At 44.6% G+C, this 284,056-nt stretch overlaps 10 protein-coding genes and 3 long non-coding RNA genes across 25 annotated transcripts; 4 read left to right on the top strand and 9 right to left on the bottom strand.

The window, feature by feature from the left end:
• Positions 1-23,725: 23,725 nt before the first annotated feature.
• Positions 23,726-31,385, bottom strand: AREG (amphiregulin). Its single transcript, XM_066186732.1, has 6 exons — positions 31,262-31,385; positions 30,883-31,056; positions 28,148-28,331; positions 27,550-27,708; positions 25,925-26,027; positions 23,726-25,016 (listed from the first exon to the last, which is right to left on the bottom strand). Exons 1-5 carry the CDS (start codon positions 31,302-31,304, stop codon positions 25,940-25,942), a joined length of 648 nt encoding a protein of 215 aa, XP_066042829.1. The 5' UTR covers positions 31,305-31,385; the 3' UTR covers positions 23,726-25,016; positions 25,925-25,939.
• A 14,119-nt stretch (positions 31,386-45,504) lies between these two features.
• EREG (epiregulin) lies at positions 45,505-53,335 on the bottom strand. Its single transcript, XM_066186730.1, has 5 exons — positions 53,238-53,335; positions 47,774-47,857; positions 47,509-47,632; positions 46,806-46,952; positions 45,505-45,986 (listed from the first exon to the last, which is right to left on the bottom strand). The coding sequence occupies exons 1-5, from the start codon at positions 53,281-53,283 to the stop codon at positions 45,926-45,928; spliced, it is 462 nt and encodes a 153-aa protein (XP_066042827.1). The 5' UTR covers positions 53,284-53,335; the 3' UTR covers positions 45,505-45,925.
• A 14,401-nt stretch (positions 53,336-67,736) lies between these two features.
• Positions 67,737-106,967, bottom strand: LOC136291536 (bifunctional methylenetetrahydrofolate dehydrogenase/cyclohydrolase 2, mitochondrial-like). Of its 3 annotated transcripts, XM_066186725.1 has the most exons (10): positions 106,829-106,967; positions 104,128-104,312; positions 103,669-103,791; positions 98,971-99,123; positions 98,138-98,245; positions 94,335-94,427; positions 90,136-90,261; positions 73,376-73,493; positions 72,496-72,648; positions 67,737-72,210 (listed from the first exon to the last, which is right to left on the bottom strand). In XM_066186725.1, exons 1-10 carry the CDS (start codon positions 106,960-106,962, stop codon positions 72,156-72,158), a joined length of 1,248 nt encoding a protein of 415 aa, XP_066042822.1. In that variant the 5' UTR covers positions 106,963-106,967; the 3' UTR covers positions 67,737-72,155. The 3 variants fall into 3 exon arrangements, with proteins under 3 accessions (XP_066042822.1, XP_066042823.1, XP_066042824.1); XM_066186726.1 differs by lacking the exons at positions 67,737-72,210; positions 72,496-72,648; positions 73,376-73,493 and adding an exon at positions 81,423-83,112; XM_066186727.1 differs by lacking the exons at positions 67,737-72,210; positions 72,496-72,648; positions 73,376-73,493; positions 90,136-90,261 and adding an exon at positions 81,423-83,112.
• A 7,791-nt stretch (positions 106,968-114,758) lies between these two features.
• On the bottom strand, positions 114,759-116,519 carry LOC136290744 (growth-regulated alpha protein-like). The gene is made up of 4 exons (XM_066185062.1): positions 116,461-116,519; positions 116,212-116,338; positions 116,057-116,140; positions 114,759-115,722 (listed from the first exon to the last, which is right to left on the bottom strand). Exons 1-4 carry the CDS (start codon positions 116,513-116,515, stop codon positions 115,704-115,706), a joined length of 285 nt encoding a protein of 94 aa, XP_066041159.1. The 5' UTR covers positions 116,516-116,519; the 3' UTR covers positions 114,759-115,703.
• A 10,325-nt stretch (positions 116,520-126,844) lies between these two features.
• Positions 126,845-130,100, bottom strand: LOC136290742 (interleukin-8). Of its 2 annotated transcripts, XM_066185060.1 has the most exons (4): positions 129,952-130,100; positions 129,033-129,168; positions 128,194-128,277; positions 126,845-127,637 (listed from the first exon to the last, which is right to left on the bottom strand). In XM_066185060.1, exons 1-4 carry the CDS (start codon positions 130,010-130,012, stop codon positions 127,607-127,609), a joined length of 312 nt encoding a protein of 103 aa, XP_066041157.1. In that variant the 5' UTR covers positions 130,013-130,100; the 3' UTR covers positions 126,845-127,606. The 2 variants fall into 2 exon arrangements, with proteins under 2 accessions (XP_066041157.1, XP_066041158.1); XM_066185061.1 differs by lacking the exon at positions 126,845-127,637 and having other exon boundaries at positions 128,190-128,277.
• Positions 130,101-135,769: 5,669 nt separating this feature from the next.
• Positions 135,770-138,624, bottom strand: LOC136291537 (interleukin-8-like). The gene is made up of 4 exons (XM_066186728.1): positions 138,516-138,624; positions 137,726-137,864; positions 136,690-136,773; positions 135,770-136,083 (listed from the first exon to the last, which is right to left on the bottom strand). Exons 1-4 carry the CDS (start codon positions 138,577-138,579, stop codon positions 136,008-136,010), a joined length of 363 nt encoding a protein of 120 aa, XP_066042825.1. The 5' UTR covers positions 138,580-138,624; the 3' UTR covers positions 135,770-136,007.
• Positions 138,278-157,766, top strand: LOC136291540 (uncharacterized). The gene is made up of 4 exons (XR_010721602.1): positions 138,278-138,363; positions 140,821-140,891; positions 141,562-141,644; positions 157,666-157,766. It is a non-coding gene; the product is annotated as an uncharacterized lncRNA (long non-coding RNA).
• On the bottom strand, positions 141,514-143,425 carry LOC136291539 (interleukin-8-like). The gene is made up of 4 exons (XM_066186731.1): positions 143,362-143,425; positions 143,051-143,186; positions 142,184-142,267; positions 141,514-141,588 (listed from the first exon to the last, which is right to left on the bottom strand). The coding sequence occupies exons 1-4, from the start codon at positions 143,423-143,425 to the stop codon at positions 141,570-141,572; spliced, it is 303 nt and encodes a 100-aa protein (XP_066042828.1). The 3' UTR covers positions 141,514-141,569.
• Positions 157,767-159,337: 1,571 nt separating the features above from the next.
• Positions 159,338-181,032, top strand: RASSF6 (Ras association domain family member 6). Of its 6 annotated transcripts, none has more exons than XM_066186722.1 (11): positions 159,338-159,633; positions 169,838-169,927; positions 173,955-174,033; positions 174,388-174,539; positions 176,337-176,428; positions 176,876-177,060; positions 177,164-177,265; positions 178,426-178,477; positions 179,008-179,126; positions 179,210-179,307; positions 179,983-181,032. In XM_066186722.1, exons 2-11 carry the CDS (start codon positions 169,857-169,859, stop codon positions 180,056-180,058), a joined length of 1,026 nt encoding a protein of 341 aa, XP_066042819.1. In that variant the 5' UTR covers positions 159,338-159,633; positions 169,838-169,856; the 3' UTR covers positions 180,059-181,032. The 6 variants fall into 6 exon arrangements, with proteins under 6 accessions (XP_066042819.1, XP_066042821.1, XP_066042818.1 ...); XM_066186721.1 differs by lacking the exon at positions 159,338-159,633 and adding an exon at positions 161,331-161,456; XM_066186720.1 differs by lacking the exon at positions 159,338-159,633 and adding an exon at positions 165,350-165,434.
• A 3,968-nt stretch (positions 181,033-185,000) lies between these two features.
• On the bottom strand, positions 185,001-188,186 carry LOC136291534 (uncharacterized). 4 transcript variants are annotated; one of them, XR_010721599.1, is made up of 4 exons: positions 187,878-188,186; positions 187,658-187,731; positions 186,744-187,518; positions 185,001-185,658 (listed from the first exon to the last, which is right to left on the bottom strand). It is a non-coding gene; the product is annotated as an uncharacterized lncRNA (long non-coding RNA). The 4 variants fall into 4 exon arrangements; XR_010721601.1 differs by having other exon boundaries at positions 186,744-186,896; positions 187,039-187,518; positions 187,658-188,173; XR_010721600.1 differs by lacking the exon at positions 187,658-187,731 and having other exon boundaries at positions 187,878-188,184.
• Positions 188,187-202,618: 14,432 nt separating this feature from the next.
• Positions 202,619-217,807, top strand: LOC136291533 (uncharacterized). Its single transcript, XR_010721597.1, has 4 exons — positions 202,619-202,992; positions 207,840-207,892; positions 212,356-212,490; positions 213,073-217,807. It is a non-coding gene; the product is annotated as an uncharacterized lncRNA (long non-coding RNA).
• Positions 217,808-224,617: 6,810 nt separating this feature from the next.
• BMP2K (BMP2 inducible kinase) lies at positions 224,618-274,482 on the top strand. 2 transcript variants are annotated; one of them, XM_066186715.1, is made up of 16 exons: positions 224,618-224,962; positions 243,385-243,503; positions 243,846-243,951; positions 245,642-245,784; positions 246,046-246,167; positions 247,165-247,246; positions 247,917-248,049; positions 250,237-250,340; positions 251,756-251,835; positions 252,650-252,810; positions 254,100-254,260; positions 254,862-254,957; positions 255,644-255,825; positions 256,632-256,789; positions 259,800-259,913; positions 269,285-274,482. In XM_066186715.1, exons 1-16 carry the CDS (start codon positions 224,821-224,823, stop codon positions 270,712-270,714), a joined length of 3,333 nt encoding a protein of 1,110 aa, XP_066042812.1. In that variant the 5' UTR covers positions 224,618-224,820; the 3' UTR covers positions 270,715-274,482. The 2 variants fall into 2 exon arrangements, with proteins under 2 accessions (XP_066042812.1, XP_066042813.1); XM_066186716.1 differs by lacking the exon at positions 259,800-259,913.
• Positions 274,483-276,411: 1,929 nt separating this feature from the next.
• PAQR3 (progestin and adipoQ receptor family member 3) lies at positions 276,412-281,866 on the bottom strand. Its single transcript, XM_066186717.1, has 7 exons — positions 281,568-281,866; positions 281,322-281,484; positions 280,104-280,259; positions 279,183-279,380; positions 277,754-277,844; positions 277,330-277,478; positions 276,412-276,922 (listed from the first exon to the last, which is right to left on the bottom strand). Exons 1-6 carry the CDS (start codon positions 281,750-281,752, stop codon positions 277,336-277,338), a joined length of 936 nt encoding a protein of 311 aa, XP_066042814.1. The 5' UTR covers positions 281,753-281,866; the 3' UTR covers positions 276,412-276,922; positions 277,330-277,335.
• Positions 281,867-284,056: the final 2,190 nt, after the last annotated feature.

Genomic DNA, 284,056 nt, shown 5'->3' with positions numbered 1-284,056 from the left:
GGCCTGTTTGATTGCAGCACAGGTCTCGCAGTCATGGATAGCCTGAGAGATGCTGTCCATAGTAATGTCTACTTTTCGGTCACGAGCCTATCGATATGTTGCATCTCTCTCTTGATGGCCAGAGGCATCATGAGCCTAACGAGCTAGGAATAATTTTTCTTTGTGCTGCCAGTTTAGATTAACCTGTGATACTTTCACTTTGGCAGCTCAATCCACCTGCTCGTTGTTATGATGTTCTTCATTAGCCCGACTCTTGGGTATGTGCGCATCTACGTGTCGAACCTTCACGGTCAGCCTTTCTACTCGGGTGGCGATGTCTTGCCAAATTTCAGCAGCCCAGATGGGTTTCCTTCTGGGCTGCCAATTGGCCTTTCTCCAGCGGTCCAGCTATCCCCACAGAGCATTAGCCACCATCCAGGAGTTAGTGTAGAGATAGAGCCTCGGCCACTTCTCTCGTTCAGCAATATCCAAAGCCAGCTGGACAGCTTTAAGCTCTGCAACCTGACTTGATCCACCTTCTCCCTCGGTAGCTTGTGCAACTCGTCGTGTGGGGCTCCATACAGCAGCTTTCTATTTCTGGTTAGCACCTACAATTCGGCAGGAACCGTCGGTGAAAAGGGCATATCGTCTCTCGCTCTCTGGTAGCTCGTTATATGGTGGGGCTTCCTCGGCCCATGTCACTTGCTCCTCTTCTTCTTCAGAGGATAATCCAAAGGTCTCACCTTCAGGCCAGTTTGTTATAATTTTCAGAATTCCAGGACGATTCAGGTTTTCAATACGGGCGCGCTGCGTGATCAGGGCGATCCATTTGCTCCATGTGGTGTCAGTGGCGTGATGTGTGGTAGGAACCTTTTTCTTGAACATTCACCTCAGCACCGGTAGTCGAGGTGCCAGAAGCAGCTGTGCTTCAGTACCAATCACCTCTGAGGCAGCTTGGACTCCTTCATAGGCGGCTAAGATTTCTTTCTCTGTGGGAGTGTAGTTGGCTTTGGATCTTCTGTAGCTTCGGCTCCAGAATCTCAGTGGTCGTCCCCGAGTCTCACCCGGCACTTTCTGCCAAAGGCTCCATGACAGACCATGGCTCCCGGCTGCAGAGTAAAGCACATTCTTCACCTCTGATCCCGTCCTGACTGGGCCAAGGGCTACCGCATGAGCGATTTCCTGCTTGATTTGGGTGAAAGCTTGCTGCTGTTCTGGGCCCCAGTGGAAATCGTTCTTCTTGCGGATAACTAGGTAGAGAGGGCTTACGATTTGGCTATACTCGGGAATGTGCATCCTCCAGAAGCCTATGGCACCTAGGAAAGCTTGTGTTTCCTTCTTGTTGGTCGGTGGAGACATTGCAGTGATCTTATTGATGTCTTTGGTGGGAATCTGACGCCGTCCATCTTGCCACTTCACTCCCAGAAACTGGATCTCTCGAGCAGGTCCCTTGACTTTGCCTTCAGGAGAATCTGAACAATCTTCTCTCTTTTCTCAAAGACTTCTGTTGCTGTGTTTCCCCACACAATAATGTCGTTAATGTATTGTAGGTGTTCTGGAGCCTCACCTTTTTCCAGTGCAGCCTGGATCAGTCTATGGCAAATGGTGGGACTGTGCTTCCACCCCTGGGGCAGTCGGTTCCAGGTGTACTGCATGCCCTTCCAGGTGAAGGCAAACTGAGGCCTGCATTCTGCTGCCAGAGGAATGGAGAAAAAGGCATTTGCAATACCAATGGTTGCATACCATTTTGCTGCCTTGGATTCCAGCTTGTACTGAAGCTTTAACATGTCTGGTATGGCAGCGCTCAGTGGTGGTGTGACTTCATTCAGGCCACGGTAATCCACTGTCAGTCTCCATTCTCCACTGGACTTACGCACGGGCCATATAGGGCTATTAAAGGGTGAATGAGCCTCGCTGACCACCCCTTGGCTCTCCAGCTCACGAATCATCTTATGGATGGGGACCACAGAGTCTCTGTTGGTGCGATATTGCCAACGGTGCACTGTTGCTTGGGCGATCGGCACCTGTTGTTCTTCAACTTTCAGTAGTACCACAGCAGAGGGGTCGTCTGAGAGTCCAGGCAAGGTACTCAGTTGTCTGATGCCTTCTGTCTCTAAAGCAGCTATGCCAAAAACCCAGCGGTATTCTTTTGGGTCTTTGAAATACCCATTTCTGAGATAGTCTATGCCCAAAATGCATGGGGCCTCTGGACCAGTCACAATGGGGTGTTTCTGCCATTCTTTTCTAGTTAGACTTACTTCAGCTTCCAGTACAGTCAGCTCCTGGGATCTTCCTGTCACTCCAGAAATGGAAATGGGTTCCGCTCCCACATACCTTGATGGCATCAGAGTACGCTGAGCACCAGTATCAACCAGAGCCATATATCTTTGTGGGTCAGATGTTCCAGGCCATCGGATCCACACAGTCCAGTAGATCCGATTGTCTCTTTCCTCTACCTGGCTAGAGACAGGGTCCCCCTATTCCTGGTCATGGCATACATTGCTCTCTTCTTGTAAATATGTTCTTGAGGTTCCTTCAAGAGGATCAGTCATATCATCATTCCTGTACCGTCTGGAGTTCTGTGCACGAGAGACCGGAGCAACATTGATTCTAGATGGGCTCTTTGTGGTAGGTGTTTCTCTTTTCAGTTCACGTACCCGGGCTGCTAAGGAGGAGGTAGGTTTTCCATCCCACTTCCTCATGTCTTCTCCATGCTCCCGAAGAAAAGACCAGAGGTTACCTCGTGGTGTGTATTCTCTCTCCCTGGCTGGGGAGCGCCTGCTCCTAATGGCAGAGACTCTCATTGGCTCTGGTGGGATACGGTAAATTTCTTCCTTAAGTTCTTTTTTTAGTTTCTGATGGCCTTCTTCAATCAAGTTCCGGACTTGCTCAGCCAGTCTTGTTTCCACAGATGAGACATGGGTACGAACTGGGGCAGTGACAGTGTCCTTGTAAATTCTTAGTTTATTGGCCAAGACACTTACCCTGTCCTCACCTTCCCTCCATTGCAGTGTTGCCAGGTAACGTGAGTACATCTCGGGTCCAAGCCGTGCAAATCTCAACCACATCCGTGATGTGCACTGGACACCATCTGGGTTTTTAGGAAATCTCTCATCTTCTGAAAAAATGATCTCTAACACAGCCAATTCTCTCAGGCATCGGATATCTTGTTCTATCATGTTCCATTTTCCTTGGTGCACTTGGAGGTCTTCTTTACAAAGGTATCTATCCTTCACACTTGTTAGCAGTCGCTGCCAGAGGCTGAGAGGTTCTTGGCTTTTCCCAATCCCCTGGTCAATGACCACATCCCGGGACAGTGATCCCAGTTGCCTGGCCTCACTTCCATCCAGAATGGTGTCATTGGCTGCAGCGTCCCAGATGCGGAGCAGCCAGGTCAGGATGGACTCGTTGGTCTGGCAGGTGAATTCCCTTCGCAGGTCACGCAACTCACCCAGAGATAGAGAGCGAGTGATGATTTCTGGCTCTGTCTCTTCTGCTGATTGTGAAGGTCCTGCTGCACCCTCATCAGTCACTATGCGGACTGATTTGGTCCTTGATTTCTTCTTTTGAACGGGGGCAACTGCTACTGGTTTAGGCTGTTCCGGTTCGGTGATGGTTTGTGTGGGGATGCTGATGGCACCTTTGGTCCCTTTCTCTTCTGTGACAGTCTGCATAGATGTGGACACTGTTGCCTCACTTTTGGCTTTTTTCTCCTCTGTGAAGGTCTGTGTAGATGAGGACACTGTTGCCTTGCCTTTGGTTCTTTTCGCCTCTGTGACACTCTGTGTAGACACTGATACTGTTGCTCTGCTTCTTTTTCCCTCTTCCTCTTCCTTCAGAACACGCTGTACCACACCATGTAGTGTTTTGATTCTAAGCATGGTGCGGGCCGTGCAGAGAAGACAAAGCAGGACTAACAACAACATCATGCTGTCCTTGGCATCCAGAGGGTACTCCATATTTTCAAAAACTGCTGTGTCATGCCTGAAAAGCTGGAAAAAATCATTCTTCACCCCTCCCCACAGGGGCTGGGTGAGATTGTTGAGGCCCCAGATGTAGCATCCTAGACCAGAACAAGAAAACAAAAGTGGGTGTATATTCTGAATAATGTTCATTGCTTCGGAGTTTATCAAGCAATGGACATAATAGACCACTAAAGCAATTTTAGTACCATACCATGGTCTACACAGGAGCATTAAGACTGGCAGATAGTGCCCCAGTTGTGGAAAAATATAGAGAGAAAAATATAAGACACATGTAAGCATGTTGAGCATCATAGCAAACAGGTGTCTTCTTCAATACAAAATTGTAATTCTGACTTTTCTCAGTGCCTCGAGCCCCACGTTGGGCGCCAAAAATGTAGTGGTTTGAAAGCAAAACAAATGAGAGGCTCTAAGTCAGAGATACAATTTAATAGAAAAAAAAAAAAAAAAAAGAAAAGAAAGTAAAATAAAATAGATGCAATAATACAAAAGACCACTGACAGAGTCAGAATACAACCTGAGCGGAGGGATGGAAGCAGTCCAGATGAGGTGGTCTTCCTGAAGCAGTGATCCTGTAGAAAGGTCTGGTAGCTCGGGTCCTCTGGGAATCCAGTGGGTAAGCGCCCCTCTGGTGTTCAGAGTCTCAGCTTATATCCAGGCTGGAATGCTTGGTTCCTCCCTCTAGGCAGAGCATCTCACAGTGGGATGGTGAGTCATGTGATAAGGCTTGATAGGCCCATTAACAGAAGGTAGTCCAGAAGGGGGTTATCTGTGAGCTGTGTAGCAAAGGTGCTGATGGGCCCATTAACAGAAGATAAGCCAGAGTGGAGGAGGCAGGGAGCACTGCCTCACCTGGTTTCAACAGTTCATGAAGATGGTGATAGAATATACTTCAACCCAGGACATCTACTCACATTCAAAGCCATCTCACTTTCAGCTGGCCTGTCCATGCCAAGGTCCCAGCCTTGGGAAGGGCTGGTTACACGCAGTGGGGTTACCTGGGAAGGCAGGGCATGGATGGCACCATCCTGCAGCTCAGCCTCTCTGGCCACTTGGCCTCAGCCATGACAGGCACTGCAGGGAGCAGCTCTGCAGCACCACTCCGTCAACACGTGCTCCTTCCAACCTGACAAAGAGGAATACTGCATTTCATCTGGAGGGATTTGGCCTATACAAGTTCTGTCTGACTACAAACAGCACTCATGATCAGCAGTTTCTAAAGACAAAATTGAGTTTGTGTGGCTGCACTATCCTAAAAACCAGACTTGAAGTCCTTCCTGATCTTCCTCCTCTAATACCTCTGAGCACAACTCTCATAACTCTCCTCTCTGAAGCAGCTCATCAATTTTGGTCTGATTTGGCTTCTCAAAATTGAACAAACAGGTAAGTGAAAACACATTTTCGAAGGTAAACACAAACATCCCTGTCCAGCAAGCTGAAATGGGAAGATTCCCAGGATTTCAGTAAAACATTGTAATAATCACCATATAATTGCAGGAATGTTCAGTCCCAGTGAAAGAGCATTTCCTGAGGTTAATTCCAAACAAGCTGTTATTTGAGTAGAGGAATCAATGAGTTCTAGCTCACCAAGTACCTCTGTCCTTTGTCCCTTAATCTCCCCACCACAAAAACCTCTGCCCCTGTGTCAAATGTAGATGAAATTAGTCAATGCCTTCAAAAGTTATTAAGAGGAGACTGATAAATGATGAGACAGATAATACACTCATGCAGGCTCACCTCCTCCAGAATCCAGGCTCAAAATGACCCACACAGCTTCAGCCCAGCCTAGCAACCACCACTGCTGATAGTAAATAACAACACAATATAAACAACATAACTTCATTTGTATGTAAATGTGACACTGGTGTTCCATGCACAAGTATAATTCATGTTGTTGAGGCTATAATAATTCAATGATTGATTTTAATAACTATTCTTCATAGTGATACAGGATTTAAGTCTGCAGGGAGACCTTCCAGCACCTTCTAGTACCTAAAAGGGCTCCAAAAGAGGACAAAAGGGACTTTGGATAAGAGCATGGAATGAAAGGGCATGAGGGAGTGTCGTTGTCCATGGTAGGGAGCTGGACTTGGATGGTCTTCAAGGTCCCCTCCAACTGAAACCATTCTGTGATTTTATGATGATTGCTAAACCTAGTAAAGATTACAAAGAGGAAGCAGTGACCCCAAGTTTAGAATTAAACAACAGAGGAGCTCCTGTGTCTGGCCATCTGCAAATAACACAATGAAACTCTTGTCACAAGCAGCACATGGGTCTTCCCCTTATACCTGGGCATTGTATGATGAGTTAAGTGAGGTGGAGTCGCCCATAAATTGTTCACTCAATGAAATGTTAACTAAAAGAAACCCACCCAAAATGAGATATTTTTCTGAACAACTCCTGAGCCTGAAACACCTAGATCATCAGCACTAGGATATGAGTATGTGGTTGAAGAGTAACTTTAATGATCTGGCTTGGCAGACCCACCAAAGGCCTCAATATATCTGAAAATATATCTCAATTTATCAGAATTTATCTGCTCCTATGCTACAGTTGCAGCTCCTGGATGTGAAACCACCCTTCTGCATGTCTGCTCTACCAGTGGTCGCTCAGAGGGCTTGTTTCATGGGATTTGTTGTAAAAAGCCTGCGTGTTCATACCCTTCCCTTTTAACAAGAATCTAGGCACTATCATTTATGCAGTGCTATGGAAATTATTATCATGACAGGAGAATTGTGATTTCCAGGAGGTAATACATAGGAGCAGATGTCCATCAGTCTGGCCACTCCTCTAATCATCACACAAGCAAATTTCTAAGAGTTATACCACAGTTTCAGAGTTTTCAATCAAGTTTTTATAGCTGAAGTTGCTGCATTGTCCTTGTATGGAGTGGGTGATTTAAAAGCACATTCCTAGCTCCAAATTCCTGAGCTAAGGAAAATGTCCCCAGTTTGCATACAATCCATATTAAGACCCTGGGGTTTTGTTCCATTTGACTCCAGCCAAAGGCTGGTATCACTAATCACCTCCCTGCTGCTCATGTTAGCAGAAACTTCTGCCCAGGTACAAGTACAGGCAAATCCTGGGCTGTGCACAGTGCAGTTGGCCTTGGCCTTTCCTGCTCTAAGTCCTTGTCAGATGCTGCAGTCAGGCCTGAGCCAAAGCCCTTCGATTAAAACAGGGTTTTCTGAGGCTTCCCAAGGCTTGCCTTTGGTGTACCAAGAAGAACGCAAACAAAATTTGATTCCCAATACCAAGTAATGCTGCCCTAACACAGATCAGCCTGTATGCATTCAGAATTACAGCAAGTGGGGCTATTTGTCCTCCTTCAAGGCCCCTTTGCTGCTTGGGTATTGTGTTTCCCTTTTCCTGTCACCCATGCAAGTGTTCACTCTAGTGGCTTAAGTAAGGACATGTCAGAGTAAAGGGCATGAACAATTCTGCATGAACAGCTCACAGTGTCCAGGTGGGAAGAGCCCTGAGTGCTCTAGAAGAGGAAGGTAAAGAAATATTAAGGCTGATCAAAAGAAAGATCACATAGTAAGGAATGCTGATGTGGACCACTCTCCCCATGCAAGCACTTAGGTGTGTTTACAGAGGGTGAGAGTCTTCCTAGGGCAAGAGAGCAAAGAGGGTAGCTCTTAGGATATGGATATGAAACCAGCACCTGGGAGCACAGGGAATCTACTCCTGTTTCTCAGTACAGCCTCAGTGAGTAGCTGCATCCTTGCTGCACACCAAGTGTGTTACTCCAGCACCAACACCTCTCTGCACTCTCATCCTTTTCCTCTTCCAGGAATGACCTTACAAGACAAAGATGATTAATCTCATTTTGCAGGCACAGAAACTGAGACAACGAGGAAGCAGAAAAGAGTAATGAAACCCATGCCAGCCAGTCACCTGGCAGTTGTGCTTCTCCTCCTCCAAAAGGTTTTTGTGCATGGAAAAACATTAGCATAAACAAGAAGCACTCCTCCCAAATCCCAGGAGAGAGGATGCTTGGATTTCTCACTCCCAGATGGTGGAGCAGCCCAAAAACACAGAGCCACAGAGACCCAGTAGTCTTTAGAAGAAGCCTAAGGAAGGTAATGGAGTCAGCTGTATCTGTGATCTTTATCTGAGTTGCTCTGATCTCCCCACACAGCCCTGTCTGCGGGGATGCCATGCACCTCTGCCATATCCACTGGGAATGAGCTCCCAGCTGCCAGAGAGCAGGGGGCAAGCTGCAGGAAAGGTGGCAGGCGTGTCTCGGGCACAGCTGGCCTCGCTCCTTGGCCCAAATCTGACATCAAACCACGCTGGACTTGCAGCCATTATGAAAGGAAACATCAGTCATCAGGTCAGACTGCAAGGCAAGAAGGCTGATATGTTCAGCTTCTCTCTGTTTCGCTTATTCTCCTTTGTTCAAAAATTTTTAGTGGTTATAAGTGTAAAATCCTTGAGTTTTAGCAGCTGTCATTGCAAACGCAATTTCTGCAGACTCACAGGTAATTCTTCCAAGAAAATCACAAACTGATAAGTTTGGGAAAAGAAATTTTTTTTTTCCTTTCTGAACTTTTACCCAACAGAGCAAACTAAGCCACTGGATTTCCCTGCTGGACTTTGCTTTAATTGAATAACATAGCAAGTCCTCATTCCCCTCTTTGAACTTTGTCATCCCTAATACATATTGGAGGGCAACATTTCTGACTGTGCCCTGCCAATCCCTCTGCAAGGTACAGCATGAGAATATGTGATTTTGGGGACCTTATGACTGCTGTGGTCAGGTGCCTTGGGTCAGAGAGGATAACAAGGAGGCAAGCAATGCATGTAAAGCAATGTACTGCTGTGGGAAAACCTGGCTTAATATTGACTTGACCTGCACTGAAGCGTGTCAGGTTGGGATAAGTAAGACATAGCAGTCTGAGTATGGAGAGGCAGTGCAGCTGAGAGAGAATGACTTGCCTCCAAAAGCTGCATCTGAAGGAGACAAATGGATCTGTATAAATGGGCCTTCAAGAGATGATCATAGTAAAAAAATGAGATAGCACCTAACAGCTAGAAATACAAACACATAGGAAAGCACTTACGTAGTGATGCAAGAGCTGATGGAAAAATCAAAATGGAAAAATGCGGTTTCTTCAGGCTGAAGTGAGAGAGGAGCAGCCCTTGTCGTTCCTGTGCTAACAGTGCTGAGCTGTGCCTTCCAGCATGTCCCAGCTGAGGATCCATGGAGCAGCTCAGCCAGCGTGCTTAACCAGATTTTCCACCACACCTTTGGGCTGCAGCACACTGTCATTATATCATGCATGCCTGAAATATCTCAGTAAAGACAGGATAAAGGAACCAAAGGACCTGTTCCTGACTTTGTTCACTGGAGCTAGCAACAGCTCTTTGTAGCTCCTGGGGGCTGTTGTGGAGAGGTGAGGCCAGCCAGTCCCCACATACCTCCCTGCTCATTCTCTGTAAGCAAGACCCAGCATCTTGGCAGAAGAGCAGAACCATGACAGGACAAGAAAGTGTTCACGTTGTTACAGGGCACACAGGACCTTTCCATCCCCGGGTTCAGCCTGTGACACAGACAAGTCCTGTTGGCAGACATGCGTGGGAGAGTGCACTGAAGCATCCTGAGATACAGAGGTGCTACTGCACGCAATTCCCTTGCAGACAGATTTCAGATTCAGAAAGAGAAGATAGCTCAAAACCTGGACAACTGCAGAGTCCTTGGCCAATGCAGAATCTACTGGGCTTGGGAAAGCAAAACAGCAACAAAACCTGCATATTACTTGTGAGTAACTTCAGCAAAGTGTACCTGCACAGCTCAGATAGGTCCCAGGGAAGCCAAATACCTGTACAGAGACTTGCATTAAAACAGGATTCCACAGCCTGCCTCTCCATCACCCACATTCTGAACGGCCTCTCACTGCACAACACTTTTCAATAACTTAGGAAAAGTTTTGGGTTCTTCCCATTCATGTGGAAAGGGGCTGAGGGTTTCACAGCTCATTCATTGCCTAGCCCCAGTCACAATTATTAACTCATCTTCTTCTTCCAAGACCCACACAACCTCTCCAATGGAAAAGCATGAGTCTTTCTATAGGATGGGCCCTGTCATTAATATCAGGAGATCATGTCTTACACTTTCCTCATTCCTTTCTTCTGAGTAAGACCTTCTTTTGCAAATATACAAGGGAGGGAGAGATGAAAAGGAAGTCAAACAACTCTTTCACTGCCTCACAACATGCTAATGCTCCCAGAATATGTGTTTGGGGTTAGTTTGAGCCCAATCAAAAGGTTTTGCTTGACCAGGTCCAAAGCCTTATTTCAACCTCTATCTAGGCTGACAGAGCCTTTGATCTCCTTCTTGCAGGACATTCAGACCACTAATAGCTGTCTGGTTGCAGCAGTGTAAAAAAAAAGCCTGGCTGCATAGTTCAGCCCTTAGAGCAGAGGAAGGTCAGGCAGCACCTCAGCAACATCGACACATCCAAGTTAGTCCAGCATAAACTGAATGCTTTGACATATACAGGGGGAGCTCGGTTGTGCACAAAATACCTTCTCCTTCCACTTCCTAAGTTCAAGCCAGCAGAAAAGCCCAACTTCTGGGCTGCACGAGAGCAGCCTTGCTTGCACTGGCAGGCAGAGGCATCATTCCTAACTCTGCCCATCTGCAGTCTCCACCTCTCCACTACCTTATGTCTTTTCTGTGGGCTGGTCTTATAGTGCGTGTTATTGATCCACCTCAGATGTACACATCAGGTAGCTTCACCAAGACCATACCAACTCTACTTCTGCTTTCCCTGCTTTTCAGTGGCACCTAGCCCCAGTTCAGAATCTTGACGTATTTCCTCCACACCCACACTTATGGCAGGTCCTCACTGTCTCCTGCTGAGACCAAGAGCCCATTAAAAACTCCTGTCCTCCCAGCTGGGCCTGGTCCTCTCACTCACCACATTCCTGGAGTACATCTTAAAAACCCCAGGGATTTGCACACAGACACAATCAGAGGGGAAATAAAGAACAAATAAACATCAGGATGCAGTGTGCTGCAAAGTGCCCAGGTAAACTCAAACATGAGTGCAGTTACCTACCCGTACTTCCCTGCCTCCCCAACAGAGAACAAGAACTTCATGAAATGTTGACAATATTTGTTAGTAAGAGCACTGGCCTCTTCTGCAGCTATGCTGTATACCTGTTTCCCAATGGGTATCTGTTAAGCACTTACACTGGAGGTGAGCAGAGCTGCCAGATCTTGCTGTCTCTTACAGTGGTGAGACATCAGTGAGTTCACAGGAGGTGATGGGACCAGATCCACAGCTGCAGAGCAGCATTTTCAGAGGTCTTCAGCATGGGCCCAACTCTGCCCTGTGGAGATCAACGGGGAAACACCACATTAGGTGGTGTGCTCCTGGCTTTTGGAAAACCGAAGATTTCAGTAAGACTTCTGCTGTCATTCGTGAAACTTGGACCAAACGATGTGGTTACGCTGCACCTCTACTTTGCCTTAAAGGATCCCAAACTATTTATAGTCACTTGCATTGTACTTTGAGGTGTGTTTGGGTGGGTAAGCAGCAGGGACAAAGCCATGCACCTAAGTCACCTTATTGTAAACAAAGATATCCTCAATAATGTGCAGAGCAGAGAGAATGAGCAGGCAGGTACCTGTGCATGCATTCTTTGTGCCCTGTCCCCACCAGGCAGCCTGGAGAACTCTCACCTCACAGTAGTTGTTCTCTTGTGACCTTAGCCAAGTGAAAACACTCCCAAACACAAAACTCCAGGTCAAACAAAATATCATCTTTTATTCAAAACAAATAACTCTCTTTCTGTGAATGATTTTTTTTTCATTTTACAGGAAATAAAAAACAACAAAAAATTTAAAACTGATAATTTTAAAAATAATTAAAATATTTTTGTATTGAAAGGACTGAAATTAGACCTTACTGCAACATTTCTTTCTCCCTGGACTAACTTCACAGATCTGCTAGACAGCCATTGTGACCAGATGAAAGAAAAGCAGCAGGCTCCCCAAAAAAACCTCTCACCTGTAACCACAGTCAGAGCAGCAGCCACTGGTACTTTACAAAAGCCAGGTAATTTACTGATAACCCTCACTGCTGATCCTAGGGCAGAATTTCCCCTGCAGTCTCCCCATGTGAGATTATATGTTAAGCAAAGAAAAACAACACAAATACTACGCTGTTTTTCTTTACCTCTAAAACAAACACACAAGCCTTCAGATCACACCCATTGTTTCACATACCTGAACCTTCTCACGTGAACCTGGCTGTCTCCCGAAGCTGTGTATGCCGACAGCAGGGAGGTCACTTGGGGTCCTTGCTGCTAACCCTGAGCAGCACAGCACACTGGCTCTGCTCCCTACAGGGCTTGTGGCTGCCCCATCTAACTACACTTGTAATTTTGTGCCATCTCCCAAAATTAGAAAAGAAGAGAAAACCCAAATGGTACCTCTGATATTGTACAGCAAAGGGAAAACCAATCAAGAAGACCCCAAGCCCTTTCCTCTCCACCTCAGACTTTCCAGAGTGGTACTCAACCACCTCTGAGATCCCTCTACCTTCAACATGCAAACAGCTGCAAAGGCCACTCTGAAAGGTGCCCTGGATCTCAGACATGCTCCAATATGACAGTGGAAAGAGATTTTGTTGTTGTTGTTGTTTACACTAAAGGACTATGAAAAACCAGAAGAGGAAAAGTCACTTCTAGGTTAACTGAAGCAAAGTGAAACAGTCAGAGCAGCTAGTGCACAGTAGGTGCCACTGATTCCCAGGGTTTCCACAGTTTGTTACTCCTCTTCTGCTAGAAAATGGAGTCCATGCAGAATTTGAGGCCTCTGGAATTTGCCCAGGATTTCTAGATGTCTTACAGGTGAGTCAGGGCACTAGTTCTTCAGAAATCACAGCCACATCTGCAACACATATACAGACCATCAGCCAAACTATCAGTTTCTGAGTCACTGTGACAGACAGTATCTGTTTTATTTATGTGGCTCTCATTTGAGTGCTGGAGTCCCTTGGAAGCACAGTACCTCATTGGATTTCAGAGTGAAGAGGCCAAAAGACAAGCCCAGAATCCTGCCTCTAATGCTGCCTGAAGGAAGGGGAATGGGACAGCACTGGTACAGAGCACTGGACCAAAGAGCCTACACCACTCAGCATCTGCCATCGTGTGTCTCAGGGTCATCTTCAGAAGGAAGCTAAACTTTGATCTTTGCAGTCAGTGCCTTTTTCTGGAGTTCCCCTTTCAGTGGCTCTTTGATTTTAAAGCCATGCATATTCCAAGCCAATCCGTACTAAAAATAGGATTCCTTACTAAGAATGGCACTGGCATTAATCACTTTGTGCTCCGTTCTCATCTCATGCTACGTGTCCACGCCTCCGGCTGGAGGAGTGTGCTGCAGTAATCATCCACAACTATGTGCTTCTGTGAGCAAGTTTTGAACATTTGCCATCCTTTGGAAGCTCCCACCGTTTTTTTCTTTCATGTGCTAATACAGTTCAGTGGCTTATCTCCTTTTGAATCCTTGGGGCACACCTCTCTCAGACTACACTGACAACCCAACCATGTGGAAAAAACACACAGGAGATAGAGCAGTCCCCTTCCTCCCCCTTGCAGCTCGAGCCAAAATGCAGCTCTCAGCTGAAAGGGATGCTGTTCTTACTTGCATCCAGGAGGAATCAATTTGCTGTACTGGGAAGCTACTGCATCCTTTGGCTTGGACCATCAGCTACACCCCTCCAAGTGCTCATCAGTTACTAGCAAGGAAGCTTTCAGGCTTTCCTAGTGGGAGGGACACTTTTCCAGCTCAGTTTCACCAGATGCTAAGCAGATGCAGGGTATCATTCCTCCTCAGTATGTCTGGAAATGGTGTGGGAGGTAGGACATATCTCTGGCCACATGTAGTTTTGTACTCAACTTCCCTACATGGGTTTTTTTTTTTTCAGCTTTCTTTTGTATTTTGCACATCACTTCCAAGTGCAAGAACATGTTTCCTTCTACCATCCATGTCAGAGGTGCTGCCAGTGCCGGAACTGACTGTCACTTACTTGCTCTGATAAGGGGTTAAATATGTACAGGTAAACCTGGGCGTATGTTCATAATGCAGGTGGCAGTGATACTTTAAAGGAGGCACCTTTCTTTGTTCCCTTAATGATTCATTCACTGGGAGTGTGGGAATTAACCTATATAAATTTTCACTACTGAGTAGATACACCAAGATCCTGAAATAGTGGATGGGTGAGAACCGGTTGCAGAGCCTCTATACATTGTCCTGGTAGCACAGAAAGAAACAAACCTACAGCAGGAGGCTGTAGATGATTGCATGGCATTTCTCAGAACAAATTCTCTTTACCTCCTCTTTTCCAGTGACTCACCAAAAATCCTACAGGGCTGCAGGAGGCACCCCTGAGAAAGGCCAGAGCTGACTGAGATCTTCACCCGGGCTCTCTCTTCTGGGGGCTAAACTCTGACAGCTGGGCCTTTCTAACTAATACACCTCAGACTAGCAGGCAACCACACTTTAGTTGCAGCAGCACTGGGAGGAAGGTGTGGGATTGTGTCAGGAAGGCAATATGAACAGGGAGATAGGCTTTCCAAGCTTGGCTCAGTGCCTCCTTTGTATACTGCAGCTCACACCTCATCTGCTGGGAGGTGGAGAAGAAACAGTTCTGTACTGAAGGCATGTCACTAATAGAGAATTTGGCTCTCACCTGGCCAAAGGAGGATAAAAGCCTCTCTGGGGTGCTGTGCAGAGCAGGATGAAATCTTCAGACTAATTCCTGTACTCCTAATATTTTTTAATTCTGTTGGAAAAACTTTTAAGGCTCAGTAGTTGATCAGCCTTATTGCTTAGAGAGGACAAACTAGTGCTGGTTTATGCACTGGAAGTTATGAATTCCATGAGAACCAAAGGAGCCATGCAGGCTGACAGAAGCACAAGGCAATGGTCATTGCCCTGCTGCTGGTTTCCTACAGCTTTGAGAGGAGGTCACAAAGCGTGCCTGTTGTAGTGTGGTGAGGTCCTGGTTGCTCAACCTCTTCAAGAAAGGCTCCACAGGGAGAAGTAACACCTCAGACACTGCAAGACCTGCCTATACCTTGCTGGAACCTCCAGCCAAACGTCCCTCACCACAACAGCCAAGAGGACACAGGGTTGGATAAAAAGCCAGGAATAGCTTAGAGAACACTATCCTGAAGGAGACAGTAAAGAGGTCCTGGAGAGGCATTATCAATCCACTACAGATGGGCCAGAACATCAGAGCAGTGCTGTTACACTAACAGGACTCTCGGTGGCCACAAATTAATCACAGCAGTTAGAAATGTGCAAACAGACCTGAAGCTCACGGGATATCCTGCAATTGTCAGGTCTTTGTGCCAGGGATGAATTCCCCACTTAGCTGTGGAGATTCTCTGAGATGGCACAGCACATTTCATAGATCTGATGGGGGGGCGGGGGCTGAGAAAAGGCTGATTAGAAGTGTGAAGTATCACCAATCTCAACTTCTTAGGGAAGGGAAAGCAGAAGGTCGTGATTCCTGAGGAAAGACAGCTTATAAGGGCACACGTACTGGGGGGAACTGTTATTCACACACACAGTGCCCACAGAGAGACACAGCAAGGAAAAACAAGCAGTACCAGGAGGCTACACTCTTAGCAGGACGAAACCTTCCCAGCAGAGCAGTACAGAAAAAAACACCTCCAGTGGATCGTTTGTGCCCAGTACCCCAATGCTTGGTGCCCCCAATGGCATCAGCCCAGCCTCTGTGGTGCAGTGAGCCATGTGAGCACAGTGCCGTGTCTGTGGGCCGGGAGTGAGTGCACTCTGCGAGGCCAGGCAGACACACCACACCAGGTCATGCAGAAGGTGTGTGGGCACAGCAACCCAATGCAAAGTATTCTCTTGTGTGGCATATCCTGTTTCTCCCCAAGACATGTACAAGCTGCACTTAGCTGTGCTCATAGGTGATACCATCTGTTTCATCACTGTTCTCTGTGCTACAAAGTCATCCCAAATGCTTTGCATCGGAGAAAGCTTTTCCAGCAGTCATTAGCGAGGCAGTGGGGTGAAGAAGGAATTGTCAGGCTTCTTTTTGCATAGGTCATGGGTTTAGTTAACAGCCTCCCTTCAAGCCTGCTTCCTGCTCCCCTCTCCCCTGGTAACTGTGAGTGTCCCTACCCTTCACTTTGGGAGCTACTGTACAGGAATATTTCATAAACAGGCCTGAGGGTTTGTCTGCTGCATGTCCTACTTCCTTCAGAGCACACAAGATCAGCTGGGCTGGAATGTCAGCCTATATCCCGCTCCCATGCTGCCTGGATGAGAAATGGAAACTTTGCTGCTGCTGCTGACTTCTCACTCACGGTCTCTGGCTCCCAGCTTAAGCCACACCACACTTGGCAGACAGACCTCCCATATCATGACATTGACTCAAAATTAGGATAGGAAATAAAGTTAAGTCTCGCTATTTTCTAAAGTCTTTATAGTAATATTTGGGCCATACACTAAACTCCATGCCCTCCATCCCTACTGGTCCTAGGGGCCATAAATGCCCTTGCTCCAAAGAAGCACGTGAAACTTTAGGTGTCCAGGCCATGCCTCCACACCAGAAGCCAGTCCTTTGTGTAATTACGCATCTCCAGGGACTGGCCCCTGAAGGGAGTGCCTCACACTACCAGCCAGCTGTAGATACTCAGACCTGATATGCATGAGTACAAGTGAAAAAAACCCAAAACTTCAAGCTCCCACAAAGCTTCACACCAAATCACATATAAAAAACCAAAAGCTATAGCTGTTTCCTCGATGAAGCACCATGGCTGATTGAAAAGTTCACAGTAAAATCACGAGCACTGATAACCCTGCACAAAGCAGTGGGTCTGAGCCAGCCCTTCTGAATGGCTGGAGTGCTTTCCATAAAATTATCTGCAGCATCAGCTGTTAATCATCATAGACCAATTTATCTAATCATCTACTAAACAAGGGCCTGGCTCATCCTTGTTTAGATAGATGTTAGTCTGTGATAGTCCTACAGTTAAGACAGTATGGCCTGATAGCACGTTTGTGCTGTTTCACTTATCACTTCACACTGTGCCCAGCTTCAGAGCCCAGAGAAAGGTTAACCTTCTCTGCCTTTGACAGGTAACAGCTGTTCTACTTTCATGATCGTTGGATCACCCGGGTTTTGGTGAGGTAAGTGGACGTCCTTGTAGGAGCTCTTGTGGGAGGAGCTCTGGAAAACCAGTTAGGACAGGTCCCACCAGCCCTGGGAGCATTCCTGCTCCCATGCTGATGCAACTGGATCCAATCTCCTGGCAGACCAGCTGGCTACTTTCCAAAGAGCTCCCTCCAGACTGGCTTGCATGCTGAGCCCAGGGGATGGCTATGATGAAATTTGAGTGAGGGGACAAAAGGCCTTTCAGCCTTCATTAAAGGTGGGAACTCTTGATGAAGATAATGTTGTTATTAATTGGCTCCTCCCAAGAAAACACAAGCAGCCTTGTTCTGCTGTGAGTTTACCATTCTGTGGAGCATCTCCCCAGAACCTGTAAGACCTTGATTCAACAGTCATAGTGTTGAACCGTGATGCAATCACTTGGGATGTCTGAGTGGGATTCATTTAGAGACTCTTGTGCAACACTAGGGTTAGACAGAAAAGCAGGGAGTTATTTCAGTGACAACACTCACCCTACTCCCACTCCGGATTCAGTGTGTAACAGCTTTATGTCACATGCTCTGCACCAGAGCAGGGACTGAAACACATCCTGAAGATGAAACAGCCTAACAGCATGCATTGTTTAAGCACACTCAGAGCCAGGTAAAACCAGAAACAAGGGTTTAGCAGACAGAAAGATGCAAATTCAAGCCTGGTGTTCAAACAATATTCTCGATGCACTCACAAGGCCTCAGTTACCTATGGATGCCTTCTAAATGAAAGGTCCTTTTGGCACAAGCCAAGACAATCTCAACAAAGAGAATTATTAAATGCTTTAATCCTATCTTCAAGAGGAATTTTTCAGACCGCAGCAAAAGGTTGGGATGTTCTGAACATGCTGTTTCCCTTGAGTTCCCACTAAATCCATGACAAAACTCAGGCTGATGTTCCTAGGACCCAGGTGAGATAGGGTTGATGATGACCAAGCACTCCACCATCACTGTTCAACCTCTGTACCAACTTTTCCTGTGATAGTTTTGCTAACAGACACACATTGTTGAGTCTTGCACTGCTTGCTCATTAGCATTGCAGTAAGTGATTCCTCATGGAAATCGTGTCAGCCCACAGAAAAACCAGTTCAATTCCAGTCTGTGTTGCTGGGATGGACATAGAACAGAGAAGAAGTACTAATGTTCTTTTTTCCTTTTGTTTTTTTAATAGTAAACCAAGCACCAAACATAAAAGCAGTCATTGCCTATCTTCCACTATAAGCAGAAATCCCTTCACATCTGCAGAAAGACCTTCCCACACACAAAATTCCACCAGCTATCTTTTTGCAGGTACTGTCACCAAGCTTGCATCTACAACAGCAGCTTCTGTGCACCTAATTAGAGGTTTGAAAAACTGATGAGCATTTTTGTCAGTGGACCTCGTGTCTTCTTTCAAATCTTCACTTTATCTTTTAAAGGCATGGCTGCATAGCTAACGGCACCATGTCTTTTCTACACGATGTCTCATAGCCTTATAAGATTGAATGTGACTGAGAAAAACAAGTGTGCAGCCATGCTAAGAGGATCCTTTTTTTACGGCTGCTAACACAAGCTTTCCAAAGGTCCATGAATGGTTTCTGGTTTTGTCCCTGCCACAGCGCATCACTGTATCAGTTTTCCCTCTAGTCTCTCTCCCAGTGCAGAAAGGGAAGAGATGCTTCCCATTGAGCCTGTGAAAGGCCCTGAAACTGGTATGCCCTGGCACTATCATGTGCAATTAGACAGCACAGGGGTCATTCCTTAATACGCCTCAATATGCCTTAGTATTCCCTTGCTATGCCTATAGTAAGAGAGAAGTGGTTCAAATCCTGTCCTTACTCTGGTCCATTTTGCTCGACCCTGCTACCCTATCCTTCCACCTCACTCCTCTTTCCAGCTGAAATCCCAACCGCTGCTGTCTTTTTCAGGCAACATGCCATAGCGCTTCCCTAGGACATCTCACAGGATTGACACACATCAATACCGTGCATATATTTGAAAAGCTTTCATCATAAATGAGGGGTCCGAGACCTGACAACGTTTGTTGCCCTAAGCCCTGGTTTGGTTTTGCTCTGCTCTGCTCCACCCAGGAGATGTCTGCCTTTCATTCCCAACAGTAATCATCCCCAGGCATAAGGCAGGGAAGTGCCTTTTAACTGCAAGGAGCCAGTTACCGTCTGTAAGCGATGCAGACAAGTATCAATGGGAGACACACTAACTCTGCACATACCGAAATTACTCTTGGAAGTTTCATTTGAAACTCTTCACCTGCATTTGCTGTGTGCACCTTAGTAATTTCTGAGCACAAATGACACTACTTAGAAACGTGAGGGCAAACAATGCAAGAAAAGGGCAATCTTGCGGGTAAAACCTGGGACCGCTACCAGGCTCAGCCCTTGTTCAATCACGAACCATTCACATTGCCATCCCAGCAGGGATGCAAGGAGAGGAAAGGAGACCTGACAAGACATTGGCCTCTCTGAGATTATGCTGAGATCCTGCACTGACAGGAGCCGTGGACGCTCTAATATCGACATTTTAAAATATATTCTTCACTTTAAACTTCTAAAAGTAATTTCTGTTTCCACCTTTTTTTTTTTTTTTTTTAAACTGGTTAGCTGCAGTGCTGAAAATATTTCATTTCCTAAGCAGAAAGAATGTAACTAATTGTACAACATCAGCAGCACTTTTTTATCCTCTGGAAGAACAGCAGGTTTCCAGCACCACCCACAAACCAATCCAGCCTTTGACTGCCATCTGATGCTGAAATAAAAATTCATTGCAGCAGTGTGAGGAAAAAACACACCCAAAGAAAGAAACTATTTTCCAAGGTCTGGAACAAAGTATCAAAAGGCAGGAACCCAATGGCAGTTAGAAGTGATGACAGTGTTCTCTGACTTGGGGTGGATGACGTTGGAATGAAGGTATGACATCTAGGTAAAGACATATTGGAAATGCTGGATTAGATCAGACTCCTAGACTATTTAGCTTTCCTTTCCCCCAAAGATTCAAAGAGAACAGACTGCATTATTTCAGCCAAAAAATGCTCAGCTGAGAAACATCTATTTTTCTGAACCATACACAAAAAAATATATCTTAGTGACACAAAAAACCTATAAATGAAAACTTGTTCTTTCTGAAAAAAGATGCACTGACTGTCCTTCCTAGGAAAATGCATTCTGAAAGCATTTTCCTACTTTAGACTTAGAAAGTGCTACTTCAAAGGTCTTCTTTGCTTGAAGAAGACACAAATCCTGCTTCCTTGGCTGTGGGCCTATACAGAAAGCAAACAATAGCTGCTTCCCTCTGACACAGGTGTAGCTGTCTCAGCCAAGCAACTCCCGAGTCATAGACAAAGCCAGACCTGCAGCAAAGGAGGATTACTGGCTCATAAAAGGTGTAACCAGCAGAGGAATGATAGGTATGTGCATCTTTATTCACAAAATGAGAAGGAAGCTAGGTTTGCTTATTAAGGACTGTCTGGCCCTTCTGACCCCTGATCTGTCTCATGTGAACAGAGTCCAACAGTGATTGCAAAAAGCAGCCCTTGCCCCTTGCACATGCTCACCCACTGCATTCAGCAGCCACCAAGGACATGCCACCATGGCTTCCTATCCAAGAGAATGCCTCAAGAGCCAGCTGAGTGCAGGATTGTTCTCTAAAGTGGAACATACTTGTTAGCACATCAAGAAACCCCCTCCAAAGACAAGCAAGCATCTGTTTCAGCTCACTGCCTCGCTTTCAGCTGTGCTTGCTCAGGGAGTTTATTAAGTATCAGTAGTCCTAGGTAAGTATATTACAATAAAAAACACCTGAAGTCTTTTAAGGACTCAAACCTTTATACCAGTTATTGGAAATTGCATCGAACAACACAAATGCAGGTGAAGCAAACACTGCACAGCTGTCTGGGATTGCTGACAGTACAAACGCCTTTATAGATGTCCACCTACATCTGGATTTACCAAGGAAAACTTCTTAAATTCAAAGTAACATCTGCTACTGCTCAAAGGGAAAAGGGGCATATGGGAGGTGGGCAGGAGGAGGGAAGCCAAGTCCAGGAGCAGACAGGAAGCCCCCCTGGTCACAGACAGCTGCAAACACTCAAAAGCTCCATTAAGCACACAACAGATAACACTGTGATGAGCTATCGTTCTTTCAACAATAATCACAAAGAACACAACATTCAGGAAAGACGAAGAAATTGGGCAGGAAGGCATGACCATCACATTATCCCTGGATACTGATCTGGATATCAAAAATACCTTGCCAAACCAGCCCTGTGTGCAGAAAATTGTGCAAGCACATGAGGCTCCTCCCTCAGGTCCTAGCTGAAGCAGCTGTGAGTGAGAAGGACACAGATGGACTCTTCCCAGAGAAGCATTGTCAGTGGAAGGTCAAGAAAAATCTTGAGGCATAACTTATTATTAAGATATGCGACCAGGAATCCAAGGTAACTCCATGGTGAGGGAAGAAGGTCAAAAGCCAGATGATGTACATCCTGAAGAGCAGACCTGGCTATGCAGGATCAACAATAAAAATTATCTTTGCCCTTGCCTTGCAGCAAATCAGATTTTCTTGTCACACAGGCACAGCATCCTTGGACAGCAAGAGACTTCCAGACACACAGTCCCACCCATCTGTTGTGGGCTCTTTTAAGCAACCAGCCCACTGGACACTGTAGGTCTAGATGGTGCTTGTGCATGACACTTTTATTCGGAAGCTTGGAGCAGGCTGTTATTAGGCAAGGCCATAGTAGAAAAAACATTACTGCTTGCTAGAACTTGTAATTGATTAAAGCATAATGAAGAGAATTTTTATTTTCTTACATACGTCAGTTCTGGATCTATAATTACGTATGCCGTTCACAGGTAAGGAGATTTGCCCTCAGTTCCCTAAACTAAATTTCCCAAACACAGAAACAGTTTCAAGTGCTCAACAGGCCACCACAGGGAACACCAGCAGTTCTCTGCCCTGCATGAGACTTCATCATGTCAGGCACAGCAAAGCTCTGCCAGCAAGAGCTACAGCAGTGCTTGATGTGACTGACCAAGGGCAAAGCACAAAGAAGAGCTCTGCAGTAGGGTTGCTGGCTGCACAACCGCTCAGAAAACCCAGCTGTAACATAAATCCTTAGAGAGGAGCAAGCCTTCTATGAAGTCTGCCCTCCGCTGTTGCCTCTCCAGTTCCTAACTCCTTATTTTTGGAAAATACTTTCCAGCCCACTCACTAATCAGGGTATTAAAAGTACACAATAGATGGAATCTACAACTTACACTGGTAGCTTCACTCATGTCAGGCTTAGAAGCTGGGGAGGGAAGGGGGAGAACAGCTGTTTTCCCACACTAGAGTTTGTTTAGCTTAAAAAGTAAAATACTTGTTACTTCCCCCAAAATGCAGACTAGAGAGAGAAAAGTTTTTTCTAGAAAAGAGTCTAATGGCCTTTAAAAGGGAGTTATAATCCATCCTCAGTCTCACTAGGCCATGGCTTGGTTACCACTGAGACCAAGCTTGTTTACTCCAAAGCAAAAAAAATCTTGGCAGGACTGACAGAAACAGTTTTTCTTGCCAGAGCTCTAATAGCAAATGTCTGTGGAAAAGCCACTTGGAGAAATGCTGTTTACTTTGGTAATGAAGCAAGTTCCCTGGAATGAAGTCTTGCAATCTTCCCAAGAGATGTCGCAATACCTTACCTGTACCTCAGCTACATACCATACAGGCTGCTCTCAGAGCCTGGGAACTCCCTGGCCAACTCAGGAGGTCAAGGCATCTCAGCAACTCCAGGTAGGGCTAAGCTCTAGTCCTACACTGGATACACAACCTGCATCCTAATTAAAACCGATGGCTGGGATTTTTTTTCCAGCTCTGCTTCAAGCTAAGCCCCAGCCATCAACACCTCTTGAAGATGCTTATGAAAAAAGGGCCTCAAAACCATCTTCTCCATCCCATTCTTTTTAACCATAGAAAGCCAAACTCTCCTCCTTGAAACTCTTTTTTTTTTTTTTCAGGCAACTCTGACCTTAGACCCCTGCTCACTGCTAGAAGTGCTTAGAGGGAACATTAGCACACAGTTGGACTAATAAATACCAAGGAAGAAAAGAAATTCCAAGCACACAGTGGAGGCCAAGGCTCCCTTTCTGCTTAGGGACTAACTGGCCTGAGGCTATGCTGCTTTTCCTCATTTATTTAAGACCAGGTTTCAAGCTCTGCTGTCCTAATTCTCTCCGACTGCACAGAGATGAAAGGCTCTTGCCATTCAATATTCCAACTCTTGACTCAAGTGCAAAGAGCTACAACATTGGCTCAAACCTCTGTTTGAATTTTCTCTGCCAATGACACAGCTGACTTAGCCTCTCCCTAATTCAACTACTAGAAGATCCCTTGTAGCTGAATGAAATGGATTTCTTACCCAAACAGGTACTTGCATTTTTACATTTTGTTTACAAACAGCTTGCACTCTAGCACTCAAGCCCATGCCTGACACATGGGTACAGTTCTTCACAGTAGTACTTCATGCTCCCAAGTGTTGAAATTCTTGCTTTGAGGAGAAACTAAGCTCTAATTTCAAGTGTTTACATGTACTCCTGAGAGCAAGAAAAAGAATCTTACCATGATTAGGTTATGTAAAAAGTTTAATTATAAAATAAATAAGTTTGTTATGGAAACATTAAATATTAAATACAGTAATAAATATTTACACATTTACAGATAAAACTTGACAATTAATGGTGTTTCTCTGCTACCAGAAGAATTCTGCTCTGTTTATACAGAACACAATCACTCTTCCAAGCAGAAACTGAACTCAAATAATACTCTGTGCTCAAGACTGCACGGACAGTTAAGAAACCAAGGACACCTGGGTCAGAAAAGATTGAGGTAAGATGAGTTCTTCAAACCTGAAGGTAGAGCACAAGAGACCACTGCTTGCAAAGCATCAGTGACTGAATTAAATTCTTCAAAGGAACAGGTTCTTAGTCAAGTTCAACTGATGGGATCTGATGTGAAGCATTTTATATTTAAGCACTGCTTAAAGTAGCAACAAGTATCTGTTTAACAGAAGCAGCTTTGTGTTTAGAAGAGATCGGTCCAGCCTTATACGTTGGTTTGCGCATGGATCTTTTCCTTTAGATGAAAAGCTTCAGCTCTTGCATCTACTGTCTCAGCATCCTGAGGAGACTAATTTTCACTTGGGCTAGCACACACGCAAATGGGTAAATCCACTCACACCACGAGTCCTACAGAACTCGGAGGGATTATTTTCCATACACACAGTAACAGAACCCAAGCGTGGCTGTCAAAGATCTGTCACCAACACCCTGCAAAGTCACAACTACAGATGAAGCTCTTGGAAGCCAATACGGACAGGGAGCACAGTGGTAACAGAATTAGGTTTTTCAACCACTGAGGTCTAGGGAGAGAAGCCATCCCAACCTCTTCCCTTTTTCACTTTGGTAGAGGGAAGGAAGGGAATTTTCTCCCTTACATCCATTCCTGAAAGCAGCAACAGGTTCTCCCCCTTAGAGACAGAGCTGCCAAAGGAGACTTGCTAAGAGAACAAAGTCCATCCACACAACAGTCGAGACTGGAGCTCTCACACAGAGACATAAGGCTCAGTAGCAGTAGTCTCTAGTGGGTCTTGACAACAGGTCCTGTCCCCCAATGAGCCAGCTCCTTCCACATCATTGTGCCAAGATGCAGTGACAACTGGTCTCCTCAGCAAGTGATTCAGCAGCAAGTGGCCTGTTGACATCTCCTTGCAGCAGCCTCTCTCTTGATGAATCAGGGCTTAGTGGCAACAGCTCCAGCCCACAGTGTCCAGGGGGATGTGTCAGGTAGCCAGAGGTACCCCGCAGCTTGGCAATGGCCACTTCAGAATTGTTCTGTAACAGGCAGAGCAGGCACATTAATCACCATCCGAGACACAAGCATCCTGGTGCTAGCACCATGGCAAACCGACGAGAAGGCAGGTAGGTTAAGGATGTGCACACACCTGAGCACAGATACTCTTCACCCTCGAGTCAGCAAAACCCTCCAACTGTCACTGGACAAAGTTAGGAAATATCTATAGCTGACATGTGGCAAAGCAAAACTTCACAGTTCTGCCAGAATTTTTCAGGACTATCTTTCATGGCTTCCTCCTCAGCTCGTGTAACTCCTTCTCAGTAATGATCCTTGAGTCTGCTGTTACATACACTTGGCCTCAGAGGAGACCAACTTGCCTGCTCAGTAAAATCCACTACAACACTCCCAGAAGCAATCTACATATGCCAATGAGCTTCTGGCCTTAGTTGCTGTGACAGTATGAAACTTGACTATCTGCAGTGCTCACAGAATTTGCAGCTTTCTTTTGGTCCACAGCTTCTGAGCACCAGAAACTTCCCAAAACTCTCCTTGCAGGAAAGATATGAAAATGCTCAGTACTTTTCTTCTAAGACATGATGATGCTGTGGCACCATCTGCCATGACTGAAGTCTACCACTGTTTCCTGCACTACATCAGCCTCTGTCCAGATATTTAGGACATTTTCTTCATAGTTCCACTTATCTCAGTACAGCTTCCCATCCTTACTCAGTCTTTAACACAGCCAGAAATTTAACAGAGCTGTTGAACAACTTGTACAACTCAAGGAGGTTTTGAAAAACCAGAAATCCAAGCCAGCTGCTCACATGCAACCTATGTGTTTCAAGACACTTGGAGCATTAAACGCAAACACTATCTTTGCAAAACAAGCACGCAATTCCCATACAGCCTGGAAGGACCAAAAAGTGTTTGAAGTCAGCATTCATACCTGCTTTCTCCCCATTTACACACCAACATGGCCATTTCTGTTTTCTTGTCGGAGTTTTTTCCTTTCTTCTTTCTCTTCATACTGAGGACACTTTTTCCTGACCCTGTGGAATTATGGCATGTTAGAGATAATTTTGAACCCTGATGCACATCCTGTTGTCACCAGCCTCCACATCCTCTGCAGCATTTAGATTCATGTTCTTTGAATCCTCAAGCAACTCCTTGGCACCAGAGAGTTTCAAGCAAGACAGTTTTCAGGCATTCCGCATCAAGCAGTATCTGCTGATAAAATCAAGGAACTCCTGAACTAGATGTCAACACTTGTGCCTCACAGAGATAGAGCTTCTTGACTTAAAGGAGCACGATGAAGATTAGGGAGCAAGATGAAGAGGTTATTGGTGGGACTGAGCAAAGCACCAGGAGATTTTCTGGGTGACAGATTTCCTAGTGGCTTTAGCTTACAGCTGCAGAGACCACACTGTCTTCCTCCTCTTCACAGCAGAGTCCTGCAGGCTTCAAATCTAGTCCCTGTCCCTTGAATGCATAATAAGGAAGCCCCTTACTTATTTTCCCCCAATTTCTCCAGTGTTTTCTAGTGACTATTCCAAGCAGTTTCTCTAGATGAGGGTACAGATCAACATGCTACCACTTTGGGAGAGTTCAGAACATGAAGCAAATGCGCTTCAGAAACTACCCATAATCATTTGCTCTTAGATCACTACAGAACTGGTTATCTCTCCTGGCAGCAAGGAATGAGGCAGTGTTCGGAGAACAGGTGTTCATCCCAGCATTCTTCAAGTTGAGAGTTAAATATGAAGCAACACTGAAATGACAGACACATACCTTGTTTCCTGAATTGCAGGAAAAGGTACAGCACATACCCAATTCAGATGATGTGCTTCATCAAGATCTAAAATTAGACTGAACCTTGGAGTTTCTACAATATCCCAAGCCCTATGGTGCTGGAGGTCCAGTGACAGAACTGCAGGACTGTTCCAATATTCAGTTTGTTATATGGTTTGAAACAGGTACCCAGAAAAGCTCTTTGAGTTTATTCTCAATAGGACTCCAGATTCTGACAACCCACCACACTGAACTGTAGCAGCTGGTTCAGCTGAAAGAGTGTTCCCTTCATATTAGCAGCAAGCAGAATTTGGGACCACCAGCATTTGTTTCCCATTCACTTTCACTTCAAGTGTAAGCGTTTAAGCCCAGCAACATCCACTAACAAATGGACTCCCACAGCACCATTTCCTACCCTCCACCTGTCTATGCAGCTGTTGGGTAACAGTCATGCATGAGGCTATCACATTGCTGCTTGCAGGTTTCTCCACAAGGATTAGGGAAGACACTGCTGCATCAGCAATAATGCTCCTCCTGGGCTTCCTGCTGATACTCTGCAGCACTCTAACTATCCTGCTTTAGCAAGAGCAGAAAGGCTCTTGGTTTACAATACAAGGGTCACAGATCTTGCTTCTACCCTCTGGACATATCCAAGCTGGGATAAGAACTCATCCTTTCCAGATGCTTTTCACAAAGGTAATTCAGATGAGCCATTCTGGGGTTACTGGGCAAAGGCCCCACTCACACTTAAGGAAGACAGACACCAAAGAGGATAATACTTACTGCACTATCACAATGATGAGCACAGTAATGAAGCTGACACTTGAGAGCAGGACAGCTACCACTACCAACACAGTCTTTGAGTAGTCTGCCACATCATTCTTCCTTTGAGTCTTCATGAACTGTTCACCACAGCGCTCACCAAAAAAATCCTGATGACACCTGCAAGTAAATATCAACACAAGTTCTTATCAGCTCTTGCGCTGTCTGGAGCCAAGGACACCCACGCATACTCAGACATCTTCCGAGTTTCCCATGAATCTCAAGGTGCTCACTTCAGAGCATGTTCGTGAAATGCAGTCACTGCTCTAGCACAAGGTTTGTCAGCATTTCAACAAGTCAAGATTAGTTTGGGTGTGATGTTCCAGAAAGACACGCCTTTTCATTCTTTTGGTTTGAGTTTATGACCAACTGATGAGTTCAGTGGCTTGTTATGCATCTCAGATTCCATCATCACTTAATTTACATGGCAGAAAAATTCTCAGTTAAAATACAGCAGGAGATGGATCTATACCAAGCTGACACTGATTTTTCCTCTGAGCCCTCACACGCCACTGGCTCATGGCAACGACACCTAACACACAAGGTACAAGTAACTTACTTGCAGGTCACCATTTGGAGATGTTCTCGGTATATGCATTCTCCATGGATGCAAAAGTTTTTGTATTCCATTTCACAGGGAGTCCCTTTCTTCTTGTTTTTCCCTTTGTTCTTCTTTCTTCTTGATTTGCCAGCATTCTTCTCTCCCCCCCTCTTTGCTGGCTTGGGTTTAACCACAGGTTCAACTGAAAAAAAGGACATGATGACTTGGTATAAACGTGCTAGAAAGCACAATTCTGAGAAAATTGAATTAAAGAATTTGGCGAGAGCAAGGAGGACCATCACCACAGGAGAATCTGTGACCAGGAAGCACAGGATGCAAGTGAGAATGCTGCTGGGCATCTCACACCCAGCACAAGGGCAGCAAGCTCAGCAGCTCATTAAAGCACAACTCTGCTGCCCTAAAGTCCTGTGCCATGCAGACCAGAGGCAGCAGGAGCAGATGAGCCAAGACCCACCAAAGATGAAGAGCAGCAGATGTGCAGGACTGCAGCATTTCACAGCAAAAGATACTTGAGTGAAACAGCATGGCATCAAGCAAAGGCCTGTAAAGAACAGGGAGCTCATGCCAAGCCAAGCCATCCTCTAGTTTTATATGGACTCAGATACAAGGTTAATAGCTCCATGTCTCTAAAGCCTCCATTTGCATCAGTGATGAAAGGCACTGTAACTTGCTAGATAGTGCTGGGCACTTGCCGAGGCAAAGCAGCTTGCTATCCCAGTTTCTCCCAAACAACCTGGAGTGCTGTCTTCAGAAGGAGACAGCTCCTTTCCAGTCCTCCTTTGTGAGAGATGCTGAGTGCAGGGAAGGAATGAAGGCAAGAGTCCACAACAGTCAGACTATTTATTCTGCTGCTTAGTGCTGCCCCTCATTATCTCAATTAAGACAAACCTCTAGAAGAGTGTGGTTTAAAATCCTGGTGACTTAGTAGCCCGTGGATTTAAGCAAGGGCAATCATGTTCCTTTCGCTGAGGAGAACAAACCAGCTGCTGACTAAGGGTCAGAAGCTCCACAGCTGCCCCATGCAGCAATCAAAGTTCAATAGCACGAGTTTGGATTAACCTGGCAGAGAAAGTCTTTGTAAGAACCCACCCCCTGCACTGCCAGCCCTAACACCCACACGGCAACCCTGCTGCTCTGGAGTAACAGTTACCCAGGGGATTTAAATAGGCCCCAAGAAACAGCAGAGCTATTTACAATAAGCTTCGATTTTGCTCTTCTGCTCTGAAGACCCAATGAAAATCATTTTTGGATGATTAATATTTTACCCACAGCTCTATGCATACAGGCAATCACCGCAATAGGGCACAACTAGATCTAACTACTTCCTAACCCTGTATTTCTGGTGCCAAGAGCCCGTACAAAGAAACAAGGTGTAGTTCACTGTTGTCTAGACAGCTCATCATTTTCACTTCTAGAGCAACAAGCCTGGCTTGAAGTTACTTAAAAGCAAAAATGCCTTCAGCAACCAGAAGTCTGATTAAAATGGTATGAGCTATATTAATATGTAAACGAGGTACACAGTTCCTGCAGCAAGGTTTCTCGTGCCTGGAAGTGTGTGCTCACTCCTGACAGTCAAAGGCCCCTGTTCTGTCCCATCTGACTTGATCTTTAGGTTTGCCCTTTCATAATTGAGGCTGCTTCCCTTCCTCCCTCTCCCAGGCTCAGCTTGTCAGTTTGATCTCTGTGTCCCTGTCTGCAGGCTGCATGGCCAGGAAAGCCATCCACAGCTGAATCGTAACAGCTTCAAGGTTTATCCACAGATAAACCTCATGCCAAGCAGAAGAGCTGGTCTACAAACCAACCACCTTAGGTAACAAGTCTGGTTTCTGTGCAGTTAACAAAACACTTCAGTCACCAAGCCAGTAGTTTTACAGGCTAAACTGCTCAATAACGCCAACAAGCGTGTTTTCCCCAGAGATCTTCATGAAGAACTTCAGCAGAAGTTCATCAATTCCCTCAAGTGACCACATAGAGCATGGTCCCACTGCATTTAAGAGATCCTTTAGTCACATTCAAGTCTCAGGGTGCTTCTGCAGGTAAATCAGCAGTCAGATCCACCCTAGAGGCAACAGGACCAGCCTACTCACACCTACTGAGGTTCAAATCACTTGTAGATACCTGGCTTGCACTGCAACTACACTCAGCCCAGAACCAACAAAATACTCCCATTCCCACAGTAAGCCAGATTGCTCAGATCTCCTCAGAGCCCAGCAAGTGTGCAAATTACAATAAATACACACAACAGCTATTAACAGTGAAGCATTGCCGTAAAGGTGCCTAACAAACTTTCCTGCGGCCACTTAAGGGATTTAAGTGTTTGCTTTCCCAAGAAAATTTCAGTTGACTCCAACCCAAACGAGCCAACACCAGAAGTTACCCAGAAAATTCTTGGAGCAAGACAGACAACTTGATGTAAAACAAACCTATAAACCCCACTGATGCTTCTACACCAAGCAGGTGGTCGCCACCTGACTACAGCCCTCCTGTGACATTTATCAAGAACTAAAACCACACGCAGCAAGCTACCAGCCAGCATGTAGCTTCTACACACCCTGGGCACATTCACACTAGGTTTCCACCCCTGACAGCTATTTCTAAAGTAGTAGCTTCAAGCACAAGCACGTTTTTGCTCCATACTCCACAAACTAAGCATAGGAGCGTTTACAAGAAAGGAAAGGCATAAGTTGGGACTCGCAAGTTGCGAGATCGCAGCCCCAGCGCCGCCGACTCACCTCGGATCAAGTCGTCCACGATGTACTGGTGGACGGGCGGCGCCTCCTCGTACTCCTCATCCTCCTCGTAGTCGGGACTCGGCACGGGCTCGCCCTCGCGACTCCCAGGCTCCCGCTCTTCGTGCCGCTGCGGCTCCGTGGCGTTGGGCAAAGACCCGGCAGCCGCACGGTTCGCTTCGGAGGGAAGGAAAACGGCGCCGTGAGCAGGGGGCATGAGGGTCGCCCCGGGCTCCCGCACCCGCCGCGGGCCCCCGCACTCGCCTCAGCACTTTCCCGCCAACGGCCGCCGCGCTCGGGCTGCCCTCAGGCGCGAGCCCCCCTCAGGCGCGAGCTCGAGTCCCGATCTCCCCCGTCCCTCCCCGTCCCGTCCCTCACGCACCTGCCAGCACGGCCAGCGCGGCCATCAGCACCACGGGCCGCATTGTCCGTCCCAGGGCGGGTGGTGACAGAGGCACTGAGAGAACGGGGAAACGAGTCGCCGTACCACAGCAGGTGCCGGCAGCGCACAGCGCTCCATGAGGAGCCGCCTGCCGCCGCCGCCCACTTTATGGGCGGCTGGAGCTGGGGGCGAGGACGTGGAGCCGGCGTCAGAGGGGCGGAGCGGAGCGGGGCGGGATCGTAAAATTACAGAATGACGGAGTCCCAGGATGGTAGAAACAGAGAATCTCATAATAGTTTTTTGTTGCAAGGGACGTTGAATACTACCTCGTTCCCCCCCTTGCCGTGGGCAAGGACACCCTCTACTAGACCAGCTTGCTCCAAGCACCGTCCAGCCGGGCCTTGAACACCTCTAGGGATCGGGCACCCACAGCTTCCCTGGGCAACCTGGATCCAGCGCGGGTCACGGCGTCGGGGGTGCGCCGGGTTATTGCGGGCACACCTGTCTGTCGGCTGGCTCCGTGTTCCTTGCTCTCCCCGCAGCTTCTGGAGGAATATTTTCCAGTGATAAACCCAGCCATCAACCCCGCCTCGCCTCGGTGGTTGCGCCTCCCTAAGCGGCGCACGAGTAACGGCTGAGTACGCGGTGGCATCCACCGGGCAGGGACAGAAGTGCTCCACGGGGGCACTGCGACTGGCAGCTGCACCAGCAGAGCTCCCCGGAGGGCACCTCCCCACGGCCACCTCTCCGAGCTGTTGTGTGAAGAAACGGGAAGCAGACCTGCTGAAGAATCCCAGAAACGCCAAGGCTGGAAGAGACCTGTAAGATCACCAAGTCCAACCATCAACCCAGCACTGCCACTGTAACCCCTAAACCACTAAACCACATCGCCCAGTGCCAGATCCAGATTCTTCTTGAATACCTCCATGATGCTGAGTCCACCACCGCCCTGGGCAACCTATTCCAGTGCCTGAGCACCCAAACAGTGGAAATATTTTTCTAGTATCTAATCTGAGTCTCCCTTGTCTCATCTTAAGGCTATTTCCTCTAGTACTCTCACTGCAGGCACTGCAGAAGCAACCGGGTGCTCCACATCACTACAACCCCCTTTCAGGTAGTTGTAGAGGGAACTGCTGCTTTGAGGGGAGAAAAAACTGGGACAGCAGGTTGTAACGTGCTGGTCTAGCATGGGAACCCGGTGAAGCCCAGGGAGTCGAGAATTAAGGTACTGGTACCCCCCTGCTCCAGTCCCATGGCACAGTGGAGTGGGAGGGCAGCGGGTGGCAATGCTGCATCGGGAAAGGAGGATCTGGACCTTTTAACTGAGAGAGGACAGAATGTTACTCACAGCTCAGGAAGCTGACTGAGCCTTTGGTCGAGGTGGCAGGGATCCAAGTCGCTCAGTCATTGAACCTTCTCCCTTCTTCCACAGGCACACACAGTATGTGGCTCCCGGTGCCTTTTCCAGGTCATGCCAATCCCGAGAGGCAATGCCCGAGGTCTGGAAAAGAAGATGCTGAATCAGTCACTCAGATGTTAAGCTGATACAGACAGCTCCAGCAAACATTCGACAGCCCTTTTGTGCGTGGTGCAATTGAAACTGTCTGAAACAGCTGGCATGAGATGATAGCTTTACTTTTGGGGTTTTTGTTGTGTTTCCCCTTTGTTGTCTGTCCACAGAGGCACAGCAGAGAAAAGGCAAATCCTGTTTATCACTGCAACCCCACATCAGAGAGCTCTGCAGGCTGTCAACAAGTGGCTCCTGTGCTATTTGGGGGCTAGTCAGAGGTTTCACAGGGCTCCTCCTTTCTCCCCCATACTGGAGTTCCCTTCCCACAAGACCTCCATAAGTCTCAGTGCCTGGAGTTCACAGAGATCATTTGCATGTGAGAGGAGTTTCTCCAAAGGCAGAGACTTTGGGGTTTGGGGTCTCTTCTGCCGAAACATGGTGTTGGTGAGTTGAGAATGGCCAAAGCAAGGTTTGTCAGCCAGGAATCTTCCCTCTCTTCCTCCCTCATGCTGTGCTCAAGGCTGGCTTCCTCAGCCAGGGCACCACAGCTTCCCCCCAAAATTTTCTTTTCTTCATCTGTTAAAACAAAATATTTCTCCCTTTTTTTTTAAATCAGAGATTCACTGGAAACGTTTTAATTTTTTTAAGTCCAGTCCAAGAAATACACTGAGCACTGAACATTCCAGTCCCGTTTGCTGCACTTGGCAAACTGCTGAGCAATTGCAAGAGGCTTAGCAGGAGAAAGGTTGAATGTCCCAAGTGCAATTGCCCGTGTTACCTGCACTGTTTAGAAACCAAACACGGCATATCCAGCAGGTGACTCACCATGTTCCCTCTCTTCTCCAGTCTCCAGCTGAAAGCTCCATCTCACTGACTGCCAGCAGCGAGGAATTTGACTTGCCATGCTTTGAATTTGTCATTTCATCAAATTCCTCCTGCTACTCCTGTGACCTTGAAGAAGAAGGGGCACCCTGACATCAACCAGCACAACTCCTCAGAGTCCAGAAAGTGCAGCAAGATGGTGATGAGTACCCAGTTATGGACAGAGAGGTGTCCCCCTGGTTCCGGTGGGACATCAGGGGAGCTCTTCCCAAAGGGCAGCCTCCTGGCAAAGCCCTGCTTGGCTGTTTCTTGGAGAGAACACCCTTCAGAGGCCACATGTATCAGGGCATTCTGGGTGGGATCTGCCACAAGCCCCAGCTCTTATCTGTGCTGTGAGGGAAAAGACACTAAGCTTGGCTGTTACCCTCTTCCAGGGCTGGAAGGACATTTGGATTCTGCCCCCAGGATGAACTTCCAGAGGATATCCCCAGGCATGGTGCAAGGAGAAGCCTTGAGAGGAGCTGCAAGGCTCACTCCCCTGGGCTGCCCCACTGCAGCAGAGCCTGCGGGTGAGTTGCTGGAGCTGCACAGGCAGGGCTCACCTTTGGGCAGGTGCTGGTTCCCTGTGAATGCAGAGTGCCACCTACTGAGCCACCACTCGCTCCCAGTTGCACCCGGGGTTTTCTGGCAGGACACCCAGGCTGGAGTTGCTGCTCAGAGTCCTTGCTCATGGCTCTTGTTCCATGAGGTTGGTCCCAGGGAATAGGGAGCTGCCCCAAAGGCTGGTGAGCCCAAGTGGATGCAGCTTGCAGATGAGCAGGGAACCTGTGCAGGGGGCTGCATGCTCAGCCACAGCTCTTGGCATTGATCTGGACCAGATCTGGTTTTCCATAGGCTGGCAGTGAAGTGAGACAAGATGGGCTCAGGAGCCTTGCTAGTCCTCCCTGGGCTTCAACCATCATTTTGAAAACCTTCAGCACAGACTGGGCTCAGAGAGCACCTGGCAGCAGCCAGTGCAGGTGACATTGGTGATATCTCGTTGCCCCTCTGATCCCTGTCCTAGTTTGTGGAGTAGGGGGTGGCCAGGACACAGCCATCACTTCCCAGCTGTGCCATGATGATCCGGGCATGGGCATGGACTTGTGGAGGAGCATGCTGACAGCTGCCAGGCCTTGGCGGAGCACACTTGGACATAATTTCTTCCAGGAGACTCTGAGTGCCTACTGGGATCTTATTCACACTCTTTACTTTTGATAAAATCCCTGAGAAATGCGTGAAGGGAAAGGAAGTATCTGAATTACCATCCCATTAATTTTCTTCACTGACATCAAATGTTTATTTTGCAAGAGCGGGCACAGCTGACCTGGTGTTTGAACATGAGTTATCCTTTCTCATCCATCCAGCTGAGAGCAGGTGGAAAAGGGTAATGACTCAAACCAGAGTGGTGTCTGTCTGGGCAGCTCACCAGACTTTCACTTCACTTGTGAGCTGCAGACACCACTATCTGCTGCTATCAGCAGCTCCCTCACAGGCAGGGAGGGAGCTTTGAAGTGAGGCATGTGTGACTCCAGTTCCTGCTGATGTAAATCAAGATTGCTGTAATAAAGAGCATGCAAGTGCATAGCCAGGGTGTTGGGGAGGAAGGAAGGGAAAGGCCTGGATATTGCCTTTATGGATACTGATAGAGTTTGTTGGCCTCTGAGACATGCAGGCATTGAGGTGGCTGTGCCTCCCTGCTGAGAAAGCCCTCAGCAAAGAATAATTTTCCTAAGATGGTGATATTCTCCCTGTGATCCGCTCCTTTCCTGGAGACTTAACTGAAGCAGGGATTGCATGAGCAAAACTTGTCCAGAAAGGACAAGGAATTTATGCACTGTTCTCCCAGGAAAGTCTGCCCAGTGCTCTGCATTTGAGCATGTCTTTTGGAGCATGTCTAAGGAGAAAAAACAAAAAAAAACAGAATCTACTGGCCCTGTGATGATAAGATTTTGTGGAATTTTCTGTCACTTATATCAATACAAATGAAAAAACAGACCCTCCTGAAAATCTAAAGAGTACCTTCTCAGACAACATCAACTCCAGGGACCCAGAGCAGCCCTGCTTAATCTGATTAAACATGCAGCAGTGCTAACGAGTGTGATGCTACCAAATCACAGCAGTGGGGTTTTACACTTGCTTTCCACCGGCTTTCCTGAACGGCAGGCAATGGGGAACACAGCCTGATCATTTGCAAAATGGCCTGTGCCATGTTGTGGCTCTAGCTGCTGCCTCTCATTGGCACTAGGCAGAGTTCAGCAGGACATGTCCGGCTTAGTTTTGATTCAGGGATGGGGTAATGGGCTGAAAGCCTGCCCAGAACAGGCACCTGCTAAGAAGATTTTTGGGAAGTTGCCTGCTGTTAGTACACTGCCCCAGGTTTCAGCTGCTCTGTTTTTCACACAGCATGCACTGAACAACTCTCCTTTGACCAAATGCATCCTCCAGCACTCACCCACTCATTTTTGTGTGATGGCTCAACCTGCAAATGCTCGGGGGCACATCCTGACCCCAGCATTAATATTAAGGGCCTTGAAGCCAGAACGTGGATGAAGCAATACTGGATTTACACTAGAATGGGAAGCTGTCCCTCAGCTAACAATCTTCTTCTCTAAAATACCACATCCTGCTATGCTGCACTGAAAATTGCTGCCCTTTCTTCTGTTTCCCTGAGGCAATTCGCAGGCACTTCTCCCAGGACTCTCTGAAGAGGGCAGGCTCATGGCTATCTCCATGTGCACCCCAAGCCAGTCTCCTCAATGGTACCCCAGTGCAAACCCAGCCTGCTAACGCCACTGGACAGAAGGGGGAAGATGCTTTAGATAGGAATCTCTGAGGAAACAAAGGCTCAGCTGTTGTAGCCAGTGCCTTACACTCACTTACCTGGCAACATTACTGTAGCCCTTTACCTTCAGAATGATAGTGCTTCACCTGCAGTGCACATTATTTTACATATTCACCTTACTACACCATTGTTAGATGAGCAAAATAATCCAATCATCTCTCTAATGTCTCCAGTATTGCAGCCCAGAACAGTGCCTGGCAGAGGAGAGTACCAAGGACATCACCTCCCCAAGGCATATGGAGCCACTGGATCATTCTGCAAGGGCACAAAAAGTCCTCATTCTAAAGAGAAGAGAAGAGTAAACAATATTAAAATATGAAGCATGCTCAAGCTTCACAAGCAGAAGCTCTGTGAATACTGTTCATTGAGTTTGGAGATCTCCCAGCTCAACTCCAGGATGCACTGGCTTGGAGACCAGGCAGAGTGGCTGCTGGAAAAATGATGCCTATATTTAGAAAAATAGGGGTGTTTTTGCCCTAGTGTCTTAGAGACTGAGCTTGAAAGAAAAAAAAAAAAACAAAAACAAAACACCACACCAAAAAAACCCCACACCCAGAGCGGAAATATTCAAATTAAGAAAAGCCTCCCCAAACCAAAATGCCAGAGTATGGTGTTATGGTTGGAGTGGCAACAATCTGAGTTTACCTTTAAGGGTATTGGCCATGGAAGTCTGGCTGACCTAAAGTATGTTGGTGCTGATGGAAACTGCAGTAGTGATTCTGGCTGAGTTTGTTATATCCCTTTCCTCACCTTGGCGGCTGGGGTATGAAGTCACCTGGGAGATGTCTGTCACAGCTCATTTGACAGCACAGACCCTGTGAACAAATTATACAGTACTGCCTGTTTTGGGGGAATGCAGCCTCACATAAAGACTGGGACCATGTGACAGAGACTGTGATGTTTCCCCCCTATCTTGCACATTATTTCCAATTGTGTTCAGAGCAGCAGAGAAATAAAGGACATGTGAGGACTGCTTGGGAATTTTCTCCTGGAAGTGCAGCTTAAGTCTTACCTTTTTTGCTTTGGGATCTTTGTGGTGCCTTCCCATCAATGCATCAGGTGGTGAATTTTCTTTACCTGTTTGAAGTCATTTGGTATGAGGAGAAAGAATGAATCACAGGAGAAGCCAACAGCAATTAACAACTTCTTTCCTCTCACCTTTGCCATAGCTAAGTTTTTTTCCTTAGCACAAAGCCCAGGCAAGGCTTCCTACGCACAACGATTACGTAGATCACTCTGGATTTTCATTTTTTTCACAGGCCATGAGCAAGCAAAAAAGCTTAGGAGAACACTCCATTTCACAGGCATGTTACTAATGCTGCCTTGGAAATCCCATTGTTTGCTGGTGGTGCCTGCCTTTGACTGCCAGTGCTGTGCCCTCATGACTCTGACTGCCTTGAGCTGCGCCAGGCTGCCAGCAAAGGGGCATGAAATTTGGCAAACTAGAAAGGTGCTGCTGGAACCAGTCAGTCCTGGCAGCTGGAGCATTCATGTCAGCGTACTAAAGCTGGGACCAGTGAGGGCTTTGTAAGCTGCTTCCATCCGTCAGCAGAACCTGAGCAGGTAGAGCACCTGGTGTCCCCCCTTCTCCGTGTGTCACCTGGTGCCCCCCTTCCTGTGTGTCACGTGTGTCCTGGCAGCGTGGGACCAGTGTGTTCCCAGGACAGGGCTGCTGAGACACCGAGTGAGTAAGGGCTCATTTGCATAAAGATCGCACACTCATGCTGCGAAGGAGGTTTCCTAGGTACAGAACATTTCCTCATATAGGCAGGTTTGCCTTCATGTAGGAAAAACCCTATTCTTGAAGGCCTTGGACAGGACCCAGTTTACATTGACATGCCACGATGCCATCCTGGCATATTTGGGTCCACCCAAGCCTGACTGCAGAGAGGCACATTCTGCCCCTCAGGAGTAAAGCCCAGTCTCCACTTCAAGGTGTGCTCAGATATCCCACTCTCAAAGCTGTGCTTTTAATGACAAGAGGTCTCACCACTCCTAAAATATGTCTCAACATCACCACTGTACCAGTGTCTGTGCAGTTCCTCGCCTTGTAGGCTTCACCCAGGATATTTCAGCAGGAGCAGAAGTCTGCTTCAGCAGGGAGGGAGAAACCTGGAAGTGGCAAGTGCAGGGCTGAGAGCTCAGGTTGCCCGGGACTAACATGTTTCTGTGGAAAAAGAGGAAGAAAATTCAATGGTGTTTGACTACAGTTAAATTACTTCAGGATTTAAAGACATTTTATCTTAACATGCATGAAATAGGCCACTAAGCATTGCAGCCAAATAGCCTTTTTTCCCTCCCATTAGCAGAGTGGTGGCAAATAAAAAAACACTTAAAAGGAGCTGAGCTGAAAAAAAAGCATAAGACTGTATGAAAATTTAGGAAAATTCGGAACTGGCCCTACAGTGACAATGTAAGAATCACATTTCAAGTATTCTGACCCCTGTGAATGCCAAATTCTTCATTTCGCAGGTGTTAAGCACTACACATGAAGCCACAGAGGAAGTAAACTCTTTCTTTTGGAAGAAACTGAGAGGAGGAGAGCTGAGGCTGCTCAGGGCTTTCTTGGCCTGCAACAAGTGACCTTGTGCTCGACCTTAAAATGCCTCCACAAAAGGGATTTTCATGCTGGCTCTGTCCCAACCCCACTCCTTAACACAGGGTCCTTATCCTCCAGCTTGTGTCCCAGGGACAGAGCCACCGTGCCTGTGCCCATAGCCCTGGGGGTAGTTGCTCTCATCCCTGCAGCCCTTGCCCGGAGCCCAGTCCTGACTCTCTGAGGTTTTTCAGCCCAACTGGGTTGTGCCTGTTGGCTGTGGCTGTCGGGTGCCATGTACCCACCTCACCGTTGCTGTGCTCTGCGGCACTACCAGACTGGCCAGCCCCCACCCGGCCATCCCAGATCTTTGGTGCAGCAAGTGGGGCACAAAGGCAACCTCTCCCCAGCCCCTGAACTCTGCTGCTGGAAATAGTGACTCCACATGGTACCACGGGCAGAAACCCGCAAAGGAGACAGACAGGTCAAGCATCACTTCAGCAGCAGAGAGGGGAGGCCATTGGGACAGCCTTCTCTGACACGAGGTCTGAACGCCACGCCAGGAGAGACACAAACTGCATTTCCTTTCCACCCACGACTGCCAGATCACTGCCGTGACAATCAGAGATCCCAGGTGTCCATCGGTGGGCTCAATGTGTCAGGGCTGAGGTCACTGCCAAAACCCTGGGAGGGCATGGTGACTCTTGCTTTCTCAGACCCTGAACTTGAGCAGCTCGTTTGGAAGGTGATGAATTTGCAGGAAGGGCGGCTGTGGCATGAATAAAATCTGTCACAGAGCTTGGCATGGCTTCCAGCCTCTGCCAAAGGCAGGCTGAGCTCAGGGTTCCTGCAGAATTGAGGGATGAGGCTGGTAAATACTCTTGGTGGCTGCACAGCTCTGACAGCTCATGCTCACCTTTTGATTTCCAAAGAAAGGAAAACTTTGCCATAAATATCAGGAAACTGAGTCTTGCATTAGTGATTAATCACTCCAAGGACAGGTGAGAACCTTCCAGAGAAACTCTGCATATAAGATCGGGACTGACCAAGGCCATGCATCTGCCCTTTTGGGAAGTCGAGTTTTCCAGCTTCCATTTCTAATCCCAAACAGGGCATTATGCCAAAAATATTATTATTTTATCCATGCCGGGGATGGTGGTGCTCCAAATTTTGTATTAAGAAAATGCTGAGAGCCATAACTTCCACCTTTTTTTGGATGCACACAAAAATATCAGTATCCCTAAGCTCAGAATGTTCTCTGTCTTTTTTAGGATGAGCATAAAACACTGCTTTTCTACAGGAAATTCCCCAGCTAATTCCCCATGGCCTGCCATAAACAAGGCAGCGAGGGTGTGCTCCCACTCGCCTCAGTCCCGATGCCCGAGTCCCACGCCTGCCAGCACGGGATGGTACTCCCGCCAAGACCTGGGGATCCGGGAGTGTAATATTCCAGGTGGCCGCTAGATGGGAATGAAAGCAGCGCTAGGAACGTCACGGGACGCCGAACCTGTCAGGAATACCAGCTGATGGACAGATTTTTTTATCGTCTGTTTGATACGAATTCATTGGAACAAAACAACCTGGGTTTTTGGGAAAAAACCAGCAAACTCTGACCAGTGATGAAGCAGCTGAAATTAAATACCCCAGCTCAGTTATCACAGCAGAAAGGAAATCTAAATAAATCGGAGAATGTGCCGGGAGAAAAAACAATCCTGAGTCTGATTACCAGTTTCATTTCTGATATTTGCCCTTCCCCCTTTAAATGACCCTCTCCTCCTGGTAAGCACTGACTGGGTCTGAGTGAGCTGACCCCTAGTGAGCTCCATGTGTTTGGGAGTTGCTCTGATTTTGTGAGGTACTGAGTCCTGTTTCCTCCAGATTTCACTTCTGTATCCTTTTTGCTGTCAAAACCCTCACCATCCTTTCTCACCAAACTCTAGTCTCTGATTTTCTGTCCCCTTATTGCAATTCCTCAGTCAGGTTTCCCTCATCCCCTCTCAGCAGTGACCTGAAGGCTTATTCCCCTGTTGTTGTGTGTATCCAGATGGATATCCACTCCCATCAGCCAGTTTTCTCTTCTAAAATTAAGCTTCATTTCCCTACCTGTACCACACAAATGACAGTAGCTCTGGGAGAGGCAGCTGAACTGACTTCTCTTCCTCTTCACATGGCTTTTCCCACTTCCTCAGCCTTATAATGAAGGGCATCAATAACCAGCCCAACAAACCAGACCAGAAAGAGCCACTGTCACAGGACCGTTGGGAACAAATGTCCATGGACAAACGGTGGTTCAAAATTGTGGCTGGTGCCCATTCACTACTGTATCTCATCTCTTAGCTTCCGACTGGATTTTCCTATCAAGAGGCTGATGCCCTCTGGTGACTGGGTCAGAAGGATCAGACTGGCATCCATCAGGGTAGGGCACAGAGATTTCTCAATATTTTTTGACCAGTTTTCTTAATCTTCAAGTTTGCTGGGAAATCTTTTAATCATATAGGATGGGATTATATCAAGGGAGTGTTGGGATAATTTAGGTTTGGCACCAGTTTTATTAAAATGATGATGTCTATTTGTGCAAGACTAAAGTTCTACATTTACTGATGAAACACCTTCCATCTATCCGTCCTTATGTCCTTCCTTTCTTCCCTTCTTCAATCTGTTCATTGGTCCATCCACTCATCCTTTCCTCAGCATAGACACAAAGGATGACTGCTACTGACCCAGGTCAGATATGCAATGAGTGCATGACCCGTGAGTCTTTCCAGCCCACTTAAACTCCTCTCTCCTCCCTGAACCCCATCCCTGCCCTTCTCACGAGCAGCCCCGGGACGAGGTGCCAGATGCGCTGTGCAATCCGAGGCTTGCCTCAGCAGGGACATGGACCAGTTGTCCAAATGTCCTCCGCCTCTGTGATGTAACCAGGACAGTCACCGAGGCTTCCTGAGCTCTGCGGCTGACGCACGCCGAGGAAACCCGCTGAGGGGAACACGTGAATCCCAGAGCACTGAGATTGCCCAAGGCGGGGAGGCACGCGAAGGCAGCAGCCCTACAGAGGACAGGAGGGTCGGCTCCGGAGCTGACTGCGCTGCCATGGCAGCTGCCCTGCGGGCTGCAGCTGCAAAGGGCACTACAGGGAGGTTGCTTTTAAACACTCCGCCAGCCAGAGACACTGTGCAAATGGCAGTTCCAGCTTTGGCACCTGGGCACGGCACAGACACTTAAAATGTTTGTCCCTCAGGAAGTGATGGTTTAACTTGCTGTGAGGACTCACATTCTGATCTCTTTGCAGTTCTGAGGTTGGTGGCTGCTTTTGGAAAGGTTTTTCTTCTAATGCCCTCTTAAAACAAGTCAGCCATGTAGTGACCAGAGGAAGCAACACCAGTGATATCTGCACAAAGCCAGAGCATTTTGGAGGGTTTACAGTGAGCTTTCACATGAGCACAATCCTTCCACAGGACACCAGGAAGGAGTTGTTGCTGTTGCTTTCTAGGTCAGACAGCTCCAGGCCTGAAAACAAGCATCAGCTGGCCTTTGCCTGAATCCCAAAAGGTTGGAATGAGTTTCAGATAAAATAGACAGACCTGTGGGCAAGAATTCCAGGGCAGGGTTACCAAGAGGGCAAATCTGGGATGAGACAGGTTTGAAAAGGACAGAGAGATGTCAAAGTGAGCACCCCTGCAGCTGTGGCTGCTCAGTCCTCCAGGGAGCTGCCACCTGCAGCTGTGGCTGCTCAGTCCTCCAGGGAGCTGCCAGCAGAAGTGTCCCTGGCAGAAACCCTGCACAGTGGCCCTAAGGACAGGTTGATGGCCACCTGTCGCCTACCCATGTGATGATCAGGTCATCAGTTGGGTTTCTCCAGCACCAGCCTCTAGTCCCTGTCACCTCCCCGCCCCTTCTGCTGTGAAGCAATTTGTCACGGGCAGAGAAAAACTGCCCTGGCAGGAGCCTGTAACACTTGTGCAGCAGGCAAAGCCATTGTGTCAGGAAGGCTTTGGCAGGGCCACCTGGGAGACACACCACAGGTGCTCTCACTGCAGGAAAGAGGCAGCCAAAGGTGACTCTGACAGTGGGTGGTGCAGGTGAGGAAGAGCTGCACCAGAGGGACACAGGTGGTGCCAGCAGAAACCATGGAAAGAATGAGGGAGGTTCATTCTCAGAGACAAATTATTTGGGGTGTGTCCCCAGGACCCGGCTGTGTGGTTGCTGGACTGGCAATCTACGTCCAGCCAGCACAAGCTGTTGAGGTGGCAGGCTGGTATGTGGCCCCAAGCTCTGCAGTTTCTCAATCATGTGCAGGAGTGAGAAAAACACAGGTGCTAGAAGGGCTGCTGTGGGCTGGGAATCAGATGAGCAACAGGATAGGTGGAGAAAGCCCAAGCCAGATAAGGACAGTCAGCTAAAAGTTAAGACAGATAAAAAAACTCCAAACAAATCCTGCACAGGCCTGAAAGTGGACTATTCCTGTTAGATGTATCTGACCCAAAGTGTTAAGTCATGATAAACCCCAGGCTGCTGCTGTTACTGCAGTTGTAACCTTCTGCAAGATCAGCAAGGGGTATGTGGGTTTGAGTGCTGCAGCAGAAAGATGCATCTGCAGCTCCAGGGGCTGCTCAGGTCTTTTGGGATTCTCCTGCTAAGTTTAGCAGAGGAGCAAAAAGGTCAGAGTTTGGGGGCCAGGCTTCTGGGCTGAGTCTCTCCAGGGGTCCAGGAAAAGTTCCTGGAGGATAAACAGGGACGGGCCAGAGTGGTTCATAGACAGGCACAGAAGCCTGAGGGGGAAAAAAAGATGCGTCACCATGTATCCTAACTGGGTCACAGCAAGAATGGAAGGAAGCTCCAAGAATTGATTTTTGACGTATCTTCCCACTGGGAAAGGCTGTGTAACATAGAGGCTGTGGCTGGAATTGCATTAGCTGCTACCAGTAACCCAGCAGAACAGGTTCCTGTGTCACAACTGGATTACATGAGAAGGAGAGAGGAAGTGAAAAGCTGAAGAGTAGCTAATAAGGGCCCTGTGACACAGAGTTAACCCAGTTAACTGGGAATGACCAACAATCCTTTTCTAGTTCAATGCTGAAGGGAGACACGAGGGTCCAGGCAGAGCAGGGAAAACTTTGCACCAACCGAACTCATCTCAGCCACTGAGTGACCTGCACTGAGGGCTGGGCAAAGACAGCCCCGCAGCACTGCCAACAGTGAGCACTTAGGTCACTTCAGAAGGTGGCAGAAAATAGCCACAGGCTACCTGCACAGACCTAGCATGGCAAGCATAATCCCTACAGGAGAACCCACGGTTGCACAAGCCAGGGGATCACCAGTCTCACACCCATATATACCCAACAACACAGCCCAACGCAGCCTGCGTGGATGTCTGACCAGGAACGGAGTAAAGGTTGGGCTTTTTCTCACATCTTCTGAAAGTGTGAGAAGGGATGGGATTAGCAGGGATGATTCAGGTGCTGCAAGTATCCTTCCTGTTCACAGAGAGCCAACATCTGGGGTTCAGGTAAACTCAGCAGGCTATTTTATCATTATTTTAGACCAGCAAGATATTTATGGCTAAACTCATAAATTTTCCTTGCCCGGCTCCAAGCTGTACAATGGATGGTGTGGCAGAAACTCTGTGGTGCTGGTTCCGAAGCCGGTGTCCTGTTGTAGCTACACTCACACCCTGAGCTGCCACGTGTGTGTTCAGCTGCAGAGACCCATCAGCTTGTGCTGCTGCCTCCCTGCTGAAATCCAAAGTACAGCCAGCACAACCTTCCTGAGAGTATGGATGAGCCAAGATCCATGCTGCTGTCATGCAGTACATGTTGGATATACTGCACTAGGAGCTGTCCTCTGAGACTTCCTCCACTTGTGCCAGTTAAAACTATCCACTGGAACTAAGGTGCATTGATACACTTTATTAATAATACTGTGTTTTTTTTTCTCCAAGAATAACTGCTGAGGCTTCAAAGACACTGCTCAGTCAAGCCATACTGTGTTTCACTCTAAGATCATAGAGTCCAAGCATTAATCCAGCATTCCCAAACTCACCAATAAACCATCTGCCCAAGTGCCACTTCTACATGTCTGTTAAACTTCACCAGGGATGGGGCCTCCACCATTGCCCTGGGAAGCCTCTGCCAGGGCTGGACAGCTCTTAGAGTGAAGACATTTTCTTCACTCCAAAATCCAGTCTAAACCTCTCCTGGCACAGCTTGAGGCCATTTTCCTTTTCCTGCTCCCTGGGAGCAGATTCCCTGACCCACCCTGGCTGCCTCCTCCTGTCAGGGAGTTGTGGAGAGACAGAAGGTCCCCTCCAGAGCCTCCTTTTCTCCCTGCTGAGCTCTCCTAGTTCCCTCAGCTGCTCTTCACCAGATGCGTGCTCCAGACCCCTTCCCACCTCCCTTCTCTGGATATGCTCCAGGCTCTCAATGTCTTTCCTTTCATGAGGATTTGTGGATAAAGATATGAAACAGGACTGGTTCCAGTACCGAGCCCTGGGGAACATCCCCAGGGACAGGATGCCAGCTGGAGGTAGCTCCATTCACCACCACTCTCTGGAATCAACAGACATTTTGACTTTGTCTAGAACTTTTATTTCAAGGAATACAATTGCTTTGAGTATATTCACAAGAATAAATATAAAATTCTTCTCTTCAGTGCAAGAAGACGAGTTTTTTATAAAAATATATCTCTATCCCAAAGAACCATTTAGGTAGGATTCCCTTTAGGAAATATCATTTAATAAAAAAATAAAACACTGAAAATAAAATGCTTGACCTATGCTTATTGAATCACCAAACAACTGAAATTTTTAAAAGGCTATAAATATTGTAAATATTATTAATAAAAATAATGTTTAAATAGATGGGTAGCCACTGAAGTCCATCCAGATGAACAAAACACCGCAGGAAGCCACAGTTTCTCCTATAGGGCACCAACTTCCTTGTATTCACTGGCATTTGTTTGTCTTCTCTTGTTTCGGTACCTGGAGTGGAAGAGAGAAGTGTGAGTTCTGGAAAGCCAGTTGCTTTTGGGGAGTGATGGGGAGTGGAGGGGGAAGGAAGGACGGAAGGGCAGTATGAGCTTCACATGTTTTAAATCTCTAGCAGCTAGTGTCCCTCTGTGCTCATTTCCAGGTCTTACATCACTTGAATGCAGCCTCCTTTCTCGACTCTTCACTGAAAATTCCACATCTGCATTAAAGTCTTCCTGCTGGTACTAGGTTTGTCTTTGAGAAATCCGGCTGGTTACCATCTAGCTGCCTATCAGGTCTGGGAAGCTGAGCTGAGCTCTCCCTCTGGAGTTGTTCCACCTCCTCAGCTCTCTGACAAATGCTTATCATTAGTTTTTAGGTTGGAGGATGATTCCTGCTGCTTTGGATCTGTTCATGGAGAAGAGTACTGTCCCCCTACGGTAAAGCTGATAAGGCAGTGCTCATGATACCGCACTCACCACAAAAACATACCAGATCAACAAAACAGCTAGTAGAAATCCAGCTGCTCTCCAGTCCCTGATGCCTGAGGGAATGGCATTACCAATGAAAGAACTAGAGTTTTCCTATTCCCTGTCTGCTCTCTCCTTGATCTCAACACACCCTCTAAGACAGACATGAACCAACCTATAGAGCCCCAGCACCACGGTGAACAAGCACCTGGGAGTGCTGCTGCCTGGCCTGCAGTCTGGGCCATGCCACACTGCCAGCTCACTGCCTGTCCTGAACACTTCAAGCGCAGGTGAGCGAGTCTGTGTTTGGAACTGTCTGCTGAGTGAGGGTCCCTGACAGCCCCAGGAACACAAGCCTCACCTTCTGCAGATGTAGTAGCTGGCAAGAGAGAGGGCGGTGAGGAAGAGCAGGACCACGATGACGGTCAGTGCCACATACTCCTTGCTGAGGGGCTGCCGGACCAGCTCCGAGTGCACACACCGCACTCCGGAGAAGCCCACGTCACACCTTTGGGTGAGAGAGGCATAATCAGAGACATGGCCGTGGGGTTATACCTCAGCAGCTCACAGAGCATCCCATGCTGCTGGCCTGCTGTTTCCTCCGGGACAAGACACTTGAACTGATGTAGCTCAAGCCCACGTGGTCCTAGAGACAACTGCAAATTGTTCAGGTAAACGAGCAATACTCTTAAAAATGCCTCAGGTGTCTTTATTTCATGGGATGGATCAAAGGAGAGACCTTGGTGCTGTCCCTGAGTTCTGGATCTCATACTACAGATGGACAGGGAAGCACATCAGAATGAATGTCCCAAGTCTAAGCTGGGTTGGTCACTAATTTCAGGTGTCTGACACTCTCATAGAGATCACTGGAGGCAGCACATGTGCTTAACACTTCCTTAAATGCAGCTGAGCATTATGGATGTGGTGCTCCTCTTCACTTTCTTGTGAGCATTTAATACTTGGCTGGATTGGTGTTTCAGCTAAGTGTCAGTGGCAGCCAGATCAAAGGTCACCTCAAAGCCCACCTCAGGGAAATCTGCAGGATGAGTGGGTCCTGTCCATACCTGCAATAGTGCTCATCCAAGTCCACAATGTACACACACTGTCCATGGAAGCAGTAGTCCTTCATTTCAGGCTTGCATCTCGTTATCCCAACTTGGGCCACACGTGGGCTGTTCTCTGTCTGGACTGCAAGGACATTTCATTAGCACCTCTGGATACGGGCAACTCAGAGAAAAAAGATTCCCAAGAGCACCTCAGTGAGGCTGCCAGTCCAAGGAAGATTGGAACCAAAGATCTGTTACTTACAATGAGCTGTGCAGTACTTACTGAGTGCTGTTGTGCAGTTCTCCATTTCACCAGGCCCACATAACGGGATCACTGTTGTGCCCAGGACTGCTTGCAGTAGGTAACCTATAAGAGAACAAAAACAATAGTCAAAACTAGATGCATTTTGAGTTCAGTATTTAAGCTGCAGTAGTAATTAATACAAGAAGAACAGAAGCTTCTCATCATGGTAGGAAAGACCCAAAGTTGAAAGCTGAAAAAATGTAAGTCTGAGTGATTCGCTGCCTACATTATACATGGCAGCCCAAAGAAACATCTCTGAAATACAAATTTAAAATGCAGAACAAAGATTCAACAGAAACCTGCTGTCTGTGATCACCTCTCGCCAACACTGAGTGAAACTGGGCAGGAACAGGCTTGGAGAGATTATAGGGAGAGGCAGGAATTAGGCCATTTGATGATTATGTTAGGTTTCTGACTGGTCAGGCATGGCACCTGTGCAAGGGAAATAGCCAGGCTTTCACAATTAGGCATGACAATCCAGCATTCATCACAGGAGGAATCCTTTTGCTGATCAAAATCAAGATATCCTTGACTCACTACAGCCCACAGGAAGAGAATTTCCTAGGAATCTGCAAGTCAGTGCAGCTGGTGACTCAGCACATCAGGTCAGTGCTGAGCCAGGATCAGCACCCCACCATTGGCTTCAGAGACCACTCACTGTTTGCGATAGGCTTAACAAAAAGGCTGCCCTTTACCAGCAAAGAACTTACTCAGCACTCTCCTTGCTGAAGGCAACTGAAGGGCTGGACAGTTCTTGCACTGACACCCACTCTTTTGGCAGTTCTTTGGTTAAAAGCCTGCTTACAAAGCTGCTAACACAAGATACTAAACACTCCTCGTTTGCCCATGGGCTTGGAGAGGTTACTGACCACTTTATGGACCCTGTGCCACTGTTACTTAACAGAATGCCAGAAGAAATAGGCACAGCTTTCAGGTATTCCACTAGTTAAAGAAACATTTCCAAACAGGATTCGAAAGCCAGCACAGGTACCTGTAGCTTCATGGCTAGTCCATGAGGAATAGTGAATGTTTGCCCTGACTGGCCATGAAATCCACCTGGCTAACACTCTTGCTATGGTCACAAATTAACCTGCTCATGAACTGCTTAGTCATCAGCCCCATTCCAAGGAAGTCTGTAATTTGTGTCTTTAGGCTGTTTGCCTCTATTAACTTGTCAGGTCATGTATGTCTAATGGAAGGGAGTGTGCCTCCATAATTTCCTGATTGTTCTAATTCAACTCCAGTTATTAGAAAGTTTCATTACATCTCAGGGTTAAATCTAGTAGTGGTAATTAATGGATTTCCGGCAGCTCATCTATTTCTGGGTGATTAGTAGGCTTCCTTTATCCTTCATTCCAGCTACACACAAAACCAGCAGAAATATCTAAGAGGGACAGGGCTTCTTCCTGTGTTTGCATTTTTAAAAATACTATTCCTCCTCCTTACCTCCCTCTACACTGCATTCCTTGCAAAGCTAATAAGCCAGATTTCCACCCAGCTCTAGAAGAATGAACAAAACCCAGGTCCCCCAGAGCCAGAGCAACAGTAACAGATCCATGATGCCGGGCCCCTGCATCAGCCGGAGACTCCTGTGCCTGCTGGCATGACTCAGCAGGACCTGCCTTTCCCTCCGATGGGGCAGGACATGCAAGTTTACTTTCAGGGTGGGATTTTTTTAAAGCAGCAGCGTGCTCACTGTAGATTTCCTCAGCAGCAGCAGTTGAACACTTCTGTGAGGCCAGTGTGAGTTGCTAAAACAGAAAGTTCAAATGTGTGAAAGAAGAGGCCATCAGCTATCAGACAGTGGCAGCCCAAGGGTCTGGGGTCCCAAAAGATGTTGGAAAATGATTTATTGAGTCAGTTCTTCCCAGGAACTAGGGGGACATTTTAGCACTGCTCCATGGACTAAGCTGCTCCCTTGACAGGGAGGAGCTATGGCATAGGACTGCAGTGTCCCGCTAAAGATACCTCATGTCACAGAAAGAAATAAGGACAGAAATTAACAAAAGACAAGGCTAAATATGCCAGAGGTATTCCAAATGCCCACTTGTTAAGCAGATGGATTAAGCCAGCTGAGGATCTCGTGCAGCCTACACATTTCTGTCACAGTTTGCACACTTCCTTGACCTGGGCATAACCTGAGCAGCTGCTTTTTAAGATGAAGTTCCCAGTCTGAGACTCAGCAGAACCCAGCTTTCACATTTGAGAAAACTCCAGTGCAGGTCCATGGAACAGAGAGGTCAGCTCTCCTCTTGGCTCCAGAAGGAAGCATGGCTTTCCAGTTAAAGGCCACAGACATCTGTAAGGGACAAATTAAAAATAACCTCCTCCTTAACACTGCCCAAGGGCTTTCCCAATCCCAGCCATGTGCAGGTGCCTCCTCCACCTGATTGCAGGCACTCAGGGCCAGAAAGGCTGGACTGCAGGCGTGGATATTTGCTGACACCCAGAAGTATTTGCTGCTTTTGGGCAAAGTTCTTCCTGCTCTGCACTGCTCTGTTTTGCCCTTTCCCCCATGCACATATTTCCCCTCTGACATCACTGGGAGGATAAGGGATCTGCACACAGCAATGGCAAAGGAGAGCCTTTCCCAGGATATTTATCAGATGATGCATACTAAACACAGCACCTGGGAGAGGTTATATTTTTATTCCTTCACTGTTCATTAAGCAAACACAGGGTACAAGATAACAGTAATGAGGTGGTGGATTTTCACGTGTGTCTTGCAGGAATGAGAGTTACATGTCATATTCCTACATCACTGTGTGAACACATAATCCCATCCGGCTTCACAGGTATTCTTGCAAGATTAACACTGACAGCACTTACTGAAACAGGAATAATGCTGCTGCTTACTTGTCCTTCCTTGAGGGATGAAAAGAAAATGAGGGCCAGTGACCAACTGCCTTTGCTTCTTGCAGCCTCCATCACAGACAACCTGCAAGGGTTAATCATCAGTTTGCCCACTGTGAGCCAGCTGTAGTTTCCAGTGGCAGGATGACTGCTAAGGATGAAGGATGCACATGTGAGATGCTGAGGACTGAGGACTACTCTGTGGAGGATTTACACTAGGGTAACTGTCAAGTTTCTGAGAGCTCAATCCTTATTTGAGTTGGCTTTGTCTGTCACTGAGATTGCCAGTCTTGCACTAAGTCACCTGAGTAATGCTACCTCCCATTTGGCATCTCTGTGGTCTCTCTGCCACAGCAGCAGCACCTACACCCTCTGCATGGGTTGCACCTCCAAAGCAGACGTGCCCAGGTGATACACACCTGAAGGATCTCAGCCCATTTTAACTGCACAGACAGATCAAGGTGCATCCCTATCACCTGATTCCGCACATCCAGGGCATGTCTTAACTGTCTAAGGCCTTCTTTGGTTAAACCAAGCAGGGAACATGGAAGTTAGCTGGTCTGTCCTGCTGGCTTTGTGAGCATCCCTAGTACCACTGTTTAATTTAAGAACTGCAGACTCACAGCTGTGGATGTCCAGGATCAGGTCACAGCAGTGCTAAGGCAGCCCTGGAAACACCAGTCTGGGATGGGAAGACTGATGCTCCAAAATTGCTACAGGCCCACACGATCACCTTCAGCATTGTACCAGGACTTACCCTTAAGCAGAGATAATGCAATTATGTGCACCCAGTCATCCCTTCCACTGCTTCCACCCCTCGGGAGACCTATGCACCAGGGATCTTACATGCTGCCCCCATGCCTTGGCCACACTGCATTCCACCACTTGCATGGGGGCTGAAGTCCCTATGCCACAAAAGCAGAAATCCATTTTTACTTCCAGCCAGACACATCAGCCGCTAACACTCTCCCCATCATCAGATGCAGCGATCTTTATGTTGAGCCAACTTGCTGACAGCCAGGAGAATTCGACACAGGGAAATATAACATCAGCAGTTCCTCCAACTGTCTGGTGAGTCTGGAGGTCCAACACCTGCCTTTCCCACTGAGTGGGCATTACAGTGAGCACAAGGAGATCGGTGCCAAGGCTCCTGCAGCAACTCCCAGAAAAGGCAGGGCCCAGGCTTGTCCCCATCACACCCACATCCGCATGTGGCTGGCATAGCACCATGTCCCCTCAGGAGTGAGTGACATCTCTCTCCCATGACTGCCTTTCTGCTGTGCAGTCTCCAAGCCCACAGTAGCCAGGATATGAACCTGGCAAGGACTGTCACTTCAGTAAGCTTTCAGCCATTTAGCAGGGAACCTCTTCCAGTCTGGCATAACACCAGTGACAGTCTTCCCAGAAGCACCAAGCTCTGCTTACACTCCTGCCCTGGGAGGGGAAGGCAGTAAAGTGCTCATAGCACTTGTTATGATGCCACCTAGCTATGACTAATCCATCCCAGATGTTGTGCCTGCCCCGGAAACAAAGAAATTCATACACAGATCCATGAAGACATACCAGTTCCTACCAGTGTCAGTCTGTGCAAAGCATGGCTGACTCACAGACTACAAGATGTTTAGCCTGCTGTCCTGGCAAGTGAGATGCTGTGCAGCAGCTGATCCATCAATTGTTATGGAAATACCAGGCTAAGATGAAAGACAGAAACTCATATTGCAGTGGGCTTAGAAGGTGAGAAAAACATCTGTCCCAAAGAAGAAGCCTTGGGAACTGAGTTTGCCCATCAACTACAACCTCGAGCCAAACATCCTGAGTGTGAGAATACACTTTGTCATTAAAGCAAGGTGTGAGTGTGCCAGGTCTCAGAACTTTGCTGCCCATACAGCTCAAATTGCCCAACAGGGTCAGCTCTCAGCCGTTGCCACCTGTCACTGTCAGCACCCCGTGGAGGTGTGTGACAAGGATCAGCTCTTGCATCACAGCACTCCCAGGCCCCAGGACTCTTGATGCTCTAAGGATACATGTGTTCACTTGAGACTTTCAGGTAGCTTATGTCATATAATAGAGTAACACACTCCCAGCAAGGAGGTGGAGAAGTGTCAAGCAGAAGGAGGCCACAACCTGTTTTGTTATCATAGGAAAGTCTCTGCTGCTGAGAGGATTCACCCATTGAGCTCGCCCAGAGCATGGCCTGGGTGAAGGCAGCAGGACCAGGCTACAAACAGGACAGGTCAAGGTGAAAGAGAACAGACTGCACTGGAAGCAGAGCTGTGAAGAAGGGAAATGTTCACCTTCACTCGGTTGCAGGACACACCTAGGCATCGCACAAGCAACAAAATATCGTGTAACAACACACCACAGAGCATGGTGTGTGCTCCACTCCTCGGCTTGTACAATCCACCCGGGTACACCTGTCAGCACCTGGGACTTCATCTCGGAGAGAGACCCATCAACTTCATCCGAAGGTAACCTGAACTTTATGCTTTGACGAAGATTTCCCAACAGCCAAAGAACGCCCCTGCCCCAGGATGCAGCACCCGATGCCCTCCCAGCCCTTGCCCGCGGGAACGGGTACCTCGCCGCTTACCAAGGAAGAGCAGCAGGCTGCGGGGCCACAGGCAGCCGGCGTCCATCGCCCTCGGTCCCCACGGAGCAGAGGCAGGAAGGGAGGAGACGGAGGCAGGAGCGGCGCCGCGATGTGGAATCGGCCGCCCGCCCGCCCGCACTTTTATGTGCCCGCGGAGAGGCGGGGCCCGGCGCGGTGACACCCGGCCCGCCCGGCAAGGGGCAGCGGCCGGGCTCGGCCTCCGCGCTTCCTGCCGGGCCGCCCCCGGGCCCCTGCTCTGCCCGCGGGCGATGCCCCGACGGGGGGAGGGTCAGCGCCCCGGCCGGCTGTCCCGGCCCTTCGCTGGGAGCGGGGGGCAGCTCTACCCCCTCCGGCCATCGGCTGGTGCCCAGGTACATTAGGTGTCCCTCGTTCCAGCAAGTAGGACTGCAAATACTACCTGGGGCCGTAAAATTACCCGAGCCCTCTGAGCCGTCTAGCCCAGGCTCTGATCCCCGAGACTTCCCGGGGCTGTGGATGCCTACGGCACAGCCTCGGGACCGCAGCCTCTGCTTGCCCTCAAAGCATCCATGCACTGTGCAATGGCACGAGGCCCTGCGGACCCGGAGCCATGTGCCCAGGTAGGCCCTGCCGGCACACAAGGGACCATTGCCATTGCCATGGACACCACATGTGTCTAAACCAAGGTTTGGGAAACACCCCAGGGTGAGCAGCTGGAAACTTGCTGGCCTAATCTTCCATCTCTGGCATTTCTGAAGTGACCCTCAGCACACATGTGCAGCTGCCACGGAGCCCCAGAGCTGGGGGCAGAAATGGTTTATGAAATTACAGCATAGGCAGTAGGAATGCCAGCACCTCACCCGGCACCTGGGCTGGCCACAATGGTCTTGAGCTCAGGGGGTGTGTATGCCATGTTCCCCCTCCAGCCCCTGGCCTCACCATGGCCCACTAGCACAGGCAGCTCCTGGAAGCAACACCTCTCTCAGTTATAAGATCCTTGAAAGAGCAGCCAACCAGTTACAGCTATTTTTAAAAAAATTCCTTTCAAGCATCCTGTTGAAGCCCATGCACTCTGTCTATATTAGGCAAGACCTTGTTGAGCAGTTACGTCCCACCATTAGATAACTGAGGCATCCCACCCACCAAATCCCTACTGCACACATTTGCCTAAAATATGAAGTGCGTTTCATCTCAACAAGCTGCTCAGCAGTGATGATTCTTTCCCTTTTAAAGGAAAAATCATCTTTCCCTGCCTTATTGCTCTCCATAAAGGTATATCGATACCCAGTTTATTGTGGCACTGTTAAGTCTATCTCACTGTGAAAGGAACCAGAGTATTGACACTGAGTTGCACTGTAACAGCTGATGACTCAAGTGTCCCTAACGTTCTCTATTTTATAAGCAGTTATTGATACAAGAGAGGTAACTGCAGAAGATACTGCAGAATACCATACACCACAACTCCATGTTCAGAATGCAGTTGTAAGTAATAAAGACATTCATTCAGGGGGCTGCAATAGCTCTGGTACTTACAAATCATACTCCTTATTTTCAGAGCATTTTCTTAGGTCAACAGTGGCGTGGAGATGCTGAAGTGAAAAAAGGCAGCGTGTTGCTAAAGAATTGTGTGTCAGCATCACTTATGAATTACCTAAATGGTATGAGAGTTGGCAAGATAAATGTAATAAAGCTCAGTGTGAAAGTAGCATTTAGAAGGATGCCCTCCACAGGAAGTAGGACATGATATAGCTGGAATCTTTTCCTAAGTCCCCTTTTTTCCCCCTCTAATTAGTCATGCCATGCAGATGGTGTCTTTTTTGATGCCACATGACTGTTTTTGTTGCTTCTTTAATTTGTGCTGATCCCCCTTATTAAGGATTTTATTGTCTGCTCTTTCAGGGATCATAATGAGTAAAGGAAAGAATTGCAATTATTAGCAACGTGTTTCTGTGTGTGGGCTTACAGATGCCTTAAAAAGAAGCATCACTGAAGAACTTCCACTTTATAATTAATTTTACACTTAAATTCCTGCATGATTTATCCTCTGAAAGGCAACATTTAATTACAGCCTTGTACCGGTACCCAGATACCAAGTAATGGTGACACAATTGGAGCAATTCATTGGAATTTCCTCTTTCACATCTGAATATATGGAAGACAAGTATCATGGACACATCTTTGTTTCATCTTTCTGTAATGTGCTTTGTTTCACAGTACCCAATCTTGCATCCGGCATCCCTGCGTGCAGCTTTCACCATCCCCTCCTCCACGTGTAGTATGCCTCTCCACGTGGAGGATGCCTCTTGGGATAAGGCTGGCACACACCTCAAGAGCCAGTTTTCCAAGAGGCCTTGCAGCATCAATGGGGTCATTGTAAGGCAGGCTCATTGCATCCCACAGGTCCCAGTAGGAGTGACAAGTCTGTGCAATGCTGAGAGGCAGCACCGATTGGGCAACAGAACATCACGGGTGCATCTTCACTGCTGGCCTCAATTTCAGCTGGGGTGAACCGGCACACCCAAGGCAAGGCGCCCATGGATTTGTGCCCCTTGGCATCCGACCAGTGAGGAGCCCCCTGAGTGGTTTGACATTTCAGGATTTTTTTCCTTACTAAGAGTAATGAGAATGTGAGGAAATACCTTAAGAACTTGTGTGAAAGACTTGCTTGCTTTTATTACCTTGCACCGTCTTAACAACCACCTTTAAAGGAAACCTCTCTTTACAAAGTACAGAGGTTCAGCTGAAGTCCTTGCTTCAGCTTGCTTCAGTCCTTGCAATGTCTCAAGCATTCATCTCCCCTTCTGTGACAGAGCAGCAGATTTGCAGCAGTGATTATTGCAAGGGTACAGACTGAGCCTCGTCTGTCAGTGTATCCATCACTGATGACACACAGCACTTTCTATGAACCGCATGCCCTTTCTGATTTAAAGAGGAAAAAACACAGCTTAAGCGTATATTTTTCTGTGGTGTTTATTTTCCTCATTGGGACTTGCTGTAGAAGAATACATGTGTTCACAACAATGAACTGCCCCTTTATCTGTGTGTTTTTACATAACTGAAATCATACATGGCAAGTGTCTGTACCAACTTACTTTAGCTGCCTTCTGTAGGACTTGCACCCAGTTTTATGCATTGCTGCTGTGGGCATGGATCTGCATTGGTTTCATGTCTTGAAAACAAGACAAATTTGCAAAATCAACATCTTTTCTTGCTAGAAAGTATTTTTAAAATGGAAAGAAAATCATTCCTAATCTTGCACTGATGCACTCACCACTGTTACGCACACCCGCAAAGTAACAAAAAGCAGCAATTTCATAAATTCTTCGGAAAATCATCCAGAATTTTTCAAACAGCATGAGTGCACTTGTCAGTATGTCTGTAAGCAGACTTACATACAGCAAGCTTTCATTGCACAAAATGAGAGATGCTCAAGAAATACTCTCAGAGGGTCAGACATCAATTGGAATGCACTTCACTCTTGACAGCATTTTCATTTGAACTACACAAGATTATTATTAAGTTCCCAAAGGGATATAAAAGGCATGTAGATGTGGCATTGGAGTCACAGTTCAGCAGTGGGCTTTGCAGTGCTGGGGGAATGGCTGAACTCAGTGATCTCAGAGGGCCCTTCCAACCTAAATGATTCCATGATTTTGTGAAAATCATAAATGGTAGAAATCTTGTGACTCATGGGAACACAAATGCCCTAAGAAAGGAAGGTATTTTTAACTGGAATACGTAGATGCAACTGTGTGGAGGAAATGGAGGAAAGAAAAACATCGAGCCAAATTACTCCATTTAAAGGTCAGTTTCAAATTTGCTGTGAATGTGAGGGATGAATTAAACAACCAGTCTGTCCTATAAACTATGAGAGTTCAAATTCTGCACCCACGGCTGAAAGTGGCCAGTGCCTCTTCCTGTAAACACAAGCATGAGGTCAAAGTTACTGGACAACATAGATGTTTTGCTATAAAAAATAAAGAACAATTCCCCAAATTCACTGACTTCTTTGCCAACTTCTTGGGTCAGCATTAACCAACAACTTAAAAAAAACCCAAAAAACAAAAACAAAAAAAACACCCAAGCAGCAAATTCTCATCCTCCTCAGAAGATGGCACTGAAAAGGGAGACAGGTCTCCCACTTCATGTTGCATTCCTCCCTAAAGGGCAGTTTCTAAAACATCATTCTCCTGTCTTGTATGACTTTGCCATTACTCTCCCCTGGGCAAATCCTGAATGGCTCAACGTGTCTCACGGGCAGCAAGAACTTTTAATGCTCAGCTGGTGATTTCCCTTTCCTAATTACAGCCCAGTGCTCCATGCTGAGCGATTTCTTAGCCTCCAAGGGGTTGAAGCCTTTCTCATTTGTGGAGTCTTTCCATGGCTTCTGCCTTTACTTGGTGCTGAACAAATGCATGCCCTTTGCTGAGTGTTATCAAGCCAAGTCGCCCGTCCCCCCCATATCACTGTCCCTATATCTATTAATAGTTTCTCCTTGCTTTGGGTGAACTGTTTAGAACAATTACATAGAATAGAATAATAGAAGGACAAAGCTTGAAGCAAAAGGGATCTCCACACAGCATGCAGTAGGTTGCAAGCAAGCTGGGAGAACACCAGCCCCTTACCCATCAGTCCTGTGTGCTGTTCTGTCCATCAGCACCTCTTTCGAGTTTATAAAATCATCTTTTCCACAGAATTTCTTATTCTCCAGGGACAAGGATTAACCGCTGAGAGACAGAACATATGCAGAGATGAAGACTGCCTTCTCTGACAAGTCACCATGTGCACACGTGGGTGCATCATTTATGCCCCTGATCAGTGGCCAATAGAACTGAAATTTCTACATGGCAGCATGTTCCTGGTGGATGACTGTATGGCCCACCCACTCGATGGCTCTGCCCAGAGAGTGACATCCACCTCAGGACAGTGAAATGATAGCAAACTCACTGCAATGGGCATTGGTGTGACTCACCAGCTGCTCTCAGGTTTTTTGCACAGCAGTCCGTCCTGGCTGTGGGCTCTCTGTCTCGACCTTCCATGCCTCTCCTGTACTTCCCATCAGGAAAGCTGGTGCCAGCATGGGGAAGACAAGAGGAAGACACAATCAGAGAGAAGCACAGACCTGCTGAAGCACGGCACCAGCCTCTAAGGCCTGCACTAAAGCCTGAGCAATATGTGCTGCACACACACCATCAGTAGAGCCCCTGAGTCTTCACTGCTCCATCTGGGAATCTTGGCTGTCACAGACCTCAGCTGCATTGGCTTCAATCCCTTTGGCAAGATTATTTTGGCCCTTGGTAAATATTTCACTCTTGTATTTCAAGCATATATGAGCAGAGGAAGGGCTGACTAGAGCGGGCTGTTTCCCTGCCTGTGCTTGGCCTGCTGAATCCAAAGCAGCCCTGAGCTGTGACTCGCCCCGTGCTCCAGGCCCTGTTCCACCACTGGGATTTCAGCTGTCCACAGACTCCACGTTTTGGCTGCAACACAGCAGTGACTATCACCTGCATGCCAGCCATGCACACGGGGACCTGGGGCACCCTGGACAGGAGGAATGTGTCATTAGGGATGATGGAGTAAACAGCAATCCACCTGAAACCAGATTAGCCAGCACATGTTTCAGAAACCAAATCTAGGAAAGAGCCACAGGTCTCTGGTGTATTTGTTTGGCCTGGTAACCAGTGCTAAGCATTGTAGCAGATGTGCTTAGTGGAATTCCCCCATCCACAAGCATCATGGGACACTCCCACAACTGTTCTGATAATTACTGTTAATCATTACTATTACTGAAGTGACAAAAAAAAAAAAAAAAAAAAAAAAAAAAAAAAAAAAAAAGAAAGGCTGTGAGGATCAGGCCTTCTTTATTGTGCTGCCTGTTGTCATGCGGAGGTGATGAGACAGTCTGCCCCAGGGAGCCTTTAAACACAGGTGTCCAATTCATTGCTGCAGTCATATTTCAAAGTAGGACACTGTGGTCCCCAATGAAGCTCTCCTACAACTCCAGCAAAAATAATCCATGGCACTCCCTCCAGCTCACATCAGCTGGGAGCCTGGCTAGATATCATGCTCTCTGCCTGCAGGTAGATGCAGATGGAAGGGAAAGAAGATGATCAGGAATACTTTGATGTTGCAACACCCGACAACACATCTCCATTCGGTGTTCTCGCTGACTGGGCCCAACCTCCTATAAAACTCCATATTCTTTGTTCTCCAGTGAATTTAGTACCACCAACTTTTGAGAGCCTATGAATCACACGGTATGTGGAAACCTCTGCGATTTGGTTTGGGAATGACCAAGACTATGTGAAATCATCTAGTCACCTTCTCCTCCCATCAATGGTCTGAACATCATCTCAGGTATCCAAGTCTCCCTGGATACTGTTCCTGGGTCATGCACAGAAGAAATGGATTAGCCAACTTTGCCACAGACTGGGTACTGGCTGGAAGTCACAGAGAATGACTGTAGGCCTCTGTGGGGCTGAGAAGGGCAGGGAGAACTCCTGCACAGGTGGAAACTATCTGCCTACAATGCTGACTTTTCCTCCCAGGAAATGCAGGTCAGGCTGTTGTCAACCACCAGGAAAGGAGACAGACCCCAGTTCTCTGGTCAGAGCTGGCAGTTCCCCAACCTATCTCAAGAGTGCAGCATGGATTCTTCCCACACTTAAAAAGCAAAATAAAAGGTGTTTTGGGCCTGCATGTTTCTCTGCTTTCTTAGCAAGGAGCTGTGGGTTTGCCCAAGGGCCAAGGGGAGGCAAAGGCCCAGACCCCAAGGAACCTGTCCCATCTCTCCATCCATGGGTAACAGAGGGTGCTGGTCATTCGAGGTGCAAGTAGGAGATGGCACAAGACAGGAATCTGCAACTGGATGTCCTGGGGGGGAGGTGGCAGCAGCCACTTGGCTGACTGTGACACTTCCTGGATAAACTTCTCCATGAGGGATCTACACATCCACCCCCTCATCCTCGTTCCTGCAGCTTAGTGTTATTTAAGAGAGGCAGAAGATTTCCTTTATGACACTGGGAGTGCATGCGTGTAAATCAAGAGGGAAAGGACAAAGGCCAAGGCTGGATTCAACTAGATCAGTGATGCTATTAAATTAACAACAGCACTAAGCTATGGCTGGCAGTTCTTGATCAATCCTCTTGCACCCAGGGTCTTTGTCCTTCATATAGGAAATTAAGGGCTAGGGAACAAGGATGAATTAGCCAAGCCTGCCAACCACAAATTTGGTCTCTGAACTTCGTTAAACTTCTGAACAATAGTTCCTCTATAGGATTTTCAACAGATATCCCTGAGAACCCCTTTTTTGTGAGGCTGCACATCAGATGCTCAGGATGAGACTGACTTGCAGCATGCCTACAGCCAAGGTCACCCCCTCAAGCATCACACACTCACTTTGCAGCTCCACACCCAGATTAAGCTACCCTGCCCAAACCCAGAACACAAGCAGCCTGACATCAGCCTGAAGCCCATTAAGCCAGCACAGGAGACAACCTGTCTCAGGTGAAACATGCCCGACCTGAGAGCCTGTGCAGAACACAGCTCTGCTCTTCTGTGTCCAGCCTGCCTCCTCCACTCTTCCCCGTTTTGTTCCTGTAACACTCCCCTTTGTGAACCAGGAGAGGGATTTCCAGGAAGCACTACAGTACACAAAGCTCATTACCCGTCTTTCCAAACCAGCCACTTTAAAGGGCGCAGGGATTAACTAAACTAAACCAGAGGTCTCTCTGCAAGCCTTTTCCCAGTGTCTCACACTGCACCTTATGCAACGCGCCGTGCATCACTGCGCGCATTTAATTGGAGCGGAGCAGCTTTGATTGCCATGTCGCATCATCAGAGCTGCCGGCTGCATTGCTCGTGTTGGAACTGTCTTTTACGCAGATCTGACTAACAGTGGAGCCTTTGGGCAATGGCCTTTGATTGTTTACATGGCTCCCATAAACAGGATATCACCAATTTGTAAATATCGTGTCAGAAGCCCCTCAGCTGCACTCAACCAGTTTGATACATGCCCGTCTGCAGCACGGGCAGACATCTCTCCTACGCCTTCACTGGTAATGTTGCACAACCCTTACTGACCACGCATTGCCTGTCATGGTACGTACCAAGACTTCTACTTCATGGCTTCTTTGAATTGTTTGTAGAGGTGGTACATTTGGAGAGCATTTGCTGGGGAATTTTAAATCAAAGGAATGATACATTACTGTTGGCATTATCTCCCAGAGGCTTATGCTGTGTAGTTCTCACTCAGGTAGAGAAGGCAAGGGAGTTACACAGATACGAATGCTTGTTGCTACATCTTACCTAAAGGTAGGGGTTTTTTTCTCTTTCATATAAATAATTCATTCCAGCTGAATGAAGACAGTGACACGTGGAGAAAAATCTAAATTTTCTTGTGAGTTTCTTCAGTGTTGCAAAATAGGGTTTTCTGATGGTCAATAATTAGATACTTCTCTGTAATATGCAAATTTTCTGCAGTAAATATAAAAACACCTTTTAAAAAGAAGTCATAACACCAAACTCTTATGTTTTGGCAGTGCATCTCAGGACAGAACCTCCTAGCAGAGCTAGAGAGAAGCTCAAAACTCACTGTCAGCTAAATACTTTATTAAAAGCAAGGCACACCTATCCTGGTTGGCTCAGATTTGACTAACTGGGTAACCAGCTCTGAGGGATGGACGAATTGCTTTTATGCAGAGGGAAGCTCCAGCTTGGAAGCAATCAGAAGAGCATCACTGAGAACTGTTGATGTAAAAGTAGAAGCACCGAGCTGAGTCACTGCACATTCACAGGTGAACAACCTACTACTGGCAGTGTGCTGATGCCAAGTAGTCTGACAGGACATCCTTAGCTCCAAAAACCAGTGCCTTGAAGAACTGTAATTCCAGGCTACAATCATGGCATCAGGTCAGATGCCAGCAAAACATTCAGCTACTTCCCCAGACATTGGCTAAAGGGGCAAGACACATATGCTATGTCACAAGGAAGAAAAAAACTAGAACAAGTCTCATTTCAGTCTGATTCCCAGAATAATCTCAGTGGTGTTCCCAAAACCTTCATAGACAGGACACCATTTTCTTCTCCTCTGCTCCTGTGAGTGGCACAGACTGCTCTGGTGTCATTCCTACTGTCAATGGGAAATGTCAGGCCCATGTTACACCCCTCTAACCCATCATTACCCAGGAGCCTGCCACCAGGGTAGTTATGCCTCAACCCTGGAGGGACTGATGCAAATGGGGAGAAACACTCCTCTAGGTTATGGTGAGAAAAGCCTCCCTCCCATGGGCCTTTGCAGCCACATGATAATATCTTTTAAGTTCTGTTACATTATTGGTTAGTTAGTTGATGTCACCCCGTTCAGCCCCTGTCTACCATTTATGTGCCCTTTCCAGAATGTTCTTCCCTCCCTTAACCTCCATTAGCCTAATTTTGCCACAGTGCACTGACCCAGTTATCCTATTAGTTCCCCTGGCTCCTAGCCACTCCCCTGCACCACTTCCCTTTATCCCTATTGGCCCTTGACCCTCAGATCCGCCCCTTTTGTCTCTATAATCCTGTGCCCTCAGCCCAATCCTGTTCTCAACTGTGAACCTATTCGAAGCTCTTCTCATCCCTGAACCTATTCGAAGTTACTCTCATCTCTGGACCCCTTCGCTGTTCCCTGTTTGTGTTCCTGAATAAACAGTCTTCGGATATCCAAAGGAGAACCCGTCCCCTCACTTTGCTGTCAGGGACATTACAGCAGTGTGCTCTGGGCTCAGAGACACAGGTCGCTCTCTAGGACCGTGGTATGGCGCATGTGCAGTAATGATCAGCACCGCCAGAACAGTGACAGCCACAGCTGAAACAGATGTTCAATGTAAAGGAAATCATCAGGTACTTGTTCGATTTAAAACAAGGGGGGAAAGGCAGCAGTGTAAAGTCCTAACCCTACTTGTTCTAAGGTAGATCACTGCATACTGCACTATGAACTCAGCTGGGATCCAGATTGCTTTGCAGATAGAGCAGGAGGAAGCTGTAACTTACTACAAGTGTACCTACAGCCAAGGAACGAGATAACTAAATGCCCTTGGTGGAGATATGAGAGGCATTTGAAACATAAAAATTGCTTACCTTTCCCTTACTGGGTAGGCAGATAAACACAAATGTCTCTGTTCAGTAATGCCTGAAAGTCTGATGTAAGCCCTCAAAAGCAAAGAAAATTAAGGCTTAGAGTAAACCATGGTGCAAGGATGTGCATCCCCCATCATCATGAACATTCCCCATCATCTCCAAAATAGGCAGTTCCAGAGAACTGCACGAGTTGGCAGAGATCATGGGCCCAGTGAGCATGGGAGAGCAGAGGCTGGTGCTTCTGTGCAGGAAACGGAGCCTGCGTGTTTCACATGGGCATTCCCAAGTGCTGCACCATGTTCAGACTTTCAGTCATGTGGCTGCTGGGACACACACAGCTTACCACATGCTAAGAAAGGGTGGAAGCAATTTGCTTTACTGCTCCTGCCAAAAGCCTCTTATACTATAGGTTATGAAAGCTCTGGAGAGGCAAAAAATTCTTAAAACCATTTCCTTAAAATTAGCAGCACGGGAAACTCCCCCCAGTTGTTTATGGATGGCAGGGCTGAAGGAGGCAAAGAGCAAAAGCAAAAGCAGAGGCAGAGAAGGCTCCACTTTCTCTGCCAGCATGACAGGCCAAGGGAATCTTTGGATAATTTCAGTTAGATAATTCCAGCTGGCTGCTGAAACGTTGCCCGCTTCCCCTAGATTTCACGCTGGGAGCAAGACTGGTTTTCCATCTACAGATGCAAAGTGTTACGTATGGACTAAGTGTTGGTTTACCATACCCCAGCACCTCTGAACTACCTTCAAAGTCTGTAACACTTTCATCCCCATGGCATCCTTGTAGCTTTTTGGATATTTGTCTGATGGCAGCAGGGAGGCAAGCACAGGGTCTGCAATTTACCAAATGTGCAGAGGCAGGGACTCCTACCTTTGTCCCTGTGCTCCACTCCTGCTCTTTTCACTCCTGCTCTTGTCCTCTGTGGACGCTGAGCCAGAGCAGCACTGCTGCCTCCCAGGCTCCTGTTCCTGATGCTGCAGTCCTGATTTATACTGCAGGAGAAGGGAAATTTAAATGTGACCATGGAGAGAGCTTTAAGAATGGAAAACAGTCAGGTCATTATATTCCCATGCCATGACCCATGGACTGAAGGCAGTGCAAGTAGCCTGAGTCTGCACTCACTGAAGATAACAAATGCTTTATTACAGCCTGCAGCAGGGCTTGGAGTTAGGCCAGAGCTGATTGGGAAAATCACAGAGCCCTAGTTTATGATTAATTGTCTTGAAAAGTCTTCAGTGGAGGCATTCCACCAGGACATTTCACAAATCCTTAATGGTTTAAAAAGCAATCAAACTAACCTTCACTTGGAATCATCTTAAACACCCTTTTAAAGTCCTTTCAGGCTGCAGTTTGAATGTGGCATCTGAATTACACAAGGGCACCTGTTCCTGGCAGGGAGACACCTCCTTTGGGTAGGCCAGGAAGGATGAGGCTGAAAGGGACTCCAGTGGACCAGAAGGAAAAGGTCAGGGAGGAATGCAAGGGGACACCCAACTGGGTCAGACCACCCCCAAATTCCTCATTGTCGTGCTGAGGTCATGGATATTTCTGTGCAGGTCTTGGAGAGTGTGTGTGTTGGTGTAAGGTCATGCCCTTTCCCTGCATCACTCTCCATTCTTCTTAGGAACAATCAGGAAGAAACTCCTAGTGGTTCTTGGCTCCTGCACACACTTTTCATGCACAGGGGAGCACCTAGCCCATAGAGAACATTTTTTCCTGCTGTAATCTTGATGGAAAACATCGTTAGTGATGGAGAAAGGAATTCAGGAGATGGCTGAGAAGTGCCTGAGGGAGAATTTTCATATCTATTTGCACAAGAGACATCGTGAACATGCCACCAAGGAAGTCAAGAGAAGCATTAACGGGGCAAGGGGAAAGGGCAAGAGAATTTCCTGTCTTTCAGCTCCTTGGGAGTCCTGCCTCTGCTTCAGGGCATCAGTTTGCCCTGGCAAACCCAGACAGCCTGAAAGGGCACTGCTTTGACAGCAGCAGCCAGTGCTGCAGGAGTCATCCATCCTGAGACACAAGGCAGATTAAGCTACCGAAGTACCCGTGTCAGAACTACAAAGACTTCTACCCAAAAAATCAGCACCTGAGATGCTGAGTTTCCAAAAATCACAAACACAGACAGGGCCACTTGGAGGCCCTCCTTGAGTTTCCCTTCCTGAAGAGCAACCCTCCAAGAAACACCCATGAACATGCAATGCCATAGCCTTGAAAAGAAGGGGAAAAGGCCAAAATTCTCAGCCAAACCTTGCATGTTCTGGCACTGCCTGTAACTTAAGGTCCCTTTCCCACCCTGTGTCACTGACTCATCCCACCCTGCTTCCCCTGTCCGGCTGGCAGATCACAGATGCACTCAGGGGAAGTGCTCAGGCTCTCCCTGTCGTGAAGCTGCCACAGCTCCCTGCTAGGCCCAGCTGTTGTCCCACAACCTTTGAATTCGACATTGGCATCTATTAAGGCAGCTTCCTGGAACAGTGCTCATGGCCAAATCCGCTGCCACGCTCAAATGGCCAGCAGAAGTCAATAAAATGCTGTTCATTGTGGGATTTGCCTTAACAATGAGACACAAACAGACTTAGCATTACGTACTGAAATGATGTCAAACAAATTAGCTTTGCCCGAGTTACTCAGACATCCTTGCAAAGCTCAGCCCTGTCCTCTCGCATCTCAAGCCTGGCTGTGCTGTTTCCAGAGGGAGCTGTGGAGAGGCCTCTCTGCACAACAGCCTTGGACAAGGAGGAGAAAGGAAGGGTTCTTGCATTCCCTGTGCCCCCCAAACAAAACAACCTGAATAACAATTTTTAAAAAAGGCAAAGAGCATAACGGATTTGGAGTGACAGCACCCATGCTCTCACACTCCTATAACTGGATCGTAATGTTCTCCTTGGCTTGGAAGCTGAAGGTGATGGCAGATGAACTGGCACACAGCAATAGTGCTCCAAAAACTGGGCTTCTGGGAGCAATTCAGGCCTGAGGCAGTAGGTATGGACGCTCAGCTCTGGGCTCACAGGCATAACCTGCCTAGGAAGCTGTCCCACACTGGGCACCTCAGGCAGGCTCTCCAACAGCCTGGCTCCCATCAGCCAAGGGCAATGCTGCCATGCCCCATTTTGGTCAGTCCTGGCCAGGAAACACACCTGGCATTTGAATATCAGGTATTCAAAATGCAGTAAACTGTATTTTTGCTTATTAAAGGACAAAATGCCTTCAGAAAGAAATGCCACTAGGTAATCTATACAAGGAAACTTCCTTACCAATATTCACCAGATAAATTCAACAAGAAGTTTTGATTAAAAATTAGCATTTAAGTGACTCAGTCTTAGACATGGAATCAAAACCTCACCTTTGGACTCCTTTAACCTTTCTATGAATTAGAAAACTGAGCCCAGAGCTAAGGCAGGTGACATTCACAGATGGTCCTAACTCTACAACAGGGCAAAACCCCCAAACCATCAAATGGAAAACTCTCCCAGAATGGCTATGCAAGACATGCCTCGACTACCAAGCTCAGCTCATCCCAAACTGCTCCTGAGAATAAGCACTTAAAGCAATTTTAACCCTAATTTGTCTGTGAAACTGCGTCTCATAGGCTATTTTTATGTTTATACTTATGAAAAATGGAATTAGAATTTTAATTTGACTCAAGCAACCTCTCATTTAGAGGTTTGCTTGCCCGCAGGCCATGGGCTTCATACCAAGTCAAACCCTGCTCTCAACCAAAATCAGCCTGTGCCCCAGCTCCTAACCCTGGTGGCCACACAGAGTGAGCTCTTCCCCCCTGTGCAGCCAAGAGCCAAAAGGGCCTGGAGTACCAGTGCTCCCAAACCAGCCCTGTGAACAGTTCCCTGTAGTGCATACCTCCTCCAGCTTGCCAAGGTCTCCTGCTCACAGAACCTGCTCTCGCTTCCACTCAGTTCAGCGAGAGTAGGAGCAGCCCCAAGTCTAGTCACAGCACAAGATTTTATTGCTGTCATGATAATTAATGACTACTTACACTGAGATTTTAATGAGTACCTGCACTGTTTGTTTGTTTGTTTCTTAACTGGGTCATAAAGGAGGAGTCCCAAATGGTTTCCTGGATTTGCAATACAATAGGGACCTCTACAGGCGTTTCCCTGTTCCAAGCAAGGCTCAGGACAGGTAAGAGCAGCCACACCAGAGCTCTGTGACACACAGACCATGGGGCAGCCAGCCCTGGGTTCCGTGCCAACATTCACGGAAATCAGCAGGGCTATGAAGACCCTGACGATGACAAGGCTGGAGCTGACTGATTCCCAGCCTTCAGATTATTTATCTGCATCGTGAAAATTGTCTGGTTTCAAACACTTACACTTTGCCATGATACATTTCAGAAGGGCTCTAAAAGTTAAAACAAAAACAGAAAATCTGCACTCATATCATCACACGAGAGAGAGAACTGAAATGAATATTCAAAAATAAATTCTTGGTGTTTGTCACTAAACTTTCATTTTACCAAATCTGACCCATCTTTCTCCTCTCTCAATACTTATTGTATTATTGATCTACCCAAACACCATTTCTTAAAAGAACTCACAGATTATCTACTTTTTTTAAAGGCGTGAAGTTTGATGTCTCTTCATCATGTGACTTTTATCCCTCCTTGTTTTAGTTTTCCACAGAACATCATTCTTAAAGCCTTGCTTCCTAGGGATGGTCTAAAGGCAACCCATTAAAAACTGCAGCCTTCAGGGGTGAAAGGAGATATTCTGAACTTAACTATTCAATCAATTGCATTGCCAAATTAGCCTTCTTGTGAGATGATTTGCCACCTACAGTGTATTTCATGGATCAGAAATGAAACAAAACATAACAGGTGTGATGAATTACAAAACTCTAAACTTTTGCCAAGAGGAGTATGATTTTTTGGGTTTGATTTTTGGTTTGGGGTCTTGTTTTGTTTTTTTGGAGGAGGGTGGAAGAGTTGGGGTGGGTTTTTTGGGGAGTTTTGTTTTGGTTTCTTTTTTTGCATGAAGTTGAGAGTTGCTAGGAAGTAACCATCTTCACAGCAAGTTCTTAGTACACAAACACAAGGCAGGACTGCACTTCTGTAGCAGCACGAAACAGATTTGTACTTTTACTGAAAGCAGGGTGGAGAAGAAACCCTGGTGTGTCATTATCCAAATATACTGTAGGTTACTACAAATAAGAGAAAATCTCCAAGGAAAAACTGTCTCCCACCTGCCCGCCAGCCACCAGTGTGCCCCGACATGCAGGCAGAACAGGGACACTTTGCACTCAGAGCATCAGTCCAGCTCCTTACACTTCTCTTCAAAACCAAAGGTAGTGTCTTTAAAGCCATCTTTTTCCCAGGCTTGCATCTTACTGTTTGAAATAGACTTGCTGGGATCAGGGAAACTGCAGGCCACCCACACACCTGAGCAGAAAATGGGAACTGAATTCAGGGAAGACGTTCCAGTGGCAGCCCAGCACACCCGCACAGTAGCTGCAGATGCCAGTGAAGCAGGTTCAGGGCTGGGTGGCTTAAGGGCAACTCAGCTTGAGAGATGTGCTGCAGGAAAAGCCAGTGTGGTTCCACCAACCTGGATCATTCACAGGGCAAGTGCAATGTCCTTCAGAAAGCAGGATCCTGGTCTTCGATGTCTCTGGCTTGGCTTTGCTGCGCTGCTGCCCCTCACAGCTGAGGCAACCCTGCCTCAATGTCACACAAATGCAGGGGCTCCTCTTGAAATGACAGTTTTTGGCACATGCAGCTGGAATGGGAAGTAGAAGCTTACAACTCTTTTAATTATGCCACTACAGAAAGAGTCTGAGCCTGATAAATGAGCTAGGAAAGATGATCCTGATCCTCTGACAGGCCAGTTCTGCAGAAAATTCAGCACCTTAAGCAGCAACATACCTTTCCAGGCTGGTAGCATATGTCACTTATCAAGGCAAGGCTCAGCAGGGCTGACTCCATGAAGCGATCTGAGGCCATGCAGATTCCCTCAGCCAAACTACACCATGAGTCAGTCATGCAGAGATGCCTCACAGACAGCTGGGGCCTGCTCTGAGGCTGTGCTTCTGCAGGATGGGCACACGGCACCTAGGTGGTGAGGAACCCAGTGCTGGAAGCTGTGACACCTCTTGGAAAAAGAAAACTAAAATAAAGCAAGCAAGCAAGCAAGCACCTTTTTGTTCTTCCTGCCTGCCTGCCTTCTCATCTTCATCTTTCCATTTTATTCTCATTCTGCCCTGACACAAAGTCTCATTTTGCATGGCACAGGCTTATCTGGTGTTTCAGTCTCCAGTTTTTCTTCCACTAGCAGAAAAATATCAGCAAACTCTCACTTCCAAAGCCACCTTGGGCCTGAAAGCCAACTAGAAAAACGTATTTCAGTACATAGTCTCCTGCTAAATTGTGGCCCTTAAGTACACCTTCCTTTTCACTTATGTGTAACCAAACATTGAAAAAATCAAGTCAGTGTATGTTGCTATAGGTACAAAATGGCTCACTGCAATGAGTTAATGCGTATCCTGCAGGGCACTTGCTTTGCCTCTGATACACAAAGGGTGTAACAAACATCAGTAAAAGGACATGCAAACAAAATGCATCTCTCTCCAACAGTTTTCTCTGGGCAAGGTGAAGTCCAGTTGTTCCAACTCATGCCCTTGGAACTTCTCTGCCAAGTGCATGTACCCCCTGAGCCAGTTTGTGTAGGGTGTGCATCTGCTCCAAGACACAGCCTCTGCAATAGACAAGGGCTGGTCCTTGGGAAGTGAATCCAACACAAGCAATGTGAGCATAGGAAGAAGTAACTCCCTGGGGAGAGAGAGATTCATTCACATGACAAAACTCCAAGGCTTTTTAGCCTTTGAACATTCAGCTCTACAATTTTCTCCAGAGACCAGTAACAAGCACATTTTCAATTTCCATGTGAGATGGGTAAAGGGTGTTTTTTGTTTGTGAGGATGTGCAGACTGTAATTTACACGTAATTGCCCTCTCACCACATGTGTGTGACAGAAAATGTGAGGGCCACTACTTAAAGCTGACTTGAAGACTGTGAAGAGTACAAGTTACCTGACAGGAGAACCTAAGAAAAGGTCAGAAGAATGGAAAGGAGCAAACAATGCAAAGATTTGAAGATTTCATTGGAGATGAAGACAAGAAAAAGAGTTGGAAAATGCTGGTGTCAATGTGCAGAGGGGAGGACTGGTGTCCACCCACTCCTCACCAGCAATCCTTTTTGTGTGTGCATATGCTGCTTGCTCCCTCTGTTACACGGGATTCCGAGCAGTGTGTGACGTGCTGTTTTATTTACTGGTATCACAGAGCCAAGATGGCTCAGCTACTGACCAGGATCCCCACTTGAGAAGCCCCCTGAACTTCAGACCATGCAAGTGCCACATGCACCTTTACCGTTTCAAATCCCACCATTCATACACATTTCTGAATTGTCACTGTAGTCTCACAGATTTTTCAACAAACAACGTGCATCCTTGTTGTGAAAATTAACTCACATAACAAAGAAACTGAGCTTTCAGCAGGGAACCTGAATTTAGGAACCAATATTACCCCACAAGATCTCAAAGTGTCAACTGCCTTTCTCTGGTAGATGGCTGAGCACAGCAGATGAGTCTACAATGTGCAACAGCTGAAATGAAAATCTCTGAGAGCCATCTCTAGTCACATCAGCACTGGCAAACACTCCAGCTGTCAGCGAGAAGTCCCAGTTAGTGCCACCATCTTCAGAATGAATTTTTTTCCCTTTTCCTTGAACCAAATCTTTGTAACTTCCCAATTCTTTGTAGATAAGATGAACAGAACCAAGCATCCAATACGGAATCTACTAGTCCAGGGTGGAACTGAATCCCTAAAATAATTTCTTTCTTATTTGAGTGGTCACATTGTGCCCATAATTTGCAAATGGAATAGAGAAAGTCTGTTTCCTGGGAAAAGCTGTATTGAAGTTTCATAACAAAATTCCAGCTTCTCTAGCAATTCAAGTCTTGTGCAGAAATCAGAGTGCAGCAAGGCAATGTTCTACCTGAAATTCCATGGAACTGAGGAGCTGCTACAGGATGTTTGGGAAGAGGAGAGTTCTTTGTCATGAGCACACTCCATAATCCATTTTGAGAAAGGCGTGGTTGCTTTGCTTATGGGAACAGTAAGAACATGCCATGCCCAGAGGTGTCATGGTCTAATTTTCCAGGAATTGCCTACTCTCTATATTTTAATTTAAGGAAGGTTTCAAGAACCAGACATTTTCCTCAGTCCAAAGCATTTTTTGACCTTTATCGCACCAGAAGCCCATATTTGGCCCAGCACACCAAAGGTAACTGTTGGGTTGAGAGAGAGCTGTTTATCCACACACACAGCCAGCAAACACCAAAATCAGAACCCAAATGGTTTGTGGTCAGTGCATGATGTCCAGAATACCGCTCCACTGTAAGAGAGGTGGTGCTTATCCTCCAGAGGAGAAAAAAGAAGAAAACAATACCAAACAAAACACACAAAAGACCAAAGCAGAACACTGTACGAGTGCTTGAAATGACTGAAAACAGCTAAAACCAACCAGTCCTCCCCACGGCAAACACCGGGCACAGGACAGGGCCAAGAGGCCTGCCAGTGTCCTCAGCTGCTTGGACCTGAGCATGAGCCACCCTCACCCAAGAGAGGAAGTCTTTCTTCAACAACACACAGAGCCTGTCAGTCCTGCGGGAGATCCCTTGGCGCACTCCTCTGCTGCTCCCTCGAGTCCGTCTCCTCAGCGAGGCCAGGGTACCTGTCCTATGGCACAGGGGGCCTTCCTCCTTAGCAGGCAAACTGGTGAGTGTTCCAGCACCAGGGCTTCACAATGCCGTCTCGCCCACGCACACTTTGTAGGGTGATTTCAGTTTCCTGCATCTAAAGCGGACACCATCACATGATTTATATCAGCCAAATCTGAAACTGCAGCAGCCTGCACAGAACAAAAATCTAATCCCCTAACTCACTTAAGCAGCCCAGAGAAATCCCACGTTTCAGACAACTACACCACTGGCCCCACAGGTAGATCAGAAATCAGTGTGTTAGCTCTTTTAAGATCACACCACAGATTAGTATCAGGCAAAAACACAATCCCAGTGCCCTCAAAACTCTGCCCACTGAAATTCAGATCAATGTAGACAGAAGGTTGCAGATTTCCCATACCTCTTTCTTACATAGTAGTAGATGATGGCGAGTATTCCACTGGTCAGTATTCCTACACCGATTCCCACAGCAATGTAGCGCTCATAAGAATTATGTGCATATGAATTTAGTGTTAAATGTTCACACCTCTCTCCATTATAACCTGCAAGGCATCTACAAAATAAATACACATCATGCAAAAATTATTCAGAATTTGTTTTGCTTTCTATTTCAAACACACATTAGTTTTCATCAGTTTTAAACAGATCACAAGAAGGCAAAAAAATGAGGGGCTAAACCTGGTGCTCACTCAGAACCTTTTCCCTCCACCAAGACTACCAGTTGTCCCAGTTTATCTAGTTTAAAGCTAGCTCAAGTACTGCAGTCACAGCAGCAATGCAGTCTAAACATCCCCTCTTTGTGCAGGGTGTGGACGCAGAGCACTGTGCTCTGCTGATCCTTAGCTGCTGTAATGTCTCCAAAGGTCAAGGCTGCCCACTAGGCATTCTAGAGAACTGTAAGGACACCATGGTCCTCATTGGTATGTGGCTGTGGAATAAGGGAGTTGTAGCTGATATGTTGGAAGATCCTGTTCCCTTGTTAGTACTCACTGCGAACATCTATTGATTCCTCCACTACTTACTCCAGCGCCTGTGAGTGATTTGAGATGGCACCATGGCAGTGACCTACAAAGCTGTGAATTCCCTCTCCATTCCTTAGTTTTACACTAGCACAGCACTACAGCCTTGCTAGCAATCCCGAGGCACCACAGCACCCAGGTCTGTGCCAAACTTTAACCCTGCAAATACCTGACTGACACTGTGAGGCTGCATATGCAGCACGTAAAGAATCAATGCCAGTGTCATTTTTGAAGAAGGATATAATAGGCAGTGTTCCTTACTTGCATATGGGCTTCCTCAGTTCACTGTGGAAGGCACAGAGCCCATTGATACAATAGCTGTAGTGTTCCTCAAGGCAGGTCTGCATCAGCTTCAAGAGCTTTGGCTGCTCTGTATAATCTACTGTGAAACAGAATAAAGTCATGTTTAGGACAAAACATCGTTTGAACATATTTTCACACCTCGAGCAGAACAGACACTGTGTGCAGCAAACACTCAGTACATCAATTTACTGTGTGGTGTCTCATGAGCTGATTCAGTCAGCACTGAGCAGAGCAAGCTTCTGAGACAGTCCAGCACAGCTTTGAGAAAGCACAAACTGTAAATAAATCACTTGCTCTTGAGGAATGTGTACAGAAATGACTATGGGAGATTCACACAGGGTAACGTCAGCATTATCCAACCTGCAATCCAATCAGAAAAACTATCCCAGGAATATCAGGGGTTTAGGACACAAGGAGAGCACTGCATTATTCTCAGTATCCTTCCCAGTCTGAATTCAATTAATAGTCAATTAATCCTTTCCTTACCTCAAGACAAACTATTGCATTTCCAGTGCTTCTGCCTGCCAGCTCTGCAGCCATGAGTGAGGATGAATGCTAGGACTCCTCCCTCCCCTCCCTTCTCTATGGTTTCATGTTAGCTGAATGTCCCATGAAAATTGTAAAGCTGCCTAGACTGCCTGGATTGTTTTGCCGTGCAAAAGCACGGTCCATGGCTACCAAGGTTCTGAATTTGTTCTAAATTCTACACAAGCGGGTCAGCAAGCACACTTCTTGAACAGAAAATGCTACTTTATTCCCTTATTCACAGTGGCTCAAATGGGAATAAAGAAGTCATGGCAACAGTGGTGCAGCAGGTGAGGAGAAAGCTCCAAAGCTTCACCATCACTGCAAGCATCTGTTCCGCTGGTCTCTCTACCCAGTTACAGGAGTCACTGGTGGGGTGGGGTGTCCAAGCAATGACCTACTATTTCAGGGGACTGCCTCAGTGACACCTGAAGGTGATTTCCTAACCAAATGCATGTCAACACTAGCTTTCAGTTATGACCACAAGAAAAATAACATCTCACAGCAAGGTGACAAGGTCTGTTCAACAAAGGTGACTCAACAAAGGTACAGCAAGCAGAACCCTTCCTTTCTGACTAAGTGCTGAATCAAGGTCTGGACATAGTACACTCTGGAACCATTGCTACAGACAGAAGCCTCAAGCCCCCTTGAGGGAAGCTTGTGATCCCACCACATACTTTTCAGGATTAACAGCACCAACTCCCTAAATTCCCAATCAAGTTCCAGTCTGAGCCATTTAATGCAAGGAACCTCCTTTGTGTGCTCTTCTAAGTGGTTTTGGGGTTTTTTTTTCCTTCCTCCTCTCTGCAGCTTTATCAGAGATGACAAGCAATGGCAAAGCTGCTCTCACTAGAGCAACTCTCAATTTCAACTGTGAATGATGTGGTCTGGACACCCAAAAGGCATGATGCTATCACTGACACTCAGATCAAACGCGATTCCTTTGAGAACAGTGCCTCTCAAACCTGACAGAGTAATCAGACTTCCAGCTTAGCAAGAGACTTAGAGAGAACAAGTGACAATTCAGATCTTCTTGAAAAATTATTTTGGCTTACTGCACTTCCTCAGGAAAAGCTAGAGAGGTGGGAGAAGCATGTCATGGTTTAGAATGAACTTCGAATGGCTGAGAAAAGGGCATCTTATCCATCCTTCCATGAAGAAAAAGTTACACACAAGTTTCTCTTCACACTGTGGGGCCTAGAAACACAGTGCAAGGGAGGAAGTTGGCGCTGGCTAAATAGGACCCCCTAGTATCCAGCTCTGGCTCTCTTCTGGCCGGCTCTAAGAAAGCTGCTGACAACCTCTGGAGACAGGCTTGTTGGCTAAGAGCACAGTCAGCAAAGGACCAGGCCTTAGAGGGACAGACTTCAGGAAGAAGTTAAGAAACGACAGTTTTCATGAAGAAAAGACAGATTTTGGGACAAGAGATGGATGAGCCTTACTGGCTGCACAGGAGCACTGATGAGGAAAGCACAATGGAAAGCATGTGGTCAGCAGAGCTGCAGGGCTCAACATGCCAAGGAGATCCAGGATGTCCGGGACTTGCAAAAGCCCATTCTGGTTAGGTCTAAAACACCTACAGAACAGGTACCTAAGCTCTTCAGGGAAGAGTTTCAGAAAATAGACAATGGCACATTCACACTTTTCCCAGGAGCCTCCTCAAACACTTGGGGACCAACTGTTTTGAATCACCATTTCAGCACAAACTGCACTAGAAAATCACTATAAATAACCCATCAATGGACGGGTTTAGCCGGCATTTCCCACTGCCCAAAGTACCACTCTTCTGCTAGGGCCTGAGAAGGTGTCTGTTGCACAGGTTGACTTTTTCATTTCCATTTTTTTTCATGTCCATCTCTTCCACAAGGGGAAGAAAAGAAAATAAACATGAGGAAGTACAAATTCACATCCCAGAGATCCCCAGCCACCTCTACCCCAACTTCCACCACATGGATTTCCACATCTCAAAATCCCTTTTCGCTCAGGCCAGCGCTGCCGAGAGGTGGCAGACTTCCACCTACCCCCATCTGCAGGAAACCTGGCTTTGTGCAGGTACAGGAAACTCTTCCCTGAGTGTTGCTGTCATTAGAAACCCAGGTCAGCCTGGAGCAGCAGCCTGCCTAGAAAGCATTTGAGACAAACCAACACATTCGTTCGTCGTTGTCAGGAGGAGCAGCTTGGTCTATTGTGGGTAAGATCAGCTATTTAGCCTACACACAAAAATTCCATGTGCTAATTATTTTGACATTGCAAAAGTACAAATTACCTCTGAAAGAATGAGTCTTGAAAACAAAAAGGATGATTTCCTAGTCTGCCCCAGAGCATTATGTTAATTCCTATCATACTGTCCGCCTAGATACTGAACAAGCTGTTGAATAAACAGGTCCATGTGCCCTTTCATGTCACGTGAGGAGAGAGAAACATGCCGTGTAAGCACTTGACAGCTGCCTGCAACTGAGTCATTCAAATAGATACACCTGGCAAGATCTGACATGAAATCAAGGCTACAGGTACTTGGAAGCCTGGGCTTGCCAAAACTAACAGACTGGCAACAAAAGGAGTCAGCCAGTAAGACCATGACAGCTCAGTCCTCAAGTATGGTGCATCAGGGAGGAAATGCAAGGGGAAAGGGGAGGCAGGGAAGGGCTCAGCCCCAGGTCCAGGGCCTCCTTTTACAGGCTGCATGGAACTAGCTGATGGCAATGAAGAGATTCCATTTTTTTCCCAGTGCAACCAAGACCTTTCCTACTCCTGGCTGCCCATTTTGCTACGAAGGCTGTCTGTCAGCCCAAATACTACTGAAAGTTCTTTGTCCATGCCATTCCATGTCCCAGCTCCTTCCATGACCTTTCCCCCTGTCAGCTAATAACTGAGCCTAAAATTCCCTGGCTCCAGCACTGGTGACCAGCCAAGCCTATGCGACATAAAAGAAGGAAATAGGACCAGATCTTCTAAATAGCAGGCAAAGAGATGGAGCAGAAATTCATGGTTTTCCACAAACAGCACCTCAGTCCCCAAAAAACTTGAATCCCACAAGAAATTGCCAATTCCTCCAGTGATACTGAACCAGGAATTCATGTTCTTAGAACCCAGTATTACTGAACTGTGGCAGTAAATCTTACTACATAAACTTACAGTGCACAGGAATAGAAGCTACTAGGAAGCTAGAGAAATTCAGCGAGTTTCTCTGGTGTCTTTTCAAGCATTTCTTTTCAATTTTCTTTTTGAAAAGGCTGTTTATTACCTTTTCACTGGCTTTGTACGAGGTCCACCAAAATATACTTCTAACTCCCTGTGTAAACATGTGCTTGAATGTTTGTGAATTTGATTCTACCCTTGAGTGGAATTCTCTCAAAGGAAAATGCTGGTGTCCAGTTGACTACCACAGCTCCAGCTGCCACAAAGGTTTAAATACTGCAGACACGGCTGTGATCGAGTAAATAAGCCATGAAACATGACCCATTGCTCCTGCTTTCTAGAAACAACACAAACAGGGCACTTAATGAGCCACAACGTGTTCCCACTTCATTATCCTCCTGTTGGCTGTATGCAGCTCTGCAAGAATCCTGTCACAGACAGACTAAACCAGACCACAGTGCTGCACTGATAAACCAAAGTACTTCGGCCAAAAATCAACACCTTACCGACTTCACATGCACATGAATGCGCAAACATATTTTATGTGTGTGTGTGTATATATATATATATAAGGAACCCACACATATAGTATGAGTATGGATGAATGTATATGTAACACTGTACCACTGTGAGAGATTAGGAATGAAAATAAATCAGCTGGACTTGTTATGAGAAAATAATAGAAAGCTTATGGATCTACTAAAAAAGCTTGGAAGACATCCTGTGATGACTTAGAATTAACAGAAGATGATTTGTATGCATGTTTATATGCCTTTTAAAGTACAGAGACATTAAAAACTATTGCAGTTAGGTTCCTCTCCTCCTTTACTGACCTGCCAAAACCTCATTCCCAGATCGCACAGGTCTCTGAAAGCAATGACATCACTAGCATCTCAGGTAACATCAAGAATGCAGCTGGCAGGATAAACACAGCCCTGCTCTCAGATGTTGGCAGGTAAAAGAGCCCGAGTTCACGTTTCAGTCAGAAAAGAGAAAGGAGGAAGGGAGAGTGCCAGCACTCTGAGGAGGGCTGTGAAAGCCCAGACAGCCAAAAGCAGAACTGCAACAAAGGCAGAAACTACTGAGTAAGAACTCGGGAGAGGCATCGCTCGAAGTTGTGCCTGTTCATTCTCACTTCTGTGCATTAAGGTGTGCACTGAGGACAGACGGAAAACAAGCACCAGGTAAAAGTAACAGAAATTGCCATCAGAAACTCAGATCCTCAGCCTTAAAATGTCTTTTTCAAATTATGACTGAACTTGAGTTAAATGATCCTTCAGCTGCTCATTGCTGAGCCTACCCCAGTGGGTGGCAGCTCTTACTCCAGAGAGGCTTCAAAGGCTCCGTGAAGAAATCCGCTCATCTCACAAATAAAACTCAGAAATCCAACAGCGTCCAAGGGATGGAGCATCACAGCAGCTAACATCACAGATTTGGGTGGAGGTTTTGGTTTGTTGGTTGGGTTTTTTTCCTAATTGACAGATTAACAAACAGAAAAAAAAAGCGCAATACCTTCAGCGTTGTTTTTTGTCCAATTATTCCATAAGTCATTGCTGAGGGATGAAGCAGTAATAGCTGACTCTTCACTCAGTGCCCCCATTGCTGTGTAATGCAAATAGATGCTTACTGGAACAGAAAAGCTCAGTATACCTATTCAAGGTTCATTTCACCCAGAAAACACTTCATACAAGATGCACTTCAAACAAACCCCAGAGAAGGCAGCAGTATAATAACAATTCATTTAAAACACTCTTGCCTCAAACTTCCTTTTGACACAGTGTAATTATGATTGTATGACAACAAATGATGGCTTGCAAATTTCCCAAAAACAAATCCATCCTGTTTTCCATTCTATTATCTTGCACAATTTACAACACAGATACATGTAACATACTACAACCTTACACCTATCTACCAGTTTAGGTAAATTATTTTCAAAGAGTCTAAATTATACCCTATCAGTTAAAATTTCATCCAGGTTTCAAATGGCTGAAGTAGCTCTGCTTCACCATGTCTCTGCATGCCTCCCACCCCACCGCCTATTTTGGAAGGAGAGAACTATTGTTTAACAAAGCCTTGGACCTCACAACACCGAAAAGTCTCTTCCAAACCTACCTTTCAGCAAAATATAGATTAGCATTTCAAATGCCATGGCAGGCAGCTGCTTTAACTCCTTCTCAGGTCTTCCTTCCAGGTGGCTTGCTTGCTCTGCTTATCTGTGCTCCCGTGTTTTCTCTCACACTTATAAGCCAGGAAGCGTCATCTCCTGTTCTCACCAATCAAGAAAAGGTGCATCTGGTAACAACCTAACCCCCGGGGCAACCACACATTTATTTAGGAAACTGCTATTATCTAGCAATGGCATCAGGTTTTCTTTTGAAACCCTGGTTTCCTATTACCTGTGGGCATAATTGTGCAGGCAAAAGTACAGTTTTAGAGCGAATCTAACAGAGCAGAAGAACAAAAATCCAGCAAAACAAAGGTGAGCAAAACAAAACAGGACGTGAAAATGTGGTGTTTCCTCCCCTTCACAATGCAGGTCTTATATTCCTTCCAGGAGGATATTCACCCTCAGGATGCTACACTGGAGTTCAGAGTGCAGAGACCAGTCCATGCTCTGCTAATGTCCCGCCCCTGGTCCTCCCTGTCCCTCAGTCCCTGCCATCCAGAAGAGGAACTTCGGGAACAGCTAGTGCCGAGATTAGGAAGCGATCAGACACAAAGATAATGGATGATGCTCTTCATCAGTGACTGCCAGCGGGAGGCCTTTGATCCCAGGCCCTGCAAGCCTGAGGGCTGTGCTAATCACTTTCCATTCAGCCTGGCTGCTGCACAGCCCTGGAAGCAAGGCAGCGCACTGGCTGATGTGAGGCCTGGGATTGCTGGCTGGGGCTGCAGGGCACAAGTCCAGAGCTGGCTAGGCACAAGCACTGAGGAAACACACACTGAAAGAGCAGGTAAACTGTTTCCTTCTGTAGCAGCAGATCCCTTCATCTCTGCCTCTCCAAGAAGTGACTATGCTCAATGAGAACAATCATACTTTTTACATACAGTGTTTGCAGGGTCTCTAGAATAGACCTGTCAAATACGCTTCTTGTACTAAACCACTCTTCACAGCTCCAAACACTGTCCAGCTTCCTTGGTCACAGGCAGCTTGGAACAAGTAGGACTGGTCTCTCTGAAGGGTACTGATGTGCCCAGACTAGAGCAGGTAATTGGAAAAGCCCGGTTCAGTATCACACAGAGACATCAACAGTCTGACTGACCAAAGGAGAGCTACGTACTTCACCTCAGCATCAACTCTTGCTTCCTCAACTGTGAGCTCCAAGCTACAAAAACATTTCACAATTTTTATATTTTAAAACCAAAAATCTTCTAAGAAGTGCCCTAGTAACTCTGGTAGGCTCAAGTTCTCTCTCTCCACTGCATTCTCCTCAGTGATCTGTAGGATTAAATCTAACCACTTCATGTGTTAGGGGAAAAACACAAGCTACTTATGCATATTTTAATTACACATTTTCCTGCTCATGGACTGCATTCCAGGAGGTTTTTCCCTTCCTTTTCTATCCTGAATTACTGCATGTCTGCACACTGATTGAATGCAACTTGCACACTCTCTGGACAGACAGGAGTGTTTATGCCTACCTGGATAACCTCTGCTCTCAGTCCCAAGCAGATATAAGGTTCTTGAGCCTTGCTTTCAACACTCAGCTGCACAATGGCAGTTTAATCTGGCCTGAATCCGAGAGGAGGCTTTGTCATGAGGCAACACAATGGGTGCGGTAGGCCTGGGACAAGGCTGCAGTGGGCAAGGCTGTGCTCTGTCTGCTGCAGGGCATTTGTCCTTGGACAAACCTTGACCAGGTCAGGCACACCAGCGTGCTTTCTGGGTTGTCTAATGGGCCCTTCCCTCTGGGTGCTCCTTCTGGATGCTCTCCCAAGTGGAGAGCACTCTCACAGATGCCTCTAGCAGCACTGCAGACAGCATCCTGTGGAGCCAAGCCCAGGCCTCACTGGCTGTGCTGTAATGCTAACCCAGCTACCACAGGATAAAGGGAAAAGGCTTGGGATGCACACTGACCTACTTGTAGGGCATGGCACAGGCAGGCTTGCTCAAGGACACAAGCACAGTGCCATAAATGGTTGTTCTGCCAAAAAACACAGAGATGATCAGAGTTAAATCAAAGAAAACAAAGTGCAGTGCAAACAGATGGACACAGGAATGACTGAACCTGCATGGTCTCCCCATTTGCTGTGCTTCAAACACACAATAAACAAAGGAAGAACACAACCATGCCCCAAAACACATCAACACCCTCCAGCAAGACCAAGGTAACAGTGAACAAGTTTTATTCCATCTTTTAGTCATGAGTTGATCAGTCCAGTACAGTCTCCATAGGTGCCTTGATCCTCCTACCACTTACATTACCACATAAATTTATATTACCACTTACATTTAAAAAGACAAGCAAGTGTCTGCACCATTGGCATTATATATTTAGTAATAATCCTGTCAAACTTCTGCAAGCATTGCGCTAAAGCAAACTCTTAAAGTCCATCACAAGAACAGTCAGCACGGAAATGATGGTCCACCTTGATTTCTTTATCACAGTAAGGGCATTTTTCCCTTTAACGGCAATAGAACTTAGCCATAGTCCTTTTCCTTCCCCTTTCAAGTTATCTGTAGCCAACTAGCAAATACCTAAGGCTCCTGATGAAAATAAATCAGTAATCTCAGCTGTAGAAGTCCAATTGTCTACCACTGCCTTCAGTGGGAATGTCACCAGTGCACCCACTCCGCTGAACTGGCATCTCAGCAGTAACTCCACTACAACTTTTACACTGCATAGGACTGTTCTAGATCCTTCCAGGAGTCAACTTTTGGGAATAGAAACATACTCATCTTATCCCATATGCTCTTCTCTAACCAGCAAAATATTGTGGCCATTGAAGCCAAGGCTTACAACATGGACTTAAAAAAGGCCTCTTCATGCAGTTCCAAAAAATAAGAGAATAATTAAATGGCTTAAAGTTCCAACACAAATGTTTCATCAGGGATAAAATTTTGGTTTTCTCCTCCTCTTCATCTTCTGCCACAGTACGTATGTTGCACCTATAGAGTAATTTAAACTCCATTCCACTCAATCCCATTCAATTTAATTCTATTCCATTCAATTTCAATCAAATTCAGCCCAATCAGCTGTTCAGGTTTGAGGGGGTTTTGTGAGATAGGGGTATTATGCGTCAAAACAATTTGTACAGACATGGAAAAGAAATAATTCCAGCCTCAATTCTAGCTACTTATTCATGCTTACCTCTTGCAGATGTTTAAGTCAGAATTTCACCAGCGTTCAAGCTTATTTGACTATTTTAACACATTAACATAACATTTGCATTCATGTCAACATTACTGCCTGGCCACTGCTGGCTCTAAGTGTTAAAAAAAAAAAAAAAGCAAAAAAAAAAAAAAGAAAGCAAAAAAACCTTAAGGACTCTGAACTACATCCAGAGTGCTTAGTAACCTCAGAACCCAAACCATGTATTTAAAAGATATCTAGTATGTCTTAGTTTTTATATTGTTTGAACAGGTCCCAAGTGTTTACAAGATCTTGATAACTGCCCTAATACATAGATACAGTTGTAATTTATGGTTCATTCTTCGTTCGCAAACACGTAACTGACCACCACCACCACCAACATGCCTGTGTAGGCTGCATTCTCCAAGTCGTTTTTGCTCACAATAAGTCCGTAGGAGGTAACACAAGTATTTGAACATTTTATAAACCATCAGATTTAACATACTGGACATGAAAAAATAAATACAATGTAGAAATAAATACATTTTTAGTAAAAAATAAATGTCTTGTGTATCAATAAATAGAACAACTCAGATTTTTCTTCCAAGGTAACCCGTTTGCTCTAGTAAATGAGCTTTTTAGTGACCAGGAGTGTGTTCTTCAGAAGCATTGCAACAGTCATAGGTCCTACCCCTCCTGGCACTGGAGTGATAAAGGCAGCCTTCTTCTTCACTTCTAAGAGAAAAGAGAAAAAGGCATTGACTAAGAATGTTTCCAAACCCTTTTTCCCTTCCACAGTCCACATACACATGAAGGGCAGTGACTGGCAGGTACTGTGGGGAAGGGACAAGCTAAGGCAGAAGTGTTACTGCAGCCACAGCAGGGATGGAACATGGCCAGGACTGGGCTGCAAGGCAGTTCTCCCAGTCTGAATGTATTACCCAGGACTAGTTCTGGGCCAGGGTTTCACAACCTGTTCCAGCTGATCTACCTGCAGCATATTGCCCTTTCCCCATGGCAGCACAGGCACTCATATAGCCTGTGCTCAGACAGATGGAAGGTTAATCACAACGAATTCTTTCGGTAAGGGGAAATTTTTGCCCATGTGACCTGGCTGACCAGCTGTCCCAGGAACATCTGGGTGACATGAGTCAGGATGAGCTCAGGAGAGCAGCACAAATGTACGTCACCCCCATCTGCCAGCTGGAACACTGCACCTGCAATATCCTGGAGAGCTACGGAAGCTGGGGATGCCATTCTGTAGGTAAGGAGGTGACCCCCCCAACTCTGTGTTCCTGAGGAGCAGCATGCAGAGCAGGAGGCTGCTGGAACTACTGCCATCAACAGCAGAGGGAGAGAGTACAATCTTCTGTTTGATTTGTTTTTCTGCTTCACAATATAGATGACAAAGACAAGAGCTGTCTTCAAGGAAAAAATACAGTTCTAATGGCACAATTTCCATTGCAATTTCAGCCATAAACACTTAGTTCCTCCAGAGAAGACTTCTTATATTTTTATCAGTGTTATTAGGGTGCCTAGATTAAACCAGGATGCAAAGGGGCAGGTCTTTCCAAAGTATCACAAAGAGAAATCTTACTCATGAATTAGTTCCAACCACAAGCCATGTTAGACTACTCAAATTCAGTGTATACCTTGAGTGCATTTAAGTTAACCTGTTTATACAAGGAATTCATATAACATAGCAATAAATCCTGACTTGATATTCTTATCTACTGTGCAAAATGCCATCAATTGGAATTGCAGGTTGTTTGCAAAGGAATTCTGTTTAACTTTGTAGGAATTCACCGCAGGACAAAGTGTAGCAAGTTATTTGCTAATAATGGTCTGGCCAATTGGCATTTTACTAACCTTGTTAATTCTGTTAATTTTTTAGGGAGCCACCATGAGAGGGGTTTTTTTGTGCTAATTTGGGGTGTTTTTTGGCTTGCTTAGTAATAACTTCTTGGTAAATCATACCCCACTTTCAGAAGCATTGCTTTTTCAAAGGCACACACACAGGAGACAACTGAGCAAGCATAACTGACACAAACACATTCAATTCCACTGAAGCCACTACAGAGCAGACTCTGCCTGGCTATGAGAAGAGATTAAGAGATGGAAAACTAGGCACCTGACTTTGTAACAAACTAGATCACTTGCTACTGCTTTAAGTGTATTTATCTTGAATCTCTTGAATCTACATGATGCTTAACTGTCAGGAATAAGAAGGTCTCAAAACCAGAAATATTACAAACTAATTTGAAAAACTGGATATTGGGGGTTTTGGGAAATGATATTTAGATTTGAAGAGCAGGGGTAAATTAAATTAATAAAATGCTGTCTGAACACCCTCCCCCCACACACACATCCCCATGGCAGGGACCTCACGAGAGCATTCTCAAAGTTAATAGCAAACATCTCACTGAACTGAAGAACAGAAGATCAACCCTCATTGAAGAGAGATAGTAAATACAACCTGGAGGGTTTTGTTTTAATTACGCTGCTGACTAGCACCACCAGATATACTGTTAAAATATATGGAAACGAAATCAAGTTACAGTGTGTTTTTTCTTCAGATGTAAAATGCAACAAATTAATTAAGATGGCATATGACAGTTACTCTTAATATTCTCAAATGCAAATATTTAACCTTTTAAATAGTCATACTATCTTGAAGTACCTACCATTTTAGATTGGTGCTTACAGTTAATACAGTTACTATGAATTCTCAGATTAACATCATAATTATTGAAATGTATCCACATCTGCAGAAAATACAACCATTTACACAGAAAATACTGTAGGCACTTTAAACTGAAATATGGTTGTTTCCATGGCAATGTTACCTACCTCTTTTTGTGGTGTTATTCAAACTACTCCTACCTTACCTACAAAGAGGACAACCCACAACCAGACCATGCCTTTCCTCAAGAAAGCCTTCCAATGACTGTCAGGTAAAACATGCATTGCCTGTGGTGTTAGTAACCCTACCCAGCAGGAAACATACAGTGCATTGTTTTTCCAAGTTGTTGGGAAATTCCTCAGCCCATATTCTACCATTATGGAAATCCCTGTGGGTAGGTGTGGCAGAAGCCAAATTTTGTGTCAGTTAGCAAAAAACCACACAGACAGCTTATGCACAAAAGCTGATACGGATTTTTGAACACAAAATAGGTGTCTGTGCTGGGGAAACTACTATCTGATAAGTTTCCATTGGTAAGAGTAAATACAGATATGGTGAGTGCAATTTTCCAAGATGAATGCCAGTGACCAAACGGAGAAGATAGTTTGGCCTCAAAAATGTCAACAGACTTTCCTCTTCTGGTCAAGTGAAATAGGCCAAAGCACATTTCTCACACAGCACTTAAATGTGTGACTGATCTCATGTAGGCAGGTGAGGTGTTGTGCTGTCAGTTCCATCAGGTCCTGCTTATGCTTCTCTTTGGAATAAAGTAACTTTGTCCACAGCTTTACTCCTGCTTTCCCCAGATGGGTGCTGGTCTCCCAGGCCTACCCCTGACAAACTGGAAAATGCAAATTAGACACCCATGGGGGAGGAGCTGCTATTTTGCAGCTTCTGTAGAACCTTGAAATCTTCCTTTGATTCTTCAGAAGAAATGAAATGTAGATTGTTTCCTTGAAAAACAGGATCCACGGCTTTGGAAACAGCCCTTCATTCTTAGGTTCCTTTAAAGCTGAGGACATCAGACACCTAATAGGGTTAATCACACAAACCAATGGCAAGTCTCAACCTGAAGGTAGCTCTAGATCTTGTGCATCTGCATTAAGTGATGCAGAGTAATTCCTGCCTAAGCACTGTTTCTACATGGCTTTATGAGTCCCTGTAAAGCTACACCAGATCCCTGCATCCCTGCAGCACTGTCCAAGTGTGAAATCATGTGCTCAGCAGTCACACTAGATATCCCATGCTCTGCTCCCCCTGTTCTGGGATTCTTCTCACTACGCACTGTGGGATACCAACCAGCAAGCATCTACCCCATTTCTCAGAGTTCCTTCTTTTTCTTATCTTAGTTTCTCTTACTGCAGATATTTTAACTGCAAAATAAAGGAAAACCAAGGAATTATGGCTCAGTGCTCTAATTTAAACAGTGTGTATCAGTAAGGCCCCTGAACAACACCCTCTTCTGTGCAGGAGAACCTTGACTGGCCATACATTGACCCCAGTTAGCCAGCAGCCAACCTGGCCTTCTGGCTTCTGTCACAGCCTAATGCCAATCTTCTGATTCATTCCTTGCACTCATGGACCACAACAACAGGCAATGGTTCCCCTAATGTCTGCAGGGCAGCAATATGGTGACATGATTACACAGACTGGGCTCTTCTTCACGGCAAAATGATTGCCAGATCTTTGAAATCAACTGAGAAACAAGCTAACTAAAGCTGTAGCAAAAGTACCTGGAACATCTGCATTCTGTTTTTGTAACCACTGTTTGGGAAAGCTGCACAGGGAGCTAATTTGGAAAGGATTCAGTAAGTGAGGAGCAGCCTATAGCCGGGCAGGTATCACAATGAACGCGGAGAGGCAGCAAACACCATCAGATGCAGCTTCTGTCACAGAGCCCAGGCTTCCTGCACACTGCTGCAAAGGCACAGCTGAAGGACCACCACTTCCATTAACTAATTGGATTTGAAGATTGTGGTGGTCAATCTCATTCAGAGAAAATGCATAATATAGGCCCATCACCTTGGACCACATCAATTATTTGTTGGGGCTCTCCCTGCTCATGGTGGTACCAAGTCTTCCAGAATCTTTTTCACACTGTCAAGTCAGAAAGTACAGTTCTCATGTGTAAAGCCCTCCACTGATATCACAACTACATCACCTAACCAAGACCTAACACAATGCATTTATTTTCTACATCGGCATTTAATGAAGACTCAACAATCAGCACTGCTGTTTGTCAAAAATATGGAAGGAATTGTAAAGAAATACAAGTGACTTTGGTTTCATTGGTATTTCCAGTTTCACTTGCAAAGGTGAGCTACTGCAGTGGCATGTTACTATCCTGCTCTACCAGTTACTCCTGGAAATGATGCTCCACCCAAAAGAGTTGTTTCAGCTAAATATTCTGGGTAAGTTGTTGCTTTATTTCATGTTCCTGGTCCTTGTAGCCCTCCTCCTCCCTTGGCATTATAGTTGTGGCAACAAAAGCCTATAAAACAAGGCCAAGTACACCCAGAGATGCACTACACTGTTCAAAGAAACAGATCTCCCTTTCTGTCACTGAAACTTGCTGCCCAAAAGCAGCTAAAATGGTGCTGGAGATCACATAGGGATGCCACCGCTTCTTCTCCTCCCTGGCACTTCACTCTTCCTCCTGAGGCTCCCAGAAGCCAGCACAGCCACTCCCCAGACCACAGATTCTGGCAAATTTTTAACATAAACAGGTACTCTCCATGTGCTGTGGTGGTTTTACATGGAGAGCTGCATGTGCAGTCTAATATACCCCTGCAGTATCAGGGTGGGTATCTCAGTGCTTTGCAGCTGACCTCCACATGCACAGCATTCTCCTGTCTTGTTCTTTTAGATACCTTGGAATACTTACTGCGCAGTAAACTATTCTGGACCAAACAAATACTATTTTTGATGTGGACACAGTTTGGAGCATCAAAATAAAGAGGACATGTGGGGATGCAGGAAATCGCAAACACTGTTTAAAGGCATTCCATTATTTCTGCAAATGTGTACACGCAATTTAACAATGAAAGACACAAAAAAGAAGGATTGAAATGCATCCTTTTGCTGTTAAAGAGATAAAAAGAACCTTTACTCTCTCACCTACCCTGCAGAGATTAGAAGATGGGATCCAAGTACTGCCAAGATAAGCAACCGAATCAAAACACCTTCCACCCATCTAATAACATTAATTTCCACTACAGGAACTCTTCAGCCAGATGACCTGGTGAAAGAAGCCATTTCCACCTATTTTCGTAAATGAAATTTGGATTTCCCACTTAAACTTTGCTCTCCCCAGAGCCACATTTTTCTCCTAAAGAAGTGGGTGAAGAGACAAAAGACACTGGTGGGCTACGTGATGTTACACAGGTGCCAGATGTCATGCCAGCCATTATGTGCCTGGCCTCAACCTGCAAAAACCATTTTCACTTAGGCTTAAATATAGATTCAGCCAAATGATCAAATAGGGGGAAAGGATAAAATTATTGGCTACACAAACATGCTGGCTTGTTCCATTTCCTAACTGCCAGACAAATACTTGCCAAGGGTGGTTTACTTGCTAGTGTTCAGAACTGTACACACTGGGATGTTTTTTGTTGTTGTTAAAGATTTAGTGAAACTTTCACCGATACCAATGAACCAACAACAACTTCCCTTTGGCAATGCACGGTGAAATGCTACTTGTAACTGCAGTGGCATAATCCAAGCTAAAGTTCCTCCCTCATTTTTGTATCTTCCCTCCCCCCAGGTAAAATCTCGAGAACCCACAGCAGACATGACGAGACAGATACAGCGCATTGCTGAAACTCTGAATCACGGCCTTGCCACTGAATCTACACCTTTATTGCAGGCACAAGGTCCCGAGTTTGAAGAGAAACAAACAAGAAGGATGCAGGTTCACGTTTCTCAAAGTTACAGCTTTTGTACTCCCATACCTGCTAAAGCAAACCAAATGTCTGAACATTTTCTGTACTTTAGTTCAGCTCTGAAAACAGAACCTTTTATTTGTGACACCACAGGCACGATAAGAAAAGAAAAAAAATTTTCAAGTTGTCCTCCAAAAGATTTATTTTCCTGGAGCTGTGTTGCACACATCCAGTTACATATTTCCAAACACATCCCAAGACAGTCGCTCAGCCACACTCATGCAGGTAATTTCACAGACTTTAACAGACAGGTAATATGCATGATGAGTAAAAGCAGCAGGGAACTAAGGAACTGATGTAATTACAAAGACACACAGCTGGCTGAAAACATTCTGAATATAATTAAGCTTTAAGACATTATGCCAGCCAAGATGCTAATAACTGTGAAAAAAACCCTGTGGGTGATTTTCATACTTATCAAAATAAGGAACTGTTGAGAACCATTAATAATGTGGGTAAATGCTGTCTAAGCTTCCCACACTCAACCCTGCCAATAAGTGCAACAATCCTGCTATTCCAGTCTAGAGCTCCCCCAGAGCAGAGATATTTACTCAAGTTACATTGTGAACTTGCTCTGCAACAAGTTAAACATAAAAAGATCAATATGTAACAACAATTTTTATCTTTTGGGCCTGCCCGGACCAAAATGTTAAGCACTTTTACATGAACCCACATTCAGCTTTAGCATAAACGATATTTCTAAAGTGTAGAGGAAGAGTGCAAAAGGAGGCTTTGAGAAGTTGTGGTTTAATAATAATTACTATGAACAGCGGGAGACCCTATGCTTGAGAAAGAGCAGAAACTGTTTTCACTGCTTACTTTTCAAACATTTCACAAACTCAAAGGACTAAAGAAACTGAACACAAGCACCTTCTGCACCGCTACCAGAAGGGTTCATCTATATCTCTTACAGGTTCCTAGTACCTGTAATTAAAAGTAACACTTTGTTTCCTAACTAACATACCGCTTCTTAAGAGCAGATAGAGTTGTCTTCTTATTTAAGTAAATAAATGATGAAAAATTCCTGAAAACATTGTCTTGAGACACTGCCCAGTCCAAAAATTTATCATGAGTGAATCCTACAAACTTCAATATATTTATCCAACAGATTTGTGTAAAGACTGTTTTACTGACCTTCAAAGTCCACATCCCCAACTAATTTGGTTTTTCCTGTAAGAGGATCATGGACATGGTTGATTCCTACGTCAATCACAGCTGCACCTTCTTTGACCATATCAGTTGTAATCAACTTTGGGATACCTGGAATCATCAACACATATTTTATTACCTTGGCCAGGTAGTCTGAGGTTATCAGCTTTGAATTATATCAAGGGCTACATTTTGTACAGCTATGCACACACAAAATATAATTCTTTCAGTTGAATATTTCTTGATACACCCCACACTGAAAACTATTCCTCAATTGCACACAGTTTGTAACCACCACTACTACTATAGAAAAGAGAAAACAAACAAACAAACAAACAAACACCCCCCCCCAAAAAAAAAAAAAAACCCACAAAAAAACCCAGAAAAACCCACAAAAAACATCCCACCAAAATTTGTGCATGGGAATGGTTTTGGTTCAAGAAACACACTCACCCAACAAGCAATTTTAACTGTTATGGTAATCCCAGCACACAACGCTGACCTTCCAGAGAGGACAAAACACCATTTCTTGCTATTTACAGCAATTTGGGAGACCTCTGCATTTGACCCAAGAGGCCCAGCCTGGGCACTGCACACTACATGGGCTGCATCTCTGTGGTGTCCTGGGGTAGGAATTTTTTGCTATTAAGAAATTCCAGCTAAAACAACCACAACAAGCCACTTCAGCTTTTACATATGCACTGTATTTCTTCAGCACATTTAAATGTGAAGCATCTTGATACTCATCATGAATATGTGCTTCAGTCAGAACCCAGAAAACCTAAAAGGTCACTTCAAAATCTAGATAATGAAATGTATCCATGACCGTATGACTCCTGTCAGGAATTTCTTCCCTACCTCCAACTTTCAGTAATGGGAATTTCCAAACTAAAAATGGCAATTCACCTTGCTTCATGAGCCATTCCATGAGTTTTTTGTTCTGAGAGGAATATTAGAGTATCTCCAAAAAGGGAGTCTGAACTCCCCCCTCCCCATCAAAGCAGCTTTCTCTCAGGTGGGGAGAAGGCAAAAAGGAAAAGAAACCAAATCCATACGGTTTGAAACTGCAGTTTTATTGGGAGGAAGCACTAGTGTACAAGGCTCTGGCTTCATGTGCAGTGCTGGAGAACAGCCACTTAGACATTTGGATATAGGCAATACCAGAACACTCTTTGCTCTCCATTTCTCACTCCCCCATAAGACACCTGCTTGAAACTATGCTTCTCACGTTGAGCAAGCCAAGATGGCAAACTCTTTCCATGCCCATTTGATAATATCTGACTGCATCTCCTTCATCCCCCTCTGATGTAATCCATGGCAACCTGGCTGGTAATTGGATAATGCCTCAGCCTTATGGGGGTAAATGATCTGTGTGTGATAGGGCTGGAAGCATATTAATGGAAGCTGCACAGTTACACCCTTTGTAAAATGGTTTGATAATAAGCCAAATACTTAATAGCAACAAATGAACTAACCCCCAAACCAAATGAGCATATCTATTTACTTAAGCCTACTTTACATACCAAGTAGAAAGGGATAAACATTAGAGCAGCTTTTCCAAAAAGGCACTGACTGAAGAATATGGAAAAAACTTTCATTGGTAATTTTTGTAGAAAATGATAAATCACATTTTAAACAAAGGAAAAAAAAAGGCCCTACCTAATCTGAGTTTAGATGCAAGGACTGTGAAACAGTCAATTTCTAAGAAAGCTAACCAGAATAAAGGGTCTGATTAAGCAGCGCTTCCTACACAAGAGCACCACAGATTACGTCCCAAGGGACAGCGCAAATAATCCAAGCAGAAATTCATCTGTCATTTGGTACAGTCATCACTTTTTCTCTTTACCCCCTCTCCAAATGTAGGAGGCAGGTGAGTCCTGTTTCTCTCAGCAGACTGGAAAGCCCAGAGAGCAGGAGCAGCAAGCTGACTGGTTCAAGAGTCCTGCTGCTTCCATCGCTGCCTTGCCTGTTCTGTGGTGACTCTAGGGGCACTGCTGGGTAAAGCTGCACTCACACTTCTGCCATGGGGCTGGGCCAATAGCAAAAAGAACAGACTCCATGGGATGTCTGTACAGGTAGGGATAACAGGCCAACATGGGAAATGCTGTGGTGGGATACAAAGTGTCAGATATGCTTAACAGGAAACAGGAAGCTTTGGATAGAAATCCAAAAGCTGTGTAGTATTGAAAGAGATTTTAGGGAGGGGTAGGCTGGACAAGAGCAGCATTATTGAAACTTAAGGTGCAAGAAGTTGGGTAGGAACAAGAAGGAAGGAATAAACTGCATGGATAGTTACAATCCAAGTAAGCAGGAAAACTGCTGCCCCAAGCCTAGGAGCAAATGAGAGACAGCACACAGAGATGTATCTTCTCACACTCAGGAGTAACAGAGAAAAGAAGCACCTGATTTGAAGTATTACCAAAACCATGAATGCAAGTGAGCAGGAAAGCACACAGAGGTGGAGCACCCATTCAGGACGGACTAACTGCAACAAGTCACCAATCAGGAGCCAGGATGCAGAGGGCTCTTGTAAAACTACCACATAGGAAAATGTACCTTGGTCTTCCATGCAGGCACACGCAAAAAAACTTTCCATTCGCACATCTTCTGCAGTGGTCTGTAAAAGCAGCTGTTCCAACCCAGCAGGGTACAAGTTACCTTTTTTGCAACACTCACTGAACAGGTCACGCATTTCCGGGGAGTGTGTGATCCCAGAGGTACAATGTGCACAGTTCTCATGTAACAAAAGGAAGCTTGGAGTGATTCCACCTTTCTAAAGCGCAACCTTTCCCAGAGCACCCGCTGGGGCAGGGCTGTGTGCTATTTGCACAACCTAGCCCTAGGTTTTTTCATCATCCCAAGTATATCTCAAGTTGTGTAATGAGTGTTGTATCACACTCCTGTTACAAATGACACAAGGAAAGTAATGTGAAAGGTAAACATGCCTGAATTGCTACTGGACCATTTAACTCCAAGCATAAACAATGACAAACCATGTTCAGCACAAAAATCAGAAGTGATGGTTAAATTGGAAGCAGTGAATTTGGATGAAAAGTTACTGGTTTATTTCCAGTTAGCACACCATTGTTATCTTTTATACACAGTGGTGAATTCTGGACAGGTCCACAGTTGAACAATTAGATGTGGAACAAGTAAGTTGTTTCTTGCTCCTGGCCTGCCTCAGGAAAGAGGCAGTGAAGTTAAACCCTGAAGGAAAGGGCATCTCACTTCAACAGGAAATGACAAGCTTTAGACAGGTACCTGTCTGTCTTCATCTAGAAAGTACAAAAGGAAGTCTTGGATCTTGAGGATGAGAAAGAATGGGAAAGGGAGCAGAAAAGAGGACAGACACTATCCTCTCATAGTCCTACAAAATGGTACAAGAGAAGGATGATATCCCTGAGCTGCAAAGGGACCCAGAATTTTACCAAGGTTATAGTAAGTTGGGTTGTTCGAGTTTTTAAAATTAATTTCTATTTCTATTTGTAATACCTGTAAGCAAATAACAAAGGCTGCTTAGAAGCTGAGTTCTGCTTGTTTCTTTGGGACAGATTAGTTAAACTCTAAGTATTTCAGTTTACATTGCTTTAAGAGTATAGACACGGAACTTTCAGCCCCCTTCCTCTAGGCAATTACCATTCTCTTTCTCTTGGAATGATAATTGTAAAAAAAGAAAAAAAAACCCCAGACATTAATAACATAGGTTACCCAAGCCTCCAGTTAATTTGGCAAGGTTGGTCTTCATTCTAACAGTGGGGGAATGATATCGTGGTTTTATGAATGCAGCCTCCAGATGATTTAAAGAAACCCTCCTGTCAAAATATAAATTACTCATGATTTTTCCATGGCACAGAGAATGTTTAAATTTACATAATTATACCTGTATGAACTATGCACTGACTGGTTCCCAATCTTGAGTTCACTCTGAAGTCTCCCTAAGGGAAAGGTGTCGCATGTGACGAGAAACAGGTTATGAGTCTGCAAATGTAAAGGGCAAGAACAAAGAGCCAAATCACTTGCCCTTCCTACAATGAGAAATTCTATCCACTGCAACACCCTCAGCGAGCACGAGCACTGATTATTCAATGAAATGTGAAACAGCCAGTGCCACAGACACAGACTGCAAAGTCCTCTTTCCAGGTTTGAAATGCTGCAATTGGAGTATTAACAACAACCAGTATTACCTGCAGCAACTATTACTATGTCAGCAAGCTGTGTATGGATCTTGAGCTGCTCTTTTGGGGTGTATCTGTGAGTAATGGTCACTGTAGCATCACCTGAAATGGAAGAGAAAAACAATTAATTGTCAAATACAAAATGCTATAAAAAGTACAGCATTGACTTTCAGGTGCAAATTACTTACTTTGGTACATTAACACAGTACAGATGATCAGATTTGTCTTGGGACGTGACTTTTAAACCAGCATAGGCAGAACACTCACAACACTTGCTGCTCACACATACGAAAAAACATTTGCTCTTAAAAATTCTCCCAGGATGAATTAATTTACATACTGTGGACTGAATTCCCTTCCATGGGAAGGGAAGCCCTTCCATGGCTTTGTTACGTTCAGTGGAACTCCACAAAGCAAACCCAGCACAGAACCCAGTGTTTGCTTTATCAAGCCCAGTTTGTACAGGGTGCCACAAGACTCAGCTGTTTGCACACACCAAAGCTTCAACACAAGACCACCAGTAGAAGCACAAGAAGCACACACCCTTCTGCTCCTGCGGACACCCACAGTTCTTGGCAAGAGCTACGAATAAACCCTCCCAGTAAGACAGGAAAACCCTGTGCTGTTTGATGGGGATACTGAGGAGAGACCACAACAGTCACAGAGAGAGGGTCTGAAGTCTCCTACTGCATCCAACAGCAGGTGTGGTACTTCCTTGAGGACTGCCCAAGCAAGCAACAAAGAGAACAGCTCTCAAAAGAAGACTCCTCACAACCCTCTCTGCAATTATTTGTACTGCACAGTGTTCAGGTGTTACATATCCCCATCTCTGCCTTCCACTCATCACAGACACCTAGGTCATGTAATTTGTAATTAAACTAAAACCTTTTGCCTTCTCAGATATTACCATCACATCTGCTTCCTCTGGAATGTGTCTGACTGATCTAATCTGTGCCTCTCATTAACTCTCTCAGGCATCTCATCTTCAACCTTTCTGTGCTCTGGCTTCTCTGCTCTTTCCCCTCACCTTTTATCCCACTTCTTCAGGCTCAACAGTGCACATCATCTCCCCAAAGACAAGCAGATCAAGACATTTTCAGACAATGAAAACAGGAAAGTACAGGCTTGAAAAGAATAGAGGAGTCTTCTGATACCTGCTTTAAGCAAAAGAAGTATATCTTGCCCAAAATCACAATCATTACTTAGGAGAAAGGTTGAGAAAAACCAATGGATAAAATCCAAAGTTACAAAGTTATCTCTGAGGAATAAAATTGGTGTTAATTTGCCTTTAAGATTTCAGTGAAGAATGTGTCTGTAGTCAGCTCCTGAAACCAAGTAATTGCTTTCACTATGAAAAAGGAAAGGAGAAAAAAAGGGAAAAAAAAAAAAAAAGCCCCTACCTTGAGAATAGCAGTCCAGAAGCTTACAGACACCTCAGAAAGGGGAGATTTTCCATTTATTTGTGACCATGCCCAAACAGAAAATAAACAACTATTTTTACATTGCTACTTCTGCTGAAAGAAGAGGAATATATTTAACAATTAAGATTCCCCATCATACTCCCAAGTCAATTCCCATACCTTATAAGATAGTCTCTTGACCTGCCTACCCTTTAGGAAGGGGTTCACATAGCTTTTCCATCTGATCAGATATTGCCACCTGCAGGACATGAGTGTATCTACATATGAAAGATCACAAGACAGTCCCTAACTTTTAATTTTTTGTTCACAATCTATAAAGAAAACCAACCAAAACCTACAATAAAAAAATGAAATTAAAAAAAAACCCATACACCCACATCCCTTGCATCATTTCTCAATAAAAATATTTAATCAAATCAGCCAAGTTGCTGAAAAAACTCTTTCGTGACTGATAACCTGAGAAAGTTCTTTGTCAGCATTTCATTGTAGGTGTTCTCTGGTCCCTATCCTCCTGAGTTAAAAAAAAAAAAAGCAAGTTGAAACTATGGCCTGGACTGCCTACCTTGCCACATGCCATCCAGGCTGGCCTCTTGCTGCTCACAGCAGAAGCAGAAATTAAACCCAAGCGCAGAATATGAACCAGATCTTCAAAGAAATCCCCATCTGTGAGTCTTGGAGAAAAACTCCAATAAAACACTCCAAATACAGAAGTATTTATCATCATGAACACAGCATATACATACACACTTAATGCCAGCTCATATCAGAGAAGTACACATTCCTTTGTTTCTCACTGCCAGCTACTTTTAAGTGTGCCAACACTTAGCAGACTGGAAAACTAGAAAACTACAAGAAATAAATCCATTTCTTCAGATTAGGAAAAGATAATTTAAAGATGAGTTAACTCTTTCTGTATCTAGGCTCCAGTGTAACTTTCTGTATCTAGGTTCCAGTGCCAGTAAAGGACTTTCTGAACATTCTTCTGTCCCTACACCAAATATGTGACACACTTAGAACCACTGGCAATGCCAGCAAGCAGGGTTGCCAGGGAAGTCATCTGACACGTCAGGAACCAGAACACTGGCAGAAGACCATGAAGCACCACAAAAATCTAATGGACGGGCCCCCCAAAACAAGATGCACTACCAGACAGTCAAACAGAACTAGAAACCCAGGATACAAGACAAAAAAACGGAGCCATGGATCCAAACAACTCAAAAACTGAAAGCTGCAAACACTGTTTAGTTACAGCGGAAAACTGCCCATGCAGCTGCCGAGGGTTTTGCAACAAGCTGCTGAAAGCATCACAGGTCACTAGGTCTTCTTATTTCCATGTGGGAAACATGTAAGTAGTTTGTAATGTGACTTTGTGTTGTACCAAGCCTACTTCAAACATCAGCTGCACTGCCAGTAACAAATGTCACCCAGTATTTGCTGCAAATGGCAAAAATGCTACTAATTTTCATGGGAATGAGGATGAGACCAGAACTATGCACCGATGGCAATTACAATTCAGGCACTGAGAGAAGTTCCAAATAGCAACTTTCCCACAGAGGCCGAAAAACCAACTCCATGATTAGTATAAAGCTTTTAGTGTTTTATTATATTAATAACAGATTCACTCTCCTCCAATTAAATAGGCCTGAGATTAAATGCCCATGTTTACCTCATTTGTGCACACCACCATGGCAGTTTTCTAACATCAACATGAAGTTGCAAAAGCGCAGCATTCTATCTAAATTATATTTGTTTTAATTTCTATGGCACAATTATAGCAGCACACATAAGCTTCTGTAATTAGAATTACTTAAAAATATTTCCACCACAACACCTAATTTCCAGGGGGATATAAACTGCACTGCAGAAAGTAATCACAGAGCTCATGCTGAAAAGTTCCCTGGCTGTCATCTGTGTATTTTCCTAAGCAACACCTCACTGACATGGCACAACACAAGGGTCATGCCACACCTTTATTTTATGCATATATAAATGTATATTGTGTGTGTATGTGTGTGCTCATGTGCATATGACAAATGAAATCAATATTGAACAAGTGTGAGGATAAGGCATATGAACAGCTACATTGTATAAACATCACAGGAGCCTCTGCAGCTCTTCAAGACCTCACTGCCAGTATTTACCCTCAAGGATCAGTTGAAATAGTCGCTGTTTCAAATGGAGGAGGAAGTGATGACTTAATACCAGAAAAAGTCAGGTCCAGAAACTGCTCTCCTGAGAATAAGTCAGGAAATGTGTTGGCAAATTTAATTTCTCTGTCTGGTTGCAAGTGTCGACAAGAGTGGAAAGCTTTCCTTTAATCTGAGTCCTCTAGTCAGCTTTATTTTCAGGACTTCACAAATGGAAACATTGGGACAAAATTCCCAGACTTACCTCCAGGCCTTTCGTGCTCTCCATCAGTATGTAAAAGCATTGAAATAGGCATTCCAACATTTTTAGATCTTCCAGCTACAAGAACATTTTTTCCAAATGTTTGTATTCCTTGTAGGAAAGAATAGAATTTAAAAATTTTATTCCACTATTTTGATATATCTAAACCCCTTTTCTCAATCCCCATGACAGAATTATTTGTTGTTGTGAACTCCTGACATCAACACAACTTCAAAATCCACAAGGCTGAATTTGAGTGATGAATCCCCAAAACAACTTTCAGCTTTCACCTTGGAGAAAGGAAACTGACAACTCATTCAGGTTACCTGAATCACCCTTAGCAAGGACTCAATTTTCTTGCTCCAGCCACAAAGGGAAGAACTTATGTCTACCAATAAGAACACGTACATTCTAAATAAAAAAATTACAACTTGAACACATATGCATTCTTCCCCTTTGAGTACTGAATGAAGTGCTCCCATTTTTTGTTCTTGTTTTTCCCCCCTTCTCCACAAGAACTTACGCATTCAAATCTTCTAGTTGACAAATAATCATGTCAACAACAGCACAGACAATTTCCTGCAAAACTATAAAATTCAGAAAGCTACTGAAGTGTTCCACCAAGTACTACTGTCTACACTTAATTAATAGTTGTGCTAATGGCACAGGAGCCCATCTACTTGGCAACTCCTCGTTATTCAGGTTAATACTCCGAACGCTTATTCTTCAGTCAGTCCAATGCATTTAGATAACCTAGACCTTTTAGCTCACACCTGAATTAATCCTTTGTTTGTCTCCCAGGATAAGAAGAGTTTCAGGACAGGTGAGTCTCTTACCTGTCCGTTTGATGATTTCCCAGACGGCAGCAGCAGTGGCAGGGATGACGGAAGGCTGATCGAGACACAGACGTCCAACATTCATGATATGGAATCCATCCACATCCTTTTCAGGGACGATGGCATTACAGACTGTCCGTTCGTCTATGTGATCTAGGAGACACACAGCTCCCAGCTACAGCTCCTTCACTTGTCAGGTGCCATCAATACCACCAAAGTCATTACAGAGACAGGCACACAGCCCAGATCTGGCCTGGGTAATTAACTACTGCTCTTGACTGAACAAACTGCACTCCCCCTAAAGGCAATTTCACCTTTTCAAACAGTTCACTGAAAAGGCATTTTTCACAGTGTTACTACAACAGATTCTGTCAAAATATGACAGCCCAGTACTCAGTGGAGAATGGGGACAGTGACTATAAGAAGAAATGTTTAAGCAAGTCACGTCAGAGTCGCTTCTGCAATTTGGAAGTCTTAAATATGAAGTGGCTCAAAAACCCCAACAAACCACTGGAGAACAAATGCATTTTGCATTTTATATATGAATATATGTGTTTTTCTGGTTTCTAAGCCCACAGAGGATACATGAGCTAACTTTTAAACAATTTCATGAAAATCTCAAGGTGAAATAACTTTGCAGGTCTAGCTTTCCTTTTCTGGCAATACTGTTTTTTTTAATCAACTGTTAACCAGTATGACCAAAACATATCCGACTTCAACAGAAAACTGAGCATACACAAAACTGTTTGACATCAGTGATCTCAAAACACTGGATATGGCTTAAATGGCACTGCTCACACATAATTTCGTATTCATATCTATTCATAGTGAATATTTTTCATATGCACTAATGATACAGGACAGCTCTACAACTGCTTTAAACTTATACTGCATAAACATTAGCACTGATTGTGAAAAAATGTGTTTGCTAGACCTCTCTCCGCCGAGTTACAGACCCAAGCACAAATGTGGAATACATAACACCCCAGAGGAACAGCTCCACAAAACATCCCATACTGATGTGGGTAAATGGGGAGAAAGCCACTGACCCTCTCTGGGTTAATGACCACTTTGATATCCAGCCTCCTGAGAATTTGGTTGTTTCTCCCGAGCACCAGTGAGAGTGAACCAAAATACCTTCCCCGAAACCTGGCAAGTGGGCTGGGGCTTTAAAATTTTCAACTCAGAGCAATTGCTTTTTGCTTTTTTTACATCACCCATTCTAGCCACAACCTGAACAGCATCCTGCAACTGTGTGGCAAGATACCCCAGTGTCCAAGATAGAGAGCACTGCAGGAGGTTAAAGAAAACAAATAAAGGAAAATGAGTGTCAATAAGGAAATTCAGATGTTGCCAGTAAAATATTTTAGAGACATAAACAGGATGTTTTAATTTAGTAGGTTTTTGTGGTTTTGCATTAAAAGGAGCTAGATAATTAAAAGACAAGCATGTAATAGAACTTAAACCATGGTAATCTCCTGTTAAAAGATTTCCAATTAAAAAAACCCTAAAGTTAAACCAGCCTGCTATGATTCACAATTTAATTCTCCATTTTCTGATGAGAGGAAGTTTCCTTCTGAATCCTAACGAGAAAAGACTGCAGAAATTAAAATATTAAGTACATTGATGAAAGAGTCTCTTAGACCTGAAACTTGCCTCACAGAGACTGAAAGCAACCATAACCTTGTTTTTATGTAAACTTAGGGATTTAAAACAAACAAACAAACAAAAAGCCAACAAACCCAAGAAATTTGGAATAACCTATTAAATGGCTTTTGCAGAAGAGAACTTGTTACCCTTAGGCAAGTCAGTTGTTCATCCAACACAAACTTGGCAGCCATGCTTTTCTTTGTGCCTGGGATGAGCGGAACACTGCTCTGAAAAACACCTCCTCCACACTGTCTGTCTTTAGCTTCCCAGAACCAGACAGATAATAGATACAATTATGTAAAAGGAAAAAAAAAAATCATGCTTTACATGGTTATTTTCCACACTCAAAATTGATCTGCAGAATTTCAGAACAGGGTTTACAGTACTGGGAAGAAATGCAGCTGCACAGTTGAGGACAAGTGAGCTGTGGGCCTGAGAAGAGGATGTGGACACTTTCCTTCTCCTCCAGGGACACTTTCAAAACACTGTCCTGGGCAGGCCACCCCCAAACCAACAAACCAACCAACCCAACTCAAACTGCAGAGACAGTCACTATGTTATTTAATGAGCAGATTCTGTTTGCCCCAAGAAATGCATTTTCCTGGTTTGCTTCTTTGCAAACCATTACATCTTTATTTCCAGAGGAACAAAGTAATTTCTTAATTATCTTATTGTCAGTCTCATAAAACATCAACTGATTCCCGTACAAATTTCTTTACTGTCATTCCAAGCCACTCTCCAGGCCAAGTTCCTCTCTGCACTCCTCCTCTCCATTGTTAGCTAAACTTAAAGGACTACACTGGGCATCACTTGCCAAATATTTGCACACAGAGAAACTCCTATTTACACAACAGCTGCCTCTGGTTCTGGCACATGAAAAATAAAGACTGGTTTTCAAGAGGGAAGGGGAATGAAAATAACATAGCACAAAAGGGATTTGAGAAAAATACTGTATGGATTTTCATCTTCTGTCTCAAATAGATAAAACATTTTGTGGCCATCTCCCAGACAATTCAAACTAAGATACAGGAAAGTCTTCAGAAAACTATCACAAGTAATGCACTCAAAAGGTGCACAGAAAAGAAGTTCTCCTCAGGCAAAGATGACAATCCTCAACGTTAAGTTGCCCCAGCTCACAACAGTGCAACAGAACAAAGCTGTTTTTAACCCAATGTCGATCAAAAGCCACACCTTGGGTGGTTTACTGCAAAAAAGCACCAAACCCTACACAACAACCTCAATTCTGGACTAAGTAGCCTCCACTGATAAAGTTTTCACAACTTCTAGGCTTTGCCTCCTTCCATTATAAGGCAAATAAAAAATATTTGGAAAATGAGCTAACTTAACTTTTGGCCCTTTAGTTTATTAAGTTCCTTTGAGGAAAAAAAAATCAGCTGAGTTATATTTGACATCTGTTATGGAAAGGAGTTACTGAACATTTCCAGTTCATGACAAATTGCACATTTAACTTCACTATACAGACACTGCAATATTGACAAAGTTCTGCTATTGATTAAATTGTTCTAAGGCTTTTCCTAACACAAGCAACAGCCATGCCTGTCTGATAGGTTGGATAGAGGCTAATTAGTCTTCATGTAGTTTTCGTGACAGATGTGTCACAGTTCTTGAGAGGAATCTTCAACCAATTTTAGGACTAACCCTTAATTAAGGATTGCAGCATTTCAGTGTAGAAGCATCAAAATTTCAACTGACACAGCTTGAATTATCTTCAGGCTTTTTTTTCTTTTCTCACATTGACCAGGTTTAAATTCACTACATTTCAAGACTAAAAGAAGTTCTGAACTGTGCACTGATGAAAGCAGACAGCTCAAGAGCAGACTGTAGCAACCTGATATCCTCCTCATAAATTACAAAAGCATTTCTGCAAGTGGTACCTAACCATTTCCCTGAGTACCCTCACCAGTAAGACACATGACACCTCCCATTTTTGGGGAACACAGCACTGGACTGGGAGTCCAGTGTACAAGCCTACTTCCTTTGCTACAGGCTCCAGACAGGATGATTTCCATCCCTAGGCTGCCAATGCCCCATCTTTTGCAGTTGTCATTGCTGCAATGAAATTTTGTTAATTACATCACCTGCTGCTGCTAATCTGTTAGTGGGAGAGATGTTCTTTCAAAGGAAACCGACCACATTCCATCAGCTCCTACCTTGAAGGACAGGATTCGGCTCCTTACTTGTGTTATACTTCCACCTTGTGGCAAATTTGTTTCAGTACATGGCCCATTTCAGGCAGCTTTCATGGAACACCAAGTGCAAACCCTCCTCATCACGAACACTGCCGTTAATTACAAATATAACCAAAGCATTTTTGACTCCATAACTCTCAGCATCTGCCCCAGTTTTTCTGTTTTATAGATAAAAAAGAGTTTCAGTTTAGTTTTTGTTTCCTCTTTGCAAGTTTTATCTTTGCAAAAATACCACTTTGCCAGCTACTGCAAAAATACCCCTTTGCCACTTTGCTCCCTGGTGCTATTTCAATGAAATTTTATTACAAATTAGGAGAAAGTAAATTTAAAAACCCCTAAAAATTTAGTCAAGGCTTTTAGGACCTTTGCATAAAGTTCACCTGGAACATTAGGGCCAGCAAAGAAAACATAAATAAATGTTTAAGGCAAAATCTGGAGTCACTATAAGAAAGGCTACAGTATCATCTGCTACATAGCATAATTTTGCATGATACAGGGGATGAAAGCATGGAACTCAAGGCAAACCAGTGCAACATACTAAAAAAATAAAGATAATTAAACTGGATAAATCATGTGAAATGCCTTGAAATACCACACTGACTGATCATTAAAAAGGCAAGTTTGACATATGAAATTATTCTCAGGATTTGTTTTTTTCTTCAAAGTAAACTGCACATTCAACAACAACAAAAAATTAACATCTCAGCTAACCTTTCATTATGCATGTCCTCCTCCAAGAGTTTCTTATGCCTCTAAGGTACACTTGCAGCCCAGAACTATTAAACTCTTTCCTCTTACAGGGACTGTATATGAGGAGTGCAACAAAGATGTCACATACCTGGGAGAGGTAGCTGAACTAATAAACCACTAACTCTTGAATCCTTGTTGAGTTTTACTGTCATATCCAAGAGCTCTTCCTGTGAAATGTCTTTAGGTCTCAGTATGATCTCACTAGAAATGCCTGATAAAAACAAAAAACAGAAGACATGTCAGAAAAAGGAAATTGAGTGATGTGCAGCTTAGTCATTTAGTCCAAAAATCTGCCTGATTCTTAACAACTGTTTCCAAACACCATTCTGAGACACAAAACAAAACTTATGGCTCCCATTCAAATCACATTGAAACTACTTTCTTCATACATCCACGCAATTCCTTATGTCCGTCAGAGAAAACACGGAAGAAATTGGTGCAAAATTTAATTAAGACACTAAGGGGATTCCTCCTGCTTTGGTTTTTTTTTTTTTCCTTTTAAATAGAAGTATCTTGTGCTTACTAAAGGAATATTTATATGACATACCTACAGCCGCAGCTGCTTTCATCTTGTTCCTGACATAGATGTGACTAGCTGGATTGTCTCCTACTAATATGACAGTGAGGTGAGGCCTCTGGTTCCCAGCAGATATCCACGATTCCACATCCCTTCGGACTTCTTTCAAAACCTGGTGGGCAAGCTTTGTTCCTGAGATAACAGTAGCTTTATCACTATAAAAAGATACACAATATTAAGGTCTAAAATTTCACCAGGAAGAAGACACCTTTAAGTGTGTGATCTACCATTTTAAACACTGCCAAATGTTTTGATTCGTGTGCTAGCATTTCAAATATTATTTGAAAAACATTAACGCGCTACAAACTTACATGGGAAAATAAGAATTTCCCCACTCTCTTATCTGAAGAGCACAGATGTGCCATCAGTGCACATGGAAGAGGAGCTCACCAGCCACAACTCACCTTCCCAACACATGTAGCCAGCCACATTAACATACATGAACTCCTACTATTTTATTTTGGAATAAAATATGAGAACCTTCTTACGCCCTTAGATTTTATTGGTTTAAGGAAAGTTAGCCACTTCTCTCCTCAAATTTCCTTAAAAATGGATTTGATATAGGATTATTTACACTATTTTTTGTTCAAGCCTCAATGATATATTTCTCATATTTCATAGCTGCTGGGAAGGGAGTCAGTAAACAGCATTTCTCACAACTGTAAAGTATAAAAATAGCAAACACTGCAATATGTTGATGGTTCTTAGGTTTAGAATCTAAATAGTTTAAGCCCTCTGATGGAAATATCATACAAGAACTGCATGAACAAAGCAACGCCTGTACAGAAAGCTTACACTGCAGCAGGCTACTAAAGACATTGAAACTAAGTAATGAATTATTATCATTGTAAATTTTATACACATTAAAACATTGACCAGGGTGATCAATGACAGGCTTAATGATAGATTTGTGACAGGTTTCATGACTAAGTGAGAGACTTAACATGTTGTCCTGGGTTGTAGTATAGGATGTGCACAAAGTATTCTACCACCATCTTCATGAACTGTTGAATCCAGGTGGAGCAGTGTTTTCCCAGACCCCCTCCCTCTGGGCCATTATCTTCTGTTAATGGCCCATCAGATGCCTTGCCCATCATACATAGATAACTCCCTCCAGGAGCTATCTCTGTTTACTGGGCCATCAAGGACCCCCCCCCCCCCCCCCCCCCCCCGCATGACTCATCATCCCATTGTGAGATGCTCTGCCCAGGGGGAGGAACCAAGCATTCTCACCTGGATATAATCTGGGGTTTGGGACAGTACAGGGGGCCCTTACTCACTGGATTCCCAGAGGAACAGAGCTACCAGACCTTGCTACAAGACCACTGCTTCAGGAAGACCACCTCATCTGGACTGCTTCCATCACTCTGCTCAGGTTGTATTCTGACTCTGTCAGTGGTCTTTTGTATTATTGCATCTATTTTATTTTACTTTCTTTCCTTTCTTCCTATTAAATTGTATCTCTGACTTGGAGCTTCTCATTTGTTTTGCTTTCAAACCACTACATATGTGTTACTACACCATCCTGTCCCACTGCTATCCCACCTACCCATGGATGCTCTTACTCTGAACCCAGCATGGATTTATAACAGAAAATTCTTCATGTTTATGAATCTGGTGACTTGCAGGACATGACAGAAACAAAGATCTGGACTGCTATTTGAGATCAATTTGTACTCTAAAAGCCAGAGATCATATGGAGCATCACAACAGGACATGTCCCACACCCCATAAAAACCTCTGGAAAATTATTAGTGCAGGAACATCTGTGTTTTGCAGAACTGGAGAAAACAGTTACTAGCAGCGTAGAACAGAAGCAGGATATGTACTGGTCCAGAAATACAGACGTTTCTCCCAAAACTGGCAGAATCAATTCTCAATACACAGAACATCCAAGGGGTCAGATGCTTATTTCAATAGTGTTCAGCTCACTCATCTTCTCCCTCTTGAAATCAGAAAGGTAGTGCTTTCAGCACTGGCACTGCTGAAATCAGTGATCTGCTGAATCTCTTTAGTCAACTTTCAGCCAGGTGTTAAGACAATTACATACAAATGAAATGGGCCACAAGGAAGAGCTCAGAGAGACCCTCCTATGCACATGCATGCAAGAGCTCATAACTGCAGTGCTGCAAAACCAACACCAGAATCCCTGTGCAGAGAGTGTAATAAATTAAACGCAGGAGGTGATTATTGTCAGGACACTGATGCCCATTGCATCAAAGCACGCCCTGTTTGCCACCAAATGATGAATACATGCAGTAATTCTGTATAAATCCACTGGCAGGCTCTTTAAGGTACCAGGAGCAAGCAAACGTGTAATCACAGATCCCCCCCGGGAGAGGGCAGGAAGGTCACACCGCAAGGGCTACTTCAATTTCAAGAGCCCCGCTTAAATCCCCGGTCAATCACCGGGCAGGGGCAACGGCCCGCTCGCCGCCCGCTCTCCCGCTCGTTCCCTCCCCCGTTTCCCCGGGAAAAACCTCGGAACTCAGCGGGGATCCAAGGGCACCCACCCCGAAGGGCGATCGCGGAGGATCCGAGCCCGCTGATCCCTCAGACGTTTGGCGCCCTTTGGGCCCGCCGCGCCACGAGGGGTACGACGATGAGGCGGAGGATGAGAAGGAGGAAGGAGGAGAACTAAGAGGAAAAAGATCCGAGCGGCGCAAGGTACCTGGCGGCGCTCCGAGGGGAGCTGCTGGTACTGCGACTGAGGGTTCGCCACCGCCTCAGGGGCGTCCAGCCCGGGCGCAGCAGCGCGGCAGAAGAGGAGGCAACGGAGCAGAAGGCTGTGGCGGCCGCCGCCATTTTCGTCCGACCCCCCGAACGGAAGCGCCGCCGCAACCAAGCGACGAGGGGAGGAGGCGGCGCCTCTCCCGGCACCGGGATCGCGGCGAGGGCGGGCGGAGCTGAGGGACGGCTGGAGCCGAGTGAAGGGCGGGCCTGAGGGAGGGGAGATGCTGAGGCACGAGCGGAGCCGCCGGTCGACGTGACAGGGACGTCGAGCCTCAGGGTATGGCTGGAGCCGCGCAAACGATGCCCCAAACACGGGCTTAGGCTGCAGCCTTTGGTTCCCGTGAGCTGCTGTTCCCGTCACAGTTTGGAGTGGGCAGACACGGAGCTCCACGGATAAGCACCCATGCCCCTCCTGCACCCTCGTGTTTTCTGAGGCGGAAATCTCGTGGAATTTCTTGCAACTTGCATATTGATGCCTTCTGTCACGTTCAGTGGCAGATTTTATAGTAAAAAATCGTCTGTGCAGAGTGCAAAAAGAAAACAAACCAAGATCTGAAATAGCATGCCAAAACCATGCCAAAATAATAAGGGCACCCTCACCAGCCTACTGACAGTGGGAAAATTCCTTTATAAAGCTGGGAAAAGCTTTGGAAAGATGTGTCAACTTAGTGAGGCTTCTTGTTCTGCTATGGTCCTGGCAAAGTTTTTGACGAGTTAGGTGTTTTCAAAAAAGGAATGTGACTCAGGTGCTTCCACAGGCAGTGTGCATGCTGGGTTTTAATGGCTTATCCTTTCTAAAATATTATTCTTATCAAATTATACCCTAGATAAAAGCACTCCATTGCTCCATTTCTGTACTACAAAATAAGTGATAGACAATAATAACTATTCCTACTGCAAGCAGTAACAACTTTTTCTATATAGTGACAGTCTCCAAATTCTGTCAGATATTTGCAGAAGTGTGTGCTATTTTGACTTTTTTCACTGGTTTTCGTCATTCGTCAAACAAACCAGGTAGCCCATTTGAATAACAAGGAACATAAAATGAGCCCTAAAGTTAAGCAGATTCTGCTCAGACTTTGCAATTTCCTGGTACAGTTCAGATCAGCTAAATTTGTAACAGTGAGGAGTATTTGCTTTGCCACCACCGTGGCTCATTACAGGACTCTGCAGGAGTGATGGTGAGGTGTCTAGTTGGTTCTTAAGCTCCCTGCCAGGACTACAACAGCAGAGAACAGGGATTTTCAGCCTTAGGAAGCTTCTCTTAAACTTGATTGAGATCCATACCTAATTTGGTTTAACTTGTGTTCTGGGTTATTCTAAAAGAATCATTAAGAATTACAGATGTTGCCAAAAATTGTAGTGTGGAGTCCAACCACACATTACAAACTGTGTGTGATAAGGGATCTTCCTGTGAATCTTACATTAAAGCTTATTCTATTAAAGGGGAAAAAATGAAAATCATAAATTAAAATTCTTTTTCCTGATAACAAATCATCAAAACAAATCCAGCATTTAATGTTGGTTTTACTTGGGTAAGCAGATATTAAGCACGAGAGTCCATTTTATTTCCCCCTCCACCCCGAGCCGGGGTGGGAGAAGAAGGCGAAGAGAGAGGCCGAGAGCGAGAGAGCCGCAGGGGCAAGGTGGTAGGGTTTTATCAGGTATTGTAGGGGAGGAGTCTAGGGTTTGGGTCAAGGGAAGAGATAAGGAGAGTAAGATCAGATTTTGGCTAACTTTGAAATGGGAGGATTCCACAACTCCTCCGTTTATAAATTGGTTAAAAGGTGTGTTGAACAACTCCTAATAAGGGGATCTTCGGGAATATGACTTATTGGTTTACAAAACTAAAATGAACATTATTGAGCTGAAATAACAAGCAATAGAAAAACATTTGAGACTTACACAGGATAAGGTAACAGAAACAATGATACTGAATTAAATGAATACATTTTGCGTCATGAGCTAATAGTTCAGTCTCCTTTGGCCTTTGATCCTCTGACCAGAAGGGATGCAGTTCATTCTTCTCTCCTTCACAAGGGGCATATTTCTTAGCGTTTGGTCTTGGCTTTAGTACTGGTGTTGTAGGTGTTACTCTGTTGGATTGATGACGATGACTGTGAAGGTCATCGGTGAACTGTGACTGTGAGGAACAGTGAAAGCGGCAGTGGTAGAACTCACAGCATACGGCAGGGTCCAGCCCCTCTCTCAGGGAGAGATGGTAGCAATTTTGTGCCATTCTGGCAGTTTTCACTCCTTGCCGCGCCCTTAGGAACAAAGGGTAAGGAAAGATAGAAAGATACAGGCAGCTTCACAACAATGAAAAAACGTGGGGGTTCACAGGAGGGTGGACCACTGATTTAGGGCGTCGACACTCTACATGCAAATCGTCCATAATAGTCCATAAGCAGCTTTACCATCCATAAGTTGCAGCAAATGTGTCAGGAGAGATGGTAAGAGTCCCCAGCATGGTCCTTTTTGCAGGCAGACCAGTCACTTGTAGCTCTTTAAAACTCCCTCCCATGGAGAATGAAAAGACTTGTGATGGTAGATGTTAGTTTCATCTCTCGGTCGCAGTAAGCTGATCCTCCTACTGGGTGTTTTCCTCCCTGTAAGGATTTTACCTCCATGGAAGATGGGGGTCTTGCAAGGTGTAGCAAATCTGTGGGTGACTTATTGGGTGCTGGTGTTATTGTCCTCACCGGTTGCTCTCGCATTCATCCACCACTGAAGCAGTAGATGTCTTTATGAATTTAAAACAAATCCACACTGAAGTTCCAGCAATCCCCATACGTGTTTTGTCCATCCTCTTGTCACTTGCCAAATCGTTCTTCATTCTGACTTTGGTTTTCATAGATCTACTCACCAGATGGCTTAAAGGTTTGGGATAACACTCATCTATAGACAATCCCAGAAAATTACTTCATTCTGTCAGTCACATAACTAAAAAAAAAAAAAAAAAAAAAAAACAAACAAAAAAACCAAAAAAGTAAACAAAAACCCCAAAAAACAACACAAACCAGAAATTATATGTCAGGTCACAATTTTCAATGTACTTTTCATGTTAAAAGTTCAGCAAAGATGTTGTATGACTAATGTTGTCTATATAAGCCTCTCTAACATTGTGGCATTTTCTTTATTGAAAGTGTGTGTATTTTTTCCAAAGCATATTGAAAATTGTATAGACTCCAGGGGAGTTATGCACGTGTTACAGTTGGTATTCCCTTCTATATCTTCACAGTGTTACAGTATTCTTTGTGGGGAATTAGACACAGTGTAGCAGTAGTGTCACACAGCTGCAGACCTCCCGACTCTTCATATCTGTTTTTTGGGGTATTTTTTTAACAGGAGAAAGTTTGTGTCCATCAGAGATTTGAAAGTCTCTACTTTTTCCTTGCTGAACTTGCGTGTTTTTTCTTGTCAGGCAAGGACCGATGGCTGCTGTCCATGTTTTCATTCTGGCACAGGTACTTCGTTCAGAGCGAGCAGTGGAATGGTGAAGGTGGAGGTGAGTGGCTGTAAAAAGCCGAACAACCTGGGGAAAGCCCCGAAGGACGATGGCCGGGGAGCCGAGCCTGCCTTCCCCTCAGGCGTTTCGCGCCCTTTTTGTCCGCAGCGCCCTTTCCGCCACAGCGTGAAGGGGACGAGAAGGAAAGAGCCAAGAGAGAAACTCCGCGATCGGCGCCGCGAGCAGTGCTGCTGGCGCTGCAGCCGGCTCGGGTCGCCGGGAGGAAGGTGAAGGCTCGCCAGCCCGGGAGCAGCAGCGTGGAGCAGAAGGAGCAGAAGAAGCCTGTGGTGGCCGCAGCCGTGTCAGTCGTACCGCACAGGTGGGAAGCGGCGCCGCAGCCAAGCGACGAAGGGAAGAGCCGGGATAAGCAGCGAGATCCAGGTCGGAGCCGGGCAGGCGGAGCTGAGGGACGGGCGGAGCAGAGGGCGGGAGAAGCTCATCCTTAGGGTAAATCCCCGCAGTCGGATCTTTAAGAAAACCTGTATGCCATTTCTTTTTTGTGCCAAGCCGTTTCTGCAGAGGGCATAGGAACCTGCTTTTTATTTATCTTGACTGTGGGAATCCCTTTAAGTGTAGCGCCTTCACTTGCAATGTATTCAGCTACTTAAATCAAATAATAGTGCTGAAAACCCCTAAACTCTATAATAATTGATGCTGTCTTGGTGGATGATAACTTCTCTTTATGTGTGGAAGAGGATAGTGAGCTCAGATCCATGGAGCAAGGCGTTTGGCTGGGCTTTTGCAGAAGCAGGTATTCCTCTATTCTTAATGTTAAATGGAATATATTTTTCAAGGACTTTTCCTGCCTTTCTGGATAGGTCTTTACAAATGACTGACATGTTATTCAGATGGTGACAGTCAATTTTTGAGTACCCTTGCAGACTTTTTTCTCCATGAAAGCATTTTGCTTCCATAGTCTGCAGCTATGGAGAACTAAGCAATTTCCTAGTCATTCCTCAAAGTATTTTATGTTTTCATTTCACCAAGTTCATTATGTAAGGAATAAAAGCTTGACTCAGCCAATATATAAAGCAACAAAAATTTTATAATTCATTAATTCAAACGATAAAATGTGAGCAGCACGCTGGGTACAGTGGGGGGAGTGATAAGAATGAGCAAGGAGACCAGCTCCTTTTCAATGCCTTTATTAAGACCAGCTCTAGGTGGGGAGGGGCTCGTGGGGTTGCGCCTACCGCCGCCGCTTCCGATGAACAACGCAGGGGAAGTGTTCAGCTTTGCTGCCGACCACAGCCGGGCCTTCCGTCCTCGCAAGAGTCCCTAGCAAGACCGTGTTAGGATCGTGGTCTAGAGATCCTGTTCTGGTCGCGCGCTGTTAAAGTTATGGTGACGAAGTGGAATCCAGCTCTGATTGCTGTGAGGTTCTCTATGGTTCTGCCGATCCAGAGTGGTTTTTCTTGGCCCTTGGTTTCATGTTGGCTCGTTGTTTTTAGGGGTTTTTTTCCGCTCCTTCTGGGCGCTGAGGTCCATGGGAGTCTTCTCATTTACATACCAGGTGGAGTCATCGGTTGCCATGCAGGAAGCGGCAGGGCGGGAAGCGGCAGGGCAGGAACAGGTACTCGACGGGAAAGAATACAGTTCTAAAGGAAGATACTTTGAGGTAAATAGCATTTAACAGGGAAAGCATTACAATAACAATGGGTATGGGGTAAACAGTATTTAACAAAGCAGACCTTTCAATAGGTACTAGATAATGTGATAAGTAGCCTTTAACCGGGAAAAAGGCCGGTATGGGGTAAATGGTATTTAACAAAAGAGACCTTTCAATAGGTACAAGATAACAAGGCAACCAGTATTTTAACTGAGAGAAGGCACTTTACAGCAGAATTCTTAAACTGAGTTTAGAAACTTGTATTTTATTTCTTACAGGGAGGTGTTTCCCCTCCGGCTGCACATTGAATGCTGATTTTTGCTGGTATTTATTGAGCATCTTCATAAGCACTTCTTAGCAGGGTTTTTTTGTGGTTTCCTCCTAGTTTCTATTTGGGAAGTCCAATTTCTATACCCTATTGTGGTCATTCCTATTGGTGAGATCCAATTTCTATACCTCAGGGTTGTAAATTAGTGATGGTGATGTCTAGTTTCTCTTTCCAGCATCATACATCTGTGATGGTGAGGCCCAGCTTCTTTTTCCAGGGCCGTAAATCAGTGATGGTGATGTCTAACTTCCTTATATCTGAGATGGTGAAGGTCCAGTTTTCCTTTCCAGGATCCTCATTTTTTTTTTAGCTTAGGATAAGCTCACTTCCTTCTTTTATTTAGGTGATTACCACTCCTTTTATATATTCTAAAGCTATAGTTCAAAACTTCTTATTACAAAGCAGCTCAAGTTTATAATGATTTTGTTTCAAAGCAAATAATCACACTTCTGCATTCTTCTATCCTACATGCTAAAGGCCTAAAAAAACCCTTAAAATTTATATTGTGAAAACTAAAAAACTCACATTATTCACTTAAAAGCATGGAAAATATTTGTCCAAAAAGCCTCTTGCTGTGCTTTTCCTGTTTGTTTGTTAAAACTCATTTTTAAAACTGTCCAGTGGCCTCATTCCGCACATTTCACAACAACTACACAGGTCACCTTTTTTACCTGACACGAAACACAACCCCACATTTCACAATTACGATATAGTACAAAATATGCTATTTACTCAAAGATGGAACTTTACATGGAAACCAAACTCTCTTTCCAGTTCCATGGGGAAAAAGAAAAACCAAACCCAAACAATTTCAAGTGTTATACATAGTTTCAAGTTGCAATGATGGGCTTACCATGACTTTGTACATTAGACCTATCTACAGGCACTTATGTGAATCTCTTAGGGTGCAGTGAAGATTAACTTTATTCATGCTGAATATCTTGGGAATTTTAAAGAACAGATGATAACAATTCCTGAGCCCCATGAGGACTTTAAAACCCTGAGAGGCTTTTGATGTGTCCCGTTTTACTAGCATTTTTTCTTGGGCAATGTACTTTCCTGCTGAAAGCTGGGTGGGAGGCAAAAGTCCAGAGTTGCACAAGATACTCCCATTGCTTTTTGAGTAGATTAACTTGCATCTGAAGAAAAACACATGACATAGAGCAGAAGGGAAGAACTGTAAAAGTTTTTACTGAACCATGCTTTTCAAAAATATCATATGAAATAGGCATCTATTCCTGCAAGTAAATTATACTTTTCAGCTTTTGAAAGAGTCTGGTTATTGTCAGTGTTTTAGTCACCATCTTCTGGTGTGTACTAGGCAGGGAAAGTGAAAAATCTGTATTTTGCAGATATCTGCTTCTCTGATGAAGTGAAGCTGGATGTAGCTCTCTCTGGAATCCATGCTGTTCCTGAGACAGACATGGTGTAACAGGGCAATGTGGTTAGGGCGTTTCAGACAGACACCATTCTGAGGGGAAAAGCTATAATGTGTGCAGACACACTGGAGTTCGTTGAGAGATGGCCAGTGCAGGCAGGGGTTTCTCAAGGTTCTGAAGAGGGAGCAACAGTTTCAGGTCACCTTTAAATGTCAGGAAAAAAATGGTGACAAGGAAACGGAAGAATATCTCCTACTCTGTAGCCGTGGGCGTGTAAAGGAGACAAATTTCCATATACCTTCATTTGTCTGTCCCGTGTTCTGGGGATGAGCCAGCTCCCCTCAGGTGTCACAGGAGAACACTCATGACTCACCCATGTCAGCAAGCCCAGGATGTGGTTGTGCCCTTCAGATAAGTTTTTGTTGGATTTCGTGTGCAAATAGCAATTGATTTGTGTGTCACTAAACAAGTGCCTTGTACCTAGTGATGGAAGAGATTGTTTGTCCTAGAAATGTGCACTGAAGAATCCGGACAAGGGGACTCTTGGCTTTTAGAAGTGTCAGGGAGCTGGGACCTGATTGATATTTTTCTGGAAACAAATTTACGATTGCAAATTTTTACTGTTTCTTACCATAGCAAACACTGTTACTCCCTCCCACCCAGTAAAATGGGTTTAACTTTAGACACAGCCCACTCCAAGGTAAGCCAGAATAGAAATTCCTGCAGATTGCAGGGATGTGCCTGAGTTCAATACATCCATCCTGGGGTTAATCTCTCTTCATATCAGCAGCTCAGATCAGCTTCACATCAGAGGGTTTAAGTAATGTGCCTCTGAATATAGAAACACATTTGCTTGGTACAAAGTGCGCCTGACACTTCAGAGAGAACTGATCTGCAGATATGTCCAGGAGTCCCTGGGTACACAGAGGTCACTGCTTCCCTGCATCCCATCAGCCCAACTGACACAGGTACACAGGTCCATTTAACATGGAATTCACAAAAGCACAGGAAATTTTTCAACAGTAAAACATGTTTATTGCATCGTATACTTCATTACATTATCATGAGAAATCCACCTCTTTATATACAATTTTCCAAAGCAGAGTAATGAAAAGTAATTATTCTTTATGAGTTATGACAGTATGCCATACAAGTAGACACAAAATGTCTAAGTGTCTCCAGAACATTTACTGTTCTTTTAAATCCTGTGCATAAATACCAAATACTTTAATGTAAACTCATTTAAAAACAAACCAACTAAACAACCTCAACATTAACTAGTTAAAAAAAAAACCAGTCACGGCACAAACCTCCATAATTTCATAGAAATTATTAAACTCTTCGAAGTATTGAATAGGGGCAAAAGACTTCGGGGCAAATTTTGTGATTTCATTAGACAGTATCTTGTGAAAAAAGGTCCAAGGCATTCTGCATTAAAGTCTGGTGAGTTGGAGTAAGAAGAGATTCAGCAAAACATTCTTGTTTGAACCAGGTTTTATGCCTATGCAATCCTGAACAGGCATTGAAATGTTAAGTGCCAGATAGCATTCTTGTTATTCCTGACAGAAGGATTACTCCCAGTCATTGGCACAACCCATTCAAACCTCTCCTGTACACTCTCTGCAGATATTTGCAAAATCATCTTCATGATGGGCCCATCTTTTCAGATATTAATGCTGTTTTTTAAGAACTTACTGGCAAATAGTATTTGGCAAGAAGGAGCTTGCACAAGGGTGGAGCAAACTGAGAATATTGCTGAGAGGTGTCCAGCAAATCTTGTCTTATCAAATGGATTCAGTCACTTTATCTCAGTCAATAAAACCATACATAGGATTAGGCAATAACATGTATGAGGAGAAGGAATGAAAAACAGAACATCTGATCTACAAACTCATCAAAACAAGAGAGTTGAGCTACTGTGTTCTCATAGCATGTATTTCCTGGTATCTTGTGGCAAACAGGTAACTTCGTTCCGGGATGTTCCTTCCCTCAGAGCTTGCTGGGTGAACTGCAATAGGCAGAATTCAAATTGTAAAGCAAATCAGTAAATTTTTTCCTGATAATAAATCCCATAGGAGGTGTGGAAAATACGATGAAGATGGAAGATACTGTGGCTAGATTTGCAATTAATCAGGCATTTGCCGTGGATACTCTCCCTGACAACCTGCTGGCTTGTCTCTCCCTCAACAAAGAAACCATTTTCTGGACACATTTTTTGGTGTAACTAACCAGATTTCCCTATGGGAATCAATAGCAGAATGCAGCTCATTATTCTTGCGTTTAAGCCCCTTCAAAAGCTAAGTTTGGTCCCAAGCGCTGGCGACAGCTGGCCCGGCAGGTACCTGCGGAGGATCCTGGTGACCAGGAGCTTGACCCAGGGTGCGTCGGGGTTCAGGCACACTACCTGTCCCTGCTTCGTAGTGGCTCTGCGGGCGAGACGGGGAGAGGGTGAGGCCGGGGCCGGGTCGGAGGGCAGGGGCCGGGGCCGGGCACTTACATGACCTCGGGCACGGCGCAGTGCGGCCCCTCGGCGAGGAACTCCAGGCGGGCCAGGCGCCGCGGCGGGATCACCTCGGACAGGGTCCGCACGCAGCGGCAGCGCAGCTCCCCGGCCAGCGGCGCACCTGACGGGCGGAAGGAGCCTTCTGAGCCTCGGCTCCGGGGTCCCCAGAAACCCCCCGCCCCCCGCGCACACCTGCCGAGGCCCGGCCGCGGACGGATGGGTAACCCCGGCTCGGCCGCTTACCCTGGCATAGAGCGGCGGCGGCCAGGAGGAGGAGCAGGCGGAGTTGTGGGTTCATGGCTGGTGCTGGCGGCGGAGAGGGTGCAGGAGCCGGTGGGGCGGCTCTCTTTCTCTGCCGTGCTTTTATTCCCTGCCGAGAGCTGCCGGGGAATTTCCCGGATTGGAGCCCGGGGACAGTGCCCCGTTGGCCCCTTTCCACCGGTGGGTGTGTGACGCTAAAGGAGCAGGGCGGAGAGAGAAGAGCGGCCGCTCCCGGCACAGAGGCTCCTTCACGTCTGGGGGCGAGGGAAGCGTGGCATCGCACCGTCCCGAGAATCGCCCAGGATCTGCTGGGACCCCATTCTCTGAAAAGAGCTGAGACTTTTTGGAAGGGATTCTCTGTTGGCTTTCAGGGCGCAGTGTGCTGAGCCAAATGGGAATTTGGTTCTGGAGCTCGCCTTGCTGCCTAGCCATGTGCAACCACGCACTCTTTTTCTGTGGACATTGCTCCCCCTTTCTTCACCTAGCTTTTGAAAACGGGATTTTTTTTTCCCTGCAACCAGGAGACCCTCAGATTTCCATACCTACACTCCACTACTGAAAGCCTTCTGTTCCACTCCTCTGCACACATAGGTTACTCTCTTTTTCTTCATTCCTGTCAAATAATTTTGCTAAATTCAGTTAAAAAGAATCAAAATAGCAGTTTTCTATGAGCTATTAATGAAAATGAGATGCAGGTTTTCTAAATTTTATTTACACATAGGTTTAGATCAGTTATGATCAGCACACTTCCTTTTGTAATAAGATTTAGTAAGAAATATAATGTTGCTCTTTATTTGTTTTGGTTTAGGGGATTTTTTTTGTAGCTGTTCTGTTTTCTTCCACAGACATTTGTGAACATGAGTGGGCTTCAGCAAATCAAGTAGTTCCAGGGTCAGGCTGCCGTGTGTCTTGCCCCATCTGCCTGAACGCCTTAGATTATAAAATGCAGCAAGTAAAGCAGTCCTAGCAAGGGATTAAGTAGATAGCAAGCTGATGAGACACAAAGACTCTCATTCCTGTGCTCCATCATCTACAGCTCAGCTGCTTCATACAGCTGCTGTCTTAGTCCCTCAGGAGATCATCCCTGTGGGAAGATTGTACATCACAAACAAATGGTGATTGTCCCATGTTATCAGGAAATATCTAATGACTAATTTGGACCCCTTTCCAGATTCAGCTTGATAATGACATCCTTGGAAGCAGTTGGGTTTTATCTTGTCCTTAAAAGGAAGTTACATGGTCAGCTCAGGGGCAGCCACTAATTAGAAACCTTCACTGAGATCCCTTGAGATCCCTTGAGATCATGGAGCTGGAATCACCATTCCCTCCAGGTTATAGCCACACAAGCCTTGGACCATGAGTTCCCCAAATGGTTGCCCCAAGGAAGTGCCATGTTCTTTGCAGGAAGAAGGATTTGCCCAGCTCTAGTAAACTGAGACAATAAGCAGGTAGGATTATGCACAGATAATCTTCAGGTCATTGCAGATATCACTTGCAGATCCAGCTCTGGGTATCAGATCACTCATTGTCACTCATGCACAGTCAGATTGCACATTGTTCTTGGGTGGTGCACATGAGTAAGGACAGTTTACGTGACAGCACTTGGCTTTATTCTTGCATGACTGCTCACAAGAACTGACCCATCAGACTCATTCCACTGTGGTTACTGCTGAGGAAATTCCAGAAGTCTCCTGGGGTCTGGAGTGTGAGACTGTTTTTAGACATGGAGCAGCAATGTGTGAAAGTCTGCAGCCAGCTCTCCCTCAGAGCCATGAGCCAAGAAGAGCAGCAGTCAGGTCATGGACATGCTGCGGTGCTGCAGATGGTACAGAGCCTGGTCCTCTGAGTCAGTACTTGCACAAACAGGCCTGGAACAAGGGAAATGGATGTCTCTGGGACTATTTCAACATGCAAGACCATCTGCCGGAGCAAGGCTTTGTACCTGCTGACTTCAGATTGCTTCTAGCTCCCTTCTGTGGGAATGTGAGTAAGGTCTCTTCAGTCCGGATGACGGCAGCAACAAGGCTGAGCTGGGGACGAACTCTCTTGAATTATACTCTTTGCCCTGTTTCCCTTTACCAGCTTTGGCAAAATTCCCTTAGCAAGTATGGAAAAGGTAGGGAATAGACAGCATCACTTTAGAATGCTGAGTTTTGCCCTGCCTGCTGCCCTATCTCTTACAGATAAGTTTGCCATGCACTGAGTGCAGGTGGTACAGATAGAATCATGGGATGGTTTGGATTGGAAGGCGACCTTGAAGATCATCTTGAATTAAGTTTAAATTAGATATTGTGAGTGCTGGTGTCAGTGTAGCTGAGACAGAACTCACCACAATATTTGTATTTGCCTCACTGGAGTTCCCATTCAAGTCACTCACCTCTTTAGCAGAAGCTGCTGTGTGAAGATACACCAGGATTCAGTGATTCTGTGAAATCTCTGTGTCCTTAGCATGGGTCTTGGGGTTACCAGGACACAGAAAGCAGTCCCAGCTCAGGCCCTGAGTAGGTACATATAAAGAATAAACCACATGGCTCATTCGCTTTCACATTATCCAGTCCTTAATTCACTACATGCAGGAAGAGACTTGGCTGCTTTGTTGCAGGCTTTGGCTGTATGCCTCTCCACGGCAGGTATTTATTTGGCTTGGCCCCTGTAGTGGGAGCCATTCGCTAACAGCAGGCTCAGGAGAGCTACAAGACAATTAAACAAGAGATGTCTCACTTAAACAAGTGAGGACTTCTAAGTGCACAAGAATTACTTTGGAGGATGTGTCCCAGATACAAGTGTAAGGTGTAGTGTTTATCATGGCCTAGAAACTATTTAACATGGCCAACCTCTGAAGGAGCAGTCTTATTTTATTTCCTCCAGGGTTTTGATTAGGAATAATTTGTGTTTTGATCTGTAAAATGTCAAGTTACTGCTACCTAGCACTGTCTAGAGTCAGAGGGTATATACTGCTGATATCCTCTCATCTTCATTACACTACCTTTTTCTCCTACACCAGTATGTTTCATAGCATTCCCTGGCGGTGATGAAGTGCTGTTCCCTAACACCTATGATTCCTCCTGTGGATCCAGCTCTGTCATGAAGTACAAACATATTTACTGGAGGCATTAACCAAAGTTCAAACTACGGGTTTGTGCAGAGTATGTTTTATATCTATCAGATGTTTTATTTCTTTCAGTTTCCCTGTGTGTTTCTCAAGTTTTGAAATGTTTCTGGTCCACATGCCCTTGAAAATAATATGATAAGATCTAAGAGATCTAAGAGATAAATATGGTAAGATCTTATTTAACTTGTGTCGTGGAGAATCCCAACTCTGTTTTGCCAGCTGCATCGTGACAAACATCACGCTTTGCTGTGTGCTCATTTCTGTAACACCTTTAGAGATGTGAAAATTCACATTTAAAATAATGAACAAATGATGCTCAGTATCTTCCTGCCCACCTTCCTGCATCTTCACCTTACTTTAGCATTCAGCAACCCTTAGGTCTTTTTGTTTCCCTTCCACAGAGTTAGAGGTTCTTCACCTGTGTCTACTGGTGGGAATCAGAGCGTGAACACACGCACATGCTGTTGATAGCTAAAAGGTTTGTGTTTGTATTACTCAGGCTTTACCTTGGCAGATAGAGTGGGTTGGCTCTGAAATCCGTATGTTTGACCATCATTTCTCCATTCTTTAGTTTCAGGTGCCAACTTACCTTTTCTGAGATCACCGATGGGACTGCAGACACTATAGTTTCACTGTCACCTTACTTAGTGTGACTCCTGGACATAAAACGATTCCTGGAAAGTGAGTGGCTGGTGGTGGACACACTGATTCTGGCATTTTACACCTAACATGTGAGGACAAGGAGGGGTTTTATTTTGAGTTTGGGACCCAATTGTTTAAGCAATTTGTTCTTACCTCTGCTGAGGGGGAAGAATCTGGCTTTTTAGTGGCAGGTATGACCCTGGACAACTGTGATTCCTTTCACCCCCACACAGTTATTTGGTTGATAAGCCTTTGAGGCCATCACAATTTCTGAAAGGCAGAAAGAGCGACTCTTTGCCTTAGCAGCAGCAGAAAATACTCTTCATCCTGTGAATTTCCTGCAGGCTTTTGACCTTGGATCTGTGTGAACTTTAGGACCACCCTTTTTTTCAGCAGAAAGAGAAGATTGCTTGCTGTGGGCTCTTAGGTCCTGCAGGCAGGTTTGTGCTTGCTGGGGCACATCTCGGTTGTATGATTTGCACACAAATTCAGGTATAACTGTACTAAATTCTAGTTCTAACTTCTGACAGCAGGACTTAAACCTTGCCAGTTCCTGCTACAGACATGATACAGCACATCCTCTAACAGCTAAGTGCTGTTCCTGTAGTATTATCCAAGCGTGGGAGGAGTGAAATAGAATCACTGATATGGTGCCAGTGGTGGATAGAAATACCTGGGTCTCCTCAGGGAGCATGATCAAGAGATTGATTTTAAAAACATGGTTTTTTTTCAGTTTGAAGACGTAAACCCATGTTTTCAGTTCAAGCTGAACAGCTCATGTGCAGTAAAATACAGGGCCCCTATCAGGACATTGTTAGCTATGGTGAAGCCTTTATTTCCCATGGAGACCCCTCAAGGAAGCTGTGCAAACAAATTCCTCCCATCCTAATGCTTTTAGCCTGATAACAAAGATTTCAGTGAACTTAGATATCAGCTGTTTGGAAATAAATACATAAAAATTTGTTCCATCTGCGTATAGTTGGAAGTAAAGAAAATATGAGTCTCTTTTAAAATGAACTATTCACCCCCAAAAAATCCCAGACCAAGCCTCCAAAATCAACATTCCCCCTCAACATGGCTTAAGATAATTTCAGATTTCAGACTCAGTGGATCTGAGTAATTTTTGGGAGTGTGCTTAGTAGTGGTCTTTTGGTTAAAGTGCTAGCATCACTTGGGAAAACAGTGACACGAGACATCTGACCACAAGGAAACGAGAACACTCATTGGAGTCATCACAAAATCTTGAAAGTGTTCTCTCATGACAGCCAGACTTTAATCCTGCCTGTTACTTTCATTGGTTGTGTTGCAATGAAGGAAAAACGAACAAGTCATGCTTGACTTACACCCTAGGAGACACCAAAGCTGCCATCTCAGGGGAACTTTCTTACAGCCCTGTGAGTGCCATGTGCAGGTTCAGTCTCCAGTGTATTTGGACTCTGTATTAAAATGAACTGGATTATTCCTGGCAACAAAAAATGGCTGCTATTTTTTGAAAGGAAGGAAAAATAATACCAATGAATTTGGTTAATTGTTACTGAATTATCCAAATAACCTACAAAGCAGCAATAGGGACATGTATCCTTTCAGCTTGTTATAGGGAGGTGTTTTAGGGATGGAGGTGTTCAGAGGAAACACACTGATAATGTTTTCGGTAAATGTGATCATGACTGAGTTTACTGTCAATGGTTATCTTCCCCATGATCTTGTATTTCTTTCTTTTTTTCCTTCTGTTTTTTAAATTTCCAGATAGTGTGACTCCAAATTGCTTCAATACATGCAAGGTACAGGACTATGCCAACACGTTGTGCTAAATATTATGCCAACAAACATGAGCAAAGAATTTTTCTTTCTTAAGAACTAAGAAATTAAAATTGCTAATGAGTGCTGCTGTCAGGAGTAAACTGAGGTGGCAGGAGAGTAAGCAAGATAGGACCATTCTATGGAAAACAGGCTACTGGAAAAGAAAAAACAACATTTGATTTAATTGAAATTCAGTATTTTTACCTTTGGTTTTCTTCTAAAGAGTGAAGGTCCCCATAAAATGAAATTGATCAGGACATTGACTGAAAAGAATAATTTCACTTAGCTCCAAATGCTATTTTGCTGCATGCTAAGATTAGTTTAATTTAGATGAACTTTGCCCTTATCGCTTCAATGCAAGCTTGAATTAGATAAAATCATTGCTTTCTAATGAGTTTTTTTTTGTTCGTTCAAATCCTCATTTTTCTGGGGGAGCATTTTTCAACCAGCAGACTTTCCATCTGGATGTCCCTGGCTTGTATTCTTAGTGCACACCATTTGAAACAAACTGTACAGGGTACTTGGGTTCTTTTCATGTATTTTCTACTTCTTCTTTTTTTAATAGTAATTTTATTATCAGAAGACATTGCATGCTCTCCCTCATCCTTTCCTCCAAGCAGGAATAATATTGTGAGAACTTTTCAACGTGGAAATGACTCTAGCGTTTGGCTTGCCACATGGTCAGGGGTGTGCAGGTAGATTGACAGCTCTTTCCCATGTTTCTTCCTCAGCTGAGTCTCCTGCTGACTTCGGTGAAAGATCTGTGTATGCAAAAAGCACTTAGGTTTTCCTTGGTGATAACAAGGAGTGGGTAAAGCTGCAGTGTTCAATACAAACCAGCTACAACAAAGCGTGTTTTCTTTGGCTTTTCTTGCTGAGATTGTGTTCACGGTGAGCAGTGCTTACGTAAATTGCTTCTCCTTCACAGAATGATGGGCTTTGCTGTCAGAGGTGAAGTATCAAACAGACAAGAAAGCAGAAAATGAGGAGCTGAGAGAATTTTGACTACAGGGATGCAGTTAGTCAGCAAACATTTATTGGCTTGATTATTGGTCTGCTGCTGGCAATGTCTGGCTCAGCAATCAACCAGCTGCGTGGTTGTGCATTCCTTTATCGGTTATTGATAGGTCAAACACAAAGCTTTCAAAGAGTCAGGTTTTTTGGACAAGACACTTGCTTTTCACTGTTTGTGTTGTGTGCCTTTCACACAAAGGTCTGACACCTTCATGGACAAACTCTTACTTTCCACTAAGAGTAATAGATGGCAAGGGGGTGTTTCAAGTTCTGCTCTTTGGTCTTTTTCTGGGCTTGGTACATCTTGCTTCTCCTTTGCCTCTTGCTTTTGCAAAAGCCTGACCAAAGGGAGAACAGGAGTCACTCATCTGCTGCTTATGATTTTCTGCTGCTATGGCAGGTGGCTGTGCTTTTCTGAGTATCTGTCAATAGCTGCTTGCTTTCAGTTAGGAACTGTGGCTTTTAACTGCACTGTAATGGTTTCATCTGTGCCTGTGCTTTGCCTCCACACAGTGGGTCATTCTCACACATTCTTATTCCTTCAAGAAGTTCTGCATCAGGTAAAAAAAGCCCTTGTGGTCCATGCTCTCATTTGCCTGTCCTGTCTCACTGTTCACAAAATCTGCCACTGATGCTTTGGACACACTTCACACAGAAATGGTACTTCAAGCACTTGCAATTTTATTGACATTTTGGCTTCAGCACAACAGTTGAATTCTGATTCTCCTGCCTGCTTGCAAACTCGTAAAAAGTGTAACCTTGAAAGCAGAAGAGGAAAAGAAGAATTGTCAGTATTTTGGAAGTCTCCTTATTTCTGTGTGAACACATAAATATATTTTTAATGAAAGAATCAGGCTGAGAGGGTGGTGCCTGGAGGGGGTATTCATTTGCTTCTCTTATGAGCTATGAAGCTTTCATCATTCTGGAAAATTATTTCAAAGAAAAAGCTAGAAATCGTGAATCTTAGGAGTGCAGTGTGAATGTTACTTCAGTGTTTGAAAATTATTTTTGCAATGCTGGCATTTTGTATTTAGCTAAGTCAGAAAAGCTGCTTGGCTTTCCTCTTAAACTGAGGGCTCCTTTAGAAGTAAGTTGATTAACTGTGTCCAAATGTGCTCTCAAGCCACTTGCCTAACAACTTATTTCCACAGATTTTTATAGCGTGTCTGTGTGTAAAAAAGCTTTCTGCAAAAGATAAAAAAGATTAGGTTTTCCCCAGTTCACCTGTCCTCTAGTAAGAAATAGGAGAAATCGACAGACTGATACTGGAGTTGCCAATGTGCACTTTGTGTGGTGCAGTCTTACTTCACACTTCTGCTGGTGTCCTTGGCTGAGTCGGTGGAGATGGCATCTGAGAAACCTAGTGCAACCCTTTTCTTTCAAAGAAATATTGATCACATTCCTTGTGAATTTGAATTTCCCTGAATTAGGCAGTTGGACCTATCAGAGGTTGATGCTTGTTAAAATACATTATACTTGTTAATGATGAAAAGTATTCAGCATAGCTATGTTGAAACCAGCCTGCAGAAGGTTGTAAAGATGTCACACTGCTGCCTGCTTCATGAAAGGGCAGAGGAACCAGTGTCAGTGGGCCTGGTTATACCTATAACCTTCCAGATTCTTTCACAGAATCTCCCTCTCCAGAATTCCACAGGAATTGTGAAGTGGTCTTTGCACTAACTGACATCAATGGTTGTTACTTGAAGTAATTTAACTGCAGGTAGTATTAAAGTCAATTTTCATGACAGTGTTCAACTGGAGAGATCTCAGGCTTATTTTTATAGGTGGCAAAATTCTTGTTTCATTTGTGCACACAGAAGCAAAATGCCTATGTGCTGACCCCAAGGTTTCCATGGCAGTTTGTGTAATTTCCAAATTACACAAAGAACCCATTTCCTGTAGACTTGCTCATGATATCTTGCTATAAACAAGAACAAATTCTTGAAACAAATCTGCAATATAAAGTCTGTCCTATGCATAATTTTCCTAGGTAAAATGGGATTTTCCCTTGTTATGTGATAAGAACATAAGAAAAGCAATAATTTTAGAATGGAAAGCAGTCCATAATCAAAAGCAAGTAAAGCATGGATCATGTGTTTGTCACTTAACACAAAACCAGGATGTTTATGTTAGCCAATATTATGTTTATGTTAGCCAATATTCAGCACAGACAGAGAAGCTGAGGCTGGGAAACTCATGTTTGCATTCTCTGTTCTTCTAAGAAGTATTTTTCATGGACTTTCCAATATTTCTTCCCATGACTTCCTCTATAATTTGCAGTGTTTATACATTAGAGAGAAATATGCTTTCATTATTACAAGGATAGCAACCACGGAAACGCAAGGGGATAAATTGCAGTTCTCCATACAAGAGCAGAACTCCAGCAACCAGGCATGGGAAGGGGAGTTTGAGGATAGGGAAATGACAGGAGGTCATTGCTTGGTCAGCTGATAGTTGCCACTTCTCTTGCTCAACAAATGAATCTGTTGGTGAAAGAAGGAAATAGAAGTTGTTTGAAGGGAAGGTGAAGTAAGGGGCTAAGAGAATAGTGGAGGACAGAAAGGATATGTAAACACCTCTGCTGCATTTCGTTGTGTGGAGGGCACTGAAATGAAATGAAGGTGATGAATGCAACAGCAGCTGTAAAGTGGAATGGTCTTCTGACAGTCTTGTAGAAAGACATTTTAGATGCTAAATGAAGTGACCAAGGGGAGCAGAAACTTCCATGAGATTGGGAAAAGGAGGAGATGGACAAGAACATGTCGTTAGCTGCAGTGAAATCTCAGGGTCCACCCTTTCATTGTGGTGCAAATGTCCTGACCCTTAATCACCCACTGGCCAGCTGCCTGCTGTTGCACAGACTTGCACATGTACACATACAGACACTGACTGTTTCCAAAGTGTGCAGTTCTCCCCCGTGGCTTCTGCATGGCCTGATAGCTGGAGGGCTACACAACACACTGTTTAAAGTGGTAGAACTCTTCTAGCTGATGCCAAAATAACAACGGTGAAGGAGAGGATCAGCATCAATTTTACTGAGAAAGGTCCTCAAGAAGAAGCAAGCCAGAGACAGCTGTCTTGTTTTATGATCATAAAGGTACCCCACAAAAATCCTTCTGCTGTTTTACTACTATCTAGATTGTAGATAAAAGTGAAATAAAAGTGTGCATCCCTCAAATAAACATAAATACTCTAAATACTCTAGTTAAAAGCAATAGTCTTTAAATTTATGCCCTTTCTCTCTTATTCTCTGTTTTCTTCTGGAAGATTTTTAAGAGAGGCAGGCATCGTGTGTTCAGCACACTGCATTCCAAGGATCAGAATAGGAAGCAACTGTTACGCCAGGACAAGTGCTTGCTCTTTAAGTACCCAAGGTAAAGGTTACAAATTCTCATTTCGATGGTCAGATAGTAGCCTTTTGTTGTAGTAAAGATTTATAGCTATGGGGCTGAAGTGGACACTGAGTGGTGTTAAGGCATCTGGGGGTAAAAGTTTTTTATCTGCAAGGGAATTAAAGGAGAGGCCTTTCCCTAGAGCCCACCAGTCCCCATGGATTAGGAACAGTCTGAGGAGATGAGAGTGAGCCACTTACGCCACCCTAACAGTCTGTTAATGTAGTCAGGAATGCCAGGTTACCATAGCAGGGGGAGTTATGGTACTATGGACTTAAAAATTTCCATTTCAGTTCCAGAAATCACGCTGGCAAAAATAAAGCAGAATTTTCAAATAAAGCAAGTGAAAATTTAAAAGATCAAACAGATAACAATTTTTTTTAACATAAAACTTTTAATAGTGCATTTATAGGAATTATTACACTCTCACAATCAAACTCTCTGTATGTAAAATGCAGTTTTTTCCATTAGCTGATGGAGTGGCTAATTAGACATGCAATCAAGTACAGAGTAATAAGACTGTGAATATTTCTCCAGAAATGAATAACAGGAATGAAAAACCCAGGAGAAATTAAATAAATTAAATTGTTTTCTTTCTTACATAGAAACTGCACAATAAATACATTTATAAATACCACAGAAATCACAACACATAAATATCAAATACAGTCTTACACATTCTGTAGGTTAGGTTTTTCAAGTTAGACATTACAGTTCACAGTCTGGCCACAGGCTGACTGTGGTTCAGGAAGCTGTTGTTGACACAACATACTGGTGCACTCCAGGGGAGCATGAGGGTTCATCAGTTTGCTGGTGAAATAGCAAAATTATCAGGCTTAAAGTAAATAAGCTCTGCTGCAGGTGCATTGCACCTCACTTCATATGTCTGGCTAATGTGGCTGCCAAGGGTTCTCAGTCTCCTTCAGCAAACCACTTTTCCTTCATCGTCATGGGCAGCATGTCCCAGACAACACTGACCACTCTGAAAGACTTCCTTAGATACACACAGTTAAATAAATAGATAAATAAATAAAACCATCCATAATTAACATCATAACACAATGCAGGATGTGGAAGATGGTGCACTGCTTGAATGATGCTCTTCTCAAATATTTTCCTTGACAGAGGAGCAGAAGCAGTTCCCAGATTTTTTCTGTCCTGGTGTTTCTTAGAGAGGAGAGTCAGAATTTTGTTGAGCCCTGTTAAGAGGTGAGGGAAGAGGATAATTTAAAAGAAGGTTCAAGTTACCACAGTTTAGCATTGCACAAACAATTTAGCATGCAGGGTCTCTTTCCAATTCTTTGTGCTATCTGGAAGCATAGTGAGAATAAAGTTGATGTTTCAAAAGGAGCTACTGAAATCCCAGCATGTGCGTGTCTGATGTCCAGCTGGGAAACCTCTGCAGCACAAGCTTCTGCAGTTACTCACAGCAAGAACCTCTTGGCTCAAAATTAGCAATTAAATAAGGGGAAGATGTCTTTTTTTAAGCCTTATCTTTCAAAGGGAGACACCCATTTCTGTGTTTCCCTGCAGGCGATGTTGCTGGTACTCAGAGGTTTAGTACTGGCATATCAGCTTGAGCAAGGACCCTGAAGCATTGTCAGATAAACTGATTCTATAATTAAGCAGGAAACTTCCCTGTTCTTTTAATCTGATTAAGAAAGAATGGGAAGTATCACTATGGAATCCTACAAACTGTTTTTTTCTGGGAGGTTTGCCACTCAACTGCCCAGATAGAGAGGGAATGGGCCTTACCTGGCCAAAATTGCCTTTACAATCAGCTGTACCCAGGGAGCAGTGGGCTCCAAGCACACCTCTCTGCCATCCTTCAGAGTAGCTCTGCAAAAAAGGGAATAAAGAAAAGTCAGGAAACTACTACCTGGATTTTGTTGACTCACAGAATTTAATCTTGCATTTTTAGATCAGATAGTATAAATTCATCCCACTACTCTATGTTAGACTTGGCTGTTTTGCTGTATGTGTTATAGAACTGAGGAGACCAGAACCACCCGGAATTGTGTGAGTCTCTGCGTCTGCTCTCAAAGCAGTCACACATTCCCAAAAATCTTTCCCTCCGTATTTGAATACTTGATTTGGATTTGCTTATATTACTAAAGCTTTCTTACACAATAATTGAAATCTCCAGTGGTGGAAAGTTGTTTGAGCAGAATAAGGACTTTAACATTTTAGTGCCTTTGTGCTGTTCAGACCAGGTTAGGTTGGTTGTTTCCCTAAATCTGCTTGTTGGAACTCAGTTTTTCTCCTTGAGACTGCCTGCCTAATAAATGCAGGATTCAAAGTACGTCATTCCAGTGTGTTCTGAGAGCAGACAAATCCATGAAATTCACATTCTATTACAAGAAATATTTAATATGTTCCCTGACAGATAAACAATGTTCAGTTCAGGAATATGTAAGGTCATAGAGACACTGAAAAACATGGTGTTTCTCTCAAAACCATCCCTCCCAAAATAAAAACCAAGTCTGGCTGCAAGAGGTCAGCATGCTGACTGTGGTACTGATGAAGCCTAAAAGCCTGGCAGTAGTGGTAGCAGTGCAGGGGAAGAGGAAGGAAGCTCTTGCTTAGCTACTTACATGACTTCAACATTCTTGCAGTGGGGGCCGCTCTGTGTCAGCTTCACATCTTGAATGGCTTTCGGGGGAATGAACCTGGAATGAGTGGCTATGCACTGGCACCGGAGCTCAGTTCCCATCCTTGCCAGAGTCCTACCTGTGAGCCGAAAAGGCAGATCAGGGTTTGACAGGTGGTCTTATGGTCAGTGTATCAGACATAAAGCACAGCTGCTCTATTGTAACAACATTCTCAGTTAAAACATTGCATTTGTCCAAACTGCCTAAATCCTCATGTTATAGGGAGGGTTACTTAGGTTTCAGGGGAGCTGATGCCCAACCACTTTGGAAACTTAGTTAACAAATCTTCTAAAAATGAACCCACATATTTTGTGGTTACTAACCATACTGACTACAGGGTGTGGTTAATTGCATTGTTTTAATATCTGGATCCAAAACTTCACCACTCTGCAGAAGACAAAGCCCTAGATTTGTTCATTAACTGGAGGTTTGCCCATGTTTCTGTGTTCATACTGTTTGCTCTCCCTTTCCAGCTGTGTATTACTTCCTTGAGGCAGCATGGTCACGAAACAACAAATAGGATAAACTGTTATTTGTGTGGGAAGGGAGAGAAACATTAAAACACTTCAGGAAAAAATCTGTCTCTAGCCACTGAATAACCGGTCTCTAGCCACATACACTTCAATTGAAACAGAAACAAAGCAAATGCAAGTTGCATCCTTAAATTTTTTTCCCACAAGATGTCAGTAACTCTTCAGTCCAAGGTCGACATGGTAGACTTCTGACTGAAGAGAGGTGCTGAAAATCTCTCAAAAGAGACTAGTTTAGTGAGACAAATAGAAAGCTATTCTGCAAGGACAAGCATCTCAGTTGATGCCTTGGCAAAACTGCACCAAGGGGACGTTTGGGAAGCTTTACTTACCTTGAGACACAGCTGCTGAGATCAGGAAAAGAGCCAGGACAGCTACGAGTTTGCCGTTCATGGTGGGACAGGAATTTTTCGCTGGGTTGTTTAGGTCTAATTCTGTGAGCTTGAGTCCCAGAGGGTTGTTGATTCCTGCTGTGTGTGAGGATTGTTGATTCCTGCTTATATACTCTTTTATGCCCAGCCTCTGTACTCTGCTGGCACGGAGATTGCGTTAGAGGAATTTCCCAGATGCAGTAAAAATGAGTCACATGACTGTTGTGAAACTTCTTCCTAGATGACAAGGAATTATTCTGCAAATAATGATACAATGTGTTAATTTATTAAAATATGTCTATGATAGTCACACATTCCAATTATTTCAGTAGACTTGTAAATTTTGTGGTTTTTTCTGAAGCATATCCTTAATTAATAATAGAACTTTAGAATGGTTTCAGTTACATTTATGGTATCATTTATTATTATTTTCTTCAGGGTTATAACTGTTCTTTGTAGATGTATCAGGTCTATACTTGAGATACTGAATTTCTTATTCCCACTTAGAGTGAGAGCTTCTACTTATCAGATACAAGCCACCAGAGTGGAATTCAAACAGGCTGAAATTACTGAGAAGCTCTTTACTGGGTCAGGATTTTACCTCACCAATATTTTGATGTAAAAGACGTTCATTCTAGTTATTTTTCCCCTCTGTTCAAGGGGCATGATACAAAGTAAATTCATCACTAATTCTTTGTTTCTAGTAAGGAATTGAGGCTGCAGCATTCAAAGCTTTCTGTGGGAAGTAGATATTTAATTCTGAATGGATTTGAAAATCATGCCTATATTTTCATGTTACACATGTTAATGAATGATAAACAGAGGATGGTTTATATGCAAACTAAACAGCATGATCTGCTGAACACAACTGATTTTCTTTCCTCTGCAAGTCCAGACATTTTTAGTAAGTCTTTTCTGAATTTTTTCAGTGACAGCAACCCTAGGTCCTAGCAAAGGGACACAAGAGTGAGAGTTAAGGCACTGTACAGACTTTTCTGTTAGAGAGCCTTGTTGCATGAATGCTGAGCTTTTATTTGCTGTGGCTGGGGATAATACTTTGCAAGAGAGACAATTCCAAGGGAAGATGGGCTCAAATGCTGAACTCCTGCTTAAATTAAGAACTGTATTTTTAAACCCAGCTGGAATGTGTGTGATTAGGAGAAAGCCTTATGTTTCAGTGCAGTAAAAGCATCATCCTTTTGACATGAAGACTTTTGCTGCTTGTTGTCTTCAACTCAAAGCTTTGTGGTTTTGGGATCTGTGGATTGAATGAGGTACTTCTCCCCAAATCTGGAGACTTCATAAAAACTTAATCATCCTTAGCATGTAAAGCATTTCAATTCATTTACAGTAAAAATGGAATACTTAGCCCATAATTTATTGTAGTTTCCTGTGTACCACTTGTCATTAACTTGATAAGAAGGAACTCTGTGATAAAAATTCTTTTGTTTCCCATCTCTGTGTGGGCAGTCCCAGGAAAAGATCCAGCCGCTTTGTCTCTCCTACCTCTTACTGAGTATTAAGTTGACAAAAGACAATGATTCTGACTTCTGATGGTGCTGCTCCTTAGCTATGTCTCTTAGAGAACTTAAAATACATTTAGTTCTCTGAAGGTGTGAACTAGGAGAGAGTTTTGCAAAGAACTTAAGCTTATGTTTCATTGCTTATGTTTTATTATGATGTATATGTTATGTTATATTAACCTGTGGTTCCACTGATGCCAGATTGTAGATGTTGGAGTTTTAACCAGTTTACTTGGAAGGTTTTGCTGGTTTTTTTCTTCTGATTTCTCCCCATGTCTCCACATATGTATGCACACACAGAGTGGTTAAATTAACATTTGATTAGAGATCCTACTTTTCTTAGTTACTATTTGCAGCCTTATTATATAATTTTGGTATGTGCTGAAATGTTATTAATACCTGAGGAAATAAAAGAGAATTCCCCTTCAAATCCCCAATTGAAATCAGTGAGTGCTTGTGCTCCTGACCACCAGGCTCAGCTATTTCCTGCATGCGGCAGTAACGGATCTGCAGAAATCCCCAGGGCAGAAGAGAAGCCAAGAGCCTGCTTCACCTACGATAAGCCCTGCCCCTGAGCTAAGGGTGAGTATCTGCCTAAAAGAGCAGGATGTTTGTAATGGAATATAAACCCCTGCACTTTTTCACCAATGTTACGGTTTCATTGGGACTGTGTGAAGGGGGAGTAAGAGAGACAATTGAGGTGTGAAAATGTCAAGGCATGAGATCAAGCCTAAAGACCAGGCACTCCTAAGCTGTGTTTCTGGGAGTACCATGTTTTGCCCAGGTTATCCCTACATCCCCTCAACACTGTGCCCAGAATCTCGTCCAGGCTTTTGTCATGGGAACTGCAAATCCCTTATGGGATTCTGGCAGCTTGTTTTCCTGCCAGCCATCAGAGATGACTTGTGCAACTGGAATTGCTGCTCCTTTGGAAGAATCACGTCACTGAGTGAGCTGATACTGCCGCGAGCAGAGACCTTCCATGCTAAACCCTGTAACAACCATGCTGGCAGTGAACAAAACAACACTTACACAACAGTCTGATTACTGAAAGATTGCTGAAAAGGAAGAAAATACCTCCCATGCCCATGTTCTAAGGCAGGATATAGCTTGTGTTCTCCATGTTGCAGGATGTAAATGAGTCTTTTGTCATGACTCATCACCTTGTCTAATGATCACAAAAGTCAAAAGGGCATCTTTTAGGATCTTGACTGGGATCCATCAATCTTTGCATGTAGCAAAGGATGCCCCTGCACAAGGCACACACTAAGGGAGATTCAGGTGTACTGAGGATGACCTTCAGTCCATTACTGGTTTGAGTCACTCCAGGTCCAGAGGAATGCTCCAGCACCCAGACTGTTACTCTAAAAAAAAAAAATTAAGAATTAGTCTTGTTTTAGACGAATTCCATCCTCTCGCTTGAGAAGTTGTGCACACAACACCCAGATGCCCAGGTGGCAAAGCTGTTGCTGGAAAGAGGATTTAACCTGTCTGTCAACTCCTGCCTCCTATGTGTCCTCTGTTCCAACCACTCTTGTACCCAGGGAAAATCTCACTCTGTCTTCTGAAACCACTGCCTTTTCCCTACAAATGCCTTAGCATTCAGCTGCCATTCTACTTGAGCTGCAGAGAGTTGAAAGGACAAATACAGGAGCTGGGAAATAATCACTTCCGCTGCTCTGAAGCTGTGCCCAATGTTGTGCAAACACTTGTGGAAGTCTGCAATGAGGCAAAGCTTAGGGAACAGACACGTAAAAAGCAAAATATCTGTTAGACATCAGAATTGCTATAGGAGGAAGTGTTAGTAAGGAGAGGAAAAGGCTTAGGTCAGCTTTGGGGTTTTTCAAACTTCAGTGTTTATAGGTGGTTATGTAGCCTTAGTGAGATCACAGCAAGTGCTGGACTTTCCTGAATCCCTTTGGAATCACAAAGTAGCAGCGCAGCTTTTAAGTTGATTTGCCTTGTAATATATGTATTTATAAAAACTGTAAGATGTTACTGCATATTTATTTTTGATACATATTTCATCTCTGCTTGAAAAGAGTAAATTCTGTATTGCAGCTTCCACTTAAAATAATGTTATGGATTAAATGAAATGTTTGTTCCAACTCAATATGAAAATGTATTGAAAATATTAATATAAGGTATTAAGTAATATTAAAAAAGGATGCATTAATATTACCTGTAGTGTTAACATAAAACACTAGAAAATACTAACAAATATACACACTACAAATAAAATTTATCTACCTGATATGAACAGAAGAGATACTAAGTCCACCTAGAGAATTGTTAGGAACCAGCACCTGGGCTTTATCTGCCCTATAAGGCTGCATTTATTGCATACTTGCATTTGCCTCTCATCAGCTCGGCCAGATGCATTTTTTGACTATGCAAGTAAGACCTGGAAGAGGCAGGAGGAAACACATGGTAAGTTTTAAGAAATTAGTGCCAGGAACTTCTGATTAAATTAGAAGCGGTCAGTGGTCATAACACACATCACACCTCCATCTCTGACTCTTATAAGTGAGATCTGTTTGGCATAAAAGCTGTAATATGTAAATTCGATGATCCAATGGATCTCAAGTTGATGGGCAGGTCAAATCTTGCTGCTCCCCAAAATCTGGTGGTGCAGCAGCAGGAAGGAACAGTGGATGTGTTCAGTCAGCTCATGGATTCAGATTTGAGTCCAGAGATGCCTTGGTGAGGGGGCTGCTGGATCTCAAATTTCAAACCCCACCTCCCACCCTGGGGCTCATAAGTCTGAACCCCACAGGGCACTCATGGCATTTTTGCATCCCCCTTCACTCTCACCATGTGTGTCTAGTCTGACGAGTGCTGCTAGAATCTGCACTTCAGCACTTACTACCTCAGAAATCAGATTTATATGGCCAGCCCTAAACAGTGTGAAGCAAATCACTAAGACAAAACATCTTTTTTACTGGAGAAAGAAAATAACAGTAAATCAATGTGAATTGACACATTAGCATTAATGTTAGCCATATAAGCATTCCCCTGGACCCTGGAAAAGCAACACAGAATAAATATGTAAGTTGCAAAATCCTTTTGTAAAACAAAAAATGTGGTCTTTTAGGGTGTCAGATAGAACACGGTGTTCATAATGCCAAGGTCACAGTTTCAATCCTCGTATTAAGCCTTTCACTTAAGTGTTGGACTTGATGATCCTTCTGGGTCCCTTCCAACTCAGACTAATCTGTGAACTCATGTGAGAGAAAAAAAATGACCAAACACTTTCTGTTATATTGAAATAAATAATGTGTTATTTCCTTTGGAAATATGACATCTAAACTTCTCTTGGTATCTATGTGTCTCTCTGCTTTCACCTTCCTGTCTGTGAGAGGAAACTGCAGCATAACAAATAGAAGTAACACAGGTGAGGTAGTCTCTCTATTTTTAGCTGTTCCCTTCTGAAAGCTGTGAGCTCCCAGTTTTTACCCTGAGGCTTATAGTGACTTGGAACTGTTGATGAGACAGGAGGTAGTTTAGGTATCAGCCTGTGCTTGCTTGCACCTTCCTTACGCCCAGTCAAATACCTTTTAGTCACTTGTAAACACTCCTCGATGTGTTCTCCCTGATCTAATGTTATCTCATACACCTAGCATCATCCGAAGATTTCTCTCCTATGTGCTGATTGTCAGCCTAGAATGTTTTACTTCTACAGGAGCTTTGTAATTTTTTCCTATGTCAATCACTTTGGCTACTTCCTGCAGGGAATTTCACCTGGTAGTTTGTTGCCTAATCAGTGAATCTCCTAAGGTCCTTCTGAAGTTCTTTATAGATGAGCCTTGTTTTCACATCATCATGTAGCACCACCAGAGAGTACTTCAGCTCACGACAAATGAACTTGCCAGACCCCATGTGGGGCAGCCAAACCAAACAGGACCCCACAGAAGGTGGTGTAAGAATCCATGGGTGATATTCCACATGCAAGTGAAAGCTGATCTTTTCATTCTGCCCTTCATCTCTATGTATTCACCTGTTCCTTATCCATTTCCAAGACATGTTTCTTAGCCTCATTATTTCCAGTGTTTAGTGAGGGCTGTAATAGTATTTCAGAAAGGCAGTTTGACTCTACCTGTGAGACCTGCCACATCTATATTCTTGTTTTCACCTTCAAACAACTTCAGCAAGTGCATGAGGGATGACTTCCTTCAAAGTTACAGATGTTTCCTTACTATGTGTTTTTCATGCGTTTGCTAATTGTATCCATTCTGTTTCTGTTTTAAGTAAGGCCATTTAGGGGTGACTAATTTCATCTTGTTTATTCTTACCCTTACAACACTTAAACACTTTCATTAACCTTGAACTCCTTGATCTATCACAGACAGAAGTTTAGAGAGAGCAACAACAAAGAAAATAAGATGAATCAGCAACCACCTCAGGGAAAGAAAAATAATCAACTTTAGTAATGTAGCAGAGGTGCCCTTCTCATCAGAAATGATGGCATTTGCAACAGCAATGTTTTCTCTCATTTCATATGCTTGCAGAAATCCAAGGTTTATTCTTCCTTGACTTTTCTTTGACTGGTGACTCAACATTGTGCCTGGCCCTGTAATTAGATTATGTATAAAATGAATTCAGAAATTATTTAAAGAAACAATTACTATTAATACAAGCTAAGGGAGAGCAATATGTGCTCACAAATTATTAATGACTTATTTTTACTGTCCCAACCAATTGACATTTGTGCAAAGAAAAAAAGCCAACAAAAACAAAACCCAAAAGTGTTTCTGCATGAACTGCTCCAACAGAAATAACTTCCATCTGCTTGTGTGCATAGTAGGGATTTGACTGTCCCTGTCTACAGCAGTGAAAGCTCTTGAAAATGCCAGCTGCATGTCTGAATTATACCCAGAAAGAGGAAGTGAGTCTTTGAGACCTTGATTTTTGGAAATGTCAAACACACAAAATATGTTGTATCTCAGCAGAGGTTTAGGGGCATCATAGCCATGGCCTTTTGGGTGGTTTAACACTCCAGGACGATATCAAAGAAAACTATTTCACTCCTCAGGCACGTAGAAATATTGCTTTAGAGAGAACTGATGGAAAGAATTACTAATGCCTGAGGAGGGTGAACATTTGCATGCCTTTAATTTAAGTAGCCTTTTAAAATGAGCTTTAAAGTGCAGGTGTTCCCGGAAAGGAAGCAGCTTACCTGGCCAGCAGAGCCTTTATAGTGAGCTGGATCCAGGGCGCAGTGGGTTCCACGCACACTTCCCTACCATCTTTCAGTGTAGCTCTGCCGAGAAAGGAGCAGAAAAGTTAAGGCCAGGTGTGTCCCTCACACTTCTCCTAATAGCTGGAAATTTCTCTTAGCCAGTAGATAAAGGACCTGTTTTGTTTTATCTTATGTGTTTGGGGGTTTTTATGAATTATGTCAGAACAGGTGTTTATGCTGTAATCTTATAATGACCCTAATGAATTTTCTACTTGGTTTCAGTTCCCTATCTGGCTGTACTTCAGCAGATCTTTCAGGAACTTAATTATCTTGAGAAGTATTTTTTAAAACCAAATTGGATTTAAATTACCAATTCCTGGTGAGGTGGAACAGGATGCCATGCAGTGCTGCACAGAGGGTGTGATTGTACCACCATTATTTGCTTAAGTAACCACAGCAAAAGCATACAAGCCTGACAGAGCCCTTCTGTTTACTGACTGCATTGGTATGGCTCCTGTGGCTAGTTCCAGGAGTGGTTTTAAATGAAGCTTGCTGTATCTTTTATTTCATACCCACATGGAGTATAATCCAAATTCTCCACTCCTCAAACAGGGAAATGCTCCATGTGCAATTCTGACACTGGAAATAACTTGGGGCCTTTCAAACTTTGCCACATATAGGGCAAGTCAGAGGAAATTGTTTTAATTCATGTCAAGGGGATCAAGTTTGTATCTTTGATTGATTCTTTATTGTCTAAGTCAAAAATTGTGCCCTGTGTTGTGAGAATCTGACGTTGTTCATAAGTAAGATAACAGCAGAAAGATAATTAAAATACTGTCTGGAAGCTGCTTGTAACACTGGCTGGGAATTGGCTTATTCCTTTGGATATAAGGCCTCATTCCTGATACTTGATGTCTCTGAGGCTTTGCTAGGGAAACACCCTGCCACTCAAAGTACATAAGTAAATAGGATGAGAAATGCCGAGTCAGTACCTCCTGTAGGAAGTGAGATGTTGTTTAGGAAAACTGCTTACATGATTTCCACATTTTTGCAGTGAGGTCCTCTTTGGCTTAATCTCACATCCTGAACAGTCTTGGGAGGGATGAACTTGGAATGAGTGCTTATGCACTCGCGTTGGGAGCCTCTTTCATCTGTCTTCTCCAGGGCCTTACCTGTGGAACAAAACTCTGTTATGTCTAGGTACATGAACAATCTCTTTATTTGCTCCCCTGAAGCAAACTGTATTCCCTCCTGTAGCCTCATTCTTGTTCCTCAGACACTCTGATTTGCTGGATGCTGAGATAAAATTAACTGCATCTGCACAACATAGCAGCTGCATTTTCAGAGCAGGTGTGCATGTGCATTTGAATTTAAACTTGGATTGCTAAATTTCTGCCATGATCATCTGCTCATATTTCTTATTCTTTCTTGCAAACAGGATAATTCTTGCTCTGCCATCAACCTGCCTATCAAGAATAAAATCATGAAAAGGATAAAATTGTCATTTGTAAAAGAAGAGCTATATGAACATATTTAGGGAAAAAAGGTCCTGTTTTAATTCAAACAAAATTTTTAAAATCTAGAGGCAAGCACATATTGTGGCATAAGAATAAACTCATTTGCAGACAGAAGCATATTTTACTCCTGGGAACATCCACAGCATCCTAACAGGTACAAATGATCCTTTTTACTTCTGAATGACAGTTTACTGAGGATGCTATTCTATTGCAAAAAGTCATCATGGACATAGTGTAAACCCACCTGCATTTGCATGTGTATACTTATTTATTGCTTACATGAGTTTTAAGAAATAATTTTCTTACCTTCTGACCCTGCCATTGAGACCAAGTAGAGAACCAAAGCGACAGCAATAGATTTTCCATCCATTGCTGTGCACCTTTTGTTCTTGACAGAGGTCCTGCTCTGGTGCTGTTTCCCATCAGGCTTTATATCTGAAAGGTGCACTTCCAGCAGCCTGAGTGCTGAGAAGTGGGTTCTGCACATGCAGGTTTCCTCACACATGAGAGTGTTGCATAAGAAATCCAAACCTCTGTGCAGTCCATTCAGTGGCACTTCAAACTTTTATAGCTTTTGCTGCTGTATATTTTCAATTACTCTTTAAATTGTTATTGTTATCCATGACTTTCTGTTTGTACTTCTTCATGGGATATTTGCTTTAGCCAATAATGCTAAGCTTCCACTTGGAAATCAATACAACATTACTATATATCCCTTGGAGCCAAAATAAAGGGATTTTTTCCCTTCTCTGTGAATATAGAATTTCTGTTCAGCTCTTTGCATCATGCTTAAGTGCCTTATGCAAAAACATTTACCCAGCATAATTATAAGAGCTTTTCATTCCAATCTTACACACTATATCTTGATATGAATCAAATGAAGTTATTTAGTCAGTGTTTTATGAAGACAAGACACAACTGATTTCTCTTGTTCTCTGAAAAGATTTTGTCTTCAGTTTGGATTAAGATGCTTTATTTTGTACTGAAAAGTCTCTCTAGTCATTAAGCAGGAAATGATGAGCTTAAAATGACTGAGGCATTGTCACCAAAGTCACTTTAAACTCTTCTGAAACTTTCATCTGTTCAGAATACAGAAGGAAAAAGTATCTGGCAGTAAGGGCTGTAATGGCACTAGTTAAAATAAGCCCTTAGGGAGCTGCTTGTTTTTTTTCTAACCTCGTGCATTTAGAAAAACCAGAGATGTTTAAGACAGCAGATAAACACCTCTCATATGTGACTTCTACTGACAAGGAAGAGCAGCCCAGTCTGGTGAAGGTAGACACCAAGTCAGAAGAGCCACAGTGCTTCTCTTAGCAGTTTCCAAGACCACTGAAACACGTTTTTGGAAGCAAAGCATGAGGGTGGTTGTTGTGCTTCTAAGGAAGGTATTCTGTGACTGCACACAGAACAGAGATGGGATATGTTGTGATTTCTGCCCTTGGAATCACATCTCACTGATGAGCCTGCAAAGGAAGGTGCAGATGCCTGGGGTCCAACAGGTGCAGCCATTGCTGACATTTTGGACAAAAGAACTTGGCCATGGTTCAGCTCCCAGTAACTTGACTGGGATTTTGCGGGCGGCAAAGGTTATGTGTATCTGCATTACACTAAAACTGATGCCAGTCCCTTAGGATACACCCATACTTTTATGGCTGTGCAGATCGAGTGGTCCTTCCCAACCTCTCCCCATTCTTGGCTGATACTTGCGACATCTTCGTCTCCAAATTACATCTCTGAAAGAAGGTAGCTTATAAAAATCCCTCAGGAAACAGGGAGGCTTAGACTTGTAAGACAAGTCCGAACAAAACCTGTCTCCTTGAGAAATTTTGACTCCTTCCCATTCTAAGGTCTAGCAGGCTGTGCAATGCTGTGCATTGGGACAGGGACAAATATGGGGACAGGGAGCAAATTGTGGTCAAAATAGTTGTCCTCTTGCACAAGAAATGGCTGAAACACTGCCAAAAACTCCCTCTATGTCTTGCACCATGAGCAAACATGAGCTGATTGTGCAGAATATGGAGTGGCTCCTTGTTGGAAAAGACCAAACCTAAACAAATATCAAAATATTTGCTCAACTTTCCCATTTCTCAAGTGGACGCTGCTTGAATTTCAACATTCCTCTGTTAATTGCTGTGCTACAGGTAGATGTGAGGCCATATAATTGGAGCTCTGTTTCTTAGGATTTCCCCTGATGTAGTCCTCTCTCCTGACTGGAATTAGAGAGAATGCTCAGTGACTTCCTTAATGTTTATCAGATTTCCCCATTCATTTAAGTTAATGAAAATCCTTGTTCATTGCCATGTTCTCAGCTGATGTGCGGTCAGAGCACCACACTGCTATGGCCCTGCAATTTCTGTGACTAACTAGTATTTGTTCATTACTATCTGGGAATTTTATTGTCCAGACTTCTGAAAACACTGAGTCTGACAAGAAAAGAGGAAGAAAGTAGACAACTTTCACAGTTCCTTTGACTGTTAATTATCTACACTTTAGAGAGGCAACAACTAGCTGTTTTAATTTACTGCCTCCCACAACTCAGACCCCCCCGTTGCCTGTTTGGGAAACCATTTTGTGATACAAACTGAAAGCAAATGCTTCCTCTTTTTTTCAGTTCTCTGTTCCAACAAGAAAATTAATAACAAACAATATTGAAGTGAAAAGATTTCAACAAGCATTTATTAGGTAAGTAAACATAAAAATCTTCAATAAATAAATAAATAAATAAATAAATAAAACTATTCTATAAATAATTAAAGTGCTTTTTCATAGCCAAAAGATGGCATTAAAATATATGTTTATACCTTCACAACACTCATTGAAAATAAATAGTATTTTGAAAATGATGACACAACACCTGATGTATCAGAATTTTGACATGGTAATTCTGGAAGCTCCCCTCTTCAGCCAGTAGCCCACTGTGAGTGGCAGTGACCCAGGTACAGCTGAAGTTACCTGTCTGTGCTTTGCTGGGGAGAAGTTGTTGCTGGTATTTTCCTAAACTATTAGCAAAAAGGGAAGGAGTCCTTTAATGAAAGGTCCACTGGGTATGCACTGCACTGTTCCAGTTGTGTTTAGCAAAAATTATTCCAGAATCATCTTCATATTCCTTCACAAGCCATTTTTTCTGCCTTCTTGTTGACATGGCAGTAGTTTCTTTCCTACATAATGAGACCGGTTTAAAAGACTAAAAGCATTGTTGTCAACTAACTACAAACCAGGGAATATATATTCTAAACACTGTGACATTGTGAATGTAGAAGGCAGGAGGAGGTGAACCATCACAAGCTGGGTGAGTGTCTTCCCTATTTTTGCCTCACTGGAGGAGTTAGGACATTTTTCTTCTTTGTTTTAGGACACTGTCTAAGGGTTGGTGTTGGCCCTAGAAAGAAAGAAGATGGAAAAGAAAGAAGATAGAAAAAATCAACCATACAACAGGTAAGACTTGCTGGTGTCAGCTGAAATTCTCCACTTTGTGCTTCTGTGCCCAAGCCCCTGAGAAGCTGTGACAGAACCCAAGAGACACTGGTATGTCATAACATTCCCAAAATGATTCAATAGCAGTGAATTTCCATAGTTTGATGCTTCACTTGACAACTGGAGCCTGATTTCCCCCCCACTTATCTCTTGCCATTTATTTGAAAAACTGATTGCTGCTCTGTACCACTGCAAGCATGAAAAAACCAGTCAGTTAACACTTGGATTTTCTGAGCAGTTGGGCTGCAGGTTTTCAAAATGGCTGTGCCTTAGGGGAGAGGAAGGTAACACATCCCAGAGATGTGTGGCACAGTAAGGCTTCAGTAGCAAATGCTATAATTAAGACTCAAAGCAATCACAGTGTCACAATTAGTGAACACAGAAGGCAATACCTGCCCAAGGAGACAGAATTTTGGAGCACTTCACACCATGTGTGTTTGGTAGTTCAATTAAAATACCGATTTTCAATAAGCTGTGCTTATTGAGGAGAAATGACTCACTTGTCCAGAATTGCCTTGATTATCAGCTTCACCCAGGGAGCAGTGGGCTCCAGGCAAACTTCTCTGCCATCTCTCAGGGTAGCTCTGCAACAGGAAAGAAAGGGAAAAGGGCTATTAAGTGAAATCCAAGGCCATGGCACCTTTCTCTCATAACATCATTCTAGGGATACACTAACATGTTCCACTTTAAGCTGTATAAATTGAGGCTGTAGCCTAACATAAAGGGATCTTTTTCACTGGTTTCGTATCTTGTCATATCTGTTTGATGCACTAAACCATCTCCAAAAAGAGTCCAAAAGAGGATTCTCCCTCTTTTCAAAACCATTCTTTTTCCCCAACTGGCTTTGTATTTGTATATTGGTCTTTCACTGAAGAGTTAAATCTTTCCACCTTGATTCAGAAATTGTACTGCCCAGTCCATAGTTATTTGGTAACTTACAGTAAAAGTCTGGAATGCAACTGGAATAATTGGTATGCTAATGGTAGTTATTAATTGACTTGAGTAGAAATGTGATAATGTTTTTGACCTAGCCCTTAAAAATTATGTTTTGATCTCTTGCTCAGCATGGCTCCATGCATTTTCACAAGCCATTAGAATTCAGAGTTTTAGAAAGTTATTTGCTGTCTGATGACTGCAACTTTAGGTCAAAATATTGCATGTGTTTAAAAAGCAGAGACTGGCAAAAGAACACAGAGTTCACAACACGTAGCACATCGTCTGTAGGAGCAGGGAATGTTGCTGTTCTGCTTTCTAAGCAGCTGCTTCTGCTGGCTGCTCACACTGCTCACGGAGGACTTACACCCTCTCTAGATCAAAATCTGCTTCCTTCTTGTTAAGTAATCAGGAAGCTTTTGCAAAACACTTACATGACTTCAACATTCTTGCAGTGAGGGCCGCTGGGGGTGAGGTTCACGTTTTGGATGAACTTGGGATGGATGAACTTGGAATGGGTGCTTATGCACTGGCACCGGAGTTCAATGGCTGAGCGTGGGACTGCCTCACCTGGAAAACATAAAAAAGGTGTAGTGTTTCAGTATTTTCACAGGAAGTACAACATGGGGTTTTTGCTGACAGCATTAGCAGAGTCCTTTGCTGCACTGATAAGACAGCCCAGTGTCTCCCCAGTAGCATTTGCTCTGGCCATTAGTCAGGAGAGCTTTAGAAGGGGTTTCTTTACCTTGTGTTCCAAGTGCTGAGATCAGGAGCAGGATCAGGACAACAGCCACAGTCTTGCCAACCATGATGCAAGAGAGTGTCTTCCTCGTGTGGCCTGGGCCTGGTTCTGTGGTGGAGTGAGCTCTGGCAGATCCCGGCAGATCAAGTGCCTGTGATCTGGGACAGGCTGTGTTTATATCCTGCCTGGGCCACCCGGGGCATGCCGGCACCACGGGTGGGTCATACACATGGAAACTCCGAACCTGCGAGATGCTGCTGTGCACTGAGTCACAGATGAGTGGGTAAGCCCCTTTCCCTTCATGACCACAAAATTGCTTCTCATTAATAGAAAGAACTTTATTAAGTAAAGACATGTATAGTTGCCCTGCACTGAGCTGTGTGGAGTCTGTAGAGAGTTTGTAATTTCTTGGGATAATTTTAATCTGTATTTGTGTCCTCCTTGTGACTTTCCACCACAGGTTGAAGGCATTTGCTCTATGATTTTCCATCTCTGTGTCTTTGGACTTCAATTTTATTTTTTTTCCATTTTAAGACATGATAGAAGTAGGAGCCAATAATTCTAGAAATTATAGATACTAGCTTTCCTTGTCCTTATATTTCTGTACATTTTTAAAAAACCCTTCTTTATATGCTGAGATAACTTTAGCAGAAATACTTACAGTATTCTTTTGATGAATTCGAGTCTAGCTTCACTGAAATAAGCAATAGTACCACTAAGACTCTGAAGTACCATTGAGAACACACAGAATATGTAAATATGATATGATGAGTTGCTTTGCCTAACCTAAGATGGATTTTGGTTTTTGAGGATGACTGCTTGTTCTGAAGCAAAAACTTCTTACTTATTCGCTGCTTTGAAACTGGGCAAAGGAAAATTCTAAAAGCTGCTGTAGGATTCTGGTTCTGAAATAAAATGAGGCACTTTTGCAAATTTAAATTCGACCCTGTAAAGGGAGGATTTCTTCTGATTATGATGAAAATAAATAAAACTGAAGATGGATTCATGAAGAAGGATTATTCAGAGTCAGAGGTGTTCAACCATTTCTTTTAACAGTAGAGGCAAACACTATAATGCAGGTTGGCCTTATTTGGGTCAAACATTAAGGACTCCCATTACCATTCTTCTGCCAGGTAATTAGGAAGTCAAAAGAACAAAGCATGGGGTCAGCTACGAATGTAGGTTATTTTTCTCTGCCTGATTATGAAGGTCTCAGAGATTTACATATGCCAGACTGAATTCCACTTACTATAATTCCACTTACATATCTATTGCTGTCTGTAGTTTATAAACAGCCTTAGAGCATATGATCTGAACAGTAGCCACTCCAGAAGCTATGGAATTAAGCACCTGGTTTTCCTGTCACTTTACAGCTGGATTAGCTAACAGATAAACAGATAAACCCCTAATTACAGCCCTTGCTTGTCAGACCTGAGGTCTGCCTAGGGATTGTCCTCTTCAACCATAGCTATCAGGTGTCTAGGAATGCATAAGAAAAGATAAAGTGTCTTTGAGACTTATCCCTAGTAGTCTGAATCTGATTTCATTTGCTGCCTCCTAACTGTTTTACAGGATAAGAAGAATATTTTACAGAATAAGAAGAATAGATATTGATCCTTATCCCTGATTTCCACTGGCTTCATAATTCTGTAGGCCTTTACCATGTGTCCAGGTCAATCTCTTTTTACAAAATGCCGTCTTGTTGCCTGACAGCAGCACAGACTGGGTTGTTTGTTCCTAACTCTGGACTTTTTATTTTCCCTTCACACACTATTTCCATGCACAGAAAGCTGTTTACAGAAATGCAAGCTAGAGCATCAATGGAAAAGTCTTCCAACCTGCATACAAGGAGAAAATGGAAGGATGATTTGCATTGCCTAAGGAGTATGGATTTTTTTTTCCAAATAAATCCAAGAAACTGTTATTCCTCTTTAATTTCACCAATGATTTTCAGTATCTCAAAGAAAAATTTATTCTTTCTGTACTCTATATGCAATGAAGCTTTTATCCTTTGTCTTCTTTGTGCAAAACTGCCTGTTTGCTTTAAATGAAACGTCATTTCTGCTTTCTTGGTCCAGACAGACCAGATGTTTGTGGCCTTGTGTGTTTCTACTCAAATATAAAGGAAGGGCTTATGTGTTTTGTGTTTATAAGAGTCAACATAATTACAGCATAACAAATCTTGATATGGAGCAGTGGAAACAACTGAGTAGTATTCTGGAGGCTGTGCTTTGACTTGTAATTTAGGATGTAGGGAGCAGAGTGCTCAGGAGTGTCCTGCAAAAAACCTCAGAGTCGAAAAAGATAAAATCTCTCTTGTGATTACAGAGAAAAGTCAGAAGAGATGAACTCTGAATGACAAGGTCACATGTTTTATTGTAAACTGTGTGATTTGGGCCAAAGAGAGCAGCTGCTGTTCCAATTGATTTTAAAGTACCTTGTTTTGGAGACAGGTGAATTAAAAGCTGGTGGAATTCTAGTTCACACACACTCTGACTGAAGAAAGCCGTTGCTAAGCCTTAACTAAGAGTGTCATAAACGATATCTGGTAGCCTTCAGCTGTATAAATACCTTTTCTGTCATAAATGTTATAAACACAGTTATTGAGAAGCTTCAATTTTCTCGGCATGAGAGTGTCTTAACAGCTACTAAGCAATAAGATTTCTGAGTACTGATGCTTATCAGCAGTATATGACACACAGAAAAAAGAATGTCCTGTGTCCAACTTTTGACACTGGTGTGTGGTCCAACAGACCGTGTCCAAATCACATGGTAAACTGGTACATGCAGGATTAGTTCAGATCAATCTAGAGGTGCTACGGTAGGCATAAGATTCAGTAATTCCACTAATCAAGGCTTTCACATCAGTTATACTATAGAAAACAAAAGGCAGGAGCGAGGCTGAGGTACCCAAGTGAAAACACTGTAGTTTCTCAGATAATTGTCTGTGTGCTCCTGCTCTTCTCTGATTCGAGTGCCCAGGAAATTTACACGTCCTTATGCTCACATCATCAGTAAGGAATTTCTTTTGCCTGGGGGGCTCCTTGTAGTGTCCTGCCCTCATTTCTCTCAATGAGTGTTCACCACTATCTTTAGTAATCCTGCCTCACGCCTGGAATTTTACATTCAAACAAGTAAAAAATGATTTAAAAATTGCTGAGCAGCTGAGTCAGTCCATGTGACCTGACAGGGTTTTCTGAAAGAGTATTAGGTTCGACAGGAAAGGGTAGTCCTGTTTTGCCTTAGATTTCTTTTAGACAAACTCTTCCTCTTAATTTCTTACGCTTCTGTGACCCTGTATGCAAAATCTCTTCATATTTTTGATCTGCAATAGGAAAATACCTCAACTTCTTTGTGGTTCTTTTTCCTGGCAGTTGGGGTCTTTAGTGTCATCTGTGTTTTGGTGATGAGATGGTCTCTACTGTAAACATTTCCTGAGGCAAGTTGACTGACTTGTGAGGGCCAAATTACAGTTACAAATGCCATAACTCTATGTCTTTCCCCCCTACTATTCCTTACTTAGATATCAACAAACTCCCCAAGATTTGAAGTTTGGCAACTTTCACACTGAATGACTTTTACATGAAAAATATAGAATAAAGGGCTGTAATTAGAAATGTAACCATGAGATTCACTTTTAGCATCTGTTTTCTCATGAGCTTCTGCAATGTCTGATCAGTCCTGTCCAAAAATATTAATTCTCTTCTGTTTAGTTAATGTCTCTTGTTTAGTTAATTCTGCAAGCCTAACTTGTTTTGCTGAGCCCTCCATCTAGGAGAGCTTCACTGAAATTTGTGCGGCTGCCTCCTCTCCTCTTCCTGAAACTGCTTGTGTTTGATATTTACCCCGATTTTAAAAAGTGAAACAGCATTTGTTCATTTTTAGAAGTGCTGAGTGTGGAGTGGAAGGTCTTTGCCAAATCAGTCCTGCACTGGGCAGGTGTTACAAAGGTCACTGTGCAAATGGTTTAAGAAAGGAGCATTAATTAGTCATAAAATTGCACAGTCTTCTGAAAACAAGGATGAGAGGCAGAGTTCTGCTGTACTACAGCACTACTTCCTCACAGCACAGGAGATGATGATCCGTATTCCTGTATTTTCCGTGCAGCCCATGATTCTTGCTGCAGAGAAGCACAGTTACAACATCTTTGCTGGTGAATGTTTTTTTCCACCTGCCCTGCTCGTGAAAACTCTGGTTCAGAGGCAGGAGAAGCACCCTGGAGTTCTGTCTCAAGAGCACATGGCATGTGGATGTCCCTGCTGCATAAGCAGCTGCTCCAGGAATATACAATTTTATCACACACCTGAACCCATTGCTAGCACTTTTTTCTCTCCCTCCTGAATTTTCTGTTAGCCAGCTTGATTTCCCAGTGTTCATCCTGCTGGCTATTCTGGGTCCCAGTGCTGTGCATTTAATACTCCACGCTTGCAGCTGTGTGTCTAAAATTCACTAATGGCAATACTGAGCTTTGCTTCAGCAGTCCCTGAGCTTCCAGCAGAATATTTCTGGTTGACTCAGAACTTGGTTCACATTTTTCAGCGGTTTGAAGGACTCCAGAATTGCAGTCCCTCATTTCTGTGCCCTTTGGCAGATTCACAATACAACAAAAGCCATTTACTGATGGAGTTTGATGGAAAATATCTGTCTTTGTGTATTCCTGGGTTTTCCCCACGTATGTAGTAACTGCATAGGAAATGAAATCATCTCCAGAAAGGGAAGTACTACTGGAAAAAAAAAAAAAAAAGAAAAAAAAGAACAACAAGAAGAAGAAATGGACAGGATGCTGCCTGAAACATTGTTAGGGTGTTCAGGCTACTCAGCATGCAACAACTTTTTGACAGAACAAAAGAGACCAGTTTAATTGCATTAGTTGCATTTTTAAGAAAAAAACCTAATTGCAGTAGGATTACTCAGGGACTTTCCAGTATTGCATCTGGTATCACCATGTATTGTCTTTCCTATTAGATAGATACCTTTCTTCATTAATCATCATATGTAACTGAAAACCTATTACAATACATGAACAAAAGATTTACTCAGAAAAATATTTTATTCAGTGTGGCAAAGCCAAGACTTCCAGGACTGAGCAGAAGGAGTAGTTGAGAATAGGGAAAGGACTGAAGAAGATACTTAGGAGCATCACTTGCTTATGCTCCCTCCCTTACTCCCCAGCCTCCTCTTTGCCAGCCTATATCCTTCCCTTCAGCTGCCCCAAAAGAACCTGTGTTCGAGGTTTTACCCACTTGGGGAAGGAGGATAAAATAATGTCAGGTTTTCCAAAGATACAGTATTTTCAAGAATTTAAGCAAAGCAGAATTAACAACCCTATGCTACATTTCATGGGCATTGCAATTCTAATCACCCCCTTACTGGTGTAAATCAGGAATAAATCAAAATCAGTGGAGTCACACTTCTGCATTGGATGTAGATCCAAAGTGAACAAGGTCCTGAACTCAGAGGCACTGAGATGGTGCAAAGCACAACAGCTATGAGGAGACAAAGAGGGTGCATTGGCCCCAAATACCAACATTTACTTTTCCTTCTTGGGAACACTGTGCTGGAAGGTAATGATTTTCAGGGAAATCAAACTGATTTTTCTTATCATTGGATTTTCCGCTTCTTTCTTTCATTTCATGTTGTTTCATTCCTATACGAAAAGGAAAACCCCGGAGAATAATTTACATTATATTGATTTGTTGGCAGTTCCTGCTATAGAGAACTTCTTTTAACTCCAGTGAATTTTGTAACACCGACCATGAGTTATCAGCAGGTCAAACAAATGCTTCAGGCATGACCTGTTTGCCTTCTCGCTTTCCTCACAGGTATGTAACAACAAACTAGAATACTTGTGTGACAGGGAGAGTTTGGGAACTTGCACCTTGGATTTTCTTCAGGCACTCACAAGTAGCTCTCTAGATTTTTTAAGACCCAGTGGTACAAAGACAGAATTCATGCTGTTTTAAGGCTCCCTAGACTGCCTGTAGAATTATAGCACTTTTGGAAAGCAACACTATATATGTACAAACTATCTCAGATTTTGTGAGAAATTTGAAATTTAGAATACCATTGTTCAACAGTGTAAATCTCTGCCTAACTATCTTGGTATTTATACACTGAATCATATCTCCTCTACACACTAACATCCTAGTGCACTTGGGAGAAAAGGACGAAGCTAATCTTTAACTCTTCAAAAGAAAGTGACTGGACAGTTTAAAGTAATGATTTGTAATCACTTCCTACCCAGATCAATCATCTTCATCAGAGGTAGATTCTGTCTCTGTATGACTGACTTATGTCTCTGGGCCTGATGTTTACCAAACCACCATCAGCCGAGATCTGAGCTAGCTTGGACAGTCACAGTTAGAACTGCAAGCGTGTTTATACCTTTAGCAATTCCTAAGGTGTGTTCTGAACTTCAAAAATTCTACTCTTCTTCTGCCATTCCCACCCTACCCACTCTTCAGTATTAGGCTTCAGTGTTTGTTATTCCTGGGCTTGGATTCTCTTTGTATTAAAGGCATAGTCTCCTCTTCATGTGAGGAAAAGTATTTGTCATTTGGATTCAATGGAATGCAGAAATAACTCGTGTGTCACTGTTTCTCCTACTTTCAGCACAGAGCTAATTTCCTCTTACAGGAAGTAATGTGTTTAGGACCCAGGTATTGACCCACTTTTATTTAGCATAAACAGCTGAGTTGCTGTTTGACACAGAACATCAGTAGTTGATACCAAACTCAAACATCAGAATATTTAATGTACAGCAGGGAGTTTGATTTTCCCCAGCATCTTTTTCCTGAAAGTCTGACAATACCTGTTTGTTAGGTCCAACCAGTTGAGGTATCCAATACCAGTACAATTAATCAGGAAACTATCCATTATGAGCACAGGGCATAGTGCCGAATGTTTAATCACCCACAGAAAACCATATCCCTTCCCCATTCCTTTAAAGTGTAATAAACACCGGAGAGCTTGGAAACTGCTAACAATCATTATGAGCTTTGATTCCAGCCACTGTTTTATCATTTTCATTTCTGAAGTGGCATGTGTGACTGCACACCACCTGGCAGCCTTTCATAAGGTTCGTCCTGTAAATCACACATATTCTTCAGAGGACATTTCTATTTCTCCTGCAAAATCCCCATGATTTCCGTAGCTTTAGAGGATAGAAACTCCTTGGCTAGTAAGATGTCCTCCAGAAGAGTTTCTCATAGACTGTCAGAGAGTAAATATGAAATGCAAGACATCTAGGAGCATTTCTTCTTGGTTAGACTACATGCTTCATCTACTTTTTACCTTACATGAGGTTTTAAAAATTCTCTTCTGAGAATGTATTCTAGTTTTACTGTTCTACTTGAGGCATTTGGCTAAGTTCTGTTCCTCCAAATCCAGCAAGATTCTCACAGCACATTGACACAGCAGCTCCAACTCTTCTCCTACTACACAGGAACTTTATTGATGCTCTTGTGTTGAGTGCACATCTGGTGCTGATTGCACATGGTGCTGATTGCACATGGAGTGTGATAAGTGACAAAAGTCTGCATGAGCATAGCAAGCCTAGGAAGCTCCTACAGCTGGGGCACAAACAGTTTTCAGGCAATAGCATTCTAAACAACAATTACCAGGTCTGTAGCAGTGGGGGTGCACAATTATTAGTACATAAGGATTTCATCTGCACTTTAGTTAGAGCAATATGACAGTGGTTTTGATCAAAGAACAGTTACTAAACTACAGTTTGAAAACAATTTCCTTCCAGCTAATGTTGCAAGATGAGCAGGATGTTCACTTGTTGACTTGAACGTCACTGTTCACCTTTCACACTAGTTCCTGAAGTACATCAGAGAGATGCAGGAAAGGGAATAGCTACAGATCACGCTTGAACTTGCAGCCTTTCTTATGATAAACTTTAAGTAATAAAGCTTCAGCTTTAAGGTATAGAGTTGGACAGCAAGCAGAAAATGAGTTCTGGAGTGTGTTTGTGCAACCTCATTGAAATTTTTTGTCTTTTGTGTCCATTTTCAAGATAGGCTCCTTAAACACCTTCAAAGCCCTGAAATACACACTCAGAATGAAAAAGCTGTTGTATTCTTTGTTGCTCTGGTGTAAACAATCTTGCCATGATGGATAGTCAGATCCTGTCCAAGACTTTCTGTCACGGTAGAATTTTTCATCATGTACTTTCTGGACTGGGTGTTTTATGATCCCTGTTTACAAAGTTATGTGTCATGGTCTGAACTCATCCCAAGCACTCTGAAAGTAATGCTGGTAATTCTGTATAAGCCACTGCATGTCCTATCCTTTTCACAGCCCATTCCAAAAGGAAATGCCAAATACTATGGTAATCATTTACCATGATTTCAAAAAGAAATTTCAGATGAAAAACATGTGTCTGGAGCAGAAGATATAAGAGCAAAGCAATTTGGTTTTTAAACACATTTTTGAGTGCTTATGTGATTTTTTTGACAGTAAGAAACATAAGCCAAGTGGCAGAAGTTCAAACAACTAAATGCCTCCTTTTCTGAAGATACCAAAAATCACATTCTTTAAGCAGAACATTAAGGGAAGTTAAGTTACACCATTGTGAGTTCCTCAGAGTCCTCCTTTATTTGCTTGCCTTTATTTCTTCTCTAAATCAAAGATAGTTCCAATTCTATAGCTATTGTGTGGTTTTACTATGTTTTCAACAGATTAACCCAGAAAGTAATAGTGCCTCTCCTTAATATGCAGTCAAATGCATATTAAGGAGAAGCACTCAGTGGAAGACCTTTGGGACTGACTTTGAGACCTGGGAATAGGATAGGCTGAGATTTCTGAGGTGCTTGTCATTACAGACACATTTCTTTCATTTCAATGCTGGTCATTTTGCTTTTAGGGTGATTCTTCTTTTTTTGAGGGAGTCCATTTTATAGTCTGACTCTAGGACACTGGTGGTGAAATAACTGAGGAAAAGGTGAAAAAGCTGCACTGTGAAGGTGAGAAGAGGCCAGGACTGGAAAAGAAATAAAAACATCTGAGTGGGTTACCCAAAACTGTATGTCTCAAGTGGTAAACCATAACAGTCTGGAAAATTATTTACTCTGATTCATTGCATGAAGCATCAGAGACACTGTATTAGCTGGCAGAAAATATCTGAAGGATTAGTGGCAATGGTTCTACAGCCTTTACAAACCTGGGCACTATGAATTTAAATTATGCAACACAATGGAATTTCAAGGCATAATGCCATTTTTGTCACAGAACTATTCTTGCTAACATATAGGTCACTTCATTTCATGACAAGTTCACTCACATTTGCTCTTCCTGCTAACAGCAATGGATGTAAATTAAAGAAGTGCTGGATATCTCTGATAACATGCTGGATCCATGAACCTCAGCAGCAGCCAGTGAGGGTATGAAGCACTCAGTGCTGCTCAGGAAGCAGTCAGACCATCCCTACTGGGATGATTTCCAGTGCGCATCTTCCATCCCAACTGGAGCACTGCAGCTAGAGCATGGTGCTGCATGCAACTGTGATGGTACAGAGGGAGAACAAGAAGGCTGGAGGCACAGGAACAGTTGTTGCCCAGGGGAATTACAAAAGGCCAGTACATTGCACCTTTGATGTTTTTCAGGGTCTCATCCTCAAACCCATGAACCAGCCATCACTCATTTCAAACTGATTAATTGCTGGGACATCCAAAGGCCATTTTCATGTCATTCCTGTTCTTGAAGGCAGGAACTTGGTAATGAGTTCCAGCAAGACAATCAAATCCTCCCCGAATCATGTTGCAATGTGCTGGTATTGCTGTGTCATCCCAGGAGCCCTGTGTCACCTCTGCACTGATGGTGCGCACACAAGGACAGTGTCATTTTGAAAGAGATGTAGTGGCCCCTCTCTCAGGCGAGCAGGGCATCATCCTTCCCAGGAGCAGGAATTTTCTCTAAGGCTCAACCCAAGGATATGAAATCACTTTGAGATATGCATATTTTCTAGCTAGTGTTGCCTGGTATGGAATGTGATGCTAACTTTCCACAGGCAAGTTAACAGTCTGGCATTTCACATTTAAAGCTGTACCATTGAATAAATGGCCTGATCGTCACATTTTTAATTACAGTTGGAGTTGTTTGGTATCTGGGAAAGCAACAATCAATAGAACTTCAGTATTTTACTTTCCAAGTGTGCCTGTGAAAGCGTGGAACCATTAGAAATTTTGAACCTTAGGCAAGTCCGTCATGAAAGAAAATTATAAGGACTACCCATGACAAACTCAGCAAGTAAATTATATTAAATGCATGTATGTGATTTGGAAGATGGATAGGTTCAGAGAAAAGACAATCACATGCCTAAAGTGTTAACGTGGAACCACAGAGATTTCGGTGCAGCTCTTGGCTTTGGAGCAGAGGTTTGTGACTCTGGGATGGTTGATAAAGCCAGGATTTACCAGGTCCTCATCAAAGATGAGACTGTCATCCTCAAAGGTCCTATCAGAGAAAATTAATTACTACTGAAGATTGAAAGTTCATTTCTTTGTGCCTGACTTCTCCTTGACACAATTACGTGACTGCACAGATTGAAGGTGCATGTCTCCCAGGAGATGGGTTTGAGTTACTAAGAATAATTTCAGAATAATTTCTAGAGGTTCAGAAAAAGCAACACTAAAATACACAGTATGGAGAAAAGTTAGCGGCCTTAAGAAGTTAGTGATTAATATTTTAATATTTATATACATATATATGTATTTAAAAAAAACAGGAGTAGAGGATTGCCATGGATTATGTGGATTAAATAAGGAATTTGCACAATTCTCAAACACAAGTAGTACAAACCTCAGGCAATATAAGTGATACTGGGTTTTCTTTCGTTCAAAAGTAGGGTTTGGGAGCCATCAAGTATACCTGGAAGTATGGATTTAGAAGACGTTTGAAAGAAACATCAACTTTATTCTGTATGTTTTGTGTGAAACAATACAAATTACGGGTACATAATCTTATCTTTAATGTTTCAGGCACTTTAACCCTTTAAAAAGAAATTGTGTAAATCTGTGACTTAGAAAAACAGTGTCTTGCTTTCTTCATTTCTGGGACAGATCTGCCTTATAGTCCTTTGGAAAGGATTCAAGCAATATATTTCACCCTTAACACATTTCACAAACAAATAAACTATAACAGGTAAAAGGATTTGAGGAGGGTTATCATTTTGCTCCACACCTTAGAGCCAGGAAATTCAGCCTCCAATGACACATTGGTTTCAACAAAGCCCGTTTTGTTTTCACAGTAGTGCCTGAAAGCAGAACTTCCTGCTTGAAGCTACACAGATATCAATCCTTTAATGAAGGATTTGCATGATTTCTCTTCTGAATTATTTGGCCTATTGTTGGGGATTGCACCCCCATCTTATTCATCCCACTGAAGTCACTGAGGTGATTTCCCTGTCCCACTTTCCTCTTCTGTAATCTGATAATTTTCCTCCCATCTCACATGCGTTAACAAGATCCCTGAAGTAAAAAACACTATCAAGACTTCCTGTTGGCATGTGATGCATTCCTTTCTTGTGGGCTGTTCACCACTGTTCACCATTCTTTGGGCTTCAAAGGTTTAATGATTCTTAAAGGTTTAAGGTTTCAGAATGTGTGAAAGAGGTGAATATAATAAGCATCTGATCGTTCAGTGATCACGAGAGTCCATGGGAATATTTTGTTTCAAAAGGTCCAGGATGAAGCATTAGATGACCAGACACCAGTAAGAAGGGGATGCTATTGCAGGGTGCCAACTGAGAATGTTACTACTTACAGCAGAACTGAATTCACAGCATCCACTTGAAACATCTTTATGTGTCTCCCCTGCTCTTGCATGAATCATGATATTTAAATTTTTCCACATTTATTTTCAATTGATTTTACATCTTCAGTGAGAGAGCACTCAAGAAATACTACAAGGAGTCAGTGCTCAAGTTTGTAGCAAGTGGGCAAATTCCAGCAGGTGGATATTGGGGCCTAGGAAGGACCAGCTGCTCCCTAAGGGATTGGGAGCCAAGCACCTGAACCCCGGAGGCTGGGCAGGCACCTCACTGCCCAGGCTCCTTCCCACAGAACCTGAGCAAGGAGATCCTGGCAGGCCCAGAGAACACAGCCAGGTTCAACTAAGAGCTTACATCACCAGGAAAGTGCAGGGCAATGAGTCAAGTCCTAGATCAAGATGGAAAACCAAGTGCCAGGTCAGGCACGCCAATCAGTGCCTGATCAGTGCTTTGATTAGAGGCTGAACCCAACACAAGCAGTCCTCCAACAAAGTCCTAAAAGAGGAAAATTGCCAAAGCCCAAGCTGAAATGGGCTTCTGGACCCACGGGCAAGAGAGGATGCATGGAGAGGTCCCAGGAGTATGAAGGTAAATTGCTAGAGGAGTTTGAGGGGTCATGAAAGGATTTAGCTGGAAATACTGAAGGAAGAAAAGACTCAGTGGACTTTATTCCTTCAGCTTCCTTCAGGTACAGACTGCAAACAAGTTTCAGCTTGTGATACCTTCTGTGACCTTTCTGCATGTCTGATTTTTTTCTAAATCTTCTCAACAGAAATAAAACTCAAGTCTAAATCATTTTTGAACAGCAAAGGTAAAATACAGAAGTTTTCCTTCGAGCACAGCAGAAAACCTTTTCTTGGCCTTCCATCTTTAAATGACAGCTGAACTTTAAAAATATCCCTGATATTTTTTTTTTTATTGTCTCCAATACATGCCTCAATGTAAACAGGCCTTTACTACTTTCCTATGTGAGGCTCCTTGCTCAGTGTGAGACACTGAACAATTTTAAATCACATATGCTTGCTCTAGGCTTGATTTTCTGTCCCTTTGCAGTGGTGACAGAAATTTTCTAATGTACTTCCTGGTCCATTTGTTGGCTGCAAATGCTTTTGGTTTTCCTGAAAGCCTGGACGTGGTGTGATTTTCAGAGTGAATCTTCTCTTCTTTTTGTAAGTCTGGTATAAATCCTTGTCCATGGATTTCACTATTTCTTAGGCTTTTAATATTAATACTTCAGTCACTAATGGGGAAGTTTTAGACTAAATTTATTCATGTTCCCTAGTGAGAGGTGTTACATAGAGGCAGCTCCTTACTATTAATAGCTACTGCACATTTTTTTCCCTGGGAAATTGCTTTTAGTACTATGGAAAAAAAAAAAAAGAATGAAGAAGTAGTTCCTCCTGTCACCACTCACAATGAGATTAAATGTTTTCCCACACATTTTGTTCTGGTATTTATTTTTGAACAAGGTACAATACAATAGCAGGGCACGTTGATAACAACCAGAAGTGTTGTCAGTGAAATGCATGAGACACGTATAAAAACATCAAAAATAAAATGGTTGCATCTTGTAGAGTCTTTGAACTGCACATTTAAAAGTTTTCCCATTTATTTTCAAGTTCTGCCTCAACAGTGTCCAAACAGGGACTTGAAATGTGTTCTTGAGGATTGCTTTTTACAGAAATAGAACAAATTGATGCCCATGTGGCTTTCAGAGATGATGACAAAGAGGTACTCATGCTTTATTTTATGAGAAGCTGATTAATTTCTGGAGTTACACCGGAAGTGACCTGCAGCAGCAAGTGCCTGCGTGCACACACAAACCACCCAGGAAATAGCAAGCTGCTGACTGCCTAACTGGGCCTTTTCTCTGGAAGACAAGTGCTGCGTTGTGTTGTTAGTCTGTTTTGAGTTTTGTGCTTGTAACATTTTGCTGTGTCAGTTTCAGATACATCAGCCTGAACCCAGAAATGGTCAGGTTATCCTGATGGGTCATAACTGGTCAGAAGCTTACAATTTTTAATTCAGCAGCTGGGATAAAAAACAGTATCTACACTTCCTGGAGATGACCAAATGCTGGAATGCCTCCCAATACCGGTATCTCAAACATTTTAGATCCAGTTGATAGGGTCCCTGTTTACGTGATTGCAGTGTTTGTTGGGAGAGGACACTGTTACCCATCTAGGAACTCATAAATCTGCAAGTGAAAAGGAATGATATTTTCCTGTTCACAACAAGGGCAGAAGCAGCATCTTGGCCTTAGGACAGAATAGGCTACACTGGCCACGTCCATTTCTTGTTTTGTCCAGGACCCATCATTTTTGGTGTAGATTTTTTCTTTTAATAGTATTTGGCTTTTCTAGAAATATTAGAATTTCTCTTTGCAAGTGCTTCCTTAAAAACTTCAACCAAGCAGGAGCCTGTAGTATGGTATTGCTCAGGACCAGTTATCTTTCCTATCATTGAACTATTGTAGACTTTGTAACCAAAACTAAATCTTTCATGCCCTTTTCCTGCTCTTATTTCTTGTGCAGGAAGATGTACCAATATCCCCGAGGACGGACTCTTTTTCTGTTTCACATTCACTGCCGCAGCCTCAGAGCCCACAGAGCCCGCAGCCCTTTGGCAGGGAAACACTGGTGTGAACACCATCACGCAGCGCGTGGAGGGCAGCTGTACCACCGTCCATCCTTCTCACTTCTGCCGCGGGTCGCTGCATAAAACGCAGCACCATAAAATGCAACAACAGTGCTTCTTAGGGCGGGCCGGTTGCGAAGTCAACTTCTCCCCGTGTATGTTTGAGCGAGGAGGTGTACGACAGACCTGTAAGGCAGAGGTATCCACGCTCGGAACACCTTTCTCCCGGGAAACGGCGGGAGCGGCCCGGAGCCGCAGCGCCTCAGGCGGGTGAGCAGCGCCCCCTCGTGTCTGCGCCCGGTATCGCAGCCCCGGCGCCGCGCCCCGCCGCGGGACAGACCGACACCACAGCCAAAATCTGCCCGTCTGGCTGGCCCCGGCATGCCACCGAGTTCCCTCCACCCGAGCTATGTACGTACTTACCTACGAGAAGGTTTCGGAATCAGAATTGGAATCAGAATCATTAGGTTGGAAGAGACCTCTGAGGTCATCAAGTCCAACCCAACCCTAACTTCAACTAAACCATGTCACCGAGTGCCACATCCAGTCTTTTCTTAAACACATCCAGAGATGGTGAATCCACCACCTCCCCAGGTAGACCATTCCAATACTTTATTACGCTTCCTTTCTGTAAAAAACTTTTTCCTGATATCTAGCCTATATTTCCCTTGGCACAGCCTAAGACTGTGTGCTCTCATTCTGTCAATTGCTGCCTGAAGAAAGAGACCGACCCCCACCTGACTACAGCCATCTTTCTGGAAGTTAGAGAGTGATAAGGTTACCTGTGAGTCTTCTCCAGGCTAAACAACTCCAGCTCCTTCAGTCGTTCTTCACAGGAGTTGTGCTCCAAGCCCCTCGCCAGCCTCATTGCCTCCTCTGGACACGTTCAAGCATCTCAACGTCCTTCCTAAACTGAGGGGCCCAGAACTGGACACAATACCCAAGGTGAGGCCACACCAATGCCCTCACCTAGGAGTTGCCTCTGACATTTACTGCTCAATGCACTTCATGTTTCTGCAATAACTTAGGCATAACATTTCACACCTGAAACTGCGTCCATTCCTGCACCCATTAGAACCTGTGCTCTCTGCACAGACCAGGGCAAGCACAACTTCCAAGTAACAATCCTAAAGAAACTCTGCAGCTTTTTAGCTGATTGACCATCCTCTTGTTGGAAATGGACTCTGTCACCCAGCATCCTGTGGTCCCCTGTGTGCTTTTTAAAAGCTAGGAGAACATCATCTCAGAGGCTGAATCTGCATTCCCAGTGGTTTAGATTCTTCACTTGTAAGGATATGTGTACTGGTTAGAATCAAGGTTTTGCCCATGGGGCTGAGAATGACAGTTTCAGACGGGTCAAATTACAAATTAGAAGCCACACCCTCCAAACAACTGCATAGGGAAGAATCTTTCCAGAATGTCAGCATCTCCTAAACAGATATTGACTTGCTTATATTGCCTTACACAGGCACAGGCAGAGCTCATAGTCCAAATCAGATAGTGGTTTGATACTCCACTGTGTTTCATGGGCCTCTCATCTGGATTTGTTTTTCCAAAGCACTTCTATGCCAGAAAGATATTCAGATGTCCTCAATAATCAAACCAAAATTTACCCCCCCTTAATTCCCATAAAGCCTAGCATAGTTTGATAAATGTGTGAGCCAAGAAGTTTTGGCCCTTCCAGTTAGAGACTTTATTGTTTCCTCCAATGCGACTGAAATGCCACCGCCTCTGCCCTGGAGGGGACATATAAATGCCACCATAAGCTCTAGGACCCTAGGAATTTTGGCCTTGAATATCTGAATGAGAAGAAAAATATGATCCATACAATCAGACACTTGGGAGAAGGATAAGAATGTGATGCAGTAAGTATATAAATGAATTTATTCTTGGTAAAATGTGCTCAACAGCACAGTGCTCCAAGGGGTTATTTGATACTGTAAGGGAAAAGCAGCATTATGGGAGGCCAGGTGCAACAGAGCACGCAACTGCAGTGTCTCTGGGGTGAATGATCAGTGTCTGATTTCCAGTGAGAAGACTGGGCTGAGTAAGGAGTATCTGTGTCAGAGAATGAACTTTCTTAGAGACGAGTCACAATGGTCCCCTCAACACACCCAGCTCAGGGCAGAACCTCAGTGAGTCAGCCTGATCTGTTTTGCTTTGCACTTTTCCTTCCCAGTGCCCTCTGGGCTCATGTTTTCAAGACCAAATTAATAAATAAGTGCCATGGATGCTTCTAGATCATTTGCTGTAGTGTCTGTATCGATCTCTAATGCACAGACATTACATAATTCTTTCTGTGAACAATTTTTCTAATGCTTCAGGGCTGTTACTTGCCAATATTCACTACAAGGACATTTTTTAGGTCTCAGATGTGGCTGGTTTCACAGCTTCCCGGCAGTCTGAGGTATCAGTGGAAGAATTTGTGCTCAGCAGCACACAATGCAGAGCCGTGTGCCCTGCAGAGCCAGGGCACATGATGTGAAGAATGCCTGCAGTGCACAGGGGCTGTGAGTGCAGGAGTGTGGGCTGCTCAGGCATCCTGCCACTGCCAGCATTCCCCAGTGCCCGCCAGCCTCTGATCCACTGCTGCACAGTCCGAGCTAAAACAAGAGAGAGCTGTTCATCATTCTTTTATTGCGCTAATTGTTACAAATATAAGGATCATTGACACTTATTTCAGTGTGATTTGCTGCAGGGACAAACTGTCCTCTTGTCTGTACAATATAAGCTTTGATGTGTAACACTTTTCAAACTGAAAACACATATTTATACCTAATCTAAATGGAAGAATCAGGAAAAAAATGACGGGTTATTTTGCAAGGATGTCACAGCTGTACCAGCTGAGTCTGCCTTTCCAGGAATGATGGTAGCCATTTCAGTTCAGGATTAAGATCTGAATCTTCCCGAGAACTCTAGGAAGTGACTAGTCACTTGAAGGGAGTTCTGGACAGGCATTTTTTAAAGAAATAGAAAATAGGAGACAGTCCACATGATGACTCACCTGCTTTAAGAAAAGTCATTGTAGATGGGAAAAGGGAGTCAGGGGCTACAGTCACACGGCCTCAGCTGGTCATTTCAGAGGAGTGACTGAGCATAAAATCATCCTGTAAGGCATTGGTGGATGTTTGTTGTGTGGGGATTGGGAAAGTCTTGATAGCAGCTGTCAAAAGTAAGGGAGACCAAGAATTTTGTATCTTGAAGACAGAATAATCCAGATATATAGCATGACTTACAGAAAAAAAATCGGAGAAATTATGTTTTATGGACTTAAGAAAAATGCACATCTGGAAACCTTGAGTGTGTGAGTGTGGCCAAGTCACAGTTTCTAAGTGCTGTGCAAGGTGGCTGGGTGCGATGAGGCAGTGATTTTACTCCTGGCTGAGCTCTAATGGAAGTGACAAGCTGTATTACTGTAGCTCTTTGGGACAGGGCAAAGTTCTGCCTCTGGTTCTGCCCTCTATGATATTTTGTAGCTCCAGGCAGTAAAAGTCCTTGTGTGCCTCTATGAAGTCTTGTAGTATTAAATGGATGACTTCATGGGTGTGGATAAGCAATGATAGCCAAGAGGCATCACTAAAGATGTTTCAGGTGCTTAGGTCAGACCTGCCCATCCAGCAGTGGCTCATCAGGATAATAACAGTGAGACGTGCAAGCTGCTTTCCATGCAGGCAAAGGTCAGCGTTTGGTAAGTTCCAATTCTTGATATGATATTTAAAACCATAGCCTTTAGTACGTGTGCTACTGCCAACTTCAGCTCTGCTTCTTTTCTACTCCTTAAAAACTCGTGGCCTTCAAATCCACCAAATGGTGTGTGATATGTCTAATGTTGTCTAAATGCCAATGCACCCACTAGAATTATTTATTCTTTTTCTGCTGTGAGATAAGAAGTAATAGGAGAGCAAAGCAGGCTTTAACTTTAAAAGGGTATTAAAAAAACTTTATTTAAACAGAACTCAGTGTCTCACGTTGTTCTCCCCACGTGTACTCACCCCTTCCCTTTTCTGATTCGGGAGAGAACTGGTGTTCGCCAGTCTCTCTGTTCTCAAGCTTTATCAATTAAAACAGTCTTTATAGAGTTCTGCGGCGCCGAGAGGTCGGTCTCATCCAGGCTCTGAGCGGAGAGATCGCTCGCCGTGTCTCTCGCTGCTGGTTACGTGGTCTCTGCCGGCACCGTACGAGCCGTGCCAGCTGCTGGCTTCACTCAGCGCCTGCCTCCATGCGGGGCGCCAAACAAGAAAAGCTGCTGCTGGTGGTTTTGTCCTTCCGGCCGCAGCACAGCTGGCTAAAAAACTGGCTGAGCAAACCAAGTCCATCGCGAGTGGTGCCGAGGCAGTCCCGGCCATGCGCCCGCTCCCGGCCGCGGCTGCTCCTCTCGGCGCTGGGCCTGGCTGCGTGATTGCTCCCGGTGCCGGTGTATCCCCGGCCGGCATAGACCGGAGGGCTCTCCCGGGAAGGGGCCAGCCCCGCAGCACAGCCCGGCCCAGGGTGACCGGTTCGAAGGCCGAGAGCTGAGAGAGCTTTTCCCGGGCTTTGCTTGACTTTCCACGTGTGTGTTCGCAGAGGCGTATCCAGCTCCCTAGTTGATTTAACAGGTTGTCAATATTCAAACTGGCCACTGATTGGCCCTGTCAGGCATGGAGGAAGCTGCTAGCAGCTTCTTCTCCGCTCACTAAATGTCCGTCAATGCAAAACCAGCACAGACGGATTATGCCCTATGACAGTGCATAAGCCTCTGCGTGCACTGCGTATTTCATTAGCTGAGCTAGTGTCTGTTACCCAGTTTCTGGTTTCTGTGCTTATCAGGTGTGGCTCCAGAACATGTCCTGGCACACAAGTAGTGCTGTTGGCACTTGGGTATGATGACAGAAAATAATCTTGCTGAGGAGTGGGAGGCCCTCCGCAGCCTAAATTCAAGTTTAATTTCTTGATTTGTTCCTATGATCATGCCACCCCTCTGGTAGCATTTGTAATGAGAATGAAAGAATTGATCTCTTGCTTTTTAAGTTAAAATTCAGGTCATTTCAGATAAGGTTCTCCTTTTGCATTAGAGCAGTTAGCTCAGAAAATCCTGAAGAATTTTCTGTGTTTGAAGTTAATGAATTGTCTAGAAATAGGTATTTGCAAACAGGATTAGGGATTTTCCTTCTTAACGGAAAACAAAGAAATATTTTTGTGTTTATCAAAGTCCTACCACTGAAGTGCAGCACATGTGTGATGCTGCCACGGCAGCCTGCTTATTGTAGTTGTCTACTACAAAAATAGAACAGGAATCTCTGTTTTTCCCATTAGAGGGTCTCTCCTATCTTTAGCAGTGTGTTTGTTAATGATTTGAGGCCAAGTTATGAAGTAGCTCAACTTCCAATGACTTATTAACCTAAAATTACTTAGTTATGAATCATGCAAGGAGCAGAAGTGTAATAAAGCCTGTAAAGACTCCAGGATCACCACATTTCCTGCCTGTTCTAAAGAAATTATCGTTACCCTTTCACTCAAGAAGTGAAATAGTATTACCAAGTTGTGACTTGTTCATAGATTTCCAGGGCATGCAAACTATGCTGGTTATAAAAGACAAAAAATAATTGTCTCTGCGCATTGATTATTTAATTTCTATTAAAGGCATCAAAGCCTTCTGTTTCTTGGAGTTGACAGTAAAGTAGTTCCTGCTCTGTGGTCCTGAAGACATGTTTCTCCTCCCCATACCTGTTCCCAGCCTGAGCAGTCCTTCCCAGGTAATTTTGTGTGACTCAGATGAGGTCAAAACTTGTCCATTGGTAGGAAGAGTTCAAGGGTGAGAGAGAAAACTAGAAACAAACCAGAGCCACATTGCCCAGGCCAAGGTAAGGACCAACACACCTGGTTTTACTGGAAATGAGAACTTTAGTTTTTTATTACAATTAGAGGTTTCATTGCTTTATTTTGTTAATTTCTTTCTGAGACATCTTTGCATGAATCTAAGTACTTTAATAATTGGGTTTTCAAAACTTGGTTATAAACCTAAAAAAAAAAAAAAAAAAAAAAAAAAAAGCTATCCCTAGAAACCTGAGGTTTTGTTTGTTTTTTCAGTTGAAAAGTTTAGGGTCAGGATGAAGTGTGATTTATCCTTGGGTGTTAGGGGGGAGGGGTAACATCACATTTTGCTGTTGTAAGCCAATAGTGTGGTCTTCAGTCATAAAAATACTCAGGTACCTCCTGGTGCCCAACAGTTTCACGGTGTGAGTGTCCAGCAGGGCAGCAGACTTGTCAAAAACAGATATTTGATATTATCTTGGGTTAGAGATTTGAAGAGGTCAGGCTGCTAGTGCTCTCTGCTCCAGCTCTCTGCTCCCAGAGCATCAGGCTCCCAGATACTCAAGTTTCTGAAGCTGGGACAGGAAAAATCAAACCTCTGGTTTTACAGCACTTAGGAAGCTGTGTGGATTTGTGCTTAACTGTCCCAGCTGAGATGGAGCAGCTCCAGAGACTGAGCTTGGCATGAAGCTCCAAGCCCCAGCACGGAGCTTCTGTGCTGTTGTGAACTGAGTAAAAAAACCCTGCATGTTGCTTCCCTCCTGTTTTGAGTGATTCTTAATGTTGTAAATACCAACTAAATCCTTGTGTCAATATTTTCAAAGTGCAAAGCCAGAAACTACAAGACAAACTTTAATCCCAAATGCGAGGCTTACTGTGGTGTGTCTTTGGCAGTGTATGCCTCTGATAGACAGGATAGGATGTGATCAGGAATCAAATATTTGAGTATGTGAGTCTGTTCTGCCTCTCCCTAACATCAAATTATATAAAGCAAAAGTAACTTGATATAAATCAGTGCAATAAAATGGTTGTGACGGCAAATTCAGGTTTGGCATTTTTCATGCTCTTTTTTGTGGCCCAGTAACTTCTTGTTTTGGGGTTGATCTAATAGATGAATTATTTGCCGGAAACAGGTGGGCAAACAGTAGGAACTGAGAAGGTGTGTCTTGGTTCAATTCTTTTTTCTAGCTTAAGCATGTGCTTATGCAATTTACTGCTGAGCAATTAAAGTAAGAGGCAATGCTTTCCTTCTTACAGATGCAACTCTTGCCCAGTAATATTCATAAGGGTATTATACACTTCAGCAAAAATAACTGTGTGGGGTTAAGGGATCAAGCTGTGCTGTCACAATTTGTCATAATGTTCTAAATCTGTATGTCTACACTGGGACACAATCTGATGGACTGTACCAGTTATTCACCCAAACACTGAAGATGGGAAAGCATACTTTACCCAATTGATTAGGAAACAGAGGAGGCTAAAGCCTAACGAGTGCTTTGGGCACAGGATGTTTCACGGTGTGTCACCAGATGATTCCAGGGAGTCGTCAGGTTGCCTCCCTTTGTAAAGTTAGTGACTAAAGTGTTAACCGGAGCCTCCTGGAGGTGGAACCGTGACTAGGGGCGGGCTCCTGTCAGCGCTCGGAGAAAGGAAAGTGGTAGGTAAATATTCCCGACGTGCACCGAGGTGCGGGGAGTGTCCTGGGCTTCCAGCATTCCCAGTTTGTTAAGCAAAATAGTAATTAAGAGCTCTGTGGGTCCCGTGCAGCAGCAGAGGTGGCTGTCCGCCAGGGTCATGTTGCCATGCCTCTTCCAGGGCTCAGGGAAAGGTATGTGAAACTCCTCCTGTGCTTCTCCTGCTCGGATCGCACGCCCAGGTAAGTGCAAAGGAAGGCTGGAGCTGTTCTGCTCGCTGTGTAAACTGCGGTATCGGGGGAAGCAAGGTCCTTCGCAGCCACCCGGAACTCCGGTCACACTCCTCTGGGGTCATTTGGGTGCCGGAGGGAAGGAGAAATGCCTGCTCAGAAATGCCTCACAGAAGTTCCTCAGCGGTTTGTGAGAGTCAGCTGAGATGAAGCGGGCGGCAGCAGGTAGTGCTGCTGCTCGGCGTGCCCGTGGCCACCAGCCCGCAGTGCCCTTCATTCAGGACGGGTGTGATTTAGAAGTGACATCGGTGACCTTGTGCGCTCTTTTCGACGGCTAAAAACAGCCTGTGCCGGTCGGCTGCCAAAAGTCACTTCTGCTCCTAAAATGGGGTAACAGTGTTTGAAAGGGATGTGTGCGAGTCGCGCTCCAGCAGTGCCTGAGAGGAAGGAGTGTGTGCGTTTCCTGCGTTGTGCCCGGGAAAGTTAAGGGGCCATATTCACATAAACCAACTTATGGCTGTTTTTGTCACATCCCATTCCGAGCCTGCCTTAACAGAGGGGTTATGCTGTGATTTCTACTCAAGGAGTGCTTTTAATGCTCTGTACTGAACAGCTAACTATTAAAATAAGGTATGAAGAAATCTGAAAGCCCAAGAAAAAACCAAAGCCCTTTTTTTTCAGTGGGGAAAACACACTTGTTCAGAGTAAGTACTTTTTTTTAATTACCACCTTTTTCTTTGATGGTAGGGACATCTAGCATAAACAAAAAGAACAAAAAAAGGGAACATGAAGTCCCATAACTAGAGTATGTGGCTAGTAAAGTTATTCTGCTGATACAGAGTTTATCTCTCTGAACAAATCTTAAATTCATCTTTATAGAAACCAGTCATGATTGAAAAATTTGCTGAATACCAGACCCTTGTGAGTTTAGAAGGTGACTCAGCTGGATATGGTGGTGTGCCTTATGGTACAAAGCTTTGTGCTGTGCAAAATATTCCATGTGTGTAGTTGATAGGTGCGTTAACAGTCAGCTGAGCCTTGTGTTTTCTATAAAAGAAATGAAAGAAGTTCACCCTATCCTGACTTCCTGTGGGTTTGGAAGAGCTTTGGGAAGCACTGGGTCAAAATACCTAGGAACCTTTGCTGAGGCTTGGGGTTTTAGTTTCTCTAGCACTGGCAGAGGTTCTGCGTAGCACACTGCACTCTGCAGGCCCTGTCGTAATATATGGATGCACTAGAAAGCACATCCAGGCTGTTACACAAATTGAGGTGCTGCCTTGCTGGTCCTGCTTGGCTCAGTTCTGGATCCTAGGTGTCCCTCTCCTTCCAGTCCTCCTCTGCAGTTTCCTTTTTTTATCCTTGTCTAAAAATCTATGTAGCCATTTGCTTTGTCGTTCCTGCACTCTACTGTCCCTGGTCTGTCCCCTTAAGTAAATGACTTAAATATCACTGTGCTCAATAAAAGGGAGCAAGTCCTCTTATCTGCCTCTGCACTGACACTTGCACTTTTTCTTTGGGGAAAAAACCCTACGTTTCAGGTAACATATGAATCTTACAGACAAGTACAGCTCATTACCTGTGTGAGATTTGTCTTGTGCCCTGATATGTTGATGCTCTTGCAGCTTTGAAATGTGCACTGGTCTGTTTTCCCTTTGCTTTTCCTAGACGCCTCCAATAGTTGCAGTCCTCCTCTAGAGATGCTCAGTTTGCAGCTGGCCCAGTTCTCATTTCCTCCTGACTTTCCTTTTGCTTTCCTTCCTTTCCTTCACTACGTATTTCACGCTTCAGTCAGTCTTCCTGCAAGCATTAGGTTTCTACTTGGTTAAGTCTCAGGCCAGCAATTTAGTCCAGCCAAGATCTCACTTTCTAGGTGTAACCTATCTGAGGAAATTTTGCCCTTTTAGTCCAGTTTAACATAATGGTAAAGACGCCAAGTAAGTCAGGAGATGGCTTTGAATAAATGACACAGGCTTAGCATGATTTGGTTCGTTCAAGTCAAAGGAAGCAATGGAAAAGGTACTTGACTTCTGTTTGCTTCCTCAAAAGGACTACGGGGAAGTGACATGGAAAGCAGCAAGATAGCAGGAGGTGATGGAAAAATCTAACAGCTTTGTGGATTTAGGGAGCGCCAGTGCAAATATCCTGACATCTGTTGTGTCAGGCACTGGTGTTGCGGAAGTCACTGTGTGGTGGCAACCCACAGGTTTAGGGCTTGGTTAGAAAGAGGTTTGCAGCCAGAATGTGCCCATGGGAAGGGTCCAGGGAGAAGAGGTTCATCTCTGGAGTGAGCTGGTGGTGTGGAAGTGTTTGGTACAAGGCTGATAAGCACAGCAGGTCACGTAACTGAGGAAAACATAGTGAGAGTTGTGCTTCTCTGCCAGCCATAGGAGAGAAGGCTTTGTCCTGGATGTTGGGGCTGTGAGGGAGGGAAAGAGAACAATAAAGGCATTGGTGAAAAAATATTCCCATCACCACCCACCCTTCCAGTTATCTTTATTTTCAGCATTTTAATGGCACCCGGCTGATTAAAATCTGTTCAAGGTGTTTAAGGCAAATAATTTACTAGGAGCCATCCACTGCATAGCCAAACACAGTGTTCATCTCTTTTTTGTGTGTGTAAAGGTCACTTCTCTCCATGGGCAGAGATCAGCTTTTTCTTTCAGATGAATCATTTTAAGGCCAAATACTGTAGAAAAGAGTGCAACCACAAGCAGTGAAGCGGTGCTGGAGCTTTCCAGTGTCACTGCTCTACAGTTAGTAGAGATGACTTGGCTATCCACTGCTCTTAACATGTTTCCTGACAGGTGGGAGGAAGCTGAACTGTATGTTCAGTTATTCAGGTGCCAAAGTACATAAACTCCTCTGCATCTGGTAAAAATGGCTTGAAATTACACTGACACAGGCAGCTGCTTCACTTAGAGGTCTTAAGTAAATTGCATAAAATCAGATTTCAGGGTGTGGCCAGTGGTTACTGAAGTGATTTCAGAGGGGTGGTATACAGCAGTGTATTCCTCACACGCAAACTCATGTCTGTACAGAAGTCCCTGGGCTTGTTTGGCTTTCAGGTATGTTTTTGTCTTGATGGATGTCACCCAAAGGACAAAGGAAGTGCTGCTCCTTTCAGTGAGCCCCTGATAGAGCACTGCTAGAAACACCAGCTGTTCAGGTGAAGCTCATTATGGTAGTGCACTCTGGTTTTAGGGGTTATGAAATAACTTCCTGTATATTTTATAGGGTGAAGATCATGGTTTTTATATGCAAAACTTCTCATTTGTCCACATATGTTGTTTTTTAGAAGCTATTTATCTATGATTATGGAAAATTGCTGGCATGTAAAAAAGCGGCTCAGTAGTGCAGTACACAGAGATGAGGTGTTTACTCTTTGCCCAGCCATGATCGTTTCAAACTTGAATGTTCCCTAAATCAGTTTTTGGAAGGCTGCTTGCCACTGGGACTATAGACAATCAACTGCTTTACAGACATCTTTGACCAGGCCCTGTCCAATGCAGTCTGAAATCAGATTCAAGTCAATCCCCTGGCATAAGGGACAATGGACTTTGAGTGCTGTGAGCCAAATTCCTTTGTCATCATGCCCAAATAAGAGAAATGGAAGTGGAATGATCAACTTCCAGTGCAGTCTTTGGTGATGTTACTGCTTTTCATGGGATTCTTTGAGGGTTTTTCCCCACAATGTGTGATGCCACTCGTTCAGTTAACTCCTCAGTCTGCCTTTTATTCTGGTACCTGAGGGTGAGGGAAATGGCTTAGAGTCCATAATTAAGCTTATTGAGGAATTAATTTTTGAAGTCTTGTGGGTCTGGCTTATTGCCTACATAATATGCTCAAATCCCAATGTGGAAATCTGTAAATTGTATTGCTACCTCCCTGAAATTACTGTCTTGTCTCTTTGCTATTCCACTTGCTTTCTTGGTGTGCTGCAGGACACTGCTAATCACCAACACTCCTTCCCTTGCCTAGTTTTAGGAATCTGGATGAGGGTGGTTTGCTGAGTCATGGGATGTTTTGGTGATCCTGGGTAATACTCTCTCCACAGTGGACACATGGATTCTGACCAGTACATGGACTGCTGTCTCAGACTGCTAACAACTCAAGCATAACCCTGGAGTTGAAGTAGTTTTAAAACTGCTTGAGAAAGTCCTGGCAGATGTAGTACTTGGGATTTAAAGTACTGTTATATGCTCAATGGGAGTGGCTTATGGCTTTTTTTATCAGGAGTGGGAAATACTTTGGTACTAAGGCAAAGTGTGAAGTAGTCAAAATATGGTGTAATGAGCCTTCAGCTTGAGTGTCCCCGCCTGTTTCACTTGGCCTACTAAAGCTTTGTGCTTGATTACTATTCCATTTTTTGTAGTGGCAGTAGTGAATGTATTTACTTTTTTTGACCTTTTGCTTAGATTCATCTCTTCCGAGTAAATGCAGAAAGTGACTATGAAGGCACAGCATCTGCCTTCTGTTTTCATCAATGAAGAGAAGTTTGTAACCAGGTAAATTATTAAAACCCTGAATATTTAATGACTTTGCTGCTTTCTTTCAACTTATTCCACATTTATTCCTTGGCAGAGGGTCGTGTAGGGAGCTGAGTCTGTAGCAACAGCAATCCATACCATTTAGTTAGTTTAACCTGTCTACAGAACAGTTGACCTTTTCATGGAATTAAAAGAATAAAGCATTAAACCTTTGGGTGTGTGGTTTTCGTTCTGTAAGGAGAACAGCCCTTTTACAGGATTCTGAAATAAAATTACAAGTTAAGGAAGAAGACCTTCCTGTCTTGGAAATCTGTTGGAATTGACCGTAAGTTCCAGAGTTGAGCTCTGCTTGTCTGCAGCTTGGAGTTTGGCAGCCCTGGATTGCGGGGTATCTGTGCAGAAAGACTTCTGGGGTGCTAGCTCTCTGCTGTGGTCAGAGAGAAGTGACCTACTTGTAAAAAAAGCTTAGAATCACAGTCTGTCATTTGTGGGATGCTTTTCCACAGTTCAGTCTCCCTGGGAGGAATTTTTCCTACTGCTGCACCAAACTCTGAGCCACCTGGCATTTACCTCCATCCCCTTTCTTACAGGATTGTTTTTCCCCTGTTGACAAGAGCACAGGAGCTGGAAGAAAGGCTTCTCTTCACTCTTCATTTCCATGGCTCTTGGTCTTCCCATGGGAAAGAAACTACCTGTAGACTCAACCTGGGATGGGGTCTGCAATGAAACCCATTATTGTGCTACAGTAGAGATTTGTTCCTGAATCCTGGTACTTTCCTATGTGGCCTAAGCAATGCTGTTTTCTCCCTTTTCAACAAGGGTGTCAGGGCTTTGCCCAGAGCACACAGGCAGCAGATGCATCACTCCCTTTCTCTTCAAGAGTTGTTCCCTTTATACTGCTGCCAATCTGGGATGCAGTGCTTTTGTGTCAGAGGTGATTAATGTGTGTGAACTTGGCATGCAAAGGTGATTGGAAATGTACCAATTGAACCAGGGGCTTTATTCCCCTATAAACTTGCCTGTTCATGTGATGAAATGTGCATCCCAGTTGAGACCTTTCTGCATGATAGCCATGGTTTACACATCGTTTGTCTTGCAAAAAGGGAAATAAGTGTTTCAGGAACCACTGACGTTCCATATGAACTCAGGCTTGCTTCCATTGCAATTTCCAGACTGTCATCCCTCATCTGTACCTTGAAACTGCTGTTGCACTACTTCTCTTCCAGTTCTATCCTGCAAATCTTGCTGATGGGGCAAGCTTGCTGTTTGGGAATTGCACCATGGCTGGATCAAAAAGCTGACCAAAGCTTGTGGGATGATTTGGCTGGCTGAACTGCTGCGTCTCCAGCATAACTGCCATAAATATTCACAGACTGTGTGTAGGACTTGGGCAGGAGAGGGCACAGGTGAGCTGTTTCCAGAGAGCAGCCTGGCCTCTGTGGTGGTTTACCACTGGGGCACCTGATCTTGCAGTTCCTTTGTATCCTGCTTTTGCTACTGAAGAAAGTGGTGAATCTGCAGTGCATGTTATGTTTTTGGGGTGAGTTGTTCTGCCAGTTACGTGGCTTTGGTTTCTATTAATGGCTGTGTTTGCCTGTTGTCACAAAGCTACTTGCAACACAACAGCTGCTGATTTTCCAGACACCAAAGTCAGCAGAGATCACATCTGTCTCTAGGTTAGGGCAGTAGGAAGATATGTTACAGTAAGACTACTTTTAAAACTAAGTTGGTGCCCATATTCCCTTCTGGGGAAAAAGAAGGAAAATTGTTTTTTTTCTCTTAATATTTCTACTACATAAGGAGAAACAAGTCAGAGGGACCTGCTGTTAATCTCTCCCTCAGGGCTTTTCTTATTGCTTGTGTGGTTTGTCACTGGGTTGCACTAATGCAAGGCTGAAACCTGAAAGATTTACTTACACAAACTTCTGAGGAAGGTAATGGCAAGTTTTTCTAGACAAGGCAAGAAACTGTGTGAAAATCTTGAGATCTTGCGCTGAGAAACAGAATCTGCTTCAGAGATGAACCTTACCCGACCACTTACTGCTATTAGTCTATGATTTTATTTGCCTTTGCAGTCAACATGAACTAAGACTAATAGGCGGGCCTCAGAGTGTGACCCAAGTCCCTCATGTATTTCTAATCTATCTTGAGGGAGCTCACCTTCCCAGCCTCCTACTTGGAAAAGAACTTGTGAATAACAGCTGTCGATAAAATGGTTGCCAAATGCTGTGAAATACAAAGAGACTTGAGTTTGAAGCACCTCTTGAGCAGGATCAGCAGGTCTGTCACAATATCTCTCAGACAGAACTGCCTATCTCCTACTTGCCTGATAATCATGAATTGCATCTGGAGCTTGCCTGTGTACGAGGCCAAGGCGTGCTTAATCTTGCTTACCTGTAGCCAGCATGATCAGAACTGGGCTTGTATCTGATTCTTATCCAAATCTGTTTGCATTCCCTTTTGGTGGGATGGCCTGAATGTGGTCCCTCACAGCTCACGAGACACAAAGAACCTGTAATGAGCTGTTTCAATCCAAAGCAAAGAAGGGGTTTTGCCTCCGGTAGTCTGAGGATTTAAGATCAAAGTAAGTTGAAGTAAAGGTTGAACATTTTTGTTTAGAATCCAGTTGATAAAGCTAGTTTAAAATATTTTTGTGTGTGGAATTGCAGTAATGTAAATTTAAAAATGTACATCCACAGAATTAGCAGGGAATGCAATAAACCTTGAGTTTAGGGGTGCAGCCCTTGTCCTCATGTTACGTGCTCGGTAAAAGCCTAGTTGGTCTTTTCCCTTCTCACCATGGGAAAAGGCTCTCTAAAGCAACAGAACACTCTTCTGTTTATTAAGTGGAGAGGGGAGGGATAGGTGTGCCAGGGAAAGCTTTCCGTGTTCATGCTTTGCATGGCCCTCTGTGCCAAGCAAAGCCTGGACATGTTACCTGCCCTCCTGGCTGTCCCTGGTTCCTCTCTGGTGTTGGGGCAGCTGGGCCCAAGGGAAGGCCACATTCCTGGGGCCTGTCCCCATATTGGGCTGTCAGTTCCTCTGAGGCAGTTTTGTATTTAAAATTGGTGGAGGAGTTGTAATAGTGTTTCTGATGGTACATGAGTTCTGAATAGCTTCAGCAGCTCTCTGAGGAACATGTGGTGCAGAGTTTGCAGGTGCTGTGTGTAAGATCTGTGGGCCTGCTGTTCCAACAGCTCACACAAATGTGGAAATAACAGGCACTAGTTGGAAACAAACCTGGTCTCTTCACACTTCACTGGGAGGCAGGACATGAAACCACTGTAATCATTAGTCCACAAGGAAGAATTTGTACACTTCCATGCAGTTGTTCCCCATGGTTAACCACCTCTGCTGGTGGGAATTGCTTGTTTGAATTACTGTCTGAGTCATCTTTAAATGGTGTGGAGAAGTGTTTCATTCTCAATGGCCTTGAAATACATTTTAATTAATTCTGTCATTGTTCAGCCCTCCATATCCTGAGCTGCAGCTGGCTTTTTGTCTCCATGACTCCTTGCTTGTTTGCAGCAGTTCTGTTTATCTTCCTTTCTCCTCTCAATGAAGATGTGGTGCAAATCTATTCTGTTTCAAGCAGAGGGAAATAGAAATGTTCGACATCCTGTAGGTGTTCGGAGATAAGAAAAGTATCTGCAGCAGTATTAAAACTGAATGGAAGCCATCATGCAGGGAAAACCAAGTGTAGCCTAGTTAAAGTAGCCTGCAACATTGGTGCACGGGGATGTTGTTCTGTTTGCTTCCTCCTCATGACTGCTAGAGAGGTACAAAGTACGAGCTGTTCTGGGGCCGTGTTACTAAGGTCATGTGGGACTAACTAATTAATTTCCTCTGGGTCTTTCAAGAAGCTACTTAGGAGCAACCCAGTAACTTGACAAAACTTTACTCGCAGAAAATGATGTATGGATCATAAATAAACCTATACAAGGATGATGTGGGTAGCACAGTTATGGGGTGTTACCCTGCCACATATCACCTGCATTTTACAGACATGTTAAAAAATATTTTTTCATTATGATCTTTATTCTAGAGAGCAGCTCAGTTCTCTTCTGAAGAATTATAACTCTTACTATTCAGATCAAGAGAATCTACAGCTGACATATAATCAGGTAAGGATTTAGGAGTGAGAAACTCCACTAATCTGGAGATCACAAATTAGTGCTCTCTTCTCACAGCACTGGACTCCAGCACTTGCTGGGTGTTTTTATTGCATGACATATTCCATCTAATATAATAAACCAGAACTGGTTTCCTGAACTGATCAGATCAGCCTGCAGCTTTGGCTGTTTTAGAAATTCCTTAAAACTGAGGTTACACGTTCTCCAAGTAATCTGTTGGAGGGCTGTGTCAGCCGCAGTGATTTCGTTGTATTCCTGTTACTTAGAGAGGAGATAGATTATTATTAGTTGATTATTTTCATTCTGTTATTATGCAGCACTAACTATTTCACTGTTTTTCTCCAGCAAGAAGGAAGCTCACCATTCATTGAAGGAATCCTCTCAGTATTCTGGGGAGTGCGACATGCTATCCGATTAAAAATTCAGGATGAGAAGCAGATACCCTCTTTTGTAACCCTGAAGTCAACAGAGAATGTGGGTTTTTTCCCTAGTAAAAGGTAACGTATGAACTTCCCTAAGGAGGCTAGCATTGCAAGATAGCTCATGTTGTGACTTCAATGGATATGGCTGGCTGCACTGGATATCCCAGATTCCCTAAAGGTCATGATGGTGGCTGGACAGCAGAGCCTTTCAACAGCTTCTGCTGGGCAGAAAGGGGTGTGTTTGTAGTATCTGTGTTTGGCCCTCAGGCTGAGGAGGTGGAAGAGGCTGCTCTTTTTCATGGGGACTGGCTATTCCTATACAAGGACTGGGAAATTGATGTATACAAAAATATCAGAGAAGACCCAAACAAACCCTACATGTTTCCACGTACACCTGATACTGGTAGCCCCTGAAAGGCCTCATGTTGGTGCACACACTGGAGCATGAAGCCAAAATCAGGTAGGTAAGTGCTGAGGGATTGTCTGTCCCAGCTTACATTCCCAGGTATGTGAGGTGTGGAACCATTGCTGCTCAGATGAAGTTCAAGTCAGGGAATGAATACCGGCTTTGTCCGTGCAAAATTTACTCTAAGAACCCCTTAAAATTCCCACAGACCAGCTGTTCCAGCTGCTGCCAATAACATTTTATATCCCATTGTCTTGTACTCAGCTGATGTGGGTACTCAGTGTACTTTTTCTTTGTTTTGAACACTGTTTCTTCAGCCTTGGTTGGTGAATTTGGTGACCTGCATCTGAATCTTGTAATACAGAGGCAGAGCCAACGTTCACCCTGAATGACTCCCTGATAAATTGTGTATTGTGGAGTTTATTTTTCTAATTACTTATTGTCTTGGATTGCATGTGGAACATGTTGGAAGTGGGGATTTAATTCTGCCACCTTTGCAGCTGTGGAGTTCCAGTAAAGTCTTCTTCCCCATCCTTGGCTGTTGAAATTCAGGGATGAATTTTCACAGGAATAACTAGGAAAGAACCTGAACTTCAGGCAGATCTGGCTCTCGGTTTACCCTGACCAGGTCTGCTGGTATGGGGTGCACGTGGCCTGCAGAGCCGTTCTTAAAAAACTTCTGACTGGTGGAAATCTGTATCCTAAAGTAAACATTTAACTCATGATGCCAGAAACGTGGGGCTGCCCTGACATGTTTTAAGGTATGCAGAGCAGCTTGGCTGTCTGATCTTAAATGAACTTGGTAAATGTGTGGAATACAACCAAGATCTTGTTTGGCATGTAAATTGGGGATAGCTGAATATTGTTGGATATATATATAAAATACATATATACACACACACATATGGAACTAATTTTTAATATTGGGCTACAGATTCATTTATTCTCAGTCAGAGCAGTAACTGGCTGAAGACCGTATGCTGAAGAGTTAATGATTTATGGAAATATTGACATGAATATAGTTTTTTCTGAAAGGCTGGATGGAACTTCCTGCTGCCTTTATTAGTGCTGGTTTGGACAGCCTGTGTGTAATTTACGCTGTGTAACAGACCTGTGTTCTGTAACTATTAAACAATATATGTGTTTTGTGTGCCTGCCTGGTAGTCTGAGCGTGATTAATCCAGGGTGTTGATGTGAAACAGATCAGGAATTACTTCAAGTTGTTTAAGTTATGTCCTGGTTGATGTTCAGCAGGTTCTGAAAATTGGATGTGTTACATTTGGGATCCCTGGTCATACCATATTTTAATACCTGATTTTATTATGACTTAAACTAAAATTACCATGCTGAAGCCTGTAGGTTGAGCAGGGATAGGAATGTATTACATGACCACTGGCCACAGGATAAACTGAAATCGCTGAGTTAATGCGAAGCAATCAGTGATAACTACATGTTTGGTCTTTCAGGGGAATGACTCGCTGGGGAGAATTTGATGACCTCTATCACATTAGCGGGGATACACTGAAGTCTACCGAGGAACAGCCAGACCTTGAGCAAAGTTAGTATTGGTGCCTTCATGTTAACAAAAGATTCTGTGTTCTGTGACAGTGCAAAAGGAATCTCACACATCAGACCTTCCCTACCAGCAAAGGGAAATCTCTTTGCTCGGTGTAACACGTACCACAAGCTGGGGAAACACCGCCCTAGGGCTGGTTAGGGCCAACTGTGCTGTGCAGGTGACTTGGTGAACATCCTGCGGGAATAAGCTGTGCTTTGATAAAAGAAATCAATCCCAAGGGAACAAATCAGCAAACTACAACCACTGCAATCAGCCTATTCTTCATTGTATGCCTATGCCTTGTTCCTTTCCTGCTCCACCCTCCCCCCACCTCTCCAAATGATAAATAGTAAATAAAGCCCTTCACCGAGAGCCTCTTTCCTCTACCTCCCAGTTGGCAGGGAGTGGCGAGCAGCTGCACATGATGTGTGGTTTTATTCTGTCCAGGTTATCCATATTACGAAAGTCACACGCTGAAGTCCAGGAGGGAGGAGGAGCTCGACTGTGCCACCCTGCCACGGACCAGCAGTGATGCCACAGCCCTGCGCAAGAGGACCAAGCTCCCCACGATAACCAGGACAGAAGTAGAAACTCACAGGTTCTCAATCAATGGCCACTTCTACAACCATGAGGTAGGAAATTTTAGGCTTGCCTTTGTCACCTCAGGGACAGGGAGCCCTGTCCAGTGAGCCTTCCCTTATGCTCACGCCATGGTGTGACTCCACTTGTTCCCAGACGTCAGTTTTCACTCCAGCTTTTGGATCAGAAACCAAAATAAGAATCAACAGCCAGATGAGAACCAGACAAGTGATAGAACAGTTACTTCGTAAGTTCAAGGTAAGTCTGCTGGCCAGGAGGAAGTGTGGCCGTGTTCTGGAAATGTTCGTTCCGATGTGCACTCCAGCGCTGCGGTAAAGATGAGGAATAACTGGGTGGGGATAGTGCATGGAGTAGCGTGTAAAGAAAACCCACATGGGCAATTTTAAAAATGCATGGGTTGGGTTTATTTTATTAGTGTTTCATGGCCCTCAGAGGCCAGAAAAGTTACACTGGGCGCACGGTGTGCGGCGGTCGGAGAATTGCGGAGCCGCTTCTCTAGACGCCTCGTTCCCGGAGCTGCCAGGGCGGGCAAAGGCCGCGCGTCGTCTGTGGCCGTGCTGCCCTCCCGCGAACTGCGCCGGGAACTGCGCCTGGCGTAAAACGCGAAATAGCGCCAGTGTCTGGGACCTGCTTTCTCTTAGAACCAGGCATATGGAAAGATGCGGAAAGTTAGACTTAAACGTACTGCTCAAGGTCAGTGCCATAGTGTCAGAAAGTACTCCTTTTTTTTTTTTTTTTTCCCCCCCTTGGAATTTCCTTGGAACCGGCTCCCACCAACACGGCTGTGTGTGGTCAAAAATAGCTTTGCTCCTACTACTGCGTATTTCTCAAATATCTTGATTTTGCATGGCTGCTTAGTGTTTAATTTGTACTTTAATGGTCTTAAAATTCCTATTTAACTTGTCTAGAGACTTCACTATTTCAGAATTACTTCATGTAGTTAGTAAGACTTGGGAGTGTCTTGGAAGGAAAACTTAACTTCTAGGAGTAATAAGGAAGGGAATTACAGAGCAGGGTGTAAAGTTGTAGGGAATAAATGGCAAAGTAAATGTTCAGAAGCTCTGCCGTTTGACCTACATGTGATGGGAGAAGTAAGCTATATGAAGTAGTTAAGGATGCTGCAAGGAAACCAGGCAGGAAAGATCTGGGGTTACAGTGTGTTACTGATTTGGGCAGCATGGGAACACAAGGGTTGGGGCTGGCACAAGGGACAGTGAATATGGCAGCACAGCTTCCTGTTTTATCCAGGTCCAGGATCTTTTAACTCTTCTACAAACTGGATCCCTGTCTCAGACCCTGATCCAAATCTCTGAGCTGATACACACAGGGAGAATGTGCTGAGAGGGAAGTGCTGGGAAGATCTGTGAGTCTGAATGGATTTTCTTTTTTTTTCACAGATAGAAAACAGCCCCCATGAATTCGCACTTTATGTTGTCCATGCGTCTGGAGGTAAGCCAGCCACTGCTGCCTGATCACTTCATCTCTAATCATTCTCTGTGTGTGTGTGTGGAATGTGTCCCTTGGAGTAACAGGACTCGTTCAGGCCTCTGTTCTTGTTAATGCACTGTGTGTGTGGTGTGGTATTTTGCCTTCTCAGGGACCCTTCAGAGATGTCTCCTCTGGAAAGGAAAAGCTGAATAATTGTATCCTGGGCCCTTTCAGCTGTCAGCTTTGGATTGCATATGCTGAATTCAAAGTACTCGTTCAGTGGAAAAGGTTTACTTCCATAGCAGTTTTACTTTTTCAGGAAAAGAAAAGCACTCTTACTTTTCCAGGAAAAGGGAGATTTTATCTTTATTAATGGGAACTGAGGGAGAAGATACTATAAAAGGCACAATGTTAGGGACCTGTTAGGTATCTGGTAATTGCACTTGAGTCAGTATGGGATCCGTGTCAGAAAAAAAGGCACATGACTGCAGGTGGTAGATAGAGCCCCTGCGGGATGGTCCATGTTTTATGACATTGCTTATAAATTTCAGAAAAGAAGCAGTTGAGGAGTGGAGATGTTCCCTTGCTGCACAGGCTGCTGCAGGGGCCCTCTGAGAAGATTGCCAAGTTTTTCCTCATGGATGGGGATGTCGAAGAGATTAGCAGTGATGTATGTATATCCTCGCTTCTTATAGTTCATGGAATTTTTCTCAATGGCCATAGTTAGTGCCTTTCTTGTCTTCTCCTTGTTAGGTTGCTCAGTACATTTCATTTCATCTTCCCTTTTTGGAATCGATTCTGCACAGAATAAATGAAGAAGAGAAGCAGGAGATTCAGCAGACAGTTGCAAGGTAAACAGACATAAAATGAGGTGCCACGGAGTCCAGGGCAATCTGTACAATTGTGGCCTGGCTCATGAGGAGAACATATGGATGTAGCAGAGTGCAGATAGAACACTGTGATGGGAAGGCTGAAGGGAGTGGGAGGGTTTGTAATCCTTTCTCTATCCTGTTGCTCTGAAAGATTCCAGAATTACTCACTACACACAGAGTGAGGTCTTCAGAAAATTTGGACCCTCAGGGTAACTTCTCTTTACTTTGTTTGCTGTTTGCTTTCTGAGCCTTTGACTGGTTCCTCAGTTTGTACTTGCTGCTGTGTACTCCCTTGGAAAGAATAAATGCAACACACACGTTACTGTTTTGGTTCTGTAGCATTTAAGCAATATCAGTGCAGATGTCCCTTTAAAACTTGAGGTTAATGACAGGAATCCCCCTGGCAGTAGCTCAAAATGCCCCACAGGTACAAACCAGAAGGGATCCCATATTTGTGAGCCCCTGAGTCCAAGAGCACTAAGAGCCTACAGCAACCATAGATCTGTTACTGGATAATGGGCTGATAATCATGTTGAATCAAAGTGTCCAGAAGATGTTTAGAAAATACCAAACTTGCCTGTGTTGGGAAAATTCTCATTGCCATTTGACCAGCTCATTGGAATTTGGGTTGAAAGTTTGCATTCTCCCTCTCAGGTACGTAAGAGAGAGGAGGCTGATCCAGCAACACCTTCACAGTCGAAGAGTTAAAAAAACAGAGACTACGGTATGATGGGATGGCCCCTTGGGAACACCCAGGAATGGCTCCTCCTGAACGCCTGGGCTGCTGAAGGGCAGTCCTTGCTGGGCTGGGACTGAGGAGTGCTTCAGCCTCAGGGAGCACCAAGTGAGGAGGTCTCTCTTCATCATTAAACAACTGCAACTGCCCTCACTCCTGCGGTGCTGGGGTGCAGGCTGGAACCACCTAAGGAGATGCACTACATCACCCAAACAACAGATGCTGAATCTGGCTTGGAGCTTAGGCAAAAAATCCCCTGAAAAGCCCAAGGATTTGAGTCCTGCTGATGCGTGACCTGGTGCCAAGAGGCTGGTGTAGACAAATACTGCAATAACCAGTGTGCTGATAGAAAGATGCAAATTAGGAACATGGTTATCCCTCTGTTAGAGAAATATTAGCATTAATATATTAGCAGAAAGCTTTTCAGTAGAGCCAAGTGGCAGAAGATATTTGTGTATTTAAGACTGCAGGTAGAATTTGAGTTATAAAATATCCATGCAAGATGCCTGAAATCCACTGGCTTCAGGCTGGTGGATGCTGAAACTGCTTAAGCTTTGAGCTCCTGTTAAAAACCAGAAAAACATAACTAGAAACCCTCCCACTTAGTAACTGCTCAGCTCTTAGCAATGACAGGGAATTTATTGCTGAAATATCTTGTGAACTGCAAAGTAAGAACTGGCTAAACACTGTTGGGTCCTGAAAGGCATCTCAGTGGTTTTTGTAGTTGGAATAAATGATTGTGTTCCTTCGTGCATTTTCTGCTTGAAAGGAAATTGAGAAGTGCTCAGTAAGAGGCCGGGAGTTACAGCCACGGGGGGTTGGGGTCATAGCCTCCCCAGGGACGCAGTTTGGGTCCAGCCCAGCCCCACACAGGGCACAGTAGCCAACTGTTAGATCCTTTCTGGCTGACTTGTGTTGAATGTTAGAGCTCAGATTATAGAGATGTAAATAAAACAAATCTCTGCACAGTTCATTGTCCTCTTGCAGTAGTTGTTTTTACCTGGTATCTGTGGCTTACCTCAGCTGCGTTTGTCTTATGCAGGTAACAAACACTTGAGAGGAAGGAATGTGCAGAACATGTTGCCTAGAAATTGTATGGAGTAAATCAAATTGTAAAACTTTACACTGCCCAAAATCAGGTTACTGGGATGTGAATTCAGAAAGTAAAGGTCAAGGTACTGATAGAAGCTCCTCAGGTTGGAGTAAGTGTGTTATTTCAACATACGGTTTATAATCCTGCCTAGGAAAATGGTTAGGGACAAGGGAGTACAGAGGGCAGAAATAAAAATAATTCTTGGTTAAGAGGTAGGAATTAAATGACAGTTGCCTTCCAGCTGCAAATGAAAGTTCCTTGAAGCAGCAGAGCACGCCTCCAAGTGGAAGTATTGGAATATTAAATAATTTCTTCCACAGCCCATATGGAAAAGAGGTGTTTCCAAGCAGGTTCTCCAATCCTCTTTGTACATCCACTCTTCCTAAAATAAGCCCTTTCTTTCACCATCTAATGTTCAAGACTTGAATCTTTTCCATTTCTCTTGTGTTGCTGAATTGGGACTGAAAACTGCTGGAAGACAGGTCTGGGATAGGACAAGACCTGATGCTGTTGGCCAGGATTTTAGGGTGAGTGAAATGATGCTGTGACTGCTGTGTGGTTGGTTCTCTGTGAATGCTGTGCTGTCTAAATGAACCATTTCTGACAAATACAGACAAGAGCAGGGGAAGAATTTATTCCAGAGTATTATGGGGCATTCAAGGAAACAGCAAGGACAGAGAGGTGGCAGAAGAAATGGGGGTCACTTGAGTTTGGACCCGAAGCCATTAATCACAGAAACAGTGATTATAGTCTATATCTTACCTGAATTTGTACGTTTCCCTGGTGACCAGGTGCTTCAGCAGTCGCTGTCCTGTCCTTTCTGTGACATTTTAATTTTTTTTTCTTTCTCACCTTATTTGAGGTGCCCAAGATAATCTTTCTCTGTTTAAAGGCAATATTACAACAAGCCAGAGCAGCCTGTATTGGTGAGTTCACACGATTGTAGTTCAACGCCAGCATTACAAAAATAATTATTCAGTGATTGAAAAGTAATTTACAAGTTGCTACAAGCAGATTTTGTCTAATTTCATCTCATTTGCACTTACACTCCATAAGCTTAGGATTTAAAATGCCTTTCTTTGTTTTGGCCTGTGACTATTCGGGATAATGAAATAACATTGCATACCAGAAGATGGTGGCCACAGCCAAACAGTGAATTTCTGTTACTTAGCTTATCATTTCAGTGGATTTCCTTAGAGGGATCCAGCCTCTCTCTGAACTAAACGAGGCTTTTTGTCACATGGTTTGGTTTAAATGCTCCCTGTGCCATTTATGTCACTTGTGCAGCGAGGACCTTCCCATGAACTATGCAGCTCCTTACGCCAACAGCATTTTCTCACTCCTCTTGATGAGTTCTGGACCCTGGAAAAAGGAAAATCTCTGGGAGCAATAGTGTCAGGAGGGTGATTGATGTGCTTGTGACATGTTCAGTGAGGTGGCAGCAGCAGGTCCTGTCCTATGACCTTGGCAGGGTGTACACAACACTATGCAGAGCACAGACACGTTTATCACTGTGGATGCACATTTGGTTTTGCTGTTCAGCTGAGGTGGCCTTAGATTTGGTGTTGGTCAGAAAAATACTGAAATACAGTTCTGGTAGGAAGAGTCAGTACAATCCTTTGGGGATGTGCTGTTCAGGCATATCCAGAGGTGAAAAATACGTTATTAATAAGAGAGAATTATTTCTGTTTTATCATTTTAAGCCAAGACTTGGGGAAATAAGATAACAAAGCTTACAGGTCAGGAGTGGTTTAAGGAATATGGTGAAGAGAAGGACATGAGAGAAGCGGCGAAAAGGGGATTTACTGGAGGGTAAAGAGAAGCTAAGGCAGTTTTGGGGTATGAAGTTAATCGGGCTGAAACAGCACAGGGAAGGCAAGAGGAAAACAGAAGAGGGAAGATAAACAGGGAAAACGCTTTGATCTAAAAGCCCATCGCACGCACTCATTAATGGTCACAAGGGCAGGAGGCCGGGTTCGGCTGAGCTCGGTTCGGTTCGGCCGAACTCGGAGCCGCTCGTGCCTTCGGCCGAACTCGGCTCGGCTCTCTGAAGGCGGCGCGGGCCGGGCCGAGGCGCTGGGCGGAAAAGAGGCGGCCCCCTCACGTTGGACACCGGGGTCCCCTCACGGTTCCGTGAGTCCCCACCCTTTCCTTTGGGTTCCCCGGCTGCCGGGCGAAGGGATCGCCGGGGCCATGGGCTGTCAGCTTCCCCGAGGAGAGTCCCACAGCAGGGCCGCCGCCGCGTTCAGGGCGCCGGCACGGACAGCGGCGGGAGCGCGGCCCCCGCCTCTACCGGGGCAGCCCCGAGCTCGGATTCTCGTACAGAGGCCCGGACGGTGAAGCCGGGACGCCCGCACAGATGCTCGGGGGCTCTGGGGCGGGGCAGGTCAGGGGGCGGGCCGGCAGCGGGACCGGTGTCGGTATCGGGGCGGGGTCGGTCTGTGGCTGGGCCGGTATCGGGCCCGGGGCGGGACCGGAGCGAGGCGGGGTCAGGCCGGGCCGGGCGGTGCCTGCGTAGGGCCACAAAAAGCGTGTCTTTTCATTCCGCGCTCAGCACGGAGGGAGTGGCAGTGGCTACACGAGCAGGTGAGGGGTGGCGGGAGTCGAGAGCCTTGGCGGGGACCGGGGCAGTTCACGGCCCGAGCCTCCCCGGGCCGGTGGGGGTAGAAGCTGCCGCGGGCCGGGCAAGGAGTTCCGGGACCGAGGGGAAGCGGGGACAGCCCCATCCCGCTGTTTGGGCCGGGGGCCCTACTGTTCCCGGCGCGGGTTGGGCAGTGGCGGGGGTTCCTGCGGCTCTGGGTGAGTCCTGGAGGCAGCACGGGCTGGGAAGGACAGCAACTGCTGCTGCTGCCGCCCGGGGCTTTCCCCGGGGGAAGTTTGGGAGCGGGTGAGGGAGTTTCCTCTGACAGAGGTTGGGGACAAGCGGGAGGTTCCTCCTGGGGGTGTTTTGGTGGGTTGGGGACATGGTACCCCTGGAGGAGTGTGAGGTGTGAGCGAGGGCTTTTCCCCTGGAAACGGGTGTACCTGGCTGGGCTGCGTTCCCGGGCAGGGTGGGAGGTGTTGCAGCTCTTCTTCTGTGTGCAGGTGAAATAAGCTTCCATAAAGTCATTCCCCACATATGCTAGTGCTGCCCCACAGAGACACAGGATGGTACCCACCGTGCACGGAGGGTGCCTCCATCCCAGTTCCCAAGCACTTCCCGTACCCTGGATCTGAGGTGGTGGGCGGGCAACACTCCATTCCCGCTGCCCACCACTACATCACACATGGGGCCACAGAGTTGCAGTGCTGGCTCTTAACTGCCAAGTGCCATGTTTTGGGTGCTTGGAACATGCTGAGGGAAAGAAAGGGACTAAGTCCTGCATTTTCCGCAGTTGAAAATGGAGACTAAGTCCTGTGGGATCAGGTCTAAAAGCAAAAACTAAGTCTTGTGTTTTCACCTTTTGAGAATAGAGCCTGTGTTGCAGTTTTGGGCCTTGAAACCAAGCTCTCAGGATGATTTTGGGTCCAAAAACCACAACCTGATGTTTGCGAAGATCAGAAAAAAACTAAGTCCTGCATTTTCTTTTCTTGGAAACAGAGGTCCAGTCCAGTGTTTCTGGGACTCAGAAAAACGATTAAGTGCCACTTTTTGGAGACTTGGAAACAGCAGCTCAGCTGGCTGTTTTCAGTCCCCAAAACAGTGGCTTGGGCTGGAACTTTTGAGTGGGGGGGCTGGGGATAAGGACCCTCTCCAAAGGAGGGGGTCCAGTCGCCTTGATCCTCAGACTTAGGGATGCTGGCATGCACCAGGCTGTTTCAAGGGTCTGAGAGTGTCAGGAGAGAAAAGCACTTTTCAGCCCCTTTTCCATGTCCAACTGTTTATTGTGTACAACCACTACAAAAGTTATGATTTCTATTTAAACAATAACTTCATGACAATTAATAGTTATATGCAATTGATGACAGTGAGTGATTTACAACTTGGCCAAAAGCCCAGATAACTGCAATTAGCTGGAGCTTTTAATTGGCTTATAACAAAAAGCAGCAGTTATTAAGCCAGAGCTGGAAGGAACTGGGGCATCTCACAGCCAAAGCTGGAATAAAGAACACGCCAGAGGTGGAGGTTCAGCAAGTTGGACAGGGTAACACCTGCAACTGAAAGAAGCAGAAGGAATAGAAATCAGCTGCGTCCAGAGCTAAGCCAGCAGGGGGTCCATCAGTTGTCCAAGAGTGTCCATGAGCTGGAGCTGTAACAAGCATAGGCATCCCTGAGGGAGAGCTGAGCTTAGCTGCAGCAGGAATGTCTTATGGCTGGATCCAGAATTAGTGCACCCTGGAGCCAGGCGCAGGCATGGATGTCCCTAATCAGGAGCTCTGAGCAGCAGGGAGCCCAGCCTCTTCCATCGGGGACTGAAGCCATGTCAAGTGCCACTCTCACTGTCTCCAAGTCCCATCCCTGAGAGCAGAAGTGAGGCAGGGGCCCTCCTGGGGACATGGTGCAGCAATGTCTCCTGTGTCTCTGCAACGAGGGGGTCAGTCAGCATCCCCAGGGTGCACAGCACAGCCCCACATAACCCACAGGAGACACCTGTCCCCCTCCCAGGCAGAGGCAAGCCTTCCCTCCCTGCTGCCCCTTGCTTTGGGCACAGACTGCCCAGCGCTGCACCCTGGGGAGGGGAAGGAGAAACAACTCAAGAGCTCACGGTTCAGCCCAAAAATGCACATTTCGGCCCAGAAGAACAAAGGAGGAGGCACAGATTGCTGCAGCCCCTCTGCTCAGTGAGGGGCATTTTGGGAACCAGCCACCAAACAATACAGGGGCTGAGGGTGGGCTGTGCCCAGCACCTCCCCCTGGCCACCCTCGCCCTGCCCCAGATTAGGAGTGGGGAGCCACAGACTATGCTGCGCATCCTGATAAACATCACTGACCCAAGCACAGCACAAACTCTGATCCCAGCCGGAACATGCCAAAGGGCACGTTCATCAAAGACAGCTGAGCCAAGGCCAACACTAAATATCAAATGAAACAGGCTGCAAAGGGCCCCGAACAACAGAATCCCCCCAGGAGGGGGAACAGTCGAGGATCGTTCCCAGCCTGTCCACGACCAGAAGCAAGAGCAGCAGCATGCACTGGGTGGTTGCTGATGGTGTGGGGAGAAGCCACCCTTGGGCAGCTCTGGTGCAGCACCTTCTCTCAGCTTCCTTCACAGGGATGGCTCCCACAATTGTTGGGCACAGCTGAATCCAAGCCCCCGTTCCTGTCCTGATCCCCCTGCAGCCAGGGTCCTGTCCAGGAGCACTGCCAGTGCAGCCCCAAACCCACCACAACAGAACAGGCCACACAACCAGAAACCACAAGCACAGCCATTTTCTTCCCAAGGAACAGCTAGGTGCTATCCAGAAGCAGGGCACAGCCACAACCCTGCAGTGGTACCAGCCCCAAACTGGCCAGCACCAGAGGCACAGCGCCTTCTCCTCAGCCACAGCCTGGCACAACTTCCTCAGCTCATGTGCATCTGGGGTACTGGGGCATTCCTTCCTTCCCGCCTGATCCCGCTGCATTCCCCAAGAGCGCAGCAGAGCTGCCTGGGTCACAGCACTCACCTGGGCTCATCCTCCCATGCCAGCCTCTCTTGGTGCTGTGCTGGGACCATGCTCCTCACCTGGGCTCATCCTACTGTGCCAGTGTGCCCAGGGCTGCTCGTGTTGGGGCCGTGTCCCAGGCTGAGCCCCTCGGCCAGTCCCCTGTGCTGTTTCCTGCATGGAGACAGTCCCTGGTGCAGCTCTTGCCCCAGCAGGAGCTCCCAACCCACACCACGGGTCCCTGCAGGCAGCAAAATGCAGTGGTGAAAGCAAACCCTCCTTTTAAGGACTCTAGTCAATCCCTGTGGGCCATTACCTGCCCCGTTTCTCTGTAGTGCTGGAAAGGCTGGGCCACCCCCGAGCCCCCCGATGGCTGCAGCTTTCCAGGCAAACAAGAGGCCCCGGTGCCCCTCAGAAGCTTCTCGTGGGCAGGCTGGGCCCAGGGCTGCTGTAGAAGCTTTGCCTCCTCTTCTTTCCCCCGGTGTGGTTGCAGGTTCCAGCTGCTCCTTTCCAGCCTGATCCACATTTTGGTGGCTTTGCCTCCCTCCGGTGAGCCTAGGAGCAGGAACCGAGCTGTGCCGAGCCGGGCTGCTCAGGCAGGGCCTCTGGACAACACGGCTCAGCTTGCTTGGAGACAGGGAGAGTCAGGAAACCCTTTCCTTAGAGTTACCGAACCTCACAGGAATGACCAGGTGGCTGCTATCGCCTCATCCTCTGTAAGAGCCCAGTCGGGGGAGGCCCATTCTGGGGAGCTGTGCCGAGCAGCCCTCTCTGCAACTTCCGCACAGCTGAATCTCTGTGAAGACATTTGGAAAACACTTGTGTAGGTTCAAAGTTCCAGAGCACCGCCTGGCTCCCTTCTCTACCATGTCACACTTTCCTGCCGGAGAGGCGGCAGGCCGGGATAGCCCCGCGGTGGCAAAGCACGTACTCACCCCGGGCCCGAGCTCTGGAACGCCTCGTCCATGCCCGCAGACATCCAAAGGTCTCTCCACGAGCACAGTGCAGCCTGGAAAGGGGGCGCGAACCGGCTCACAGCACAGGAGCCCCGGCCCAACCCCGGCCCCTTTGCCCTAAGCGGCGGCCCCAGCCACAGCCCCGAGCAGCGTCCAGCTTCCCGTTACAGCCCAGCACCGCCACGGAGACCGCACACACCTCTCCCAGGCGCACCACAGCTCCGGTCAGGGCCGTGCCTTCCCGCCGGAAAAGGCCGCGGGGCACGCACGGCGCAGGCCTCGGGCGGCGCCTCGTCCCCGGCGCCCCGCCCCGCTGCGGCCCCAAGCTCCCGCCGAGGTGCCCCCTGCGGGACTTACAGCGCTACTGCGGGGAGCGCCCCCAGAGCGCCCCTACAATGCACCCTGCTAAAGTCAAGCCGGGACTGTGGAAAGCGCCCCTGTAGCAGCCCTATATGCCGGGCACAGCCGGGCCTGTACCCCGCTGCTGAGCGAGGATCGCTGCCACGGCTGAGGTGCCACACCCACGGCTCCTTCTTGCTCGCTGCCTGTGACGAGACCGAACACGTCGGCAGAGCGAAACAGCCCCTCCCATCCCCAGTCCTGTGGCCCTGTGGGGTCCTGCCCGCTCCCAGAATGTCCCTGTGTCACCCCACGGTGGCACTCAGGTTTGGTCCCTGATCATTCTCGGGTAGAAGCGATCCCACGTCTTCCCCATTCCCGAACGGCCGCTGCTGTCAGGCCCGGCTTGGAGACGGGGCAGCCGAGTCGCATTTCACACGAGACCAGTTCATGGTCTGAAGCTGAGCCGAATTGAGCCCTGCTCAGCCGAACCGAGCCAATCTCGGCCGAACCAAATCAAAGTCAGCCGAACCGAAGCGAACCTTACAAGCTGGGCCAAACTGAACTGAGTTCAACCGAACCTTACACACTCACGCGAACCGAACTGAGCTCAGCCGAACCCGGCCTCCTTCTCTCATGACCATTAATGAGCGTGTGTGATGGGCTTTTAGATCACAGCATTTTCCCTGTTTATCTTCCTGCCTCTGTTTTCCTCTTGCCTTCCCTGTGCTGTTTCAGCCCGATGAACTTCATATCCCAAAACTGCTTTGACTCCTCTTTACCCTCTAATAAATCTGCTTTTTCCTGCTTTTCTCATGTCCCTCTCTTTACTGTATTCCTTAACTTGGCTCCACTCAGTTCGGCTCCCTAAGGGCAGTGCGGGCCAGGCCAAGGAAGGCGCCGGTGGGAAGGCTGCGTCCCCTCACGTTAAACACGCAGAGCTCGGTGTTTTCCTGCTGCCACGTCCCGCGGGCGGCCGGGCCATCGCACGGACACGAACGGGAGCGCGGGGTCGGGCAGGAACTGATTAGGCAGTGACTGCATTCGAGCTAATTGATGGTCCTGAGAGCAAGAGGCTGCGTTCGGCTGAGCTTGTAAGGTTTGGCTGAACTCGGTGCCACTCGCTTGGTTCAGCTGAATTCGGTTTGGATCTGCCAAGTTTGGTTCACTTATGATTCCTTATGAGAGGCATTGCTGCTCTTCCCTGCTGCCTGGAGAATGGACCATCAGCCAGGCACAAGCCTTGGAAAAATCCTCATGAGCAAGTGTTCCTCTGAGATGGTCATCGGGTGCCGGGAGCAAGAACCACCACACCAGGGTGGTTAATTCTTTGGGGACAAGAATTACCCCAGGCAAAGCCTCCCTGTCATGCCCTGGGGGAGAGGGAGCTTGACCACAGCACATCTGGGGACACAGGGATGGACCTCATCCCCTAAACTCCCAGAATGAGGATCCCCTAGAGACCTGCACTGCAGAAACTGCAACAGAAACCAAAGCTATCATCAAGCTAACACTAACAAAACCTAGAAATACAGGCAAACAGACAAACCCAAACCAAAATAAAAAAAGTCTGGAGGGAAACCCAAATCTCCTGGCAGGCACAGACCAAACTGACAAGTCTGAGTTTCCCTCATCACAGCGCCCTGGGCTGTGCCAGCTTCCCCAGCTTCACAGTGTAATAGATGTACTGTATAAAATTCGTGTATTAAAATTGTGTGTGGAAAATTATACACTGGAATTAAAGACCTGGATTCTTGGAGATGGTCTGAGGGCGTCTCTAAGAATTCCAAAGTCTTTTTTTAGCTTGGAGGTACCACCATGACATCTGCAACATAACAGAAGAGATAACATGAAGATGACCCATTAATCACGGTCTGGCCACATCTTCACAGCCACTCAAGAATCTGATATTGATCACGATGGAAACTAGCAGATGATTTCATCAAGTGCCCCCACAGAAAATTCAGTGACTCCTTTTTGGACTTCTTTACAATTCTTCAGGAAACCCTTTTAAAAACACCCCTCAGGGGATGAAAGACATTTCAGCAGTTGTGCTTTTTGCATAGAGTCAAGCTTTTTGCATGAAGTCGTGCTTTGGGCGAAATCACATTCTTTGCAGCAATCATGCTTTTGCCTCAGGGCAGAAAAACGATATAAAGCTCCTACCCTGAGATTCTGAATTTGTGGACAGTACCCCGGAGAAGCACCCTTGCTGCTTCCGGATTGTACACCCAGCATTCGATCGATGTTGTCCTGATTTATCGTGGCGTTTCGAAATTGATTTTTGAAATTGCTAAATAAATCTTTGGATTTTGAATTGGCTCGTGATTATTTATAACAACAGGGATTGACAGTGTGCCAGGGCCTCCAGCAAGGAGCCTTCTGCAGCAGGCACCAGGAGAGAGGGGCAGGCAGGGCACCTGGCATTGCAGAGATGTAGAAAGCCAGGCCCCAGCAGGCAACAGTTATGAGCTGGCCAAAACCTTCCTCCTGGAGGACCAAAGTTTCTCTCAAAGAAATGGAAGTGTCTTGGGTTTGGGAAGACAGGTATCTGCCAGGTAAAATTACAATCAGAGGCTCTTTGGCAAAGATTTGGGAAATAGGAATAGCAGTTCTTTACTAGTATGTAATACAAAGCAAACAAACACAAAAAAACTCCCCCCCCCCCCCCCCCCACCAAACAACTACAGCATTAATGACAAACGACAACAGTACCAAGAACCTTGAGGGCTTTGTTTCACAAAACCCAGGGCAGTTTGGTTTCGGTGTCCCTGCAGGATCCTCAGAGCGCCAAGCTGAAACAGTGGAAAAGTCCCGGGCTGGTAGCTGGGATGGCAGGGTGTCCCGGCAGGCAGGGGCAGGATGTCCCGGCAGCGCAGGGGGTGCAGGGTCACGCTGTAGCAAGATGAGCAGCGCCGAAGAAAACCGAAGGAGAGGCAGGGCCTGGACCAGCTCCCCGCGGGTGGCCGGGAAAACTCCGGATTCAGGCTGAACCGGTGATAGTAGATTTCCCAGGACTGGATCCCTTTGGCCACAGTGAAACTCCTCCAGCCAGCAACAGCCGTTCTCCGCTCGGCGTGCTTTGCGGCGGCTGAGATCCTCGAGCAGCGGCAGACACGCGTCTCCCCGAACGCCGGGGAAAAAAAAAAAAAAAAGCATGCAGCTGCCTCAAGCTTTGTCTTTTACCTGCGTTATCTCCCCCTTCCACCTTTGTCCACCTCTTTGTTTCGGTTAAGTACTCTCAAGTATCCAACACTTGGTCTCCTTGGTAACTTGTGGGGAAAAAATTCTTTAGAGAAAGAAGGAACAAACCTAACCCCCAACAGGAAGTAATCCAGAGCAATATGTTTTTCCAGGAGATAAGGAGGAGTGGGCACCCACACAAGAAATGGAGAGCAACTGGGAAGTCTGTGTCTCAACTCCTGCCTCAGTCATGAGAGGGAGTGGGGTTTGTCCTGGCAGTGGTGGTGTCACAGACAGAGGTACAAATGTGGCAGCCTGTACTTGGATGGGACAAAGCCCTGCTGTCCACAGCAGCTGCCCAACAGAGCACTGCAACAACTGAGAGTGGAAGCTCAGAGCCAAAGGGAAAAAGTCTCCTTTACCTCTGTGAAGGACCGTGTGCCCAGCACATCTCCAGGAAGGTCACAGCCACTCACCAGCTGCCTGAGAACCCGTGGCTCTGTCAGGCAGCTTCCCAGACAGTGCAGCTGTCCTGGCTTGGAAAGACAAGTGTCTGCCAGGGAAAGGCAGAACCTCCCTTGGAATGGTGAATGTAAAGCCCTTCCCTCTGAATTATTATAGCTTTGAAATTAATGGACTTTCCCACAAAGATATGGGAATAGTAATAACAGTTCTTTACTAGGAATATTAAAAATAAAAATGTAGTAGTACAAAAAAGCAAACAAACAAAAAAGAAAACACTGACAGTCAGAATACAACCTGACACCCTCTTGGTCAGGGTGTTGGTAGCAGTGCAAGTAAGTCCTGCTGGAATGACAGAAGTGGTCCTGTTAGAGCAGAAATGATCCTGTAGAAGGGTGTAGTTTTCTCTGAAAGTCCAGTGGTGGTGAGCTGGGTCTGGTCTTCCTCTGGGAATCCAGTGGAAACAAGCTGTCCTGGTGTTCTGAATCTCGGGTTTTATCCAGGTAGGAATGCTTGGCTTCTCTTGCTGAATGGAGCATCTCCCAATGGGATGATGTAATGTTTTCAGTCATGTGGTGAGCCTTAATGGCTCATTAACAGAAGATATCACCCGGAGGGAGGATGGCCTGTGGAAGAGATAAAGAACACTGCCCCACTGGTTTTAACTCGGCGTGGCTGTGCCAGGGGTTGTGTATGCATCTCCACAGCCTGTAAAGAAATCAGAAACAGGAGAGAACATATTACAATTCTGGCCCTTCAAAGAGAAAGTAAACTCAGTCATGTGATTGAGGGACAGCCAGTTAGTCCTGGAGGGTGCCAGTGCTTTAAATCCAGCTGTGCACATAAGGCATTAGTATTTTGTGTAGCTGAGACCTGGGTGCTTCTCCTTGGCTCAGCCCCAGAGTCCAGCTGGAAATAGGAAGCAGAGTCACGGTACCAAACACCTGCCACATCCCTGCCATGGGTAATGAGGGCTGTGCCTGGGCATCAACTGGAGCACCAGCCTCCTCACCGCTAACTGCAGGGCACTGCAAAGCAGAAATTCACTCTTCTGCTGACAGCTGCAGCTGTGGACCAGTTTGGGCTGATGGATATGGTGCTTAGGGATATTATGAACTTATTGGCAAGAAGCTGCCGTTGATGTGAAAAAACCTGGATATGAAATTGGACATGGTGACCTGAAACTGGGGTGGTTTCACCGTCTTGCCAAGTAGGTGTGTTGCACCCAGTCATAGGAAGTCTCTGTTACTCTGACCATCCTCTGAGACAGGCAGTCCCTAAAATCTCTGGCAATCAGAAAGCACAACTTGGGAAGGAGCTGCTGGGGCCCAGTGGCGGTGTCTGTGTTTCCACTTCTCCCAGCGTGCCAGAGAGCTGCAAACTATCGTCTTTCATTTTCGTGACGTAGGCTGTCAGCCAGGTCTGCATCAGCTCCCCCAAGCTCTGAAAACTCAAGGGTTCCTGTGACCGAGAGCTCCCTGCCTGACCCCACCCTGGGCTTTATTTCAGTTCGCGGAGCATGGCAGGACTATCCCGCTGGCCACGGGAGCCCTGCGCATGCCTCAGCAGGGGAGTCCCTGTCCCGAGCGGTCCCTGTCCCCTGCAGTCCCGCTTCGCCGCCCAAGGACACGTGTCCGCTCCTGGGTCGCTGCCGGCTCCCTTCCTTCGCTCTTGGCTTGCTGTCGAAAAACTGCGCCCGGTGGGAGGGCCCCGGCCAGCTCCGGCGCGCCCTCCCGCCCGAAGTGCCACCGCTCTGAGACAACCTGACTCCGGCGGGTTTTGCTGCAATTAAAACAAGTCCTCTTGTCGTCTTATCTCGCTGATATTAAGTTTCGGTGATTTAGATCGGGTTGCCACGTACGAGACGGCAACAACTTCCCCCCTCCAAACTCTCTGCAAGCTCTGCAGCGCCAGGAGTGTTGGCTTTGTTGCCCCATTCAACAGCCCGGCAAAGTCACAGTCCTCCATTTCTGTGCTCCTCTGCAGCGTTTGCCAAGGGAGACCCCAAATGAAAGAGGCCTGAAGATTACATGTCCATGCCTGTACACGAAGAATCAGTCTCTGCACCAGGACCCCAGTACAGGGGGAAAGGGAGGGAAAGCAGCACTGCTAGCTGCACCTCTCCTGACTGAGCAGAGATTTGAGATAGCCAAAGCTGTCAAGCAGCAACAAAAGTCTCACTGTGTGCTAGAAATCTTTCAGTGCTAAATGCACATCGAACCAGCCTACTTGTCATGTTTCTTCTAATGAAGCATTAGCATTAGTGTCAAAGCTTGTTAATGCAATACAGAAATGATCCAGTGAATATATATATGCCAAGCTCAGTTTGGGTGTGTTGCTATACTGAAAGCGTGGGAGGGAACAGTGGCTGTCAGTTCTCCTTCTGCTGCTGTCAAACACAATCACTGCAGGGCCCTGGCTGGCCTGTCTTCCTAGGAGAATTCCAGGGGGAGAGACAGAATATTTAAACAAATGAAATATTTGCATTGCAATTATTATTTCTAAGTATCTATTTCTGATACATGTGTTGGGGTAATTACTCTGGGTAGTATTTTTTACTTCAGGCAGTAAGTTAGGTGTATCAGCTTTGTCCTGAGCAGGTATCAGCCCGTTCTCAGAAGGAATGTTAGCTTCTGTCCAACCCACTACAGAGGCCAGCAGGAGTGGTGCTGATGCACATCTGAAATGAAGCACACTTTTACTCAGACTGCTTTGTGAAATTTTTGTTGAGATGTTTTCTGCGCACCTTCTTATGACATGTTGAATTTAGAGATGAGCTGATAAAGGCAGGAACACTGTTCTGTCCTCACTGTCTGAGCTTTTGAAGATTTCAGACTCCTTAGTATTAAGTCCTAAAATTTTTACCGTTACTTATGACAAGGATGACACTGCATCAATTTCTTTAAGGAAGCCCTTAATACAACTGCAAACTGAAGTAATTGCTCCAGAGCACAGTTTGCCCCAGCTGAGTGCTTCTGAATTCAAAATTACTATGACCCATAAAATGGCATAAGTCTCTTCTTCACCTTTGCTGAGAAAAGAGTGGATGCCTGGTCTTAAATTCCACAGCCAATGTTTCTTTCCTCATTCTCAAAGACACCCTGGATTGTAGCGGAGTTCTAACACAGTGGTGTCAACATAGAGCATTACAGGCCACATACTGGCCAAACCTCTGGATAGGCAACAGGATTTTTGCTGGGCACCCCTACAGCACATGAACAGACTGCTCAAAACACACTCTTTTGACCAAAAGAAGCCTCTCAATACAACATTTTCACTGGATGAAACCCTTCCCTCCAGAAGTACTCAAGTAGTAGGTAAACTGTCATGGTCACAGCTCACTCACTACCTGGGTTCTCTCAAGTGGTGCTAACCCGAGGCATGAAGAAACAGCAACATCAGGCAGCTGTCATGGTTGTGTCCTACACTTCACTCCTTTTCATGTTCCCATTGTTAACTACTTAGAATGGTGCTGGTTTCTAGCCTTGGCTCACTGACTGGTGTGATCAAGACACAGTGACATAGTCCTCACGTATGCACAGATGCTGTAGACTCACTTCAGACACTGATGAAGTATACTCTGGGATCTCCCAAGTCCCCTTCTTGCCTCAAGAGTTTGGCATCACTGCATTTATTCCATGTGCTGATCCTCACATCAGGATTTATTTGGATATTCTGCAAATTAAAGCAGCTTTTATGTTAGCTACATATATCCTCCAATGAAACTCTCCATCATGACTCACACCTTCTTAAGGAAGTTGGCTCTGCTAAGATAATGAAGCTAAATTCAGGTGACCTGGGGCAAATCCTTTGACAGGTATGTGTTTTCATTCCTGTAGTCTAAAAGAGAATCTTTTCAGGGTAATCTAAAATATCCCTGGACCTGACTTCCTTAGAAAAGAAATTGCAGTTGGTATCATAATGACCTTAGAAAACAAAGCTTCATTTAAACTTAAAAGCATCAGCTACAATTAAAGCACTGCTTCATTTTGCTAGGATCTGTTTGAACCACTGCCAGTCAAACCATAACAGGGGCCACTGACCTTACATTTTTACCAAGCAATTAACTCTAGCAAGCTTAAGAATTTAGTCCTTTAGTAAATTAGGGAAAAAAAAAACCCAAAAAACAAAACAAAAAACCAACCAACCAACCAAAAAAAAAAAAAGGCAAAAAAAAAAAAAAAAGTGAAACAATCTCCAATAGGTGAGTCTGAGCAGGTTCATTCTGGAGTGCTTTCATTATTATGAATTCCACTGAAATAATTACAATTATCTTCTACCCAACCCTCATCCCCAAAACCCAAGAACTTTGTTTTGTTGTTTTGTTTTTTTTTTTTAAAGCAAGTATCTCTAAACATCAATTTTTAAGTCAAAAATCAAAAAAAACAAGGGGTTCCAGGTTAACCACTGCAAAAACTGATGTTTAGAACCACAGCTGTTGTTCCAGTACCTGAAAGAAATGCCCCTCTCCAAGCTTAACTGTCTCGTGATTTGACTTGTTCTCCCTCTTGGGCAGTCTCACACTTCTGAGCTCCACATGGCTCCTGTGCTGACAAGCTCTAAGGAGGTACCTCCAGGTAAGCTCTAGATAAACACAAGACTTGTATTACCCCAGTTTACTGTCATTTCCATTGAAGAGCTCTTAAATGTTTAAGTGAATGTTAAATTGCAACACTCTAACTGCTTTTTCATTACCCATCAGAATAAACAGCCGCTTATTTTAAGGGATTTTTTCAGTCAGTTGCTAACAGTTATTTGCCACATGCTGTGGTCTGTGCCTAAATATTATCTGAGGCTGGTTCTGCCAAATACAGTCTGTGCCTGCCTGCAAGGTAAAAGCATTTTTGAGAGGACTTACCAGCCCTACAGTAGCTGTATGGCATTAAAGAAACATGACACAACTTTGGAGCCATGGAACTGGCAAAGCTTCATCCAATCCCAATTTTCTAGCTCAGTTTTGCCAGCAAACTGCCCAGATCATGGATTCTTCTCCAATAAATCCACTCATATCCGTGTATGACATTTTGCTTCTGCTTGCTTATGTGTTTTCCTCATGCTAGGAAGTGCCAGTCAGGTTTCACCAGTCCTGGACGTGCAGTTGGATATTTAAATACCCGTTTCCAGATTGTCCCAATATCTATTATCAGACCAAAAAGAGGTGGAAAACCTTACAAAGAGATTTTGAAGCTGCAGGTAGAAGTCACAACAAACCGGCAAGCTAATGGCAATGCGTTTCTCTATCCAACATAAATCAAAGACTGTGGAGATGAAGTAAAACTGCCCACAATTCTGTCCTTGCTCACAGAGCAGCTCCCCAGGTGATGATGAGGGCAAGCTTTTGTTTCTCTCTTGTGGACTAAGTTGCAAGACCTGTCCTCTCATGGCTGAAGATTCTGTATGGTCACTTCCACTTTGGCCTGGGTGTTTATGCTCACAGAAATTCTCTAGAAATAACAACAGTTTTTCAGAGCTTCTTTGTTGCCTTTTTTTACAGCAAGCTTGAGTATGTTTCTGATTTTATGCCTCACTGTTATTTAGGTTGCTGCTACACTGATTGCTTTCTCTAGCAGTTAAGGATGTAGGCTGTAAAGGAGCCCTTTCCAATAATGTGTTTCAGAAAACCCCTAAATCTACCAGGCTACCACAAAAGGGAAATACCTGTTACTGTCGTGGGAGGACATGCAAGTTGTGGGGTTTTTGTTGTTGTTGTTTTTGTTAGTGGGTTTTTCTGTTTGGTTTTTTGTTTGTTTTTGGTTTTGTGAGGTTTGTCTTTTTTTTTTTTTTTTTTAAATCTATAACAGCTGCAATAAGAAGCCATAAAGTCTTCCACACCTTCCTACTTTCTCCCCCCCTCCACACCCCTTGGCATAATTTTATATCTCTGGGGTTTGGAATCAGTCATCTCCTATTTGCTGGTGATCTTATGACCATCTACAAAATATCAGACCAGGTGCAGAGCAGAGGAGTACTTGCTTTCTCATCCCCCACTTGCCAAATCTGGTCAGGATTTCATTAAGGCACTCAGCACATCTACACAAACCCATACCCTGTGTGCAACCATGCCACCCAGACATGGGAATACTAAGAGAAACTCGAGTCCTTGATGCCTGAATTTCCCTGCCTGAGCTTTACTGCACTACTAGCACAGGCTCTTAGCAGTTGGTTGTATCCGGGGAGAGAGAGAGGCAGCTTTGCAGGCTGGCACCAGGTGGTGTCACCTCACTAGAAGAAACATGCTGGGAGTGGAACATGAGGCACTGCATCAAACTGGGAGAGACAGCTGTCTGCCAAAGCTCCACAATACTCCTGCATTCAAGCCCCAGTTTCTCTCCTAGGAGAGCTGCTGTCTCAAACATGTGCCCACTCTTGATCATAGGAAGCCAGTTACAGAGCTCATGCCGACCACACCAGATAAGGAAAAGGATCAGCACTGCTGTCACTCCTAAATCAGCATCAAGCCAATGCACTTACTTAAAAACAAGGGCAGGAGAAGCTTGTCTAGCGATTTTTGTCAATGAAAGACTGCTTAGGGACTTCAGTCGTCTTCCCAGCTCCACCTAGGCAGCACAGTTTTTCCTGGTTCCAGTGGTTTTCCAGCAGAGCCAAGTTACTCAGTCCAGCACTGCACAGTCTGCTGCCAGGCACACCCTGATATGTCCCCAGAGTGCTGCTGGCAGGTCCTGTAAGCTCCTCTTGAACATAAAGAACAGCAAGGCACCAGCTGTGAGTCTCATTTCAGACACATGGAGCCCTTACAAGAAAATATTCCAGAAAATATTGCCAGCAGGAGCTGGGAAAGACTTGCTGGGGCAGGTACCCATTTGGGCCAGAAAACTGCTGTCACAGAATGGCATGTTCATGGCCCTACTTGACGATGCAGGGCTTAATCCACACCCTCCTGTTTTAGCCTGTGCCTTGCTCCGTGGGGTGGCCTTTCAATTAAATCATGGCATTTTTCCAGATGCTTTTCATTAAAAGCCATCTCCACGAAGTTCTCTACAGACCAGGTAATTGTAAAACAATTACCTTCCCTTGTAGCAAGGGCTCCTGTATTTAACTCTGGACAAGATTTAATAAAACAAAATAAGCCTTGAAAAATCAGTGACTGGTCTGACTTCCACCTTGACAAAAATCCTTCCATAGATTAAATAGTAATAATAGGATCTATTATTAAATCTAATCCTATTATTACTATTAAATAGTGATAATAGGAATAGATTTAAAGTAACCACTGGCTAGAAATTGGCTGAAATCTACAGGCAGCAGGTGGGAAGACAGATTAACACACTGCCTGCATTTTCCTGGGGCAACCTTTTGGTTATACTGCAACAGAGATATCTTTTCTGCAACTTGAGTGTGATTTGGATTTCTGCCTACATGCATTCTCTGTTAGGGCAATAGCTTTGGCTACCAGTATTGTCAATTAACTTCAGCTTGCAGAACTCAAGATAACAATGCTCATAAAAGAGCCAGGAAAGGCAGTATGCACTGAGCTGGACAGAAAAAAAACCAGGTGTACAGCAAGTCTCAGACTATTTTAAAAACCTTCCACTCCTGCTGTCTTTATTGGCTATCCCCCTAAATGCTCGCCAACAGCTATCTTTTTAGCAGTGTTTTTCCAGCAACACAAGTCTATATACTTCCATATTTTCTCTAGCAAATTCCACTTTCAACCAGTTTCAGTGCAAGGTCAAAGAAGCAGTTACCTGGATTATCAGGGCACCAGGATGCAGCTCCCAGTTTCACTCCTGAATGGACTTAGTGTTTCAGCAGTTAACAACTGTGTAAACATCAGCAGAATGTGCTCATGGAATGATCTAGAGCAAAAGCCAAGTGCTGTGGAGAGCTTACAGATGCAGAATCATAATAGCTAGCCCGCTTCAGGAAAAAAGGAGTTTCCTTAACAATTAGCTATGATATTCTCCAAGCAAATAAATCCCAAATCTTCCCCCCTCCCTTAAGCACTTGACTGCTGACAGACTGCATGCGCTGTCACAGCAAATCACCCCAACTTGTGTGCTGCTTAGTGAATATACCAGATTTCAAGAAACTTTGTTCTGTAAGGTAAAATGAATCAAAATTCCCCCTTCCCACACCAAAACAAAGCTTTATGCCATTATTGGGTGGCTGTCAGCAACTTTTGTAAGTGAGCCCTTTAATAAGATGCAGAGCTTCCTGCTACTATTCAGCATAGTGTCTTCCATTCTCACAAGGTGATGGGAATCTAGCGAATTTATCACTGAAAAAAAGGGGAATTATTCTGCTTAGTAAGTACTTTCTCTCTCTGTAGGCCAACATGTGGATTGTATTAACACTGAAGCCAAATCACAGATTTGGCCTAGAAAAACATAAGGGGGCTACCAGATGGATGTGTTTTGCAATCCTCTCCTGTGGTGTGAACTTCAGAATTTGTGCAAATCATGTTTTCTGAATGTCACAGACAACCTTTACGTAGATAATATCCATCATTTTCCACAAATTTTCTTTCCATAAGTCATCTGTTGTTTATAGCTCCTGCTGAGGGAAATACAGCTTATCAGTAAACAGAACAACCCACCAGCTATTGCTCTGATTTTCACCATGTTTCTCAGTCAGATAACTCACCAAACTCATGTGTACAGCTTTAAATGAAAAAAAATCAAGGGACCAAGTGAAAAAAAAATTATTGCATCAAACAAAACTGTGAACTAAAAAGCTTTCAATATGCAAACAGCAACAGGATAGCTAAGTCCTCTGGAGTGATTACAGACTCATGTTGGATGTACCAGTCAACAAAGTGTGATGACTACTTACAGAGCAATCTGTAGGTGCCTTACAGCTGCACCTAAGCTTACAATATGTTGGTAAATAGAGTGGTACCTGTGATGCCTTGTGAAGGCTGACCTGGAACAGAGACTAGACAGAGCTAAAAGGACAAAGTAGGTATTTATTAAAAAAGGATACACCTTGGGCAGTACAGGAGCCTGGCCAGGGCTACACCCAAGATGGACCCAAAATGATCACAAAATGGATGACCAGTCAAGAGGTCTCACACTTTTATAAGTTTTGGTCCATTTGCACATTGGAGTTAATTATCCAATGAGAGCTTCAGATTATGAAGTCCTATCCTTCTTGCTTTCTCTTTTCAGTCCACTGTTGTTTGTGCTTTTGGGCCTGAAAAATTGTAACCACTCTCCTTGGTCTCCAGCAGGAAAAGGATTTGTTTTGTCTACCTGCTCTGTGAAGAGAGCTTACTAACACTAAATATGAGGCTCAGAACCACTCCCCTGGGCAGCACAGAATCTGAAAAACATGAAAGCTAAAGCTTAAGTCTTCACCTGGCATTTTGTACCTGGGACAACCTGGTTCTCAGGGGTTTTACTGAAGCCTTTCTGTTGTTACCCCTTGCCAGGGATGGGTGACACGTCAGCACTCAGCACGCCTGTCCAAAGGAGCAGTGGGAGCAGGTAAGCTGGGATGTCCAGCTAACCATCTGCAGGCATGGCTGTGCCCTCAGCCACGGGGCACAGCCCACACTGCTTCAAGAGAGCAGGCCCACGGCACAGCAGGCCTCATGAAGGCAACTGCAGCACCTAAACTGTAACAGGCCATTCTGCAGCAGTAAGATAACCCTGAAATACAGTCAGGACAGGAGGACACTAATAAAGCTAAACAAACAGCATAGCCCTTATAGAAGCCAATGCTTGAGCCTAAGTAGGACTGCTGGACCAATGGGCAGAGGGTGGTTAGGGCAACTAGGGTGACCTGGTGCCCTTAGTGCTCTGACAGCTTTCATGTCAGTGTTTTGGTGCTAATTCTTATTTTACTTATGAATAGGAATGGAAATATGGAGATGTGAACTTGAATCAAACCACCTGACCCAGATGAACACTTCCTGTATCCTAACAGTATGCTGCGGATCTCTGACAAGCCATTCTTTGTGTCTTCTGTGGAAAGGCAGGCCCAAAATACAGCAGATATATTGCCCATGCCCTATAATTTAGCCATGCTTCAGGAAAAAAAACAACAGGGCTACTAACTGAGCTGTAGTCCAGAAGAATGGAGTAAGATTTGCCTCTGCGGAGTTTGTGATATTCTTTAATGCCTGTCTAGTTTCCACTGTGTGGAAGTAGCCCTTGATTTTTCAGTAAAAAGAGATGAAAATGTCTTTATGTATCTTTAGATCATCATTAAGCTGCTACATTTAGGAAGAGATTTTCCCAAAGCACCTTAGAGCATTGGGAGATTCTGTTTCACTTGGTTTAATTGAGTAGTCAAATCCCCAGCCACCTTTGAAAATTGTGTCTTTAAAGCTCCAATCATGCATAGGTGACTCAGCTAAAGAAATGGTAACACTTTTAGAACTTAAGAAAAGCAATTACTCCAATGAAACCTCACTGGCAATCCCCTAGGATGGGAAAGGAAGCACAACCATGTCTAAGCATGAAAAGAGAAAAGGTCTATGTAAAGAATAACAAAAAGCTACAAGCGGCAGAGCACAGCAACCATAGATTTCTCTTTAAAGTCCACAAGTGCAATGCATTTCCATAAAACTGAACTTCATTCACAAACCTCCTTTTCATATTCTACCTCGAAAACAGAGCAAAACCATTTATGTAGCTTCCCTTTTATATTCTTGCTTTAGACATGCAGTGGGTATTCTCGCTCTTTCATCAGGGAAAGGAAGGTTTGCCTAATATCCCAAATAAGAAAGTGAAAATGTTACAAATGGCAAGAGACACAGTTTCCTCCTTTAAATGCCTTTATTAATAAACAGGGGTCTTGAGGGGTGGCCTACGCCACTGCTGCTCCCTTTCGTCCACACCGCTGAGGAGGAGGTGCAATCCCCTTTGCTGCCTGTGCTGCAAAGTGGGAGATCTTGCCTCGCGGGGGTTCCAAAGAACTCTTCTTAGCTTATAGAGTCCAGGGGTGTCTTGCTCTTAAAGTACTTTGCCAGTTATGGTGAGATACAAAAGCTTATGAAAACCCTTGGCATAAATACCCTTGTGTATGGTCAGTCCAGTGCTGTCCTTGGCAGATTTAAACTTTGAGTTGGCTCGTTTTGGCCAGGGGCTCTTGGTGTTGATATGGTCCCATCATGCAGCTGGGCTCTTTTAATTCCCATAAGGGTGGCAGCAGCAGCCTGACTGACAGGCCGGTTGTCAGCAGGAAGTAGGAAGAGGATCTGACAGGAAGTGGAGCAAGCAGGGCACAAGCCAATGGGACAGGCTGGGTGCAGGCAGGGTGCAGGCAGGCAAAGCAGCAGGCAGAAATGGAGAGCAGTGATGCCAGGGAGCAGTGATGCCAGGGAGCAGCAACGGCTTGACTTGACGGAAAGGCGATGGAATCAGGTAAGTGGGATTTTGGGGTAAGGGATACAGAGTGGACAAAACTGCCAAACAGCATTATAACTCTTGAACTAAATTTAACAAAACATTACAACTCTATAACCAACAACTTATAACTTCATAACAATTCTTATCTATCACAATAATAACATAAACAATTAAATAAAACAGACACACAGTGTTCTGTTCCAAGATTTACAGAATGGAAAATAATGAAAAGAATGTGTCCTTTCCTCTTCTGTCTTAAAAGCAAAATGAAAGTGACAGGGGTGAGATTCCCCTGTGAATGACACAAGGCACCAGAAAGTTTTAAGCTGAAAGACAAATGAGTGGAGACTGGAACTATTTGACTTTTCAGTCTCTGAGATCTCTGTCCTCGCAAGCAGCCAGCATAGCATGGATTGCTGTTTTTAGCTCCTAGCTCCTTTTAGCTCTTTTGTAGCATTTATCTGACTAGAACATGTCATCTGACTAGAACATGTCATGACCTCAAGCTTATCACATTCTCACTTAGTAGCAGGGAACACAAATATCTCTTTGAGCATGGAAACACCTTCCAGGTTGCTCCGGGAACTGCCTACAGGGCCCCCCGAGGGTGAGTGGGACTCTGTGCACCACGCTGGCTGGGGGCACCTCTCCTTTGGGCTCAGCAGCTTAGTGTGTTGACAGGCAGCAGCCATAACCAAGGTCTAACTTTTGCTGGGGAAGGTCATCTCTCTTAAACACAAGCTGGGCACACTCAGGTAGTTCTGTTCCTTGGTGAAAGTTAGTGCGTACAGACTTCCTCTAGGCCTTGTTGACATGCAGGCCCTGGACAGAAGCTAAGAGCTATCTGAAGTTTAAGTGCCCAACATGCCAGTGCTGTGTTCTCTGGTCTCACTGGCTCCCCAGAATCCCCTTCAGATCTGTTCTTTACATGGGGGAAGTTTTCTGTGACTCACATCATGTCCTTTCATTTCCTTTTTTCAAAAGGAAATCCTTACTGTCAGTATTTAAGCAGTTTGATAGTGCCCTGCTCCACTCAGGAGGGCTGACAACTTTACAACAAAGCATTTATTAATTGGAAGTCACAGATAAATGGAAGGAAAGTTTTTTGTGGGAGGGCTTCTGTGATGAGGATTTGTTCATCACCCAAAGAAAATGTTTCAGTCTTGTATTTGGGAACCTGCACTCTCTTTGATCACAATTGAGAGGGCATTAACAAAGCAGAGGACAAAACAAATGGAAAGGATATTTCAGTGTTGACAAAACATGGGGTTTTAGTAGTAGTAGTCATCAAAGTGCCCCTGCTGTAAGCCAGCTGTCGAGGAGCCAGCTGTGCACTGCCTACTCTGCTCACCTGGCTGTCTACCCTTGCCCAGTGTGAATGCCCTTGCCTCACTGTTCCCCAGCCCACTTGGTTTTGTTTGGCCTAGGTGTCTTCTGGGTGCATTTAGTGCCATTCTGTAGCTAACTTCTAGGCAGAACGGCTTCTCTTCTCCAATACCAAATTGCTGCCCCATAGCTCTGTGAAATAAATAACTGGTTTAGGGGATGTGGGTTTTCCAGCACTGGCAAATATTTCAGCCATCCTAAAGGCTCAGAAGACACCAGCAGTGTAACACATGGAAAAAACTCTTTTGCAGTGGATCCTGTTCTGCCAGTGCAGAGTCACTTATCAAGGACAATAGCTCTTGGCTGAGCATTAATATGACAGAGTTGGGCATGCTGCCAAGGAAAACACTCCTTTGTGGTCTACGCAATGTTTCGCTGGCCTGTCATTTTGAGATCACCACTGACAGCGAACTGAAAACTGCCTTTCACCATTATTGGAAAGAAAAAGGAGACTACTCAGCGAAATGGATAACAGGCTTTGCTGAAGCCCCAGAGCAACAAAAGCAGTTTGGGTGGATCATGCATGTGTGTGTACGTGTGTGTCTGGGCATGTGTGAGCCTTACCACAGCTGCCCTCTGTGCTGGAGGAGCCCTGCACAGTAGGCAAGAAAGCTTTACCCTCTACAGAACAGAGGCTGGAGTGAGCCTCTTTACACTGGCTTCTGAGAAAACTCAGAGATGATACTGGCTGCACAACACAAAGAGTCTTTCAGCTTCGGAGATGTTGACTACAGGGATATCTTTGTACTCAGAAATTCTGCCTGTTTGTTGTCCCATGGATCATGGGATTATCTAAATTGGCTTTAAGAGGCTAACTTGCTTTTGCACAAGAGGCGTCCTGGCATTTAAATGGGAAGTTACAACAGAGGTCCATGAGGTTTCAATTATTTCTTAAGATGTCAGAATTAGGAGGAACAGTGCTCATTGATTCTCATCCTGTCTTTCATTCATGGGGAGTACCCTTGAATGTTCAGAGAAAGGCTGTCAGAAGGCATAAATGCCTGTAATGATTATCATTCACAGAGGAAGGAGCTGTGTGTTGATCCCAGTAATTATAGACCAGTCAGTCTGACCTCAGTACCTGGCAAAATAATGGAACAGTTTATACTGAGTGTCATCATGCAGCACCTACAGGATGGCCAGGGTCTCAGGCCCAGCCAGCACGGGTTTAGGAGAGGTAGGTCCAACCTGATCTCCTTTTATGACCAGGTGACCTGCCTGGTGGATGCAGGAAGGGCTGTGGATGTTGTCTATTTGGACTTTAGCAAGGCTTTTGACACTGTTTCCCACAGTATACTCCTGGAAAAGCTGGCAGCCCAGGGCTTGGACAGGAGCACTCTTTGCTGGGTTAGGAACTGGCTGGATGGCCGGGCCCATAGAGTGATGGTGAATGGTGCTGTATCCAGCTGGCAGCCAGTCACCAGTGGTGTTCCTCAGGGGTCAGTGCTGGGACCAGCTCTGTTCAATATTTTCACTGATGACATGGATGAGGGTTTTGAATCTTTCATTAGTAAATTTGCAGATGACACTAAGCTGAGAGTGTGTGTCAACCACTTGGAAGACAGGATGGCTCTGCAGAGAGATCTGGAACAGTTGGGTCAATGGGCAGAGTCCAACAAAATGAAGCTTAATGAGTCCAAGTGTCGAGTCCTTCACTTTGGCCACAATAACCCCCTGCAGCGTTATAGGCTGGGGACGGTGTGGCTGGACAGTGCCCAGGAGGAAAGGGACCTGGGGGTTCTGGTCAGCAGCCGGCTGAACATGAGCCAACCGTGTGCCCAGGTGGCCAAGAGGGCCAATGGCATCCTGGCCTGTATCAGGAATGGTGTGGCCAGCAGAAACAGGGAGGTCATTCTTCCCCTGTACTCGGCACTGGTGAGGCCACACCTTGAGTATTGTGTCCAGTTCTGGTCCCCTCAGTTTAGGAAGGACGTTGAGATGCTTGAATGTGTCCAGAGAAGGGCAACAAAGTTGGTGAAGGACTTGGAAAACAAGCCATATGAAGAACGACTGAGGGAGCTGGGATTGTTTAGCCTGGAGGAGACTCAGAGGTGACCTTATCACTCTCTACAACTTCCTGAAGGGTAGTTGTAGACAGCTGGGGGTTGGTCTCTTTCTCCGGGCAGCATCTGACAGAACGAGAGGACACAATCTCAAGCTGTGTCAAGGGAAATATAGGTTGGATATTAGGAAGAAGTTTTTCACAGAAAGAGTGATTAAATACTGGAATTGTCTGCCTGGGCAGGTGGTGGAATCACCATCCCTGGATGTGTTTAAAAGGAAACTGGATGTGGCACTTGATACCATGACCTAGTTGAGGTGTTAGGGCTGGGTTGGACTTGATGACCTTGAAGGTCTCTTCCAACCTACACATTCTGTGATTCTGTGATTCTGTGATTCTGTGTGGCTGCGACCATGCAAGGCATTAGTGATATCTGTGCCTTACCTGACATCACAGCCTGATACACAAGGATTGTTCTTGTCTCTAGACATTTGCCACTTCTGGCCTTTTCTTACTGCTCACACTTTTCATCTCCTAGCCCTTAAAAAGGAGTCTGCTTCCTCTCTAGTTACACAAGCACTAAAATTCGGTTAAGCAGATGAAGAGTACATCACTTCTAAATGGGACTGTTCAGATAAGTTCACTGTGATCCTGTTGATCCATTTTTTCTTAAAACCTTTATGTCAGAAGGCTTTTTGAGAGTCCTGGGGAAACTAATCTGCTGATGAAGTGAAGTGTCACCGAGGCTTTTGAGGCTGCTGCCAAACCATATTTCCCTGTGCGGGATCCTGACAGACAAAAACAGACTGGGAATGATGCTGCATGATGTAGCTGATCTGGTCACTGGACAAGCTGCTTCTAAAGTAGAAGAGTATGTGCTACTGAAGGACTATGAGCGTGGCTCAACTACTTCTAGAAATCACCTGAAAGGACACAAGCAGCCTGCACAAACAAAATGCAAGTGTCTGTGTTCAGGCTGCCTGTTGGGAGCCTGGTTCCTCTCTCCAGCTGCTCGTACAGGGGCAGCACAAGTTGCAGCCTGTCTTCAGGGAAAGGGACAACAGGCTGTGAGTGGCAGGATGTGAGCTTCAGACTGCTGAATCTGCAGAAAGCTGCTTTTCTTTCACCTCTCTATAGCTGCATGGAGTTTCATTGCAAACTGTTTTTAAGATAGCATTGAAGCATTTCCTCTTCAGGCAGAACTTCCTGTTTTGCCTACTCACTGTCCCCTCCTTTTCCCTTCCCTGTCTGAAATGGATCTTGCTTTTTGCACCACTGGTGTCCATGTGCTCAGCGCATGAAGGGAAATGTAACTCCCTCTCTGTCACCCCAAAAAAACCCCCCTATCAAACACTGAATTCTCTGCATGGTTGAATATCAAGGTGGTTTCAAAGGATGAAAATAAAAATTTTCTGTGGCTTCCAGCAGATTTCAAGATTTCGTGGTCAAGCCAGTTTGTTTTTTTTTTTTTTAGATACTTGATATGGGAAATGTATCATTATGAAGAGGACTTACTGAAACAAGCAGGTATTTGTGTCTCTTGGTGCATGTGTACAGAGAGACTTTGAGTTCAGAAAGCATGAAACATCCTTCACCCACGCCTAAATGGGCAATTTTGCTTTCAGAATAAGTTGAAACACCACTGGATGGGACATAACATGCTAACCTGTGTGACCAGGAGACTGCCACTGAGGTTGTGCTAGTCCCTTTGTTTAGCCATGTCCTGTCCAGAAAGCATACCAAGACCTTAGAATGAAAGATTTTGTCACAGTCACAAAGAAGCTTTGCTGCTCTGATAGACTCTATGGCTCAAGAAAGGTGGCTACCTATGTGATGGAGCCCCAGTTCTGGGGAGGAATCACTTATCTTTGGCTACAGCTGCCTGTTCTTTAGCCTAAGTACCCTGCACCCAATAGCTTGTATATAATAGTGCTTAGGACGTCCGACAAACTGTTATGAAGGGTTGAAAGATAATGATTTTGTACTGAGAGCAAAGAGTTCCAGGAATGAGAGCAGCTGGGACTACCAGTTATACAGGTGTGTTGCACTAGGAGGGCTCAGTGATGTGATTAAGTTCAGATCTGTTCTAAATCATTAAAAATAATTCTATTCTCCAGAGAAGAACTCTGTTGGGGGAGCACTGCACCAACAGTCTAGTGGAGTGACACCCCTGCCGTGGGCTGGGCGACTTGTACTTCAGAGCAGGGTGGCTGTTCATGCTTAGAAGAGATTATGGCCTGCTGTTCTTTCCAGGCTCTGTGTAGGGCTTTGCTGTAACTTTTCTCTGGCAGAGGGACAGCCAGACTGCACCTAACACAAGGTACAGATTTCCCTGAAGGACTTCTGTAAGTGGGGAGCAAAGGACTTGCACTTCAAAGTAACAATGCTTCAGGGACAAAGCTAAAGGAGCTCAGAGAGGCAATTGGAGAGTTAATCATACCTTTGATGTATCCTTATCTTATCAGGATATGCAGATATAAGGCCTCTGAGAGGCTGGTCAAGTGGTAAATTTTTGGTTGTGTAAAGACTGAGTCGATGAGCCTTGGTTCCTTAAGGTGAGCAAGGACTTTAATCCTAGAGCAATAAAAAATTAAAATGACAGTTTCAAACTCTGAACTGTAACTATCCCATAAAGCAGCAGACACAAGCAGAGGGGACCAAGGCTTGGGGTACACACAACATGTTGCATCCTTGGGGATATTTCAAGTCCTCCCAGCTTCTGAGGTTCAATGTCACTCTCTCCAAACTCAACTGGCTGCTCTTTGTAAACAAGATCCTGATCCACTTGCTTCACTTCCTACAGAAGAGCCAGCTCTGGGGCTGCCTGCCAGCATTATACTGTGCTGGAATTCAGTAAAGCACTTTTTCAGTCCAAGGAGGCTTGTCTTTGGGTTTTGGGAGACACATGCCCTTGCATCTGTTTGCTTGTTCAGCCCTCCCAGGAAGAAGTGTTTAATGGGGAGATAACCATTAGAAGGCTTGAAGGCTTTACTATTTTTTTTTTCATTCCTCCTAAATTATCTGCTTAGCAGCTGAAACGAGGAGGTACTGTCTACCTTTGTAGCTTGGTGATGTTGCCACTTATTCTGAGTCTAGGGATGGGCATTGTGAGCTTTACTGCCAAAGAAGCCATCTATCAAAAGTATAATTTTGACAAATATTGAGTGCTTGGCAGCCTGATACAGAAAGTGCTATCACTTGCCCTCAGACTTCCTACTTGAGCAAAAGAAAGGATGACTGAGCAGAGTACATGTGAGAAGAGAATGTCCTGGTTGTCTGCATTCTTTCAGATCAGCTTAATCTTCCGAGTGCCCTCCAAAGATAGCCTGAGTGACTCTTAAAAACAACTGTGTGATCAACTTCTGAGCATACTGTGCTTTCTCCAGCTGCCTTGACCCTTGGCAGCTGAACTGGACGGGCAACTATCAGTTCTCCTGGGCATTGTGTTCTTAGCTAATCACTAAGCTCAACCAGTTATGGTTATATGGGGAGTTGAGAGCAGAGGGAAAGGTTTGATTCCTGTTGCAGTGCAAGGTACAGAGGCCCTTCCCCATAGCCTCTAATTTCTATTTCTGTCAGCTCAGGCTACCAATGAGCTTCACTAATTTATTTTCCCCCCTTTAAATGATATGGGAAAAGGCCCTTCCTTCCAGTTTGCTGGATTGGTACAGGCTGAATGAGTGCCATGGCACACGGCTGGTTAACAGTCTTGTTTTTCCCATCTGCATGGGAAAATGACTGTTCCTCTAAAGCTATTGCTGTGTGCATTAGGTTGCTGTCCTTCCTGATTCTGCATCCAGCGGCAACTTCCTCCCTTCAGATAAAGTGAAGTTTATCTACAGAATTCTTAGCAACTGGAGGAACAAGTGAGAAAGGCAATCATGAGATCTGCTGATATGAGCTAGGCTCACAGTACTGAAGCTGAGCATGTCTTCCCTCACAGGGCCCACAAGAACAATTCCCCCTTCGAAATGGCAAATCAGTGTTCTCGAACACAAGGCTGGCATGCAAAGAAGTTTAAAGCAGCCCATTAAACACATTACAGCAGAAATGTTAACACTGCACTCAGCCTTAGTTTGTGTACTGATGATGGGATAAACAAAGAACTTTGGGGCTTATGTTCTGCTTATTACATTTGAATTTTGTGACACATTTTATAGTACTTAAACTGCATTATTTTAACTACATGTATAAGCACAAACTATATACACATGAACTGTGCACTCAGTATCCAGGCCTACTGTTTTGTCAGGAGTCAAAGGTCAGGGTTCTGGATGATGGGACCTTAATTTAAATTTAGCTTTAAATTGTGGTCTCAAAGACTTCCCTGTGTGTGTCTATTTAGAGGCATTTCAGCACTAGGTAAAGAACACTGGCTTTTAATTACAGAAGGGGAAAAAATGAAATGGAAACTAGTTTTGAAATGATACATAAGTAGGATAAATTGTAAAATGGATTAGAGTTTCTGAATCTACCTTTCTGACTGAACAGTGAAGCTAGCAAGCACCTGTTCATATGGAGTGCATATGACACTGATGTCTTTAGGAGTAAGACTTCAGGCCTCACTAAGCCAGGAATTTCAGTTTGGTTCTGTATTTCTAGAACCACTGTATCCTCTTTGCAGATCTTTAACACATCTTATGTCATTTAGCACCAAACTGATTCTGCCACCCCTTCTCTGTGAAGACTTGAGATGACAGTCCTTGAGACAGCTGTTTCTTCTGCTGTGCTAGAGCCTCAATGTCCTTCTAAAGTAGTGAGTTGTCTTGGAAAAGCTAACATAATTTACTTGATGGAAAGAGGATGTAAATGCCACTTAGTGGCATTCTGGCCTTACTTAGTCTGTCTAACAGAAAATGAGCAACTTTGGTCTGACAGTAGTGCTCTGATACTCACTTTCTGAGACTGGGATCAAAAGTCATACATGACATTTGGCGTAGTACAGCGGACGATCAGTCTCTGCTGCATCAGGTGCTATACAAGGCAAAAAAGTAATTAGGTAGTAAACAGCTCTGAGATTCCTGTGGCTGTGCTCCAACACTATCAAGTGTCCACTGTTCTCCAGTGCCTGACAAGCTGAGAGCACTTGGTGGGGACTACCAAAGGGTCTCTCTTCACTGCTCCTAATCACAACACAAGTGCAGGACCCTAAGGTCTTTGGGACACCTGCAAGTGTGAGTTCACCTTTTGAGCCGTGCTTCATAAGGATCTTACCTATGCTGGCAGTTGGAGTAGGGACCCTGATGAAGTCAGTGTCAATTCAGAGTGGGAAGGAATCTAACAAGTACCTTGTACTTCTTTTTCTGTCCCTAGGTAAGATGGATTCGTGAGCTGTGGGAGAGGGAAAGGGAGGAGGTAAGATATGCAAGCAGCTCTAAGCAGCTGGAACTAGATCTCTCCTAGCTGCACAGTTACAATTTGTCAAACAAACAATGCTCAACTGTTTGCCTTTAGAGTAAACAGGACCTGAACAAAGCCTCAGCTGTATGTGTGTGTGCTTTTGAACCTCCTTGCATTTACTTTGCTGGCTGTCCATGTGCTGGTCAGTGTGTGGCTTGTATCTTTAATCAAAGACAAAAGGAGAGGGATGGGCAGGCGAACAACCCTTCCACACACCGGGGGACCTGCATTTAATCTGTGCCAGGCCTATGGTCTGTCCCTGGTGTATGTGAAAGATTGCGGTATGTAGTTCCACGTGTTCATAAAAGCAGAGCTGGAAAGTAAGTTCACATGAACCAGGACAAGCTACAATTACCTCATGGAGCTCTATAAATAAAACAGCTGTGAGTGAAGCTCATAAGCACAGCTAATTTGGTTTACTAACATGGTCATTAGGACTGCATGGTGAGAGAGGGTGAAATGAGCAGCTTGGTGCTCCCCACACATCTTTATGTGCACCTCAACACCAGTCTGCTGCACTGTATCACCTGGCACCCTGGAGAGTCACCGTGAGTGACTGAGAAGTCTGAAAATCCCTTTCTGTTTTGTAGAAGTGAACATCTCAACTATTTATCTTCAGCCTAGTAAGTCATGTAGCTGGGATTGCTGATAGACAATCCACTCCTGTGTTCTTGGATCACAAGACAGCTTCCTCTGTTCAGATTGTGAAAGCTGGAAACAGTGAGGTATGCTTTATTTTCCATTATCCTTTTCAACTGTAGATTCTCAGAAGAATAACAAGATGTAGCTCATTTGTCACTGCTCCTAGTGATGGGAAGGAAGAATGAGGGGAATGTGTCCCATAGTTCCAGACTGAACTGGAAACAGAACAGTGAAATTCTGGTGAAATGAAATAAATTAGTCTAATTAGCCTGCCCACTTAATTATTTTCTTTGTGTCAGTTTGTCCGTGTTAAATGATATGGAGGGGAAGACGTGATGTGTGTCTGTTTAAGAGCATTTGGAAATCTCTGACATTAGGGAGGGAAAAGAGGTGGGACGGTGAAACATCAGACAGAGAAAAGGAATGCTGGAATTAAAAAAAGAAGTATTGGAGTGATAGTGATTGGACACTCAGTTTAATTTATTTGCACACAGTGAAGGATTTCTCATCCAGGTAGAGACAGGATGATGCTTCAGTCGGTATGCAGCACTGAGAATAACAGGCAAAAGAATTGCCCTCCCCACAGGCACAGGAACAGGCTGTGTCATTAAGCCCCTGCAAACAGCACATTAAAATCCCCACTCATTTTCTGTCTGCTTTCCAAGGTCCTCGAGGAAGCTGAAGAACTATGTTCTCTAGTTACGCCCTGGCCACACTGTTGTGCTGGAGCCTTTCAGTGCCAAGGTCTCTGTCACAACACCAGTCTCCTCCTCAACTGCCACCTTTCAGTTTGTTCTGTCCACAGAAGATGATGCCAAATGGCAGCATAAACTGATCCTTGGCTCACAGTTATTTGGCAAACCAACCCTGGAACTGATTAACCTTTAACTTCACTTATCTGCTTAGCAGCCCAGCTCTCTGAAGCAAGAGATTGGCACTGGCACCGGCAGACTTGGGAAGGTGACACGGTATCAGCCCGTACTGAGTCTACACTCAAAAGGTTTCCATAGGGGTACAAGGGAAGTGCCTCAGGAAGGCTGAAGAATTAATGGCTTCTTTTCTGATGTGCATGGGACTAAGCCTGCCAATATCCAAAGGCAAGAGAGTTTTCTGAGGCCCTATACGATCAAAAAAGGCTGGGAATGTTTAAATAGCCAAGGGCATGCTTTAATGGACTATAGACAGTTCCTAGCACAAGTGAGACTAAATGGAACTTGTATCCCCTAACCAGGCACCCAAACTTAATACCTTGGAGTTCAAGAAATGCAACCAAGGTGCTCATGCAGCAAACAAGTGGTCTTCACAGTGTATGTCACTTACCCCCTTCAGATCAGCCCTACCCTTTAATGCACGTGAGTCCCTTTTCCAGCCTGTATGTTGCAAGCTGGAGTTGTGCAGATTGGGGATTTTGCTCAGTTAATCACTGCAGAAAAATCAAAAAGCTTTTGAAAACTTTCAAATTAAATTAAGTTACTGTGTCAGAACTGAGAAACAGAGCACTGCCAGGCTTCTGTTACAGCAGAGAGCAAGAGCAAGACAGGGGAGGAGGGGAACATAGAGAGACAGCACAATGGCAGCCAGTGGCGAGTCCTCCTGTGGAGCAAGACTGTCTCCTGGCAACGTGTGGCAATTGGTGGATGGAGCAAAAGGAGCCTGAATGAGGCGCCAGGGTCCATTTCAAGTGTTTTGGAGAAATTCACTATTCACTTATTGCAGACCTGTCTAGCTTATTAATAATGCCTTCTTCTGCTGCAACCCTGGCTGCTACAGAAGCTCTGACAAGATGGGTATGCAGGGCACAGATCTGCCCATGGAAGAGCTGGGCAGTGCTTTTTGCTTGGCCCTCTTTTGGACCCATTCCTCGGCCTTTTGTTGCCAAGCATTCGGTTGCCATGCCAACTTTTTAGCATTAAATCATAATCTAGGCACAGCAGGAGGCTGAAAGCCCTCTCAGGTCTAGCCCCTGTCCTCTCCCCTGTGATTGTCCAACTGGTTGTGTAAGCAGGACTGGCTGCATGCTTTGATGGCTTGTCAGCAACAGCCCAGATGAAAACTTACCAACAGGGAAATGACAGTTCCCTTTGGCAGTGGGTACAGACATTAATGGGAATTATGCCTGGAAGATTTCTGCCTTCCCAGCTTTGCCACCTGTCTCAAACCAAGCCCTGTGTGTCACTCAGCTTGCAGTGCTCCACTGGCACAAGATGCTGGTGAGCTGAAACAGGCTTTGGTGTTTCAGGCTTGCTTTGCACTGCCTCATTCCCCTCACAGTAGGACTGTTCTGGGCTATTAAAGACATACTAAAGGCTGTCAGGATCGAGGTATTACAACAAGAAATATGCTGTTGATAACAATGTGTATTAGCTCATTAAAATGGTGAAATATGTTGAGTGCACAAATCATGTGTATTATCCTCCCATAACAGCTCAAAACCAAGGTATATACTAATGCTGAAATGGCTCAAAATAAATATGAGAAGTAAGGCTGTGTTTTGCAGAGAAGAGATGAGGCCTGAGTTCTCCCTCCCAACTGTTAAACTGTTTTGCAGCAGAAAGCTTTTTGTTTGTCCCTTCAGTGAAGCTGAATACCCACAGCTTGCAAATTATCATTACATGAAAACAAGTCAGAAAAATGGGAACAGAGTTTTAGACAAGCTTTGTCAGGAGAAGAAATTTGACTGATCCTGCCTAAGCCTTAGTATTCCCATCTGGGGTGTCAAGCATCACTGGGGAGCATTGTATACCAAGTCTATATTCTTTAAATACTTCAAATCTCACCCTTAATATTGGTGGAGGTTTTTCATAATTTCAAAAATAAATGGAAAACTTCTCTTTGCCTCCCTCTGGCACTACAACACTGGTGTGGAGACCATCCCAACAATACAATTACATTAGGTTTTAAATTTTGCTGTAGAGATTCCTGTTAGTCAAATATTGCTTGGGCTGTTCTTTACCTGCAGTGTGGGGTGAAAGAGCAGCTCTGCTTGCTGTTTTTCTGTTTGCTGCAATGCAGTTCAGTAACAATCAACATGATCTCCATGTCAGTCTGTTGACTCCTTCCTCTGGAGCTTCCCATGGCTTTGATCGTGGATAGTCAGGGAGGGTGGGTGGAAATGTGCAACAAAACACAGTGTTTTTTCCAACCCCAGCGAGTAAGCCCATGGTTGACTTTAAACCGCCTCAGAACTAGGGCTGTGGTTTGGAAATTGCCTTAAGATCTTCTGAAATACCAAGAACTCAAAATCAAAATAAAATAGATATTTCTACAGCAACACGCATTACTTTCAGTCTCATAAGAAAGCAATGATTTGTTATGCCTCTGTTTTATCTTTTCTTTATGTGACACTCTTGGAGATTTCTACCTGTAAGGCTTATAAGAACCTTGATGGTTGTCTGCACACAGCTCAGATAATGCAGGAGGGAGACTACTAGATGATTTCCATGTCCAAGGTAAAAGGTATCTGCCTCCCAGGGAATGGGCCTTTAATTGGAAGGCAGTCAGCTATGTTATCTAGAGTGACTGATACTGCTTTCTCTTTATGGCAGTAGATGGTCTCACGCAGCTTTCACTTCAATTTCTGGAGGATTTTATGCTTTACGGAGGAAAAATTACCCTTTGTTATGTCAGTTAAAGAATGTAAGCTAGAGAGGTTCCACAGATGGGTATTTCTGACTCTATCACTACAAACCACAAATCTCATGTGAGCTGTTCCTTGTTTGAATAGCTGCTCTGGAAATCTTATAATTAAGGGAAAGTTTTCCGGGGAATTATAAATAGTCCTCCTATATGATGCCAAAGAGAAGCAGAAGAAGCAAATCCTAGAAATACAAAATCGGGTAAGCAAAGACATTTCTGCTTGAAAAAAGAAAAAACACCATGTTTTGGGATTGACTTGGGACTTGCTGTCTTAGCAACTGTAAACAGAGTGTGCTCATTTTAAGCATATTTGAGCCATTGATGTGGGGTTGTGGGCATCTTGGAATGGGATGAGTAGGCTGATGGTGTAATGCTGACTAAATTCTCCCAGATGACCTGCCATTTGCCCTCAGATCAGCAAGGATGCAGAGAGAGGACAAACTCTGCTTTTAGGAGCGGTTAAGTTCAGATAGGCAGTATTACCAAGGCTTTGGATGTAGGGTAAAATATGTTGTGATTTTTATTTATTTATTTTTTTAATAATAAAAAGAGGTTGCTCCTAAAGTAATTACATAACACTTGCCACAGAAGTCATCAGAGTATATTACATTTACCCATCTGTTGGTTGTAACACTTCTGCTCTGCTACGGTCCTGAATGCAGAAAATGTTGTCCATCCCTTGGGAACACTTGAGCATCCCAAATTACTTGGCTGAGGCTAGGTTCAGAGCCTAGTTACTGCTCTGTGACTGTGCTCTGTGCTGTCCCACAGCTGATTCCAGATGTCCCTTGAAGAGAATGATTGCAATGCCATTTCCAAGCTGATGGGCAGCTGGGGTGGTCAAAACAAGCCTTAGACCCATATCAGGTTCCCTGTTCACAGTGGGAGTTTCACACTGTGCTTTATTGAACAGTTTCTCAAAAAGCCTATTTTAGTAAGGCAGTTGTTAGAAGATTTGAAATACAGTCCTAGTACTAAAATATGATGTTTTTTAAAAAGGGGAGGGGACACACACACCCATGTGGAACTGTTTCCTATGTATCCCTCAAGCAAACCTCAGCAGCTGACGAGCAGAAAGTTTTCTTTAGTTTTCTTTTAACTGTCAGGTTTGATATGTGGAAGCTGCCATTTCAGCTAGGTTTGCTCACACATATCCTAAAAAGAAAAAAAATCTTTCTGAATTAATTAGTATCTCTCACAGCTCAGATGATAGTGGAATAAAATTCGGCATGCTGTTGAGTAACAGCACCACAACCCATTCCTTGACAATGGGAAATATTAAGTCTCACTCCTGTGTACCGTGATTCTTCTTTGGCTCCAGAAGTAGGGAAGCAGGAGACTCTCCTTTTGATTAGTCAGTGGCTCTGAACACCCACAGCAAAGAAAAAAAAAACACCGTAACTTCATATACGGACTCTGCAGGTTGAAGCTTCCACTCAAAATTGCATAGAGAACTTAAGCAATGATTTTGTCTGGAAGCAGGTGTTAGACTGAAGCTAAAGTTCATGGCCTGAATAGCTCTTTAAGAAGTTATGCGCATTACAACATGACATGAACAGCTGACATGTTTCTGACTGTGGCTGAACTCTTTTGCCTCCCACATGTTGTAGTTCAAGGAGTTATTTCTGATAAAATAGTTGCTCTAGCTTAAAACTTGTTTCCAAAACAGTATACCATGTGCAAACTGCTTTAAGATGTGAATCTGTCCACTCTGCACTTGATGTAAAATAAAATATCCCCATGGAAATGGTGTCTGGTTCATTTTAAAGCTCTTATATTCACCAGTGTGGACTTGATTACTGATGAAGGTGAAATGTGCTGAGTGTTTATGGAGATTTTTCTTTCTGATGATCACTAGAAAAGTCCCAAAGGAAATGAATCTGGCCCTATTTCTTTTAGTGCCTTTAAGCTAAGGCAGGAAGCAAATGTTTTTCTTCTTGTAAAATGTTATAAAACAATTGTGAATCTTTGCAGGGGTACCAAACTCTGCAACAAGACCATTCTTTACAAAAGAGACTTTAATTGCATGTCACCAGTTGTAGCAGCACTGCTTTAGCTGACCTTCAGTTTATCTTCTGTCCAAAAGTGACACATTGATGTGTTGTGCTTGGTCCCACATTTACATTTGCATGTGTTCTATAGGAATAAGCTGGGTCTTTTCTCCCTCCCCATTCAGTTAATTCAGTGTTTAAGCTTCTGGATTTATCTGTTTCCTGTCCAAAACACACAGAGTAAACCTCTGCAGAGCATTCTAACAGAAACAGGTACCAAAAAATACTGTGGCTCCGCTGTCTTCCCAGGTGTTACACCTCCCAGTGCACAAAACTTCCAGATTAGCCGATCAGATGGAGTGTTGCTATTTTTCAACTGTTTTTGCTGTGTGTCAAGTCTTGACACTGAGCCAGTCTGAACTGGCAGCAGATCTCTGGAATACGCCACAGGGAGAGCTGCAAAACAGAGTCATTTATCTTTGAAACAAAAGCCCTGAAGATGGAATGTCTGCTTCCCTTCTCTTTGGACTAGTGTAAAACAGCCACAACTCCTCTGAAATTGAGAGCAGAACTGCAGGACGAAAGAACAGAGCTCTTGCACTGTATGCTCTGGTACATGTGAAACTGCAATTTATATGATAGACAAACATCTACTACTTCATTGGTGAGAGAGGGCATGGTGGAACACAAAAACCTAGCATTCCTTGGGAAGCTTTTTTAGATTGATTTGGGGTTTTTACAGTGCATACTCCCTACACTGCTGGTGTAATTCCACAGTCAGTGAGAGCTTCTTTAGGCTTTAGATGATGACACTGACAGAGCTTGGCTAATGCAATTCCATCCTCTTGACAACATGCTTTCTTGTCTCAAAAAGTAACAGAGTTCAACAATTTGCAGAACGTTGTGTTATGCGTTTTGGAAATTAGTCTGGGTCATCTTTTGCCCCCTTGTACTCTAACAACAATCCAGAGAAAGTGCTGATGTAGTGATGTTTTGCTGGCTCACTGCTGGTGTGAGATCAGGCCAGGTGCTTAGAAATCTCCTGTGTTCAGGGCTATTTTGAAACGATCTGATCAGGACTGCCAGTATGTACAATGTGGAAGCGAGAAATGCTGAGGAAGTAAAATGAGCTGCTGAATGACACTGATCTCATCAGATCTTAAAGGGAAACTCCAAGGTTTCCAAAGAGTTGTTTTGAGCAGCTGCTGACTCAGAATAACACCAGGTCCCCTAATATAGGCTGATACAGGGATGAAACCTACATTTATTCAATGCTTTGTCAAGCACAACTTCCACTGAAGTCAGTAAATGGGACTCCAGAGACACCTATTGCTTTCATTTTACAAAGAGGCAGTCAGAAGGATTTTTTCCAGCATCACCCAGTGAATGAGCAGCAGAGCAGGCTGTGCTGTGTCTCAGTAATGTGAGTGCAGCATATGCTGCTCAGAGATTTATAGCCCGAGTCTGAGCACATGATACTGTCTGGTCTTCAGGATCAGTGTCAGCTCTGTTCGTTACCTTTCTGCATAAGAAATGTAACTTTTACTGATGTGTTTATACACACGTGTGTGTTTATATACACACCCCAACAAACTGAGTACCAGAGGAAAGGAGAAACCCCAAAGGCAATTCAAGACAAATTCACCTATAATCAAATTTTTAGTTGAAATATGTTCTGTATGTTAGACTAAATATATCAAACATTAATAAAAGCAACTCCTGACTTTCTGGGGGCTTGATGTCATTTTTTGATAAACTTTAGCATTACAGGCAAACTCTGGTGACAATGCTGTATCGTATTTAAAAAGAGAAGCACACAAAAATCTTACCTTTCTGTGCAATTGGAGGGACCTGAGCCAGGTTTACAGTTTGTTCCGATGTGCTGCGATCTGTGTTACACAGCCTGGGCTGTGTGGCCACAGCACCACGTTAGCATGGCTGCCTCACCGAGTAGATAGGAACAGGACACGAAGCTCAATCACTGACAGGTGGCGGTGCTTTCCAGCAGATAACTGTTTTGTTCACCTCCTGCACGAAGAAACTGGGGGTTTCTTTCTGCTCTTGGAACAAATTTTCTTATTTTACAGTATGAAAATAACCACTTAAGCTGCACATTTTTCATTTTGGCACATGAAAGCAAAAATAATTGTGCTTTGTATTAGTAGGCCAAGATGGCAATATGCTTCTATTGTCTGGGCCCATTTTTATTTCACGTTACAGAAACTCCTTTGCACTATGTTGAGTGGGTAGAAAAACTGTATTACAGATTTATCTCTGTCTCAGTAACAAGTGTCAATCCAGGCTGAGAGTAATTTTGGCCATGTTTAGACAGTGGTGTAAGACAAGTTGGCATGCACCGACAGTGTTCCATTTGGAAACGTTGTCCAACAGGACAATGTACCGTTTGGAAACAACATCAGTGAACACATCTGGCATTGCTACCTATGTATAATTACCTATCTGAATGCTGACAGCGATACCAGCAGCAAAAGTTTTTAATATAAAGTGTGTTCATTATGAGGATGTGATTTAACCATCTGCTCGTTTGTTTTACTTGGTACCCCTTCCAGGGAAAAAAGCAAAAAGTGGTTTCTCTTAGTCTGCAATGTACCTAGAACATCATTTCTGTGCCAAAAGGGCAAATGAGTGGTATCACAGACAAGAGAAAATAGAGTATGCTTTCTTTAAGAAATATCTGGCATGCAGAACAGAAGAACCTCTGTTTGAAAATCTGGCAGCTCACCTTAAGGCATTTTAAACCATGCGAATGAGCACATTAGCAACTTCCTGTCGCTGGCAGTGCTGTGTAACTGTACCCAAACAGTATAGACAGATAATGCAGAGCCCATCTGGAAAGCATGGAACAGCCTCTTCAGAAAGCACTTTGCCTTGGAACAAATCACATCCTATTGCTCTCAAAAAGCAGAAGATTGAAAGCAAACTGCCTTCAGAGAGTCTGTTCTGATGGCAAGAAAAGGAAGGCCATTTGCTAAACAGTGGAGTGACTAAATGACTAAAACAACATGACCCTTCTTTATATTTCCAGATTTCATGGTAGAGAAGTAAAATGATGCATACAGTATTTTTTCAGCATAGGCAGCTGGATCACTGACCTGACAGTCTCACATCTCTGCAGGTTGTTTGCAGAAGCAGGAAGAGCACCTGCATCTCCTCCCTGAGAGTCCCATCACGTTTCACACTCCAAGCACACGGGAAGTATCTGGTGTTTCATGTTCAAGCAGTGTTCTCAGCTGGAGCTTTCCTCCATAAATCTTTAAAGGTTTTACAGTGGTCTAGCTAAACACTTCACTGATTTTATAGATGACAAAGTTCTTCACTCACAGAGGTGAATCAGTCTACACAAGGCTGCCTGCAGGCCACAAGTCAGGCAGAACCGAGATTTCCAGTGCTGGGAAATAAAGTTATGGATACACCCTCTGACAGAAGCAGTGGCTCTTGCAGTCTGGACGTGGAGAAAACAGTTACTGCTATATTAAAAACCCCTCTAGACCTGCTCCTGTGACACTAACTGGGACAGAACCTTCAAGATGTGTGCTATGTGCTGAACAGAGCCAGGAAGTGGATCATTTACATGCCATACAGAACTGCCATTACACAACTATTTAAAAAGGAGGAATGTATCTGCATTTTAGACCCCAAGGAATAAAAGGAATGAAGAAGCAAAATGTTCCAATATTGTGGCGGAGACATACATAGCAGGTGACTGGGGACTTTGTTTTCATGCAGGGAGAGTTCTGCATTGGCTCCACTGTCATATTGCTTTTTTTTTTTTTCTTTTTTTTTTAGTGAAAGCTGAGTATCTCCTATGATTTCACAATTCATCCAGTTGAAGGTTTAACAAAAAAAAACATTACATAGGCCATCATCCCCCCCTCCCCCCCAAAAAAATGATCACTGATTTTCTGGCCTCTGCATGATGATTACCCATTTTCTCCACCTTTGTAGCTGATATCTCCTAACTTCAGGATTTCTATTTCTGATTTTCTGCCATCACCACATTTTTCATCAGATCATCTACTGTTTTACATCAACCAGAAAATAACTGCTTGTGAGTACTCTCCAGGTATTTAAATTTTTTTTGTTTGTTCTTTAAGTAGTGCAAACACCTTTCTGATCTGTTTGTCACACTGCCAAACACATGTTGCATTAAATAGTTGGGGTTTGCTGCACACTTTGCAGATGCAGGAGACCAAAGCATGCCTGCTCTGCCTGTACCAAAGGAGAGGTTTCTCCTCAGTAATGGAGAACAAAGTTTACTTTGTGTTTCATACATTTACTGAATGACAACTCACAACTCTTCCTTTCTGGAAATTAATATAGCTTCTAGAAATGTCACAATGTTGTTCTGCTCAGGTGAGGATTTAAATTTAAATTATCACTCAGTGGTAATCTAATTATCACCTAATGATAATGATCACCTGCTTGGAGGGTCAGGCCTGTATTTTTAAGTGAATTGTCAAAATCCTCTCCATTATTGAACTTCCTTGACCTACACTTAAATAAAAGGGACTCCTTAACACGAAGACATGCTGGCATCTCACAGGAAAAACCCATCTGGTGCTAAGCCTGAGGTGAAAGGTGCTGTGGAACACTGTAAGGGAGTGGTGGCTCCTGGAGATTCCTGACAGGAGACCAGCCAGCCCTGCAGTCACTGCACACTGACAAGTGCAGCTCAGTGTGCACTGCTGAAACACTTGTTTGCCAGCTATGCCCAGGAAAGGACCTCCATCTTCTCCAGGATGCCAAGACAGGGATTAGCAGTGTTAATCCCAGTGTAACAAGAGGGCTCATTTTCTCTAGCCTATAAATAACTCCAGCAATAATTCAACCTCTTACTTTAAAAAGAACAAGAACACATGGGTGGGGATGGGGTCCCCAAAGCCAAATAAAAACTCACCAGGTAACCTAAAAGCCAGTCATACTCCAAAAGTCACAGTGGCTTTTAGCAAATACATTATTTTTACTGATGACCAGTAAAATTGTAGTGGTCAGTGGCATCAAATGTACGTGCTCTTAACCTAGCTGCAATTTTTTCTCAGAGATCATGAAATATCTAAGAGGCACAGGCATATCTCACTGTAGGAATGCCCTCATTACCACAACGCTGCTGCTTATGTCATCCCTCTCACAGAACACTCTTCCTTTCATCTTCACTGAAAATACATTTCTCTCCCAAGGAAAACTGCAAATTAATCTCTGTATGCTGTTGAAAAATTGATCTGCTGTTACGGAAAGGATAGCAGCGACCTCAGAAAGGGGACTGCTCGTGCAAACAGCTTATCAGTGCTTTCCATATGGGACAGGTTGTCCCTTCAGTACAGAAACACTGTCATTTTCTTACCAACTAAGAGTGTGGCAACATGATTAAGTTGAAACTAATTTGGTTACCAAAACACCGTCCCAAAGATTTGCACTTCGGACCTCTCCGAAGTTTCTACTGAACCAATGGCTGTGTGATATCCATCTAAAACCTACGTGCTCAGTGGGAAAGGTTGTCTTGTTAAACTACCACTGTCAATTCCAAAAATCCAGCTTTATTCATTCCTGTGAGAGACTGATAGAGTGTCCTTTACCAGTTTTGGTCTTACTGTACGTTTTCATTTGGTAGGGAGAAAAAAACCCCACAGAAGTACCACATTTTTATCTGCATTGGTGGGTGGGAGGGGCACTCCCCCATGAAATCAATGTGAAATCAGCCCGGGCACTGTGAATCACGGTTGGTAGATTCCCTGGTTTGTTTTGTCAATGTCTGTAGGGAAACTGTACCTGGTCAGTGCACTTCAGCAGTGGGGAAATGTACATTTTAAATTACACTGCTGGTGGTTTCCGGTCTAGACACATCATTTTACCCCTTCTTTTCAGGCACCTTGAAACTTCCGCACAGAGTACATATGGAGACACACCACTGGAATTCATACTTGTCATCAATGCTTTTCACACATATTTCCCAGATAAACAGATTTTTAGGTTAGGTTTGTGAGGGACCTCTGGAGATCATCCAGTCAAACCCCCCTGCCAGGGCAGGGTCACATCGAGGTGAGTTTGGAATGTCTGGAGAGGAGACGACTTCACCACCATCCTGAGGTTTCCCTTCCAGAAGCACTCTACAGATGCAAGACGCTCCACAGCCCTGGGCGTACAGAGCCATTTTTACCATCGCGATCATTACTACACTATCCCCACACCGCTTTGCCCGCCGCAGACTCCTTCCCGAGGGCAGGTCCCGGTGCGGGCTGGGTGGGTGGAACACGATGGGCGCGGTGAGGGCGGCGCGGGGCCGGGCTGAGGGGAGGTCGGCGAGGCGCGGGTGTCCCTAGGCACACCACCCCCCCGCCATCGCCCCCTACCATTTCCCCTCAGGCGGCGCGCGGCGCCCCAAGGGCGGGAAACCGCCCGGAGGGGGGGGGGGGGGGGCGTGAGGGATGGGCGGTCTCGCGCCGCGCCTCGCTCCCGCGGCACGTGCAGGGTCGGCCGCACTTCCGGCAGGGCGGGTGCTTGTCCGAGGGGCGGGGCTGCGCCTGCGCCGTGAGTCCGCGCGCCGGCGGGGCGGCTGCTCCCGGCATAGCGCGCGGCGTCCCCTCAGCCGCCCCGGCCGCCCGGTGCTGCGGCTGCTCCTTCCTCCTTCCTCCTTCCCTTCTTCCTCTTCCTCCTCTCCTTCAGGAGCCGCCGGCGGGCGAGGAGAAGCGTGTTCCGCAGCCGGCATGTGAAGCGGGGCACCCCCTCGCCGCCGCTTAGCGTCCGGTTCTTTCTGGGGCTCCGCTCGCCATGAAGAAGTTTTCCCGCATGCCCAAGTCCGAGGGGAGCGGCGGCGGGACGGCGTGCGGCGGCTCAGGGAGCGGGGTGGCCCTGGGCAGGGCGCTGGCGGTGGGGCGGTACCAGGTGACCCCCGAGGAGCCGCTTGCCGAGGGTAAGGATGGGCCGGGGCGGTGGGGACGGGCCGGAGCTGGGCCCTCCCGGCCCCGCCGAGGCGCTCCCCCGCCGTGAGCCGGTTGCGGGGCTTTGGGCCGCGCTGCTTCGGCCGCTCCCTGGGCCGGGGGCTCGCTGGGGCGCTCGGAGTTCCCCGGCTCGCTGCCTCGGGTGAGTGAGGCGGGGTGAGGTGTCGCCGGCGCCTCTGTCAGCCTGCGACTTTTGCTTTGGCCCCCTAGTCTGAAAGAAAACAACCCAACAAAAACAAACCCGACAGGATAAAATTCCTGGTCTTCCTTGGTGTAAGGCAGCAGATTTGTGTCACGGTCACGAGTGGAGGTGCAGTGCTGGCAGGTTGAGCCGCCCCTCGCTGCAGGGTGCTCGGCTGGTGCTTCTTGCAGGGAACTTGCACTTTGTGTCGTCGGACTTCCACTGGGACCGAAGGAAGAGCTGTGTGAATTTTTGTAGCCACAGGGCTGGCTGGACTTTCTTAGCTGTACTGCTTCACTGTGTACTGGCATGGGACACGATCAAAACAGCCATTTTTGAGTTTTGCTCTCTGTGTGTTAAGCAGTGTGGTGTTCATCTCCCAGAGCCGGTAATAGATGTGTAAAGTGTATTTCACTTCCCAGGTTACTGGTCTCCGGGCTGGTCCTGTGTATTTCACAGTTACTGAATGTTTGCAACACACTGCTTTGGGTGTTGTGGGTAAAATAATTCATCTCCGTCACTTTTGTCTATTTGTTGCTTAGTCTATGTGTAAGTATATTTATGCATAAATATACTAGTAAACTTTCACTGATCACGTGCATTTCTTGGTGGAGCTTTAAGATACGGTTTTAATAAGTGCATACAGAAAATATTATTAATTGAAATGGGAACATATAAGTGGCACTTACATTTTCCTTGCTGTCTAGAAATGATTTTCATAGAAAAGTGGATTTGGTATTTAGAATGCAGTATTCAGAATTTGGGTTGTGAAGATGGTGTCAGGAATTAGCTAACTGCGTACCTAGTTGCCTAAAGTCCAGCTAGTCCTTGCTGGGAACTACTTCCAAGTCATTATGATCTGACAGAAGATCATGTCTTGGCAGGGCTGATGGCAGGATAGAGACTTTAAAATAGAAAAATCCTGAACAATAGGCTCTTGAACAAATTGAGGAGGTAACACAGGGAACGTATGTAGTGGAAAGGAGAGAAATTGCGTAGTGCTTTGTTTAGTGTAGCACATAATTAAAAGTTTTCTCATAATGTTCTTTGTTTTAAGTCACTACATATGATTTTTTTTTTTCTTTTCTGTAGCTGGCAGAAAAAAATTGATAGCCCTTAAGGGCTTGGAGGCGGGGGAAGTCCAAAATTTTAACATGTGACTGGTGTGGGAATTAACTTCCTACTTTTGAGTCTGAAAGATGTTTTCTACTGATTTTTTTGTTCTTCAGCTTATGTAGTCTCTTGAATATGTGTGCTTGGGACGAGAACTGATAAAGGTTGGGGCAGTGCAGATCTGCCACATCTTGAGAAAAGTCTCCAAGTGACTCCTGGACCGGGTCAGTAGGGAGGACCCAAAGGGGCCTGGAGGATGGGAAAATAACAGGTGACAGAAGTGCAGGGTTGGGGGAATAGGGACGTGAGGGAGGACGGGCCAGTCTCTCAGAGCTCCTCTGACTGTCGGGGAGCAGCTGGGCTGTAACAGGGTGTGTCTGTGCTGAAGTTGTGTGCCCTGCACCACTGGGGGGGGAAGGGCACTGTGATTGAGTGTCCAGCTGACACAGGGAGCACAATGAATCAAGAGATAGCTTTTAATCCAGGAATAACTTGTTGGCAATCAATCCCTTGCCTCAGTAACAATTAGTAGTAAGAATTGTGTGTTACTGCTGTTACATTAGTCATATTCCTACCTGTAATTAATGATGAACGCTTTACAAATCCCCTGCTTAATAATCTTTCTCCTGGGAGGGGAGAGGAGAAAGCTTTTTTTTTCCCCTGTCCTCCTTGCACAAGGCATTTTTTTCTTTCAGTTTCTGAAACCCAGATTAACTGAGGCTTGTAAGCTTGTCAGGTAGTCCCTATTACTCAGTGCTGATGAAATAGCCTTTAAGATGCTAATATCCAAGTTAGAGCTTGTCCTATGAAGCATTTATGATATATGAAGTTAATGAATCTAAAGAACTTAACAAATCTATTTAGGAGGAGATGTACAGTCTGTTCTGTATATCTCTTTGTTAATAGGTCAGTGTTCTATTAGCAGAGGTGTGGTATATTGTATTTTTATTAGCTATTAGAATTAATAGCATTATATGTCTGTTTCATGCAAGCTGTTTAACCCCCACCATCTTTGCAGGTTTTGCTCTGAGTAGTCTTAGGAAGGCAGCTCCTGGCGTTGTGGAGGGTTGAGGCTCCAGGTAGCTAGAGGACTGGCAGTAGTGATACCGAAAATCTTGGGCTGTAGTGACCTTCCTGGGCTGCAGTGATGGATCTTTGGGTACATTTCCCATATTGATACAGGTGTTGCCCTCAAGATGCTTTTCTGTAGTCTGACAAAATGGTTTTATTGCAGTGTTCTAAAGGCAGAAGTGTTAAGCATTATAATCCAGTTGTTTTGAACAAGGTATAATGCTATCTAAAGGAAATCCATCTTTTTGACTAAAGAAGGTGTGAAGTTGAAGAGCTGTAGTTATTAGGCTGCTAGATGTTTTATTTCATTTTAAACACACCTATTCTGTGGTGACTTCTTGGCCTCCATAACCTAGTGGTCAGTAGGTTGTGGGATGGAGCTATGTGTTTTTACTTTTTATTTCTCAGAGATGGGGGAAAAAGTAGATAATTTGGTTTCAGGTTCAATGTAGAAAATTAATTCTTGTCCATTTTGAGGGCAAGGTAGAAATATGTGGAATAAATGACTGATAGTGAGTGATGGCCTTGTCTTTCTGTCTTTTTGTTGAACCAGAGTATTTGCAATGCAGCTGAAATTTGGACAGCGAAATCTAATAAAAATACGGGGTTCTCTGTTGAAAGTTACAGGTGGTGGATGGGGAACTCCAATATTGAAAAAGAATTTATAGGTCAGAAATTGTAGTGGACTGGAAGTGGCCAGGTATGAAACATGCTTTAAAATTTATCTCAAATGTCAATGCAGAACAGTTTACATTGTGAAGAGTGAAAAGGAAAGTGAAAATTAGCAAGTTCTCAAAATATTTTTGTCTTACATGAGGAGGAGATAGAAGTTGTGGCTTGACACAGTGATACTCCTTAGTTGTTTGCCTTGACTTGGACTTCACTAAGTCCTTTTTGCTTAATAGCTGCAGTAAAAGTGATTTTTCTGCCTACTTTAAAGGTAGGCATCAGAAGATGCTCATTTATCTTACTGTCTTGATTGCTTGGCAGGGTTTGAGATGTTTAAACTGAATAAATAAAGATTTTGCCAGGTTCTGAGTTGTCTTTCTACCACAAGCAGACCAAAGAGGTTATGGGAAGTGTTGTAATTGAGTATCTGGGTATGTTTTAACAAGTGCAGATGAAGCAAGAAAGACACAATTACAGCCGTTTAGAAAGAAAATGGGCAGCAGACTCTCCAACTTCCTTTTCAGGCTCGACTGGCTTGGTGTGGAAGCTGATTTGTGGACCAGGAGAGATGGTCATCGTCTGCTTTTTTGTTTTCCTTCAGAATTGGTTAATAGAGTCATGGGGCATGTGCTGTTGCATCTTACAAAAATAGCACAGTGCTGTGCAGCGTTCCCCCCGCAGAGTTCGCACTCTTGCAGCCAGTGGATTGCTGAGGAGTGTGAAGGTGAGATGCCAGGCACCTTGAAAGAGTAGTGGGCAGTTTTATGTGTCCCTTGCTCTCAGAGGTACCCAGAGGGGATGTGAAGTAGCTCTTCAGCTATGAACAGGAAAGGGTGAACAACGACACATTACTGGTCTCGTGCTGTGACTTTCCTTTGCCCTGGTGTATGTGGAAAGAAGCCGTGTGATAGTGGGTACAGTGGTTTATTTTTTATTGTCTGGGCTGATAAAGCCATGAGTCTGGAGCTGTGTGGTGTTGAGCCTCTGCTGCTGTAGCTTAGGAGAAAAGCGTTGCTTTTCTAAGTGACCTTGTGTCTAGGACTAGAGAGTCAGGGAAAAAGCCACTCAAGTGGTGTAAAGTTCATTTGTTAGGTGCTTCATTAAGTACTTAAAAGTTCATTAGTTCATGTTTGTATAATGGAACGTTTGCTTTGTTTAGAAAATATGGTGGTTCAAGTATAGTTTTCTAAGAAAAGGGGCCTCTCAATAGGGAAAGAAATTTTAAAAAGCTTGATAAAACTGGAAATGGCATGCTCTCTTTTATCATTTTTCTTACAGTGCAACCTCTTGGAGTCATTACTGGCTAACCAGTTATAAAGCCCCAGCGTGCTTGACAGGTTTAGGGGAAGGTAGTTTGATTCCTTCTGGGTGTTTGCAGAGAAACAACCAAATTCTCAGGAGGTTGGATAACAAAGTGCGCATTAACCCAGAGAGGGTCAGTGGCTTTCTCCCCATTTACCCACTCGGGGTGTCAACTTGACTTTCTCCCAGACAAAACCTGGCCTGGGTTACCAGAGGTTAGTCACGGCCATTTTGGGAAGGGAGGGGGTCAGTCACTGCCATTATAGTGTGGATCAGAGGCTGACAGTCTCATGGGGCAGAGGGAGAGCAGTGGCTGCCCCACTTGTGCAGAGCTCACCCTGTTACTCCACACACTTCCCACCTGGTTATTTTGAGCCAGTCAGCCATTCCTCCAGTCTCTTACCAGTGAAGGAATGAGTTTCTTGTGAGTTCTACTGTCCTACTTTAATTGTGTGTAATCTTTGCACGTACTAAACAACTGCTATGATTTGGTTTGTCTCTTATGTTCTTTCTGTTCTAGTTGAGGCCTAAGAAAAAATGTCACCTTAATGGAGAGGAGTCCAGGTCCTGTTTTGTGAGCTCTTGTGCTGTGCGTTTGTAGATAGTTGTGCTGTTTAAGTTCTTCCAAACCTCTCTTGAAATTAGAGTAGTCTTGAATGTTCTGTTGTGTTTTTTGTTTTTTCTACCTTCTGTCTCAGCAATACCAGTTCAGTTTGTAATCTAAATAAACAGACTTTCTGTTGTGCATAAGATTGTCTTTTCTTTTGTTAACCCCCACCTCAATTAACATCTCATACCATGATTTTTGGTCCCCAGAGTAAGGTATTGTGAGGGTTTGCAGCTCCAGCAGCTGCTGTGAATTTGGAAGCAGGCTGCTGTACAGCCGACACTGCTTCATCTCCTGTCAAGGTGGGGCTTGTTTGTTGTTATTTGTTCTGGAGAGGTAAATACAGAGAGGTACCATTGTAATGGATCTGTGAACTTCAGTACTTCCAAGGGTTTCAACATGGTGTGGCGCCAATTTTTAACTCTGGGGGAGCGTATTTCTGTGGCAGATGTTATGAATATACCTAGTACAGCGTTACTTCTGTTGTGACTGTGGTGTGCTAGTCTTCTCCTGTGAGACAAGGTGATGTGTACAGTACTGGTCTTTATTAATTGCGTTATTGCATGTGACTTGCTGCTCTGTGGAAGCCGCTGCTTTATTTTCAGTTGTAGTCTAGTTCAGCTGTTTAGGTGGATTATGAGCTGGAAGGCTGTCTGGAAAGCTAACTTGTGGAATTTGAATTGGGTTTGGTCATGTCGCTTTTTTTCCAGTGTGTAACATTTCTGAATCTGTTTGCACATGACCGTAAAGGTCAAGTCTGTTACTCCCTCTTAAACAATTTTGCTTTGCTAACATCGGAATAGCAGATACAGTTTGTTCCAGTTCAAGATATAAGGGAGAAAAAGCAGAGTGAGTACTTGAAACTGACTCTTTATTTTGGCTGAAAGTGTAACATAATACACGTGAAGCTCTTCTACACTCCTGAAAATAGTCACTTTTGCCTTACATCAAGTGTATCTGCGGACTGGCAGGTGCTGAGATCCTTGACCAACTTTTGATTTGTGGGTGGTGAAAGGTGGGGAGCCTGTGCTGTTGTTTGTGGGAATTTTCTTGGGACTTCCTGAGTCTCGCAGTCTGAAAGGCAGCTCACAGTCTGAAAAAAGAGCGTTGTTTGGATAGCACAGCAGGTAGCTGTGTCCTGTGTAACGAGCAGGCAAACCAAAAGCAGTTTGGGGATTTGTATGTGATCGTTGTCCTCCATCAATATGCAGGTAAATGTCAGTTTTCATATAACGTAGCACATGGAATGAAAGATCCAACTCAGTTCAGTCAGTCACACGTCTGGTGTGCTGACCACTGTGGTGGCGCTTGGGCAGAACAGTTGCTCTTGCTGTGCTCTCCAGAGCTCCTGTGTGCCTCTGGGACATGGGTGGAGAAATGAACAGGTTGGGAAACATCTGCAGGCTGACAAAGGCATCTGTTGTACAGCTCGGGCCAAGTTTGGCTCTTAGGACATGTGGTCTAATGCTCTTTGATTATCCAGTTATTAGTCCTCGCATGCCCTGTGGACACTCCTTCCTGCATCGTGTGTATATGGATGGGTCACGTTACACCTCTGTTAACTGCACACAGTTATGCTCTTTTTTGAGGATGCTATCCCTTTAATTTTTGTGTGGCCAGAAGTAGTTAAATAAAGAGGAAGTACCTGGGAATCTAGTAATTCTGAGCTAAACTTTCAGGCTAGTGGCCGAGAGTCAGATGGTTACAGGAGAGGGAACTTGATTTGTATCAGTATCATGTTAATATCACACACAAACTCAAGCCATCTGTCCTTTGCCGAATTTTGAGGAAAGACAGACATGCCAATGCATGTGCCATCTACTTGCCTTTTTCCTTGCAGATGCATTTTGGTAAAGTATGCTAATGTTACAGTAGTCATAAGGGGAGGGTACATGTGCAAGTGTGTTACAGGAGAAAGCTCTTGGATGCCTTCACAGGATAAGGCAGCATGGAAGACTAGAGGTTATGTTAGCTGTGTCTGAGAAGGACACAGCATAGCTTTAAAAGAAGCTGTGCAGGATCTTGAAGTTTTTTCAGAATGCTTTACTGGTTTAACTGAAAATTTATTTTTCTTTTTTTATTAAATCTCAGTGTTTTGCATGTCAGCATGGAAAAGAAAGAATGTTGGATAAAAGAATGTTGTAGAATTTCTTTTCAGACGTACATTAATTAGGAACCAGTAATTGTGGGAAGCGGGCATGTATTTCTCTGGGCTGTTGTTAGTGTAGTAGCAGAGCTGTCAGTCAGTAACCCGTTTATTACCCATGGGGAAGGGGTTCTCCAGTGGTTCTGTGCATGGAAAACTGAAGTTAACACCAGGGATGGGGCTCAGTATCTAGGGAGCAGCACAGTCACTGTCCCGCTTGACTTTTGCAGCAGGGAAGAATGAGCATATTGTATTGCATAAGCATATTAACTGTGTGAGCTCAGCTGCCTTTCCAGCTGTAGGTGTTGGTTTGCTCTGTAAATGTGCACATTTGATGAGTGTCTCACTTGCAGCTGTATGGATATCACCTCTGGTTCAGAGGGGAGGTGTTGGAGGTGCTCAGGTTGTGCCGCTTATCTCTGGCATTGTTTTGGTTTACAGTGTTTTGTTTGTCTTCATTCTCCTAATTCCTTAACCTTGTGCTATATTTTACTTGCTGTAGCTATTTTTTGCCTCTGTAGTATCCTAGCTGAGCAGGCTGCCACAGTCGAAGGAATTGGTGTTTGTAAGCTGAGCTGTGTTAACTGACACTATGAATGCTCTGTGTCTGCCAAAGGGCAATGTGAGAGTTGGGTGACAGCTTGGGGACTAACTCAGAACACGGGTAGGGTCCATCATTTGCCCGATTGTAACTTGATTGCTTCAGATGCTGTCCTTTCCCTAAGAAACTGTCAGATTTGCAAGCATCTATTATGAAGTAGAAGGTTTTCCTCATTTGTGTTTCTAGGATTAGTTTAAAAACTGTTGATGTGCTGGATGAGCAGCTGCTTCCTGATGTGTTTGGGGTATTTGCCTATTAGTGATGCCTGGAGCTGGCAGGTCCCAGGGGTGCCAAGCATCAGAGCCCCGTGCTGTCACGTAGTCTCTGGTCTGTTGTGCTGCGGCAGAAACGGCTCGTCCTGCCTCTTCTCCTCCAGTGCACGGAGACGTGCGGGGATCATGGAAACCCCTGCTCCCCTCCAAGGACAGAGTCCGTGTTTCTCTGCGTCACTGTCTAGCTGCTGGCAAGAAAGGAGCGTGAATTCCTCTTCTCCTGCTTTCCTGGTTGTCTTGGGAATGGATTTCAGTCTCTTTCAGTGTTTGTCTCCTCATTAAGAAGGTAGGAACGTTTGCCTTCCTTTCCACATTCTCACGTTCCTTGCTCACGCTTGTCTAGATTGCTTTTTTCTAGCTCCAGTGGAATGTCTTGGATATGGGTGAGTTCATCTGTGAAACTGGGTCTCTGAACAGAGGCAGGGTGGAGGAAAATAGAAAAGTGAAGCTTGCCATCTGGAAATAAACCCTAGCTTTGATCCTAGGTGATTGTCTCAATGAAAAGGGAATACTTATTTTGGTTTGATAGCAGAAAACATACTGCTTTGTCCTTGAGCGTCAGGTGTTAAAGCACTCTTGTGTAGTGGAACTGAAAATTGGCAGACTTGGAGTGTTCTCCCTGTAAAGGTAGAAGAGACTTCCCTTAGCCTTGCTGGTCATTAGGTTTGCTTTGCTTCTGAGGCTAGTGGTGAAAGTACTGAAGAAATGATTATAGAGACTCAAGTGAGGGTGAGCATCTTTGAGCAGTCCTCATCTTGCTCTTCAAGAGGTGTCAAAGCTCCTCTTGGGGCTCCTCTAATCACATCACTCTTGGGAGATTCATTACTCCACAGATGGAGGAACAAAGATGAAGGGATTTGCTCCGAGTCGTGAGTCTGTACAAGAGTTATAAGCTGAGTTTGGAACATCCTGATTCTGTGATGGGTTCTTCCTCATCCCTTCTGTAACATGCTGTGCCTTAATTGCCACACACAAAACTAAGATAGGAATTCTGATCTTACAGGGCTTGAGGGGATTTTATTCAGTCATGTATATGTTAGGTTTCCTTCCAAACTTGCATGTTATTTTATTGGGTGGATTTGTCCCTGTGGTGCCTAGAAACTTCAGTAGGCAAGTCTCTACCAGTTATGTACCAAAACATAGGCATGGTCTAATTCCTGGTTTATTTCAGTTCTGTTGAACTGACTCATTTTAAAAAATTTGTTACTCTGGCTGTGATTTTTATCTGTGCATCTTGTCTTTCAGTAGCAGTTGTAATGAGTAATTGTTGCAGCGTTTTTACTTCTTACGAAACAAAAAATAGCTTTGAAAGTCAGTGATTAATATGACATTTTCTTATGTTCTTTTGCGATTCTGCAGGTTGAAAAACTGAATGCGCTTTTATTTTGAGAAATTGTTGCTAAACAAGTTTGTTCTGGATAATTAACTTGCATATAACTATGAAAGTGGTGCAGAGCAAATAGGACATTAAAGAATGTAAAGCACTAAATTCTACTCTGCTGACGTTTATGTATGAGAACCTGACCTGAATACAATGTGTGTTCATGAGAATAGAAAGAGCAAATAAAATTTAGTGTGTCAGTATTAGACACGGGATCAGTTCTGGTTCGTGTGTGATGTGCAAGAAAATGAATTGTTTGGAGAAAAGCAAATTAAATAACTGCATCCTTTGAGCTGTGCTGTGTCTTTGTAGAGCTCAGTAGCACAGTCTGAATTTATAGAGTTGAGACCTTCAACTTGCAGTGAGTTTAGATGGATTATCACTTGACTTTTACGTCATGAGAACTTATGGAAGCAACAGGAGGAGTATTTGATCCCAGGAGCTATCCAGAGTCATCTTAGGCAATCTGAAGATAGAATAGCAAGTTTATGTTGTTTTGGCAACTCAAAAGAAGCATTATGCTGCATCTTATTTGGTTTAGTCTTGTAGTCTTCAAGTTCCATCCATCTTGGTGTGACTTTACAGTATTATCCTCTCAGCTATGTGCTTTCTTCAGATATTTGATTTCTCCATTAAACATGCTTTTCTTATGACTTGCTGTCTTGTTGAACTGACATCAGATTGTATAGCTGTGTTTTAAGAGGAAGCTTTTGCTCGAGGACATCTTTGAGTTTAGATGGTAGTTGGGTCCTAGGACTTTCATTTTCTGAGACTTCCCCAAACCCACGAGTTTCCAGATCATTCCATTTAATAAATAACTGCCCTGTTCTGAGTTACCACTGTTGGCTGGCTCCTTGAAACATGGGAGGTGTATGAGAGATAATAAAGATTTTGATAATCTTGACTCTGCTATTTGGAATCCTGTTGCCCTTGCAGCATAGCTTGTTTATTTTAAATTGTCAAACTGCTTAGATTGTTATGAAATTACAGTGTATCTTTTAAAATTGTTAAATGTTGCAGTGTGAGCTTTGGAATCCCAAGTGCAGAAGTGCTGCAAAGTCTTCAGAGGTGCTTTATATGCAATTTCAAGTATTCAAATGTATTCAGCATGTACCAGATAGATATTCAGGAACTGCCTGTCCCCATGTAGGTGCCCAGGCAGTATTATTGTCTGAAATGGCTTATAATTCTGTTTATTGGCGTAAACTGGTTGCATCTCAGGTGACTGTGCTCTTGAAGTTTACTGGTCTCCTGTTGTTCTTATGCTAGGTAAGTCTGTATCTCTGCATACTCCTTTGGTATGCCAGACTTTAAACATTCACCAGTGTTTGCAGACAGATAAAGACTATGAGTTAAGATAATGAAAATCCTTCTTATTTATTCCTACTGGGTGTTTTAGCACTAATTCCAGTCAGTCAGTCTAATTCTAGTCATATTCCTGGATGAAATGATCGGTGAATTATGCTCAGATGTGAAGGTGAGTGAGACTGTAGGCTCTTCCTAGCAGGGGAGAGATGGGCTTCACCTTACTAATTTATATGTGTAAGATGCCTTAGAAAAGGAGGAAACCAGAGGATCTTCCTGTGGCATCTGCCCGAGTCTGAAGTGCGGCTGGCATTACAAACGGCTTGGTTTGTGTCTGCGCAGCCTGGCGGCTCTTGTCTTTGTGCGGCAGCCAGGAGTGGCGCTGGTCCAGCAGCTGCCTGGCTGGGGCCGGGCGCTGTGTGCGGGGCTTGTTCCCGAGCTGCGCCGGCTGCGGGGCGATCAGTGCCCTTAGTCATGGGGGAGCTTAGAGAGCCCCGCCGTGCTTTGCGTTCCTGGCCTTCCACATGGAAATAACAATTAAAGCAGTCATTTCAAGGAAAGTGAAAGTCCAGCTAGAGAGCGAGTGAGAGTTTTGTACAGATAAGGTGTTTGTTTTCTTAACTGGTTGGTAACTCTATGGTATGACAGTTCAGTTCCTAAAAAGTCATGGTACTTGCATATTTGCTATATAATATCTACCTACTGATTTAACTAATCTGTAACTTTATTTGATTTTTTGATTATACTGGACCGAAAATCAAGCTTTATTAAAAAGAGTAACAAATTACATTTGAAATTCATCTATAGAACGAAATGAATTCATGCTCTTAACCTCACCATTGTAGAATGGCGAACTCTGTGTTTGTCGAGCCTATATGCACAGGTCATGTTGTTGTGGTTTTTCAGCTCATTGTTTTCAGGTCAGACCAAACTACTGCTGGAGCTGAGTTCAGTGAACAAAGACACGAGATGAGGAAGACATGTAAAGGATAAAACTGCTGTTCAAAGTTTTCAGGTTTTGGGATTTTTTTTTTTTGTAAACTGTGCTAGTGGATGCTGACTGTAGGTGTCTTATAAATGTCTTGGGTAAGCTGAAAAGCTTTCTTGTGAAAAGCACAGATGAGTAAGTAGAGGTTAACAGTAATTTTTACAGTCATTAAATTGAACTGCTGGTGATCTGCTGGTCATGTTCTTTCCTTATAGACAGAAAGGAAGTATTACTTGACTTAAATACAAGCTTCTCTTAAATATAGTTGTAATGGTAAATGCATTAGGTTATTTTTTTCCAGTGAACAGAAAGAGGCAGTGATGATGTAATACATGAAAGTAACACAGTGCTTGTGGCTAACTCTCAAGCAGCTTGATTGAAGATTGGAAATACAGAGAGGTTTTTGGTCTTTTTCCAGCCAGAGTATGTGAAGGCATCAGCTTTACCCTAAGAAATAAAATGTTTTGTCTTGGGTGCATATGATGTATTCCTTGCAGGGTGTATCAAATGCTTGGGTTTTTTGGTTTTGTTTGGTGTTTTGTTTGTTTTTTTTTTTAAAGCATGCATTAAATGAGCTTTTTAGTCAATCTGCTTTCATCTTCCTTAAACTTAGATTACTGCAGGAATTGCAAGCGTGTTAGAAAATTTTTCTGCTCTAGGAAAAGGGTGTTTTTTGTTTCTCTAGCAGCCAAGAAGCCAAGGCTGTTAGGCAGAAGGTGCCATGGAAGCAGTGGTCAAACATGGCTAGCAAGTCACCTGGACATGGAGAAGCAGGTGAGGTGATGATGGGCTGTACTGCAAGACACAGAGCTCTGTTCCTTTTGCTGCTCACTAGGCCAAACTGTAAGCATCTCTGGTTTGGCCTTTGGGCATGTCTGGTGCATGGATGTTAATAAATACAGAAACTTTTCACTAAAGTCGATAGCAGACCTAAGTTCAGTTTCGCCAGCTCGCTCAGTAACTTCGGTGTCTTGGATCCCCCAGACAGTCTCTGGCGCTTATGTTGGAGCTTTTTTGTGAGGTTGGCCTACAGCTGATACTGGGAGAACTGGTATCCACACATACATGCCTGTGGCAGGGTAACAGTGCCATTAGCAGAGGTGTGTGTGGCAGACCTGCCTGCTGTGGCTGCACGGTGATGTCCTGCTGGGATGTGATTCACAGCTGGTTTTTTCCCAGTGCTGTTGTGGATGTGGATGCGGATGCTGATTTCAGAAAAACCGTGCTACTTGTCTAAACTAGCCCTGATAGGCGCCTTGTTACATGGTGAGAATTTGTGTGGGCAGTGGGAAAGGGAGCAGTGGTATGTCCCTTGGAATGCATTGTCTGCATGCTTAAAATAAAGTGGAGAAATACTGTACTCTGAAATGTGTGTGTAGGAAAATGGAGTATTTTAGAAGTAGGGAGCTATTTCTGTTCTTGGTTTGGGGAATGCTGAGCTCTTGAGCTTGGGAGCAACGTCTGTCAAATGTTCTTCTGGGTGGGGCTGTGTCTCAGAGCCTTGTGTTCATGACTGACTCTTATGGGGTAAGCTTCACTAAAAATGTCCATGCCTATGTGCATGCACACAAAAGCATAGATGTTAATGCACAGAAAGGTGGATGTGTTTGGTGTTAGTTAACGCTGCCTTCATTCAGCAGGAAGGCCACTTTCCATTGCTCTCCAGGGAGTGAGCACACACACAGGTGGTTACAGCATGGCTTGGCAGCCACACAGCAAGGCTAGAGGGCAGGTCACATATGGCACCTTCCCAGGGTCTGGAATGCTCAGGGCTGGCAGTGACTGGGGCACTGAGGCAGCGGTGTTGGGGTGAGCAGAGTGTGGCATTGTTCTGAGATGGTGAATGCTGAATGCTCCTCAGCCCACAGTCTGGGAGCTGGTGTGTTGGCATGAGGGACCCACCAGCTGCTGCAGGAATTTGTGTTGCACTGCTGGAAACAGGCCTCTAGTAATGGGACATCCCGTCATCTTTTTATGCAGAGGTGCTTCAGGAATGGGAAGGCAGAACTGTGGCTTCCTTCTCTGGTGGAACTTGTGACAAAACCTAAACGTTTCATCAAAATTTTTTCATAAGGCTTGAAAAAGGCATTTTAAGTTTCTATTAAAGGGTACTCCCGCAACAATCACACAGTGTTTGGAATCTGGTAAGAAATTTGAATGTTTGAATCCTGTGTGTTTTTAAAGGTTTTGCTGTCAAAAACAGATAGAAAGCTGCACGGCTTCAAGAATTAAATTAATATTTTCTATACAAAACTCAGGTATTTCATGTGTATGCTTTTAGTCTGCCACTCCTAAAAGTGCCTGCAATACAGCATCAATGCTGGCTGAGAGAGGGCAGTGTCTCTGGGGGAAGGGACTGCTGTCCTTTGTGGAGAGGAGGGGGAGGTTCTGAGAATTTGTACAAATGAAACTGTCCCAATTGGATGCCAATGGACATGCATAGTTACAGACGTTGTAGCAGCGCACTGCGAGAGAAAGGGAGCAAGAGGGGGCTCTGTGGCACCACGGCAGCATATGAGGGTTGTGGAAGGACTCTTGAGAGCCAGGATGCCAGTGTGTGTTATATGCCACATGAAGACGGGATCAAAACTGAGCTGCAGGAAACAGATCTTGCCATGGGTTTGCCTGCAACTGTGGCAGAAAGTTGTCTCCAAATTCCTGGTAAAATAGCACATGGATATATTGTTTGATGCAACTTGGAAAAGGGCCTTTGCCCGTGCTCCATACGTAAGTGGATGGGAAATGTAGAGCTGTTTTTTTTGAGATTGTGCTTTTTTTGTGGAGATGGACTAGTTCTTTTTGGAGTTTCTTCTTTATGTCCTTTGCTTTTGGGCAGTGGTTTCTTTTGTGTCTGAGTGCCACATAAGCTATAGAGTTCAGAGTTGGGGAGAGGGGAGTATGTTTGGGGTTATTTTTGTGATTAGTTTGTTTTGGTGTCTTGTTCATTTGTTTTTGTTTTCCTCCCCTGGAAGAAAGATGCTTAAAACATTTGATAAGGTCTTACTGCTCTCCATCATTGCAGACTTGCAGTAAGATTTTATTTATTCATATTGCTGGGAGCCTGTTTTTAGGCTTTTATGCTTGAACAGGTCTTACTCTGTATTTTCAGTGGATTCATAGTCCATAAAGTGGTTCTCTTCAGTGCGTTGGGTTTGCAGCTGCAGTGATTGGAAGGCAGTGCAGTTCTGGGAGGTGGGTCAGTTTTGGAGTGGGTTGGCTCTGACTGCAGGTCAGCCTGGTCTTGAAGATCTGTCTGTGGAATTAACAGGGAGCAGACATGTACAAGTGGCCCAGGCATCAAGTGATTCTCAGAGTAAGTTAGCAGTGAAAGTGTTAAGTGCAGAAGTTTATTCAGTTCACAGATAAATGTACTGAAGTTATCATTGTATGGGAGAGTATTTGGAATGCCAAAAAAGCCAGACCTGATATTTTAAAGAAAATGAGCATGTGGACGGATGCAGCCGTCTTGCTGCAAAACTGGGGTAAAAGGGGGTTAGCAGGGTATGTGTGGATAGACAGGTCACAGGGAAATAATTGCACTTGAACCTGATTCTCTAGCTTTGTGGAGAAGGACACAAAGCTATCTCCCTGACCAAGGTCATGTGAGGCTGAGAGCCTGTCTTGGCAGCGGGCTTCAATTTAGAGATAAACTATCCTTTGGGTTGTTGTTGGGCTTTGTTAACAACAGCTGTACACTGAACTTTATGAAGAACAGCTTTCCACAGGGACTGTAAAGCCAGTGTGGAACTCCTGGAACTGTGTGGCAATGGAGGCAGTCCTGTTGGCCTTAGAAACCCTCTTAGGGCTCACAGCTCCAAGGCTTTGTGTCTTCAAAAACTGTCCTCCTGAACCCAAGATTATTTGAGGAAGATTAGTTGAGGAAGTTCCTAAATACCTAACTGTCCAAATTTGTGTAGGCACATGAGAACGACTAGGATCTGATGGTTTACACATGTATTTCTTTATTCATTTCAGGTTTTGAAGTGTACAGTAGATACAAGATGTAAATACTGTATCTCTAAATACACTTTGATATAATCATTAGCTTTATCAAAACATATTTTTGAGTATTTATTTGTCTGAATGGAAATGGATGCTAAAAACTCAGTCACCTCTCCAAAAAAGCCAAGCTTCAATGGATTTGTAAGGAACCAATTATAGTGTAGTAGCTGTCGTTCCTGTTTCAGCTTTTATAGATGTGATTAGTGGTTGCTGTGTGTTACTATAGTGCTAAAATCCTTTTGTGCTAGAAGTTCTGTTGAGTTCTGCTAGACTGTTTGTCTGAGATTTGAATAAATAGTCAAGGGATTCACTACTTGGAGAAACAATATTTGGTGCTTTTGTATGTTTCAAAAAAATCTGTATGATTTTAAAAATGGTATTGTCTCTATATATGTAATATGTGTAATTTTATTCAGAATATCTTTGTTAATATTCTTCTAGGCTGTCTCCACAAAATGGCTCTCGGCAGTCTGAAAGGTGGTAAAGGTGCTGGAAGATTTTTCAGCCTTATTTTGTTCTACCTGAGTAAGCAAATAGGGTACTTAAAATTCTGACAGCTCCACTGTTTCCTGGTTGGAGTTTTAGGAATGTAATATGATAAAGTGTAAATGACATGCTGAGACCTGTGAAATTAGTCAAGGTTGACCTTAAATACACATAGAAAAAAACCCCAGACATGTGCTTGATGTAGAATTTCATTAAAAACAAAATAACTAGCCCAGAAAAAAGCCCAGCTGGTTAGCTGATAATAAATCCCAAAAGTGCATAGTTAAGGTGACAGACAGTTCAAGGAAAGAAAGGTAAGAAAGATGTGCAGGCTTTTTAAGGAGTTTAATTCTGCTAAGTATTTATTGGCTTATATAACTATAGATGCTGTAGAAAGGCTTCTTACTAAGCATTCCAGGGAGAAGTGCAATGTGGCTGTCCTTTGGAGGATTTAAACTTCGAGTGACGTTAGTGGAAATAAAAGACTGAAAGAGATAAAGCTTCTTTTTGTGTTGAACACCCGCCACCTAACGGCAGGAGCAACGCTTGGCTGAGAATTTAGGGGCTTTTCGCTACTTTCCACTGATGGTTTCTACCTAGTCACGTCTGCTCAGGCTAGGTACATCGAAACAGGTGTCAGGGAAACTTGAAATCTGGAGTTCTGTTTTGTCCTCCTGCTAGTCAGAGAGAATTTCAAGGCTATAAAACTGGTTAAAAAGACAAGAAGTGATTATTACCTTCTAATCACGGGTCTTTTGCTTTACTTGACTATTGCTTTATCTTTTTGGTCAAATATTGGTGCATAAAAACCAGGTAGTTTTATTGTGAGTGTGTAAAAAAAAAAAAACCTCTTCTGCTAAGGTCTGTACATCGCTCTGGCAGAATTCTCCAGGCTGGAGCCCTCTTGGATTATTTCAGTCCCAGCTGGAGTTCAGCATTAAGAACTTGAGCTATTAAGAGTCGGTGTCCTGTGAATTTTTTAGGAAGGCCCTATGTAAACTGGGGTGAGGCTGTTGAATTAAACTTGGCAGTGATTCTGCTTTGACAGCCTAGCATGTCATTTGACTGAATGAGAAGTTGAACATAATTAATACTTGATCTTGAAGAGAAATTCTTTAAAAAAATTTAGTTTCTTGAGTAGGTGTGATTATTTGCTTGTTTGCTCAAGCACATTCGACTTGCATCAAATGAGGTGCATTATGTTTTATAAACACGGCTTGCAGATGCTACTGGGTACCTTGAAACATGTGCATTTCAATTGCTTGCCTGATTATCCAAGTAGTTAATAGTTTTAATTTACATATTTATGCCCTGGTGGTGTATCCGAGCTCCTGCCCTAGTGCCAAGTTCCCGTGGTGTTGGTTGGCTTTTGATCAGACAGCAGTTAAGGAAGGCAGGGATTTACATGAGCTCTCCTGTGAGATGGGTTTCCTGTAACTGTGGGAAAGCTGTGCATGTGAGCCTTGAGGTGATGCCACTGTGGCCTCCTTGAGCAGCGGGCAGGACTAACAGGAGACAGCTAAAACAGCAGTGTTGGGTTTTACTTTGGTTTCCTGATCATAGGGTAGTGCTTTCTGTGTAGTTCGTTTCACTTGTGTATTTCATGCCTCTGTGATTCTTCCCTACCAGTGAAGAGAGAAAAAACCCTCATGCTGGGAAGTGGACTTGACTGTGTGGTTCCCAGTTCATTGGACTAGGAATGTTCCTGGTGAGAGTGGTTGTTAGAAAATCCTTAATTCTACTCTGCACATTTGATGTGATTTAAATAAAAACACTTCTCTAGGGCTGGTTGCTTGCACTGTCTGGGGCTCCAGGGAGGCTATTGAGACTAACCTGAAAAGTCACATGACTTTTTCAGTGCCTCTCAATACTTCTTCTAAATATTTAATCTTTTATATATTAGAATGTGGGTTTAGGGAATTAGTATACTTTCACCTGATTCAGGATTTTGAATTGCTGCAAGTACTTCAGGGTTGATATCAATATGTAGTTGTTCTGTGCTTTATGAATTCATTTGAATGTGAAAATGCTTTTCTAATGCTTTCATGTAATGTTGTAAGAAAATAGTAAGACTTCAATAGTTTTGTCATGAATACTTGGTTTAAAAGAAGTGGGTTGAGGTAAGAAATATTTAACTTCTGAAGTGTTTGTTTTTAGTCACTCAGTGACCAACGTAGTCTTTGTCATTCATCCTTAGAATACAGGGATGTTGACTAGAGGAATACTAAGAAACTCAGGTCGCTGCTTCTTTTTGCCCTTGTGTCCTCCAGGTGGGTTCTCAACTGTGTTTCTGGTGCGCACCCCCAGTGGGACCCGCTGCGCGCTGAAGCGGATGTGTGTGAATAATGTGCCAGACCTCAACATCTGCAAGAGAGAAATCACCATTATGGTAAGAAGGCCATTATTTGGAACCGGAGAATGTGTCAGTTTGTAGTGTACATACATCAAATGCCTCTCCAGTGTTTCTAAGCACCTTGCTCTTAATCCTGTGGTCCTGGTTTTCCACTAGTACTTACGGAAACTAATGCTGGCTTTAGGGTTGGTACATCATTTAATTTCTGAAGGAATTATTCAAATATGTATTTGATACCTCAAATCAAATGCGTATATTCCCTTTGGTCAGTGTGTCTGGTTCCCAAGCAAAAGGAATTTCTTCCAGTGCTGCAGTGGCAACTGAAAATCACTCTTCATTTTCTCAGTACTGAAGTGTAATGTGCATTTTCTTTTTCAGAAAGAGTTATCTGGGCACAAGAACATTGTGAGTTATTTGGACTGTGCTGTCAACTCACTAAGTGCTAATGTGTGGGAGGTGCTCATCCTCATGGAGTACTGTCGAGGTAAGAGTCATTGCCTAGATTTCCAGAGGAAAATGTTTTTACTGTCACCCATGACTTTACTTAAAACTGTTCTCTTTAATGTAAGAGTTTAACACCTATGTGTCATAACTGGAATCCGGATAGTTTGTTTCACTTTTCTGTTGGTATTGCTACCTAGGCACTGGGCAAAATCTAAAAGTTACACAAAGCTTTGTAATTAAATATGGTTACAAATAGGGAAATTAATTCTCTACCTATGAAGTGCAGTTGTGCTGTTCTGCTGGTGGTGCTAATCAACATGTACCTGGAACAGAACTCGATAGGAAAGATTAGCAAATTTTCACCACTCTTCTCCCTCTGCTATTTTTGTTTTAGATGACAACACTGAAGAAGCTTTACCTGGCCTGTGATTTGCTACAAATGGGCATAGTAAAGTTAAAGCTGATAATGCTGTCCAAAAAGATGCTAGCCTTGTGTTCGTGCTTGACAATATAACTTTGTTTGAAACAATGCCTAAGTCAGAGACTGTCATATTTTGCGGTTTTTTTTGGTTTGTTTTTTCCCCCCCCCCCAGGTCCGATGTGTATGAAATAAACTTGCCAATGAATTTAACTTGTGAAGTTTGTCTAAAATCTAGGGAGACTGAGTGCTAGCCTCCTAGTATGAGATGGTGGTTAACCCAAGTAATTGGTGATATGGAACAAGTGCTGCAAGTACAAAGTAAATACTTTGAGTCTAGAAAGAAGCCATCCCATGGTCTGTGCTGCTCAATGAGCTGAGATGTATGAGGGTTATATTTGCAGTAGAAGCAATGAGGATTGCAGCTTGTGCAATCTGTACCATAAGCAGCTGAAGAAAACCCTAACGTACATTTTGAGAAATGGAATAAGGAGAACTTGAAGACTAATGGCTGCATTTTTGGCTCTTTACCCTGCTTCTGGGGGTGAATTTCTGTACCTTTGTAGGAACTCATCTCTAACTCCCTACTGGTAGTGCTCTTTCCCTAATGATTCTGGTAAATATCCTTGTGGATGTCGGCTGTCAGATCACTTGACAGTGGTAGGCTTTCTGTGTTCTAAGCATCCTTGTTTGACAGAATGCCACCAAGGACACCCTGCTGCGTCTCTGCAAGAATCCTGCTTCATCCCTGTGTGCAGTGAGCATTGTGGTAGGAAGAGCTTAGTGGTGTCTGCTAAAATTACTGCAAGAAACAGGGAAGTATTGATACCCAATCTTAAAAGAAACCTATGAAAAGGGAGGTCGTCTTCCTTGGAGGATGGGTTCAGGGCTTTGTTTGCCTCCTTCCCTGCCTCCTCTTTCTTCCTCCTTTGTCTCCCAGAAAGGCAGAGAGGGTGTCTAGAGGATGAATTAATGAACTCAGTTGGTTGACAGAGTTTGGGTTATGGATCTAATGCAAGAGACAGTTGTGAGGGGACATATTGGTGTGATGGATGCATTTTTTGTGCTTGCAGCAGTTGGTTTCAAACATGTTTCAGCCACAGGGACAGGATTTTTTTTATTTGAGCCAATAATTTTTCTGTTTAGGGCAATAGAAGAGTGTGCAGTTGGAAAAACAAGGTTTGTTTTGTTCAAGTACAGTAACTGTGGAAAACTTTCTTGCATGGTGTTTGTGAACTTAATGCATATAACTAAGTCTTTACTTCTGTACCTGATAGGAATTACTTGAAAGAAATTTCTCCTATTTCTTTAGCTGGGCAAGTTGTGAACCAGATGAACCAGCGTCTGCAGACAGGTTTCACTGAGTCAGAAGTAATGAGAATATTTTGTGACACCTGTGAAGCTGTTGCCCGGTTGCATCAGTGCAAAACACCTATAGTTCACCGGGATCTGAAGGTATGACCTTCACTGTAAGAAAATCCAGGCTAAAATCACTGATCTGCTTGAAAAGGATTGAAGATGTAGGAGAGGTTTCCATAAGACAGGTTTCTAGTTGGGAGCTTAAAACAGACATTAACCATAAGACATTATTTATTGCTAAAACAAAGTTTAGCAGTTCATTTTTACTGCTTGTATGTGAGAACATCGACTAATGCTTAACCTAGAAATTAATATTTTTATATTAACCTACTTTTTGTGCCTTGATTTTCTTTCAAGGTGGAGAATCTATTGTTAAATGATAATGGGAACTACGTTCTCTGTGATTTTGGCAGTGCCACTAACAAATACCTGAACCCTCAAAAAGATGGTGTTAATATGGTTGAAGAAGAAATTAAAAAGTAAGTTTACTTTTAGGTGATTTGTCATAAGCAATGACTGTGCTGCCAGGAAACTCCATGTATTATAGTGTGGTATGCATGTATCACTAATGAATTGAAATTAATGGCTGATCTTGAATTTTGGCATAAGTATAGTAAAAGACTGGAACGATTTGATAAGACTTCCTCCATTTATTCACAGATTGGTTTTCAAAATTGAGATTCTTAAAAATAAAACTGTTGGGAAGAAGGATGCTGTTGTGAAAGTAAATTCTTCAAAAATACACATCTGGCTCCTGGCCATTTTAGGAGTTGGATATTTTTAGTTTGTTCTGTTGTAATACTGCTGAGCAAATACTTGCTAAGATATAAGAACTGATGTAAATAAGCACTGCAGTGAATTTATGTAGAGTCTCATTTGCAGAGTATAGCCCCTGTCCATTCTCCTAAGACTGATCAGAAAATATTTCAACTTTTCTTAGACATGCTCTTGAAAACCTGAATTATTTTGGTTTTGTGCTTCTGGGCTAGCTACTGCAGAGGGGTAAATACAGGCTGGTTGTTTTCAGGTCAAGAGGTGTTACAGGCTTTTTCCAGCTCTGAAGTATTTGAAGTACCAGCTTATCAGTTGTTTTGGGATATTAGTGTTTTGAAATCTGCATCCTTTATGTTTCTGTGTGAGATAGGGAGAGCCCTTACAGGACTCCACAGTTAACCCTGGTCAGGTGACTGGCTGTGTATGCACAGTCACTTGGGCAAAAGTCTGTGCTTTGGGGGAGTAACACCAAAAGTGAATTTTACCTGACTTAATATTTATTCTTGTGTATGGTAGCTCATATTGCTCCTCCAGATATTATTTGTGATGCTGCAAATGCAGTAGTGACTTGGATCATGCAAGACAATTCCAGGCACGTGTCTGAAACTTGTGTGATTGGTGTGTGCATGGTGGTTCAGGAGAACACCCTCTCAGTTCTGAGTCAAGATTTTTAGCTATGTCCTCTCTATTTTATATTGCTAGGTACACTACACTATCATACAGAGCTCCTGAGATGATCAATCTGTATGGAGGAAAGCCAATTACTACCAAGGCAGATATCTGGGTAAGCAAAAATTTGGATAGTATGATATGTGGGACTGGTTAAGAACAGGGGGATTAAAACCAGCATTGACTGGCTGAAAAATTAATTATTGGAAAATGAAATGCATTGGGCACCTATAGAAGGCAGAACAGTAGCAATATCTTGGGTAGTTACATTTTTGAATATGAAATGAATCCCATGGGGTTTTTTGTTTTTTGGGTTTTTTTTTTTTAGTTTAAAGGAAGGGAGATGTGATTTAGAACATCTCTTCCTATGTTGGCTCTAGTTTCTGCTTGATAGCCCCCAGTGATTTCTTACGGGAACCTGTTGCCAGCATGATCAAGAAAGGTGTTTTTATTAGTTGATGTGCAGAGAAGAAAAAAATGTGAAATTTAGTCCAAAGTGTAGTGATATCTGTGGGTGATACAACACTGAGAATGCAGCTCTTGGTGTGATCTGGTTTTGTACTTGGTCTGCTACAGGAATCAGTGGAAGGGCAAGTCTTTGTTAGAGCTGCCTTTGATCCATCAGATCAAAGATCAGATCCAACACATCAGCTGTGTTCCAGAGTGCAGCTCCTACACAGCATGTGAACATCCACTGTAGCCAGAGTGCAGCATCTTGTTAGTGCTGCTCTGTTGTAGCAAGGGCTTGCTCTCATCGTCTCACAGGGCTCGTGTTTCCTTTACAGGCACTGGGCTGCTTGCTGTATAAGCTCTGCTTCTTCTCACTTCCCTTTGGAGAAAGTCAGGTTGCCATTTGCGATGGAAACTTTACTATCCCGGATGGCTCACAATACTCCCACAGTGTTCACTGCTTGATAAGTAAGTACACAGGCACTGGCAGCAGCTCTTGCATCTCATAAAGCCAGCAAAGCACAGCAACTGCTGGTAAGCACCGTTGGTGTAAAGGCCTACCATGTTCAGCTGTGCCTCTCAACTCCCCAAGAGCATTGTTGAAGCTCAGGGAACCTTTTGGTTTATCTGGGACTTAAGGATGGGTTTTTTTTCCTTAGGTGTGTCTAAATCTCAAAGGTATGGGGGAATGCAAAGAGTGCTTGTATTTATTATTTGGCTCTACTTATTCATGCTTTTTGCCCTTAAGTGTGTATTTTCTGTGGAATGTCAGACTGTTGACTGTATTTTCTGTCCAAGTTGGACAGTTATGCTTAGATAAATTTGAAGTGCAGCTTTAGCATAGCAACATCTGTGTGCTGAGATTAATTGCACTGTGAACAGTTTTAATAGTAGTTGCATGATTTATACCAGAACAAAAGTCTGGAAATTTTTGTGCAACCCCAAGTGTCAGACATGACAGTCTGGTAAAAGTTTGGAAGCACGAAGTGTATGAAGGAAAATTTTGGACAAGAAGCAGCTCTGAGGCTTGTGATTCATCTGTTTCCTAGGTACAGAGGTGTGGGAGCTAATATTTATGGTAATCAACAGTATTGTCTTTGTTTTCAACTTAGAGTAGACTCACTTGGAAGAATGATATGGACAGCATATGAAAAATTCAAAAGGTTTGAGTAGGAGCTCTTATAATAAGTTATGGATGTGCTGATCATGTAGTTTATGCTTTTATATAATGGACCATCCCAAAACCAAACCACTTTTTTGAGTGCACATTCATAATTGAGAAACAGCAGTTGTGGTGGTAAGCACTTGCCTTCTGCCAGTACCGACAAAATGAAATGAATTTTCAAATGACTTAAGTACTTTTCTCTGTCACAGTGTAACTTTATTTTTTTTTTTTTTTTAGAAAAGTATGGGTTTTAATCCTTTCTCCTAGGTATGAATGCAAATTTTTTAATTCAATGAATGGTTGTGCCAAGATGAGTAATACTGACATGGAATATATGTGGGTGAGGCAGAATGTTTGTGTGTAAACTTCCCTTCTTTCCATTTGGAGTGGAAGCCATAAAAAGCTGCACTTGGTCATAAAAGGTATTTCCGGGACAGTGGCTTCATCTCCCCAGGGGCTGGGGAGGAACAAGCTGAACTTGCCCCACCCCATGAATTTAACATTTCAGAATCAAGTGGTAGAAGTCACTTCAGTGAGTGTTCTGCTTCCATGTCATAGTGCTGCAACCAAGTGCTGGAATCTGTTATTTTGTAAAATCTGTTAAAAATTAAACTTGGAGTGAACTGTACAGGACATGAAATAATGGCTTTGTGTAAAATTCTAGGATCTGTCTAAAATTATTTTTTCAACCTATAGAGGATTTTTTGTGAAACGATGTGTTAAATTGGCTGTTCTACTGAACATTTGTGCAAGTGTAGTTCATTCCACTCATCAAAAGTGAGAAGTTATGTTTTCATTGTTTGTTCATTTACTTCATAGCAGAACTTATTTTTAGAAGCTTAGGTTTGTTTTAGAAAATGCTTTTTATTGTTTATTTGGGTTCTCTGGTTATCTAGGCAAGATTGCCTGATTATGTATACTGTGTTATATTGGAGACAGTACCAAGTAACTTCTTGAAAAAACACCCAGCCTTTTGATTTGGGAAGCCAGTGTTTGAGAGGGAACATCAGGAATTGTCTTGTCAGGGAAAGGTCCTTTTATTCATGAAACTGTATTTTTTTATATGTAAATTGTTCATAGTCAGAAATCCACAGACAAAAGCCTTAGTATGATACAGTAAGATCTGTCAATCTCGTTTAAGCTACACTGAATTTTGTATTAATCCTGGAAAATTGTTATTAGGGTGAGTTGATTGTGTTGTTTCTCTCTGCAGTAAGTAATTCCTGCTTCAGTTTTAGCTCCCTTTTGCACAGCTGAGTATCAGCATACCAAGCAGCATATATGTTCTATAATTGTTTTTGACCCTATAAACTATTTGACTTGACAAAAAGTATTAAAAAAGTCCCCCAAACTCAAGATTAATAGTGCAAATGACTCTTATGGTGGTAAGCTGATCTGGTGGAACTGCTGGATTTTTTCCTTGCTGGTAGCATACTGTCTCAACAGCCTTTTTGTGATCTAGCAGTGTTAAGTCTTATCAATTTTTGCAGGATATATGCTTGAACCAGATCAAGAGCAGAGACCTGATATCTTTCAAGTATCTTACTTTGCCTTTAAAATTGCCAAAAAGGAGTGTCCAGTGTCTAATATTAATGTAAGTATTCTTGACTTTCTTCTGTATTTTCAGTGTTATGTAATAGTATTGAGATGTCTGTCAGATGAGCTGAGAAATCACGTCAGTTCTGTCATGTGCCTGGTTCCTAAACGTAACACAGAGCAGAGAACACATCAAGCTGATGTTGTGTACATGCAGTAGGAGCTCTCTATAAACATGTTTTTAATTTTGAGGGCATAGCTTTGTGGACTGTATTGATACCATACTAATACCTGGCTTAGGATTTTAGCCGTTAGTAATCTCCTAATGCAATCAGTATGAAATTTAGAGATACTAACCTTGTTGACCATAGAAGGCTTAATGTTGTAAATGGAGTGTCAGCATGTGTGTTTGCTCTGGATAAACCCTTTGCTTAGGCATCTTTAGCAATTGTGTTAGTCCATTGGAAGGACTCCAGTGAGCTGGAAAGCAAACAGAGCAGTACTTGAGTCAGCCTGCCTTCTTACTCTTGCTTGCCTTGGGGGTCTGAGTGTGGTCTCCAAGATCACTTGCTTCACCGATATAATTACATCTGCAGTGCAATGGAATTTGAAGACATTTAGCTAATGTTGAGTAGTATAAAGTGGTTCTCAAGACAAGTATTGGGAAAAATCTGTCTCAAAATAAGAGTTTGCAACAGGTATTTGTTGTAGTAATCTCTGTCTTCAGAGGCAGGAGAGTGAATTTTCTGAGATCCCTTTGAATTCGTCCTTGCCTTTATCATTGTAGAAGGAGGTTTTCAGTAAATTTGAGTGTTGCCTTTTGGAAACACAGACTAAAGTAAACCAGGAAGTCTTGAAATACTTGATAATTAACTGTCTCTATTATTTGTGACCAGATTTAGATTTGCATTTGTTATGTGCATTTGCCATTAGAGAAGATGAATTTCCTCCTTTGCCTAAAACTGCCATACTCCTTGTAAAACAGTCTAGATGATGTGGGATTCATTCGTGAATGTGACTGAGGTGGGGATAAGGTAAAAGCCCATTGAAGCTTTGGTGCTGCATGGTTTGCTGGAATTTGTGTTCTGGTGGAAGAGCAGAGTGTGCTAAAAACAGTTTCCTCCAAAGACTGGGCTTTGCTTTAGAGCTTGAGGCTGAAGTAAGTCTCTGTGCAGTCACACAAAACTGCTTGGAGAACATGTTGTACCTTCTTGTTGATAGCTGGCAGTGTAAATGAAGCGAAGCAGATGACAAAAGAGTCAGACCAGTCAGGTTTGGTTTTATTTCTGCAACACATTGAGAGGATTTAGAGATGCTATTAAGTTAAACCCTTTTTCATCTTTAGCTGTGAGTTCTGCATGAAGTCTTGTAATGTGGAGGTCTTGAATCCAAGTATTCCTCTTCAATATGTAATGATTTTTTTTCTTTCAGGATTCTGTTTTTTTAATTTATTCAAATTTTATTTTTCCCAAGAATTCTCCTGTCCCTTCAACTCTTCCTGAACCCATGACAGCTAGTGAGGCAGCTGCTAGAAAAAGCCAAATAAAAGCAAGGTGAGCAGAGGATGTGGCTTTACATTTTCTTTCTCCTAATGTTGTTAAGCTCCATGTTTGTTTAAAATCTGTTTTCATACACTTGTTAACAAACAAAATATTACCTCAGTAGAAGGCATTAGATAAACTGTGTTTCTAAGAGCTTCAAGTCTGTTTGGATTCCACTCCTTTGCTTTTTTCATTTTATTGAGAATCCAGGGACAGAAACTGATACTTTGAAGGTAAATGTTTTTGTTTTGTTGTGGGTTTTTTTTTGACAAATTGTAATTTTTATGGAAAAATACTTTCTTGTCATTGTTAGTAAAAAGGAACCCAAAACCTTTGAAATTCCTCTCCATGCTTCTGATTTCTGCTGTGATGTAGTGTGTATGCACTTAAGGCTGATGTTGGATAAATCCTTTACTCTTTCATTCCTTGTTAATGAAAGTTACTTGGGGTTGAATCTACCAGCATGTGTGATTTGGATACTTCCACATTCAGCTATAATGATCCGTTCCATTTGCAAAAAAAGAGAAACAAAACCATGAGAAATTAGTAGAAGTAGAAATAATTTGATCTAACATATAGTGTTTTCTTTTCTCTTATTTCTTGTACATATGAGCTGTAGTCCTGTTTCTTATTGTAGAGTTGTGGACTCAAGCACAGGACTGGAATTTTAAGAAACAAATTTCAAGATACTTATGTGCAGTGCAGAAGTAGAGTAGCACATGATTAAGACATAATTCAGCTATTAAGAGATGTACTGTGTCAGATTTGAAGTACAAATAGCTGTCTTTTCATCAAGTATCTTACCTGGGAAAAATTGCCCTTTCAGAATAACAGATGCTGTTGGACCAACAGAAACCTCAATTGCACCACGACAAAGACCAAAGGCCAATTCAAGCAGTGCCCCTTCCAATGTGCTGGCGATCCAGAGCTCAGCAACTCCTGTCAAAGTACAAGTTCCTGGGGAATTTGTTAATCATGGGCAAAAAGGTAACTTAAAGTTTAAGGATGGACCAAAATAAAGAAGCAACTATGCCTCTATTTTTTTATTGCTCTGCTGTAGATAACATTTAAAACTCAGTTTTATCAGTCTTACTTTGTTGTATACCAAAACCCAAACTTTTGTCCTTTCTGTAAGACTCTAAATGTGTGAGTTGTAAATTTGAGGTGCCACAAAAGCTAAATGCAGATTGAGAAGTGAAAGTGTTCTTTTCATGTGCTTAACACTGGTTTTGGAATGAACTTGCCCACAGCAGAAGAAGCTCATGCTTGTTTTGGCTTGTGAATAATTCACAGAAAGTACAGAGCCCTTCTGTATCAAACTGGGTTTGTTGTAGTAGGAAAAAATATTCTCCTGTGCCTCAAGAAGTCATGAGATAGCACCAGTATGTTAGTGGTATTTGTGGGCTGGAACCATGTCACTTCTCTCATGACTGACAGATTCATTCCACGTGGCACTGTGAGTGAAGGAGGAATTAGGGGAGACCCAGTCGAGTGAAATGGGTTTTTGAAAAATTCTTGTTCTTTTTCTCATCCAGAAAGAGTTATGGCTCTGATAAATACTCACTTAAATAGTTGACTTTTGTACCTAGAATGCTTTCTAATTGCATTTTGTGTGCTGTTATGCGTCTGCTGCAGAAAAGGAAGAGTAGTTTCAGGGATAGTATTGGAAAAGTCTTAAAAGGCCACTAAGAATGTTTGTGTCCCAGGTAAAAGTACTTTTTACTAGCTGGGATCCAAATAACATCCAACTTGAAAAGTTTTTTCTCTTATGACAAGGAACAGGTCTTTCATGGGCACTTCAGAATATAAAACGCAGTGTGCAAGAGAGAAACTTATGGTAGTACATGTCTCTTAAAAGGTGAAAAAGCAATTGAGTGGCAAAATGAATCAGGTGTTCTGTTAAAGGGAGTTTGATGGATGAACTGATGTTTTCCTTAGGGAAAAGAAGTTCAAAATACATTTGTGTTGAATGTTGAAGGCTGTATGGTTTGAGATCCTGCAGTGTGTAGCTTAAGTGTTAGTAAAGCATAATTCTGGAACCCAGCTTGCTGTCATGAGACCAGGGGAAGCTTCCAGCGTCTTGCACATAGAAATGGTTTATTTGTGGGAGTGGAATTACTTTTAAAGAAGTCAGCTTGGTATTTACCAGGTGTCCTGGTTGTCAGACTGGGAAGAGAAGTTGACAGACAGTGTCAGTTTGATGTGAAAAACTGCCAGGGAGAACTCTGGCTGTAGCTGAGGTGTCTGGTTGTCAGTAGTGTTCCTGTCTGTTACAGGCACCACGCAACTGGGGAATGGACAAGACATCTCACAGTCCCAAGGGACCACCCCACAGCAGCACAGGGTCCTCCAGCAGCTGCAGCAGGGAGATTGGAGACTACAGCAGCTGCACCACTTTCAGCAGCAGCCTGCCATGCAGGATGCTTATATCCAGCAGGTACAGTCAGATCTGTTAGACAGGTGTCTGAGATTCATTGTGTGTGTTAATAACCCTTGGAGTCATGTGCCAGTTCAACACTTCTGTCTGTGCTTTTCCAGCTAAAAGAACTCCCGTCCCTTCTTACTATTGCTTTATCCCTTCATTGGCCCTGTAATATTTGTCCTAGAAAGTTGCTTTCCTAGTGCTGTGTTCTTGCAGTTTGACCCTGAATTCCATCTTGCTTTGCATCACCACTGTGTGACTTCAAGGTTTTACCCATGTGTAAAGGAGCTCGGGATAAATATTAGGCGTGATTATGGGTGATGATGATGTGCTTGTAGTAAGGTGGTTATATGTGCACCAGAACTGAACATGTAGTCTTGATTTTTATTTTTTTTGTTTTGTTAAGAATTGACTGGGGAGTGGGGTAAGGAAAAAGCTTCCAAACAGTGATTGAAGTCCAGTGACTGAATTGCAAGCTGGTTCTTGATTATATGATGTCTTAATTGAAAAATGCTGTGGAGTCATAGATGTGATATTCAGAAGAAGCATTACTTACAATACCTGCTTATTTCTGAGGGGACATCATTACTTTTTAAAGCAATTTTTGTCTTTCCAGTATCACCAAGCAGTGCACCAGCAGATGGTCCAGCAGCAGCTGTTGCTGCAATCTGTGTACCAGCAGCAGACTGCCCAGTTACAGTATCCTGCCATGGTATGTCACAGAGATGGTACAGTCTTAAAATATGGCCTGTGCTTGTAAATCTCTTGTTTAGATGCAGTAAGAGAAGTGCCTGGTTAGTTGTACTGAGCTGTGGACATGGTAATTAGTGTACAGTTTGGCATCTAAAATAATATTTAGTTGGTGAGAAGTTAATCCAAACTAGCTTAACTGGTATTGCAGTTGTATTAATAATAGGATGGGATCTATCCCAAGTTCCATAAGAAGGTCTGTTCTCATTGGAAACATACTTGGATGGTGTTTCCAGTACTAGCCACAGCAGCAAATACATGTTACTCAATAAAGTGAATGAAGACAGTGATGTCCAGTTCTTACGTGGAAAGTAATGGAGCTAACTGTCGTAGCCTGTTTTTTAAAGATCAGGAGAAACTCTCCTGAAATCTTGTATTAAGATTTAAGAATAGAGTATGATGAAAATGCAGTTAGCAGTAGTGCAGTAGCATATATTTGGATTGCAATAATTACGAAAATCCAAGTAGTAATACGCTGGAAAAGAAAAGCAGTCTCACTGACCTGTTGTGTGGTTTCTCTATGCCTGGATGTTCTGGAGGGTACAGCTGGTGGTGGGTGTGTTTGGCTGCAAGAGCAGCACTGATACTTGGCAGAAGAGTTTCAGCCAGCTTGTGCATGTTCTGGTAACACAGCCCTGATTTCCCCAGGTGCAGCAGTACCAGCAGACTCTCCTGCAGCAGCAGATGCTGGCTCAGCAGCGGGCACAGCAGGTGCAGTCCCCTGAATATATCACTTCTCCACAAGACCTTGCACCAGCCTTAATCTCCTACCCCAGGTCACTCCCAGTGCATGGTGGAAGAGTGACAGATCCCCCCTACCCTACAAACAGGTGAGAATTGTGGCTCAGCTGAACCTGAGGGTTACTTGTGGGTTACATTACTAGTTTTGTGGTTAGCACTGCCAGATCCTTTTCTCAGAAGTTACTTGCTTTGGTAGTAAGAGATTACTTAGAGTTGGACAGTGGGTGTTCAGTGATAAAGGATATTTTGGGAGCAGAGTGACAATGTTGGTTAACAGATGAGCCTGGTACAATTTCTTAAAGTATCTGTCTTCTTGGTCATGGACTTACTCCAGGAACTGACTGCTAACCACTTGGCTTGGGATGGTCAGTAGCCTATGTTGAATGGGGTTATGTGCATCTGAAAGGAGTTTCAAACACCCTGTTAAGAGCAGCTTTGTCGCTGGCCTTGATGTGCTAGGGCTGCCAACTCCTGTGCTCAGATGTGCGACTTGAGTGCGTAACATGATGTACACCCCAGAAGAGATACGGTCCCTGAGCAGTGACCCTCAGACCTGCCTTTGCTTAATAAATGGTAATAAATGACCACTTTTGCATTAATTCTTGTGAACAATGGTGTATGTAATAAAAAAAAATCCCCTTCCTTTCTGATTTAAAAATAAAAAAACCCTACAGATCTTTTCAGTTTCACTGATGTTAGAAACCAGGTTATATATATATTTTAGGTTCCTGTTAGGCTTCTTTTAGATTGGCCTTCAGAGTTTTTGGGATGAGTTCTTAATGTATGTGTGCTACTTGTGTGTAGGACTTGGCATTATGAAGTGTCTCAGATTTTGACCCTGATAACCAATCCTGTCATGTTTCTCTTTATTTGCTTCCTTGAACCAACTCTACAGGTCAGGTATTCCTGATGCTGAAGCGATTGCCAATTACCCAAAACAGAACATCAGTAACCCGCCTGATATGTCAGGCTGGAACCCGTTTGGAGAGGACAATTTTTCCAAGTTGACAGAGGAGGAGCTGCTGGACAGAGAGTTTGACCTGCTAAGATCAAGTAAGGGACGCTTGAAGGCTTACTTTGCTTCCCAGTAAATGAGGGTTCTGTGTTTGCTCTGCAGTTCCAACACCTGCTTGTCCAAGGACTGTGCAGGCTGTGTACAGAACATTCTTTCTGAGCATTTGAGGGCACAGTTGGGCCTGTCTTCCTTTCCTTTTCCTTTTTGAAAACGTGCAATAGGAGCTCACCGTCTGAAACTGGTAGTTACTGGCTCAATAACTGCAGAAATGGTAGTATCTTAGCTCTTCTACACTGCTTGTGTCACCTTCATTGCCAAGAGGCTCTCAACAGCAGAGGTATGTTGTGATGGGAAGAGAATTTTGGCTGCTTGCTTTATTCCTTTCCAGTTTTTTTCTTGCACACCAGAGCAGAAGATTGTGTGGGTCTGATATGTCCTTTGAAGATGCCTGAAAGAAAATTGATCTATTACATTATGTTAATGTTTTGTACTGTCCTTTTTGAGTGGCTACATGTAAGGGCTGGTTTATTGTACTGATATGGCAATAGTTGAATAAACGTTTTCCTCGTGAAGTCAGTTATCTTCATGGTTTTTACTTGGAATTACTTTCTGGTTTTAATTGCTGAACACATGCTTGTTAGTTGCTCTTCCTATAACTGGTTTTGTTGAGATCAGATTTATCAGTGGGACTTGGAAGATGTGACATTGTTTAAAAACAGATTGTATATGCTTAGCTGTCTATCAGCAAGTTTCTTGCAATTAAAAGTACAGTAAAGTTGAATTTTGAGTAATTGAAAAAACTGCTGCCTTCAGTTGAATATTTTTCTTATTGGATGTGTGCATTACCTCCTAATCCTTTAGGAAAGTGACTGGGTGGGTTCGTTTGTGAAACTGGTTGTTAGTTTTCCCCTTGTATCCTGTGTGGATTGAATCAGACTCCTGTTTTTGAGATGGGAATGTAGCCTGCACACATTTTACAGTCAGATGTCTCACTGGTAGCTGGGAAAAATGGCTCATGTACTACCTGAAATTAATCATTCCTTCCAAATCCAAGTTAAGGATTTGATTCAGTGGTAGAATATCTGTAAGCATGCTTCTTCCAAATGTGGCCCTTAGTCTTTTGAAATAATGCATTTGTGAATCTGCAGCAGGTTAGTTTGTACCAAAGGTCAGCACACCACCACCACCCACATTCAGAATCTGTAACTGCTGGACTGCTGGTGGTACTTCCTTAAGTTGGATGAGATTGATTTGGTCAAGCTACAAGTTCTGAACAAATACAGGTTCCAAAGAAGATGATAACCAAGATACATTTTGGGCTCAGCTCTTCAAGGTAATTCAGTGCACAGGAGAGCTGGGTGTTGTAATGCACTTGATATGCTGTATCTGAAAAGTAAACTAAACCAAACAGCACAGCCCTGCTCAGTAGTAACCAGCATTTGGGATTTTAGTCACGCATGTAGAGAAAATGCAGAAATAACCCCGAATTACTCCCTTGCCAGCAGCAGATGGCAGCCTTGTCTGTATGGATGGGGGCTGCCTTACAGCTGCTCTGAGCTCCTGGGGCTTGGTGTCCCTCAGAGGAGGGGGACCACTGGTGGTTTGTATCTGTGTGCATGTAGATACACATGTCACACCCTTCAGAGACCTTTTAACTTGGCTTTTTGATACAGAGGATGTTTTGCCAAAGATCATATGACCATACTTGGCAGTGTTAATGCCTTTGCTGCAGTCAATACAGAAATAATTATACTTCATGTTGTCTACTGGTACTTTCTCAGACTTGTCTGGAATGATGAGAGATCAGGAGATTTATTGTAAAATTAAGTCTTGTACCTATAAAATTGTCCTTAACTGTGTAAGACTTACTGTAATTTCCTTAGATATGTATTAATGTTGAAGGCTGAGTTCTCTTTAGATGTAGCTTATCTCCTGTGAGGGGAAAAAGGCTTTTGAGTACTAAAGTAACTTTTTTGCCACCTAGAGAAAAGAGAATTGCAGATGCAGATTTGATCAGTGCTTCTATTTTTCGGTTACTAAAGCCGGCTGCTGTCCTGTATTTTATAACTCACATACGGTGGTGCTTAAGTTTTTGTGATGCTGACTAGTGTTCAAAACATGAATTCTTTCTTTCTCTTCGCAGATTCTCTTCTAGTTGGTATTGTTGATGCTTTATGCATAAATTAAAGATGCTTCTAAATCTGGCAAATGCTTCTAAAGCTTACATGTTTGTTACAGTAACACCTAAGTAAATTTACAAAGTCTTTGTTAGAGGATGAAGATGTTGCTACAATTTGTCAGGCTGGCATTACCATCAGATTTCATGTGTTGAGGGGCTTAATGTCAGTGTGTGCAGTGATGGCTACTGCTGGGATGATTAATCACTTCTCTTGTAAAAGGGGATCCAATTCCTAGGACAGAATACATTGCTTATACTCGGTATTTTCCTAGTAGAATGATGCTGTTTGCAGTAAAACATATTGTGCAATTGGATGGATTTCTGAACCGAGCACCTTTGTGGAGAGCTGTGACACAGAGTGACAGATTGGAGCTCCTGGCTGTTGTTTCTCTGTTGGTGTTGCTGTGATCATCAGTTAGTGATGGGCCAGAAGCGACATATGATGCTGCATTTCTGACAGCATTGTGAAGAAGTGGATTTCTTAAACAGCTTCTGTAACCACTTAATCATCTGTGCAGAATTGGGAGCCAAGAAACCGAATTTACTTTCTCACTGGGAAAAAAAATCCCAGCCCAGCTTTCATAGCATTGCACAAAGGTTCAGGATCAGCCTGGTGCTCCAGCAGGGACAGATGTGGGTGCAGAGCCTCCCAGGCACTCTGCCTCTCTCCTTGCAGTAGGAAGGAGCTGCCCAGACCAACTCTTGTGCAGGCCAAAGCTGTGCTTCTTACAAGCCTTTGTCAAACACGCTGCCAGAGAAGATATTTCTCCCTCACCCTGTACAGTGCATAGCTTTGCATAGGTGTAAGTCCTGCCATTTTTATTTTATTTTACTTTATTTTTTGTTCTGTTTCATTTTGTTTTTTACAGACAGGCTGGTGGACAGGAGAGCATCTTCAGATAAGAATGTGGAGCCACATGCTGCTCCACTGACAAGTCCTCCTGAAGATCCCTTTGGTTCTGTTCCTTTCATTTCTCAGCAAGGCAAGTTCCATCTGTGACACGATTACCTCGTAGCTGTATGCATACATACCTGTAGGTGTATGTATCTGCTGAAGTACGCACAGCAGCTCAGTGACCAAAGTATGGCAAAGGGCTCGGCTGCCTCTAACAGCACATGGGTTGAAGGGATGTGTTGGTGTGTTCATTACCTCCAGTTAAAACCACTTGTGCATCCAGCTCCTGGTGCCTGTGGAGCCTTGGGACAGACTGTCTAGGGTGTGGTTCTGCTGGGCCAGCGCAATGGGCATCACCTGGGCAGAACCTTTTGCTGAAGGCAGATTCCTTGCTAAGGCCAAATTTTGCTGCTTCCCTCTAGTCTGCTTCTGACTCACACTGTTTCTGTAGTTCAGTTGTCCAGCTAAGTGAAGACAGTAAGCTTCTATGCATTTAATGCACAGTTTTGGTACAAGTTGAGTCAAACAGAAACATTTTATATTGCCTATACATGGGGAAGGTGGGCATTCATTATTGCTTTTCAGTTAAGTTTTAACTGTGTTTACCTTGAATGGAAGTAAAAATAATGTGTTATGTGGGCATTTTGAGTGGGAAACTGCATCATCCTGCAACTTAAGCAACAGTTTTAACGTTTGGTTGTTCAGCACTTTAGTGTTTATTTTGGTATGTTTGACAAAGTAAAGCCTGTGTGGTAGTTGAATGATAAAAGGAGCATCAGTCAATTCTGGAGCCACTTGGGTTTTGTTGCAAGTTCTTGTGTGATAAAGGTGCCTTAGTATGACTTGTAAAGACTGTTCTTATGGAAGTTCAAAAGCTCAGGTAACATGCCTTAAAATAAATCAGCTGGGGTCAACCTAAGGTAGTATCTGTGTTTTCTTTCACTACGATCTTGCATTCTTGGAGGTGTTCTGGTAGGGCTGTGAAGTGCTCAAAAATGCTCCAGTACTCCACATGGTGAAGGGTGGACATGGTAATGCTGTTGTGTTCAGCAAAGTCTTTGGTGAAAATCCCTCTACGCCCATGGCTGCTCCGGTCCCTAGACCTGAATTCATTCTGCTTGTTTTAGGATTGTGTTCTTAGTCTGTGGTTTTGTTTTGCACTCTCAGGAAAAATTTGCTTTCTGTGACCTTGTTCATATTCAGTAGTTCAGTGCCACGTGAAAGCCATTTAAGTGAAGAGGAGTTTGCGCTCCAGGTGCTGATTGGAAAAGTTTCCCTGGCACCTTCATTCCAGAGCTTGCTTTGACTTAAAGGTGAACCTGAATTCACATTTAAAATGAATAGGCATAGTTTGCACTCCATTTAAGTTGGGGACCATCAGGTGCTCAGTCTCTGGCCAGGTATTCATACCCTTGTGTCCGGAGGTTATTTTTTTGATTTTATCACCTGAGACCTCGGAAGGGCATTTAACTGTTGCTGGCTTTTTTAGATGGTTATAATATAGCTTTAGATTGTAACAAATATCCCCACTGTATTGTATCATGTGCTTTATTTTTGTTACTTGGAATCCAAGCTCTAATTCTTGACATACTAAAATGGAAAAAAAAAATGGTAGTTGCTTCTCTTAAGGGGAGGAAAAATCTCCTGAAATTCAGTCATGGCTGAAAAACCAGGCTGTTTGAGACGTGTTGAACTGATAGCTATGGCACTGGGAAAAAATTGTGCACTTTTCAATAGCCTTTTTCCCTGTGGACTTGTAAATGGCATTTAAACAAGAGTAAATACTGGCTTGATTTCAAGAAAGGTATTGTTAATTATGTGTTAACTGTGAAATGCACTTAGCAAACAAATCGGGTACAATAAATCTTTAAATGTCTATATACATCTTTTAAAAGCTGGTTTGTGTTCCCCACCTAACTGTTCTTGGTAATGTCTTGAAAAGAGGTGTTGCAAGACAGCTAAGAAAAGGAGAAAGCTGTTGACTTGCAAATATTTAATTTCTGTCTGAGGGCTTTCTGGGGCAAACTTGACAAATGTCCCTCCCTAATATTTTGATTTCCACGTGTACTTAACACTGTTGTGTGACTGTTTTTTCTGGTTTGTTCCTTGTGATGGTGAAACATGTAACTAAGAAGTAAACTACCTGTGTCCCTTACTCATGGCCTCCAAGGGCAGGTGATTGCTTGGCAAGTGGAACAGAGGTTTAACACCTTAAATTCAATTCCAGCATTTGCGAGAGTGACTCTCGGATCTTGTTAAAGCACAAATTTCATTTCCTTATTGTAACATGTCTCGGGCTATGTGGGAAGTGTGTTAGCACTGTTTGCCCAGGGCTCTGACCACTGAGTTCTGACTTGTTGAATTACCATGAGATGAAATGTTGACCTTATAAACACAGGATCTTTAAAGTAAATAAAATTGACTTTCTTGAAAAGTGACAGTTCTTACTGAAGTTGTGTTCTGCTGTATCAATCACAGTTGCAACTCTAAGGTTGGGTTTTTTCTGCTTGGTTTTCCTTGCTCTGGCGTAGGCCTGATGTATAAATTGTGTATGTGGGCTGTGGCTGAATAGAGTCACCCAGAGGATTCCTTGTGTTTTGGAGGCTTAAGGGTTCTCTGCTGAAAGCAGCTCTTCACTCATTAACTGACTGTCACCTCCTGAGAGAGAGCAGCAAGATGATGAGTGTCGTGTCATCTTTCGACTCACCAACATCAAGTGCTGGTAATCTGGCAAAGTAAGTGTCACCAGGTATGTTAACATGTGTGTGGGAAAGTGAGACAAGGAAGTAGCAGAGGTTGGAATTGGAAGCCTTCAATCATCGCTTGGAGAGTCAGTGGGCTGCTGGGACTTGGGATATCTCCTATGGAGCTGCGAGTGCATTTCAGGCTGGCACTGCTGCGAGGGTCACCAGGAGAAGAAGCCTGGAACTGGATGGACTATAGCTGCTTGTCTGTTAGACCTTCTGTGCTTATTTTTGTCTGGTGGGAATGAAGTGCCGGCAGCAACACTTGTGTCCCTTGGCATACACAGAGGGAAGGGGGTACAAAATGAGCTAACAAGTGTTGGGTTCCTGTCAGTCTGGGGAATAGGGAAGCACTGTGGAAGCTGTTGGTGTCTAACCCTTGGTGTGTATCCTATTACAAACATTCTCACAAGTAAACTTGCTACACACAGTACTTTATGCCTGAATTTTTCTGGAAAATGGTAGTACCCGAAGAACTGAGATGACTGGAAAAGAAACTTGGCCTGGGAACGAATTCCAGTGCTTGATCTGGTAGAAACAAACCCTATGTTGCAAACTCCTTAATGAAAGAGAAAGAAGACAGTGCAATTAAATAGCCAGCAGTGGGGCACTTAGGTACTTCACATGTGGAAAACAGATCTGGTCCTGGAATGCTTGAACTGGATGGTGACAGTGGGAAAAACACCTCCTGTGGTCAGCATTTTGGAATGGAAGTTTTTGATTCAAGTGTGTATTAACTATCATGTGTTGTAATACTCTCTGTTATTATCAAGTGTTTCAGAAGCTCAGGAGAACACACTTTGTGCTGCACTCAAATGTAAGAAGGAAATGTCATGAATAGGGTACAGTTGGCTGGTGAGTTGTACTCAGTGCCTTTAGTCATGCATTTATTCACACTAATGACTTGTACGATGAAGCTGGCCTAGGATGGCCTTTTGATTCCCTCAGCTTAATACTGTGATTCCTAGAAGGACTACAAGAAATGATATAACACTCAAAATTATATGGATGGGCTGTGTGAGAGAAGTGGAGATATTGGTAATGTTGCCTGAAACTCTTTCAAGCATTTGGCTTCTATGGAAGAATCTCCATGAGCTGTTGCCTGGCTTAGATCTTGGGATAGGATTCTGCTTCAGGTCATCTTGTTAATTCAGTTCTGCTGAATGTTGTACAGATCATGTATGCTGTAGATGTGATCAAGTCACTTGGTTTTTGTAGCCTTCATGGGTAACCCTTTCTAAGACTCTGCGGGCCTGATCTCTGTGCAGAGACTGAATAAAAGCAAGTCCAGCTCTGTTGCAGATTCCTTCTGATTCAGCAACATGGTGGTGTCTTCAAATGGTTGCCGCAGGTGTCTGTCTTGGAGTAAGAGGGGCTTTGTGGTATGGTGTGTATTGTCCCAGCTGTGTGGATCTTGCAGAAAACCAGCCAGCTGTGTGCCAGACAGCAGTGTCGTGGGAATCATCTGGAGCCTTGTACACATCCCTGAGAATCCCCTGCTGCAGTAGGAGCTGCTGGATGTGCACTGTGTCACAGCAGAAACATGGGTTGTCCTGGCAGGAGCAGACATGGGGGATGATTGTTCATTGTTGTTTTTGTGTATGGCTTCTAACAGGGTTTCAAACCAATGCAAGTTCTGTACCATGGCTGTGGAGTCCTGGGACCACTGTGCAGTCTGGGCCTTCAAGTGAGACACAGCTTGCTAGAATGTAAGAAGAAATTATTAGTACCAGAACAATAGAAATAAAAAAGACTTGAGCTACTTTTTCAACTTGAAAAATGCTCCTGCCAACAATTCATGTTTCTTTGACAGCTGATGTTGAATGTTTAAAGATGCCTAGTGATGTTCAAAGATGCAGTGATCTGGCTGTCAGATAAATGATAATAAAACATTTCAGGTTTAGGTAACTTGGCAGAGTAAGTTCTTGTCAGTATCTGTACTCACTGAAATCTTTGCTGATGCTTTTACTCTGTACCTTCTTGGCTGTGGTTTCAGTTATTCATAGTGCTTGCTGAATGGAGGTTCAGGGTATTTCCCTGTATCAAGATCATCCTCAACTTCAGCTATTCTAGATAGCACTTTCTAAGCTATCTGAAATTGTTCACCCATCATAGGTATACATGGTATGTCTGGACTCTGCCAAGGGTCTGCATTTTCTCTCCAGAATGATCTACCAATTTTTTTAGAAGTTTTTTCAAATCTTGCAGCAGTCATGGGCACATTGCACTATTTTTTATATTGCACTTTAATCTCTGGCATAATTATTTAAAAGAATGTCGGCAATAGCTGCCAGGCACAAGTGTGGTGTTCTTCCATTTTTGTTCCTCTTGAAAATAAAGGTGGTAAGACATGTAAATCCATTACAGTGTTGAGCAGCTGCTGCCCTGGTTGTTGTTAGAGACCTGGTGCAGATTTAGTTGCAGCTGGCTGGTAATCCATGGGCTGACATGTGGCAAATTGTTATGAAATGATGGTGGCAGTATGTTCCCAATTCCAAGGGAGCTTAAAGCTCTTATGCCCCACTCTTAGGCTTCCCTCACGATACCCTAAAATGAGGAACCAGCAGAAGGCATGTAATTACTTGCAGTTGTTAGAGGGAATTCATCCTCTTATAATCTTGTGTCTCGAAAAAGAACATCGGAACAGAAAATTTCCTTGAAGATTGGGATCTTCTTATGATTAAAGATGTTCCACCTGGCTCGCATTTGAGCAAAGAGCAATTGTTCCCTACAAGCTACAAACCTGATTAGAAGTGTGGTAATCTGAGCAGCACATTGCAAGCAGATGTTGTGCACCAGTGTGCAGTATTGCTGCATAAATGTGTATCTGAACATCTCTGCAGCAGTGTAGTCTGACTAGACTGCATGAAACCAACATGACACAACACGTCAGTCTGGAATTCTGCTTGACCAGAGCATTCAGTTGTCATTAAGCAGGGGCTTTTCCCTTTTGGGGAATTGTTTCTGTGTCTAGTGCACTTTATTTCATTTCCTAACTTCATTAGCAGTGAAAGAAACAGGGTCAACTGTAGTGTAGAAGACCAAAGTATTTCTATCTTAGTTTAAAAAATTATAGTTCTGGGGAGGATATTTTTGTTTCTTTGGTTTGGTTTTGATTCTTGTCTGATGCAGTTTCATCCCTGTTCCTGGGGGTAGCCTGAAGCCACTGCAGCTGCAACAGTGGGTGCAGAGATGGTTTGTTCCGTCAGGGTTGACCAGGTAGGGCTAAAAGTGCGCAAGATGAGTATCTTAGAGTAGTTTCTGCTTGGAGCAGGTGACTAACCTCAAGACACACAGAACGGGAAAGGAAGATACTTGTTCTTTCCTGACACACTGCAGTGTGGGAACAGTGATGTAGCCATTCTGGAAGTACTCCTTGGAGTAAAAGTGTTTTCTTCAAACCCACATATCGGGAGCAGTTACTTTTCACAATGTCATCTGCTGTGTGCCGCCTGCTTTCCATTGACAGGTGACTGCCAACATCGGGTCATGTGTGCTGGCTCTGCAGCTCCAATAATAGTGAGCTCTTAGTGTAGGTTTTGAGTTTCTGGTCGCTGTCGAGTAATTCCCAGTCTGTACATAATACCTAGACACTGGTTTCCTGCGGCAGTATGCAAGTCACATTGGTACCTCTGACAAAGGTACTGGAGAAGGAGGAATCTCAGCTGTAGAGCTAGAGATTTGGAAACCACCTTCAGAAACCTGCTGAGTTGAGATGCAGTTATTGGCTGCTGTGATGGTGTTAGAACAGGAAAAACTTCCTGCTGTGACTTTGAGTGGCCTCAGAATTAACATATTTTGGACCATGTTTTCTCACGTGCAGGGGCAGACATTTACAAATCCACACCTTAAGCTTCCCTTTCCTGTTTCCCTTCCGTCATTCCCTGCCAGCACAAAGGCTGGTCTATGCTATACCCAGTGTGCCATGGCATTGCCCTCAGTAGAGCAAGAGCCCACAGAACTGTCCAAGGCCAGGACAGACTGCTGTGGGCAAAGTAAAAATCAACACGTACGTCAAACTTTCGGTATTCTCGTTGGCTATTCAAGCACTTCTCCTGTGTCAGCCAGGAAGGTGCTCAGCATTTCCTTGAAGAGGTTCAGAGCTCCAAGTACATGGGGAAAACACCTGGCTTCTGGGTTGCTGTGGATGCGTGTCTCCAAGCAAGAGGCCAATTGTTCCTGGCTTCATCTGAGTTCCTCTGAAGATTGTACTTGTTAGGCTGAAGAGAGGAAACCTTAGGGTGGAAAGGCTGGATTGTCTTGGTGCCCGATTCCCAAGATCATTTGCTGTGTGTTGCCAGCAAGAACCTCAGTTCAGAATCACAGGTGGGTCTGCTGGGATGCTGGAGCAGCCGGAGTGCCAGTGCATGGAGTGTGTGGTGGGAAACGTCCTCTTTGCTGTGCCATTGGTCTGGGGCTGAGAGCTGCACTTCCTGTGCCTCAGACGGCCTCTTAAGCAGCTCAGCTGCTCTTGGTAGAGGTTGGGCATTCTGTCTCCTCAGTGCCTGTTACAGTTTGTTTTTTAGGGACTCTGACTGTAGCAGCACTTAACAAATAATATTTAAACCTTTTGGAAAGTCAAGTATATTAGATAACACTATGATTCAATTCTTCCTTGAAAAAAAATTGCTTTATAAGTTGTTTACTGCATGTTGAGATTAAGTGCAAAGGTCTAACCATTCCATTAAGTGGGACCATAAACTTTTGTGAATATGGACATAGAGAAAAGGTTTTGGGCCTTTTGTTGTGTGAGTGGTGTTAATATCTAACCTAGAAGTAGTCCCTTTTTCTTTTAAATCTGTTTGCATTTATGCTAACATTAGTGTTCCAGTAAATATTGGAAACAGCAGGATTTGGAGGCTGGGGGGTTATACAGTGCAATGTGAAGGCTGTACCTTTGGGAAATCTAAAGTAAGCAGCAGAATAATCCAGATTCTAATTTAGTGGGTAAAGCAAATATGTAGCATTTAAAATTACAGTAGATAAGAAGCAATCTGACACCAGAAGGCAAGAAGAAACAGCTCAAAATCCTAATCACCTGATGTTTTTAGTCATTCTGGTCATCTTGTTTTTAAATCCTTACATAAATTGTATTGCTGCTGAATTTTGATTATTTTAAATGTAACTGCAAAGGAGTGAGGAAGCTGATGGATGAGGAAATCGCTGCTAATTCCCTTTAAAATTGGAAGAAATGGCTCTCGTAAACTGGAGCATAGAGAGAAAAGAATCTGACTTGCCTGGAAGTTGCATGTTTCCTTGTGAAAGAAGGAATTAGCTGAGAAAATATTTTATATGTTGCAAGAACAAGAGTTAGGAGCTGGATTCTGGCTGACGATGACTTTTGGAGAAATAGCGGATGTCTGTAGCCATCCCTAGCTTTTTCAATCCTTTGAACACATGGAGTGGGTTAAATGTCAATGTTTGTTTAACAAAGCCCTAAGTGGAAGGCATCTGTTTTGTTTGCGTGAGATCAGTGGTCCAGTGCAATGCTGTTGGTAGAGTTCTCTAGTAACTGCTTGAACAGGAGCAGCCCCGGCCTCAGCTGGTGTCAGATGCTGGAGATGTGAGAAGCTCATCCCTGGTGCCAGGGTGCCTGTGACAGCCTCTCTGGGCAGAGTGGCACACCAGTTTTGGGCAACGGCTCTGTGCCTGCCAGGAAGTGAATTCTCACTGCTGTTGCTGGCGTTATATGTAACATTATGCACCCTACCTGTGGCCAAGAGGACATTTCAAGGGAAAGTGTGCTTTACCCAGTGGAGACTTGAGTGTTTTGATTTTCTTCCTGCTCCTTCTCTTCTTGTAGAAATCCAAGTCAGTTACACTCCTGAAAACATCTCCCACATCGTGGGGCTCTGACACAGGGAGAAACTGGGATTGATTAGTGATCAGAGAGGTGCCAGTGCCACTGTGCAGCCTCTCCTGCTCTGGGGAGTGGTGCCAGTGCCACGGTGCAGCCTCCCCTGCTCTGCCTGCTCTTGCCATTTCTTTTTTGTACTGCTGCAAAATTTTTACTGCTTCCAGTGTTCCCAAGGCAACTATGCCACAAAAGACTCATCAGTGAATTGTTCTTTCAGTTCTAGTTGTCAGTGAATAGTGGGAAGAAAGCTGGCAGAGGAAAACGAGTAGGTAAATTTCCTTGCCATAGAGAAGCTGAGCTGACAGGTTGCATTTAGATACAAAGCAGAAAGCATTGCTCTCAAACCTAAGGAAAAGCAAGAGCTGTTGTGCCTCAGTTGTTGCAGAAGTTAGAAGGAGCTGCTCTCATTACTACAGCATTGTTTGTCAGAGCAGACTATCAAAGCAGAAGCACATCAAAAAATAGCTTGTCTGCTTAAAAAATATAATATAGAAAACTAAAGTGTTTAAATCCTGCTGCCTCCCGTTTTCCCAGAGAAGAGTGGCTGTGTAATGACTGGGTTTGAAAAGCTGTCTCTAGAGATCAGCTGTGTCCATTAGGCCTTTTGTATGCCCCCTAAATACTGGTACTGTATTTCCAGACACCTTGTGCTTTAGAAGTAAAGCAGCTCTGTCTGTTGATTTTATGAGTGTTGTTTGTAATGTCAGATCTGATTTTTAGCTCATTTCCTTCCCCTATATGTTTTTACAGGAGATATGTTTGCATCATCTTCTGGGATGTGTGGCTGCAGGGTGTGTGGAGTAAGTTTTGCTGTTGTATGTTTTAAGTTCTCATTTGCTTTTTTCTTTGGACCTGCAGGTTCCCCTGGAAAACAAGTGGATAACTCAGCCAGCAATCAAGGAAATAACTTAGGGACTCCAACAAAGGCTGGAAAAGTGAGCCATGCATTTAGAGATCCCCGGGCAGGGAGGAAAAGTGCAGAGGGACACGTGACAAAAGGTGGTGAGGAGTCAGAGAGTGATTTTGAATCTGATCCTCCTTCTCCCAAGAGCAGTGAGGAAGAAGAAGAACAGGAGGATGAAGAAGTCTTGCATGGAGAGAATGGAGACTTCAATGATGACAATGATACAGAACCAGAGAACTTAGGCCACCGACCTCTCCTCATGGATTCTGAGGAAGAGGTGGAAGAAGAGGAGGAAGAAAAGCAGAGCTCTGATTCTGATTGTGACCGAACCAAACAAAAATGTGTGGAAGGGCTCCTGAGCGCTCGGTTCAGAGACAGTATGGGCAGTGGTGAAATCACAGAGCCCAGTTCAGTGCCTATGTCCCCGCCTGAGGTGCCAAGCACTCTCATCAACTCTGGCCAAGAATTTGATGTGTTTGGAGCTGTACCGTTTTTCACTATGCAGCCTCAGGCAAGAGAGAAGATGGACAAAAATGTTTCTTCTCAGGTGGCTTTTCCCAACCTAAGCCAAGAGCAGGATGACTTTGATGTTTTCATAAAAGCTCCTTTCAGCAAAAAGGTGCCCCAGCAAGATGGGCAGGGGTCAGGGATGGAGCCTCTGCTCTCCCCCACCTCTCCGCGGAGCGTGGATATCTTTGGCTGCACCCCATTTCAGCCGTCCCTTCTACCCAAGTCTGCTGGGAGTAGAGAGGACCTGTTTGGGCTGGTTCCGTTTGAGGAGATCACAGGGAGCCAGCAGCATCAGAAGGTGAAGCAACAGCGGAACCTGCAGAAACTGTCTTCCCGCCAGAGGCGCATGAAGCAGGAGGTGTCCAAGAACAACGGGAAGCGCCATCATGGCACCCCCACCACCACAAAGAAGGGGCTAAAACCCAGCTACCGCACCCCAGAGCGTGCCCGCCGGCACAGGAAGGCCGGCCGCAGGGACTCCCAGAGCAGCAACGAGTTCCTGACCATCTCAGACTCCAAGGAGAACATCAGTGTTGCCTTACCTGACAGCAAGGATCGAGCCAACCCTCTACAGACAGACGAGACTCTACTGGATCCTTTCGGAGCCAAACCCTTCCACCCGCCGGACCTGATGCGCCATGCCCAGCACCAGGGCTTTGGGGACAGCCGCGGGGACCATGGTGCAGTTGTCGTGGCTGGCAGGCCTAGGCAGAGCTCCTTGCATGGGGCCATTCACAGTGGGGACGGGCTGAAAACAGATGACTTTGGTGCGGTGCCCTTCACAGAGCTGGTCGTGCAGAGCACACAGAGCCAACCACAGCAGGCACTGGAGTTAGATCCCTTTGGAGCAGCTCCGTTCCCTTCCAAACAGTAGAGGCTTCCAGTGGGTTCCCTCCACTCCACCTCTTCAAGTCCCATAATAAGGATTTAGTGGAGTAATTTATGTGGTTAAAATTCCAGGGGCCTGGGTTGTACAGCTTGTTCAGGTTGAGGAGGCAGTGGCCTGCATGCTTGATGGAGTTGCAAATAATGGCTAATTCTGATTTGGGTCTTTTTGAGAAAAAGTAAAAATCGGGAATGTTGTTTCCTTATGGCAGATGGCTCCCGGAATGAAATAAGGAATTGGATATGAATCCCTGTTATTGACTTGGGGCCCTGGGACATACTGTCATTGTGCACTTTTGTGTTGCCTTTCCATCCCTCTGCCATGTGCCCCAGTGGAGTGGAAGAGGCAGGGAGCACGTGGAATGTGTTTTCCATATGTACAGGGGGCTTATGAACTGTGGTGCTTCATCGTGTCTCAGCAGACCTAAGAACCAAGGCATACTGATATCCAGATTATGTGCTGAAAATGGCCAAGTCTTTGCTTCCTAGGTGAAAGCTACCTTTATTAATCATAAAAATAAAGCAGCCACATCCTCAAGGGGCTGTGGCCCAGAATTCCAGAGCACAGCTATGGCTTGGGACCTTACAGACATCTATGCAGCTGCAGAGATGAAAGATTATTTTTTGTGTGCCTAAATGGTCAATTTTAATGTTTTTTTTTTCCATAGTAAGTGCCATTAATGTACAATAGCAAACTGATAATGTAGAGTCTAAACTAAAGAAGCAGATGATTTACTGATCTGTGGGAAGCCTGAATGTGTAGGGGAGTGACCCAGTAGGCATGTGGCTGGGATTGCAGCACTTAGGAGACTCTTCATCCCACTGCAAGAGGGGCTGTCCTTGGGCACATATGGAGTGTTTCAGACAACTTGCAGAGTTGACTGTGAGGTACAGCCGTTGGATTGATTTGATTACAAACTGGGATTTGGGTGTGTTTTCCTCCTGGATTTTTATTGCAAAGAAAATGTGTATTCTCTCAAACCTGTTGGTTTTGTGCCACAACAGTTTTATGAAATGACTGTAACCAAATGCTCTTTTAAGGTTTGCTAAATGCACTGAGCTTTGCATTTATGCTCCTGCTCCTCAGATGCTTCCTGCCCCGGCTGTGTTCCAGCAGGAGCTGGTGGCTGCCAGACCACTGAGCTGCATTTCACCCAATGGAGCCTTTCAGGCAGGACCCCTGCCCTGCTACCCAGAACCTTGGAGGCTGAGGAACTCTGAGAGGTGTGAACACTGCTGAGCACAGGGTTTGCTTCCTTGCTGCAGAAGCTGGTGGTGTGTGTAGGCAGGACAGCTCTACTGCCACCCAGCTTGTCCCAAACCATGGACACCATCTGCAGAGACAGTGCCCCTCAGGACAGCCCGTGAGTTGCATGGCTATCCTCACGGGGACATGGAAGGAGATGGTTCCTCGGGTTGTCTCACCTTTCTGTCCTGCTCCGCTGGAGGCTGAGGAGTAGGTAGCTGGGTGTTTGCACATGGAAGACATCACTGTTTGTGGCCAGGTGTCCTCGTGTCCCTGTCACCGGTGAAGTGAAATATTCAGGGTTGTGAGATTTCCCCCCCGATGCCTCCTGCTGGATATACAGGAGATCTGTGATCCTGAGATCTCTGAGGGGTGGGATTTGGTCCCTTACAATAGTCACTGAAAACACATTGAAGACAAATCATGTGACCCCTTTTGGGATCAGTTTGATAAAATGCCCCCTAGGATGTATGTGAGATTGCTTCCCTTAGCCCTGGAATCTGAATGTAACTCTTAAGTGATAGTGTATAGATAGCTGCCTTCATCTTCCTCAGTTTCATTTCTCACAGGGTGTAAGTGGAATATTCCAGCTGTGCCTGCTTCAGTGTGCCTTTTCCAGGCTTAGAAGTTAGGCCCTTAGGAGACTGAGTAGAAATGTTTCAACACAGGACTTTATGGGCTTTATTACTGCTCTTCTCACCTGTTTGGTGCCAAAGGCTGCAAGAAGCACATACCAGTTTTTGTAGCATTTCTGACACTCAGGTTAATGGTCTTTTTCCTTTTTTTTTTCCTCTGTACATGCTTATGAGCTGCCTTTCTCAATGTCCTTCAGAGCTGATACCTGCCTGAAGAGCTCTTGGAACAGAGTGAGAGGACAAATGGGGCAGTGGGGTGGACACAAAATGAGATTAAAACTGTGGTCCTAAGTGTGGCTGGTCCTCACCGAAGCCATGCTGTTGCTGCCTTCCCAGTGGGAGAGCAACGGGAAGGATTAACAACACACATGGCACTGGGGCTTGGCTCCAGGGCCTGGGAGGAGAAGTGGGGGCTGTCGGACATATAGGGGAGGAGGCTGGGCACCGACAGATGCAGTGTGGGCAGAAGTGATCAGGTAAATTAAAAATAGGAAATGTGTTCATATATTGTTGATTAACTCTGAGACTCCAGGCTGAGGAGGGCTGCAGGGGGTTTTGGCAGGGGGTCTTGTATGTAATTATACTGCAGCACAGCAAAGCTGAAGGGAGAGGTAAGGCAAAGGCAAACTGCAAACCCCAGTGACTTTAGAGCTGGCATGAGTTATGGCCCAAGATATTTGCCTCCTAAACAAACCTTGTTCTTCATACTGGAGACACCAATCAGGTTTTTGCTTAAATGTAACTTTTTCTCTTTAGAGTTATTTTATCCTTTCTCATGGTCAATGTGAGACTGGTACACCCCACTAAGCTGACTTTGCCTGGTGTATGTAGTTTATGCACAACTGAACCCAAGTTTGGGGTTATTTTCAGCCACTATCCACTATTCAAAGGAGGTGAAATGTGTGACTGTCAGGGAATGGGATATCCTTTCACTTTTTTCAGGGTGTGTGGAGTGCAACGTGACCTTACTTGAAATCAGGAAAGCCGTTGCTGCAGTAGACATGTAAATGCTGCCTCTGGTAGCAAGATGGCAAGGTAAAGGGTTGACACTTCCCTTCCAGACAGAAATCCCAATGGATTTTTACAGCTTCTCCTTCAGCATGTTGAGGGACTGAAGCACAGGCCTTCTAGGAACAGCTGCTGGAGAGAGCGTCTGTCCCAAGGTACTAAGAAGCCCTTAGGTGGTTGTGGTCACAGAAGGAAAAACCAGGTAGTTGTGTTTGCAGGCTCAACGGGCCCTGAGGTGTGTAAATAATATAATTAATGCTTTGGCTGCCCTGTGTGGTGGGGGGCTCTGTGAGCACCAGTGTTGGAGGAAAAAGCTTATAATCACTCTGGGTGTCCCAGTTAGTAAAACCGAGTACTGTGAAAATAAGTTTGTATATTTACTACTGTGAGAAAAAGAGTTTATCTGGAGTTTTTTTATACAATATCGTGTATTTTTATATACGAGAAGCATATATAAAATATACACATGCTCGCACACATCACAGACCCCTTGGAGGTGCTGTGGTTTTGGTAATCCGGCAGCCACAATCATGTTTGTCACTTGAGTGAGTATGAGTTGAGCACCAAGGGTGGCTGCTGTGTTACTGTTCCATAGTGCTTATTTTGAAAGGAAATCAAGGAGATTGTATGTATGGCTAAAGTTGTGACTGAGGCATCACCTAGTATTAAAGACCATAAATACTATTTTAAAATTGCTGGCATTCAGCTTTTAAGTGCACTTGCCTGAACTACACTTCCATTTCCTGTTAGACTTGGAGTTTCTAAAGCTTTTTTGTGTACTACTAAAGCGAGAACTTTTAACTTTTTTTGTGAAGCTGATGTATATCATAAAATCCTTGGAGTTGTTAAATAAACAAACCTGGTAACAGTGTCTTTGCAGGTCTCTTCAACACTGCATTGTGAAGTGTTCATGTGTAGGCTTTCATTTATTCATTATAAGCAGTGCTGCTGCTGCTGAATTGTTTTGTAGCTGTAAGCAACTGGGGCTCTCTTAAAAGTGTTTTAAGTAGTTGTGTTTGCTGCCCAATCATCTTGCTGTGTCCAACTGGTTAAAAGTCTGTGGGTTGTGTTATTTTGAATTCCTTTGGTTCATTGTTACTCCTTAAAGCCTTGCTGCAGCAAGGTCATGTATGATTTCCAGTGCCACTGCTGTGGACCAAGCTCTGCACTTGGACAGAACTATAATGTGGTGTGTGCCCCTTCCTGCAGTTGGTTACTGGAAAGGGTTTTTGAAAGCTCCTTGTATTGATTTTACTCCTGGGTGAGCTGAAGTAAGAATGAAAATGGTCAAGAGCAGATATAGCAGCAACAGGATTCTGTTATTAAAGAGTAGTGGTAGTAGGCTGCAAAGCTGAGTTCATCAGCAAATTCAGCTAGAGATTCTCCCCCAAAAATCGCTGTCTGTGTAACCCACAGGATGTGACCCAAGTTCCATGGCTGAGCCATTGACATCTATTGTTTCACTGCATGAGATGCAGGAATGATGTTACTCCAAGGAAAAAGCTAATGAACTGGAATTTATTTATAAGTTCAGTATGTACATCAAAGACTATCATGCAGCTTGATAAATTGGGTCAGGTAAAAATGCACAGCTTGGCAATCAGTTTCCTGATCTGGTGAAAACTGCTGGAGTAGTTAAGAATTTCCATTAAAAAATACATTAGTGAATGCTAAAGTCAGTATTATTTCAGAGCACAGACACATTCTTCGAGTATCATTGTACACATAACACTGGAAAAAAACTTACACTTGCAAGTTCCTTGTCAGGCTTCAGTAGTAGTAATTAGTGCACTTGAAACTTGCTTGGCTGTCAAGTTAAAAAAAATCATAAAAAAATCAGTGCTTACACTGAAAGGCTTAAAGGTCTGGGAGCTGAATCATTAATGCAGGGTGAGTTGTGCCAATACTTGTCTCTGGAGTTAAAAAAAAAAAAAAGGCACCAAACCCACCCTCTGACCTAAACAGATGGCATCCCTGTCCAGCACAGGAGGAGTTACTATCCTGCCTTCTCCATGCCTGAGGAGTTCAGGTGCCTATCTGTAAGCTTCCACCTCCACTACAAATCTCCTTGGCACACTCTGACCAGAAAACAAGTCCTGCTCCTCTGCCTTAGCCCAGGGAGAGGCAGCTTTGGGCAACTAACAGAGCCTGCCGGCCCTGAGAAAGTCACTGCACTGAGCCAGGCTCTCCCAGTGGATTACAGGGAAGCCCTCTCCACAAGGACATTAGCCACTTAGGAGTAGTCCCAACAGCATTGTTGCCTCTAACCCAGAAGTCCAAAGGATTTCCATGCTGTTTGGAAGACTGGCACCTGTGGAGCTTAATTGGGCTGGGTTGCAGCTATGCAATAACCAGAGTTATTTCATGGCTCCCTGGTGTTCATTTAACAACAAGAGACGGTTCCACGACACATCCTGAAACTCCAGACAGCCTTTGCACTTTGGCAGGATTGTGGCAGCAAGTCCTTTTGGACAGGGGTGCCTGCAAATGCAGTATCATCCTGCACACGTGGAAAGGCCAAAGGTCAGGGATCTGCATCCCCAGCAGGTTCACTGACGGCAAAACAGCAACAAATATGGACACCCAGGCTTAGTGCTACTCCTGGAATATTTTGGAATACCAATTCCAGATTACTGAAGGGATCTAGAGAGATTTCTTCAAGCAATGGCACAACCCCCCTTGGGGGAGGCTATTTTTAAGATCTGCAATGAAGATCTAGGTGTGCTGAATGTCATGTGATCTTATCTCCCAGGGAATGGGAAAGAGGTCGTCCAGACCAGGACACAAATCCATTGAATTCCAGTCCATACGTTCCTGTGCCAACACTGAAGCATAAAAACATCTTCCATGCAAAGACTGAAGGATGCACAGCCCACAGGGCTATGGTTTGGATCCAGGACCAGCTCCCACAGTTCCTACAATTTTACAGGCAGGCTGTCCAAAGTGTTCAAATGGTGTGCACCACCCAAAAACCTGGTGTCCAGGCCTGAGTACCCTTGGCTGAGCCGTTTGTGTTTGCCAGGCAACAAAACATCCTGCTGGGATCTCCATGCCACGATAGCTCAGCCTCCTGCTGTCTCACTCCAGGAAGAGCTGTTCGGTGCTTGACTGCGGAGCAGGAACTGGCCGAGAAGGAAATGCCCCATAGATCCCAGGCACTGCTGCTGTGTCTATCAAAGCTTGCAGTAATGCTTTGTCCCAGCAAGAGGGTAACAGTCCAGGAGTCAGGAAAGGAGCGGCCCAAGTCCTTGACAGCACAGCTCATCACATGAGGTCCAGACCCTCAGTCACGAATCCTCTTGTGCTGCCTTTTGAAACAGAGCAGGGAAATGAGGTAAATAACTTTGCACATGTACTTGGCAACTCATTTGATTTCCACAACATCCAAATCAATGCTAAGCAGACTGAAAACCTGACAAGAGCCTGAGGAAAATCGCCTGATGGTTTGAGACTACAAGGGTTGTGACACTGAGCTGGAAGGGATCTGGCAGGGCTAAGTCCAGCCTGCTCTGAAACTGCTGGAGGGCCCAGCAGCTCCACAGAGCCTCATCCAGTGCAGCAGCACAGGTGAGCAGAGTGCCTGGCATCACATCTCTGCTTTTTACTTGCACCAATCAGGACCCGCTCTGGGACAGTGACCTGAGGTTCAGGCCAGGATTCCTGAAGCCTGTGGTTATAAGAGTATCCTGTTCCCCGAGGATGGCAACAGCCGTACCTTGGCTCACAAGTCCATGCTGTACTCAGGGCAGGGCTTGCTGTGTCGGTACTGCATGATGTACACTGTGGACTGGTGCCACCAATACAGCATCACTACTGCCAGGATGTGCCACACTTGGTGGCTCGAGCCGAGGTAGTTCAGCTGGCCTGTGGTGGGGGAGAACAGGGGCATGGAGTTCAGCTGTTAAAATTAGGCCACAGGACGTGCAGTGCAATCAGTCTCCTGCAGAGCTCTGCCACACCCTGCCCCTGAGGGGTGACAGGGAAAGTTCTTTAAGGAACTTGATGGAAGTTGCCTGCCTCCTCCCACTCTTTTACTCTGCATGGGGAACATGGTCAGGAAGTTCAGGACCCACAGCAAGGACTGTGACACTGCAGGAAGCTTAACAGCAGAAAAAAAAAGCTAGAAGAGAATTTCCTACCTGGGAAGTATCTTTCTGGAACTTTGGAAATATAGAAGAGAAAAGCTACAGCAGCGATGAAGTACATGACAAATACTCGCGGAGCAAACTCCTGAAAAAGAAAAGGAAGCTCTCCTATTCTGTTAGAAGGCAAAAGCAGAAAAAAAAGTCCCTAAAAATAAAAAAGGAGAAGGCATGACAACACCAAATCTTCCTACCCTGCCTGTGTTAGCTATGCACAGATCCAATGGGAATGCTCATGCCAAACTCTGGGAAAGCCTGCGTAGGAAGAAACCTCTTTTATTCCAGCGTCTTGCTTCTACTTGCAAGCTACTGAGTTCAGCAACAGCACACATAGCAGCTGTCTTACATTGGGATTGCAGCTGCTGCATCAGAGCCCATAGGACGGCTCACACTGGCTGGTCAATAACCAGCAATTCAGTCACCAGGTGGATTTTGTTAGCAGAATGTTTTGTTACCAAAAGTGGACCATTTTTCTGAAGTGTGGAAACAAAATGTGTACTGTAGACACCATCCTGCTATCCCAGGGGAAGCTGAATGGGGAAGTGTGGGGGCACAACTGCTATTGATATGATTTTTAGAGGGCCAGTGTGAAGTGTCCTGTATAAAGGCCACATCTATTTCCAAGTGGTGCTCTTCCACATACCACAGCAGCTCTGGACCAGGGTGAACCCTTGCCCCAAGGGACAGCCATCTATCCAGGCCAGCCCAGGCATGCGCAGTTTGTGCACTTTTGCACTATGAAAAGGAAGTGTTTCCTTCAGCACCATCAGGTGTCCCTGGGTGACTGCAGTGATTTCAGGGTGGTTCATACTGGGGCACACTGGACTGCCTTTAGCTGTACTAGGCTGCTGCTTTCACAGCATAATTCCAAGTGGTGAAACAAACAGGAAAATAGTAACATGAAGGAGCTGTTAGGGGATTGTGTGGGAGGCAGAGGGCTGAGCAGGTAAATGCTAATTTCTGCTGCTATCCTAGGGAACAGAAGAGGAGGCAAATAATCATCCCATCATCCCAGTGTCTCCTGGTTGCCCTCTGGAGCTGTGGAGGCGGCCAGCCCTGAGCACTCATGCAGCCTGACAGGCTCGCTCCTGTTCCACAGCTACCTCAGCTCCTGGCCCCCTGCCCTGGCGAGGGTGTGGTCTGCCTGCACAGACTGCTCTGTGCCCAGGCACACACACACCTGGATCCCACTTTCCTTCTCACCATGCAGTTTTAGGGCAGCACAGTAGAATGCAGCTTCCCAAGCTTACCCTCTCTCAACACATTTCTCAGTGTTCCCATTTGGATTGTAACGACCAAAAGAATTCTCTTCTTAGAGGAATTTTACCTCCTCCTGCTTCCCCGCTGTTTCCCCAAGTGTAAGACTCAAGGAAAATGGCAAGTGAAAAGCAAAAGGTAATCTAATTTCCTTCTTTTTTTTTTTTACCTGTACAATGGATGTACCAACGCCGCCATTGAGCCAAACCCAGTGGATGGTGGGAATGATTCCGTAGCCAGACACGGAGCAGAAGATGATGGAGCGCAGCTTGTGCCACTGCTGTGTGAGGTAACTGGGGTGGATCTGAGCAAAAAATACTGCCAGAATCATGGCCAGCACAGTGATCAAATACACCTGGCGCCAGTACTGAGGGCAAAAAGAAACAAAGGCAAGTTTGTGGGTTTCTTATCATGTGCAAAAGTCAGCTCTGGGCAGAAAGTTTCAATGAGCACAGCAATACCTCAATCTGTCCCTGCCACGAGTACCAGTGGTGAGTCTCAGTGCAGGGCCCTGTGTTTGTCAGCTGGCTCTGAGGGGAAGCAACTCAGTTGCTTGGGGGCACCTGGCAGCACATCCTTTATTCCAAGCACTTCCTGCACCAAACTTTTCAATGCACCTGTGCCTCACCAGCCCAGTTCAGCTCCTGGACAGCCAGATCCACAGCAGGCCTTAAGAGGGAACTCATTTACTCATCTTCTATTAGATGGAGAGAAAACAAGGTTGTTTCTGCCTCATAGCAGCTACCTCATAGGCAGTGCTGTTTGAATAAAGTACCTGTGATGGGAAACATCCCATGATCAGCCTCAGGCACTGGATACAGGTAGGGCCTGTAGTTTCCCTGCCTTGAGAAAAATTTAAATATTTCCTTTTGGCTTGTGCAATCAACAGTTGGAAACTAAAACCTGCATTTGCCTGTCTCTTCAGCTGGCACAGTTCTGCTGAGGTCAGAGGGATGTGTTCCAGTTCCCATCCCTGTCTCCCCACTCCTGTTCTATCTGGATGCCTGTACTGAACCCCCTTCCTGCAGCATGGAAACTACAGTGAGACCACACAAATTAAACCCTGCAAGGACGTGTGCTCCTGACTCACGTTACTGCAATAGAAGGCGTAGAACACCCCTGACACATAGCAGCCCAGGATCCCAATGGAAATTCCCGCGTAATCCAGTGCCATCCAGCGCCGGCTAGTCTTCTCAGAGCGGTGACAGCAGAACAGGTGATATCCTACTGAGCAAAGCATACAGACCTGCACAGAGGGCCAGAGGAGGAGGATTAATTCCTTACAAAGGAGCAGGGAGCACAGCAAGTTTCAGCTCTGCAGCTGGAGTGGGCGCCCAGCCCGTGACATGTTGTGCAGGCACTGGTGATCCCTGCCAGCCAGCCATAAAGCTTCTCTGGCAGCAGGGAGGAGGAGCAGGACACTGCAAACCATGATAACCAGTTGCACAAGTAGGAAAAGTGGGCTCATGAGGCCGAGTGAGCTGACAGTGCTCCAGGGAGACACATATACACCAATACAGGGGGACGAAGAATTCCACTGGGGCAAACTATCCCAGGCAGAGCCCAAAGCCCAAACCTGCCCTGACTGCCCAGCACCAACTGTGTGCCTTTACTGAGGGAACACACAGAAGTTTAACTCTTAAAGCACAGGCTGCTTGTTTGCTCCTAGGCTGGCTTAAAATCTTTTCCCTGAGAAATGTTTGGTTCTCTGTAACCTTCTGCAAAAGGAGGGAGGAGCACTAGAATAATGCTTTCCCAGCCAGCAAGAGAGTTTTCCGCACTTGTGGCTGTACAAAGGCATCCTGTACCCTGCAGAGAACACAAACAGTGCCTTTAGTTCTCTGTGCTCTTGCTAGGACAGTGCACTTCATGGGAGCTGCAGTGGCCCTTTAAAGTCATGTGGAAACAGATTTGTTTTACAGACAAGTAAGAACAGATTTTTTTTACAGACAAGTAAAAAGTCAGGCCACCAGCCCTCCTGCCCTTCCCAACCATCAGGCCACGGCTGATCTGCCTGCTCCGGTGCTTGACCTTTTCCAGCAGCACGTGGTGCCGCCTGGAGCCGCGTCAGGTCCCCCTCAAACTGCGGAAGCTCTGAGACACGGCCTGGACAAACGCACTTATTTACCACTGACTCTATCCCATGCCAGCTGTGTTCAGTTTTCCCCAGCTTGTTGCAGGTCAGATCCGACCCAAGCACAGCGGCTTTTACCTGGAAGAGCGATGCCGCTCAAACCGCGCTGTTCCCAGCGCGACCCGAGCCCGCACGGCGGGAGGGGTTCAACACCGCCTTGGAGCCGGCGCCCACCTGGAAGCAGAAGAGGCAGACGGAGCAGATGACGAAGTCCTCGCGGGAGGCGCCGGCCGCCGGCAGCACGGCCGTCAGGTCGTAGATGCCCAGCGTGAAGAAGAGCAGGAAGCCGAGCAGGTGGCTCCAGATGTTGACGGTCTCGTTGGAGAGGATGAAGAGGCTGAGGGAGAGGAGACACAAGGCGGGGCAGGCGGTGAGCGGCGGCGGGGGCGGGGGAGGCCCGGGACCGCGGGGCGCGCTCACCTCTTGATGCAGAGGCGGGAGGGCAGGTAGGCGCGGTATCCATCGGTGATGTAGGGGTTGTCCTTCAGGAACACCGGGATCTGCTCGTACGTGTAGAGCCGGATGCCGCGGGGCACCAGCACTGGCCAGTACTGGTAGCTGCCCAGCTCGATGTAGTGCGCGCTGCGCAGCAGCTTCTGGTGCATCCTGCCCGCCGCCGCATCGGAGCGCCCCAAGCCGCCCTCACGGCCCGGGGGCCGGGATCGGGATTGGGAGCGGGGCCGGGAACGGCCGTAACGGCGTCACCCCGCGGCGCCCACCGATGGCGTCACTGTGCAGCTCCGCCTCGTCCTGTGCCAGCAATGACCGCGAGGTGGCGCCCGAGAGGCGCCGGGTCCTCTCAGAGTTCCCGGAGCCCGCAGGGCACCGTGGAGTCCTCCGATCTTCGGGACACCTCAGACCCGCCGGAACGCGCCGGGGAGCCTCAGACCTCCGGGACCCCCCGGGGTGCCTCAGACCTTCGGGACCCTTCAGAGCCCTCGGACCGTCCGGGACCCCTCAAGAGCCGTCAGCCTCCCGGGATCCCTCAGAGCTCTCAGACCCGCCGGAATCCCTCAAGCCCCCGAGACCCCCTCAGAGCCCTCAGACCTCCGGGACCCCCCGAGGTGCCTCAGACTCCCAGGAAACCCTTAAAGCCCTCAGACCTCTGGGGTCGCCCGGGGCGCCTCAGACCTCCGGGACCCTTCATACCTGCCGAAACTCTTCAGGGCCCCTTAGAGCCCTCAGACCCGCTGAGACCCCCTGAGGTGCCTCAGATTCCTTAGACCTCCTGGATTCCTCGAGTCCCTCAGACCTTTGGAACCCCCTCAGAGCCCTCAGATCTCTGGGCCCCCCTGAGGTGCCTTGGACTCCTCAGACCCCTGAGGTGCCTCAGGCCCCTCAGACCTGCCAGAACCCCTCAGAGCCTTCAGACCTGGCAGACCTCCCCAGGGCATCTCAGACTCTCAGGGCCCCTCAGAGCTCTCAGACCCTCACAACCCTCTGAGACACACTGGGGTGCGTCAGTCCCTCCTGGACCTCTCAGACTTCCAGGATCCTCTGAGGTACCTTGGATACCTCAGAGCCCTGGGGTGCCTCAGACCTTCTAGGACCCTCCAGGGCTCCTCAGAACCTCTGAACCCATGGGGACCCCGTGGGCCCCTCTCTACCCTTCAGCCCTCTGAAACAACAGAGACATGCTTTTGAGCCAGTCAGGTATTCCTCTTAGGTAGGCCTGAGTCTGCAAACCTCAGTGAGAGAGGCCAGGAACACACCTGTCAGGTCTAACAACACTGAGGGCTGTCATTCCCTGTGGAAACTGCAATTAAACTGTGCAAGAGCAATCTCTGGTTAATTGAGATCATGATTACTAGCATTTTGGGGGTTTCCCTGGATACTCTATGAAGTACCAAAAAGTCTTACTAGTGAGGAAGACTCTTCCAAACTTTTGCATTGCCTCAGTAAGAAAAGTTGTATGTAGTGTACCAGCTGCTTTTAATGTGTTTTTTGCTTAAAAAAAAAGAAGTGGTGGGGGAAAACCAGTAATTCCCGAGATATAATAAGATTTTTGGTTTCAAAGTTGCAGACAAGTGTGCCACAGGGTAATCCTGGTTCACTTGGTCCTCCTCCCAGCCAGTCCTGTGCTGGGAAGGCCCCTGCAAAGGTGTTTGGTCTCATTAAACCAAACAGTATGAGGAGTGTGTGGGGTTTTCCCGTGGCAGAGATGTGTAATGTGAAGTAAAAAATGGGGATGATGGGAGTTTAAAATCCACACTGACAGTCAAGGCCAGGTGTTCAACAGGACCAGCTGTGCTGTCTGACCCCGGGATATGTGTTACGCCATTTGGTTCTGTTGAAGATTAGGTTTGTTCCTTCTTTCTCTAAAAAATTTTTTCCCCATAAGTTACCAAAGAGACCAAGTGTTAGATACTTGAGAGTACTTAACCAAAACAAAAAGGTGGACAAAGTTGAAAAGGGGAAATAATGCAAGTAAAAGACAGAGCTTGAAGCAGCTACAGGCTCTTCTTTTTCCAGCATTCGAAAAGAAAGAAAACAGCTGTTGCCGGCTAGAAAAGTTTCACTGTGGCCAAAGGGATCCAGTCCTGGGAAATCTACTGTCACCAGTTCGGCCTGAATCCGGAGTTTTCCCGGCCACCCGCGGGGAGCTGGTCCAGGCCCTGCCTTGCCTTCGGCTTCTTCAGCGCTGCTCCTCTTGCTACAGTGTGACCCTGCACCCCCTGTGCTGCCAAAACATCCTGCCCCTGCCTGCCGAGACACCCTGCCATCCCAGCTACCAGCCCAGGACTTTTCCACTGTTTCACCTTAGCGCTCTAAAAATCCTGCAGAAACACCGAAACCAAACTGCCCTGGGTTTTGTGAAACAAAACCCTCAAAGTTCTTGGTACTGTTTTCGTTTGTTATTAATGCTGTAGTTGTTTGGTAAGTTTTTTTGTGTGTGTGTGTTTGCTTTG

The sequence above is a fragment of the Chamaea fasciata genome, unplaced genomic scaffold (genome assembly GCF_029207755.1).
Source record: "Chamaea fasciata isolate MVZ Bird 193981 ecotype frontalis unplaced genomic scaffold, bChaFas1.0.hap1 SCAF_6, whole genome shotgun sequence".
Classification (NCBI taxonomy): domain Eukaryota; kingdom Metazoa; phylum Chordata; class Aves; order Passeriformes; family Sylviidae; genus Chamaea; species Chamaea fasciata.
This window is presented reverse-complemented; position numbering and strand designations above follow the sequence as displayed.

Bases quoted from the DNA above. Each gene is read 5' to 3' on its own strand.
- LOC136291539 (XM_066186731.1), bottom strand. From the start codon at position 143,425: ATGGTTGGCAAGACTGTGGCTGTTGTCCTGATCCTGCTCCTGATCTCA. The intron at 143,187-143,361 runs GTAAAGAAACCC...TATGTTTTCCAG, and splicing joins CTCAGCACTTGGAACACAAG to GTGAGGCAGTCCCACGCTCA. The intron at 142,268-143,050 runs GTAAGTGTTTTG...TTCCTGTTGCAG, and splicing joins TGCAAGAATGTTGAAGTCAT to AGCTACCCTGAGAGATGGCA.
- BMP2K (XM_066186715.1), top strand. From the start codon at position 224,821: ATGAAGAAGTTTTCCCGCATGCCCAAGTCCGAGGGGAGCGGCGGCGGG. The intron at 243,952-245,641 runs GTAAGAGTCATT...CTATTTCTTTAG, and splicing joins CCTCATGGAGTACTGTCGAG to CTGGGCAAGTTGTGAACCAG. The intron at 250,341-251,755 runs GTAAGTATTCTT...ATTTTTCCCAAG, and splicing joins GTCCAGTGTCTAATATTAAT to AATTCTCCTGTCCCTTCAAC.
- PAQR3 (XM_066186717.1), bottom strand. From the start codon at position 281,752: ATGCACCAGAAGCTGCTGCGCAGCGCGCACTACATCGAGCTGGGCAGC. The intron at 279,381-280,103 runs GTGAGTCAGGAG...TTTTGCCCTCAG, and splicing joins ACGCCTTCTATTGCAGTAAC to TACTGGCGCCAGGTGTATTT. The intron at 277,479-277,753 runs GTAGGAAATTCT...CCCCCACCACAG, and splicing joins TCCAGAAAGATACTTCCCAG to GCCAGCTGAACTACCTCGGC.
- LOC136291537 (XM_066186728.1), bottom strand. From the start codon at position 138,579: ATGGATGGAAAATCTATTGCTGTCGCTTTGGTTCTCTACTTGGTCTCA. The intron at 137,865-138,515 runs GTAAGAAAATTA...TTTGTTCCACAG, and splicing joins CTCAATGGCAGGGTCAGAAG to GTAAGGCCCTGGAGAAGACA. The intron at 136,774-137,725 runs GTAAGCAGTTTT...CTTTCTCGGCAG, and splicing joins TGCAAAAATGTGGAAATCAT to AGCTACACTGAAAGATGGTA.
- LOC136291536 (XM_066186725.1), bottom strand. From the start codon at position 106,962: ATGGCGGCGGCCGCCACAGCCTTCTGCTCCGTTGCCTCCTCTTCTGCC. The intron at 99,124-103,668 runs GTATGTGACATC...TGTGTCTCCTAG, and splicing joins AGTTCAGCTACCTCTCCCAG to ATCACATAGACGAACGGACA. The intron at 98,246-98,970 runs GTAAGAGACTCA...CTTTCCTACAAG, and splicing joins GGAAATCATCAAACGGACAG to GAATACAAACATTTGGAAAA.
- AREG (XM_066186732.1), bottom strand. From the start codon at position 31,304: ATGCGGCCCGTGGTGCTGATGGCCGCGCTGGCCGTGCTGGCAG. The intron at 31,057-31,261 runs GTGCGTGAGGGA...TTCCCTCCGAAG, and splicing joins CGCGCTGGCCGTGCTGGCAG to CGAACCGTGCGGCTGCCGGG. The intron at 26,028-27,549 runs GTAAGTATTATC...ATAATTCCACAG, and splicing joins CTCATCATTGTGATAGTGCA to GGTCAGGAAAAAGTGTCCTC.
- RASSF6 (XM_066186718.1), top strand. From the start codon at position 165,361: ATGCCTCTTCCAGGGCTCAGGGAAAGGTATGTGAAACTCCTCCTGTGC. The intron at 174,540-176,336 runs GTAACGTATGAA...TTGGTCTTTCAG, and splicing joins GGTTTTTTCCCTAGTAAAAG to GGGAATGACTCGCTGGGGAG. The intron at 179,308-179,982 runs GTAAACAGACAT...TCTCCCTCTCAG, and splicing joins ATTCAGCAGACAGTTGCAAG to GTACGTAAGAGAGAGGAGGC.
- LOC136290742 (XM_066185060.1), bottom strand. From the start codon at position 130,012: ATGAACGGCAAACTCGTAGCTGTCCTGGCTCTTTTCCTGATCTCAGCA. The intron at 128,278-129,032 runs GTAAGTAGCTAA...CCTTTTTTGCAG, and splicing joins TGCAAGAATGTTGAAGTCAT to AGCTACTCTGAAGGATGGCA. The intron at 127,638-128,193 runs GTAAGGCCCATT...ACCTCTTAACAG, and splicing joins GTAAAGGCAATTTTGGCCAG to GGCTCAACAAAATTCTGACT.
- EREG (XM_066186730.1), bottom strand. From the start codon at position 53,283: ATGGACGCCGGCTGCCTGTGGCCCCGCAGCCTGCTGCTCTTCCTTG. The intron at 47,858-53,237 runs GTAAGCGGCGAG...GTTCTCTTATAG, and splicing joins CAGCCTGCTGCTCTTCCTTG to GTTACCTACTGCAAGCAGTC. The intron at 47,633-47,773 runs GTAAGTACTGCA...ATGTCCTTGCAG, and splicing joins GAACTGCACAACAGCACTCA to TCCAGACAGAGAACAGCCCA.
- LOC136290744 (XM_066185062.1), bottom strand. From the start codon at position 116,515: ATGAACCCACAACTCCGCCTGCTCCTCCTCCTGGCCGCCGCCGCTCTA. The intron at 116,339-116,460 runs GTAAGCGGCCGA...TCCGCCCGTCAG, and splicing joins CGCCGCCGCTCTATGCCAGG to GTGCGCCGCTGGCCGGGGAG. The intron at 116,141-116,211 runs GTAAGTGCCCGG...TCTCGCCCGCAG, and splicing joins TGCGCCGTGCCCGAGGTCAT to AGCCACTACGAAGCAGGGAC.